The following is a 274,742-nucleotide window of genomic DNA, read 5'->3' as shown; positions in this document are numbered from 1 at the left end:
GTAGGTAAAATGAGGACCCAGATTGTTGGGGGCAATAAAAGTTGACTCTGTATATAATATACAAATGGATGAAGACTATTGCTTGACATAGTGTAAGCCGCCCTGAGTCTTCGGAGAAGGGCGGGATATAAATGCAAATAAATAAATAAATAAATAAATAAATAATAAATAATTCTAGTCCAACCCCCCTCCGCCCAAGCAGGAGACCCTACACCATTTCTGACAGATGGCAGTCCAGTCTCTTCTCGAAAGCTTCCAGTGATGAAGTTCCCACAACTTCCGAAGGCAACTTCTGTTCCATCAGTTGATTGTTCTCATTGTCAGAAAATTTTTCCTTATTTCTAGGTTGAATCTCTCCTTGGTCAGTTTCCATCCATTGTTCCTTGTCTGGCCTTCGTTGGAAAATAGCTTGACCCCCTTCCTCCTCTCTCTGGCAGCCCCTCAAATATTGGAAGATGCTCTCCTGTCTCCCCTGGTCCTTCTCTTCACTAGACTAGCCAGGCCCAGTTCCTGCAACCATCCTTCATATGTTTTATAGCCTCCAGTCCCCTCATCATCCTGGTTGCTCTTCTCTGCACTCTTTCTAGAATCTCAGCATCTTTTTTATAGTGTGGTGACCAAAATTGGATGCAGGACTTTAGGTGTGTCCTTACTAAGGCTTTACAGATCGGTATTAGTACCTCCCTTGATCTTGATTGTATCCCTCTATTAATGCAATTTAGGATTGCATTGGCTTTTTTGGCTGCCGCCGCACACGGCTGGCTCATAATTTATCCACTGTCAAAACAGATGCTGTCTTATTGGCTTTGTGCAGCTTTCTTGACCGATTCGGACTAATCAGGTTTCAAAACCAGTTAGTAAACCATGAACTGGTTTCCACGTTGGCACCAGGCCTAGGGCATCACCCCTGTGAAGAAATGTTGTGAAACAGTTGTGAAAATGGGTTTGGTAATGACTGGCTGACTAAAGCTGCTTTAATATCTTACTTGCCCTATATTTATTTATTTTATTTATTTATTTAATTTCTATACCGCCCTTCTCCCGAAGGACTCAGGGCAGTTTACAGCCAACATAAAACAGATTCATCAATAAATTAAAAAATAATTTTAAAAATCTAATTCAATTAGGCCGAATTCCATTAAAACTATTAATAAAACAATAATAAAACCCAAGTTAAAAAACTATATTACAATTAGGCCAGCCCTGCGCGGTGAAACAGAAAGGTCTTGAGCTCACGTCGAGAAGGTCCGGAGGTCGGGGAGCAAACGTAACCCCAGAGGCAGCTCATTCCAGAGGGTAGGTGCCCCCACAGAGAAGGCCCTCCCCCTGGGGGTCGCCAGTCGACATTGTTTGACTGACGGCACCCTGAGGAGACCCTCCCTATGGGAGCGCACAGGGCGATGGGAGGCTATTGGTGGCAGCAGGCGGTCCCGTAGATATCCCGGTCCTATAGGCTAACGATGGAGAAGTAACTCTCTTGGTCTCATTTTTGCGTCTGGCACAGACTGAAAAAGTTGGCAGGGGCTTTGTGCTGCCTTCTTTTCACAACTGTGGTCTTCTTAATGTGCAGAGATACCCTGACACGGAGGCATTCGGACGATGCGGGAGGCAAGACATGGGTTGAGTGACATGCACCTTTATATCCCTTCGACTTATATACCAGGGGCGGCCCCCAGGGGAAGGGCCTTCTCTGTGGGGGCTCCCACCCTCTGGAATGAACTTCCCCCAGGACTTCACCAACTTCCGGACCTTCGAACCTTTCGCCACGAGCTGAAGACATATTTATTCATCCGCGCAGGACTGGCATAGGATTTTAGATTTTTATCTGGTTTTAATTTTAGTGGGTTTTATTGTTTTAAAGGTATTTTAATCTGGTCCAAATTGAATAAGTATTTTAAATATTATTTTATTCTGTATTTATTTTGTTGTTCTGTTTTTATCTGGCTGTAAACCACCCTGAGTCCTTCAGGAGAAGGGCGGTATAAAAATTTGATTAAATAAATAAATAAATACCGCTTCACAGGGCTTTACAGCCCCCTCTAAGCGGTTTACAGAGTCAGCCTCTTGCCCCCCAACAATCCAGGTTGTCATTTAACCGACCCTGGAAGGCTGAGTCAACCTTGAGAGTCAGCCTGCACTACTGCATTCGAACCACTGCACCAACATTCCTTCCTTCCTTCCTTCCTTCCTTCCTTCCTTCCTTCCTTCCTTCCTTCCTTCCTTCCTTCCTTCCTTCCTTCCTCGTTCCCTTCCCAAGCAATAGCCCTTAGATTTTTATACCGCTTCACATTGTTTTTACAGCCCTCTCTAAGTAGTTTATAGAGTCAGCCTCTTGCCTCCAACAATCTGGGTCCTCATTTCAGCAACCTCTCAAGGATGGGAGGCTGAGTCAACTTTCAGCTGGTCAGGATCGAACTTGCTGCCTGTGAGCAGAGTCAGCTTGTAGTAGTGCCTTCTATGTGCTGCGCTACGATGGCTTCCTTCCTCCCTTCTCCTCCTCCTCTTCCTTCTTTCTCATCTTCCTTCCTTCCTTCCTTCCTTCCTTCCTTCCTTCCTTCCTTCCTTCCTTCCTTCCTTCCTTCCTTCCTTCCTTCCTTCCTTCGCAATAGCCCTTAGACTTTTATACCGCTTCACAATGCCTTTACAGCCCTCTCTAAGCCAGGGGTCCCCAACCTTTCGGACCTCAGGGACCACTAAATTCATAATTTTAAATCCCAAGGACCACTAATAGGATCTGCCTAATGACCGGCTGGGTGGGTGTGGCTAGGTAGTCATGTGACTGGGTGGGTGTGGCCAACTCCTCACTCCCCGGGCTCCTTAGGGCCCCAACAGGAAGCAGTTTATTTATTTATTTATTTTGTCACAACATCATACAAAAAGATTATATAGTATATAAACATATAAACGTATATAGGAAGAAGAAAAGAAAAACAATAGGGCAGGAACGGTAGGCACGTTTGTGCGCTTATGCACGCCCCTTATGGTCCCCTTAGGAATGGGGTGAGGTCAATAGTAGAAAGTTTTTGGTTTATTTATTTATTTATTTATTTATCAAATTTATATACCGCCCTATCTCCCGAAGGACTCAGGGCGGTGTACAGGCATTTAAAACACATAAATACAATGTAAGAAATATAAAAACAGTTAAAAAACTTATTCTAAACGCCTATTAATTTAAAATTAACAATATAAAATAAAAGCCAATTTAAAAACCAGTAATTTAAAATTTAAAATTTAGCTCAGCCCTGCACAATTAAATAAATGTGTTTTAAGCCCGCGGCGGAAGGTCCGGAGGTCCGAAAGCTGACGAAGACCGGGGGGTAGTTCATTCCAGAGGGTGGGGGGCCGCAGAGAAGGCCCTTCCTGGGCGCCGCCAGACGACATTGCCGCTGACGGCACCCTGAGGAGACCCTCTGTGAGAGCGCACGGGTCGGTGAGAGATATTCGGTAGCAGTAGGCGGTCCCGTAAGTAACCCGGCCCAATGCCATGGAGCGCTTTAAAGGTGGTCACCAACACCTTGAAGCGCACCCGGAAAGCCACAGGTAGCCAGTGCAGCCTGCGCAGGATGGGTGTTATACGGGAGCCACGGGGGGCTCCATCTATCACCCGCGCAGCCGCATTCTGGACTAACTGCAGCCTCCGGATGCCCTTCAAGGGGAGCCCCATGTAGAGAGCATTGCAGTAATCCAGGCGCGACGTCACGAGTGCGTGAGTGACCGTGCATAGGGCATCCCGGTCCAGAAAGGGGCGCAACTGGCGTACCAGGCGAACCTGGTAGAACGCTCCCCTGGAGACGGCCGTCAAATGATCTTCTAGAGACAGCCGTTCATCCAGGAGGACGCCTAAGTTGCGGACCCTTCCCATCGGGGCCAATGACTCGCCACCGATGGTCAGCCGCGGATTTAGCTGACTGTACCGGGATGCCGGCATCCACAGCCACTCTGTCTTGGAGGGATTGAGCTTGAGCCTATTTCTCCCCATCCAGACCCGTACGGCCTCCAGGCACCGGGACAGCACTTCGAAAGCTTCGTTGGGGTGGTCCGGTGTAGAAAAGTACAGCTGGGTGTCATCCGCATACAGCTGGTACTTCACACCGAAACCACTGATGATCTCACCCAGCGGCTTCATGTAGATGTTGAACAGGAGGGGCGAGAGGATCGACCCCTGCGGCACCCCACAAGTGAGGCGCCCCGGGGCCGACCTCTGCCCCCCCGTCAACACCGACTGCGACCGGTCGGAGAGATAGGAGGAGAACCACCGATAAACGGTGCCTCCCACTCCCAATCCCTCCAACCGGCGCAGCAGGATACCATGGTCGATGGTATCGAAAGCCGCTGAGAGGTCTAATAGGACCAGGGCAGAGGAGCACCCCCTATCCCTGGCCCTCCAGAGATCACCCACCAACGCGACCAAAGCCGCCTCCGTGCTGTAGCCGGGCCGAAAACCGGACTGGAACGGGTCTAGATAGACAGTTTCATCCAGGTGCAAGGGAAATTGATATGCCACCATACTCTCTACAACCTTCGCCGCGAAGCGAAGGTTGGAGACCGGACGATAATTACCTAAAACAGCCGGGTCCAGGGACGGCCTCTAAGGAGGGCCTCACCACCGCCTCTTTCAAGGCAGGCGGAAGACACCTCCACCAAAGAAGCGGTCGAATCGCCTGAGCCAGCCTCGTGTCACCTCTCGAGTGGCCAGCACCAGCCAAGAGGGGCACGGGTCCAGTAAACACGTGGTGGCATTCAACCTACCCAACAACCTGTCCATGTCCTCGGGAGCCACAGGGTCAAACTCATCCCAAACAATGTCACCAAGACCGCCCTCGAGCATCTCACCCGCATCACCGCAATCTTGGTCCAGACCATCCCGAAGCTGAACGATTTTATCGTATAGATAACCGTTAAACTCCTCAGCACGTCCCTGCAACGGGTCGTCCCGCTCCCCCTGGTGTAGGAGGGAGCGAGTCACCCGAAACAGGGCGGCTGGGCGGTTATCTGCCGATGCAATGAGGGAGGAGGCGTAGCTACGCCTCGCTTCCCTCAATGCCACTAGGTAAGTCCTAGTATAGGACTTCACTAGTGTCCGATCAGCTTCCGAACGGCTAGACCTCCAGGAACTCTCTAGGCGTCTTCTCCGGCGTTTCATCCCTCTCAGCTCCTCGGAGAACCAAGGAGCCGGTTGGGACCTGCGCCGGGTCAGAGGCCGCAAAGGCACGACACGGTCTAAGGCCCCCGCCGCGGCCCGTTCCCAGGCCGCAACAAGTTCCTCAGCCGAGCCGTGAGCCAGACCCTCAGGAAATGGCCCAAGCTCCGTCCGGAACCCATCCGGGTCCATCAGGCGCCTGGGGCGGAACCAACGTATCGGCTCCGCCTCCCTGCGGTGGTGAATGGCGGTCAGAAAGTCCAGGCGAAGAAGAGAGTGATCTGACCATGACAAAGGTTCAATGACTATTTCCTTTAAGTCCAGATCTCTCAACCACTGACTAGAGAGAAAAATCAAATCCAGAGTGCCACCCCCAATGTGAGTAGGGCCATCAACTACTTGAGTCAGGTCCAAGGCCGTCATGGAAGCCATGAACTCCCGAGCTGCCGTCGATGACGAGCCGGAAGATGGCAAGTTAAAGTCCCCCATGACTAAAAGTCTGGGGGTCTCAACTGCCACCCCAGCCAGCATTAGGGGTGGCAGTTGATCCTAATCTAAGCTATTAGGATTATGGGAAGAGACCACAGAGTCAGGTAAAGTATTCCAAGCACTGATGATTCTGTTACAGAAGTCATATTTTCTGCAATCTAGATTAGTTGTTGGAGCTAAGCAGCCACCATGAGAAAGAGTTCAAATTGGATCTGACCGAGAAGGAGGCTCAGCAGAAGCACCTCACTGAGGACTAGGAGCATAGGCTTTCCAAGCAGAGGGAAGACCTGCGGGAGTGCAAGGCCAGGTACCAGCACCTGGAGGCTCAGCGGGCTGAGATGATCAGCCAGTTCCAGGCCATGAGGCAGTCCCACTGGAACGAGGTCCTCCGGCTCTTCGCCACCAGTGGCTCTTCCCTCCAGCCTTCGTCCAGAGCCCCACACCAGGAGGCTGAAGCAGACCCCAAGTCGGAATTTCTCCCCCCCCCCGACCCTCACAAAAAGATCCCGAAGGGGGAAACTCTCTGCAGCCACACAAGCATTCATTGCACGTATCTAGCCCAGGGGTTGTAGTTTGAGGACCCCTGATTTAGTGCAATATCAAAAACGCAAATAATTTTTCTGCGGACCACCACAATTTTCTCACGGACCACCAGTTGGTGACCACAACTCTAAGCACTTTACAGAGCCAGCCTCTTGCCCCCAACAATCTGGGTCCTCATTTTACCAACACCTTAAGGGTGGGAGGCTGAGTCAACCTTCAGCTGGTCAGGATCGAACTCGCTGGCTGTGGGCAGAGTCAGCCTGCAATACTGCCATCTAACCACTGCACCACCACAGCTTCCTTCCTCCCTTCTTTCTTCCTTCCTCTCATTACCATCTCCTCCCCGACCAACTTCCTAATCCATCCCTTCCTTCCTTTCTTCCTTCCTTCCTTCCACAGAATAATAGAATAACAGAGTTGTAACGGACCTTAGAGGTCTTCTGGTCCACCCCTCTACACAAATAGGACACCTTATATCATTCCAGACAAATGTCCAATCTCTTCTTAAAAACCTCTAGTGATGGGAGCACCCACAACTTCTGGTGGCCAGCTGTTCCACTGGTTAATTGTTCTCACTGTTAGGAAGTTTCTCCTCAATTCCAGGTTGCTTCTCTCCTTGGATCAGTTTCCATCCGTTGCTTCTCGTCCTGTCTTCTGGTGCTTTGGAGAATAGCTTGAAGCCCCCCCACCTTCTTTGGGGCAGCCCCCCCCCCCAAATACTGGAAGATGCTATCATGTCACCTCTGGTCCTTCTTATCATTAACGTAGCCATGCCCAATTCCAGCAACTGTTTGTCGTATGCTTTATAGCTTCCAGACCCCTAATCATCTTTGTTGCTCTTCTCTGCACCCTTTCCAAAGTCTCCACCTCTTCTTTACATGGGATCAATTTCCTTGTCTCCTTGTCCCACCATGTCCTGATCGTATTCATCTATTTATTTATTTATTTATTTATTTATTTATTGTCACACATTATATATAGGCATAAGCATGAAATAGCTATACAATATATAAGCATAAGTATGTAATAACTATATTAATTGGATATAACGAAAGGAAACAATAGGACAGGAACGGTAGGCACGTTTGTGCTCTTATGCATGCCCCTTAATGACCTCTAAGGAATGGGGTGAGGTCAATAATAGACAGTTTTTGGTTGAAGCTTTGGAGATTTTGGGAAGAGACCACAGAGTCAGGTAGTGTATTCCAAGCATTAACAACTCTTGTTACTGAAGTCATATTTTCTGCAATCAAGATTGGAGCAACATTAAGCTTAAATCTATTGTGTGCTCGTGTATTTTTTTTTTATTTGCATTTATATCCCGCCCTTCTCTGAAGACTCAGGGCGGCTTACACTGTGTCAAGCAATAGTCTTCATCCATTTGTATATTATATACAAAGTCAACTTTATTGCCCCCAACAATCTGGCTCCTCGTTTTACCTACCTTATAAAGGATGGAAGGCTGAGTCAACCTTGGGCCTGGTGGGACTTGAACCTGCAGTAATTGCAGGCAGCTGCTGTTAATAACAGACTGTCTTACCAGTCTGAGCCACAGAGGTCCTGATCGTATTCATCTATTTATTTATTTATTTATTGTCACACATTATATATAAGCATAAGCATGAAATAACTATACAATATATAAGCATATATATAAGCATACGCATGCAATAACTATATTAATTGGATATAACGAAAGGAAACAATAGGACAGGAACGGTAGGCACGTTTGTGCTCTTATGCATGCCCTTAATGACCTCTAAGGAATGGGGTGAGGTCAATAATAGACAGTTTTTGGTTGAAGCTTTGGAGATTTTGGGAAGAGACCACAGAGTCAGGTAGTGTATTCCAAGCATTAACAACTCTTGTTACTGAAGTCATATTTTCTGCAATCAAGATTGGAGCAACATTAAGCTTAAATCTATTGTGTGCTCGTGTATTTTTTTTTTATTTGCATTTATATCCCGCCCTTCTCTGAAGACTCAGGGCGGCTTACACTGTGTCAAGCAATAGTCTTCATCCATTTGTATATTATATACAAAGTCAACTTTATTGCCCCCAACAATCTGGCTCCTCGTTTTACCTACCTTATAAAGGATGGAAGGCTGAGTCAACCTTGGGCCTGGTGGGACTTGAACCTGCAGTAATTGCAGGCAGCTGCTGTTAATAACAGACTGTCTTACCAGTCTGAGCCACAGAGGTCCTGATCGTATTCATCTATTTATTTATTTATTTATTGTCACACATTATATATAAGCATAAGCATGAAATAACTATACAATATATAAGCATATATATAAGCATACGCATGCAATAACTATATTAATTGGATATAACGAAAGGAAACCATAGGACAGGAACGGTAGGCACATTTGTGCTCTTATGAACGCCCTCTTAGGAATGGGGTGAGGTCAATAGTAGACAGTTTTTGGTTGAAGCTTTGGGGATTTTGGGAAGAGACCACAGAGTCAGGTAGTGTATTCCAAGCATTAACAACTCTGTTACTGAAGTCATATTTTCTGCAATCAAGATTGGAGCGGTTCACATTAAGCTTAAATCTATTGTGTGCTCGTGTATTGTTGCAATTGAAGCTGAAGTAGTCTTCGACAGGAAGGACATTGCAATAGATGATTCTATGAGTTAAACTCGGGTCATGTCGAAGGCGGCGGAGTTCTAAATTTTCTAAACCCAAGATTTCTCTGTTGATCTACATGGGAACAATTTGTTCTCCTGGCGACAAATAACAATGCAAGTTAAAGTAGCTTAGTTGGCTGGCGTGGTGCTTTAATTTAGTTTTTCCTCTGCCGATGATCAAAAGCCAGGAACACAAAAAGGTGGATCCTGGAAGATGATTATCACCAAGAAAGACTCGTACACCAAGATTGGGCCTTACGTCACCGGAATGTTACCCAAGTTGTGTCAAAAGATGGACGTAAAACTAGAAAAACGAGTCGTCCCAACAAGAAATATTTATTAAATGATTAATAAAGTTTGATTAATAAGAAGAAAAGATAACTTGGATGATGGTGGGAACGACGGTAGAATTCTGGGAGTTGGAAGTCCACCCGTCTTAAACCTGCCAAGGTTGAGAGACGATACTAAAAAGGGTTTTTTTTTTAATTAAATAACTAAATCTTAAAAAATAAGTACAATGGTTTAGTAGTCCAGGGTGAAAGCGAGACTGGGCGAAAAGATGGGATGGGGATCCCTGCATCCTGGTTAACAGCCTTGAATATTTAGCCAGAAGCTCAAAGATTCTAACCTGGGAATCGCTTATCCCTGAGCGAATCAAAATAACCCTCAATTAAATCTGAAGGAGGTAATAATTAGGTTTTGGGTTTTTTCTCCCCTAGAAGCCTAGGAGGATGAGCCCAGCCAAGGAAACGCGTAGGAGCAGGAACAAAAAAACAACAACCCTGTACTATCGTCTCATCTATCCCTTTCCTGCTCCATCCACAGCGTTGATGGGAGTTGGGATCCAAGACTGGCTTATAGAGTTCATAGAATCCTAAGGCTGGATGGGGCCTTCAAGAGGTCTTCTAGTCCAACCCACTGCCCAAGGCGGGAGTCCTTAGCTTAGTCCAACCCAGACAAATGGTTTTCTTGGAGACCTCCAGTGAGACAAGCAGACAAGCCGTTCCTTTGATTAATTGTTCTGTCAGGAAATTTCTCTCTCTGACCAGATTCCACTAATTGACCTACCTTCCTTCCTTCCTTCCTTCCTTCCTTCCTTCCTTCCTTCCTTCTTCCTTCCTTCTTTCCTTCCTTCCTTCCTTCCTTTTCTTATTTATTTATTTATTTGTTTGTTTGTTTATTATATTTGTATATCGCCCTTCTCCCAAAGGACTCAGGGCGGTTCACAGCCAGTAAAAAACACAGTACATACAATACAAATTTAAAAAACTATATAAAAAATTGATTCAATAACGGCCTAAAAATTTAAATACAATTTAAAACCCCGTTTAAAACCCTGATTAAAACCCTGAAATTAAAACTATTCTTCTTTCTTTCTTTTTCTTTCACTCTCTCCCTTTCCTTCCTTTCATTCCACCATCCCTTCCTCTTTCCTTCCCTCTTTCCTCCCTTCCATCCCTCCTTCCCTCTTTCCTTCCTTCCCTCCTTCCTTCCTTCTTTTCCCTTTCCTTCCCTCCCTCCTTCCTATTATTTCCCTCCTTCCTTCCTTGTTTTCCCTTTCCTTCCTTCCTTCCCTCCTTTTCCCTTTCCCTCCCTCCCTCCTTCCTATTATTTCTCTTTTCCTCCCTTCCATCCTTCCTTGGTTTTCCTTTCCTTCCTTCCTTTCTTCTTTCGTTCCTTCCTTCTTTTCCCTTTCCCTCCCTCCCTCCCTCCTTCCTGTTATTTCTCTTTCCTCCTCCTCCTTCCATTCTTCCTTGGTTTTCCTTTCCTCCTCCTTCCTTCCTTCCTTTCTTCTTTCTTTTCTTTTCTTTCACTCTCTCCCTTTCCTTCCTTTCATCCCACCATCCCTTCCTCTTTCCTTCCCTCCTTCCTCCCTTCCCTCCTTCTTTCCTTGTTTTCCTTTTCCCTTCCTTCCTTCCCTCTCTCCTTCCTATTGTTTTCCTTTCCCTCCCTCCTTCCTTGTTTTCCTTTCCTTCCTTCCTCCTTCCTTCTTTCCTTTCCTCCCTCCTCCTCCTTCCTATTATTTCTCTTTCCTCCTTCCTCCTTCCATCCTTCCTTGCTTTCCCTTTCCCTCCCTCCCTTCCTTCCTTCCTTCTTCCTTCCTTCCTTCCTTCCTTCTTTCTTTTCCCTTTCCTTCCCTCCCTCCCTCCTCCTTATTATTTCTCTTTCCCTCCCTCCTATCCTTCCTTGGTTTCCCTTTCCCTCCTTCCTTCCTTCCCTCCTATTATTTCCCTCCCTCTCTCCTTCCTTCTTTCCTTCCTGAATCATACAAGCCTAGGGCTAGAAGGGACCTTGGAGGTCTTCTAGTCCACCCCCCCTGCTCAAGCAGGTGAAACCCTACGCCATTTCTGACAAACGGTTGCCCAGTCTCTTCTTGAAAACCTCCAGTGAGGGAGCACCGACAAATTCTGGTGGCAAACACTGGTTCATTGTCCTCACTTCCAGGCAATTCCTCCTTAATTCCAGGTTGCTTCTCTCCTTGATTGTAATCCACCTGTTCCTTCCTGTCCTGCCTTCAGGGGCTTTCAAGAACAGGTAGACGCCCCCCACACACCCCTCTTTCAGCCCCTGAAGTGCAGGAAGAAAACTTTCTCGCCCTCGTTCAGGATACAGATGTGCAGTTTGCTGCAGCAGCACCCACGCAGAGGCACATTTGCAAAGGGAGAGGCCGCGGGATGAAAGGTTGCCCTGTTCCCAGAATTGCACTTCATGCTGGGTGGAGAAGAACAATAATGCACAGCCATAAAGGGCGTAATGATGTTGCTTCACATTCCCAAGGCGCAGCGCAGGCAACGGGCGGAAAAAAACGACCGGTTTGCAAGGGGCATTGTGGCAGTTCCAGCTTGCCTGGGGATTTATCCTAAGGGGGGGAGGAACCTCGAGGTCATTTAGGCCGACCCGCTGCTCAGGGCGAGGTTTGTTTCACAAAATGCCACCATGTTATTCTACAGATTTGACAAGCAACCACCGAATCTTAGGGTGGCTTTTATGCCTTTATTCCAAATCCTTCAGATCTTTGGGAATTAAACACGGGGTGAAACCCAGCAGGTTCTGACAGGTTCTGGAGAACCGGTAGCAGAAATTTTGAGCAGTTCGGAGAACCGGCAAATACCACCTCTGGCTGGCCCCCGAGTGGGGTGGGAATGGGGATTTTGCAATATCCTTCCCCCAGGAGTAGGGAGGGAATGGGGATTTTGCAGTATCCTTCCCCTGCCACGCCCACCAAGCCACGCCCACAGAACCAGTAGTAAAAAAATTTGGAATTCACCACTGAATTAAACCACTTTGAGAAAATGGTTCTGAAAAGTGGCCTGGGAAGCCACTTAAGTAAATGATTTAAATCAGGGGTCTCCAACCTTGGCAACTTTAAGCCAAGTCAACTCTGGGAGTTGAAGTCCTCCTGGCTTAAAGTTGCCAAGGTTGGAGGCCCCCTAATTTAAACTCCCAAAACTAAACACACCGAATGAATAAATGGCTTCCGAGCAGTGTTTTCAAAGCCTCCTTTCTTGTACACTTGCATTTTTAATTTAATTTAATGTTATATTGATAGATTGATAGCTAGATAGAGATAGGTAGACAAGATAGATTGATAGATTGATAGCTAGATAGAGATAGGTAGACATGATAGATAGATAGATAGATAGATAGATAGATAGATAGATAGGTAGATAGATAGATAGAGATAGATAGATAGATAGATAGATAGATAGATAGATAGATAGATAGGTAGATAGATAGATAGAGATAGATAGATAGATAGATAGATAGATAGATAGATAGATAGATAGATAGATAATGGATAGATGACACATAGACAATGACTATTGATAGATTAGAAATAGAATAACAGAATTGAAAGGGACCTTGGAGGTCTTTTAGTCCAACCCCCTACACCACTGGTTATCCAAGAAATGGTTATCCAACATCTTCTTAAAAACTTGTTGGAGCATTCACAACTTCTGGAAGCAGAGTTGTTCCACTGATGAATTGTTCTAACTGTGAGGAAATTCCTTCTTGGTTCTAAGTTGCTTCTCTCCTTGATTAGTTTCTACCCATTGCTTCTTGTCCTGCCCTCAGGTGCTTTGGAGAACAGCCCGACTCCCTCTTCTTTGTGGCAACCCCTGAGATATTGGAACACAGCTATCATGTCTCCCCTAGTCCTTCTTTTTATTAAACTAGACATACTGAGTTCCTGCAACCATTCTTCATATGTTTTAGCCTCCAGTCCCCTAATCATCTTTGTTGCTCTTCTCTGCACTCTTTCTAGAGTCTCAGCATCTTGGCGACATCATGGCGACCAAAACTGAATGCAATATTCCAAGTGTGGCCTTACCAAGGCATTATAAAGTGGTGCTAACACTTCACGTGATCTTGAGTCTATCCCTCTGTTTATGCAGCCCAGAATTGGGTTGGCTTTTTTAACAGCTGCTGCACACTGCTGGCTCGTATCTAAATGGTTGTCCACTAGGCTCCAAGATCCCTCTCACAGGTACTACTATTGAGCAAGGTACCAATAACACGGTACCTGTGCATTTGGGGTTTTTTGCCTAAATGTAGACCCTTACTTTTTTCACTGTTGAATTTCATTTTGTTAGATAGCACCCAATGTTCTAGTCTGTCAAGATCCTTCTGTATCTTGAGCTTCTCTTCTGGAGTGTTGGCTATTCCTGCCAGCTTGGTGTCATCTGCAAATTTGACGAGTTCCCCATCTATCCCCTCGTCCAAGTCATTGATGAAGATGTTGAAGAGTCCTGGGCCTAAAACAGAGCCTTGGGGTACTCCACTGCATACTTCCCTCCATGTGGATGCAGTTTCCTTGAGGACTACACCTTGAGTCGATTGATTGATAGCTAGAGATAGCTAGATAGATAGGTAGACAGATATTTTTATTTATTTATTTATTATTTATTTATTTTTGTCAAGCGTGTATTTTATGACAGATACAAGTATAAACATAATTATAAACACATGTAAAGGGTATGAACAAAAGAAAACATTAGGACAGGGAAGGTAGGCATGCTGTCGAAGATCTTGGAGTTCTCATATCAAATGACCTTAATGCCAAAGCCCACTGCAACTACATAGCGAAAAAGGCCCTAAGAGTTGTAAACCTAATTTTACGCAGCTTCTTTTCCAAAAACTCTACACTACTAACTAGAGCATACAAAACATTTGCCAGACCTATTCTTGAATACAACTCATCCGTCTGGAACCCATACCACATCTCTGATATAAATACAATAGAAAGAGTCCAGAAATATTTTACTAGAAGTGTTCTTCACTCCTCCGAAAACAACAAAATACCCTATTCCAATAGACTTGAAATCCTGGGATTAGAAAATTTACAACTCCGTCGACTCCGACATGACCTGTGTTTAACACACAAAATCATCTATTGCAATATCCTTCCTGTAAAAGACTACTTCAGCTTCAATCGCAATATTACAAGTGCAAAAAATAGATTCAAGCTAAATGTCAACCGCTTCAAACTTGATTGCAGAAAATATGACTTCTGTAACAGAGTTGTTAACGCTTGGAACTCATTACCTGACTCCATAGTCTCTACTCAAAATCCCAAAATCTTCAACCAAAAACTGTCTACTATTGACCTCCCCCCATTCCTAAGAGGACTATAAGGGGCGTACATAAGAGCACAAAAGTGCCTACCGTTCCTGTCCTATTGTTCCCTTCATCCTATCAAATTGATATAGTTGATGCATATTTTTTTTACATAGATGTATATATTTTCTTCAAAATATGTTTTATTTATTTATTTTATTTATTTTATTTTATTTATTTATTTTGTCACAACAATATATGTAACTATCATACAGAAAGGTTATATAGTATATAAAGGTATAGAAGAAAAGAAAAACAATAGGACAGGAACGGTAGGCACGTTTGTGCGCTTATGCACGCCCCTTATGGTCCTTTTATCCATGACAATTGTTTGTGTATACTGTTGTGACAAAAAGAAATTAAAAAAAAAAAAGATATGAAAGACTTTATCCTTAGGAACCCCTTTCAGATCTGCTCACAACCACCCTGCGAGGTAGGCTGCCCTGAGAAGGCCTGGCCCAGATTCACCAAGCAGGTTCCCCCTGGGCCGAGCCCTTTCCCCACCATCCCTTCCCTCCCTATTGTTTTTGGTAGCAGCACCCCAACTCTTCCCCCACCACCACCCCAACCACGCCCCTGAAGAAAAGCGCACGCGGGCCCTTTAAGAGCAGCCCCGCCCTTTCCTCTCCCTCCCTCCCTCCCTCCCGCGCGAAGCCGGAGCGCGCCGCGCGGCCAGGATTGACCACCGCCGCCCCCCGTCGCGGGGCAACTTCCTGCTTCCGAGGCTATATAAGCGCCGCTTCCGGCGCCCGGCTGGTTGGTGGCGAGGCGGCGGCGGCGGCGGCTTTGCCCGGAGGGCTCGCGATGTGCGTCCCAGGTGCGTTGCCATGGGGACGGCGGAGGGAGGGGGGCGAGGCCGGGGTTGCTATGGGGACGGCGGTTGGCCCGGGAGCCGGGCGGGCGAGGGCTCATCCCTGGGGTGGGGGTGGGGGGGGAGAATGACGAGCGTGCCTCTGAGCATGTTCAGAGTGCTTTCTGCCTCTAGCCCGCTTGCGGGTGAGGCGCGCAGGGGGCTTAAGAAGCCTAAAATAGACTCCCCAAAAAAGCAGAGCCGAAATCTTCCATCTGCTCCAAATTTGACTTTTCATCCCAATTTAAATCTTGTTTTTCCCCCCCATCATCCCAAAAAAGCGGGGGGGGGGCCTTCAACTCCCAGAACTCCCCAGCCAGCAAAGAATTCTGGGAGTTGAAGTCCCCCCCCATCCCTTTTAAAAAAAATTTAAAAGATTTTTTAAAAACAAACAAACAATAATTTAAAGCAAACGAACCCTCTAAATTTGGGGTGTGTTTTTTTGGCAGGCACAGTTTTGGGGGTGCAGCAAAATGGACCTAGTTTGAGGAGGTGTGGGGGGGTCCCAATGGAACGATCGGATGCCGTCCCAAAATTGGGGTTTGTATTGATGCCGATTGCAGGAAAAAAAAAAACCCACGTAAAATTTACAATACTGGCAGCCCTTGACTTACAACCGTTCGTTTAGTGACCAAAGTTGCAACAGCGCTGGAAAAAAAAAGGGACAATTTCCCCCGTTTTTGACCGTTGCAGCTTCCCCGTGGTCGCGGGATCAAAATTCAGACACTTGGCCACTGAGTCATATTTACGACGGTCGCAGCATCTCCGGGGGCGGGGGCGGGGTTTTTCACGTGATCTCCTTTTGCTACCTTTTGACAAGCAAAAATCAATGAGATTCATTTAACAACCGGGTTACTAAGGTAACTGCAGTCATTCACTTAACAACGGTGGCAAGAAAAGTCATAAAAATGGAGCAAAACTCACTTAACCAATATCTCACTCTTCATGATCCTCCTTCAATTTCTGGGGCTGTGAAATTGTTCCCCCCAAAAGAATTGTAGTAAAGAATTAATGTATTCTATAAAAACTTTCTTTTATTACCCTCTTTGGAGCCATCGCTCTCCTCCCAGAAATCCAGGGAGAAAATTAAGAATATACCAGCTACGACTCTTGATTTTGGCAATTCATTTTCAGATTATTCAGTCTGATGGGTGGCTTTTAACACAATATACCCCATGCTTTTTCCATGTATATTTTATGGTTTGTGGTGTGTTTTTCCCAATATTCCAATAAAAGAGAATATTCGTTGCTCAGGGTTGAACTGCGAGGTCCTCTGAGCTTGGTGGTTTTCACAACCCAGACTAGGTAACGTCATCAGGGCTACTTTTGGGGTGGTTTCGTTTTTACTGTTCAGATCGGTCACGTTGGTAAGAGGGGTAAGAGCTCTGCCAATCGGAGAGGTGGATAAGTATTTGGGATTGCTCTTTGTCCTGGTTGTTTTCCTGCTTTTTAAAGAGCTGCACAAAAGGGAGTGTGACACGTAAGGAGATCCACCGAGCAGCGGAAGCAAACCCTGATAGCAGAGTTAAACGTGGGCAGCTGGAAGGTGGGGCCACATAAAACCACACTTTAGCCCCACGGCTGTACGTTAAACCCTCGCCCGCCACAGAATTAAAATTTCTCAACCGGCTTGCAAAAAGCCTTTGTTATGATACCTCTGAGAATTCACCTCTCTAAGCAGCGACCAGCCAGCAATCTCAAAAACAGGAATATTTATTTCCAAAGCCTGGCTTATCTTTATCTATTATCTGCATTAATAGAGGGATTGCAATCAAGATAGCAAGAAGTTAGTAACAAAGTAACAACAACAGAGTTGGAAGGGACCTTGGAGGCCTTCTAGTCCAACCCCCTGCCCAGGCAGGAAACCCTACATCATCTCAGACAGATGGTTATCCAACATTTTCTTAAAAATTTCCAGTGTTGGAGCATTCACAACTTCTGCAGGCAAGTTGTTCCACTTATTGATTGTTCTAACTGTCAGGAAATTTCTCCTTAGTTCTTAAGTTGCTTCTTTCCTTGATCAGTTTCCACCCATTGCTTCTTGTTCTACTCTCAGGTGCTTTGGAGAACAGCCCGACTCCTCTGTGACAGCCCCTGAGATATTGGAACACTGCTGTCATGTCTCCCCTAGTCCTTCTTTTCATTAAACTAGACATACCCAGTTCCTGCAATCGTTCTTCATATGTTTTAGCCTCCAGTCCCCTAATCCTCTTTGTTGCTCTTCTCTGCACTCTTTCTAGAGTCTCAGCATCTTTTTTACATCGTGGCGACCAAAACTGAATGCAATATTTCAAGTGTGGCCTTACCAAGGCATTATAAAATGGCACTAACACTTCACGTGATCTTGATTCTATCCCTCTGTTTATGCAACCCAGAACTGTGTTGGCTTTTCTAGCAGCAGCTGCACACGGCTGGCTCGTATCTAAATGGTTGTCCACTAGGACTCCAAGATCCCTCTCACAGGTACTACTATTGAGCAAGGTACCACATATATGGTACCTGTGCATTTTGTTTTTTTCCCCTAAATGTAGAACCTTACTTTTTTCGCTGTTGAATTTCATTTTGTTAGATAGCGCCCAATGTTCAAGTCTGTCAAGATCTTTCTGTAATTTGAGCCTATTTTCTGGAGTGTTGGCTATTCCTGCCAGCTTGGTACAGCTTTCCAAAGCTTTAGTAAGGCTGCACTATAGTTTCAGAAAATCCAGGAAAATGCGCTGTTGGGACACACTTGGAATACTGCATCCAGTTTTGATCACCACGATATAAAAAAGATGTTGAAACTCTGGAAAGAGAGCAGAGAAGAGCAACCAGGATGATGAGGGGACTGGAGGGTAAAGCCTACAAAGAAGGATTGCAGGAATTGGGTTTATCCAGAGAAAAGAATAATTAGGGGTGACATAGCAGTATGAGGGGTTTGCCTCAAAGAAGAGAGGGCCAAATTATTCTACAAAGCACCAGAGGCCAGGGCAAGAAACAATGGATGGAAACTTATCCAGGAGAGAAGCAACCTGGAATTGAGGAGAAATTTCCTGACATTGAGGATAATTAACCAGTGGAACAGCTTGCCACCAGAAGTTGTGGGTTCTTCATCACGGGAGGTTTTTTAAAGAAGAAACTGGACGGTCAGTTGTCTGAAATGGTACAGGATCGCTTGAGCAGGGGGCTGGACTAGAAGGCCTCCAAGGTCCCTTCCAGCTCATTCTATTCTGATTATTATTATATTAAGGAGAAACTTCCCAGCAGCGAAGCACAATTAACCAGTGGAACAGAAGTTGCCGCCAGAAGTCGTGGGCGCTCCATCGCTGGAGGGTTTTTTTTATTTTATTTTTATAAAAAGTTTTATTTTAACATTCATATCCAATAACATATTTAATGTACCATCATATACAATTAATCGGACTGCCCGGTCACCACCCCCTTCCTACTCTCTTCCCTTCTCTACCTTCTTCTACTTTCCACAACCATCCTCCCCTTCTCTTATCTACCTCCTCTATCTCCTTCCTCCCTACTCCTTTCTTCTCCCTCTTCTATCCCTCTTCCTTCCTTTCCTCTTCCTCCTCTTCTCTTTCCTACCTCCTTCTCTCTTCTACTTCCTTCCTTCCCATCATTCTGAAATGATAGCCAGGCAGCTCCGATCTTACATTGATTATACATCTTCAATCATCTCTGTACATTAACCATCAATCCATTTTCTACCTCATCCCCCTCCCTTCCCCTCCCCCCCCCACCCCCCAGGGCTTCCCAGAACCGAATACAGGGTATAAAACTAACAATCAAAAATTAAAATATAACACAAATCATAATCCATAGTCACTCCTTAAAACCTGGACTCCCCGATCTCAGAAATTTCCAAATGGGTTCGTATTTGTTCTTCATTAAAGTACCATCGCTGGAGGTTTTTAAGAAGAGACTAGACAGCTACTTATCTGAAATTGTATAGGTTGTCCTGCTTGAGCAGGGGGCTGGACTAGAAGACCTTCAAGGTCCCTTCCAGCTCTGTTTCTATTCTAGTGTACAGAAAAGGAGGACTGGGAGGGGGTGGGACATGATACAGTATTCCAGTACCAGAGGGCAGGACAAGAAACAATGGATGGAAACTGATCAGGTTGCCTCCAGAAGACTGTGGGCGCTCCATCGCTGGAGGTTTTTAAGAAGAGACTGGACATCCATTTGTCTGGAACGATATAGGGTCTCCTGCTTGAACAGGGGGCTGGGCTAGAAGACCTCTGAGGTCCCTTCAAAACTCCATTATTATGCTATTTTCTTTTTTCCTTTTTCTTTTTAATTATGCAGGCTTAAGCTTGAAGAAATCCGGCGCGTTCCTCAAAGCCTTGAAAGGGGAACCTCGCTACCTCTTGGCCCAGAATGTGGCCACATCAACGGACCTGCTGGATGGAAGCCTTGACCGGGACGTTGTCCAAAACACCCTGCAGGTCTTCCAGCACGCGGTACCGGCCGAAGGGAAGCCGGTCTCCAACCAGAAGAATTCAGGTAAGCTGCTTCCCACTGCTACAGCCTAGTCCTCGATTTGCGACCGCAATCGAGCCACAGGAAGGAGTGGTGCAGAGGTGGAGCTCTGGCCTCACCGCCCAGGAGGCCATGAGTTCGATCCTAGGTAGAGACAGATATTTTTCTCTCTGGGCACAATGAGAATATATCTGCCGAACAAAACTCCGCATTGGCAACAGGGAAGGGCATCCGGCCAGTAAAACCCTCTGCTAGCTCCATTCAGTTGCCCAGACTCCACCCCGCAAGGGATTATGGGGGTTGTTCAAAGATGATGAATTCAGCCACAGAAAGGTTCAGTTGCTAAGCGGGACGGTCATTAAAGCGAGTTCTGCCCCGTTTTTTTCCATCTTCCTTTGACCCAGTTGTTAAACTGAATCACTGCAGCGGTTAAGTTAGTCACACAAGTTAGTTAAGTGAATCTGGCCTTTCCCATTGACTTGGGGAAGTTCGCATGACCCTGGGACACTGTGACCGTCATAAATACGAAGCAGCTGCCAAGCATCCTGAATTTTGATCAGGTGATCTGAGAGAGTCGTTAAGTGTGGAAAAACTGGTCACAAGTCATTTTTTTCAGGGCCATTGTAGCTTTGAAGGGTCACTAAACAAAACGTTGTAAGTCGAGGACTAGCTATAATTTTTTAAAAATTATAATATTTTTGTAAACTTGCTTAGACCTGGCTCCGCCTGAAAGAGGAGGGGGCTACACCCACCTGCTGAGTCTTTTTCTCCCCCTGAATTGTAACCATCAGGCTACCATTCCTGGGCTGTGGTAGCTCAGGCTGTAAGAAGCCTGTTATTAAAACACAGCAGCCTGCAATTACTGCAGGTTCAAGCCCGGCCCAAGGTTGACTCAGCCTTCCATCCTTTATAAGGTAGGTAAAATGAGGACCCAGATTGTTGGGGGGGCAATAAGTTGACTTTGTAAAAAAAAATATACAAATAGAATGAGACTATTGCTTTATACACTGTAAGCCGCCCTGAGTCTTCGGAGAAGGGCGGGATATAAATGTAAAAAAAAAAATAGATGATAGATAGATAGATAGATAGACAGACAGACAGATTGATAGACAGACAGACAGACAGACAGGGCCTCTGGTGGCTCAGACTGCTAAGACAGTCTGTTATTAACAGCAGCTGCCTGCAATTACTGCAGGTTCAAGCCCCACCAGGCCCAAGGTTGACTCAGCCTTCCATCCTTTATAAGGTAGGTAAAATGAGGACCCAGATTGTTGGGGGGGCAATAAAAGTTGACTTTGTAAATATACAAATAGAATGAGACTATTGCCTTACACACTGTAAGCCGCCCTGAGTCTTCGGAGAAGGGCGGGATATAAATGTAAATAAAAACCAAAAAAACCATTCCGACCGAAAAAAGCATTTATTTTTGTTTATTTATTCAGTTTTTATAGCCACCCATCTTAATCTAGCGACTCTGGCCAGCCGACAAGTTCTAAGCATATTAAAACAATTAAATACATTTAAACAAATTAAAAACATCCAAGGTGAATATATGCAGCAGCCGAGATAATTAGCCAATTAACAGTTATTAAGAAAGAGGGCCGTCAACGCATTCAGCGCTCCAGGCTCAGGAACTCAGCCAAGTTTTGAAAGTTTTTTAAAAAAACCCTTATGGAAGGTCCTTGACTTATGACCGTGAACTGAGCCCAAAATTTCCCGTTGCTAAGCAAGGCAAGTGAGTTTTGCCTACTTCTGTGACCTTTCTTGCCACAGTTGTTCAGTGAGTCGCTGCCGTCGTTATGTTAGTAAACCGGTTGTAAAGTGAATCTGGCTTCCCCCCTTTGCTTGTCAGAAGGTCACCAAAGAGGATCACATGGCCCCCGGGACACCGCGACCGTCATAAATATGAATCGGTCATCAAGCTAGCAGCTTTGATCACGTGGCCGTGTGAAAGTTTCCACAATTGTTAAGTGTGAAAAAATGTCTTTTTTCTTCCAGTGTCATTTTGAACCGTCACTAAACGAACTCCTGTAAATTGTGGACTAAGTTGTGGTAGTCCTTGTGTTATGACCACCGTTGAGCCCCAAATTTACGTGGCTGAGTGTTTTCCATACTCCAGGTAGTAGTCCTTGTTGTACGACCATAACTTAAGCCCAAGTTTCTAGCCCAGGGGTCTGCAAACTTGGCTCTTTTAAGACTGGTGGACTTCAACTCCCAGAGTTCCTCAGCCAGCTATGAGGAGTTAAGGCAGGGGTCTGCAAACTTGGCTCTTTTAAGACTGGTGGACTTCAACTCCCAGAGTTCCTCAGCCAGCTATGAGGAGTTAAGGCAGGGGTCTGCAAACTTGGCTCTTTTAAGACTGGTGGACTTCAACTCCCAGAGTTCCTCAGCCAGCTATGAGGAGTTAAGGAAAGGGTCTGCAAACTTGGCTCATTTAAGACTTCTGGACTTCAACTCCCAGAGTTCCTCAGCCAGCTGTGAGGAGTTAAGGCAGGGGTCTGCAAACTTGGCTCTTTTAAGACTGGTGGACTTCAACTCCCAGAGTTCCTCAGCCAGCTGTGAGGAGTTAAGGCAGGGGTCTGCAAACTTGGCTCTTTTAAGACTTGTGGACTTCAACTCCCAGAGTTCCTCAGCCAGCTATGAGGAGTTAAGGCAGGGGTCTGCAAACTTGGCTCTTTTAAGACTGGTGGACTTCAACTCCCAGAATTCCTCAGCCAGCTGTGAGGAGTTAAGGCAGGGGTCTGCAAACTTGGCTCTTTTAAGACTTGTGGACTTCAACTCCCAGAGTTCCTCAGCCAGCTATGAGGAGTTAAGGCAGGGGTCTGCAAACTTGGCTCTTTTAAGACTTGTGGACTTCAACTCCCAGAGTTCCTCAGCCAGCTATGAGGAGTTAAGGCAGGGGTCTGCAAACTTGGCTCTTTTAAGACTTGTGGACTTCAACTCCCAGAGTTCCTCAGCCAGCTATGAGGAGTTAAGGCAGGGGTCTGCAAACTTGGCTCTTTTAAGACTGGTGGACTTCAACTCCCAGAGTTCCTCAGCCAGCTGTGAGGAGTTAAGGCAGGGGTCTGCAAACTTGGCTCTTTTAAGACTTGTGGACTTCAACTCCCAGAGTTCCTCAGCCAGCTGTGAGGAGTTAAGGCAGGGGTCTGCAAACTTGGCTCTTTTAAGACTTGTGGACTTCAACTCCCAGAGTTCCTCAGCCAGCTATGAGGAGTTAAGGCAGGGGTCTGCAAACTTGGCTCTTTTAAGACTGGTGGACTTCAACTCCCAGAGTTCCTCAGCCAGCTATGAGGAGTTAAGGCAGGGGTCTGCAAACTTGGCTCTTTTAAGACTGGTGGACTTCAACTCCCAGAATTCCTCAGCCAGCTGTGAGGAGTTAAGGCAGGGGTCTGCAAACTTGGCTCTTTTAAGACTTCTGGACTTCAACTCCCAGAATTCCTCAGCCAGCTGTGAGGAGTTAAGGCAGGGGTCTGCAAACTTGGCTCTTTTAAGACTGGTGGACTTCAACTCCCAGAGTTCCTCAGCCAGCTATGACGAGTTAAGGCAGGGGTCTGCAAACTTGGCTCTTTTAAGACTGGTGGACTTCAACTCCCAGAATTCCTCAGCCAGCTGTGAGGAGTTAAGGCAGGGGTCTGCAAACTTGGCTCTTTTAAGACTTCTGGACTTCAACTCCCAGAATTCCTCAGCCAGCTGTGAGGAGTTAAGGCAGGGGTCTGCAAACTTGGCTCTTTTAAGACTGGTGGACTTCAACTCCCAGAGTTCCTCAGCCAGCTGTGAGGAGTTAAGGCAGGGGTCTGCAAACTTGGCTCTTTTAAGACTGGTGGACTTCAACTCCCAGAGTTCCTCAGCCAGCTATGAGGAGTTAAGGCAGGGGTCTGCAAACTTGGCTCTTTTAAGACTGGTGGACTTCAACTCCCAGAGTTCCTCAGCCAGCTGTGAGGAGTTAAGGCAGGGGTCTGCAAACTTGGCTCTTTTAAGACTGGTGGACTTCAACTCCCAGAATTCCTCAGCCAGCTGTGAGGAGTTAAGGCAGGGGTCTGCAAACTTGGCTCTTTTAAGACTGGTGGACTTCAACTCCCAGAGTTCCTCAGCCAGCTGTGAGGAGTTAAGGCAGGGGTCTGCAAACTTGGCTCTTTTAAGACTGGTGGACTTCAACTCCCAGAGTTCCTCAGCCAGCTATGAGGAGTTAAGGCAGGGGTCTGCAAACTTGGCTCTTTTAAGACTGGTGGACTTCAACTCCCAGAGTTCCTCAGCCAGCTGTGAGGAGTTAAGGCAGGGGTCTGCAAACTTGGCTCTTTTAAGACTGGTGGACTTCAACTCCCAGAGTTCCTCAGCCAGCTGTGAGGAGTTAAGGCAGGGGTCTGCAAACTTGGCTCTTTTAAGACTTGTGGACTTCAACTCCCAGAGTTCCTCAGCCAGCTATGAGGAGTTAAGGCAGGGGTCTGCAAACTTGGCTCTTTTAAGACTGGTGGACTTCAACTCCCAGAGTTCCTCAGCCAGCTGTGAGGAGTTAAGGCAGGGGTCTGCAAACTTGGCTCATTTAAGACTGGTGGACTTCAACTCCCAGAATTCCTCAGCCAGCTCTGAGGAGTTAAGGCAGGGGTCTGCAAACTTGGCTCTTTTAAGACTGGTGGACTTCAACTCCCAGAGTTCCTCAGCCAGCTGTGAGGAGTTAAGGCAGGGGTCTGCAAACTTGGCTCTTTTAAGACTGGTGGACTTCAACTCCCAGAGTTCCTCAGCCAGCTTTGAAGTCCACAAGTCTTAAAGGGACCAAGGTTGGAGACCCCTGTTCTGGCCCAAGTTTCTGCTGCTAAACGAGACGGTTGTTCAGTGGGTTTTTGCCCTATTGTCAGCATTCCAGAAAAAACCCCAACTCCAAGTAAAAACTCTTGACGTAAACATCTTTCAAAGTTCTATTTACTAGGATAGGTGAACGATCCGGGTTTTCCCTCAGTAAATCAAAACCCCCAAAACCACCATCCCCTCACTCCTCCGTCGACCACATGCTCCGATCGCCAACCATCCTATCTTGAGACGGCGCTGGACCCCAGACCTTGACCGACGGGAAGAAGGCTATTATGTCTAATGGGCCCCTCTACTAACTCCCCCTCCCCGCTCCTACTTTCTCAGACATGAGAAAGTGGCAGCAGGGAAGCTTCCGGCCTAGGATGCCTTCCAAAGCTGACACCTATTTTACCACCTTGTTGCCGCAGTTGTTAAGTGAGTCACTGCGGTTGTTAAATCGGTAACACGGCGGTGGTTAAGACTCTCTCTGAGGGTTCCCACTCGGCTACTTAAGATGGGGTGTTTGTCAGTTGGAAAGGTTTTGTTCTGTCCCTCCTCGCCTCTGTCCGAGCGATGGCTTAATTAGCCGTCAGTATCAGCTCTGGCAGCAAAAGAGCCAGCGTCTGCCAAGAGCCCTCATTGGCTGCCAAGACGCTGGTGAGTCACAACCTTCAGCTCTAGTCAATCTGTGGATTTGCCTGATACAAAGAGACACACCAGCTCTTGCTGCCTTTATATCCTATGAGGTGTGGCTCCATAACTCAGCACTTCCTAGGCCTGCCCCACCCCTGCTTCTGTTGTTCCCGCCTCTCCTGCCTACGAAACCTAGGGTCCAGCCAGGCCTGATTGCCATCAGCTGGGTCTGGAGGCGTGGCCGTGTGGGGGAAAGAGTCAGGGGATGGAGGCCTCGTTATCTCCTCCACCTTTCCTGCCTCTGGCTCCTGGAGCTGAGCCAGGGAAGCCGGTGCTCCCGAGGTAAGTCCTGACGGCCCTTCCCCCTCACTTTCCAAGTCACCTTCTGGCAGGGGGCCCAGTTCGGGGGGGCGCAGACACAACAAGTTGGGAGGAGATGCTTAAAGTTTCAATTTGGGCAACGGGGCCTGGGGAGAAGCGAGGAGACCCTGGATCAGGGGTGAAATGTTACTGGTTCATCCCGGTTCGGCAGAACCGGTAGCAATGGCAGCGGGTGGTTTGGAGAACCGGTAGCGATGTCAGTGCGAGGCTTCACTCACCCGCCCAATCATCGTTACTTCCTGGTTTTAACCTGGGTTTATTTTTTACCCTCTGTGCATGCGCAGAAGGGTTTGCGCATGCGCAGAGGGTCTATGTGGTGCGTGGGGGGCGTGTGCTCTTCCAAACCGGTAGGGAAGGTAAGTAAATTTCACCCCTGCCCTGGATGGTTGGGGCAGGCAATGCGAGCTGCAGGGTGGTGTTTTTTCCTCTCTCTTTTGTCTCCGTCCTCCAGGTTCTCTGAAAGGGGCTTTTTCCAAAAGACACCTTGGACTATTTTTACCTCTGAAAACGTTTCGCTTCTCATTTAAGAAGCTTCATTTCTTCAGAGTTCTTGCCATCCATTCATCCCGTCATTTTCTTTCTTTCTTTCTTTCTTTCTTTCTTTCTTTCTTTCTTTCTTTCTTTCTTTCTTTCTTTCTTTTTCTTTCTCTCTCTTTCTTTCTTTCTCTCTTTCTTTTCCTCCTTTTCTCACTTTCTCTGTCTCTCTTTCTGACTTTCTTTTCTTTCTCATTCTTTCTCTTTCTTTCCTTCTTTCTTTCTTCTTCTTTTCCTCTTTCTCTTCATTTCTTTCTCTCTCTTTTCTTTCTTTCTCTCTTTCTCTTTGTCTTTTCTTTTCTTTCTTTCTCTTTATATCTTTCTTTTCTTCCTTCCTCTTTCTCTTCATTTCTTTCTCTTTTCTTTCTTTCTCTCTCTCTCTCTCTCTCTCTCTTTCTTTCTTTCTTTCTTTTCTTTCTTATTCTCTCTCTTTCTCTTCATTTCTTTCTCTCTTTCTTTCTTTCTTTTCTTTCTCTCATTCTTTCTCTTTCCTTCTTTCTTTCTTCTTTTTTCCTCTTTCTCTTCATTTCTTTCTCTCTTTTTCTTTCTTATTCTCTCTCTTTGTTTCTTTCTTTTCTTTCTTTCTCTTTCTATCATTCGTTTTCTTCTTTCTTTTTCTTCCTTTTTCTTTCTCTCTCTCTCTTTCTTTTCTTGCTCTCTTTTTCTATCATTCTTTTTCTTTTCTTTTTCTTCCTTTCTGTTCCTTTCTTTCTCTCTCTTTCTCTTTCTGTTTGTCTATTTCTTTTTCTTTCTTTCTCTCATTATTTTCCTTCCTTCCTTCCTTCCCCCATCTCTCTCTGAAGAACTGAAGAAGCCTCTTGAATGAGAAGCGAAATGTTTTCAAAGAAAGCCAAAAAAGCCAAGAAAGAGTGAGAGCAACAAAGATGATTAGGGGACTGGAGGCTAAAACATATGAAGAACGGTTGCAGGAACTGGGTATGTCTAGTTTAATGGAAAGAAGGACCAGGGGAGACATGATAGCAGTGTTCCAATCTCTCAGGGGTTGCCCCAAAGAAGAGGGAGTCAAGCTATTCTCCAAAGCACCTGAGGGTAGAACAAGAAGCAATGGGTGGAAACTGATCAAGGAGAGAAGCAACTTAGAACTAAGGAGAAATTTCCTGACAGTTAGAATAATTAATCAGTGGAACGACTTGCCTGCAGAAGTTGTGAATCCTCCAACACTGGAAGTTTTTAAGAAAATGTTGGATAACCATCTGACTGAGATGGTGTAGGGTTTCCTGCCTGGGCAGGAGTTAAGGCAGGGGTCTGCAAACTTGGCTCTTTTAAGACTGGTGGACTTCAACTCCCAGAGTTCCTCAGCCAGCTGTGAGGAGTTAAGGCAGGGTCTGCAAACTTGGCTCTTTTAAGACTGGTGGACTTCAACTCCCAGAGTTCCTCAGCCAGCTGTGAGGAGTTAAGGCAGGGGTCTGCAAACTTGGCTCTTTTAAGACTTGTGGACTTCAACTCCCAGAATTCCTCAGCCAGCTCTGAGGAGTTAAGGCAGGGTCTGCAAACTTGGCTCATTTAAGACTGGTGGACTTCAACTCCCAGAGTTCCTCAGCCAGCTCTGAGGAGTTAAGGCAGGGTCTGCAAACTTGGCTCATTTAAGACTGGTGGACTTCAACTCCCAGAATTCCTCAGCCAGCTCTGAGGAGTTAAGGCAGGGTCTGCAAACTTGGCTCATTTAAGACTGGTGGACTTCAACTCCCAGAGTTCCTCAGCCTGTGAGGAGTTAAGGCAGGGTCTGCAAACTTGGCTCTTTTAAGACTTGTGGACTTCAACTCCCAGAGTTCCTCAGCCAGCTATGAGGAGTTAAGGCAGGGTCTGCAAACTTGGCTTTTTAAGACTGGTGGACTTCAACTCCCAGAATTCCTCAGCCAGCTGTGAGGAGTTAAGGCAGGGTCTGCAAACTTGGCTCTTTTAAGACTTGTGGACTTCAACTCCCAGAGTTCCTCAGCCAGCTCTGAGGAGTTAAGGCAGGGTCTGCAAACTTGGCTTTTTAAGACTGGTGGACTTCAACTCCCAGAGTTCCTCAGCCAGCTCTGAGGAGTTAAGGCAGGGGTCTGCAAACTTGGCTCATTTAAGACTGGTGGACTTCAACTCCCAGAATTCCTCAGCCAGCTCTGAGGAGTTAAGGCAGGGTCTGCAAACTTGGCTCATTTAAGACTGGTGGACTTCAACTCCCAGAATTCCTCAGCCAGCTCTGAGGAGTTAAGGCAGGGTCTGCAAACTTGGCTCATTTAAGACTGGTGGACTTCAACTCCCAGAATTCCTCAGCCAGCTCTGAGGAGTTAAGGCAGGGTCTGCAAACTTGGCTCATTTAAGACTGGTGGACTTCAACTCCCAGAGTTCCTCAGCCAGCTCTGAGGAGTTAAGGCAGGGTCTGCAAACTTGGCTCTTTTAAGACTTGTGGACTTCAACTCCCAGAATTCCTCAGCCAGCTCTGAGGAGTTAAGGCAGGGTCTGCAAACTTGGCTCTTTTAAGACTGGTGGACTTCAACTCCCAGAGTTCCTCAGCCTGTGAGGAGTTAAGGCAGGGTCTGCAAACTTGGCTCTTTTAAGACTTGTGGACTTCAACTCCCAGAATTCCTCAGCCAGCTCTGAGGAGTTAAGGCAGGGTCTGCAAACTTGGCTCTTTTAAGACTGGTGGACTTCAACTCCCAGAATTCCTCAGCCAGCTCTGAGGAGTTAAGGCAGGGTCTGCAAACTTGGCTCATTTAAGACTGGTGGACTTCAACTCCCAGAGTTCCTCAGCCAGCTCTGAGGAGTTAAGGCAGGGGTCTGCAAACTTGGCTCTTTTAAGACTGGTGGACTTCAACTCCCAGAGTTCCTCAGCCTGTGAGGAGTTAAGGCAGGGTCTGCAAACTTGGCTCTTTTAAGACTGGTGGACTTCAACTCCCAGAGTTCCTCAGCCTGTGAGGAGTTAAGGCTGGGTCTGGAGGCGTGGCCGTGTGGGGGAAAGAGTCAGGGGATGGAGGCCTCGTTATCTCCTCCACCTTTCCTGCCTCTGGCTCCTGGAGCTGAGCCAGGGAAGCCGGTGCTCCCGAGGTAAGTCCTGACGGCCCTTCCCCCTCACTTTCCAAGTCACCTTCTGGCAGGGGGCCCAGTTCGGGGGGGCGCAGACACAACAAGTTGGGAGGAGATGCTTAAAGTTTCAATTTGGGCAACGGGGCCTGGGGAGAAGCGAGGAGACCCTGGATCAGGGGTGAAATGTTACTGGTTCATCCCGGTTCGGCAGAACCGGTAGCAATGGCAGCGGGTGGTTTGGAGAACCGGTAGCGATGTCAGTGCGAGGCTTCACTCACCCGCCCAATCATCGTTACTTCCTGGTTTTAACCTGGGTTTATTTTTTACCCTCTGTGCATGCGCAGAAGGGTTTGCGCATGCGCAGAGGGTCTATGTGGTGCGTGGGGGGCGTGTGCTCTTCCAAACCGGTAGGGAAGGTAAGTAAATTTCACCCCTGCCCTGGATGGTTGGGGCAGGCAATGCGAGCTGCAGGGTGGTGTTTTTTCCTCTCTCTTTTGTCTCCGTCCTCCAGGTTCTCTGAAAGGGGCTTTTTCCAAAAGACACCTTGGACTATTTTTACCTCTGAAAACGTTTCGCTTCTCATTTAAGAAGCTTCATTTCTTCAGAGTTCTTGCCATCCATTCATCCCGTCATTTTCTTTCTTTCTTTCTTTCTTTCTTTCTTTCTTTCTCTTTTTCTTTCTTTCTTTCTTTCTTTTTCTTTCTCTCTCTTTCTTTCTTTCTCTCTTTCTTTTTCCTCCTTTTTCTCTCTTTCTCTGTCTCTCTTTCTGACTTTCTTTTTCTTTCTCATTCTTTCTCTTTCTTTCCTTCTTTCTTTCTTCTTCTTTTTGCTCTTTCTCTTCATTTCTTTCTCTCTTTCTTTCTTACTCTCTCTTTCTCTTTGTCTTTTCTTTTCTTTCTTTCTCTTTATATCTTTCTTTTCTTCCTTCCTCTTTCTCTTCATTTCTTTCTTTCTTTCTCTCTCTCTCTCTCTCTCTCTTTCTCTTTCTTTCTTTCTTTCTTTCTTTTCCTCCTTTTCTCACTTTCTCTGTCTCCCTTTCTGTCTTTCTTTTCTTTCTCTCATTCTTTCTCTTTCCTTCTTTTCTTTCTTCTTCTTTTTCCTCTTTCTCTTCATTTCTTTCTCTTTCTTTCTTTCTCTCTCTTTCTTTCTTTCTTTTCTTTCTTTCTCTTTCTATCATTCGTTTTCTTCTTTTCTTTTCTTCCTTTTCTTTCTCTCTCTCTTTCTTTTCTTGCTCTCTTTTCTATCATTCTTTTCTTTTCTTTTTCTTCCTTTCTGTTCCTTTCTTTCTCTCTCTTTCTCTTTCTGTTTGTCTATTTCTTTTTCTTTCTTTCTCTCATTATTTTCCTTCCTTCCTTCCTTCCCCCATCTCTCTCTGAAGAACTGAAGAAGCCTCTTGAATGAGAAGCGAAATGTTTTCAAAGAAAGCCAAAAAAGCCAAGAAAGAGTGAGAGCAACAAAGATGATTAGGGGACTGGAGGCTAAAACATATGAAGAACGGTTGCAGGAACTGGGTATGTCTAGTTTAATGGAAAGAAGGACCAGGGGAGACATGATAGCAGTGTTCCAATCTCTCAGGGGTTGCCCCAAAGAAGAGGGAGTCAAGCTATTCTCCAAAGCACCTGAGGGTAGAACAAGAAGCAATGGGTGGAAACTGATCAAGGAGAGAAGCAACTTAGAACTAAGGAGAAATTTCCTGACAGTTAGAATAATTAATCAGTGGAACGACTTGCCTGCAGAAGTTGTGAATCCTCCAACACTGGAAGTTTTTAAGAAAATGTTGGATAACCATCTGACTGAGATGGTGTAGGGTTTCCTGCCTGGGCAGGGGGTTGGACTAGAAGGCCTCCAAGGTCCCTTCCAACTCTGTTGTTATATTATATTATTTTACATTAAAGTCGAATTGCTTTTTGGAAAAAAACAAAACACCACCTTTTAAGACTTTTTCCTGTTTTTCTTGGGACTTGAAACCTCCTGCCTTGTCCATCTCTCTCTTTCTTTTCTTCCTTTTCTTTCTCATTTAAGACTGGTGGACTTCAACTCCCAGAATTCCTCAGCCAGCTATGAGGAGTTAAGGCAGGGTCTGCAAACTTGGCTCTTTAAGACTGGTGGACTTCAACTCCCAGAGTTCCTCAGCCAGCTGTGAGGAGTTAAGGCAGGGTCTGCAAACTTGGCTCTTTTAAGACTTTCCTGTTTTTCTTGGGACTTGAAACCTCCTGCCTTGTCCATCTCTCTCTGAAGAACTGAAGAAGCCTCTTGAATGAGAAGCGAAATGTTTTCAAAGAAAGCCAAAAGCCAAGAAAGAGTGAGAGCAACAAAGATGATTAGGGGACTGGAGGCTAAAACATATGAAGAACGGTTGCAGGAACTGGGTATGTCTAGTTTAATGGAAAGAAGGACCAGGGGAGACATGATAGCAGTGTTCCAATCTCTCAGGGGTTGCCCCAAAGAAGAGGGAGTCAAGCTATTCTCCAAAGCACCTGAGGGTAGAACAAGAAGCAATGGGTGGAAACTGATCAAGGAGAGAAGCAACTTAGAACTAAGGAGAAATTTCCTGACAGTTAGAATAATTAATCAGTGGAACGACTTGCCTGCAGAAGTTGTGAATCCTCCAACACTGGAAGTTTTTAAGAAAATGTTGGATAACCATCTGACTGAGATGGTGTAGGGTTTCCTGCCTGGGCAGGGGGTTGGACTAGAAGGCCTCCAAGGTCCCTTCCAACTCTGTTGTTATATTATATTATTTTACATTAAAGTCGAATTGCTTTTTGGAAAAAAACAAAACACCACCTTTTAAGACTGGTGGACTTCAACTCCCAGAATTCCTCAGCCAGCTATGAGGAGTTAAGGCAGGGTCTGCAAACTTGGCTCTTTAAGACTGGTGGACTTCAACTCCCAGAATTCCTCAGCCAGCTGTGAGGAGTTAAGGCAGGGTCTGCAAACTTGGCTCTTTAAGACTTGTGGACTTCAACTCCCAGAGTTCCTCAGCCAGCTATGAGGAGTTAAGGCAGGGTCTGCAAACTTGGCTCATTTAAGACTGGTGGACTTCAACTCCCAGAGTTCCTCAGCCAGCTATGAGGAGTTAAGGCAGGGTCTGCAAACTTGGCTCTTTTAAGACTGGTGGACTTCAACTCCCAGAATTCCTCAGCCAGCTATGAGGAGTTAAGGCAGGGTCTGCAAACTTGGCTCTTTAAGACTGGTGGACTTCAACTCCCAGAGTTCCTCAGCCAGCTATGAGGAGTTAAGGCAGGGTCTGCAAACTTGGCTCATTTAAGACTGGTGGACTTCAACTCCCAGAGTTCCTCAGCCAGCTGTGAGGAGTTAAGGCAGGGGTCTGCAAACTTGGCTCTTTAAGACTTTCCTGTTTTTCTTGGGACTTGAAACCTCCTGCCTTGTCCATCTCTCTCTTTCTTTCCTTCTAGCATGATGATGTTCCCTAGTTGGATCATGAAACGTCTCTAAGAAAACCACTAAGCTCAGAGAGCACCAAGAACTCATTGGTCCTTTCCTTCCTTCTTTTCTTTCTTTCTCTTTATATCTTTCTTTTCCTCCTCCTCTCCTTAAACCCCGAGTCCCTTCCAACTCTGTTGTTATATTATATTATTTTACATTAAAGTCGAATTGCTTTTGGAAAAAACAAAACACCACCTTTTAAGACTGGTGGACTTCAACTCCCAGAATTCCTCAGCCAGCTATGAGGAGTTAAGGCAGGGTCTGCAAACTTGGCTCTTTAAGACTGGTGGACTTCAACTCCCAGAATTCCTCAGCCAGCTGTGAGGAGTTAAGGCAGGGTCTGCAAACTTGGCTCTTTAAGACTGGTGGACTTCAACTCCCAGAGTTCCTCAGCCAGCTATGAGGAGTTAAGGCAGGGTCTGCAAACTAGGCTCATTTAAGACTGGTGCACTTCAACTCCCAGAATTCCTCAGCCAGCTATGAGGAGTTAAGGCAGGGGTCTGCAAACTTGGCTCATTTAAGACTGGTGGACTTCAACTCCCAGAGTTCCTCAGCCAGCTATGAGGAGTTAAGGCAGGGGTCTGCAAACTTGGCTCATTTAAGACTGGTGGACTTCAACTCCCAGAGTTCCTCAGCCAGCTATGAGGAGTTAAGGCAGGGGTCTGCAAACTTGGCTCTTTTAAGACTTCTGGACTTCAACTCCCAGAATTCCTCAGCCAGCTATGAGGAGTTAAGGCAGGGGTCTGCAAACTTGGCTCATTTAAGACTGGTGGACTTCAACTCCCAGAGTTCCTCAGCCAGCTATGAGGAGTTAAGGCAGGGGTCTGCAAACTTGGCTCTTTTAAGACTGGTGGACTTCAACTCCCAGAGTTCCTCAGCCAGCTATGAGGAGTTAAGGCAGGGGTCTGCAAACTTGGCTCATTTAAGACTGGTGGACTTCAACTCCCAGAGTTCCTCAGCCAGCTATGAGGAGTTAAGGCAGGGTCTGCAAACTTGGCTCTTTAAGACTGGTGGACTTCAACTCCCAGAATTCCTCAGCCAGCTGTGAGGAGTTAAGGCAGGGTCTGCAAACTTGGCTCATTTAAGACTGGTGGACTTCAACTCCCAGAGTTCCTCAGCCAGCTATGAGGAGTTAAGGCAGGGGTCTGCAAACTTGGCTCTTTAAGACTGGTGGACTTCAACTCCCAGAATTCCTCAGCCAGCTGTGAGGAGTTAAGGCAGGGTCTGCAAACTTGGCTCATTTAAGACTGGTGGACTTCAACTCCCAGAGTTCCTCAGCCAGCTATGAGGAGTTAAGGCAGGGTCTGCAAACTTGGCTCTTTAAGACTGGTGGACTTCAACTCCCAGAGTTCCTCAGCCAGCTGTGAGGAGTTAAGGCAGGGGTCTGCAAACTTGGCTCATTTAAGACTGGTGGACTTCAACTCCCAGAGTTCCCCAGCCAGCTATGAGGAGTTAAGGCAGGGTCTGCAAACTTGGCTCTTTTAAGACTTTCCTGTTTTTCTTGGGACTTGAAACCTCCTGCCTTGTCCATCTCTCTCTGAAGAACTGAAGAAGCCTCTTGAATGAGAAGCGAAATGTTTTCAAAGAAAGCCAAAAGCCAAGAAAGAGTGAGAGCAACAAAGATGATTAGGGGACTGGAGGCTAAAACATATGAAGAACGGTTGCAGGAATTGGGTATGTCTAGTTTAAGGAAAAGAAGGACTAGGGGAGACATGATAGCAGTGTTCCAATCTCTCAGGGGTTGCCCCAAAGAAGAGGGAGTCAAGCTATTCTCCAAAGCACCTGAGGATAGAACAAGAAGCAATGGGTGGAAACTGATCAAGGAAAGAAGCAACTTAGAACTAAGGAGGAATTTCCTGACAGTTAGAACAATTAATCAGTGGAAGGACTTGCCTCCAGAAGTTGTTAATGCTCCAACACTGGAAGCTTTTAAGAAGATGTTGGATAACCATCTGACTGAGATGGTGTAGGGTTTCCAGCCTGAGCCCGGGGTTGGACTAGAAGACCTCCGAGGTCCCTTCCAACTCTTGTTATTCCGAAAGCTGGGGATTGTGGTCCCAGCCGAGTATTTGGTGCAGGTAGGACGTTTTAGCTCTTGGAACGATGTTTAGCAACTTTGAGACGGGTGGACTTCAACTCCCAGAATTCCCCAACCAGCCACTCTTCTTAAAAGTTGCCAGACTGAGAGACAACGTGGCTGCTAGTATTATGCTTGCAGCTGTTGTGTTTGCCTCTCGGCCGTTATTGTGAAACCGGGAATGAAAAGGTAAAAAAGGTGATAATTCAAAAGAGTCTTGTTTATTTTTTTCCTGCGTAACGTAAGAAGCAACCTTGGCTCATGACGGTTTGAAAGGAGCTGCGCTCGGGCGGATCCCCGATTGATTTACGTACTTGCTTGGTTCTTTCCTGGAGCTCCCAGCGTACCTGGCAGGAAGAAAGGGTGGAAATACGAAGACAGGATAGCGTACTCAAGAGGGAAAACAAAACAAAACAACCCACACCCTGCAATTAGAAATTACAATAGAAGATTGCTAAGAGGGAAAGTGAGGTCAGCAAAAAAAAAAAACCCAAAATGTTGAAATACGATGTTAGCTGGTGGTTCTGACTTTCTTGTGCTCCCCCACCATCGCTGATGGGCCGTGGTGGCTCAGGCTGTAAGGAGCCTGTTATTAAAACACAGCAGCTGCTTGCAATTACTGCAGGTTCTAGTCCCACCAGGCCCAAGGTTGACTCAGCCTTCCATCCTTTATAAGGTAGGTAAAATGAGGACCCAGATTGTTGGGGGGGGCAATAAGTTGACTTTGTAAATATACAAATAGGATGAGACTATTGCCTTACACACTGTAAGCCGCCCTGAGTCTTCGGAGAAGGGCGGGATATAAATGTAAAAAAATAAAAAAAAAATACGTAGGTGGGTCATGAAATGTCTGCGAGAATACCCCGTTCCCTCCTAGCACTGTTGGCGTTACCTAGTTGGGTGATGAAACGTCTTCATGGAAAATGTCCCAGCTCACAGAGCACCAAGAACTCATTGGTCCTTTTCCTTCTCCTCCTCCTCCTCCCTTCTAGCACTGATGACATTACATAGTTGGGTCATAAAACGGCTGCAAGAAAACCACCAAGCTCAGAGAGCACCAGGGACCCCCACAGCCCTTCTCCTCTTCCTCCTCCTCCTCGTAAACCCCACTCCCTTCTAGCACTGATGATGTTTCCTAGTTGGGTCACGAAACGTCTGCAAGAAAACCACCAAGCTCAAAGAGGACCAAGGACCCCAAAGTCACCCTCCTCCTCCCTCTCCTCCTCCTCCTCTCCTTAAACCCCGAGTCCCTTCCAAGCACTGATGATGTTCCCTAGCTGGGTGATGAAATGTCTGCAAGAAAACCACCAAGCTCAGGGAGCAGCACCAAAGGACTCTACAGAGGATGATGACAATTGTGGGGTCCCTGGGTGCTCTCTGAGCTTGGTGGTTTTCTTGTGGACGTTTCGTCACCCAGCTAGGTAGCATCATCAGTGCTAGAAGGAAGGAAGGAAGGGGAGGAGGAGGAGGACTGTGAGGTCCTTGGTCCTCTCTGAGCTTGGTAGTTTTCTTGCAGACGTTTCATGACCCAACTAGGGAACATCATCAGTGCTAGAAGGGGAAGGGGGTTTGGTGGGAGGAGGAGGAAGACGATGACTGCAGGGTGCTTGGAGCTCTCTGAGCTTGGTTGCTTCCTTGCAGACCTTTCATGACCCACCTAGGTAACCTCATCACTGCTAGAAGGGAAGGGGGTTTGCTCTCAGGTTGTATTCTACCGGCTTCCCCTCGGGAGAGTAAGATAAAAACGCCAGATATAGTCTAAACCAGAGGTCACCAACTGGTGGTCCGTGGACCACCGGTGGTCCGTGAGAAAATTGTGGTGGTCCGCAGAAAAATTACCTGCATTTTTTTATATTGCACTAAATCAGGGGTCCTCAAACTACGGCCCCTGGATCAGATATGTGCAATGAAGGTTGGTGTTGCTGCAGAGATTCTCCCCCTTCGGGGTCTTCTTGTGTGGGTCGGAGGGGGGGTAAAAATTCTGACTTGGGGTCTGCTTCAGCCCTCCTGGTGAGGGGCTCTGGACGAAGGCTGGAGGGAAATGCTGCTGGTGGCGAAGAGCTGGAGGGCCTCGTTCCAGTGGGACTGCATCATGGCCTGGAACTGGCTGACCACCTCAGCCGGCTGAGCCTCCAGGCACCGGTACCTGGCCTTGCACTCCCGCAGGTCTTCCCTCTGCTTGGAAAGCCTATGCTCCTAGTCCTCAGTGAGGTGCTTCTGCTGAGCCTCCTCCTTGGCCAGATCCAGTTTGAACTCTTTCTCATGGTGGCTGCTTAGCTCCAACAACTGATTCCTGTTGGGGCCCTAAGGAGCCCGGGTGTGGAGGCGATGAGTGGCTGGCAGGGGAGGGGCAAGTAGAAGCTGGCGAGGTGTCCCTCAATGTGAGTGACATCGAGTTGGCCCTGCCTACCCAGTCACATGACCACCTAGCCACACCTACCCAGCCGGTCATTAGGTAGATCATATTAGTGGTCCGTGGGATTTAAAATTATAAATTTGGTGGTCCCTGAGGGCCAAAAGGTTGGGGACCCCTGGTCTAAGCATCCCCTCATAAGAACAACAAGGGAAGGGCACGGTGATGGTTGGGCAGGTGCCGACAGGAGGATTGGGGGGGGGGGAAACGAGCCAGGCACCCAGACTTGTTGGGCGAAGCAGCAGCCGAGCAGGGCCGGGGTTCTGACGCCCTTCTCTTCTGCCTGAACCCCCCCAGATCGAACGCTGCTACTACTTCCTCCACGCCTTCATCGAAACCGCGCAGGAGCCCGTCGATGGGCGGCTGGTGCAATTCCTGCTCGCCAACCCTTGCAACGATGGCGGCCAGTGGGACATGCTGGTGAACATCATTGGTAAGACAGAGCCAGGCCCTTCAGGTCTGTCCTCGACTTAACGACCACAATGGAGCCCTTCTCCCTTCTAGCACTGATGATGTTCCCTAGTTGGGTCATGAAACGTCTCTAAGAAAACCACTAAGCTCAGAGAGCACTAAGGACCCCACAGTCCTCCTCCTCCTCCTCCTCCCCCCCTTCTAGCACTGATAATGTTCCCTAGTTGGGTCATGAAAGGTCTGCAAGAAAACCACTCCAAGCTCAGAGAGCCACAGTCGTCATCCTCCTCCTCCTCCTTCTCTTCTTTCCTTCTAGCACTGATGATGTTCCCTAGTTGGATCATGAAACGTCTCTAAGAAAACCACTAAGCTCAGAGAGCACTAAGGACCCCACAGTCCTCCTCCTTTTCCTCCTCCTCCTCCTCTTCCTCCTCCAGTCTTACATCTTTCTATCTCTGATAATGTTACTTAGTTGGGTCATGAGACGTCTGTAGTAGGCTCAGAGAGCACCAAGCCATGTTATTATAGACTAGAATAGATTTTTTATTGGCCAAGTGTGAATGGACACACAAGGAATTTGTCTTTGGTGCATCTGCTCTCGGTGTACATAAAAGAAAAGATACCTTCATCAAGAATTGTAAGATACAACACTTAATGTTGGTCATAGGCTACAATTAAGCAATCAGGAAACAATATCAGAGGAGGAGGAATTACTCCTCCTTCCTCCCTCCCTCCCCCCTCCCCCTCCAATCTTACTTCTTTCCATCTCTGATAATGTTACTTAGTTGGGTCATGAGACGTCTGTAAGAAAACCACCAAGCTCAGAGAGCACCAAGAACCCCACAGTCGCCCTCTCCACAAACTCCACTCCTTTCTAGAACTGATGATGCTACCTAGTTGGGTCCTGAAACGTCTGCAAGAAAGCAACCAAGCCCAGAGATCAATAAAGACCCCTCGATTCTCCTCCTCCCTCCTCTTCGTTTTCCGTCCCTTCATTCTTTCCTCTTCCCCTTCTAGTCCTCTTCCTCCTCTCTGTATACCCCACTCCCTTCTAGCACTGATGATGTTGCTCAGTTGGGTCATGAAACGTCTGCAAGAAAACCACTCAACTCAGCGAGCACCAGGGACTCCTCTCCTCTCTGCAAACCCTTCCTCGTAGCACTGATGATGTTCCCTAGTTGGGTCACGAAACGTCTGAAACCCACCAAGCTCAGAGAGCACCCAGGACTCCTCAATTCAATCCTGAGCTACAAATATTCTCCTTTATTAAGACTTTATTTGATGCGACAGGTGGCTGGTGTGATAACTTGCCTTGAATTGTGGTGGGGTTTTTTTGTCTTAAAAATAGAAAAGTATGGCGTCGTTCCCAAGAAGGTTTTTCCTGAATCCACTACATCGGAAACCTCCAGGCGGATGAATGACATTCTGAACAATAAGGTAAATGGGACTTGGACGTAGGAATAGAATAGAATAGAACAGAACAGAACAGAACAGAACAGAACAGAACAGAATAGAATAGAATAGAATAGAATAGAATAGAATAGAATAGAATAGAATAGAATAGAATAGAATAGAATAGAATAGAATTTTTTATTGGCCAAGTGTGATTGGACACACAAGGAATTTGTCTTGGTGCATCTGCTCTCAGTGTACATAAAAGAAAAGATACATTCAGAATAGCATAAAATAGAATAGAAATAGAAATAGAAATAGAATAGAATAGAATAGAATAGAATAGAATAGAATAGAATAGAATAGAATAGAATAGAATAGAATTTTTATTGGCCAAGTGTGATTGGACACACAAGGAATTTGTCTTGGTGCATCTGCTCTCAGTGTACATAAAAGAAAAGATACATTCAGAATAGCATAAAATAGAATAGAAATAGAAATAGAAATAGAAATAGAAATAGAAATAGAATAGAATAGAATAGAATAGAATAGAATAGAATAGAATAGAATAGAATAGAATAGAATAGAATAGAATTTTTATTGGCCAAGTGTGATTGGACACACAAGGAATTTGTCTTGGTGCATCTGCTCTCAGTGTACATAAAAGAAAAGATACATTCAGAATAGCATAAAATAGAATAGAAATAGAATAGAATAGAATAGAATAGAATAGAATAGAATAGAATAGAATAGAATAGAATAGAATAGAATTTTTATTGGCCAAGTGTGATTGGACACACAAGGAATTTGTCTTGGTGCAGATGCTCTCAGTGTACATAAAAGAAAAGATACCTTCATCAAGGTACAACATTTACAACACAATTGATGGTCAATATATCAGTATAAATCATAAGGATTGCCAGCAACAAATATACAGTCATGCAGTCATAAGTGGAAAGAGATTGGTGATGGGAACTATGAGAAGATTAATAGTAGTGCAGATTCAGTAAATAGTCTGACAGTGTTGAGGGAATTATTTGTTTAGCAGAGTGATGGCCTTCGGGAAAAAACTGTTCTTGTGTCTAGTTGTTCCGGTGTGCAGGAGGAAGGATTGGGAAATCACTGGCTCAGAAGCTTCCTGGACAGACCAGCTGAGTTTGATCTGCTCGGCAGCTGACTCACATTTACGACGGCTGCAGTGTCCCGAGGTCACATGATCCCCTTTTGCGACCTTCTGACCAGCAAACTCAACGGAGAAGCCAGGTTCCCTTAACAACCCCATGTTACTGATTTAACAACCGCAGGGTAGTCACTTAACAACCGTGGCAAGCAAGGTCTTAAAACAGGGCAAAACCCCCTGAACAACTTGTCTCATTTAACAACGGAAACTTGGGTCAGAAACGTGGGCTGAAGTTTCTGGTCGTAAGACAAGGACTACCTGGAGCATAGAAAAAAAGCACTCAGCCACATAAATTTTGGCCTCCATGGTGGTCGTAACTCGAAGACTACCTCTAGTCTACAACTTACAAGAGTTCATTTAGTGACGGTTCAAAGTTACAACAGCACTAGAAAAAGGGACTTATGACCGTTTTCCACTTAACAACCATTGCAGCATTCCCCGTGATCAAAATCCAGACTGACTCGCCTTTATGACGTTCCTGGGCTCACGTGATCCCCTTTTGTGACCTTCCAACAAACAAAGTCAATGGGGGGAGGGAAGCCAGATTCTTTTAACGACCATGTTAGCAGAACTTAACAACTGCAGTGATTCACTTAGCAACGGTGGCAAGAAAAGTCGCAAAACTCACTTAACAAACCTCTTTAGCAACATAGCATTATTAGCAGCATAAATTTTGGGCTCTATTGTGCTGGTAATCGAGGATGGCCTAGAATAGATTTATGTATGCCTTAATGATTTATTGATGTTGTTTTAACTGCTGGTTGAGAGCACTCGGGGTTTAATATACGATGGGTGGCTGAATAAATGCTTTAAATAAACAGCCACGTAAATTGTTTTGGGGAGAAACCGCCTCATGCAAAAGTCAGGCAAGGAGGAAGAGGGAACGAACCCCAGAAATTAAAAGCCGGAGATCAAAGGCAAGGAAATCTAATTAAAACTCGTTTGCATATAAAGTAAAGCTGACGAATCCTTCCACCAAATTCTTGGTAAGTCATCCTGGCTCCCACCACGTCCTCTGGGTCTTCACATGGGGCCTCATCACTCCGTCCGGATTCATTTAACAACCATATTGAGAATGGCTGCAGTGATTCACTTAGCAACCGTGGCAAGAAAGGTCGTAACACGGGGCCAAACTCACTGAACAGTTATCTCACAGCAACAAAAAAAAATTGGGCCTCGATTTCTTTGTAAGTCGAGGACTACCTGCAATGAAGCTTAGCAGCCAAAATTACAACGGAACAAAAAAAATAAAAAGTTATGGCCCTCCTACTTACGGCCATCACTGCTTTAGAGGGGTGTTTGCGATGGTTGTAAGTACGAGGACCAGAAGTATCTGTTTTTTTTAATTCCGTTGTAACTTTACTTAGTGGCCAAAGTTACAGCAAAATTAACGACACTTATAGTCCTCATATTTACAACCATCGCAAACCCGCTAAAACAGTGTTTCCCAGCCTCCGGCAACTCTTAAGATGCGCGGATTTCAACTCCTAGAATTCTCACAACTTTCTTGGCTTCCCCTTGGCTTGTAGTCCTCGACTTACAACGGGGACCGTAAGTGTCTCTGTTTTTTTAGTTCCGTTGTCACTTTGCTTAGGAGCCAAAGCAAAAGACAGGCACTTCTGGTCCTCGTACTTAACGCCCATCGCACCATCTCCATAATCGCCTGAACAGCAAAATTCAGGCGCCTGGCAAGTTTTTGTAAAGGTTGCAGCATCCCAAAGTCACATGACTCCCGTTGGTGTCCTTTCCCAGCGAAGTCCATGGGGGGGAAGCAAGATTCGCTTAACGACAACATGATTTGCTTAACAACCGGCTGGGGGAGAATTCTAGGAGTTGAAATCCGTGTATCTTAAGAGTTGCCGGAGGTTGGGAAACACTGCATTAGAGAGTTTGCGAGGGTTGTAAGTACGAGGGCCGTAAGTGTTGTTGATTCTGTTGTAACTTTGGCCGCTAACCAAAGTTACAATGGGACTAAAAAAACCAGACACTTCTGGTCCTCGTACTTAACAACCGTCACAAACACCCCTCTAAAGCAGTGATGGCCGTAAGTAGGAGGACCATAAATTTTTATTTTTTCAGTTCCGTTGTAACTTTGGCCGCTAAGCTTCATTGCAGGTAGTCCTCGACTTACAACAGGACCGAGGCCCAATTTTTTTTTGTTGCTGTGAGATAGCTGTTCAGTGAGTTTGGCCCCTTGTTACGACCTTTTTTTGCCACGGCTGCTAAGTGAATCAGTGCAGCCGTTCTCAATATGGTTGTTAAATGAATCCGGACGGAGTGATGAGGCCCCATGTGAAGACCCAGAGGACGTGGTAGGAGCCAGGATGACTTACCAAGAATTTGGTGGAAGGATTCGTCAGCTTTACTTTATATGCAAACGAGTTTTAATTAGATTTCCTTGCCTTTGATCTCTGGCTTTTAATTTCTGGGGCTCTGTTCCCTCTTCCTCCTTGCCTGACCTTTGCATGAGGCGGTTTCTCCCCAAAACAATTTACGTGGCTGTTTATTTAAAGCATTTATTCAGCCACCCATCGTATCGTATATTAAACCCCGAGTGCTCTCAACCAGCAGTTAAAACAACATCAATAAATCATTTAAGGCATACATAAATCTATTCTAGGCCATCCTCGATTACCAGCACAACAGAGCCCAAAATTTATGCTGCTAATAATGCTATGTTGCTAAAGAGGTTTGTTAAGTGAGATTTGCCCCATCTTACGACTTTTTTTGCCACGGTTGCTAAGTGAATCACTGCAGTTGTTAAGTTCTGCTAACATGGTCGTTAAATGAATCTGGCTCCCCCCCCATTGACTTTGTTTGTTGGAAGGTCGCAAAAAGGGATCAAGTGACCACAGGGACACTGAAGCCATCATAACTATGAGTCAGTTGCCAAGTGTCTGTATTTTGATCACGTGATGCAATGGTCGTTAAGTGGGAAACGGTCATAAGTCCCTTTTTCTACTGCTTTGTAACTTTGAACGGTCATTAAATCAACTCTTGCATGTTGTGGACTAGAGGTAGTCCTCGGGTTACGACCACAATGGAGCCCAAAATTTATGTTGCTAATAATGCTATGTTGCTAAAGACATTTGTTAAGTGAGATTTGTCCGGCTTTACGACTTTTCTTGCCACTTTTTGTTAACTGAATCCCTGCGGCGGCTGAGTTAGTCACACGGCTGTTAAGTGAGCCTGGCCCCATTTTACGACCGACCATCTCACTGTTGATAAGCGAAATGCTGCAGGTCTCAAGTTCGGGACACGGTTCTTAAGCGCCCCGTTGATTTGGCTCGTCAGAAGGGTCGCAAAAGGGGATCGCGTGACCCCGGGACACTGCGACCGTCATAAATGTGAGTTGCTTGCCAGGCATCCGAATTTTGATCATGTGACCACAGGGTTGTTGCATCGGTCGTAAGTGAAAAACGGTCATAAGTCTCTCTTTTTTTCCAGTGCTGTTGTAACTTTGAATGGTCACTAAATTTATTTATTTATTTATTATTTATTTATTTATCGTATTTGTATACTGCCCTATCTCCCAAGGGACTCAGGGCGGATCACAGGCAAATAAAAAAGTACATATAAATACAGAATAAAATATCAATTAAAAAACTTATTCTACACAGCCAAATAATTAAAAAGAACAATATAAATAATAAAACCCATTAAAACCAATATAAATTTAAAATCTAGTCCAGTCCTGCGCAGATGAATAAATATGTTTTAAGCTCGCGGCGGAAGGTTCGGAGATCCGGAAGTTGACGAAGTCCTGGGGGGAGTTCGTTCCAGAGGGTGGGAGCCCCCACAGAGAAGGCCCTTCCCCTGGGCGTCGCCAGACGACACTGCCTCGCTGACGGCACCCTGAGGAGTCCCTCTCTGTGAGACCTCTTGTAATCAAGGACTACCTGTCCTTAAAACAGGGGTTTTCAACCTTGGCAACTTTAAGCCTGGTGGACTTCAACTCCCAGAATTCCCCCAGCCAGCTTTGCTGGCTGGGGAATTCTGGGAGTTGAAGTCCACCAGGCTTAAAGTTGCCAAGGTTGAAGACTCCTGCCTTAAAACATTTATTTATATTATATAGCCACCCGTCTGATATCAAACTCTGGATGTTCCCAACCAGCAGCTAAAACAACAATCAATATATCACAAAGGCGCACATAAATCTATTAAAAGCACAAACATGAAAACCGGGCTCCAAGGTTAAACTTTTGCACTGCAGCCCGTTGTTAAACAAGCCGATTTCCCAAAGCCCCTGAAGGCCGGACAAGAAGCAACGGATGGAAACTAGTCAAGGGGAGACAAGTAACCTGGAATTAAGGAGAAAACTTCCTAACAAGAGAGAACAATTCACCAGTGGAACAGCTGGCCACCAGAAGTTGTGGGTGCTCCATCCCTGCAGGTTTTCAAGAAGAGACTGGACAGCCACTTGTCTGAAATTGTATAGGTTCGCCTACTTGAGCAGGGGGCTGGACTAGAAGACCTCAAAGATCCCTTCCAAGTCTGTTATTCTATGGATGGATGGATGGATGGATGGAGGAAGGAAGGGAGGGAGGGAGGGAAGGAAGGAAGGAAGGAAGGGAGAAAGGAAGGAAGGAAAGAAGGAAGACAGAATGGAAGGGAGGGAGGAAGGAAGGGCAACTGATGGAAACTAACCAAGGAGAGAAGCAACCTGGAATTAAGGAGAACTTAACAGTGAGGACAATTAAGCAGTGGAACAGCTGGCCACTAGAAGCTGTGGGTGGTTTTCAAGAAGAGACTGGACAGCCACTTGTCTGAAATTGTATAGGTTCGCCTGCTTGAGCATGGGGCTGGACTAGAAGACCTCAAAGATCCCTTCCAAGTCTCTTATTCTATGGATGGATGGATGCATGGGGGGGAGGGAGGAAAGAAAGGAAGGAAGGGCGGAAGGAAGGGCAACTGATGGAAACTGATCAAGGAGAGAAGCAACCTGGAATTAAGCAGAAACTTCCTAACTGTGAGGACAATTCGCCAGTGGAACAGCTTGCCACCAGAAGTTGTGGCTGCTCCATCCCTGGAAGCTTTTAAGAAGAGATTGGACAGCCCTTTTGTCTGGAACGGTCTAGGACTTGGAAGATATCCTAACATGTATTTCTTCTTTCCGACAGATGCGGGAATATTGCCTCCGACTACGAAACATGGTCGAGACCGGATGCAGCAAAGAGGAGCTTTCAACAGCAGTCGACACCATGATCGAGGAGGTAGGTGGTGTTTGGGGAAGGGACCCCCATCCTGGTATTTGGGGGGTTGCTTCCAAAGAAGCAATATATTCCAGATTTGCAGCCATGCCTCCAAAGCATCTGATTTTATGTCGAAACTCCTGGTGTTCTGACCCGGCTCCCCAAATACGACCAACCCTCTGTATTTAAATCAATTATTCCTTTATTAGGAGCGCCGGGAGCCCCGGCAAAAACTTTCTCTCTCACCATAAACTAACAAGCCTGCCCAGCCAGGAGGTGAATAGTTGTCTGCCACACCTATTCATCTCCGCCCCCTGCCCCTTATCCCCAGAGCTGGGGTTTTGCTAGCAGCGGTGGCTTTTCCATCCAGAGGACTGGCCCATAGATTTCCATTGCTCTCCTCTCCTCTGCCTTCTGTGCACCCGCAATTCTAGCACTGGACCCAGCTGTTCCTCCTCTTCCTTTGTTGTGGTCCACCAGCAGCCTGCGGAGCTGACAATGGAGACAGAAAGCGATGAGGCTGAGGTGGGGCCAGGGCCATCGGGGAGTGAGGTGCGGACTCCAGAGCCTCCAGAGTGACAAGGTTCCAGAAAAACCTCCTCTGCATAAAAAAACCTCAGAAGCCATTGTCTTTCAGAGTTCTTTACTAGCATAAGGAAACTGGCACACGATGAGTGAAATTCCAAAACTGAACTTCCGGATTCTTTTCCCAGTTATACAAACCCCAAGAGTCCCACCCCCTAACCCCTTTGCTGGTCACATGGTCCCACGTTCTCCCAGTTCATTCGAAACCTCTTCTTGCCACTCCTTCTGCAGATGTGAACACAATCCGACCTTGACCGCCTGAAGAATGTTACCATACCCCTCAACCTCCCCTTCTTCCCCTCTGGGGAGAAATGTGGCAGCGTCTGGAAGCCTAAGGCCTAGTATGGTTTCCAGGCCTGACACAGAGGCTGATAGTAGTGAGGCAGAGGAACAGGAGGAGCCCGTTCCTAATGCACGCATGAGAAGAGCTGCCAGAAGGCAAGAGCAGCTCAAGCAAAGAGGACGACTCGGGAGTAAGGCCAGGAGATGATTGGCCCCTCCCATAAGGCTTAAAACAGACCAGCAACGGCGTTTGGGCTTTGCCGGAAAACAACGTTGGTAGCTTCATTATCTTCTTCGTCTATTTATTTTTTGTATCAGTGACTTCTGAATTTTTGCCAAGAAAGGCCTTTGGACCAAGGTTGGTGATAGGACTGAGGAATTTGTGTTGGGAGGAATTTGCTTTAATTTAGTTGAACGACGCTGGGAATGAAGTAATTCTCAGCTGTTCGAACAAAGTTTGTTTGTTTTTTCACGGACTGAGTTTCCTACTACCTCCTGGGCCCTGGGTCACAACATCCTCATCAGTCACCTCCAGACCTGGGGGCTGTTGACTCTCCATCTGAGGGCTAACAGACTGCCCAAGCTGCACCTCTGGTTCTCTCTCTCTGTCCATTCCCTCTCTCCCCCCTCCCCAGCTCTCAGGTTGCCTTGATGCTCGCCGCCTCCTCCTTTGATTCAGCGGCCAAAAGGCCACAACATCTGGCTGGTGCAGAAATCCAGAATGAGTGTTAAAAAAAAACGGTTTTTGGACACCTATTCCGTAACGGGTAGTCCTCAACTTGCGACCACAACATTTATGTTGCGAAGTGAGAAATTGGTGAAGTGAACTTGGCCCCCTTTTACGACTCTTCTTGTTAAGCGAATCACTGCCGTTGTTAAATTAGTAAGGCGGTTGTTAAGTGAATCTGGCTTTCCCCCCGGCTGACTTTGCCTGTGAGAAGGTCGCAAAAAGGAATCACGTGACACACACACCCCCAGACACCGCAACCGTCATGAATGTCAGTCAATTGCCAGGCGTCTGAATTTTGATCGGGGATGCTAGGATTTTAATTAGCTTTAACGTTTTAATATTTTATAAATTGGGGTTTTAGTTTTAATTGTTTTAATTCGGCCATTTATTTTATTTATTTATTTATTTATTCGATTTTTATACCGCCCTTCTCCCGAAGGACTCAGGGCGGTGTACAGGCAAGATAAAACAATACAATATACAGATTAAAATACCATTTAAAAAACTTATTTAAATTAGCCTAAAATTAAAAATTTCCATACTAAAAACCCTGTTTAAAAATTGATAAAAGATAAAATTCAATTTAAGCCAGCCCCGCGCAAATAAAAAGATGCGTCTTCAGTTCACGACGGAATGTCCGAAGGTCAGGTATTTGGCGTAAACCCGGGGGAAGTTCGTTCCAGAGTGTGGGAGCCCCCACAGAGAAGGACCTTCCCCTGGGGGCCGTCAGCCGACATTGCTTGGCGGACGGCACCCTGAGAAGACCCTCTCTGTGAGAGCGTACGGGTCGGTGGGAGGCATGCGGTAACAGCAGGCGGTCCCGTAAGTACCCAGGTCCTAAGCCATGGAGCGCTTTAAAGGTCGTAACCAGCACCTTAAAGTGCACCCGGAAGGCCACGGGTAGCCAGTGCAGTCTGCGCAGGAGCGGTGTTATATGGGAGCTATGCGGAGCTCCCTCTATCACCCGCGCAGCTGCATTCTGGACTAACTGGAGCCTCCGAGTGCACTTCAAGGGGAGCCCCATGTAGAGAGCATTACAATAATCCAGGCAAGAGGTAACGAGTGCATGAGTGACCGTGCACAAGGCATCCCGATCAAGGAAGGGGCGCAACTGCCGAACTAGGCGAACCTGGTGGAAGGCGCCCCTGGAGACGGCCGTCAAATGATCTTCAAACGACAGCCGTTCATCCAGGAGGACACCTAAGTTGCGCACCCCTTCCGTTGGGGCCAGTGACTCGCCCCCAACAGACAGCCGCGGCTGCAGCTGACTGTATCGGGGTGCCGGCATCCACAGCCACTCCGTCTTGGAGGGATTGAGCTTGAGCCTGTTTCTCCCCATCCAGACCCGTACGGCTTCCAAACACCGGGACAGCACTTCAACAGCTTCATTGGGGTGGCCTGGGGTGGAGAAGTACAGCTGGGTGTCATCAGCGTACAGCTGATGTATATTTGTTGTTGTTGATGATTATTTGTATAATAAGTTTTTTAATCATGTTTTTATGTGTATTTTGCTGTTGTTTTTTATTATGGCTGTAAACCGCCCTGAGTCCTTCGGGAGAAGGGCGGTATAAAAATTTAATAAATAAATAAATAAATAAATAAAATGCTGCAACAGCTGTAAAGGGCCGTGGTGGTTCAGGCTGTAAGATAGCCTGTTATTAAAACACAGCAGCCTGCAATTACTGCAGGCTCGAATCCCACCAGGCCCAAGGTCGACTCAGCCTTCCATCCTTTATAAGGTAGGTAAAATGAGGACCCAGATTGTTGGGGGGGGCAATAAGTTGACTTTGTATACAATATACAAATGGATGAAGACTATTGCTTGACATAGTGTAAGCCGCCCTGAGTCTTCGGAGAAGGGCGGGGTATAAATGCAAATAAATTTTTTTAAAAAGTGTGAAAAAATGCTCACCAGTCACTTTTTTTCGGTGCCGTCATAACTTTGAACCGTCACTAAGTGGACTGTTGTAACTCGAGCGCGACCTGTGGTCCTCCGCTTAACAATCGTTTGTTTACTGACCGTTTGGAGTTCCAACGGTTCTGAAAATGTGGACACTAGAGGGCAGTAGCGGACAATGTATAAGCCATCCTCTCTGCCGCTGAGCAGGCAGCATACTGCTAGTCCTCAACCTACGACCAGAACTTAGAATTTCCATTGCTAAGCAAGGCGGTTGTTAAGGCCGTTGTGTTCCCACTTTACGACCTTTTTCACCAGGATAGTTCAGTAAGTCGCCGCAGCTGAACCATGCAGTCGTTAAGCGAGTACAGCTTTCCCCCATTGACTCTGCTTTTTTAGGGAAGGCCACAGATGCAATGACCTGACCCCAAGACAGTGCAGCCGTCAAAAGTGGCTTCGGTGTGAGGTACCAGCTGTACGCGGATGACACCCAGCTGTACTTTTCCACACCGGGCCACCCCAACGAAGCTATCGAAGTGCTGTCCCGGTGTTTGGAAGCCGTACGGGTCTGGATGGGGAGAAACAGGCTCAAGCTCAATCCCTCCAAGACGGAGTGGCTGTGGATGCCGGCATCCCGGTACAGTCAGCTGAGTCCTCGGCTGACTGTTGGGGGCGAGTCACTGGCCCCGATGGAGAGGGTGCGCAACTTGGGCGTCCTCCTGGATGAACGGCTGTCTTTTGAAGACCATTTGATGGCCGTCTCCAGGAGAGCTTTCTACCAGGTTCGCCTGGTCCGCCAGTTGCGCCCCTTTCTAGACCGGGATGCCCTATGCACGGTCACTCACGCCCTTGTGACGTCTCGTCTGGATTATTGCAATGCTCTCTACATGGGGCTTCCCTTGAAGGGCATCCGGAGGCTCCAGTTAGTCCAGAATGCGGCTGCGCGGGTGATAGAGGGAGCCCCTCGTGGCTCCCGTATGACACCAATCCTGCGCAGACTGCACTGGCTACCTGTGGCTTTCCGGGTGCGCTTCAAGGTGTTGGTAACCATCTTTAAAGCGCTCCATGGCATAGGGCCGGGTTACTTACGGGACCGCCTGCTGCTACCGAATACCTCCCTCCGACCCATGCGCTCTCACAGAGAGGAACTCCTCAGGGTGCCATCGGCTAGACAGTGTCGTCTGGCGACACCCAGGGGAAGAGCCTTCTCTGTGGGGGCTCCCACCCTCTGGAACGAACTCCCCCCAGGACTTCGTCAGCTCCCGGACCTACGAACCTTCCGCCGCGAGCTCAAAACTTATTTATTCGTCTGCACAGGGCTGGGCTAGGTTTTTAAAGGTTAATTTTAATTTTAAATGGGTTTTATATATTGTTTTTAATTGGCTGGGCTGTATTTAATATGTTTTTTAATGACTATTTTACTTTTTGTATTGATATGTTTTTTATTGGCCTGTTAACCGCCCTGAGTCCCTAGGGAGATAGGGCGGTATATAAATTTGAACAAATAAATAAATAAATAAAACTACAAGTAGTCCTCAACTTACGACAGTTTGTTTAGTGGCCGTTTAAATCAAGAAAACAACCAAGCTCAGAGAGCGGTAAAGAGATTGGAGAGCCACCCTGTCTGAAATAGTACAGGGTCTCTCCTGCTTGGGCAGGGGGTTGGACTAGAGGACCTCTAAGGTCCCTTCCAACTCTATTCCGATTGATATTTATCTATAAATTAGCACCAAGGACCCCACAGTCATTCCTCCTCCTCCTCCTTAACAATCTGGTTTGTTAAGTGAACCAGATTCACTTAACAACCATGTTTGCAACGGCAGTGATTCCCTTAACAGCGGTGACAAGGAAGGTCGTAAAAGGGGGGAAAACTCACTTAATGACTTCCCGCTTAGCAACAGAAATTTTGGGCTCGATTGTGATCGCAACTAGAGAACTTAAACCTGTAGTTTCTGCTAGCTTTTTAGCTCTTTTTGTTTAAATATTGAATAAAGCTCATATATATTCCTTGTGTGTCCAATCACACTTGGCCAATAAAAAATTCTATTCTATTCTATTCTGTTTGTTTATTTATTTATTTATTTATTTATTTATTTACTTATTTATTTATTTTATTCGATTTTTATACTGCCCTTCTCCCAAAGGACTCAGGGCGGTGTACAGCCAAATAAAAATCCACAATATACACTTTAAAACAAGACTAAAACAAAACATATTACAAGATGGCCAAAATTTAAAACAGTTTAAAACCCTAAAATATAAATAGCCCCAGTTAAAATTTAATAAAACTATTAAGCCAGTCCCGCTTGAATAAATAAGTATGTTTTTAGCTCACGGCGAAAGGTCCGAAGATCAGGCACTTGGCGTAGGCCAGGGGGAAGTTCGTTCCATAGGGTAGGAGCCCCCACAGAGAAGCCCCTGCCCCTGGGGGCCGCCAGCCGACATTGTTTGGCGGACGGCATCCTGAGAAGTCCCTCTCTGTGTGAGCGTACGGGTCGGTGGGAGGCATAGGGTAACAGCAGGCGGTCCCGTAAGTACCCGGGCCCTAAGCCATGGAGCGCTTTAAAGGTGGTAACCAAAATCTTAAAGCGCACCCGAAAGACCACAGGAAGCCAGTGCAAACTGCGCAGGAGTGGTGTTACATGGGAGCAACGAGTGGCTCCCGTTACTACTCGCGCAGCTGCATTCTGGACTAACTGCAGCCTCCGGGTGCACTTCAAGGGCAGCCCCATGTAGAGAGCATTGCAATACAAACGGGAAGTGACAAGAGCATGAGTGACCGTGCATAAGGCATCCCGGTCAAGGAAGGGGCGCAACTGGCGAACCAGGCGTACTTGGTAAAAGGCTCTCCTGGAGACGGCCGCCAGATGATCTTCAAACGACAGCCGTCCATCCAGGAGAACGCCCAAGTTGCGTACCCTCTCTGTTGGGGCCAGTGACTCGCCCCCCACAGCCAGCTGCGGCTGCAGCTGACTGTACCGGGATGCCGGCATCCACAGCCACTCCGTCTTGGAGGGATTGAGCTCGAGTCTGTTTCTCCCCATCCAGACCCGTACGGCTTCCAGGCACCGGGACAGCACTTCAACAGCTTCGTTGGGGTGGCCCGGGGTGGAGAAGTACAGCTGCGTATCATCAGCATACAGATGGTAACTCACCCCAAACCACAGTTCTGTTCTGTTCTGTTCTGTTCTGTTCTGTTCTATTCTATTTATAAATTCCAGCATCTGAAATGGTTAAAAAGTGTTAAGTTACCTACTATTAAGTAGCCCTTGACTTGCAGCCATTTGTTTAGTGACGGTTTGAAGTTACAACGGCAGTGAAAAAAGTGACTTAGGACCGTTTTTCACACTTAGTGACGGTTTCAGCATCCCCCCCCAGGGTCACATGATCAAAATTCAGACCCTTGGCAACTGACTCGTATTTATGACAGTCTCAGTGTTCTGGGTTCAAGTGATTCCCTTCTGCGACCTCCTGACAAGCAAACTCAATGGGAAAACCAGATTCGCTTAGCAACCGGATTACTAACTTTATCAACCGTAGCGATTCACTTAGCAACCATGGCAAGAGTGGTCGTAAAATGGGGTGAAATTCACTTAACAAAACGTTTTCCTTAGCAACAGAAATGTTGGTCTCCGTTGTGCTTGTTAGTCGAGGACTACCTGTAATAGGGTTGGGACCTTGGAGGTCTTCTAGTCCAGCCCCCTGCTCAAGCAAAGAGGCTGACTACAGTGGTTCAGTTGGGGACCAAGTAGTTGGTTTTCTTGTGCCCAGAAGAGCGATTTCCATCCAGGGCTTGGAAACGTCAAGATTGCAGGTGTGACCTAAGCCCCATCTCTCTCTTTACCATAAAATAACAGAACAACAGAGTTGGAAGGGACCTTGGAGGTCTTCTAGTCCAACCTCTTATTTAAACAGGAACCCCTACACCATCTCAGACAGATATTTGTCTAAAACCTCCAATAATAGAGCACCCACAACTTCTGGAGGCAAGTAGTTCCACTGGTTAATTGTTCTAACTGTCAGGAAATTTCTCCTTAGTTCTAAGTTGCTTCTCTCCTTGATCAGTTTCCACCCATTGCTTCTTCTCCTGCCCTCAGGTACTTTGGAGAATAGCTTGACCCCTTCATCTTTGGGGCAGCCCCAGAGATATTGGAACACTGCTATCCTGTCTCCCCTAGTCCTTCTTTTCATTAAACTAGACATACCCAGTTCCTGCAACTGTTCTTCATATGTTTTATCCTCCAGTCCCCTCATCATCTTTGTTGCTCTTCTCTGCACTCTTTCTAGAGTCTCCACATCTTTGTTAACATTGTGCCGACCAAAACTGGATGCAATATTCCAAGCATGGCCTTACCCAGGCATTAAAAATGAGGAGGGGCTTTCTTTCCATCATTGTGGCCCCCTTTAGATAACCTCTGGCAGATCTTCCAGCTTGAGGTTCCTTCCTTGGTGACTGGGGGAGCTAATCCCATTGTGGCACTGCCATGCTTTCCTTTGCCCTCTGCTTACAACCCATCGCTTACAACCTCTGTTTACAACACACCACTTACAACCTCTGCTTACAACTCACCACTTACAACCTCCGCTTACAACCCACCACTTGCAACCTCTGCTTACCACCTCCGCTTACAACCCACTGTTTACAACCTCCACTTACAACCCACCGCTTACAACCTCCGCTTACAACCCACTGCTACAACCTCCGCTTACAACCCACTGCTTACAACCTCCTATTACAATCTCTGCTTACAACCCACCGCTTGCAACCTCCTCTTACAATCTCCGCTTACAACCCACTGCTTGCAACCTCCTATTACAATCTCTGCTTACAACCCTCCGCTTGCAACCTCCTCTTACAACCTCCGCTTACAACCCACTGCTTCAAACTCGCGCAGCTATCCATGCATCCGTTCAGGGGGTGGCTGGGTTTCCACAACCACGTTCTCCCGTCCTCTTCCAGGTGTTCCGGGTCGTCAGCATCTGCCTGGGGAACCCACCCACCACCTTCTGCTGGGAATATTACGACAAGGAGAAGAACTATCACAAGATCGGGCCCATCAGCCCCGCGAAGTTCTACCAAGACCACGTCAAGCCGCTGTTTGATATGGAGAGCAAGGTAGGGAGATCTCGCGATGCAAACCAGCCTGAAGCAATTGTTTCTCTGATCCTGGAATCTCTCTCTTTTTTTTTTTTGAGATCTGGGCACATTCCTCACCTAAAATCTCTTTGCTCAAATCCAGTCCAGCCCAGCTGTGTCTCCCAGTGTGGCATCCCTCCCCAATATATTCGGCATTCCTTCCTTGCTGAAACTAGAATTCCCTTTTGGGATTCAAACAGGAAGGGCGATTTGATTGAAATTCTCCTTTCTCTTGGAATACATGAATCTCACGAGAAATTTAACCCCATGGTCTGTTCACTTATTTCATGGTTTCTGAAAACCGCACCCTACAGTACTGGGTTAGAAACCAGCAGGTGGGGAGTTCTAGTCCCGCTTTCATCATGAAAGCTGTCTGGGGGCCTTTGATCCAATCACTAGGAGCTTGTGAGTTCTAGTCCCACCTTAGACATAAGAGCCAGCTAGGTGATTTTGGCCCAATCACCAGAAGACAGTGAATTCTAGTTTGTGCCTTAGGCAGGAAAGGCAGCTGGCTGACTTTGGATCAATCGCCAGGAAACAGTGAATTCTAGTTTCTGCTTTAGGCATGAAAGGCAGCTGGGTGGTTTTGGCTCAGTCACCAGGAGACAGTGAGTTCTAGTCCCTCCTTAGATATGAAAGCCGAGTGGGCACCTTTGACCCAATCCCTAGGGCAGGGGTCTGCAAACTTGGCTCTTTTAAGACTTGTGGACTTCAATTCCCAGAGTTCCTCAGCCAGCTGGCTGAGGAACTCTGGGAATTGAAGTCCACAAGTCTTAAAAGAGCCAAGTTTGCAGACCCCTGCCCTAGGAGCTTGTGAGTTCTAGTCCCGCCTTAAACATGAAAGACAGCTCGGTGACTTTGAAACCATCACCAGAAGGCAGGAAGTTGCTGACTGGGGGAATTCTGGGAATTGAAGTCCCCCAGTCTTTAAAGTGGCCAAATCAAAATTTGAAAAAAAACCCCGTCCCGTCTGGCTGGTAGGGAATCCCAGCCGAGTTAGAAGGGTCACCCTTTCCTGCACCTGGCTGCCCCTAACATTCCCCCCCTCCCCATCTCCTCTCCATCTCACAGGTGTGTCTGGTGAACGATCCTCGGCCCCGGAACAAATACAACCAGCTCTACACCGTGGATTATCTGGGCAACATGGTGGGAGGCAGGAAGACCCTTTACAACAACCAGCCGGTGGAGTTCTTGAAAAAGATGGTGGCCGCGTCCATTCAGGATGGAGAGGTCAGCCTCCCTCCAACCCCCCAAACACCCCCCCCCCGTGGTTGACCCCCAACTCTCTTCTGCCTTTTCTTCCTCATCCTGACCGTTGGCTCTTCTCTCTCTCTTCTCCGGCAGGCCGTGTGGTTTGGCTGCGACGTTGGGAAATGTTTTAATAGCAAGCTGGGCATCAACGATTTGAAGATGTAAGGTTTGGCGCAAGAGGGGCCCCATTTGGAGGGGTGGGGTGGGGGCTGACCACGGGGAACGCTTCCAAGCAGGAGCCCCCAGTTTCTCTCAATTGGGGGGGGCTCTTGTCTGCACACGGAGGCCATGATTTATTTTCTTACGTGCGTATTGTTTTATTCATCAAATTTATTGGTAAAGACTATTTATTTACTTACTTGTGTCCCTGTTTCTATGAACAACTCAGGGCAGCGAACGTGCCTAATACATCTTCCTCCTCCTATTTTCCCACCAACAACCCTGTGAGGTGGGCTGGGCTGAGAGAAAGGGACTGGCCCAAAGTCACCTAGCCAGCTTTCATGGGTAAGGCAGGACTAGAACTCACCATCTCCTGGTGATTGGACCAAAGTCACCCAGCTGGCTCTCATGGCTAAGGCGGGACTAGAATTCACTGTCTCCTGGTGATTGGACCAAAGTCACCCAGCCGGCTCTCATGCCTAAGGCAGGACTATAATTCCCAGTCTCCTGGTGATTGGACCAAAGTCACGCAGCCGGCTTTCATGCCTAAGGCAGGACTATAATTCCCAGTTTCCTGCTGATTGGCCCAAAGTCACTCAGACAACTTTTATGCCTAAAACGGCACTAGAACTCACTGTCTCCTAGTCATTGGCCCAAAGTCACCCAGCTGGCTTTCATGCCTAGGACGGAACTAGAACTCCCTGTCTCCTAGTTTCTAGCCAGACCAAATTGTCTCAATCATATCCTGAGCTTATCAGGAGATCAGCATTTTTTATAAAGAGAGGGGACAAAGCAGGCCAAGTTCTTGGGGTGACTTCTCCCTTCAGTCCCAATCAGCAAGGTATTGTGGGAGTTGAAGTCCACGCGGTTGGTCCCAGCCCCAGTCCGCCTCCCACCCTCTCATTCATAAACCTTTTCGGCTGTTTTGCAGATACAATCATGAGCTGATGTTCGGGGTGTCAGTCAAGAATATGAAGAAAGATGAGCGGCTGATTTTCGGGGACTCCATGATGACGCACGCCATGGTCATTACAGCCTTCACGAAGAAAGTAAGTTCTCCCTGCCTTAAATTTTCATTGGTCCTAGAGATTGACAAGATGTTCTGTCCTCCCTCACCTCCGTTGAGCGATGGCTTAATTAGCCGGCACTATCAGCTCTGGCAGCAAACTAGCGAGCATCTGCCAAGTGTCTCTGTTATCTCTCTTGATGAGTCAACCAAGAACAAACAGTACTTCACCTCTAATTCTCCCTCTAAGCAGTTGATTTGCTTGCCACGAAGTGATATAGCAGCCCTTGCTGCTTTTATATCCTGTGGGGTGTGGCTCCATGACTCAGCACTTCCTAGGCCTGCCCCACCCCTGCTTCCGTTGTTCCTGCCTACGAAATCTAGGGTCCAGCCAGGCCTGATTGCCATCAACCGGGTCTGGAGGCGTGGCCTGGGGGGGAAAGAGTCAGGGGACAGAGGCCTCGTTATCTCCTCCACCTGGCCTGCCTCTGGCTCCTGGAGCTGAGCCAGGGAAGCCGGTGCTCCCAAGGTAAGTCCTGATGGCCCTTCCCCCTCACTTTCCAAGTCACTTTCTGGCAGGGGGCCTGGCTCGGGGGGCGCAGACACAACACAAGGTTTGATTGACTGATTATGGGTCATCAAATGGATGTCAACTCAACGATGACATATAGGGCCTTCTCCATTACGTGTCATCCAGTTGTTGGTCAACTCTTAGCGACCAGCTAGCTCAGGGGTCTCCAACCTTGGCAACTTTAAGCCTGGTGGACTTCTGGCTGGGGGGTTCTGGGAGTTGAAGTCCACCAGGCTTAAAGTTGCCAAGGTTGGAGACCCCTGAGCTAGATGTTGGCTGGCTCAGGAATTCTTGGGAGTTGAAGTCCACAAGTCATAAAAGGGCCATCGTTCTCCACTCCTGACCTAGATAGACCTTCTCCGTGATCTGTCCCAAACCTGGTCCTTCAAGACTTCCAGTTATTGACCCATCGTCACTGTAGTTGAGTCCATTCCCCTTGCTCCTGGTTGTCTTCTTGCCTTCCCTTCCACTGTTCCCACCATGGTGGACTTCTCAAAGGAGCTGCTCTTTGCGTTGATTGTTCTATTAAGTCAGTTTGGCGACCACAAAGGTAGACCTTCTCCAGGTTGAGATGGGTCCCACCTAGTTTTCCAATGGTGTCCCCATCACCACTAGAACTAAGTTCATCCGTTAAAGTGGTGATGAGTTCACCATAGGAAGTCTTGAAGAACCAGGTATGGGACAAATCATCATGCAGAAGGTCTATCCAGGTGGTCCCTGAGAGTCAAAACTTGATACAACATAATGAGTTGATCAGTCGATCAAAGACCTAAATCCTTTGAGAAGTCCATTATGGTGGAAAAGAAGGAAGAAAAGACCAGGGGTCTCCAAACTTGATGACTTTGTGGACTTCCAACAGCCAGAATTCCTTAGTCAAGAAATCAAAATTGGAGACTCCTGGAGAAGAGGACATTCTGGCTGAGGAATTCTGGGAGTTGAAGTCCACAAGTCATCAAGATATCAAGGTTGGAGACCCCTGGAGTAGAAGACAAGCTAGCTGAGGAATTCTGGGAGTTGAAGTCCAGAAGTCATCAAGATATCAAGGTTGGAGACCCTTGGAGTAGAAGACAAGCTAGCTGAGGAATTCTGGGAGTTGAAGTCCACAAGCCATCAAGATATGAAGGTTGGAGACCCCTGGAGAAGAAGACAAGCTAGCTGAGGAATTCTGGGAGTTGAAGTCCACAAGTCATCAAGATATCACGGTTGGAGACCCCTAGAGTAGAAGACAAGCTAGCTGAGGAATTCTGGGAGTTGAAGTCCACAAGTCATCAAGGTTGGGCCTCCCCGTCCTGGCAGCATCAAAACTGTCCCCCAAGCCTAAAAAAATGATGTTGGGAATTATTTAACGGGCGTGGTCTCATCCCCCTCACCCCTGGGAACACTGCCTAGTGGCTAGTCCCCTTACCAAGCACAGCAGTTCTCTTCCCTTCGAGCATTTCCAAATTCCCCTTTGTGCACCATTGCTTCATCCTGACCAACAATCCTGTTGCGGTTGTTTAAATAAGTTTTGAAACAATGCGGCTCATATATAAATATTCCCCCCCAGCGTTTTGCAGTTGCAAAAAAAGGATGGCATGAAGAGAGATTGGAAGAGAAGCAATCGTTGACAGCCAAATTAAAACCAGGAATGCTGGGCTGGCGGGGAGCTTGTTTGTCGTAGCAGCCGGTTGTCCAAATTTCTGAAGCGTTCTTGACTTCGGGACGCCAAGTAACAAAACAGGAAATTTTGCTAAAACTGCCGTTTTGGGGATATTTCCGTCAAAACCGCTAGTCCTTAACTTACAATAGTTTGTTTAGTGACCGTTCAAAGTTACAGCGGCGTTTTCAAAAAGCGACTTATGACCATTTTTTCCACACTTAACAACGGTTGCAGCCTCTCCATGGGGACCAAAGTTTGGGTGCTTGGCAAATGACTCATATTTATGACGGTCGCAGTATCCCAGGGGGTCACGTGATTCCACTTTTGCAACCTACTGACAAGCAAACCCTTTTCTAACTTATTTTATTTATTTATTTATTTATTATTTAGATTTTTATACCGCCCTTCTCCTTATCAACTGCAGCTATTCACTTAACAACTGTGAGAAGAAAGGTCATAAAAACGGGGCAAAATTCACCCAAAAAAAATCGTCTCACTTAACAACAGAAATTTCGAGCTCCATTGTGGCCGTAAATCGAGGAATACCTGTCCCCTTTCGGTCATTTTCAATCCCAAGGAAGAGCGGTGTTGCAGTCGCGGTTCCCGCTGGGTTTTTCTCACCGCTTGCGATTTTTCTTTTCTAGGAAGAACCGGACGAGGGCTACGAGAAGTGGCGCGTGGAGAATTCGTGGGGTGAAGACCGTGGGAATAAAGGTAAGGCGTCCCTGGTGAAGGGGAGGTGAAGAGGGAGGGGGGGCTTTCCAGCCAAGGGGAGGGTAACACATCCCCATGCAAGAAATCTGCTTTCAGTGCTAACCCACTCCCCAAATTAACTGCAAGGAGTGTCTATCTGTCTGTCTCTCTCTCTCTCTCTCTCTTTCATTTAATAATAATAACAACAGAGTTGGAAGGGACCTTGGAGGCCTTCTAGTCCAACCCCCTGCCCAGGCAGGAAACCCTACACCATTTCAGACAGATGGTTATCCAACATTTTCTTAAAAATTTCCAGTGTTGGAGCATTCACAACTTCTGCAGGCAAGTCGTTCCACTTATTAATTGTTCTAACTGTCAGGAAATTTCTCCTTAGTTCTAAGTTGCTTCTTTCCTTGATCAGTTTCCACCCATTGCTTCTTGTTCTACCCTCAGGTGCTTTGGAGAATAGCCCAACTCTTGCCTATCTTCTATCTTCTATCTGCCTGTCTGTCTATCTAGCCTTAGTAAGGACACACCTAGAGTCCTGCATCCAGTTTTGGTCCCCGCACTATAAAAAAAGATGCTGAGACTCTGGAAAGAGTGCAGAGAAGAGCAACCAAGATGATGAGGGGACTGGAGGCTAAAAGATACGATGAATGGTTGCAGGAACTGGGCCTGGCTAGTTTAGTGAAGAGAAAGACCAGGGGAGACAGGAGAGGATCTTCCAATATTTGAGGGGCTCCCCCAGAGAGGAGGAAGGGGGGCAAGCTATTCTCCAAAGTCCCTGAAGGCCAGACAAGGAATCATGGATGGAAATTGACCAGGGAGAGATTCAATCTGGAAAAAAGGAGGAATTTTCTGCCAGTGAGGACAATCAACCGATGGAACAGAAGTTGCCTTCAGAAGTTGTGGGAGCTTCATTACTGGAGGCTTTCAAGAAGAGACTGGACTGCCATTGGTCAGAAATGGTGTTGGGTCTCCTGCTTGGGCGGGGGGGGTGGACTAGATGACCTACAAGGTCCCTTCCAACTCTGTTATCCTATCCCATCCTATTTGGAATTCTATTCTATTCTATTCTATTCTATTCTATTCTATTCTATTCTATTCTATTCTATTCTATTCTATTCTATTCCTTTCTTTCATAGGCGGCCCTTTCAAGCTTTCAGGATTTAAACACAGCAAAGCCCCTCCGATTATAGAAAGTTCTCAATTTACAACAATTTGTTTAATGACCATTCAAAGGTACAATGGCACTGAAAAAAAGTGACTTACGACCATTTTCACACTTACGACCGTTGCAGCGTCCCCATGGGGGATCAAAATCCAGACGTTTGGCAACTGATTCATATTCATGACGGCCGCACCATCCCGGGGTCTCGTGATCCCCTTTTGCGACCTTCTGACCAGCAAAGTCTATGGGGAAAGCCAGATTCACTTAACAACCGCGTGACTGAGTTCACAGCTGCAGTGACTCACTTAACAACTGGGGCAAGAAAGGCCATAAAATGGGGCAATACTCCCTTAACAAATGTCTTGCTTAACAATAAGACATTTGGGGGTTCAATTGTGGTCGTAAGTCGAGGACTACCCTTGTAGACGTTCCTCTGGGTTTGCCTTCTCCAGAGGCTTGGAGCTTAGAGTGACCTACTTTGGAAAAATCCCTCTGCTCCTGCAGAAGAAATTTGCAAGCCCCTTTGGCAAAAGGCACAGTTTTTAAACAACGACCTACTTTTTATGAAAAGGCGCCAGCTGCCGGGACCTGCAGCTCCATCGGATGAAGGGAGCTGTGGAAGACGAAAGCTGACGCTGTTTAATTGAACTGTTTGGCTGGGAAATAGGCTCTCTTTACAGTCGTGGCCAAAATCGTGGAAACCTTTTGGGGAAAGTGTATTTTTTGAGGTTTGATGGCTAATAACCCCACTTTTTTGGGGGAGTTTCAAGATAATTATATTCCACTGCTGGAATGGCCTGGAAATAGCCCAGACTTTCACCCAATTGAAAATCTAGGGAGCTGACTCAAGAAACTGGTTAGTCAGAAGCGACCCAGCAATAAAACCCAGTTAATAGAAGCCATCATTCCATCTTGGTTTCACATGAGAACAGCTGCAGAACTCAAAGACTTGGTTCACTCCATGGGAAGACGTTGTAAGGCTATTCATGCTAAAGGTTACCCAAAGAAGGATTAACTGACATGGGGATCATTTTTGTATATCTCATTTTTTTCTACGTGTTTCACTTTTCTTCTTTATAATGCAACTGCTATTCTAATAGCAAATCCTTCCTAAAAGTTATTGCATTACATTCTTGATTAAATTATCTTTCCATTGATACATAATGTTATGGTACTATTCCCCACAAAAAAGTCGTGTTCTTAGCTAGTTTTAGAAAATACAATTTTCCCAAAAGGTTTCCACAATTTTGGCCACTACTATAGCTTGCAAAATCCTCAGGAACCCAAAAGCACAATAAGGCTTATAGAATAGAATAGAATAGAATTTTTTATTGGCCAAGTGTGATTGGACACACAAGGAATTTGTCTTGGTGCATATGCTCTCAGTGTACATAAAAGAAAAGATACGTTCATCAAGGTACAACATTTACAACACAATTGATGGTCCATATATCAATATAAATCATAAGGATTGCCAGCAACAAGTTACAGTCATACAGTCATAAGTGGAAAGAGATTGGTGATGGGAACTATGAGAGGATTAATAGTAGTGCAGATTCAGTAAATAGTCTGACAGTGTAGATGGAATTATTTGTTTAGCAGAGTGATGGCCTTCGGGGAAAAACTGTTCTTGTGTCTAGTTGTTCTGGTGTGCAGTGCTCTATAGCGTTGTTTTGAGGGTAGGAATTGAAACAGTTTATGTCCAGGATGCGAGGGGTCTGCAAATATTTTCACGGCCCTCTTCTTGATTCGTGCAGTATACAGGTCCTCAATGGAAGGCAGGTTGGTAGCAATTATTTTTTCTACAGTTCTAATTATCCTCTGAAGTCTGTGTCTTTCTTGTTGGGTTGCAGAACCGAACCAGACCGTTATAGAGGTGCAAATGACAGACTCAATAATTCCTCTGTAGAACTGGATCAGCAGCTCCTTGGGCAGTTTGAGCTTTCTGAGTTGGCGCAGAAAGAACATTCTTTGTTGTCCTTTTTTAATGATGTTTTTGTTGTTAGCTGTCCATTTGAGATCTTGCGATATGATAGAACCCTATAAGAATAAGAATAGAATAAAATAGAATAGAATAGAATAAGACAATATAGTCCCCAAATAATAACAGAAGAAATTAAATCGTATACAGGTTGTCAGTCCTCGATTTACAACAGTTTGTTCAAACTGTTCAAAGTTGCCAGGTCACTGAAAAAAGCAACTTAACGACCGTTTTTCACCCCTATGACCGCTGCAGCATCCCCCCCCCCGGTCACGTGATTTACATTCGGAATGCTTCACAAATGACTCACATTTAGGATGGTTTCAGGGGTCTCGCAGGGTCACATGATCCCCTTTTGTGACCTGACAAGCAAAGTCAGTGCGGGAGCCAGATTCATTTTAACCGCTGTGCTAGTAACTTAACATCTGCAGTCACTCACTTAACAAACGGGGCAAGAAAGGCCATAAAATGGGGCAATACTCACTTAACAAATGTCTTAGAATAGAATAGAATAGAATATGACTATCATCAAGTGTTGTAGGTGTTGCACTTTGATGAAGGTATCTTTTATGTACACTGACAGCGTATGCACCAAAGACAAATTCCTTGTGTGTCCAATCACACTTGGCCAATAAATTCTATTCTATTCTATTCCTTATTCTATACTATACTATACTATTCCTTATTCTATTCTATTCTATTCTATTCTATACTATTTCTTATTCTATTCTATTCTATACTATTCCTTGTTCTATTCTATTCTATTCTATTCTATTCTATTCTATTCTATACTATACTATTCCTTATTCTATTCTATTCTATTCTATTCTATTCTATTCTATTCTATACTATACTATTCCTTATTCTATTCTATTCTCTACTCTACTCTACTCTTCTATTCCTTGTTCTATTCTATTCTATTCTATTCTATTCTATACTATACTATTCCTTATTCTATTCTATTCTCTACTCTACTCTACTCTACTCTACTCTTCTATTCCTTGTTCTATTCTATTCTATTCTATTCTATTCTATTCTATACTATACTATACTATACTATACTATACTATACTATACTATACTATACTATACTATACTATACTATACTATTCCTTGTTCTATACTCTACTCTACTATTCTATTCTATTCTATTCCTTATTCTATTCTATACTATACTATACCATTCTATTCCTTGTTCTATTCTATTCTATTCTATTCTCTACTCTACTCTACTATTCTATTCTATTCTATTCCTTATTCTATTGTATTCTATTCTATTCTAATTATTCTCTTCTCTTCTATTCCTTATTCTATTCTATTAACAAATGTCTCGCTTAGCAATAGACATTTGGTGTTCAATGGTGGTCGTAAATCAAGGACTTACCTGTATTATGCTCAATTACAGTCATAAGTTGAGGACTCACCTGTATTGGGCTCAGTTGCGGTCGTAAGTCAAGAACTACCTGCATTGGACTGACTTACAGTCGTAAGTTGAGGATTTACCTGTGTTGGACTTGCTTACGGTACTACGCCAAGGACTTACCTGTACTGGTTTCACGTATGGTCGTAAGTTGAGGACATACCTATATTGGGCTCAATTGTGATCGTAAGTCGAGGACTACATTTAGGGAGAGTTCAGTTTGGAAGTGGAGTCTGGCTGGGATTCAGAAACCGACGTCAAACCTCGGTCTAAGGCTGGCCTAAAATAACAGACAGGGTGAGAGGTGGAGAGTGAGAAGTTAGGGAGGAAATCAGACCCCTTTCTTGGGGTCTCCCCCCACATTTCCTGCCAAGCCTCCCCCCACCTTTCCCAAGCGGAGAGTGGGGAGGGGCTCTCTCTGGCCTCCCTGACCTCTTCCCCCCCACCCACCCAAGGGCATTGTTCCCACCGCAAAGGGACTTCCTCCGATATGCAGGAATTTCCTCCGGGCCCCGAGGTTATCAAATCTGCTTTTCCTTGGGTTTTGTTTCCAAAAACCACTCGGCCTGTTCCCTGTACATTTTGTCCTGGGTTTTTTTTTCTTTTCTTCCCCAAGCGAGAGAAAGTGCAAAGGCCGGATTTTGCATCGTGGGGCTGAATCCTCAGTTTCCCCTTTTCCGTGGCCCTCAGCACACCTTGAAATCGCACTCACACAATCAGCTGGCCTGGCCTTAAGAGGGTTAGTCCACTCCCAGAATCCCCCAGCCAGCAATGCTTTAAGAGGGGAGGGCTTCCACTCCCAGAATCCCCCAGCCAGCCTGCTTTAAGAGGGGAGGACTTCCACTCCCAGAATCCCCCAGCCAGCCTGCTTTAAGAGGGGAGGACTTCCGCTCCCAGAATGCCCCAGCCAGCATGCTTTAAGAGGGGAGGACTTCCACTCCCAGAATCCCCCAGCCAGCCTGCTTTAAGAGGTGAGGACTTCCACTCCAAGAATTCCCCAGCCAGCCTGCTTTAAGAGGGGAGGACTTCCACTCCCAGACTCCCCCGGCCAGCCTGCTTTAAGAGGGGAGGACTTCCACTCCCAGAATCTTATCCACCAGGAAGGGAGCTGGGGAGGCCAAGCGAAGCACAATTCATAGACTAAAATGAAATAGGAATAGAATAATAGAGTTGGAAGGGACCTTGGAGGTCTTCTAGTCCAACCCCCTGCTTAGGCCGGAAACCCTACACCCCGTCAGACAAAAGGTTATCCAACCTCTTCTTAAAAATTTCCAGTGTTGGGGCATTCACAACTTCTGCAGGCAAGTTGTTCCACTGATTAATTGTTCTAACTGTCAGGAAATTTCTCCTTAGTTCCAGGTTGCTTCTCTCCTTGATGAGTTTCCACCCGTTGCTTCTTCTCCTGCCCTCAGGTGCTTTGGATTTTTATGTTTTTTTAAGATAAGAGAATTCGGGAAAGAAAACAGAATAATGAAAGGGACCTCAGAGGTCCTCTAGTCCAACCCACCGCTCAGGCAGGAAACCCTATGCCATTTCAGACAAAGGGTTGTACTATCTCTTCTTGAAATCCTCCAGTGAGGGAGCACCTACAACTTCTGGAGAAAAGCCATTCCATTATTTAATTTAATTTAATTGGTTAATTGAAGTAATCCATCCCGTAGCTCTTTTCTCAGTCTTTGCACTGTGTTGCTCTTTGGCAGCTTCCTGCTGTGTGTGTGTTTTATCAAGTTACTGTAAGTGGTTAAAAGTTCAGTTGGCCTTTGAAAGGTGGTAGCTTAGACGAAGCTCCAACAGCTCCATTTTAGCTCCAACCAGTTTCAGGATCTGTTTTAGATTCATTTAAATCCGTGTTTTTTCAGTGCCGTCGTAACTTCAAACGATCACTAAACGGACAATTGTAAGTTGAGGACTACCTGTAATTAAAATACCGTAAAATATGAAAACCACGCAGATTAAAAAATTTAAAAAGCAGAATGGAATAGAATGGAATAGGAAGAGAATCGAATTTGAAAGAATAGAATGGAATGGAATAGAATAATAACTTTATTGTCACTTTGAATGTACGCTAATCGGCATCCATTAAAAATGAAATTTCGTTGCCTACAGCTCTCAAAGGGTCACCAACCTCTAATATACACTACATCAGGGGTCTCCAACCTGGTGTTGTGACTCGTCCTCCCTCCTCTCCTCAGCCGGGCCCCTCCATCAGACTCCGAGTCTGATAATGAAGATGAACAGCCTGTCATGACTCCAGCCCCCGGCCCTGGCCCCATGCCCAGAGAGGATTCCAGGAGTGAAAGGACAAGCCCAATAAACCTCACTCATACAGCGTGTGTTCCTTTGGCTCAGCCTTCATAGCAGGAAGCCAGCCAGGTGGTGGAATTACCCAGGCCTACTCCCTCTGACCCCTCCCTTTCCCAGACGCTGACAGCAGATCCAGCTGAAGATAATTCAGCGTGGGAGGACCCTCGCTTCCGGAGATCTGAGAGGCGATGCCAGCAGAAGGAAGGGTGGGGCAGGCCTGGATAAATGCTGAGTCACGGAGCCACACCCCACAGCCTATATAAAGGACCTGCTTTGGGCATTCCAACCTTGAGTCAAGCAAAGTCTTATCTAGTTTGCTGATATCGGACCCTATCGCTGAAGTCACAACTTGGACTCCTGCCTGCCCTGATAAACCTCGAAGGGACTTGGCAAGCTGCAGAGGCTTCGTTGCCAAGTTTGTTACGGACTTCCTTGACTCGTTCGTTGGAGTGGGAGTGGGAGACGACATCTGGTCAACTTTTAAGACTTGTGGACTTCTACTCCCAGGATTCTGGGAGTTGAAGTCTACAAATCTTAAAAGTTGACAAAGTTGGAGACCCCTTCACAACACCGTCTAGTTCGGAGGTACGCACGCCCACGGCGAGAATCTCGCGACTTTCCCCAAATTTAAGAGACGGGACATCCTGGGCACCAGTTCTTTTTCTTACCACCCCCTGGTTCTTGGGCCGCAGCCTTAGCCCAGCCTCGCCATGAACGTCTTACGTCGCAGCCTAGTGGTTAGAGCTAGCTGACCCTCTCTCTCTCTCTCTCTCTCTCTCTCTCTCTCTTTTCCAGGTTACCTGCTAATGACAGACGACTGGTTCTCGGAGTTTGTGTACGAAGTGGTCATCGACCGCAAACACGTCCCAGAGGAGGTCCTGGAGGTCTTGCAGCAGGAGCCCTTTTGCCTGCCCGCCTGGGATCCCATGGGGGCTCTGGCCCACTGAGCAGTTTTGACAAGGAGGGGACACCCCCCCCCATTTTCTCCTTCTGGGTCAACTCCAAGCCGGTGGGAGCCCCGGGGGAGGGGGGGAGGTCTGCAGCCCGGGGTGGGGGGGGACCGAGTTCCCAGCTAGAGGTGCTAACATTCACACATAACCCCCACCCCACCCTTCGGAAGGCGCCGTCCGGCCAGGGTGGGTGGGTGGGTGGTCCTTGCATCGGGGGTCTCTGTTTTTCATTGTAACACAGTGTCACCTTCCTTTCTTTTTTTCTTTTCTTTTTTTTAAAAAATGGCTTTCTAAACTCATCCTAATGCACTCAATTTGAAGCGGGGAAAGGGGTTCTTTTGAACGAGCTGTATACACACAAAAAAAACCCACAAAAATACGGAGATTTTACTAGGACTCTTTCTAAACCAGGAAATGGAGGGTTAGCACCATTGAATCGAGATGCGCCGTTTGGGGGAGGAGGAGGGATGGGTCTCCCTCGGGGGGGGGGGGTCCTTGCCCTGCTGCCTTGTCGGAGGATAAGATCTGGGGCAATGTGTGGGCCTTTAATCCTGTAATTTCTCCCTATCCCATCTTTTCCAGGCTGGGTTTTCTACAACCTGGCTGGCCGATTTCCTTTACTGCAGGGGTCTCCAACCTTGGCCCCTTTAAGACTTGTGGACTTCAACTCCCAGAGTCCCTCAGCCAGCAAAGCTGGCTGAGGGACTCTGGGAGTTGAAGTCCACAAGTCTTAAAGGGGCCAAGGTTGAGACCCCTGCTTTACTGAATTCTATTCAAAGCAAAAGAATAACATAAGGAAAATATATCTAGCGTTGATAATGACCTACCGGACCAATAACTGGACAGTCCCTGATGCGTCTTACCCGAAAACTCCAAGTTGGAGAAGAAGGTGGTTTTTTTCTTCTTCTTTTGCTCAACGGGATTCCCGTTGGTGGGATCTCCTTTTGGTGGGATCTCCCACTCCCCCACGGCGGGGAAAGCAGAGCGAACAATGGTTATAAACAGGCCGGCGAAGGACACCTCCCCACCCTCCAGCGAAAAGGGAAGCATTGAAAAAAATAATAATAAATAAATAAACCGCATTTCGTATGCCCTCGACAACTCTTATGGTGCTATGAAGTATTTTAATTAAAACACTTGCCTGAAATGACGTGTTTGGTCTCCTGGCTTGATCTTAGGGACTAGCGCCTTGCAAATGGAAGATGGAAACGGCCGTGAGCGGGATTGGGTTGGATTAATTAGAAGGAATAAAAAACAGTTGTTGTTGGGTTTTTTTTTGCTGGTCTCAATAGCCATAAAAAGGTTGCGCAGCAATTTAGGACACATCACAGGTAGTCCTTGACTTACAAGCACTCGTTTAGTGACCAAAGTTATAGGCACTGAAAAAAAGTGACTTGTGTCTATTTTTCACACTTATGATCATAGTCATGTGATCAAAGTTCGGCCGCTTGGCAACTGATTCGTATTTATGACGGTCACAGTGTGCTGGGGTCACGTGATCTCCTTTTGCGACCTTCTGACCAACAAAAGGGGTGAAGAGGGATTCACTTAACAACAATCGCAGTCTCATGATTGGACCAAAGTCCCCCCTCCCAGTTGGTTTTCATGGTTAAGGCAGGACTAGAACTCACAATCTCCTGGTAATTGGTTGAAATTCACCCAACCAGCTTCTATGCCTAAGGTAGGACTAGAACTCAGGGTCTCCTGGCGATTGGCCCAGAATGGCCCAGCTGGCTTTCATGGCTAAGGCGGGGCTAGAACCAATCGTCTCCTGGTGATTGGCTACAAGTCACCCAACCGGCTTCTATGCCTAAGGTGGGACTAGAAAATTCTGAATCGGGGAGACCCAAGTTCCAATTTACCCTCCAGGCTCCACCAGGAGATTTGAGCTGAGCGCTGTTTCTCTCTCTCTCTCAGCCCCACCTATCTTGCAGGGTTCAGGAGAGGGCCGGGGGCCTTCACGAGAGGCAGAATATGATAAATAAAATAGTTTTGCAGCCTCGGCATTTTTTTAATTCCTTCCCTGATGGTTTTGCAGGCGGCGGCGGCGGCTTTGATCTTCAAGCCTCACAGGCGTTTTTCTTTTTCTTTGCCCCAGAATCAAAAGCAGGAGTCTAACCATCCCCAAATAGAAAAAGTGTGCATATTACAGAATAATTGGAAGTTGGAAGGGACCATCGAGGCCTTCTAGTCCAACCCCCTGCTCAAGAAGGAGATCCTACATCATTTCAAACAAATGGCTGTCCAGTCTCTTCTTAAAAACTTCCAGTGTTGTAACATTCACAACTTCTGTAGGCAAGTTGTTCCACTGGTTAATTGTTCTCAGTTAGGAAATTCCTCCTTAGTTCTAAATTGCTTCTCTCCTTGATTAGTTTCCAGCCGTTGCCCTTCCTTCCTTCCTTCCTTCCTTCCTTCCTTCCTTCCTTCCTTCCTTCCTTCTTTGTTTGTTTCCTTCCTTCCTTGTTTCCTTCCTTCCTTTTCCTCCCCTCCCACCCATCCATCCGTTGATCAAATAATAGAATAACAGAGTTGGAAGGGACCTTGGAGGTCTTCTAGTCCAACCCCCTACTCAAGCAGGAGATCTTATACCATTTCAGACAAGTCCAGTCTCTTAAAAAACCTCCAGTGATGGAGCACCCACAACTTCTGGTGGCAAGTTGTTCCGCTGGTTAATCGTTCTCACTGTTAGGAAATTCCTCCTTAGTTCCATGTTGTTTCTCTCCCTAATGAGTTTCCATCCGTTGCTTCTTGTCCTGCCTTCTGGGGCTTTGGAGAATAAGTTGACCCTTCCTCCTTTTTGTGGCAGCCCCTTAAATAATGGAAGATGCTATCATGTGTCCCCCCATCTCCCAGTCCTTTGCTCTTGTCTAGTCAAACCCAAATCCTGCAACCGTTCTTCACGTTTTAGTTTTTCACACTTACGACCGTTCCAGCATCCCCGATGGGTCACGTGATCAAAATTCAGAGGCTCAAGCCGACTCGCATTTACAACGGTCGCCTTGTCCCCGGGGTTCCTTTCTGACCAGCCAAGTCCAGGAGGAAGCTGGATTCGCTCAACAACCGTGGGACTCACTCAATGACTGCAGGGATTCGCTTAACAGCCGCAGCCAGAAAGGTCGTAAAAACGGAGCAAAGGTCACTTAGCCAACGGGAAGCATTGGGTTCAATTGTCTTAAGTGGAAGATTACTTGTACACAGTACTAACAGTGGCCTACAGAGGGCAGCAGTGGCTCCTTTAGGGGGGGCTGTGAAAGTGTCAGAGATGGAACTGGGGGGGGGGGCTTGGAGATAATTCCCCCCTCCTCACCATTAATATTATTTCCATTATTATTTTTTTTTACTTTTTTGGACTTTTTAAAACAGGGGTCCCCAACCTTGGCCACTTTAAGCCTGGAGGACTTCAACTCCAGGCTTTGCTGGCTGGGGGATTCTGGGAGTTGAAGTCCTCCAGGCTTAAAGTGGCCAAGGTTGGAGACCCCTGTTTAAAAATATTATTTTGCAGTGTATCTATCCACTGCACCTTTCCCCCTCTTACAAGTAGTCCTCGACTTACAACCGTTCATTTAGCGACCGTGAAAAAAAAAAGCGACTTGGGACCGTTTTTTCACACTTAACGACCGTTGCAGCATCCTCATCATCCCGTGATCGGAATTCAGAGCCTTGACAGCTGACTCGTATTTGTGACGGTTGCGGTGTCCCGGAGTGACGTGATCCCCTTTGAAAGACCTTCCGACAAGAGTCCCTGGGGAAGCCGGATTCACTTAATGACCGGGTGACTTAACAGCTGCAGTGATTCACTTAACGACAGTGGCAGGGAAAGTCGTAAAAGGGGGCAAAACTCACTGAGGCACTGTCTCGCTTCGCAAGGGAACGTTTGGGCTCAGTTCTGGTCCTGAGGACTAGCTGCATTGTTATAAATAAGCCAAGGTGGTGAATGCACACAATACTCCTTCTTCCTCTTCCTTTCCTCTTCACAACAACCCTGTGAGGTGGGCTGGGCTGAGAGAGAGAGGGGGGATTGGCTTGGCCCTTCCCTTTCTTTCCAACAGCTCCCTCTCCTTGCCGGCCCTGTGCAGGAACAGCCCAGGCTGATGGGGGAGGGGGGGCAAATGAAAGCAGCCCACTCCCACAAGAGGACCCCCTGCATCCTCTAGCCTTTTCGGGGGGGCCCAGTTGGTGAGTGGCCCCCCAAGATGGCTCTGGCCTTCTAGCAGAAGGTGGAAAACTGCCTCCAGCACAGGCGACTATCCTTCAATTCCCGCGATTAAGGGCAGGGGGTTTCTGGGCCAGAAGCTCGTCCTCCATGAGTGTGCAAAAGGGGAGGGGTCTTGTGTGCCCCAAGACCCTCATGAGTGTGCAAAAGAGGAGGGGTCTTGTATGTCCCAATCCCATCCCCCATGAGTGTGTAAAAGGGGAGGTTTGTGTGCCCCAAGCCAATCCCCCCCTGAATGTGCAAGGGGGTCCTTCTGTGCCCCAAGACCCTACCCTAAGTACGCAAAAGGGGAAGGGTCTTCTGGGCTCCAAGCCCCTCATGAGTGTGCAAAAGGGGAGGAGTCTTGTACGTCCCAATCCCATCCCCCCCGTGTGTGCAAAAGGGGAGGGGTCGTCTGTGCCCCAAAGACCCTCCTCCATGAGTGTGTAAAAGGGGAGGGGTCTTGTGTGCCCCAAGCCAATCCCCCCTGAGTGCGCAAAAAGGGAAGGGTCTTGTGGGCCCCGAGCCCCTCATGAGTGTGCAAAAGGGGAGGGGTCTTGTGTGCCCCAAGCCCCTCCTCCATGAGTGCGCAAAAGGGGAGGAGTCTTGTACGTCCCAATCCCATCCCCCCCGTGTGTGCAAAAGGGGAGGGGTCGTCTGTGCCCCAAAGACCCTCCTCCACGAGTGTGCAAAGGGAGGGTCTTGTGCCCCAAGCCAATCCCCCCTGAGTGCGCAAAAGGGGAAGGGTCTTGTGGGCCCCGAGCCCCTCATGAGTGTGCAAAAGGGGAGGGGTCTTGTGTGCCCCAAGCCCCTCCTCCATGAGTGCGCAAAAGGGGAGGAGTCTTGTACGTCCCAATCCCATCCCCGCATGAGTGTGCAAAATGGGAAGGGGTCGTCTGTGCCCCAAAGAATCTGCCCCAAGTGTGCAAAAGGGGAGGAGTCTTGTACATCCCAATCCCATCCCCCCATGAGTGTGCAAAATGGGAGGGGTCGTCTGTGCCCCAAAGACCCTGCCCCAAGTGTGCAAAAGGTCTTGTGGGCCCCAAGCCCCTGATGAGTGTGCAAAAGGGGAGCGGTCTTGTACGTGCCAATCCTATCCCCCCCATGAGTGTGTCTTTGTGCCCAAGCCCCTCCTCCACAGGGCTGCAACTCAGCCGTCTCCTTTCTGCCTCCTTGCAGGGAAGGGAGGGAATGTTGGGGGGTCACCATCACCTGGGGGCAGTTTCTGCTCAGCCCCCCCCCCATATCCCAGAAGAGGGTCTGAGGTTGCCACAAACCTGGACTCTGGTTCCTTCCCCCCTCCCTCCTTCAGATCACCACTTATTCCAATAATTCGTTGCAGCTCACGAAATCCGGTGCCTTATACTTTATTTATATATTTTATTTATTTTTCATTAAAAAAAAAAAAACATTGGGACGTATAAAGGGGTCTCCAGAGGCTTTCAGATTTCTGCAAACGGCCCGGAAGCCCCTAAAAGGGTCTCCAATCAGGGAACAAAACTGAATTGCAATATATTCATGTTATTGGGAATTATTACATCGATTCGAGCTTCATAGAAGCAGAGGGTTGGAAGGGACCTTGGAGGTCTTCTAGTCCAACCCCCTGCCCAAGGCAGGCGTAATAGGTGCAACTACGGCAACTGCACCCCAAAATATAATTTAAATATCCCTCCATCCTCTTTAAGGGGGTCTCCCTTGAGGGGCTGATATACCCTCCCTCCTGAAATCTCTCCTTTTGAATCAAATATATTGGCCACAAAGGCCCCTCCTCATTTTTTGCAAAACCATGAGGACAACCAGGTGAGCAACTACCGGTAGTCCTTGACTTATGACCCTTCATTTAATGGCCGTTCAAAGTTACGGCACCCTTGAAAAAAAGTGACTTTACACTTAAGTTTTTCACACTTAAGACTGTTGCTGCATCCCTATGATCACGCGATTAAAATTCAGACGTTTGGCAACTGACTCATACTTACGACGGTTGAGTGTCCCGGGGTCATGTGATCCCCTTCATACGACCTGACAAACAAAGTCCATGAGGAAACGGGATTCACTTAACAACCGTGTGATTAACTTAACGACTGCGGTGCTCCACTTAACAACTGTGGCAAGAAAGGTCGTAAGATGGGGCAAAACTCACTTAAAGACTGTCTCACTTAGCAACAGAAATTTGGGGCTCAGTTATATTCTTATACAGGACTACCTGTATAATACAATCTGGTATAATAAAAAACATATATAGGTAGTCCTCGACTTACAACAGTTCATTTAGTGACCGTTCAACGTCACGAGAACACTGAAAAAAGTGACTTATGCCCATTTTTCACACGTACGGCCGTCCCCACGGTCATGAGATCAAAATTCAGCCGTTTGGCAACTGACTCATATTTATGACGGTCGCAAGATCCCCTTTTGCGACCTTCAGACAAGCAACGTCAACGGGGAAGCCAGATTCACTTAACAACCATGTGACTAACTTAACGACTGTGGTGATTCACTTAACAACGGTGGCAAGAAAACTCATCAAAGGTGGGGGAAACTCACCTAACCTAACTTCAGAAGTTTTGGGAGCTTCATCCCTGGAGGCTTTCAAGAAGAGACTGGACTGCCATTGGTCAGAAATGGGGTAGGGTCTCCTGCTTGGGCAGGGGGTTGGACTAGATGACCTTCAAGGTCCCTTCCAGCTCTGTGAATCTGTATCTCTAGCCACTGTCTCATTTAGCAGTGTTGGGCTCCATTGTGCTCTTAAGTCCAGAGCTACCAGTATAAAACCCATTTTGTATAATATGAATTATACAAATAATATACAAAATAATATTAAGGAGCGTATGCTGTAAATCCATCCTCAGTTTGTCCACTCGACATGTAACGAAACTTGCTTTAGTTTCTGACTTGGGACAAATTTTATGAGTTGGGGGGGGAGAAAGTAACAGTAACAGAGTTGGAAGGGACCTTCGAGGTCATCTAGTTCAACCCCCCTGCTCAGGCAAGAGACCTATATACTTGGGATTCGAACCGCCGAACTGTCGACCTTTCTGATCTTAGCCACTGAGCCACCTTAGCCAGGTATGTATTTATATGCTCTCGGGTATTTTTTTTTAAAAAAACTCGTGTTTCCCCCTTCCCACGTTCATCTGCCTTAAAGCAAGTGGGGAGGGGGGAGAAGGGGGGCTGCCTATACATGTCGTGGGAAAGGGGCTGGGACCCAGAAGAGACCAACTTCGCAGCTTCTCCCCAGCCCCCCCCACCAAAAAAAGAGGGTTTCCCTCTTCTCCATGAGGACTAGAATCTCCGCCAGAAGCTCCCCCCCACCTCTCGATCTCCTCCTTGCCTCCCGACCGCCCCCTCCCCATCAAGCCCAGCCCCAGCCCAACCCACCCTCGGCAGCTGATCCCTCCCGGGCGCTTTGGAGATCTGGTGTCTCCTTCAATGGGATTCATCACCTCCAGGCGGAGAGCCGCAGCTGCGATCCCCGCGGGAAGCCGAAACTTTCTCGGAAAGACGGGAGGCGAAGGCAAGAAAGAAAGAAAGAAAGAAAGAAGGCCAGAAAGGAAGAGTTAGGTGCCCAAAGTCTTGGAGAGCTTTTGAACGCCGGGCCATGTGAGAACCGGTGGCAGAATCGTTTCTGCCTTCTGCTTGTGGGCAAAATGTCCAGATTGAGGTGAACCCGACTCAGCAAGACTTTGCAAAGAAGCTCTTGCTAAAACAGGTAATTTTTAATTTTATGCAATTAGCTTCTCTTTCTCTCTCTCTTTCTCTCTCTCTCTCTCTCTCTCTTTTAAAAAATCCATTTTATTATCCTGGATGCACAACTAGAGATCGGGCAAAGATTTTTTTTCTCCCCTCCATGCCATGCTGAGGTTTTGCTTTCTATCCCGTTGCTAACTTAGGCACGGATGGGTGTGTGTAAGTCAAGTGTGTTACACCACACACAGGCTTGCTTTAATTCGGCCGGAGGGTGTCTCCTAGTTGTGCAACGGGGAGACAGATCCTCTCCCAGCACCGCACCCCCCCCAGTCCCCAAAATAAAAATTAAAATCAAAGATCCCTTGTAGAGAGTTGGGGCTTTGAGCTACTTTCTTTCAAAGCTTTTTCTCCTTCCTTCCTTCCTTTTCTCGGTCCGTCCACGCTTCCCGCTTCTCCGTTCTGGAGAGTGAAGAATTGGAACCGTGAGTGTGTTTGCACAACGTTTGGCAAAGAGGGTGTAACAATTTATTTAGCGCTCTCTGCGATCAAAATTTGGGTTTTAAGGGAGCGAGGGAAGAGGCTTTGAGTGGGAACTAAAATCTGGCTGAATTGTAGGATGAAGGGTTTGAGGGAGCCAGGTGTATTTAACCTGCTAAAGAGAAGGCTTTGGGGGCCCATGATAGCATCTTCCAATATTTGAGGGGCTGCCCCAAAGAAGAGGGGGGGACCACTTATTTTCCAAAGCACCCGAAGGCAGGACAAGAAGCAACGAATGGAAAACTAATCAAGGAGACATCCAAACGAGAATTAAGGAGGAATTTCTTATCAGTGTTAGTCTGTATTCTGTTGCATCTGGACTGCAAATACTGCCGCTAAATTGTAATTTGTCTTAAAACAGCGCCAGTGAAAAATGTATGAAAATACGAGGATAGCGTGAACCCAAAAGAAGAGAATATTTGTCGTTCAGGGTTGAACCGTGGGGGTCCTTTGATATTTGATATTTGATATTTGATATTGATATTGATTGATATTGTTTCCTGATCGCTTATTTGTACCCTATGACTATCATTAAGTGTTGTACCTTAGAATTTTTGATGAACGTATCTTTTCTTTTATGTACACTGAGAGCGTATGCACCAAGACAAATTCCTTGTGTGTCCAATCACACTTGGCCAATTAAAAAATCCTATTCTATTCTAATTCTTGGCGCTCACTGAGCTGGATGGTTTTCTTGAGGACGTTTCATGACCCAGCTAGGGAACATCATCAGTGCTAGAAGGGGGTGAGGTTTGCAAAGAGGAACAGGATAAAATGAAAAAGAAAATGGAAACTCATCAAGGAGAGAATTCCAACCTAGAATTAAGGAGAGAAATTCCTGACGGTAAGAACAATTAACCAGTGGAACAGCTGGCTACCAGACGTTACGGGCGCTGCTCCATCGCTGGAGGTTTTTAAGAAAAGACTGGACAGCCACTTGTCTGAAATGATATAGGCTCTCCTGCTTGAACAGGGGGGCTGGACTAGAAGACCTCCAAGGTCCCTGCCAGCCCTAGGAGTCTGTATTTTGTGTGTGGGTTGTAACACAACCACCCTTTGATCAGGGCTACATAAAAAGAACATCAATTTTCGGACTGAGAATTTCTCTTCCACAGTATTTTGGCCTTTTTCCCTTCAAGAGACGAGGGTGAATTTCCTACCCAGTTGATGCAAGATGCCCTCCTCACTCATGTTTTCCTCTTTAGTAGATGAGTGATGCTTAGTGAGCAGACGCCAAGAAAAGGAAGTTCATATTTTTCAAAACAGAAGTAGAGTTTGGCGATGCTAAAGGGAGCTTTATTTTTATTTATTTATTTTATTTTGTCACAATAATATATGTAGGTATCATACAAAAAGATTACATAGTATATAAACACATATATGAGTAAATATAAGGAGGTATAAGCATATATATAGGAAGAAGAAAAGAAAAACAATAGGACAGGAACGGTAGGCACGTTTGTGCGCTTATGTACACCCCTTATAGTCCTGTTTCAACTCCTACCCTCAAAACGACGCTATAGAGCACTGCACACCAGAACAACTAGACACAAGAACAGTTTTTTCCCGAAGGCCATCACTCTGCTAAACAAATAATTCCCTCAACACTGTCAGACTATTTACTGAATCTGCACTACTATTAATCGTTTCATAGTTCCCATCACCAATCTCTTTCCACTTATGACTGTATGACTATAACTTGTTGCTGGCAATCCTTATGATTTATATTGATATATTGATCATCAATTGTGTTGTAAATGTTGTACCTTGATGAACGTATCTTTTCTTTTATGTACACTGAGAGCAGATGCACCAAGACAAATTCCTTGTGTGTCCAATCACACTTGGCCAATAAAATTCTATTCTATTCTATTCTATTCTTAGGAATGGGGTGAGGTCAATAGTAGAAAGTTTTTGGTTAAAGCTTTTAGGATTATGGGAAGAGACCACAGAGTCAGGTAAAGTATTCCAAGCACTGATGATTCTGTTACAGAAGTCATATTTTCTGCAATCTAGATTAAAGCGGTTGACATTAAGTTTAAATCTATTAGTTGTTCTAGTATTGTTGCAATTAAAGCTGAAGTAGTCTTTAACAGGAAGGACATTACAATAGATGATTCTGTGAGTTAAATTTAGGTCTTGTCGAAGGCGACGGAGTTCCAAGTTTTCTAAGCCCAGGATTTCAAGTCTGGTGGGATAGGATATTTTGTTGTTTACAGAGGAATGGAGAACTCTTCTTGTAAAATATTTCTGGACGCGTTCAATTGTATTGATGTCAGAGATGTGGTGAGGGTTCCAAACAGGCGAGCTGTATTCTAGAATTGGTCTAGCAAATGTTTTATATGCTCTGGTTAGTAGTGTGGTGTTTTTGGAAAAGAAGCTACGCAAGATTAGGTTTACAACTCTTAGAGCTTTTTTTGCTATGTATTTGCAGTGGGCTTTGGCACTTAGATCATTTGACATGAAAATTCCAAGGTCTTTAACGGGATGGGGGTCATCTGTAAGGTAATGTCCATCTAGTATGTACTTAGTTTTAGGGTTCTTTTTTCCTATATGTAAGACTGAGCATTTGCTGGTTGAAATTTGGAGCTGCCAATTTTTAGACCAAGCGGATAGATGATCAAGGTCATTTTGAATGATAGATGTATTGCCTGTGGTGTTAAATAGTTTGACATCATCAGCAAAGAGAACACAATTACTTGAGATGGGTGTGTAAAGATAGATTGGTTTTTTTTCCCCACTTTGCCAACCCTCACTTGAATTTTTTTGAATGGCGTGACTTGAGAGCTGATGAATAAAACTTGAATTTAAGAAGGGAAATGGTGTAGATTTGGGGACGGGGGAATCCACAAAGAAAGAAGGACCGGGGAGAGACATGATAGTGTCTTCCAATATTTGAGGGGCTGCCACAAAGAAGAGTAGGGGAGGGTGTCGATTTATTTTCCAAAGCCCCTGAAGGCAGGACAAGAAGCAACGGATGGAAACTCATCAAGGAGAGAAGCAACCTAGAACTAAGGAGGAATTTCCTGACAGTGAGGACAATTAACCAGTGGAACAGCTTGCCACCAGAAGTTGGGGGTGCTCCATCACTGAAGGTCTTTAAGAAGAGGCTGGATAGCCGTTTCTCTGAAATGGTATAGGGTCCCCTATTTGAGCTGGGGGTTGGCTAGAAGACCTCAAAGGTCCCTTCCAACTCTGTCATTGTGTAATTCTCTTTAAAAAATCCAGTGTTTCTGCTGGTTTATTTTGCACTGGAGGAAAAGTTCCTCCTGACCCCAGAAAAATGACATAGGTGAGTTGTTTCTTTCTTTCCCCCCCCCCAAATTTTATTGATAATATAAAATACAAATAGAAACAAGGATAATCCGGGAATAAGGGAAGGAAAAGAAGGAAAAGGGGGGAAAATAGCAATGACTTCCAACTTTTCCCAGTGCTGCAGGGTACACAATACACTAGCCCTGATGATGTTACCTAGTTTGGTAATGAAAAGTCTGCAAGAAAACCCCCAAGCTGAGAGAGCACAAAGGACAACCCCATAGTTCAACCCTGAGCTACAAATATTCTCCTTTTATTCATACAAAATACAATTACAATCTCAGCTTTTTTGCTTTACGTATTTTGTAAACATGAGCCATTTATATAACAAATTATTAGAATCATCAAAAATCGAAGTTTCTTTCCAAGCACTTCTGGTTTCCAAGTAGAAAAAAACCAGGATAAGTTCTTTTTTTTTTTCAATTAAAGCAGTTAGAACATAGAATAATAACAGGGTTAGAAGGGACCTTGGAGGTCTTCTAGTCCAACCCCCTGCCCAGGCAGGAGACCCTACCATTCCAGATAAATGCTTGTCCATTCTCTTCTTGAAAATCTCCACGACTATTAATGGCAAGCAGTTCCACTGGTTAATTGTCCTCACTGTTAGGAACTTTCTCCTTATTTCTAAGTTGCAACTCTCCTTGAGTAGTTTTCATCCGTTGCTTCTTGGCGCACCCAAAAATTAATTTATCTCTTCAAGGTCCTATCTGTAGAAGGTATTTCTCTTGCAGTTGGCTTGATGTTTGGAATAAGCTATCATGGTTTGAGAGGACAGGAGGCAACCTGGCTTAAAACACAGTGAGGGCAGATAAGAACCTTCCGCTGTTTCGGTTTTTCAGATAACTCCTAAAAAGGGAATTTTACGAGACAAGCAAAGGTAGACACTACTGTATCTCTTTAGAAATAGATGTTGTGAAATGGATCTTAAATCACAGCGTCTCATTCAAGAAATGGCTTGTTTGACCGGCCAGTTTCCTCCTGCGCAGAACGGAGGGGTGGAATTCCTAACATAGAATAGAATAGAATAGAATAGAATAGAATAGAATAGAATAGAATAGAATAGAATAGAATAGAATAGAATAGAGATGGATCCGTAACTGGCTGACCAACCGCACTCAACGTGTAGTCCTCAACGGAACTACATCCACACGGAGGGAAGTATGCAGTGGAGTACCCCAAGGCTCTGTTTTAGGCCCAGTACTCTTCAACATCTTCATCAATGACTTGGACAAGGGGATAGATGGGGAACTCATCAAATTTGCAGATGACACCAAGCTGGCAGGAATAGCCAACACTCCAGAAGATAGGCTCAAGTTACAGAAAGATCTTGACGGACTTGAACATTGGGCGCTATCTAACAAAATGAAATTCAACGGTGAAAAAAGTAAGGTTCTACATTTAGGCCAAAAAAAAATGCACAGGTACCGTATATGTGGTACCTTGCTCAATAGTAGTAACTGTGAGAGGGATCTTGGAGTCCTAGTGGATAACCATTTAGATATGAGCCAGCCGTGTGCAGCAGCTGTTAAAAAAGCCAACACAGTTCTGGGCTGCATCAACAGAGGGATAGAATCAAGATCACGTGACGTGTTAATACAACTTTATAAGGCCTTGGTAAGGCCACACTTGGAATATTGCATTCAGTTTTGGTCACCACCATGCAAAAAAAGGATGTTGAGACTCTAAAAAGAGTGCAGAGAAGAGCGACAAAGATGATTAGGGGACTGGAGGCTAAAACATATGAAGAACGGTTGCAGGAACTCGGTATGTCTAGTTTAATAAAAAGAAGGACTAGGGGAGACATGATAACAGTGTTCCAATATATTATCTCAGGGGTTGCCACAAAGAAGAGGGAGTCAAACTATTCTCCAAAGCACCTGAGGGTAGAACAAGAAGCAACGGATGGAAACTGATCAAGGAAAGAAGCAACTTAGAACTAAGGAGAAATTTACTGACGGTTAGAACAATTCATCAGTGGAACAACTTGCCTGCAGAAGCTGTGAATGCTCCAATACTGGAAATTTTTAAGAAAATGTTGGATAGCCATTTGTCTGAAATAGTGTAGGGTTTCTTGCCTGGGCAGGGGGTTAGACTAGAAGGCCTCCAAGGTCCCTTCCAACTCTGTTGTTGTTGTTGTTGTTGTTATAGAATAGAATAGAATAGAATAGAATAGAATAGAATAGAACAGAAAAGAAAAGAAAAGAACAGAATAGAATAGAATAGAATAGAACAGAACAGAACAGAATAGAATGCAATGCAATGCAACGCAACGCAACGCAACACAACACAACACAACACAACACAATACAATACAATACAATACAGGAATGGAATAGAATAGAACTGAACGGAGTGGAACGGAACGGAACGGAACGGAACGGAACAGTACAGAACAGAACAGAACAGAACAGAAAATATGGAATGGATGGAAGCGAAGCAAAGCAAAGACAATACAAAACAGTACAGTAAAGTACAGTACAGGAATAGAATAGAATAGAATAGAATAGAATAGAATAGAATAGAATAGAATAGAATATATGGAATAGGAGTAGGAATAGAACACAGCACAGCACAGAACAGAATAAAATAACAGAATTGGAAGGGACCTTGGAGGATTGGATCAATTGGATCCCACCATTAAAGGTAAAGGTAAAGGTTCCCCTCGCACATACGTGCTAGTCGTTCCTGACTCTAGGGGGCGGTGCTCATCTCCGTTTCAAAGCCGAAGAGCCAGTGCTATCCGGAGACGTCTCCGTGGTCATGTGGCCGGCATGACTCAATGCCAAAGGTGCACGGAAGGCTGTTCCCTTCCCACCAAAGGTGGTCCCTATTTTTCTACTTGCATTTTTACGTGCTTTCGAAACTGCTAGGTTGGCAGAAGCTGGGACAAGTCACGGGAGCTCACCCCCGTTACACGGCAGCACTAGGGATTCAAACCGCCGAGCTGCCAACCTTTCTATCAACAAGCTCAACGTCTGAGCCCCTGAGCCACCGCGTCCCACCATTAGATCCAGCCAATTCTGTAACAAGTGCTTTTTTTTTGGTTTTTTGTTTTTGCATTTCTGAAAGAGATTGTGGAGGCCTGATATCTCTCTCGCGCTGAGCCCAGTTGGAGCCTCAGGAAAGAGTTTTGTCCAGACAGGGCTGGAATTTCCACCCATCTCAGAAGAATGCAATCCACGATAAATAGAAAAAAAACAAGAATTATCATAAGTAGTGCCAACTCATGGAAAAGCTCATGGGGGGCGGGGGGGGGGGGAAAGAATGAAGGTTTGTGTGTTTGTGTGTTTTGGGACAAGCAACTTCACCGCATGTTTTCGAAGCTGAGAAATTGCAAGTCCCTGCCTTTTTTTGTTTTTTTGGAAAAAAAAAAGAATAATTGGTGGCGAAGGCATAAAGTGAGCCAAGTTTACAAAGAAAAAAAAAATCGTTAAAGACACTTTAACGCCAGTGTATTGCTGGTGTTCAGCAAAAAATTGCTCCCCGGTTGCTATGCGTTTGCAGTGAGTGTGCTTGTATGTGTGTGTGTGTGTGTTTGTGTTGGGGCAGGAAAGAGACAAGAGGCATTAGCAAATGTTTATAAGGCATATTCGGATGATTTCATCTTGAACACAACGCGGAAAGTCGCAAACTTAGCTCACCGCAACTGAGCCTCGGTTATTGTGAGAACTGAAGGTCGTGCTTGAACAAACCTTGGCTAAGAGGTGTGAGGGAGTTGTGGGAACATACAGCCTCTTAGACCAGGGGTCTCCAACCTTGGCCACTTTAAGACTTCTGGACTTCAGTCCACAAGTCTTAAAGTGGCCAAGGTTGGAGACCCCTGTCTAAGACACTAGCTTGAGGATGTAGGAGCAGCCTTTCTCAACCTTGGCGGCTTGAAGAAGTCAAACTCCCAGAATTCCCCAGCCAGCCTAGCTTAGGATCATTTTTCACTCAGTCAGCTAGCCAGATGTTGAGACTGAATTTGGCACCTTTTGTTCACCTATCAGGTCTTTCCCTAGGACCCAGCATAAGCAGATGTGATTGGCAGATGGTTTTTGCTGGGGTTAAAAGATTTTGTCGCAGGAGGGAGGCTTCTGCGGGTGTTTTGAGACAAAAGCAATGGGCCTCTTTTTCAATAAATTAATCCCTAAAAATATCAGCCTTTGTCAGTCTGGCAATTGAAGATGGCTGGACTTCCACTCCCAGAATTCCCCAGCCAGTCTGCTTTACGATGGGTGGACTTCTAGTATTCCCCAGCTAGCCTGCTTTAAGAGGGGTGGACTTCCACTCCCAGAATTCCCCAGCTAGCCTTCTTTAAGATGGGTGGACTTCCACTCCCAGAATCCCCCAGCCAGCCTGCTTTAAGAGGGGAGGACTTCCGCTCCCAGAATTCCCCAGCCAGCATGCTTTAAGAGGGGAGGACTTCCACTCCAAGAATCCCCCAGCTAGCCTTCTTTAAGATGGGTGGACTTCCGCTCCCAGAATTCCTCAGCCAGTATCTTTAAGAGGGGTGGACTTCCACTCCCAGAATCCCCCAGCCAGCTTGCTTTAAGTGGGGAGGACTTCCACTCCCAGAATCCCCCAGGTAGCCTGCTTTAAGAGGGGTGGACTTCCACTCCCAGAATTCCCCAGCCAGCTTGTTTTAAGAGGGGTGAATTTCCACTCCCAGAATTCCCCAGCTAGCCTGCTTTAAGATGGGTGGACTTCCACTCCCAGAATTCCCCAGCCAGTATCTTTAAGAGGGGAGGACTTCCACTCCCAGAATCCCCCAGCCAGCTTGCTTTAAGTGGGGAGGACTTCCACTCCTAGAATCCCCTAGCTAGCCTGCTTTAAGAGGGGTGGACTTCCACTCCCAGAATTCCCCAGCCAGCTTGTTTTAAGAGGGGTGGACTTCCACTCCCAGAATTCCCCAGCCAGCTTGTTTTAAGAGGGGTGGACTTCCACTCCCAGAATTCCCCAGCCAGTATCTTTAAGAGGGGAGGACTTCCACTCCCAGAATTCCTCAGCCAGTATCTTTAAGAGGGGAGGACTTCCACTCCCAGAATTCCTCAGCCAGTATCTTTAAGAGGGGTGGACTTCCACTCCCAGAATTCCCCAGCCAGCCTGCTTTAAGAGGGGTGGACTTCCACTCCCAGAATTCCCCAGCCAGTATCTTTAAGAGGGGAGGACTTCCACTCCCAGAATTCCTCAGCCAGTATCTTTAAGAGGGGAGGACTTCCACTCCCAGAATTCCTCAGCCAGTATCTTTAAGAGGGGTGGACTTCCACTCCCAGAATTCCCCAGCCAGCCTGCTTTAAGAGGGGTGGACTTCCACTCCCAGAATTCCCCAGCCAGCCTGCTTTAAGAGGGGTGGACTTCCACTCCCAGAATTCCCCAGCCAGCCTGCTTTAAGAGGGGAGGACTTCCACTCCCAGAATCCCCCAGCCAGCTTGCTTTAAGTGGGGAGGACTTCCACTCCCAGAATTCCCCAGCCAGCCTGCTTTAAGAGGGGTGGACTTCCACTCCCAGAATCCCCCAGCCAGCCTGCTTTAAGAGGGGTGGACTTCCTCTCCCAGAATCCCCCAGCCAGCCTGCTTTAAGAGGGGAGGACTTCCACTCCCAGAATCCCCCAGTCAGCAATGCTTTAAGAGGGGAGGACTTCCACTCCCAGAATCCCCCAGCCAGCCTGCTTTAAGAGGGGAGGACTTCCACTCCCAGAATTCCCCAGCCAGTATCTTTAAGAGGGGTGGACATCCACCCCCAGAATTTCCCAGCCAGCATGCTTTAGGATGGGTGGACTTTCACTCCCAGAGTTCCCCAGCCAGCCTACTTTAAGAGGGGTGGACTTCCATCCCCAGAATTCCCCAGCCAGCATACTTTAAGAGGGGTGGACTTCCATCCCCAGAATTCCCCAGCCAGCATGCTTTAAGAGGGGAGGACTTCCAGAATTCCCCAGCTAGTCTTCTTTAAGATGGGTGGACTCCCACTCACAGAACTCCCCAGCCAGGGGTACTTTAAGAGGGGTTTACTCCCACTCCAAGAATTCCCCACCCAGTCTACTTTAAGAGGAATGGACTTCAACTCCCAGAATCCCCCAGCCAGCATGCATTAAGAGGGCTGGACTTCCACTCAGAGAATTCCCCAGCTAGCAATTCCAGAATGCTGACTGGGGAATTCTGGGAGTGGAAGTCCACCTTGTTTAAAATTGCCAAAATTGAGAAAATTGGCTGTAATTGGCTGTAACGGTAAGATTTGGAAACGACAGCCACACAGTTGGGAAGGGATTTCTTTTTTCTTTTTTTTTTACTTTAAATACACCTCTAGGAATTCCGAGTGGTCTCCCATCCCAACCAGGCCCGATCCTGCTTAGCTTTGGCGCATTCAGCCAAACCTATCCAGGTCCAGGAGGCTGACCCCAAATTCTCCACCCAATGCGAACGATCCAAGTTTTTCCTTGGAAGCTACGAAAGCCCCAACTCTCTCTGGCTTGACCCCTGAGATTTCCATTTGCTCCTCTGCCCGAGCAGAGAAGAGCACTACAGGTAGACCATAACAGCCCAAGGAGGATCTTTTTTCACCAGGGCGTCTAGTATCCATGGAAGACACCCCCCCCCAAAACGAAGGCTCGAAGGAAGAGGAAACACGGTGCGAAAGAGGCCCGCCAGGCGGGTCTGAGCAGCGGAGAGGAACGCTTGGCGGGCGATGTGCGCAAGTCGAGGGCTCGTCTTGGCACAACCCGTGGGTCAATTTTTACACCACTTTCTCCTACCTGCTCGGAGGTGTAAAGTCCGCCACGCTGCATAAAAATCAGGGCCGGCTGAAGATCTGGCACGAATCGGTTTCTGATTTGTGCCTAAGAGGTCTATGTTGTAAAAAGTGCCCTTCTTGGGCAGATGTTGGTTGATGATTAGCCAATTCCATTGAGACAGGTTTAGCAAGCCAGCTTCGGCCTTGGCTCTTCCTGGGAGCTCCGGATTTAAGACAGGATCCAACTTCCCATCTCTTTACACCTGGCGGGCAGGGGGAATTGGGGATCTAGCCATTGAACCGAGGAATTGTTTTGTCCCGGTTTGTTGTCTTCACGACAGCCTCGTTGGGTAGGCAGGGCTGGGTTCAGAAGGCGTGGCGAGACAAGCAGAGGCCAGGCAAGTTGTGGCGTATTTATTATTTTGTTTGTTTAGCTTTTTATTGATCTGTATCTACTCATTTGTGCTCTTTCTTTATGAATAATTCAAGGCAGCGGACGTATCCAACGTACCTTCGTCTTGTTTTCCCCATAACAACAACCCTGTGAGGTGGCCTGGATTGAGAGAGAGGGACTGACACAAAGACACCTGGTCTGCTTTTATGCCTAAATTGGGACTAGAACCCACCGTCTCCTGGTGATTGGCCCAAAGTCACCAGACTGGCTTTCTTGGCTAAGGTGGGACTAGAACTCACCATTGCCTGGTGATTGGCTCAAAGTCAGCCAATAAGCTTTCAGGCCGTTAAGGCAGGACTAGAACTCACCATCTCCTGGTGATTGGCCCAAAGTCACATAGCCAGCTTTCATGCATAAGGTGGGACTAGAACTCCCTGTCTCCTAGCGATTGGCCCAAAGTCACCAGACTGGCTTTCTTGGCTAAGGTGGGATTAGAACTCACCATTGCCTGGTGATTGGCCCAAAGTCAGCCAATTGGCTTTCAGGCCTTAAGGCAGGACTAGAACTCACCGTCTCCTGGTGATTGGCCCAAAGTCACATAGCCAGCTTTCATGCATAAGATGGGACTAGAACTCCCTGTCTCCTAGCGATTGGCCCAAAGTCACCAGACTGGCTTTCTTGGCTAAGGTGGGATTAGAACTCACCATTGCCTGGTGATTGGCCCAAAGTCAGCCAATTGGCTTTCAGGCCTTAAGGCAGGACTAGAACTCACCGTCTCCTGGTGATGTCGTGTCCCACTCCTCCGCTGACGGCCGGGTCAGGGAAATCCGAATCAGGCTTGCCTCCGCAGCTGTGCCAAACTCCTAGCAAAGTCCTCAGGGCAGGCAGGAGACCAGAAAGTGACTTCAGCAAGATATGTTTAGACTTTGCCTGACTCAGAGAATGCCAGAAAGCAGGTCCTTTATATAGGCCATGGGGTGTGGCTCCATGACTCAGCACTTATCCAGGCCTGCCCCTCCCTTCCTTCTGTTGCCTCGTCCATCAAGTCTTCTGACGCGAGGGTCACTCCAGTCGGCAGCTGTTGGCAACTGACCTCCCTCAGGCTCACCTGCTGTGGAGGAGGGGGAGGGGTCTAGTTGCTCCCTTTGCCTGGGCATGGAGCCAGAGCTGGGGGCTGGAGGTATTTCTTCCTCTTCAGCCTGTCTGGGCATGGAGCCAGGGCTGGGGCCGGGAGGCATACTAGGACATTCCTCCGTGTTCGGAAGCAGATAAGAAGGCCCCGGCTGTGGTGAGATCGGACGAGACACAACAGGTGATTGGCCCAAAGTCACATACCAGCTTTCATGCATAAGGTGGGACTAGAACTCCCTGTCTCCTAGCGATTGGCCCAAAGTCACCAGACTGGCTTTCTTGGCTAAGGTGGGATTAGAACTCACCATTGCCTGGTGATTGGCCCAAAGTCAGCCAATTGGCTTTCAGGCCTTAAAGCAGGACTAGAACTCACCGTCTCCTGGTGATTGGCCCAAAGTCACATACCAGCTTTCATGCATAAGGTGGGACTAGAACTCCCTGTCTCCTAGCAATTGGCCCAAAGTCACCAGACTGGCTTTCTTGGCTAAGGTGGGATTAGAACTCACCATTGCCTGGTGATTGGCCCAAAGTCAGCCAATTGGCTTTCAGGCCTTAAAGCAGGACTAGAACTCACCGTCTCCTGGTGATTGGCCCAAAGACATCCATTTATCTTTCATGCCTAAGGTGGTACTAGAACTCACCGTTGCCCAAAGACACCCAGCTGGGTTTCATGCCTAAGGTGGGATTAGAAGTCACAAAAACCAAACTGTCTCTCTCAGTATCAGCATTATCCATGGGAGGGAGGTCAAAAAAGTCAAACTATTTTGTTTTATAGAGGTTGTGATTTGGTTACATCGGGCTCTTTGCACACAGATAGACCTCAACTTAAAACCGTTCATTTAGTGACCATTTGAAGTTACACCACCACTGAAAAAGCGACTTATGACTGTTTTTCAGACTTACGACCGTTGCGTCATCTTCAGGGTCACATGATCAAAATCCACACGATTGGCAATGACTCATATTTATGACGGTTGCAGGCTCACGTCGTCCCCTTGTGCAACCTTTTGACCAGCAATGTCAATTGTGGGATCCAGATTCACTTAACAACTGGGTGGCTAACTTAACAACGGCAGGGATTCACTTAACAACGGTGGGCAAAAAGATTGTAAAATGAGTCAAAACTCACTTAATGACTGCCTTGCTTAACAACGGAAAGTTTGGACTCAATTTTGGATGTACGTTGAGGACTAGGTCGAATGCAACTATTCCAGTCTGACCTCTTTGTCATGGTTTTTTTTTTCTTTTCGTGCCACTGATCCAGCTATCATGTGGCAGGCAGTTCCACAGCTCGTGTGTGCATTGAGTGCAGTTGTTTATTCAACCCTCTTGGGTAACAGAGTTTTGAGGCCGTTTCCTTCTGGAGACGAGAAGCATCCAACCCAAATAAAATGCAATCAGAATAATCAAATGCACGCAGAAAACAATGGGCCGCTGAAAGATTAAATCCAGCTGACATTTGACGGTCTGGCCAGAAAAAGGGGAAAAAATAACATTTAAGGAAAAGAAGTTGGCGCCAAAAGATTTCAGTCTCAGCCGCTGACCGAACGGGTGGAATTTTTCCCTGCTAGAGATAACCAGCTTTGAGCTTTGCAAACCGCCAACCTGTCCCCAGCCGTCTTTTGCCAACTTGGTGCCTTGGAGGTGGCTGGATTTAAATTTAAGGAGCTAGATCTCAAGATTGTGCGGAGGGCGCCCGTTGGAGCAGGGGAAACAGGGCGTCCCAGTCCTGCTTGACTCCAAAATATTGGTTTGATAAGACGCAAGAAACAACTTTCGGCATCAGGGAACTCCTTGGGGTGGGATGCAATACAGGTAGTCCTCGATTTACGACCAAAACTGAGTCCAAAATTTATGTTGCTCAGTGAGACGTTTTGTTCAGTGAGTTTTGCTCCATTTTACAACCTTTGTTAAGTGAATCACGGCGGTTGTTAAGTTATCTACGCTTGAATCTGGCTTCCTTCACTGAAGGTCGCAAAAGGGGATCAGGTGACCCCTTGACACTGCGACCGTCATAAATGTGAATCAACTGCCAAGCGTCTGAATGTAAATCACATGATCGTGGGGATGTCGTAAGTGTGAACAGTGGTGGTAAGTCACTTTTTTCAGTACAGCTAGTCCTCAAAATACGACCAGAATTGAGCCCCCCCAAATTTACGTTGCTAAGTGAGAAATTTGTTAAGTGAGTTTTATCCTATTTTACGACTTTTCTTGCCCGGGGAAATTGCAGCCGTCATAAATGTGAGTTAATTGTCAAGCATCCGAATGCAACAGTCGTTAAGTGTGAAAAACGGTCCTAAGTCACTTTTTTTCAATGCCATCGTAACTTCAAATGGTCACTAAGCGAACAGTCGTAAGTGGAGGACTGACAACCCGTACCGCTGTTGTTTCTGAATGGTCACTAAATGGACTGTTGTAAGTCGAGGACTCCCTGTATAGATAGTCCTCGACTTATGGACACCATGGGGAACGAAATTTTCATTGCTGAGCAAGAATAACAGAATAACAGAATTGGGACCTTTGAGATCATCTAGTCCAACCCCCTGCTCAGGCTGGAAACCTTCCCGGCTGGTTTCCAACAAGCAAAGTCAATGGGGGAAGCCGGATTTGCTTAGTGACTTGCAGCGGGAATGGTGATTCAAAATCGGGTATGAGTCGCTTAACGGGCGCCTGGCTTAGAAACGGAAGCTCCAGGTTCCAAAAGGGGTCGTAAGTCGAGGACTACCTGTATATATTTGGGTTCCTGGCTGCCAGGCCTGTTAGCAGAGCCTGTTAACGTTGGGTAGCCTCTCAAACAGGTTCTCCTGCTTGAGGAGGGGGCTGGACTAGAGGACCTCCAAGGTCCCTTCCAGCTCATTCCATCCCATCCCATCCTTTCCTTTCGCCGCGAACTTAAAACTTATTTATTTCGTATGGCTGGACTAGCCTGATTTTTATTTTTATTGGATGGGTTTTTAAAATTTTGTGATTTTACGGGGGAGTACGTTTTTTAACATTTTGGGCATTTAAATTAGTTTTTTAAGGGATGTTTTTAATTATTGTGTGTATTTATATTTTATCTGCCTGTTCACCGCCCTGAGTCCTTCGGGAGAAGGGCGGTATACAAATTAAAATATTATTATTATTATTATTATTATTATCCTATCCTAACCATTTTTTATTCCATATTGTATTCTATTCTTCTATTCTATTTTTCCTATTCTATTTCCACATTGTCCTCTGTTCTGCTCTGTTTTGTTCCTGTTCCAAAATAAAGAGAAAGGAAAGATGAAACGAATAAAGTCATCGAAGGGGAAGTCCCCACGGCTGAGTCTTCCTCTATTTGTGGAGAGAGAATAAATTGCTGACTTAATTGCAATTTTTAAAAAAAATAAACAAAGCCGCAGTTAAGCCTTCCCATGTTTTGGGAGCTGGCAGAAGACTTGAGATACCCCAGGAACTGCTGCAGTGGAGGGTAAAATGAAAACCCAATGATGACCACAGCAGTCCAGCTGAAGCAGCCATCTTGACTTCTTTGACCTCTGCTGTATCACACCGCAGGCTAGCTCCCTTAAAATTAAAAATGTCTCACTTAAGAACACACGTTTCAGGTTCAATTGTAGTCATAAGTGGAGGATTACCTAGATGCGAAACTACACACAACACCCATTTCCTCCAACAACAGATGACTTAAACCAGGGGTCTCCAACCTTGGTCCCTTTAAGACTTGTGGACTTCAGCTTTGCTGGCTGAGGGACTCTGGGAGTTGAAGTCCACAAGTCTTAAAGGGACCAAGGTTGGAGACCCCTGACTTAAACAACAAGAAATGCAAATTTAAAATGGACTGTAAGAAGAACGGACATTAAATGTTATGGCAATTGAAGAAATATATAAGTGATGAAAATTTGAGTTCGAGAAGATGGACTGTAATTTGAGAAATGGACATGAAATGTGAAGGAATATACAAGTGGGAAAAAAAATTGAATTTGAGAAGATGGATTAATTTTAAAAATGGACTGTAAGAAGAAGTAATATGTGAAGTTGGTATTGCTTCTTTTCTTTTTTTCTTTTTATTATTCTTTCCTATCTCTTTATTTTTATTGTGAGGGGATCTAAAGTTTTAAATTTTTAAAGGTGGGAGGTTATGTATATTTTGTATACTTTAGTTTGTGATTGTTGGTCATAATACCCGGTATTTGCTCTGGGAAGTCTGGGGGGAAGGGGAGGAGGGGGGGAGAAAATGATACATGGATTGATTATTAATGTACAGTAATTTTTGAAGATATGAAATTAAAATTTAAAATGATATTGGGGATGCTTGACTGCCATTTCAGAAAGAAAAGGAGAGAGGAGTAGAAGGTGGGAAGAAAGTAGGTAGGAAAGAGTAGAGAAGGAGGAGGGGAATAAGAAGGTTAGATAGGGTGGAAGAAGGGAGGAGTGGAGAAGGAGGAGAGGAAGTAGTAAAATGAAGGAGATGAAGGATGGGAAAGTAGTAGAGGGTAGAGGGAGGTTGTGAAGAAAGGAAGTGGCAGTCGGGCAGGCCTGAATCAGTAATAAATAAAAATTAATGATTAATGATGGGGAAAAAAAAAAAAGAAATGCAAATTCACTTAACAACCTCAACTTACAAACGCTTCATTTCTGGACTGTTCAATGCTACAACGGCACTCCAAAAAGGGACGTAACGACCGTTTTTCACACTTACGACCGTTGCAGCATCCACCACCCCCCCTGAGATTCAGAACGCTGGGCCACTGACTCGTAGTTATGACGGTTGCTGTATCCTGGGGGAATAGGGGAGTCACATGATTGCAACCTCCTGATGAGCAAACTCCATCTGGGAAGCCAGATTCAGAATCATCAGAATAGAGCTGGAAAAGGGACCTCGGAGGTCTTCTAGTCCAGCCCCTTGCTCAAGCAGGAGTCCCTATAGGGTTTGAGAAAAGTGGCTGTCCAGTTTCTTCTGAAGAAAAGCCATTCCACTGATTGTAATAGAATCACAGGGCTGAAAGGGGCCTTGAAGGTCTTCTAGTCCAGCCCCCTGCTCAAGCAGGAGATCCTATATCATTTCAGACAAATGGCTGTCCAGTCTCTTCTTGAAAACCTCCGGCGATTAATAATTGTTTCTTATAAATTTCCTCTTCTAGATTCCTCTTCTTTGTTGCTTATTTCTTTGTCTATTATTAATATATATTAATGCACCTCTCATAAAAGCTTTACTGGCGTCCCAAACCATTTCTATCGATGTTTCCTTATTCAAATTATAATCAAAAAATTCTTTCATCTGCTTTTTACATTGATTTACATTATCCTGATATCTAAACAAATTTTCATTTAATCTCCATGTTCTTCTACCTTCTTTTCCATATTGCAATTCCATCCAAACAGGACTATGATCAGACAAACATCTTGGCAATATCTTAAGTTTTCTTCACCCTAGAAAGCAAATCGTTAGAAATTAAAATAAAATCAATACGTGAGAAGGATTGATGCCTATCAGAGAAAAAAGTATAGTCTCTTTCCTCCAAATTCCGCAGTCTCCATACATCTCTCAACTCAAAATCTTCTATCATGTCAAAAAAGGATTTAGGCAGCTTTGCATGTGCAGGTATCTTCTTAGAAAAAATTCTCTTGTCCTTTTGTGTATCTATTACTCCATTCCAATCTCCCAATATAATACACGATTTATAATCCCATAGAATCAACTTATCATACAACATTCTATAAACTTTTTCTTCACTTCACTTAACAGGCGGGTGACTAGCTTAAAAAACTGCAACGGTTCACTTAACGTTCCATGGCTTAGCCATGGAAATTTGGGGTTCGGCTGTGGTTGCAAGTTGAGAACTGCTGTAGTAACCTCTCTCTCTCTCTCTGTGTGTTTTGTCTCCACAACGGCAACAGGCGGTGTGTGTTTACCAGCCTCTCCTAGTGTGAAGTTGTGGTCACCCGGAAGATCTCCCAAGCATCTGCAGCCAGAAGGTCACGTGGCCCATGGACAAGTGGACAGGGGTCTTCTAACCAGTGGGATGGAGGACACAGTCTCCAAGGAAGAGACCCAGCCTCTCCCCTCCCCGAAGGGGCCTTCGGACTGCAAAGATGGAAACGATTGTACGGAGAACCGACACCTCCTGGACAAAGCCACCAAGCCAACCTTGGAACTGACCGATGGGGTCCAGAAACCCAACCCAGCCAGCCATGGGGAAAATCGGGCCACCAATCCGGTGTCCAATGGCTTCTCTGGAGCCCAGAGTCCACTCGGTCCGGGCAAGGTGGCAGGAGACACCCTGGGCCTCCCCTCCGGACCCTCCCCTGGCCTGCCAACCACCGCCATCTTCGGGGTGGTAGGATCTCAACCGCCCTTGACGGAACAGCGGGAGAGAGAGACCTGGAGTAAAAAAATGGACTTTCTACTCTCGGTTATCGGTTACGCGGTAGACCTGGGCAACGTTTGGCGCTTTCCATACATATGTTACCAAAATGGTGGAGGTGAGTTCCAATGCTTCAAAGAACATTGAACGTAGAATAATAGAGTTGGAAGGGACCTCGGAAGTTTTCTAGTCTAACCCTCTGTTCAGGCATGCGGAGCCATATCTGTGGGCACGCAAGTGTTGCCGTAGCTCTCCAGTGCGCCAGCCAGCTGATTTTTGGGCCTTCCGGGCCCACTGGAAGTTGAGAAACGAGCTGTTTCCAGCCTCCGGAGGGTCTTCAGGGGGAGGAGGGCCGTTTTTGCCCTCCCCAGGCTCCAAGGAAGGCTCTGGAGCTTGAAGAGGGCGAAAAATGGGCCATCGGGGCCCACCGGGCCATCGTGTGCCAAAAGCGGGGGGAGCGCAGGGTCGTGTGGGGGTAGGGCTCATTGAATTATGGGAGTGGGCACGCGCAACCCCCCCCCCCTGTGCTCACCCTGCTTTTGACACCGAGGGCCATCACTGCCCTATACCATGACGGACAAAGGTTTGTCCAGTCTCTTCTTAAAACCCTCCAGTGAGGCAGCACCCACAACTTCTGGTGGCAAGCAGTTCCACTGGTTAATTGTCCTCACTGTGAGGCAGTTTCTCTTTAAATTCCAGGTTGCTTCTCTCCTTGATTAGTTTCCACCTGTTGCTTCTTGTCCTACCCTTCAGGGGCTTAGGAGAATAGCTTGACCCCCCAACTCTTCTTTGGGGCAGCCCTTGAGATTCTGTAGAAATTCTCCATCCTCCAGGTCCTGGTTGTCCCAAAGGTGCCTTTTTTTCAAGAGGCAACTGGACTTTCGGGTTTTTCTTTGAAGACGTTTCGCTTCTCATCCAAGAAACTTCCTCAGTTCTCCCAGGAGGTGTCCATGTGGCCCGATTTTGGCTGGCAGAGCGCTGCCGGAGGAGTGGAGTGGACTGGATTACAATTACAGTAGTGGCCAAAATTGTGGAAACCTTTTGGGAGAAGTGTATTTTCTAAAACTAGCTAATAACACCACTTTTTTTTTGTTAGTAAAGGGCCTCTGTGGCTCAGACTGCTAAGACAGTCTGTTACTAACACAGCTGCCTGCAATTACTGCAGGTTCTAGTCCAGGGGTGTCCAAACTTGGTCCCTTTAAGACTTGTGGACTTCAACTCCCAGAGTCCCTCAGCCAGCAAAGCTGGCTGAGGAACTCTGGGAATTGAAGTCCACAAGTCTTAAAGGGACCAAGTTTGGACACCCCTGTTCTAGTCCCACCAGGCCCAAGGTTGACTCAGCCTTCCATCCTTTATAAGGTAGGTAAAATGAGGACCCAGATTGTTGGGGGCAATAAAAGTTGACTTTGTATATAATATACAAATGGATGAAGACTATTGCTTGACATAGTGTAAGCCGCCCTGAGTGTTCGGAGAAGGGCGGGATATAAATGCAAAAAAAAAAAAGTAGTATTATAAAATTATATTATCAATGGAAAGATAATTTAATCAAGAATGTAATGCACTAACTTTTAGGAAGGATTTGCTATGAGAATAGCAGTTACAAGATAAAGAAGAAAAATGAAACACGTAGAAAAAAACGAGATATACAAAAATGATCCCCATGTCAGTTAATCCTTCGTTGGGCAACCTTTAGCATGAATGACGGCCTTACAACGTCTCCCCATGGAGTGAACCAAGTCTTTGAGTTCTGCAGCTGTTCTAATGTGAAACCAAGATGGAATGATGGCTTCTATTAACTGGGTTTTATTGCTGGGTCGCTTCTGACTAACCAGTTGCTTGAGTCAGCTCCCTAGATTTTCAATTGGGTGAAGGTTTGGGCTATTCCCAGGCCATTCCAGCAGTGGAATAGGATTATCTTGAAAGTCCAAAAAAAAAAAGTGGTGTTATTAGCCATCAAACCTCAAAAGTTAACATTACAGTTTAATGCCAGATTTTACATACTGCAGGTCCACTTAATCTACAATCAACAATCTGTAATTGACAGCAATTTCTATTCACTACCTGGGAAATTGACCTCCGCTGCTAGATCTTGTATTGTCATGTTATTTATGCGATTGCATTTTTATTATTAGTTGAATAATAAACATACAGTAGTATTATATATATATATGTTGTGTCCAATCACACTTGGCCAATAAAATTCTATTCTATTCTATTCTATTCTAAATAGCTTTTCTGCCTGGAAAAGCAATTTACTATTTTTTTTTAAAATTTGAATTTATATCCCGCCCTTCTCCGAAGACTCAGGGCGGCTTACATTGTGTAAGGCAATAGTCTTCATCCATTTGTATATTGTCAACTTTTATTGCCCCCCCAACAATCTGGGCCCTCATTTTACCTACCTTATAAATGATGGAAGGCTGAGTCAACCTTGGGCCTGGTGGGACTCGAGCCTGCAGTAATTGCAGGCAGCTGTGTGTTAATAACAGGCTGCATTAGCCTGGTGAGCCACTTCCCAGCCCTATTAAACAATGGGGAATAAATTTAGAAATAAAAAAGCATCAAACGCCCAACACGACCACACCCACCTCCAGCCACCCTGGGGGCCCCTCTGAGATCAAACACAACCCCGATGGGGCCCTCAATGAAACAGAGTTTGACCACCCTGCTACGAAGGTCGTAAGTGTGGAAAACGGTCCTAAGTCGCTTTTTTCAGTGCCGTTGCAACGTTGTATGTGAACGGTTGTAAGTTGGGGGACTACCTGGGTTTGCAATACAGAATAACAGAGTTGGAAGGGGACCCTGGAGGTCTTCTAGTCCAACCCCCTTCTAATCCTATCCTTTCGCCTAGGGGCCTTCCTCATACCGTACGCAATCATGGCCATCTTTGGAGGAATCCCCCTCTTCTACATGGAGCTGGCGCTGGGGCAGTATCACCGCCATGGCTGCATCTCCATCTGGAGGAAGATCTGCCCCATCTTCAAAGGTAATTCAAGACAGCCGGGCTGTTAGTATTTGTTGTGACCCAGGCCCAAGTAGTTATTACCAGACACAATCACAATTACCAGACACAATATTTGCAGATCCCTCGCATCCTGGACATAAACTGTTTCAACTCCTACCCTCAAAACGACGCTATAGAGCACTGCACACCAGAACAACTAGACACAAGAACAGTTTTTCCCCGAAGGCCATCACTCTGCTAAACAAATAATTCCCTCAACACTGTCAGACTATTTACTGAATCTGCACTACTATTAATCTTCTCATCGTTCCCATCACCAATCTCTTTCCACTTATGACTGTATGACTATAACTTGTTGCTGGCAATTCTTATGATTTATATTGATATATTGATCATCAATTGTGTTGTAAATGTTGTACCTTGATGAACGTATCTTTTTCTTTTATGTACATTGAGAGCATATGCACCAAGACAAATTCCTTGTGTGTCCAATCACACTTGGCCAATAAAATTCTATTCTATTCTATTCTATCAGTCCTAAACAAACATATTTTATTTTTAGAACAGCTGAGAATCACTTCATTCTCAGCTTTGTCCAAATTAATTCCAAAACAAAGTCCTTCAGAAAAAGTCCTTCGGCCTTATCGCAAACCTTTGTCTTCTTTGGCACCCTGCCAAAGGCTTTTCTTGGCAAAGCCCCACGAAGTTCAGAAACAAGAGACGCCGACTAGAAACCAATGTAGCAACGTTGCTTTCCTACAAAGAGCCCAAGAGTCGTTGCTGCTCTTTTAAGCCTTATGGGAGGGGCCAATCATCTCCTGGCCTTACTCCGGAGTCGTCCTTTTTGCTTTAGCTGCTCCTGCCTTCTGGCAGCTCTTCGCATGCGTGCATTAGGAAGGGGCTCCTCCTGTTCCTCTGCCTCTCTGCTGTCCGCCTCTGGAGGCTCCGGAGTCCGCGCATCACTCCCAGATGGCCCTGGCCCATCTCTGCCTCCGACGCAGAGCCCTCGTCTGGGCCCTCCCCTGACTCCAGGACTGGCCCATTGTCCTCCCCAGCTGCTGGTGGACCACAGTGTTATGGGATGTGGGGCAGGGCAGGGGTGAATGTAAAGTGGAAAGACCAAGAGGAGAGAACATCTGTATCTCAAGGTTGAACGGCAGGGTCCCTCTCTGAGCTTCTGGGTTTTCTTGTAGACATTTCATGACCCAGCTAGGTAGCATCATCAGTGCTAGAAGGAAGGGGGGTTTGTGAAGAAGGGGGGGGGAAAAGGAGGAGGAGGAGGAGGAGGACAACAACAACTATGGTCTCCTTGGTCCTCTCTGAGCCCCCTCTGTGGGGGCTCCCACCCTCTGGAACGAACTTCCCCCGGGTTTACGCCAAATACCTGACCTTCGGACCTTCCGCCGCGAATTGAAAACACATCTATTTATTCGCGCGGGGCTGGCCTAAATTTTATTTTTATTGGTTTTAAATTTATTATTAATTTTAATGGGTTTTTTAGTTTTATATGGCCATTTTTATAATAAGTTTTTTAATTAGTATTTTAAATTGTATATTTTGTACTGTTTGTTTTTTATCTTGGCTGTACACCGCCCTGAGTCCTTCGGGAGAAGGGCGGTATAAAAATTGAATAAATAATAATAATAATAATAATAATAATGGTGGTTTTCCTACAAACATTTCATGACCCAACTAGGTAACCTCATCAGTGCTAGAAAGGAGTGAGGCTTGCTCTCTCTTTATATACTAGTGACTTGCCCTGGTCAGTGTGGTTGCAGTGTGGTTTTCTCCTCCTTTGTAATTCCTAATTCTGCTTGATTGTTTGTCTGGATTGTTTGACCCAGATTTGGGTCAAAAAAATAATAATAATTCAAAATGGCATCCCAACCTGGCCGTCAAAGCTTCTGAATGGGCCTCACCCGGTCCTTCCTTCTTTTCCGTCCCTTTTCCAGGAATCGGCTACGCCATCTGCATCATTGCCTTCTACGTGGCCTCCTACTACAACACCATCATGGCATGGGCTTTGTATTACCTCGTCTCCTCCTTCCGCAGCGACCTGCCCTGGGTCAGCTGCGACAACGCCTGGAACACCCCGAACTGCATGAGTTACTTCTCCAACCAGAGCATCGCTTGGACGGCCAACTCCTCGTCCCCGGCCGAAGAATTCTATACGTAAGTGCATGTAAGTCGAAAGAGGGATGGTCGGGAAGACGGGAAGGAGGCGTGGACGATGGGCAGAGGAGTGGGGAAGCCCTTGGCTTTCTTGGAAGGTTTTTCTGGACACCCCCCAAAGCGCAGGTTCCCTGGCTAGATACCCCCAGTTGGGGGACGAAAGAAAGCCAGACTCCTGCTGCCAGTTTGAACACACACACCCCCGACCCATGGTATATAGGGTCTCTCCTGCTTGAGTAAGGGGTTGGACTAGAAGACCTCCGAGGTCCCTTCCAACTCTGATAGTCTATGAATCTACAAGGAAGGAAAGAAGGAGAAAGAGGAAGGAAGGAGGGAGGGAGGGAGGGAGGAAAATAAAAATAAAAAAGAAAGAAAGGAGAGAGGGAAGGAGGGAGGGAAGAAACTAGAGGAAAAGAGATAGAAAAAGAAAGAAAAGGAAGAACAGAAAAAGGAAGGAAGGAAAGAGAGAGAAAGAGGAAGGGAGGGAGGGAAGGAAAATGGGGAAGGAGATGGGAATGAGAGGGAGGGAGGGAGGGAGGGATGGCAATGAATGGGAAGGGGGTCAAAGGGATGATTCAACGTGGAAGTAAGGAGACATTTCCTGTCCATGAGAGCAATTAACCAGGGGAACAGTTTTGCCTTCCGAAGTTGTGGCTGCTCCAACACTGGAGGTTTTTAAGTAGAGATTAAACCACCCTGCCTGAGTAAGGGGTTGGACTAGATGACCTCTGAGGTCTCTTCCAACTCTGTTATTCTGATCGTGACTTGCACTCCTAGGGATCAGCGTTAGCTCCCATCAAACCCCAGCCAATGATTATGGCCAATGAACATCATGGGAGCGATCCTTTCACCCTGCCAGAGAGCTGCAGGGAGCCCTGCACAAGGGCCCCCTCCCTCCCTCCCTCCTCCCTTCCTTTCCTCCTTCCTTCCTTCCTTCCTTCCCTCCCTCCTTCTTTCCTTCCCTCCTTCCTTTCCTCCTTCCTTCCCTCCTTCCTTCCCTCCCTCCCTCCTTCCTTCCTTTCTTCCTTCCTTCCTTCCCTCCCTCCTTTCTTCCTTTCTTCCTTCCTTTCCTCCTTCCTTTCTTCCTTCCCTCCCTCCCTTCTTCCTTCCTTTCCTCCTTCCTTCCTTCCCTCCCTCCTTCCTTCCTTCCTTCCTTCCTTCGTTCCTTTCCTCCTTCCTCCTCCCTCCTTCCTTCCTCCTCCCTCCTTCTTCCCTCCTTCCTTCCCTCCTTCCTTCCTCCTTCTTCCTTCCTCCCTCCTTCCTTCCTTCCTCCTCCTTCCTTCCTTTCTTCCTTCCTTCCTTCCTTCGTTCCTTTCCTCCTTCCCTCCTCCTCCTTCCTTCCTTCCCTCCTCCTCCTTCCTTCCCTCCTCCTCCTTCTTCCCTCCTTCCTTCCCTCCTTCCTTCCCTCCCTCCCTCCTTCCTTCCTTCCCTCCTTCCTTTCCTCCTTCCTTCTCTCCCTCCCTCCTTCCTTCCTTTCTTTCTTCCTTCCTTCCCTCCCTCCTTTCTTCCTTTCTTCCTTCCTTTCCTCCTTCCTTCCTTCCTCCTCCTTCTTCCTTCCTCCCTCCTCCTTCCTTCCTTCCTCCTCCCTCCTTCCTTCCTCCCTCCTCCTTCTTCCTTCCTCCTTCCTTCCCTCCTCCGTACTTCTTCCCTCCTTCCTTCCTCCTTCCCTCCTCCTTCTTCCTTCCTTCCTTCCTCCCTCCCCTCTTTCTGTTTCTTTCCTCCCTCCCTCACCTTGCTCTCCTTCCTTCCTTCCTTCCTCCTTCCTCCCTCCTTCCTTCCTTCCTCCCTCCTTCCTTCCCTCCCTCCTCTTCTTTCCTTCCTCCTTCCTTCCTCCTTCCTTCCTTCCTTCCCTCCCTCCCTCCCTCCTGTTTCTCTCCTCCCTCCCTCACCTTGCTCTCCTTCCTTCCTTCCCTCCCTCCCTCCCTCCTTCCTTCCTTCCATTTCTCTCCTCCCTCCCTCGCTTTACTCTCCCTCCTTCCTTCCTTCCTTCCCTCCCTCCCTCCCTCCTTGCCCCCTTTGAATAGTGGGGGTGCTGACGCGGCCCCCCGTCTCTGCTGTCCCTTTCAGCCGCCACGTTCTGCAGCTCCACCGAGCGAAGGGCCTGGAGGACCTGGGCGGCATCAGCTGGCAGCTGACCCTCTGCCTGCTCTTCATCTTCACCATCGTCTACTTCAGCATCTGGAAAGGGGTCAAAACATCTGGAAAGGTGAAGAGGAAGAAGGAGAAAGAGAGGAGGAGGAGGAGGAGATGGATGGAGGCAGAGGACGGGACCTTGGGGTCCCAAAAAACAGAGATTCTCCCTCTGCCCTTTCTTCTTCTGGGTCATGTGACAAAGACCCCCCCCCCCGTCCCTCCCCAAAAGAAAGATTAGGAGATGGTTTTTGGAGTCCTTTTGGGTGGCAGGGATTGGCTGACCCAGGGGGACAGGGATGAGGCCCATGGGAGGTGGGCAGGTCTCAGTTATGGTATGATATGATATCTATCCACAAATGGAAGAATCCCATTTCCTTCCTTCCTTCCTTCTCCTCTTTTTCTCTTTCCCGTTTCCCTTTCCCTTCCTTTCCTCCTTCCCTTTTTCCTCTCTCATTTTTTCCTTCCTTCCTTCCTTCTCTTATTTTCCCTTTCCCATTTTCTTTCTTTCTTTACCTTCCTTCCTTTCAATTATTCTTTCCTTCCCTTCTTCCCTCCTTTGCCCTTTCCTCCCCCTCTTTGTCTCTTTCTCATCTTCCTTTCTTCTACTCTTCCTTCCTGCTACTCTTCCTCCCTCCATTTCTTTTTCTCTTTCTTTCTTTCTTTCTTTCTTTCTTTCTTTCTTTCTTTCTTTCCTTCCTTCCTTCCTTTCCTTCTTTCCTTCCCTTCTTCCCTCTTTTGCCCTTTCCTCCCCCTTTGTCTCTTTCTCATCTTCCTTTCTTCTACTCTTCCTTCCTTCTAATCTTTCTCCCTCCATTTCTTTTTCCCTTTCTTTCTTTCCTTCTTTCCTTCCCTTCTTCCCTCTTTTGCCCTTTCTTCCCTCCCTCCTTCCCTTCCTTCTCCTCTTTGTCCCTTTCTCCTCTTCCTTCCTTCTCCTCTTTCTTCCTTCTAATCTTCCTCCCTCTGTCTCTCTTTACCCCTTCCCTTCCCTTCCCTTCCCCTCCCTCCCTCCTGGCCTTGAAGACTCAAAGGTTCTCCAATTTAAATTGGATGATGACTCTTTGAAGGCCAAATCATCCATGGACAACATCCACCCCTTATACTTCAGCCTAAGGGCCATGATGAGGGGGTGGGAGATGTGTCCCCATGAAAACCAAACTGACCCCTCAAGACGTGAGTCATTGGATTCCACTTGCCCCCCCAACCCAAATTACTTCAAAGTCTCTGCATCTCAGGACAAGCATCTTAAGTGTGGAAGGGACCGGAAGCAGGTCTTCTCCTACCAGCCTCAGCCTCTTGAAGACCTGTGGACTTCAACTCCTAGAATTCCCCAGCCAGCACAGCTGGGAGTTGAAGTCCACAGGTCTTCAAGTGGCCAAGTTTGAACACCTCCTATCCTACAGGTAGTAAAGAATGAGGAACTTCCTTCAAGAGCAGAGAGGTTTCTCCACCAGACAGATGGACCTTGAGTTTCCATTCTTGGTGGAGAGCCTTGATTCTCAACCTTCTTCACCTTCAGCCTTCTCAACCTTCTTCCGTCTTCTCCACTGCTTCTCCTCGCAGGTGGTCTGGGTGACGGCCACCTTCCCTTACGCCATTCTCCTCATCCTCTTGATCCGTGGAGCCACCTTACCTGGAGCCTGGAAGGGGGTCCTCTACTACCTGCAGCCCGATTGGAAGAAACTTCTCACGACTCACGTAAGTCCATTGGTCAACAGCTTAACTGTGATCGTAAATCAATCGTTCCATTAATCCCAGCCTTATTTTTTTAATACAGATAGTCCCCTACTTACAAAAATTCATTTACTGACTGCGTGAAGTTACCACGGCACTGAAAAAGGTTACTTACAACCTGTTTTTCATACTTACAACCGTTGTGGCACCCCCACGGTGATCAAAATTCAGACGCTTGGCAACTGAGTCCTTAGGGAGATAGGGCGGTATAAAAATACGAATAAATAAATAAATAAATAAAATAAACTGACTCATATTTATGACGGTTGCAGTGTTCCCGGGCTCACGCGACCCCCTTTTGTGACCTTCTGACGAGCAAAGTCAGTGGGGGAGGCTGGATTCACGTAACAACCGGGCGACTAACTAAACAATGGCAGTGATTCACTTAACAACTGTGGCAAGAAAGGTCGTAAAATTTGGCAAAAGCTCACTTAACAACTGTTTTGCTTCGCGACAGAAATTTTGGGCTCCACTGCGGTCCAAGCATCGTCGGTTCCCGTGAGACATTGCTCCCCCCACTCAAGGACACCCAGCGTAGATTCCACAGCGCGGCCGGCTGGTTCCCCAAAATGAACAGAAGTGATTGGTGGATGTAACGTGTGGCCAGTAGGGAAAGGGAGCATTAACTACGCTTGCTTTTCCGCGAGAAGCTCAGAGCTGGCTTTGCTTTTTCTGTGGCAACGTGGATTTATTCAGTAAAGCTATCAGAAATGGTACAGAGTCAGAGATAGGTCTCAGCAGATTCTGACCAGTTCTGGAGAACCGGTAGCAGAAATTTTGAGTAGTTCGAGAGAACCGGTAGTAAAAATTCTGACTGGCCTCACCCCCGAGCCTTGAGTTTGACACACAACCCTGACCTATAAGGTCCCTTCCAATTCTATTATTCTGTAAAAAATAATGTCCCAGGAATTTTCTTTTTCTGGATTCGTCGACAGTTGACCTTCTCATCAGCCCAAGATGCTTCCAGTGAGATGCTGAAGAAGAAGTGACTAAGGATGATTGTACAAGTTCCCTTTCGGTTGCTCTTTCGTGGCCTTTCAACCCCAATTTCCCAGGGTTTTCTCCTCCTCCAGATTAGGAAGTGTTTAGAGAAGGTTGTGTGTGATGGAAAGACACGTCACGTATGAGCAACTCATCAGCTGCTACCCTCTCAAACTTTGCCACATTCACTAAGGAAGTTCAGCTTCAAAACTTCCCTAAAAGGACAAATGGTTATCTAACATCTTCTTAAAAACTTGCAGTGTTGGAGCATTTACAACTTCTGGAGGTTGTTCCACTGGTTAATTGTTCTCACTGTCAGGAAATTTCTCCTTAGTTCTAGGTTGCTTCTCTCCTTGATCAGTTTCCACCCATTGCTTCTTGTTCTACCCTCAGGTGCTTTGGAGAATAGCTTGATTCCCTCTTCTTTGTGGCAACCCCTGAGTTATTGGAACTCTGCTTTTCATTAAACTAGACATGCCCAAGTCCAGGAACCATTCTTTATATGTTTCATCCTCCAATCCAGGGGTCACCAACCTTTCGGACCTCAGGGACCCCTAAATTCATAATTTTAAACCCCGTGGACCACTAATATGATTTTTTTAAAAAGATAAATAGTATTTAGTGCAACATAAAAAATGCAAATAATTTTTCTGCGGACCACCAAATTTTTCTCGCGGACCACCAGTTGGTAACCACTGCTCCAGTCCCCTAATCATCTTTGTTGCTCTTCTCTGCACTCTTTCTAGAGTCTCCACATCTTTTTTACATCGTGGCGACCAAAACTGGATGCAATATTCCAAGTGTGGCCTTCCCAAGGCCTTATAAAGTGGTATTAACACTTCACGTGATCCTGATTCTATCCCTCTGTTTATGCAGCCTAGGATTGCATTGGCTTTATTGGCAGCTGCTGCACACGGCTGGCTCATATCTAAATAGTTATCCACTAGGACTCCAAGATCCCTCTCACAGTTACTACTATTGAGCAAGGTACCATCTATACTGTCCCTGTGCATTTTGGTTTTTCTGCCTTAATGTAAAAAAAACCTTCCTTTTTTTCACCGATGAATTTCGTTTTGTTAGATGGCACCCAGGGTTCCAGTCTGTCAGGAATTGCAATGGGAATTCTCAACCATTCTGAAATCAGCCAATCAGAAGCCCCCTTTTCAAGTAAAGAAAACTTATAGGTAGTTCTGGACTTATGACCACAATCGAGCCCAAAATTTCTAAGCGTTGCTTAGAGAAACAGTTGTATGGTTTTGGCCCCGTTTTACGACCTTTCTTGCCACAGTTGTTAAGTGAATCACTGCCGTCGTTAAATGAGAAACAAGAAAAAGGGGGATTGTGTGACCCCATCCCCAGCCCACGGGATGCTACAACGGTCCTCGATCACTTTTTTCACTTTGAAAAGTCATTAAATGAATCTTTGTATGGAAGACCACCTGTATAATATTCACTCCTTTATTAGTATGTCAATGCAGTTCTTACTTGGGGCGATCAGTCTATAGTAGTGGCCAAAATTGTGGAAACCTTTTGGGAAATGTGTATTTTCTAAAACTAGCTAATAACACCACTTTTTGTTTTTTGGAGCAGTGCCACAAAATTATATATTAATGGAAAGATAATTTAATCAAGAATGTAATGCAATAACTTTTAGGAAGGATTTGCTGTTAGAATAGCAGTTACGGTATGAAGAAGAAAAGTGAAACACGTAGAAAAAACAAGAGATACAAAAATTATCACATCTGTTAATCCTTCGTTGGGTAACCTTTAGCGTGAATGACGGTCTTACGTCTTCCCATGAAGTGAGCCAAGTTTTTGAGTTCTGCAGCTGTTCTCATGTGAAACCAAGATTGAATGATGGCTTCTATTAACTGGGTTTTATTGCTGGGTCGCTTCTGACTAACCAGTTTCTTTATTCGGCTCCATAAAATAAAAATAAAAATCCCGTACAATTTATCGGTTAAGAAACCACTGTTCCTTTGGTAAAATCAGTCGGCACATGAGTTGCGGCAAAATCCGAATTATCGGTGCCTCTACCTGCCCAATAAATAAATAAAACCACAAAAATCTCTGAGGTTTAATGTGCCCTTCCCTACGCCGAGTTATAAAAATGTCGCACGGAGGGAAGATCCAGGCACTCACTTTAAGTAATAAATTCAGGCACTAGCAAGATTAGATATTCTAATATTCGCCAGCCGGATGGCTTGATAGGGGGAGTTCAAGAGGAAATGAAAACAGGCTGTTATTTGATCAAAAGCGCGGCTGCAAATAAGGCCCAAGTGACACCCTAAAAGTAATAAAAAAAAAAATCTTGGTTATTGTGCTGGCTATCTCTGAAGTGAGGAAGGAGCAGATCGTAATCGGTCGATCGCAGTCTGGCCGCGAAGTCCCCGTGTGCTCCTGGATCAGCCGAGGTACAGAATAGCAGGATAACAGAATTGGAAGGGACCTTGGAGGTCTTCTAGTCCAACCCCCCCTGCTTGACCTTACACTAGGGGTATCTAATTTTAGGAACTTTTAAGACTTGTGGACTTCAACTCCCAGAATTCCCCAGCTGGCCATTCTGGGAGTTGAAGTCCACAAGTCTTAACGTTCCCAAAGTTGATCGCTGTTACCATTCTGGCTGTCTAGTCTCTTCTTGAAAGCCTCCAGGGATCGAGCACCCACGACTTCTGGTGGCAAGCTGTTCCACTGGTGAATTGTTCTCACGGTCAGGAAATTCCTCCTATTTGCACCCGGGCAGCCTCTGGCTCTCTCCAGGGAAGAGGGAAAAGGAAAGAGGCAGGCTGGGTCTGGAAAAGCAAAATTTGAGGAGTTCCTTCAAGAATGTCCATGGAGACTATTGGAGTATTCAGCCTTCAGCGATATTGGGAATTTGGAGTTTTTTTTTGATGTTCTAGAGTTGCTTTAATAACTTCACCAGTGCTAGAAGGGAGGGGGAGGAGGAAAGAGGAGGAGGAAGAAGAAAAGTATTGTGGGGTCTTTGATGTTCTCTGTGCTTGCCGGTTTCCTTGTAGACGTTTCATGACCCTTCTAGGTAGCATCATCAGTTCTAGGAGGATTAGGTTCCACGATTCCAGCTCTTTTCACAGCCTGTTGGTGTGGCTCAGCTTTGTCGGTTTGTGTCTTTAGGTGTGGGTGGACGCAGCGGCCCAGATCTTCTTCTCCCTCGGGCCCGGATTCGGGGTCCTCCTGGCTTTTGCGAGCTACAACAAGTTCCACAACAACTGCTATCAGTAAGTCCTGGGCGGGAGAAGGAAATAAAGGCCTTCGGGGGAGAAGATGGGATGGAGAGACCAGAAAAACTTCTTCAGAAGGGCCAGAGGTTTCTTTGTCTGTCTGTCTTTCTTTTTCTTTCTTTCTTTCTTTCTTTCTTTCTTTCTTTCTTTCTCTCCTGTTTGTTTTCATTCTTTTACTCTCTTTCACTCTCCTTCTTTACTTCTTCCTTCCTTTCCCTCTTCCCTCCTTTTCTTTCTTTTTCTCCCTCTCTCTTTCTCTCTCTTTACTTCTTTCCTCCTTTCTTCTTTTCTCTTTTCTTTCCTTTCTTTCTTTCGCTTTCCTTTTCTCTCTTTCATTCTTTTACCCTCTTTCACTCTCCTTCTTTACTTCTTCTTTCCTTTCCCTCTTCCCTCCTTTCCTTCCTTCCTTCCTTCCTTCCTTCCTTCCTTCCTTTCCTTCCTTCCTTCCCTCCTTTCCTTCCTTCCTTCCTTCCTTCCTTCCTTCCTTTCCTTTTCTCTCTTTCTTTTACCCTCTTTCACTCTCCCTCTTTACTTCTTCCTTCCTTTCCCTCTTCCCTTTCTTTCTTTCTTTCTTTCTTTTTCTTTCTTTCTCTCTCTCTCTCTCTCTTCCTTCCTTCCCTCCCTCCCTCCATTATTTTTATAAACAAGTCAAGGTGGTGAACATATGCAATCCATCTTTCTCGTCCTTTCCCCCTTCATAACAACAACCCTGTGAGGTGGGCTGGGCTGAGAGAGAGAGTGGGTGGCTCAAAGTCACCTATCTTTCACGTCTAAGACGGGACTAGAACTCCCAGGCACCTGGTGATTGGCCCAAAGTCACTCAGCCTCATATGCAAGGTGGCACTAAAACTCAATTTCTCCTGGTGACTCGCCCTAAAAAACCACCCACCCAGGCGTCTTGTCTAAGCAGGGACTAGAACTCACGTCCCCCAGTTTCTAGCCTGGCGCCTTAACTGCTAGGCCAGACTTGTTCTTTTAGGACATTGAATGTACTACTTTACACTTCCCTGGAGGAGAAATATAGGAATAATCTTATTTTCCTCCCAGAATTGAGTGGGGGTGGGGAGAACGTTATAGTCTTCATGTACAGTAGTGGCCCAAATTGTGGAAACCTTTTGGGAAAAGTGTATTTTCTAAAACTAGCTAATAACACCACTTTTTTTGTTAGTAGTACCATAAAATTATATATCAATGGAAAGATAATTGAATCAAGAATGTAATGCAATAACTTTTAGGAAGGATTTGCTGTGAGAATAGCAGTTGCAGTAGAAAGAAGAAAAGTAAAACGTGAGATATACAAAAATTATCACCATGGAAAAAACGAGAGATACAAAAATTATCACATCTGTTAATCCTTAGTTGGGTCACCTTTCGCACGAATGACGGCCTAACAACATCCTCCCATGGAGTGAACCAAATCTTTGAGTTCTGCAGCTGTTCTCATGTGAAACCAAGATGGAATGATGGCTTCTATTAACTGGGTTTTTCACAAGTTCTGACTAACAAGTTTCTTTAGTTGGCTCCCTAGATTTTCAATGGGTGAAGGTCTGGGCTATTCCCAGGCCATTCCAGCAGTGGAATAGGATTCTCTTGAAACTCCCTCCCAAAAAAGGGGTGTTATTAGCCATCAAACCTCAAAAAGACACTTTCCCCAAAAGGTTTCCACAATTTTGGCCACTATTGTAATCATCCTCTGACTGCTGAACAAGCAAGTACTAAAGTTAACTCAGAGACAGGTAACTTACTTCCACCTTCGACCCCGTGTTCAGCTAGTCCTTGACTTATAACCACCATTGGAACCAGAATTGGAACCACGGCTAAGCAACATGCTGGCTAAATGCATGACGGCCAATTTCTACGACCTGTTTCACCACCGCTGTTAAATGAATCATGCGGTCATTAAGTGAACCCGGCTTCCCCCATTCACTCCGCTTGTCGGAGGCTGGCTGGGAAGGTCACAAACGGCCATCACGTGACACGTCTCCCCCCTCCGGATCGTCATAAAGAGACGCCTGTCGCCAAGCGTCCAAATTTTGATCACGGTGACGGTGGGGGAATGCTGCAACGGTCGTAAATGCGAGGACCGATCCCAAGTCATTTTTTTCAGCGCCGTTGTCGCTTCAAAGGGTCTCTAAATGAACGCTTGTACGTCGAGGGCGATTTTACTAAAGGTCCTTCTCTTCATCTGTCAGAAATGGTGTAGGGCGGGAGGAGGGGGTTGGACTAGATGACCTACAAGGTCCCTTCCAACTCTGTTATTCTGTCCTTCATTCATCCCCAGCGTGATAGCCTCAATTTCACAACCCCGGCTAGTCTGGCCCCCTCCGATGTCCCTTCTGCTGCTCCTGGGGTTGGAGGAGGCCGTGGGGCAGAAGCCACCGGTTCTCCCGCCCCCCCGATGCTGAGCGGGTTTTGGGTTTCTCGTTGCAGAGATGCCCTCGTCACCAGCGCCATCAACTGCCTCACGAGTTTCCTCGCAGGATTCGTCATCTTCACGGTCCTGGGCTACATGGCGGAGATGAGGAAGCTGCCGGTCTCCGAAGTCGCGAAAGATACAGGTAAGGTCCAGGTTCCGTATACCTCAGGAGTCTCCAACTTTGGCCAACTGGAAGACTTGTGGACTTCAACTCCCAGAATTCCCTCCCTCCCTCCTTCCTTCCTTCCCTCTCTCCCTCCCTTCTTCCTTCCCTTCCCTCCCTCCGTCCTTCCCTCCCTCCCTTCCTCCATCCTTCCCTTCCTTCCCTCCCTCCCTCCTTCTGTCCTTCCTTCCCTCCCTTCCTTCCTTCCTTCCCTTCCCTCCCTCCCTCCCTCCCTCCGTCCTTCCCTCTCTCCTTCCTTCCCTCCCTCCTTCTTCCGTCCTTCCTTCCCTTCCCTCCCTCCCTCCTTCCTTCCCTCCCTTCCTCCTTCCTTCCTTCCTCCTCCTTCTTCCGTCCTTCCTTCCTTCCCTCCCTCCTCCTCCCTCCGTCCTTCCTCCTTCCTTCCTCCTCCTCCTTCTTCCTCCTCCTCCTTCCTTCCTTCCTCCTCCTCCTCCTCCCTCCCTCCTTCCTTCCTTCCTTCCTCCCCCCTCCTCCTTCCTTCCTTCCCTCCCTCCCTCCTTTCTTCCTTCCTTCCTTCCCTCCCTCCCTCTCTCCCTCCCTCCTTCCTTCCTTCCCTCCCTCCTTTCTTCCTTCCTTCCATCCTTTTTTCCTTCCCTCCTTCCTTCCCTCCCTCTCTCCTTCTTTCCTTCCTTCCGTCCTTCCCTCCGTCTCTCCCTCCCCCCCTCCCTCCTTCCTTCCTTCCTTCCTTCCCAGAGCTGGCTGGGAGTTGAAGTCCACAGGTCTTTGAGTGGCCAAGATTGGACAGTCCTGGTTTATATCCTTGCTGAGTTTTCCAGGATAGAATAAAATAGAATGAACTGGAAGGGACTTTGGAGGTCTTCTAGTCCAGCCCCCTGCTCAAGCAGGAGAACCTATACCATTTCAGATAAGTGATTGTGTCTAGACTCTTCTTCAAAACCTCCAGTGATGAAGCACCCACAAGTTCTGGTGGCCAGCTGTTCCACTGGTTAATTGTCCTCACTGTTAGAAAGTTTATCCTTAATTCCAGACTGCTTCACTCCTTAATTCGCCTAAATCCATTGTTTCTTGTGTCCTGCCCTCCGGTGCTTTGGAAAATCAATTGACTCCCTCCCTCCTCTTTGGGGCAGCCCCTCAAATACTGGAATCCGATCATATCGCCCCTAATTCTTTTTTTCTCTAGACTGGTCAATCCCAAATCCTGCAACCCTCCTTCATATGTTTTGTTTCCAGGCCTTTAATCATCCTACTTGCTCTTCTCTGAACTTTTTCCAAAGTCTCAACATCTTTTTTGTAGTGTGGTGACCAAAATTGGTTGCGGTTTTGTGACAGGATGGTCTGTTGAGTTTGGGGGGGAAAAGGTGCAGAGAAGAGCAACTCAGATGATTAAATGCCTGGAGACTAAAACATAGGAAGACCAGTTGGAGGATTTGGGTTTGGCCAGTCTAGAGAAGAGAAGGACTAGGGGGGGACATGATAGCAGCATTCCAGTATTTGAGGGGCTGCCCCAAAGAGGAGGGGGGTCAATTTATTCTCCAAAGCATCAGAAGGCAGGACAAGAAACAATGGATGGAGACTAATCAAGGAGAGAAGCAACCTGGAATTAAGGAGACATTTCCTAACAGCGAGGACAATTAACCAGTGGAACAGCTGGCCACCAGAAGTCAACATTGAAGGCTTTTAAAGAAGAGACTGGACAACCACTTGTTTAAAATGGTAGCATCTCCTGCTTGAAGCAGAGGGCTGGACTAGAAGACCTCCAAGGTCCCTTCCAGCTCTATTCTGATCCGTTGATTGAAGCCAGCCTTCACCGAGGTTCACAAGAGCCAAGGTTGGCTGCGGTCACTACCTCCTTGAAGGCGCCCGCATGGGCTCCCCCCCACCCACCAGACGTCTTGGCTAGCAGCATGTATGAATTGGCAACTGTGCAACCCCTGAGCACACTGGCCACCATCACTGGTCATAACTGCTGGACCAGACCGACGTGTTCTCGAAACGGGGTTGGCATCGCAAAACGCTTGGAAACTTCAGCTGGTTCCGAAATGCGTCAGTTGGGCTTTCAAGCCCAGCCAATTTTTTGATTTTTATTGTCTTTTATTGTTGATTGTAGCTGGATGACGTCACCCATCCTGGGAATTGGGTCGAGGGTGGGGCCCCTCTGCTTAAAATAAACTAAAAATAATACTAATAAAAATGGAGGAATAGGCATTGCGGTGGCTGCTGGGCTAGAGCCTGATTAGCCCCGAGAACAATGAAAAATGCCGCTTTTTATTTGTAAAGGAGGAAAGAAATTGAAGTCAGGTTATTTGCACAAGAGTTTCTTATGGCAAAACTTTTCCTGGCCAGGATGAAGGTTACCAGTTGTAAAATGGATCACCATTTCGTTCATTTGTTCCTCCCTCCCTCCCTCCCTCCCTCCCTCTTTCCATTCTGTATTATTTGTTCTTCTTTTTCTTCCTTCTTCTTTTGTTGTCCTCTCCTTCCTTCCTTCCTTCCTTCCTTCCTTCCTTCCTTCCTTCCTTCCTTCCTTCCTTCCTTCCCATCTTTTCTCCTTTCCCTTCTTTCCTTCCTTCCCATATTTTTCCTTTTCCCTTCTTTTCTTCTTCCTTCCTTTCTTCTACCCTTTCCCTCCCTCCCTCCCTCCTTTCCTTCCTTCCTTTTTCCATCTTGTATTATTTGTTCTTCTCTTTTCCTTTGTTTTCCATGTTTTTCCTTCTTCTTCTTCTTCCTGCTGTCCTCTCCTCCCACCCTCCCTCCCTCCCTCCCTCCTTCTTTCCTCATTATCTTATATATACTGCGTGACAAAATAAAATAAAATAAAAATCTTGAACATCTGGTTCTTCGTTGGAAGAACAAGACAGAAACAAGACAGGAGGAAGAAGAAGAGGAGGGGGGGAAGATGGAGGAGGGGGAGGAGGAAAAGGGGAGAGGAGGGGGCTTACTCAAAGACCAGAGAAACCTCGGCCTGACTCCTTTCTCTCTTTGCTTATCAAACAGGACCCAGCCTCCTCTTCATCACCTACGCCGAGGCCATCGCCAACATGCCTGCGTCCACTTTCTTCGCCATCATTTTCTTCCTGATGTTGATCACCCTCGGACTGGACAGCACGGTGAGCAGAGGAGGGTCCCGTTTCCAGAGTGGCCGGCCTTGGCAGGACAGAGAGAGTCCGAGAGGGACACTCTCCGGGGGGGGGGAAAACATGTCACAAGAATCTAGATCACGTGAAGTGTTAGCTCCACTTTATAATGCCTTGGTAAGGCCACACTTGGAATATTGCATCCAGTTTTGGTCGCCACGATGTAAAAAAGATGTTGAGACTCCAGAAAGAGTGCAGAGAAGAGCAACAAAGATGATTAGGGGACTGGAGGATAAAACATATGAAGAACGGTTGCAGGAACTGGGTATGTCTAGTTTAATGAAAAGAAGGACTGGGGGAGACATGATAGCAGGGTTGCAATATCTCAGGGGCTGCCCCAAAGAAGAGGGAGTCAAGCTATTCTCCAAAGCACCCGAGGGCAGGACAAGAAGCAATGGGTGGAAAACTAATCAAGGAGAGAAGCAACTTAGAACTAAGGAGAAATTTCCTGACAGTGAGAACAATTAATAAGTGAAACGACTTGCCTGCAGAAGTTGGGAAAGCTCAAACACTGGAAATTTTTAAGAAAATGTTAGATAACCATTTGTCTGAGATGGTGTAGGGTTTCCTGCCTGGGCAGGGGGTTGGACTAGAAGACCTCCAAGGTCCCTTCCAACTCTGTTGTTATATTATATTATATTATTATAAGTCCAAATCAGGCAGAAAGTTCAGACAGACACCTTCCTAATTCACCTGAGCATAAGTGGGGGGGCGGCACAGTGAACCTTGCAAGATTCTGTGACTCCCCTATTGCAGCCAATATTAATGAAAGCAGTTCCAGTCTTCTCGTGCAGTTGGTTGCTTTGATCCAGAGGCTGCCGATCAGGGTAAACGTGAGTCAAAGGGACAGATTGCAAGGTCTAGATTCCTTGTGGCCCTGTGGAAATGATCTCCCCCTCTCTCTTTTTTTGCAAAAGCTATTCACAGGGGCCTCTGTGGCTCAGGCTGCTAATGCAGTCTGTTATTAACAGCAGCTGCCTGCAATTACTGCAGGTTCTAGTCCCACCAGGCCCAAGGTTGACTCAGCCTTCCATCCTTTATAAGGTAGGTAAAATGAGGACCCAGATTGTTGGGGGGGCAATAAGTTGACTTTGTATATAAATATACAAATAGAATGAAGACTATTGCTAACATAGTGTAAGCTGCCCTGAGTCTTCGGAGAAGGGCGGGATATAAATGCAAATTAAAAAAAAAATCGAGAGGTTGCATCGGTCTGCAAACTCTGGTGGCCACTTGGAAGGATTAGATGGGGTTTCTGAAGGGTGATAACAGAAGGGGGGTGGGATATCCAAGTTTGGGGGGGTGTTAATGGTTCCACTCAAGTGGGTTGGGGGGATCCATGGGGGGGGATTGGTCTTTATCTAGTGGATGACACTAATTTTTAAGAAGGATTCTGGGAAACTCTCAAGACACGGGTTAACCCAATATTTCTCAACGTTGGCAACGTTAAGGTGTGTGGACTTCAATTCCCAGAATTCCCTAGCCGGCTGAGGAATTCTGGGAATTGTAGTCCACATAGCTTAAAATGGCCAACGTTGAGGAACGTTCGAATAAATGGATTTAGGCAGTGACAGGGGAGCGAAGGTAAGAGACCAAGAATGAGAACTGGAAAAATTCTCCTTCCCGGATGGGTTCGTGCAGACGATCTCGGCAACGTTGACATTTCGACTTCTCCACTGAGCAGGAGGTGGGACTAGATGACCTCCAAGGGATCCCCCCCTCCCTATCCTAGGGATTCGAATTCCAGGAACGGCACAACTAACAGTTTGCAGGCCTTCTGAAGATAGAATAATAGAATTGGAAGGGACCTCAGAGGTCATCTAGTCCAACCCACTGCTCAAGCAGGAGATCTCATAACGTTTCAGACAAACGGCTGCCCAGTCTCTTCTTGAAAACCTCCATTGATGGAGCAACCACAACTTCTGGAGGCAAGTAATTCCACTGGTTAATTGTTCTCACTGTCAAGAAATTCCTCCTTAGTTCAAGGTTGCTTCTCTCCTTGATGAGTTTCCATCCGTTGCCCTTCCTTCCTTCCTTCCTTCCTTCCTTCCTTCCTTCCTTCCTTCCTTCCTTCCTTCCTTCCTTCCTTCCTTCCTTCCTTCCTTCCTTCCTTCCTTCCTTCCTTCCTTCCTTCCCAAAGAATAACAGAATAACTTTGGAAGGGACCTCGGAGGTCTCCTAGTCCAACCCCTTACTCAAGCAGGAGACCTTAGACCATTTCAGACAAGTGGCTATCTAGTCTCTTCTTGAAAACCTCCAGTGATGGAGCGCCCACAACTTCCAGTGGCCAGCCGTTCCATGGGTTAATTGTCCCCACTGCCAGGAAATTCCTCCCGAGTCCTAGGTTGCTTCTCTCCTTGATTCGTTGCCCCATAAAAGGGATCAACGTTAACCTTGGGGATGGCGATTGAATTCTGAGATCAATCGAGAATCATATAATCTTAGACTCGAAGGGCTGGAAGGGACCCTGAAGGTCATCTAGTCCAACCACCACCACCACCACCATCAGGCTCAAACGGGAGACCTCACACCGTTCTGGATGAATGGTTGTCCAGTCTCTTTTTGAAAACCTCCTGTGATGGAGTGCCCACAAGTTCTGGAGGTAATCTTGCCATGTGGTCCTTCTTCATTCATTCATTCATTCATTCATTCATTCATTCATTCATTCATTCATTCATTCATTTATTTATTTATTTATTTATTTATTTATTTTATTTTATTTTATTTTATTTTGTCACAACAATATATGTAGGTATCATACAAAAAGATTATATAGTAAATAAACACATATATGAGTAAATATAAGGAGGTATAAGCATATATATAGGAAGAAGAAAAGAAAAACAATAGGACAGGAACGGTAGGCACGTTTGTGCGCTTATGCACGCCCCTTATGGTCCTCTTAGGAATGGGGTGAGGTCAATAGTAGAAAGTTTTTGGTTAAAGCTTTTGGGATTATGGGAAGAGACCACAGAGTCAGGTAAAGTATTCCAAGCACTGATGATTCTGTTACAGAAGTCATATTTTCTGCAATCTAGATTAAAGCGGTTGACATTAAGTTTAAATCTATTAGTTGCTCTAGTATTATTGCAATTAAAGCTGAAGTAGTCTTTAACAGGAAGGACATTACAATAGATGATTCTATGAGTTAAACTTAGGTCTTGTCGAAGGCGACGGAGTTCCAAGTTTTCTAAGCCTAGGATTTCAAGTCTGGTGGGATAGGGTATTTTGTTGTTTTCAGAGGAGCGGAGAACTCTTCTTGTAAAATATTCCTTGACTTTCCTTGACTTTCTCCCGGTGTTTCCCCCCACCCCCCCAGTTTGCAGGCCTGGAAGGGGTCATTACCGGCGTGCTGGATGAATTCCCCCACATCTGGGGCAAACAACGGGAATGGTTTGTGCTCATCTTGATCGTGACCTGCTTCATGGGCTCTTTGTCCACGCTGACTTTTGTAAGTAGCTCCTCTGGGCCCTGGGGGGGGGGGAGGGGACCGGGGAGGAGGGGGAGGGGAGCCGATCTGCAGCCCCTCGTGAATGGTGGGTGGGGGGAATAGATCTATCCCGAAGCAGAATTGCGGGGGCTGGTGGGTGGGGTGTCCTCATATCGCTCTGAGCTACGAATTGAGATTGACAAGGATGGGATTCAGGAAGGAGCTTGGGAGATGGCCGGAATTGGTTGGAAGATGGGTAGCGGAGGTGGTGAGACGTAAACCATGCGCTAAATAAATAAGGTTTACTATTTATTGTTGTATGCTGAGACACTGATGATGTTACCTAGTTGGGTAATAAATGTCTGTAAGGAAAAAAACACAAGCTCAGGCAGCTCCAAGGAGCCCACAGTCCCCCCCCTCCTCCTCTTCTTCCTCATCCCCTCCTTTTTTCCTTGTCCATTTTTCTTCCTTCTCTTCTTCTCCTCCCTTCTTTCCTTTCCTCCCTTCTCCCACCTCATTTTCTTTCTTCCTTCTCTTCCTCTTTATCTCAATCTTTTCCTCCCTTCCTTTCCTCCTCTCTTCTTCTTCTTCTTCTTCTTCTTCTCCTCCTTCTCCTCCCCTCTTTTTTTCTTGTCCATTTTTCTTCCTTCTCTTCTTCTCCTCCCTTCTTTCCTTTCCTCCCTTCTTCCACCTCATTTTCTTTCTTCCTTCTCTTCCTCTTTATCTCAATCTTTTCCTCCCTTCCTTTCCTCCTCTCTTCTTCTTTTCTTCTTCTTCTTCTTCTTCTTCTTCTTCTTCTTCTTCTTCTTCTTCTTCTTCTTCTTCTTCTTCTTCTTCTTCTTCTTCTTCTTCTTCTTCTTCTTCTTCTTCTTCTTCTTCTTCTTCTCCTCCTCCTCCCCCTTCTCCTCCCTCCTTTTTCTTGTCCATTTTTCTTCCTTCTCTTCTTCTCCTCCCTTCTTTCCTTTCCTCCCTTCTTCCACCTCATTTTCTTTCTTCCTTCTCTTCCTCTTTATCTCAATCTTTTCCTCCCTTCCTTCTCTCTTCCTCCTCTCTTCCTCCTCTCTTCCTCCTCTCTTCCTCCTCCTCCTCCTCCTCCTCCTCCTCCTCCTCCTCCTCCTCCTCCTCCTCCTCCTCCTCCTCCTCCTCCTCCTTTCCACCCAGCTCAGAGAGCCCCAAGGACTGCCACCCAATAAATAATAATAAATATTATTATATCAGGGTAGCCTCAACTGCCGGATGGGCGGCAAATAAATTTGACAGATTAATAGATAAATACAGAAGGTGCTAATTTTCCGATCTAATTTTGTCTTCACGCATGTGGGGCATTTCTTTCTTTTGGAGCTTGAATGAGCTGCACCCCCCACCCAGGAGGGCTTCTGAGACCCCTTCCCTTCTCCCAATGCGCTTCTTCCTTCCTTCCTTCCTTCCTTCCTCCCAGGGTGGGGCCTACGTGGTGAAGCTCTTCGAAGAATACGCCACGGGGCCGGCTGTGATAGCTGTGGTGTTTCTGGAATCCATCGCCGTGGCTTGGTTCTATGGTGAGCTCCCATCTGCGCGTCGTGGTGGGGGACGATGGGTTGGGAAGGATGGCTTCTTCCTTGGGGAGCAACCAATGGGTGGCAGGGCCCTGGCGCGCCCCCCCCCCCACCACACCTCTCACCACCCAGAAGGTGAAGGACCCGATGAAGGTCTAGATGTGGTGGGCTTCCATAAGGACAAGGAACTCAGGAGATCCCTGCAATTTGCCACCAGACTCCACATTTTGGGCTTAGACAATTTAGAAGTACACCGACTTCAATCTGACCTAAGCATAGCCCATAAAATTATCTACCTGTCAATGACTACTTCAGCTTCAACCACAACAATACACGAGCACACAATAGATACAAACTCAAGGTCAACCGCTCCAAACTCGATTGCAGAAACTACGACTTCAGCAACAGAGGGGTCAATGCCTGGAATGCTCTACTTGACTCTGTGGTTACTTCCCCAAACCCCCAAAAATTTGAGCTTAAACTGTCCACGGCTGACCTCACCTCATTCCTAAGAGGTCTGTAAGGGGCGTGCATAAGTACACCTGCGTGCCTACCGTCCCTGTCCTAATATTCCTTTTTTACTTACTCTTTTCATGTATCCAAATTACGTTTATACTTTTACCTGTTATCTTATATATGACTGACAAAAATAAAATAAAATAAATAAATTTGGAAGCCGGCTTCTTCTCACTGCTCATGCAGGCCTTAGGGTTGAGTTTTCTCTCTCTCTCTCTCTCTCACACACACACACACACAAACACACACACCCGACTTCATTGCAATTCCTCCCTCCCCCTCCCCACCCCCCGGAGTTTCAGGTTGCAAATACCTTGGGAGGCCCAAGGAGAAGGAAGGACACGGGAGCTGCGATGTTCCTTGGCTCCTCGGGGGGTTGAACTGGCCTGACCCAAAAGCTGTCCTTTGCATGCGCTTCGGCCGGGTGGCGTCGGCCGTCATTCCTTCCCTTGTGTCCCTCTGCAGGAGTCACCCAGTTTTGCAGCGAAGTGAAGGAGATGCTGGGCTTCGCCCCTGGCTGGTTCTGGAGGATCTGTTGGGTGGTCATCAGCCCTGCTTTCATCCTGGTGAGTAGGATCCAGAAAGTCACCTGGCTCAGAGAGCATCAAGGACCCACAGTCCTCTCCCTCCTCCTCCTCCTCCTCCTCCTCCTCTTGCTCCTTTTCCTCCTCCTCTCCACAACTCCCCTTCTAGCACTGATGATGTTTCCTAGTTGGGTCATGAAATGTCTGTAAGAAAACCACAAAGCTCAGAGAGCACCCAGGACCTCACAGTCAGCCCCCCTTCTCCTCCTCCTCCCCTTCCTTCCTTCCTTCCTTCCTTCCTTCCTTCCTTCCTTCCTTCCTTCCTTCCTTCCTTCCTTCCTTCCTTCCTTCTAGCACTGATGATGCTACCTAGCTGGGTCATGAAACGTCTGTAAGAAAACCACAAAGCTCAGAGAGCACCCAGGACCTCACAGTCAGCCCCCCTTCTCCTCCTCCTCCCCTTCCTTCCTTCCTTCCTTCCTTCCTTCCTTCCTTCCTTCCTTCCTTCCTTCTTTCCTTCCTTCCTTCCTTCCTTCCTTCCTTCTAGCACTGATGATGCTACCTAGCTGGGTCATGAAACATCTGCAAGAAAACCACCAACCTCAGAGAGCACCCAGGACCTCACAGTCAGCCCCCCTTCTCCTCCTCCTCCCCTTCCTTCCTTCCTTCCTTCCTTCCTTCTTTCCTTCCTTCCTTCCTTCCTTCCTTCTAGCACTGATGATGCTACCTAGCTGGGTCATGAAACATCTGCAAGAAAACCACCAACCTCAGAGAGCACCCAGGACCTCACAGTCAGCCCCCCTTCTCCTCCTCCTCCACTTCCTTCCCTCCTTCCTTCCTTCCTTCCTTCCTTCCTTCCTTCCTTCCTTCCTTCCTTCCTTCTTTCCTTCCTTCCTTCCTTCCTTCCAGCACTGATGATGCTACCTAGCTGGGTCATGAAACATCTGCAAGAAAACCACCAACCTCAGAGAGCACCCAGGACCTCACAGTCAGCCCCCCTTCTCCTCCTCCTCCCCTTCCTTCCTTCCTTCCTTCCTTCCTTTCTTCCTTCCTTCCTTCCTTCTTTCCTTCCTTCCTTCCTTCCTTCCTTCTAGCACTGATGATGCTACCTAGCTGGGTCATGAAACATCTGCAGAAAACCACCAACCTCAGAGAGCACCCAGGACCTCACAGTCAGCCCCCTTCTCCTCCTCCTCCCTTCCTTCCTTCCTTCCTTCCTTCCTTCCTCCTCCTTCCTTCCTTCCTTCCTTCCAGCACTGATGATGCTACCTAGCTGGGTCATGAAACATCTACAAGAAAACCACCAACCTCAGAGAGCACCCAGGACCTCACAGTCAGCCCCCCTTCTCCTCCTCCTCCTCCTCCCCTTCCTTCCTTCCTTCCTTCCTTCCTTCCTTCCTTCCTTCCTTCCTTCCTTCCTTCCTTCCTTCCTTCCTTCCTTCCTTCCTTCTAGCACTGATGATGCTACCTAGCTGGGTCATGAAACATCTGCAAGAAAACCACCAACCTCAGAGAGCACCCAGGACCTCACAGTCAGCCCCCCTTCTCCTCCTCCTCCTCCCCTTCCTTCCTTCCTTCCTTCCTTCCTTCCTTCCTTCCTTCCTTCCTTCCTTCCTTCCTTCTAGCACTGATGATGCTACCTAGCTGGATCACGAAACGTCTGCAAGAAAACCACCAAGCTCAGAGAGTATCAAGGACCTCACAGTCAGCCCCCCTTCTCCTCCTCCTCCCCTTCCTTCCTTCCTTCCTTCCTTCCTTCCTTCCTTCCTTCCTTCCTTCCTTCCTTCCTTCCTTCCTTCCTTCCTTCCTTCTTTCCTTCCTTCCTTCTAGCACTGATGATGCTACCTAGCTGGATCACGAAACGTCTGCAAGAAAACCACCAAGCTCAGAGAGTATCAAGGACCTCACAGTCAGCCTCCCTTCTCCTCCTCCTCCCCTTCCTTCCTTCCTTCCTTCCAGCACTGATGATGCTACCTAGCTGGATCACGAAACGTCTGCAAGAAAACCACCAAGCTCAGAGAGTATCAAGGACCACAAGGTTCAACCCTGAGCTACAAATATTCTCTTTTATTGGAATAGGAAAAACACACTGCAAACCATAAAGTATAGATGGGGAAAAACCTCCTCTTCCATGTAAATCAAGGTGGTCTCCACAAAGGTGTTGATGGGAGCTCCCTCTGTTTTTATCTGAAATGCCCCCAACCGGTTGGAGCCCCCATCCCACTGCTAGGATCACCCTCCTGTTCTGAGCCCATCCTGCAGACATCCACAGGCATATTTTTCTTCTCTCCCTCCCTCCCTCCCTCTCTCGCTCTCTCTTTCCAGCCGTACATTATTCTTCTATTTCACATCCTTTGGGTTGCTTTGACAGAGCCGTTTCCATCCTCGCTAAACAAAGGCTTAACTCCCTGTTCCAAAATTAGCTTTTTTTTTTTAAAGTGCCGTCAACATTAGGCACGGGACACCAGAAAGTTGTAAGGGTTATGGACGGCCAACATTTCCTAGGTCTGCCCAGGAGAAAACAACCTTTGCTGGCATGATGGATTGTCTGTTTAGCAAAGCTAAAAACTTTATGGCTAAGAATAAAAGGGCTACACGATCAGGTGGGATCACGTCAGGCCCTCCAGCTAGTAACACACACACACACACACACACACAAACACACACACACACTTGCTCACCCTCCCCGGCGAGCTTTTTATGAGCCTGGGGGGGGGGAAATGAAATAAAAAGCAATAATCTGGCAAACTGCGATTGCTTGGTTGTTGAGGACAGTGCAAATAGGAACACAAGAGGGGCTTTTGTGTGTATGTGTGTGTGTGTGTTGCCATGGAGGTCACAAACTAATTTTTAATTTCTGGGCAGTTGAGTCAGGAGTGAGACAGTCTCGCCTGCCGTTTCAGCTGTTTGTTTTTCCTTTTACTGACGAAGATAGCGAAGGGAAGGTGGGAGGTTATTTACTCCTCCAATTTACGAGGATACTTTCGGTCTTGTAAATACCGAATACTTTTGAGTGCTGGCTTTTTTTTTTTTTTTTTAGTTTTAAGAGGCAAACAACCACAAGGGCTAAAAATCCACAGCCTTGCCGGCAAAGAGAATGTTTTTTTAAAAAAAATAGGAAAGGAAGGTGCTTTTTCAAAGCGAATGGGGTTTGCAAGGAGCGGGAAGGGGATTCCATAGGGGCCAGGTTTTTTTTTTTATTATTATTTGCATTTATATCCCGCCCTTCTCCGAAGACTCAGGGCGGCTTACATTATGTTAAGCAATAGTCTTCATCCATTTGTATATTATATACAAAGTCAACTTTTATTGCCCCCAACAATCTGGGTCCTCATTTTACCTACCTGATAAAGGATGGAAGGCTGAGTCGACCTTGGGCCTGGTGGGGCTTGAACCTGCAGTAATTGCAAGCAGCTGTGTTAATAACAGACTGTCTTAGTCTGTTGAGCCACCAGTTTGCAGGATCTCTGTAGTGTTCCGCCGCTGGATGGAGTCTGGAGTTGAGGATGGGTTTGGTGAAGATCAGACAGCCGTAGGAAGCCAACCGTGAGAATAAAAGTTGGGATGGAGCTACAGGAAGGGGCTTCCTGAAGATGGCATCACTCAAGCCTATCTAAACACGCCGAGAGGTTGGCGGAAAAAAAGTCCCATTTGTGGTCTTCTTCTTCTGGACCTGCGGCCCTGATGCCCCCTGGCTGAGATCCCACCATCCAACTGGAGGGCTGGGCTGGTGCTCCTCAGTCTCTTCTTGTGGGCCCTGAGGTCTCTACCCCACTGACCAGGTCTGAGAGGTCCAGACTGACCACTGGTGGTGAGTCTGGACCTTCGGTCTTTGGGTTCTGCTCCACTGACCAGGTCTGAGAGGTCTAGACTGACCACTGGTGGTGAGTCTGGACCTTCGGTCTTTGGGTTCTGCTCCACTGACCAGGTCTGGGAGGTCCAGACTGACCAGTGGTGGTGAGTCTGGACCTTCAGCCTTCGGGTCCTGCCCCACCAGCTAAGAAATTGGGGTCTTTTCCAGTTCATCCTCTGCAGCTTCGTAGCCAGCCCTCCGGAGATCCGCCTCTTTGACTACAGTTACCCCTACTGGACCATGGTGCTGGGCTATTGCATTGGGACTTCCTCCTTCATCTGCATCCCTGCCTACATGATTTATCGGTTGGCAAGGACTCCCGGGACGTTGAAAGAGGTAGGCTGGGCCTGTGGGGGAGGGGGCAGGTGAAGGAATTGCAGGAGGAAGACAAAGGCTGAGCTTGTCCATCAACAGAGGAAGCTACCTGAGATGGAATACTCCATTCTGGTACTTCTCCATCTGGGCAAATTGAAGAGGGGTGGACTTCCTCTCCCAGAATCCCCCAGCCACCATGCTTTAAGAGGGGAGGACTTCCACTCCCAGAATCCCCCAGCCAGTCTGCTTTAAGAGGGGTGGGCTTCCACTCCCAGAATCCCCCAGCCAGCCTGCTTTAAGAGGGGTGGGCTTCCACTCCCAGAATCCCCCAGTCTGCTTTAAGAGGGGTGGGCTTCCACTCCCAGAATCCCCCAGCCAGTCTGCTTTAAGAGGGGTGGGCTTCCACTCCCAGAATCCCCCAGCCAGCCTGCTTTAAGAGGGGTGGACTTCCACTCCCAGAATCCCCCAGCCAGCAATGCTTTAAGAGGGGAGGACTTCCACTCCCAGAATCCCCCAGCCAGCCTGCTTTAAGAGGAGTGGACTTCCACTCCCAGAATCCCCCAGCCATCCATGCTTTAAGAGGGGTGGGCTTCCACTCCCAGAATCCCCCAACCAGCCTGCTTTAAGGGGGAAGGACTTCCACTCCCAGAATCCCCCAACCAGCCTGCTTTAAGAGGGATGGACTTCCACTCCCAGAATCCCCCAGCCAGCCTGCTTTAAGAGGGGAGGACTTCCACTCCCAGAATCCCCCAGTGTCTGAAGCCCCCTCCCATGCCTCCATGGGGAGGAACTTGGGGGGGGCTCCTGTCCACCTCTGGGGTCCCTTTGAGGCCAGTGATGGTCACTTTCTCTCTCTCTCTGTCTCTCTCACTGCCGTTGTGTTTGTCTCCTCCGCAGCGTCTCCTGAAGAGCATCACCCCCGAAACGTCCACGGAGGTTCCCTTCGACGGGATCCACATGAATGCGGCTTAGGCTGCTCCCCCCCCCCCGCCCACATTTTGGATGGAGGGGGAGAAAAGGAGAGGCGAGGTAAAGGGGCCGAATCCTGCCTCCCGTTTGCTTTCCAAAGCTCTATTCCAAAGACGGGAATGTCCAGGAGGACCAAGGAAGAGCTACGAGCGATTCCAGAGAAAACACACACACACGGGCAGGCAGGGGGGAGCCCGCGTTTGGTCCCCGGGCTCTTCCGAATGGCCGTGACTTTCTTTTTTGAACACTTGAGTGCAAGTGAAAATACGCGTCCCCTGGACTCGGAGTTGTCTGAATGCATGTGTGGTTTTTCCCTCCGGCCTTCGTCGGGCCTCTGTGCAAGTTAAGAGTGTCTACTTTAAGAGCCATCTCTGTGCAAACCTCGTCCGTTGTGTGAGTCCCCTTTTGTGATAAACCCTCTGTTGTGTGGTTGCAAAGAAATCTCAGGGTTTTTTCCCCCCCACCACCTAGGTGGGGGGGAAAAACCGACCCCCAAAAACAAAACAGAAAGCAGGAAACGGTCCATCCAGGTTTGTTCATCGTGATCTTAGCTTAATCCTAGCCAAAGGCCAGCTCGAACCCTACACGAGAGAGCTTAGGGCAGGCTGAGTTTAAAAAGGCCACCTGGCCAAAACTTCTGGAAAATGAAGGTGTGGGGGGGGGATTAAAATCCCCGCAGCTGGAAAACTAGCATTGCATGGAGCTCCAAAGAGACAAGCCCTCCTTGAGAAAACCATGTGTGTGTGTGTGTGTATATGTGTGTGTTTGTATGTATGCGTGGCTTGGTGTGGTTTTCCTGAACCGAAGGGGTGTGTGGATCCCACATCTGAAAGCGGTCCAGTCTAAGCTAGGCTGGCTCAGGAGAGCCTAAGTAGGGGGTTGGACTAGAAGACCTCCAAGGTCCCTTCCAACTCTTGTTAATTCTATTCTTATTATGGAATCCTCCTTATTCTAGACTTTTTATGTTGAAGAGTTGGTTGTAATTGAATTGCAGGCTCACATCTCCCACTCCGTGTGTGTCCCCCCCCACATCTGAAGAAGGTGAGGAGGTAGGAAGTGCTCAATGAACAGTAGCCAGATGTTCTCTCCCCAGCTGGATCTAGTTCCCTCTGCCCACAAAACGCAGGCTCCAGTAGACCCCTGAAATTATATATGTACTTCGGGGTCCTTGGTGTGCTCTGAGGTCAGCGGTTTTCTTGCAGGCGTTTCATCACCATACTGGGAAAGATCATCAGTGCTTAGAAGAGAGTGGGGCATTGCTCACTCTAAGCCTTGCAAAGAGCACACTGATGATGTTACCTAGTTCGGTAATGAGATGTCTGCAAGGAAACAAGCTCAGGGAACACAAAGGACCCCACAGGCCTCCTCCTCCTCCTCCTGTCCACAAACCCCACACCCTTCTAGCACTGATGATGTTCCCTGGTTGGGTCATGAAACGTCTGCCAGAAAACCACCAAGCTCCGAGAGCACCAAGGACCCCACAGTCATTCTCTTCCTCTTCCTTCTTCTCCTCTCCACAAACCCCTTGTTGTGACTCCAGCCCCCGAACCTGGCCCCATGCCGGAAAGTGACTCCGAGAGTGAGGGGGAAGGGCCAATAAGGCTTACCTCGGGAGCACCGATTCCTTTGGCTCGGCTCCAGGAGCCAGAACCAGACCAGTCGGAGGACGTAATGAGGCCGTCATCCCCTGATTCCTCCCTTCCCTAGGCTACGCCTTCAGACCCAGCTGATAATAATAATAATCAAGCTTGGCTTGACCCGCGCTTCAGAAGATTAGAGAGGCTGCGTCATCAAAAGGAAGGGTGGGGCAGGAGCCGCACCCCACAGGATATATAAGGAGCTTTGGGACTGCTCTCACTCCACGGGAAGCAAAAGTTTAGCTGAACCATTTCAAAAAGAGCTGAAAGTCTTGCTACGTGAGTCATTTGTTTGAACTTCGGCAGGCAGCTGCGATTTCTCTGCCAGGACTGATGAGAGCCGTGAATCCACTGGCTGAAAGCCAGTTCGTGGGTCTGAAGTGGGGAAGGAGACAGAACACCCCTCTTTTTAGCATTGATGATGATACCTAGTAGGGTCATGAAACATCTGCAAGAAAACCACCCAAGGACCCCACAGTTCGTCCCTGAGCTACTAACGGTCTCTACTATCGGTATACTACATGGATGATCCAGGCCCCGAGCCAGCCTCTTCTTGCTAGAGGCCTCTTTCCCTGCAGGGAAGCCGTACCAGAGGAAAGGACAAGTGTGCCCTTCTTTCCCCATGTGCAAAGTGGGTGTGGGTTTCTACTAGGAGCTTTCACGATCCATCCAACTCTCGTTGTGCCTGCTGTGAAATATCCCCTTTGCAGGCTGGCGCGAAAAGTCTCCTCTTGATCAAATGAGGTGCCTTTTTTAAAAAAAAAAAAAATGAGGGTTAAACTATAAACTGATGGAACCACGTGTAAGGTGTGTGTGTGTGTATAAAATAATTCTGCAAAACAAAGTGGGGGAACCGCTCCGTCACCTGGACTAGACGAAAACCACCGGACAAGCGTGATTTATGATGTTTTTGAACATGCTCACCTGTGGGATCCTTCAACGTCTCCAAGAAAATAGCCTGCAAATCGATCTGTTGATCCGGAAGGAGAATTTGCTGCTTCTGGGTCAGTGGATCACTGCAGAAAAAGTTTAGGTTAGGTTTGTCCAATCTTGGCGCTTTTAAGACCTGTGGACTTTAACTCCACAGTTAAAGTCCACAGGTCTTAAAAGCGGCCAAGATTGGACAAACCTGGTTTACGCCCTTCTCAAAGCCAAAGCTCCCCATTCCGTACAAACCTGGAACTTGTGCGTTGTCGTTTTTTTTTTTTTTTTGTATAGAGAAATTTTAAAAAAACTGGAGTTTTCTTTTACAGAATAGACCAGGAGTCTCCAACCTTGGCAACTTTTAAGCTTGGAGGACTTCAACTTCCTTTGCTGGCTGGGGCATTCTGGGAGTTGAAGTCCACCAAGCTTAAAAGTTGCCAAGGTTGGAGACCCCTGGAATAGACCACCTTATCTTGTGATCTTTAGGTTGCTGCTTTTCTGGACTGTGCCACGTGGAGTGTGTTGTTTTGTTTTGTGTTTCGCAAAGTCAAGTGTTGTAATAAAAGTTAAGTGTGTGACAATAAAATGGAAGTTGTACCCCTTCTGCCTTTCTGGTGACAAATGATTGATTAAAATTCATTTTAGAATTTAGGAGAACAAGCTGGTTGCTTAACGCGTTTTAATCGTTTTAAATATTGGAAACACTTTTTTAAAAAATGTATAATCGCTTTATCCAATGTTTAAACAAAAACGATAAAGAGCGAAGAGAGACTACAGGTAGTCCTCGACTTACGACCAAAGTTGAGCCCAAAATTTTGGTCGCTCAGTGAGACGGTTGAGTTTTGCCTCATCTTACGTTTCTTGCCACAGTTCTTACGCGAGTCACTGCAGTCGTTAAAAATTAGTAACATGGTTCTTAAATGAATCTGTCTTCCCCACTGAAGTTGCTTGTCAGGCAGCAAAGGATAATCACGTGACCCAGGAGCATTGCAACCGTCGTAGGTACATGCCAGTTTCTAAGCAATTTCGATCATGTGACCGGAGAGATGCCGGTAAAGATGAAAAACGGTCGTAAGTCACCTTTGCCCAGCGCCATTGTAACTTCAAATGGTCATTAAATGAATGTATATAAGTCAAGGACTGCCTGTACGCTGCGGAAACCACATTTTCAGAGCTACCGTAGCAACATTCGGGCGAGGCACACAATTCGAAAAGCAGCCAATCGGATTCTCCCCGGATCGCTCCACTGCACGATGTCGCTGGAGAAAGACGGATTGTGCACGCAATGGGTTCCTCCGAACCCCCAGGGTTAAGTGGGTGCCTTAACAGTTGTGGAAGATCCATTCAAGCTCAGAAGGGACCCTCCCTAGTTTCATGGGCTGCATAGGTGGGGGTGGGAGAGAAGGTTTCTACCTGGCACTTGCTAATCGGTAGAAGAGAATATTCGTAGTGCAGGATTCAGCTGGTCACTTCTAACACTGATGAGGTTCCCTAGTTGGGTCATGAAACTTCTGCCAGAAAACCACCAAGCTCAGAGAGCATCAAGGGCCCCACAGTCCTCCTCCTCCTCCTCCTCTTTCTCCTCCATAAAACCTGCTCCCTTCTGTGGCTGATGACGTTCCCTAGTTGGGTCACGAAATGTCTGCAAGAAAACCACCAAGTTCAGCGAACACCAAGGAACCCCACAGTCGTTCTCCTCCTCCTCCTCTCCATAAACCCCACTCCTTTCTAGCACTGATAGTACTCGCTTAACCAGACGTTTTATTGCGGCCGTAAGACAAGGACTGTGTTTCCCCGAAAATAAGACCCTGTCTTATATTTTTTTGAACCCCGAAATAAGCGCTTGGCCTTATTTTTGGGGAGGTCTTATTATTTTGGGGCGTGTGGGGCAAGATGGGGCTCCACAGATTTCCAGCTCTGTGTTTAAATATTTTCAGGGAGAGGCTTATTTTAGCGCATGCACTCAGAAGCCCGACTGGGCTTATTATCAGGGAATGTCTTATTTTTCGGGAAACTGGGTACCTACAATTTCTGCTCGCTTTTATGTTTTTGTTTAAACACCAAATGAAGCTTTAGTAGAAGATTCAGGAAAACCCTCATGGGGTTTAAGACTTTAGAAATCTGGCGAGGGGAATTTCCACCAATTGCAAGGGAGAGAAATCCCCTAAAAATTCTCTTTTAATAAGTTCGCCCACACCATGTGCAAAGTGACAGGAAAGCATCTATTTTGGGAGTTTGCAATATATATATATATAAAAATGGTCCCCGCTGTCTCCATAGCGACCAGAAAATACAACGGCCCCCTCTGAATGGCTTTCCAGGACACAGGATGTAAACACGAGAGACGTTTCACACCAACAAAAAGATCTCTTAAGAAATTTCAACTTCATTCAGGAAGATAAATGCAATATCCTACGTCGAGGGTATTTTCCAACGTCAGACGGCGAGTCAAAAGCGAACTCGCTGCGGATTGAGGACAGGAGGGGTTTAATGCAGTGTTTTCCAACCGTGGCCCCTTTAAGATGCATGGACTTCAGCTCCCAGAATCCCCCAGCTATGCTGGCTGCAGAATTCTGGGAGTTGAAGTCCGTGCATCTTAAAGAATAGAATAGAATAGAGTTTTTATTGGCCAAGTGTGATTGGACACACAAGGAATTTGTCTTTGGTGCATATGCTCTCAGTGTACATAAAAGAAAAGATACGTTCATCAAGGTACAACATTTACAACACAATTGATGATCAATATATCAATGTAAATCATAAGGGGCCACGGTTGTGGATTCTTGGTTTAATGAAACAGAGTGTTCCAAAAAAGAGTTTTTAACAAACTACAACTTGGCATTTTCTTTGGGAAACGTGTGGTGTTTTTTTTCAAAAGTAGCAGTGTTCATGCAAGCCTTTCAGAAAAGGTTGTGAGAAAGTGAGCCGGGAAAGGAATGGAGTTTGGCTGGAAGTGCGTTATAAAAACATGGACACTGCCAAGTTTCTCTTGATAAGACGGAGATAGCAGGATCCTCTTATGGCAGGTTTATAAACTCTTGGCACCAGATCTGGTCCAGAGAAGCTGATACGCAGCAGGAAATTCCCTATTTTATGGCCCGCATTTTTGATTTGGCTCGAAAATGTATTTGCTGACTGTTCACACTTGGCCAACAGAAGGGAGTATTCGGAGTTCAAGGTTGAACTTGGTTCTTGAGCATAGTGGTTTTCTTGCAGACGTTTCATGACCCAACTAGGTAACATCATCAGGGCTAGAAGGGAGGAGTGTTTGCAAAGAGAAAGAGGAGGGGGAGGAGGAGGAGGAGGGGGAGACTTCCTTGGTGTTCTCTGAGCTTGGTTGTTTTCTTGCACACATTTCATTACCAAACTAGGGAGTGGTGCGGTGGCCTAGAGGTGGAGCTCTCGCCTCACAATTGGGAAGTTGTGAGTTCGATCCTAGATAGGGGCAGATATTTCTCTCTTGGGCCACAATGAGGATATATCTGCTGAACAAAACTCCGCATTGGCGACAGGAAGGGCATCCGGCCATTAAAGCACTCTGCTACCTCCATTTAGTTGCCCAGACTCCACCTCGCAAGGGATTATGGGGTCATTAAATGAAGATGGTGAAGATTTCATTACCAAACCAGTGCTGAAAGGGATGGGGGATTTCCTCAAATTCACACTTTAGGATCAGAAATGACAAAGTTGAATTAAGATTTAGCACGGATAAAAAAACAAAACAAAACAAAACTGGAGCCTAAAATAATTATTTTCTTTTGTTTTTCACTTTATTTTGCTGGCTCTAGAAGTCAGAAAACGCTGGACGGAAACGCCTAATCTTTACAACTGCATTTAAAACAAAAACAAAAAACAAAAACAAAAACAAGATTATCCCTGATCTTGTAACATCTGCATGCTTTCCTTCCTCAAATTAGTGGATCTTGAGGAAATGTCTCGGAAGGACTTTCGGCCCAGGCCGAGCCTCAAAAGGCTCTCCAGCCCAGCAGAGTCCCGGTTAAAACGAGACTCTGCTCCCTCCGAGATCCGTTCTGTTGCTTCTCGCATCCAGAACCTTTTGAAATAAATAGCCCGTTCCTTCCCTCCGCTCGAAAGGCGGCCCTGAGATTCCCAACCAAAGTCCCTCCTGCGATCCCACTGGTGTAGCCCCACCTAATCTTCCTCTTTTTCCACATAGGGTTTGGGGCCCACACGAGCCATTTGCCGGGAGAGGTAACGGTCCCGGGCGGACAAAACGGTCTCCTGGTTGCTGCGTTTCGCAAATTTGTTGAGTTTCTCGGCCGGCTTCTCCAGGGTCTCTTTGCTGTCTTCAGAAGCCTTGTGGGTCAATTCGGGGGATTTCTCTGGGCTCCCCCCTTGAGTTTGGGGGTCTTCTTGGGCCATGGACCCCGAGCTGCGTTTCCTCGCGTGTTTCGTTTTCTCGTCTCGGTCTGCATCCCTTCCCCGTCCTTTTTCCCTGTCTCCATCTCGGTCTTTCTCTCTGGCCCGATGTTCCTTCTTGTCTCTTCCTCTCCTCTGGTCTCGCTTCTCTTCCTCCTCCTCTTCCTCCTCCCAGTCCTTCCTCCTGTGCCGGTCCTCTCGGTCTTCTCGCCTCCTATGATGGCCCTCGGTCCGGCTTCGCTCGTCCTTTCCATGTCTTCTCTGGCTATTCCTTTCATCGCGCTGGTGAGCTTCGTCCCTTCGGCGGTCTCGCTTCTCCGCCGGAGGGGAGCGCGGAGGTCTTTCCTCACTGGGAGATCTGGAGTCCCTCGGGTTTTGCTTCGATTGGCGACCACGAAGGTCCCCATCACTTGCCCCGGAAGCCTTCCGCTCACCGTGTCTCTCTGGGACTCCCTCGGCTACCACCTCTTCGCCGTCGCTGGTATCGGATCGCGAGTCACTGTCTGAATCCAGGTTCTCTTCTCCCTTCCCGGGAACATGAGTTCCCGTTTTGTTTTCCAGACTTTGATGGGAGCCTGTTGGCTTCTCGGAGGGGTCTTCTCCTTTGAACCTAAATGTCGTTTTGGAGACAAAATCAACTGCACACATTAATTCTCTATAAATACAAGTAGTCCTCAGTTTACAACAGTTTGCTTAGTGACCAGAGGTACAACCTTTTTTCCCCACTTACCTCCTTTGCTGTATATCTATGGTCACGTGATCAAAATTTGGCAGCTGACTCACATTTATGACGCTTGCCGTGTCGGGTCACGTGAAGGTCCCCTTTTGCGACCTTCTGACCGATGCAGTCCATGGGCAAGCCAGATTCACTTATTTATTTATTATTTATTGATTTGATTTGATTTTTATACCGCCCTTCTCCCAAAGGACTCAGGGCGGTTTACAGCCAACATAAAACCATTTTATAAATAGAATTAAAAAATCTTAAAAATCTTACTTCAATTTGGCCAACCCCATTTAAAACTATAATAAGAAATGATCAAAACCCAATTAAAAATCGTAGTGTATTAGGCCAACAACAGTTAGGATTCACTTAACGAGAGTGGCAAGAAAGTTCGCAAAAGGGGGCCAAAACCCACTTCATGAATGTCACACTTAGCAACAGAAACGTTGGGCTCAACTGGGGTCATAAGTCGAGAATACCCATGAAAGTACATGTATCCTGTTGCAGGCATCACGTTTTAAACAATAGCTGGGATACAGGTAATCCTCTGGGTCAATTTGCAAAGCTTTCACACGCTCTACGCGTACAACCATAACTGAGCCCAAAATTCCTGCTGCTAAGCGAGACAGTTGTTAAATGAGGTTCACCCTATATCATGACCTTTCTTGCAAGATCTGTTAGACCCAACTAGGTAACATCATCAGTGCTAGAAGGGAGTGTGGGGTTTGCTTTCTCTTTTTATACAAGTGGCTTGTCGTTTCCTCCTTGGTGGTTGCTTGTTTGCTGTAGCTCCTGTATGTAAGCAGAGAGCAAACTCCATTCCCTTCCTGCATTGATGAAGTTATTTATCTCTCCTTGGTTAGTTTCTGGTCCTGCCTTCAGTTGATCTGGAAAATAGCTTGACTCCCCCCGCCCATCTTCTTTGGGGCAGTCCCTCAAATATTAGAACACTGCTATCGTGTCACCCTTCGTCCCTCTACATAGCAAAAAAAGCTCTAAGAGTTGTAAACCTAATTTTGCGTAGCTTCTTTTCCAAAAACACTACACTACTAACCAGAGCATATAAAACATTTGCTAGACCAATTCTAGAATACAGCTCACCTGTTTGGAACCCTCACCACATCTCTGACATCAATACAATTGAACGTGTCCAGAAATATTTTACAAGAAGAGTTCTCCATTCCTCTGAAAACAACAAAATACCTTATCCTACCAGACTTGAAATCCTAGGCTTGGAAAACTTGGAACTCCGTCGCCTACGACAAGACCTAAGTTTAACTCACAGAATCATCTATTGCAATGTCCTTCCTGTCAAAGACTACTTCAGCTTTAATTGCAATAATACTAGAGCAACTAATAGATTTAAACTTAATGTCAACCGCTTTAATCTAGATTGCAGAAAATATGACTTCTGTAACAGAATCATCAGTGCTTGGAATACTTTACCTGACTCTGTGGTCTCTTCCCATAATCCTAAAAGTTTTATCCAAAAACTTTCTACTATTGACCTCACCCCATTCCTAAGAGGACCATAAGGGGCGTGCATAAGCGCACAAACGTGCCTACCGTTCCTGTCCTATTGTTTTTTTTCTTTTCTTCTTCCTATATATATGCTTATACCTCCTTATATTTACTCATATATGTGTTTATATACTATATAATCTTTTTGTATGATACCTACATATATTGTTGTGACAAAATAAATAAATAAATAAATAAATAAATAAATAAATAAATAAATTAATTAATTAAACTAGACCGGGGGTTGGCAACCGGTGGCTCCAGAGCTGCATATGGCTCTTTGACCCCTCTCCTACAGCTCCCTGCCGACCCAGTCGCGCGAACTGCTCTCTGCCCCAAGACAGTGGCCCAACCCGGCCGTGGCCGACACCAACCCCGCTAAGACGAGGGATGGCGGGGTGGGAACGGGATCCAGGAGGACGGTATGATGGACAGGCCCGTAGCTGAGAAGCGAACGTGATCCACTGTGGCAGCTTCCCCGAAGATGACCCTCCTCCTCATGCGACCCCCTGGCTGGCTGTTGCGGGGCCGGGAGGGCGCGCACAAGCGAGGATATCCTCCTCAAGCGAGCGGCCGGGCTTGGCTAAAGTGCAGGGAAGGCGCGCAGAGCGGGTGGGTTGACTGGCTGATGGGTGAGCGTCTTTGGCGAGAGTGTTCTGGCTTTCTCTGAGCCTGATCTTTGGGATGGGCGTGCGAGGTTCGGGGGGGCCCAGCCCCCTTTACTCCTCCAGCTAAGAGGTGCCGCTGGTGGCTTTCATTGAAAAGTGGCAAAAGTCCTGTGTGAGATTTAAAGCCGCCTGGGGATGCTTTTCAATAAACGTCACTGGCAGCACCGCTCTGCTCGCTTGAGGAGGGTATTCCTGCTTCTGTGTGTGTGTGTGTGAGAGAGAGAGAGAGAGAAAGAGAGAGAGAGAGAGAAAGAAAAGGGGAGAAAGAGAGAAATGAGAAAATGATGGAGGGAGAGAATGAGAGAGATTGAAAAGAGAGGGAAACAAATGAGAGGGAGAAGGGGGAGAGAGAGAGAGAGAGAGAGAGAAAGGAAGGAAGGAAGGAAGGAAGGAATGAAAGAAAGAAAGAAAGAAAGAAAGAAAGAAAGAAAGAAAGAAAGAAAGAAAGAGGGAGAGGAAAAAGAGAAAAATAGAAATGGGTCAGAAGGAGAGGGAGAGGAGGAGGGAGGGAGGGGGGAAGAGAGAGGGAGAGAGAGAGATTCATTGCCCACAGAAAACGTAACAACCCATAAAACCTGGGTAGGCATGACTGGGGAGGGGCTTTTATGTGACTGGGTGGGAGTAACCTTGAGTTGGCCAGGTTTTGTGGCTCCCGGTGTTTTCTTTTCTGTAGGAAACGGATCCAAATGGCTCTTTTGAGTGTTTAAGGTTGCAGACTCCTAAACTAGACATACCCAATTTCAGCAACCGTTCTTCGTTTTTAGCCTTTAGTCCCCTAATCATCTTCGTTGCTCTTCTCTCTACTCTTTCTAGAGTCTCCACATCTTCTTTATATCGTGGCACCCACTGTCAGGAAATGTCTCCTTAATTCCTGGTTGCTTCTCTCCTTGATTAGTTTCCATCCGTTGCTTCTTCTCCTGCCTTCAGGGGCTTTGGAGGATAGATTGACTCCCTCTTCTTTGGGGCAGCCCCTCAAAATATTGGATCATGTCTCCCCTAGTCCTTCTTTTCATTAAACTAGACATCTACTTTAAAGTAGAGTCTTAGTGGACAACCAGCTAAATAGGAGCCAGCAGTGTGCGGCAGCAGCCAGAAAAGCCAATGCAATCCTAAACTGCATTAACAGAGGGATACAATCAAGATCAAGGGAGGTACTAATACCACTCTGTAAAGCCTTAGTAAGGACACACCTAGAGTACTGCATCCAGTTTTGGTCGCCAGAGTGTAAAAAAGATGTTGAGATCCTAGAAAGAGCGCAGAGAAGAGCAACCAAGATGATGAGGGGACTGGAGGCTAAAACATATGAAGAACGGTTGCAGGAACTGGGCATGGCTAGTCTAGGGAAGAGAAGGACCAGGGGAGACAGGAGAGCATCTTCCAATATTTGAGGGGCTGCCACAGAGAGGAGGAAGAGGGTCAAGCTATTTTCCAAAGCTCCGGAATTCTTCATCATTGGAAGTTTTCAAGAAGAGACTGGACTGCCATTTGTCAAAAACGGGGCCTCTGTGGCTCAACAGACTAATGCAGTCTGTTATTAACAGCAGCTGCTTGCAATTACTGCAGGCTCAAGTCCCACCAGGCCCAAGGTTGACTCAGCCTTCCATCCTTTGTAAGGTAGGTAAAACGAGGACCCAGATTGTTGGGGGCAATAAAAGTTGACTTTGTATATAAATATACAAATAGGATGAAGATTTCAAATTTTAATTTTTTGTAATTTTATATGGGGTATTTTAGGTTGGGTCAATTGACGGTTTTAATTTGGCCATTATTGAATATGTATTTTAATAGATATTTTAATTTTGTATATTTAATTGTTTTAACTTTGGCTGTACACCGCCCTGAGTCCTTTGGGAGAAGGGCGGTATAAAAATTTAAATAAATAAATAAATAAATAAATAATAAAGACTATTGCTAACACAGTGTAAGCCGCCCTGAGTCTTCGGAGAAGGGTGAGATATAAATGCAAATTTAAAAAAAAAGGATCTGTTTGGGCGGGGGGGGGGGGTTGGACTAGATGACCTACAAGGTCCCTTCCGACTCCGTTAATCTGTATTATCTCCAATTCCTGCAACCGTTCTTGGTATGTTTTAGCCTCCATTCCCCTAACCGTCTGGGTCGCTCTTCTCTGCATGACATCGAATCCCACGGCAAGCACCACGTCTTGGGTCACGCGTCAGCGGAGTGAGTGGCGCCTGCCACGGGGAAGCAGAGCCAACTTCCATCAGCCGGGGGGGGAAGGGGGGGCGTTTTGTTCTTCCTTTCTCCTGAAGGCTCGATCAAAAGCAACATCCAGCAGCCAGCCGGAGAGCAAGAAAAAAAAAAAGGACTGCAGAGGGGAACCAACAAGGCTGACAAGCTGTGATTTGAAATACGGAACAAAGTCGTGGATGGACAGGTTCTTTTATGGCTGTAATTTGACAAGTACTGATGTAATTGTAATTGATAATGATAATGTTATGGATACAGGACCAGTTTCTCCAAAGCTAAACCTGGGAGGTTCCTTGGTAACGCTCCAAAATTCGACGCCACTGCAGAGAAACGGAAATTACTGAACCCGAATTCTTGGCTGAGATGCTTACGCCATTCAGTTCCCCCAAAATATACCTGGCAACCAAGACATCCTTCCGTGGAAGAAAGAACTCTTTCTTGTTTCAGGCAGAGGAAAAAAAAAGTGAGCAAACCCCATCGCCTTTTAGCACTGATGCGGTTACCTAGTTGGGTCATGAAATGTCTACAAGAAACGAACCGAGCTCAGAGAACTCAAAGGACCCCCCCAGTCTTCCTTCTGCTCCCTACTTCTAGCACTGATAATGTTATCTAGTTGGGTGATAAAATGTTTGGAAGAAAAACAAACAAACTCAGAAAACACCAAGGCCCCTCACAGTCCTCCTCCTAGCATTGATGACGTTACCAAGTTGGGTCATGAAACGTCTGCAAGAAAACCACCCAGCTCAGAAAGCACCAAGGACCCCTTCACTACTTCCTTCCTTCTCCTCTTCCTCTTCCTTCCTTCTCCTCCTCATGCCCCTCCTCCAACGGTGAAATCCAAATTTTTTTTACTACTGTCAGGAAAATTGTTATTTGCCTAACTAGTTGGCCAGGCAATATATAAACTAACTATGTATGTTTGTAGAAAGGCATGATATTGGTTTAAGGCTGTGCTGCATCATTGCAAGCATCCTGATTGGTTGAGCTCTGTAGCCAATGTATAAAAAGGACTCCTAAATTATGGCTTGTGGGGAATCTACAGGGACGCTACAGCATTGTAGTGAAGACATGCTGCAACTGTGTATTTGAGTTTTATGATCGTTGCTTGATCATGGCTAGTTACTGATTCCTCAAGATACTAAATCTTGTGAATAGAACTGTGTTTTGTTGAACTGAAAGAAGACCTTGTTTGTTGTGCAAGTCTACGTTGGTAAGAAGACTGACTGACTGAATTTATACGTGTATGACCTGGAATTGTTTTTGGACTGCGACTTTGCCTTTTCCCTAAAAGTAAAGGAATATCAAACCCCAGTTTGTCTGCAAGTGACTATTATTGTATACAACCAGTCTCAGTCGTTTTCCTGTGTAGGGTGCTCTGCTCAACAGGCCACAACCTTGGTTGTGAACCCAGATTACCCTTAACAAGTACCAGTTCTGTGAGTGTGGCTTGGTGGGCGTGGCAGGTAAAACCTCCATTCCCACTCCACTCCAGGGGAAGGATACTGCAAAATCTCCATTCCCTCCCGATCACCTGGGAATCGGGAGGCAGAGGACAGATGGGGGTAAGGCCAGTCAAAGGAGGCATTTGCCGGTTCTCCGAACTACTCAAAATTTCCGCTCCCGGTTCTCCAGAACCTGTCAGAACTTACTGGATTTCACCCCTGCCCTCCTCCTCTTCATCTGCTCACTTCTAGCACTGATGATGTTACCTAGTTGGGTCATGAAACGTCTGCGAGAAAACCACTCAACCAGCTCAGAGGGCGCAAAGGACCCCACCCCAAAAATGCTGCCATAACTTAGTTGTCCGTCTTGCCCAAAGTTCATTTTGATTGCATTTCCAATGGAGACACCCTTCTGGATCCCTAATTGCCCCTCTTGGCTGAGGGGATGCTAGAATTCCCAACATCACCCAGCCCAAGCTTACCCGGCTCCCCGAAGGCTGCAGTGTGGCATCTTCTCCTCCCCCACAGTTTGGTTCAGCAGATGCCGGTAGAAACCACTCAGGTCCTTCTGTTTGGTGACATCCAGGGAGGCTGAGTGAAAGAGGTGCATTTTTATGTTAGGTTTACTCGGGCGCCTTAACGAAGGAAAACCACAAGGGCGGAGGCTAAAATCTACGATGGGCGATTGCAGGAACTGGGCCTGGCTAGTCTAGGGAAGAGAAGGACCAGGGGAGACAGGAGAGCATCTTCCCAATATTTGAGAGGCTGCCCCATAGAGGAGGAAGGGGGTCAAACTATTTGCCAAGGCACCTGAAGGCCAGACAAGGAACAATGGATGGAAACTGACCAAGGAGAGATTCAACCTGGAAATAAGGAGGAATTTTCTGACAGGGAGAACAATTAACCAGCGGGACAGCTTGCCACCAGAAATCATGGGTGCTCCATCACTGCAGGCTTTCAAGAAGAGACTGGACTACCCTCTGTCAGAAATGGTGTCGGGTCTCCTGCTTGGGCAGGAGGTTGGACTAGATGACCTTCAAGGTCCCTTCCAACTCTGTCAATCTGTTGGACCCATTAACTAATGCTACCTAATGGTGAATTAAAGCAAGATGGACGGCAAATAAATTTAACAAATTAAATAATGATAAAATGTAAAGTAAAACCTCGGGATAGAAATGGGACTGGATTCGTGATCATTATTATTCCTCGGGTGAATGGAAGACCAGCTGAGCCGTTTGATGTATTACGAAGTCTTGATCGTCTCTACTTGGTTGTATAATTGAATTAAAAAAATATATTAAAAGCTGTATAAAAATACAGCTAGTTCTCGACTTACAACCATCCCTTCAGCGGCCATTCGAAGTTACAATGGCACTGAAAAAGAGTGACTTACGACCGTTTTTCACACTTAATGACAGTTGCAGCATCCCTAGGATCAAAATTCAAATGCTTATTTATTTATTTATTTTATTTTTTATTTTTCGCATTTTTATACTGCCCTATCTCCCTAGGGACTCAGGGCGGTTCACAGCCAGATAAAATATACATATAAATACAAAATAAAACATCAATTAAAAAACTTATTATATAAGGCCGAATAATTAAAAATAGCAATACAAATAATAAAAAACCCCATTAAAACCAAATTCAAAATTTAAAATTGCTTGGCAACTGACTCCTATTTATGACGGTTGCAGTGTCCCAGGATCCCTTCCGACAAGCCCAGTCAATGGGGGAAGCCGGATTCACTTAACAGCCGTGTGTCTAACTGAACTGTAGTGATTCACTTAACAACGGCGGCGGCAAGAAAGGTCGTAAAACACGGCAAAACTCTCTTAGCTGTCTTACGGTGCAAAATCCCACCAAGTTGGGACTCTGCATTATGGTCATAAGTCGAGGACTACCAGTAATTGCCAGGCTCGATTATGGTCATAAGTCGAGGACTTCTAGTAACTGCAGTGTTGATTATGGTCGTATGTCAAGGACTACCGGTAATTGACAGGCTTGATTACAGTCGTAACTCGAGGCCTTCCAGTGATTAGTCTATTATGGTCGTAACTCGACGGTGGTTGTAAGTTGAGGACTAACTGCCAGGCTTGATCATGGTCGTAACTCGAGGACTGCCGGTAAACCAGGCATTTGAACAGCTGCCATGTCCTGCAAGATGATTCTTGCTTTGGCCCGCCCACCTGGAGGGTCTGCAGCTGGACACCCCACCCCGATGGGAGAGCCCCCCCCTTCCCCTCCCCGCTCACCTTCAATGGCGGCCTCCTTCCTCTCCCTCTCCTCCTCTTCGGCTCTCTCCTGCAGCTTCTTCTTGTAGGCCGAGGTCACGAAGGCCTCTTTGTCCTGGAAGGCCTCTCCTTCCGCCTCGCGCTCCTTCTGGATCTTCTTCTCCGTCCGACGCTCCTGCTCCTTCTTGCGCAGCTCAGCCGCCTGCAGGATGTTCTGGATGTACTTGGGCTGCCGGGAGGAAGAGGCAGGGGGCCAAAGGGGGGTTCACTGTTTAGGGTGGGTTATTCGGACGAGGAACCGAAGGAGGTGAACATATCCGACACACCTTCCTCTTTTCCCCCACAACAACAACCACAACCCTGTGAGGTGGGTTAGGATGGGAAAGAGGGACTGGCTCAAATCACCCAGCTGCTATTCACGGCTAAGGCGGGACTAGAACTCACTCTCTCCTGGTGATTGGCCCAGAGTCATCCAGCCGCTTTTCACAGCTAAGGCGGGACTAGAACTCACCCTCTCCTGGTGATTGGCCCAGAGCCACCCAGCCAGTTTTCACGGCTAAGGTGGGACTAGAACTCACCCTCTCCTGGTGATTGGCCCAGAGTCACCCAGCCGCTTTTCACGGCTAAGGCGGGATTAGAACTCACCCTCTCCTGGTGATTGGCCCAGAGCCACCCAGCCGCTTTTCATGGCTAAGGCAGGACTAGAACTCACCCTCTCCTTGTGATTGGCCCAGAGCCACCCAGCTGCTCTTCATGGCTAAAGCGGGACTAGAAACTCATGTGAAAAAAATTTGGGTGCTTGGTAACTGACTCACATTTATGACGGTTGCAGTGATTCGCTTAACAAATACGGCAAGGAATATCGTAAAATGGGGCACAGTTCACTTAACAAAAATTAGCAGCAGAAATTTTGAGCTCAATTATGGTCATAAGTCGCGGACCGCCCGTACCCCCTTTTCTGCCCCCCCTCTGCTTTCTCCCCAGATGTGGCTCTCCGCTCCCCAACCACTGCTGGCCCAGAGGGACCAAGACCGGGCAGGGGTCCCGTCCCCCTGGCCAATTACGGACCTTTTTCTCGGCTTTCCCCGCAAGGGAGCTGGCCTGGCTCTCCGCCTTCTTCTGCTGGATGTCCTCGTAAATGGTGTCGTATTCGTAGACGGAGGAGTCTTCGGCCAGGGCCCTCTGGATCTCCAGCTTGGTCTTTGGAGCAAAGCAGGGGAGGAGAAGAGGGGGGTGAGGGTGGGGGTGGGGGGGTCGTTAGCGTCTTTTAGCAGGCAAGTCTAAAATACAGCCGGCCGGGGTCGCTTGATAGGGAGGTGGCGGGTGGGGGGAGCATGTCAGTTTAATAAATTTAATGGAGAAGAAAATAAATAAATATGAGCTCAAGACATTGAAAAAGCAGCAATTTATAAGGGGAGATGAATGACATAGATAGATAGATAGATGACAGATAGATAGATAGATAGATAGATAGATAGGGAGAGAGAGAGAGAGAGATACGGTAGATAGATAGATAGATAGATAGATAGATAGATAGATAGATAGATAGATAGGTAGGTAGGTAGGTAGGGAGAGAGAGAGAGAGAGAAAGATACAGTAGATAGATAGATAGATAGATAGATAGATAGATAGGGAGAGAGAGAGAGAGAGATACGGTAGATAGATAGATAGATAGATAGATAGATAGATAGATAGATAGATAGGGAGGGAGAGAGAGAGATAGATACGGTAGATAGATAGATAGGGAGGGAGGGAGAGAGAGAGATAGGTAGGTAGGTAGGTAGGTAGGTAGGTAGGTAGGTAGAGAGAGAGAGAGAGAGATATGGTAGATAGATAGATAGATAGATAGATAGATAGATAGATAGATAGATAGATAGATAGATAGATAGATAGATAGATAGATAGATAGATAGGGAGGGAGAGAGAGAGAGAGAGAGAGAGAGAGATACGGTAGATAGATAGATAGATAGATATATATATAGAGAGAGAGAGATAGGTAGGTAGATAGGTAGGTAGGTAGAGAGAGAGAGAGAGAGAGAGAGATACGGTAGATAGATAGATAGAGAGAGAGAGAGATACGGTAGATAGAATAGAATAGAATTTTATTGGCCAAGTGTGATTGGACACACAAGGAATTTGTTTTGGTGCCTAAGCTCTCAGTGTACATAAAAGAAAAAGAGAAAAAAAAAGAAAAAAGAAAAAAGAAAAAAATACATCAAAGTACAACATTTACAACACAAATGATGGTCACAGGTTGCAATTTAACCCTTAATGATAGCAACAAAAAGTTACAGTCATAAGTGGAAAGAGATGGGTGATGGAAACGATGAGAAGATTAATAGTAGTGTAGATTTAGTAAATAGTCTGACAGTGTTGAGGGAATTATTTGTTTAGCAGAGTGATGGCGTTCGGGAAAAAACTGTTCTTGTGTCTAGTTGTTCTGGTGTGCAGTGCTCTATAGCGTCGTTTTGAGGGTAGGAGTTGAAACAGTTTATGTCCAGGATGCGAAGGATCTCCAAATATTTTCACGGCCCTCTTCTTGATTCGTGCAGTATACAGGTCCTCAATGGAAGGCAGGTTGGTAGCAATTATTTTTAGAGAGAGAGAGAGAGAGAGAAAGAGAGATACGGTAGATAGATAGATAGATAGATAGATAGATAGAGATAGATGATAGATAGATACAGAGACAGATATATAGAGAGACAGTACAGTACAGTCCTCGCTTTACAACCAGAATCGGGACCGGAAGTTCCAGTTGTTAAGTGAGTCATGTCCGATGTTACGATCAAATATAATCTCAGACATTAAAAACATTTAATCACCCAGCATTTTATAAGGTGAGATATGTGGCATATAATGTAATCAATTAAACAAGTAAATAAATATAATCTCAGATACTGAAAACAGCATTTTTAAGGTGAGATGGGTGGCGTATAAATTTAACGAAATAAATTAAAAAAAATACAAGTATGATCTCAGGCAGTGAAAATGCAGCGTTTTATAAGGTGAGATGGGTGGCATATAATGTAATCAACTGAATAAGTAAATAAATATGATCTCAGACATTGAAGCCGCAGCCTTTTATAAGACCCGGAGCAATCTTGCAAAGCATTATGGGTTGGGGAGCCCACCCTCTGCTCCTCAAATTGCAAACAGACTCCTGCCTGAATTGAGCCTCTGTGGCTCAGGCTGCTAATGCAGTCTGTTATTAACAGCAGCTGCTTGCAATTACTGCAGGTTCAAGCCCCACCAGGCCCAAGGTTGACTCAGCCTTCCATCCTTTATAAGGTAGGTAAAATGAGGACCCAGATTGTTGGGGGGGGCAATAAAAGTTGACTTTGTATATAATATACAAATGGATGAAGACTATTGCTTGACACAGTGTAAGCTGCCCTGAGTCTTCGGAGAAGGGCGGGATATTGCTGGCAATCCTTATGATTTATATTGATATATTGACCATCAATTGTGTTGTAAGTGTTGTACCCTGATGAACGTATCTTTTCTTTTATGTACACTGAGAGCATATGCACCAAGACAAATTCCTTGTGTGTCCAATCACACTTGGCCAATAAAGAATTCTATTCTATTCTATTCTATATAAATGCAAATAAAAAAAAAATTAGTTGCTTATTCTCCCCATGTTTTCCCTGGGGGAAAAAATGGAATTGCCACATATGGCACAATATAGCCGGATTCACTTAAGGACTGTATGCTTCACTTAATAAGTGCAATGATTTGCTTAACAACCATGGGAAAAAGATCGTAACATCGGACATGACTCACTTAACAACTGGAACTTCTGGTCCCGATTCCGGTTGTAAGGCGAGGACTGTACTGTACTGAGTAATTTAGCTGCAAGTGAACGCCATTTTTTAAAGCGTTTTCCTATATTTTCAGCATTCCAATACAGGTAGTCCTCGACTTACAACAGTCCATTTAGTGACCATTGAAAGTTAGCATGGCACTGAAAAAAAGAGACTTACGACTGGTTTTCACACTTAACGACCGTTGCAGCAACCCCATGCCGATCAAAAGTTCGATTTATGAGGGTCGCAGTGTAAGGGGTGTGTGTGTGTGTCACGTGATCCCGTTTTGCGACCTTCTGACACGCCAAGTCCATGCGGGAAGCTGGAGTCACTTAACAACCGTGTGACTGACTTAACAGCTGCAGTGATTCACTTAACAACCGGGGCAAGAAAGATTCTAAAACGGGGCAAAACTCACTTAATACGTGTCTCACTTAGCGATGGAAATTTTGGGTCGTAAGCCGAGGACTTCCAGCATTTTTAGCATCCCTGTCTTTTTTCCATATTGGATTTTGCACCAGGAAATTCAGGCAGGGAAAGAGACTGGCTATCCTAGAAAGTATTTTTCCTCTCTTGAGCCGGCTGCTAAATTAAGTCTCTGCCTTTTGCAATGTGGTGTAAACTACGAGGAGGATCCATGGCAATCCGCAACTTGCCAAAGCTTATTTCTCCCGTAACAACTTGGGCGCTGCCAAAAGAAACCAAGGGGAAAAACAGACTTGTATAAAAGTAGAACCATCCGTCAAACAAATAAAGTCATGGAAACTAAAAATGTATTCTTATTTTTTTTTTTTTAACGGAGTTAAAGACAGCCAGTTCCAGATCGGATGCCAAGAAGAACAATTGTGTAAAACCTTGGACATAAATCATGTGGAATAGTCCGATAATGAATTCACATCTAAGCCTGTCTATTTACACATTTGGCTGACTGATAAGTTGTTAAGTCATAAAAGGAGCTCTGATGAAAGGGGAAATAGGAGTAAACGCACTCTCGCATTAATCTTTAAACATTAGTTTACTTTAAACTAATGGGGTCCAACCTTGGTGACCTCAAGACCTGTGGACTTCAACTCCCAGAATTCCCCGAGGGATCTTGACAGACCTGAACCCTGGGCCCTAGCTACAGTAGTGGCCAAAATTCTGGAAACCTTTTGGGGAAAGTGTATTTTCTAAAACTAGCTAAGAAAACCACTTTTTTTTTTTTTTTTGGAGTAACACCATAAAATTATATATCAGTGGAAAGATCACTTAATCATGAATGTAGTGCAATAATTTTTATGAAGGATTTGCTATGAGACTAGCAGTTGCGGTAGGAAGAAGAAAAGTGAAACGTGAGATATACAAAAAATTATCACCATGGAAAAAACGAGAGATACAAAAATTATCACATCTGTTAATCCTTAGTTGGGTAACCTTTCGCACGAATGACAGCCTTACAACGTCTTCCCATGGAGTGAACCAAGTTTTTTTTAGTTTTGCAGCTGTTCTCATGTGAAATCAAGATTGAAAGATCGCTTCTATTAACTGGGTTTTATTGCTGGGTTGCTTCTGACTAATAAGTTTCTTTAGTTTCTTAAGGGTCCAGAGTGGCGCAGGCTGCTAAACAGCCTGTTATTAACAACAGCTGCTTGCAATTATTGCAGGTTCAAGTCCCACCAGGCCCAAGGTTGACTCAGCCTTCCATCCTTTATAAGGTAGGTAAAATGAGGACCTAGATTGTTGGGGGCAATAAGTTGACTTTGTATATAATATACAAATAGGATGAAGACTTGCTTAACATAGTGTAAGCCGCCCTGAGTCTTCGGAGAAGGGCAGGGTATAAATGTAAATAAATAAATAAATAAATAAATAAATAAATAAATAAATAAATAAATAAATAGTCGGAAAGTCCATAGATTTTCAATTGGGTGACAATCTGAGTTATAACTATAACTTGTTGCTGGCAATCCTTATGATTTATATTGATATATTGACCATCAATTGTGTTGTAAATGTTGTACCTTGATGAACGTATCTTTTCTTTTATGTACACTGAGAGCATATGCACCAAGACAAATTCCTTGTGTGTCCAATCACACTTGGCCAATAAAAATTCTATTCTATTCTATTCTATTCCCAGGCTATTCCAGCAGTGGAATAGGATTCTCTTGAAACTCCAAAAAAAAAAGTGGTGTTATTAACCATCAAACCTCAAAAATACACTTTCCCCAAAAGGTTTTCACAATTTTGGTCACTTTTGTAACAAAATGAAATTCAACGTAGAGGAAAGAAAAATCTTGCACTTAAGCAAGAGAAACCAAAAACACACATATAGATTGGGAGAAACCAGGCTTAATAGCAGTCACTGTGAGAGGGATCCTGGAGTCTTAGTGGACAACCAGCTAAATACGAGCCAGCTGTGTGCAGCGGCAGCCAAAAAAGCCAACGCAATCCTAAATTGCATGAACAGAGGGATACAGTCAAGATCAAGGGAGGTACTAATACCACTCTATAAAGCCTTAGTAAGGACACATCTAGAGTACTGCATTCAGTTTTGCTCACCACACTATAAGAAAGATGTTGAGACTCTAGAACAGCAGTCACCAACCGGTAGTCCATGGACCACTGGTGGTCTGCGAGAAAATTGTGGTGGTCCGCAGAAAAATTAACTGCATTTTTTTTATATTGCACTAAATCAGGGGTTCTCAAACTACGGCCCCTGGGCCGGATACGTGCAATGAAGGTTTGTGTTGCTGCAGAGAGTCTCCCCCTTCGGGGTCTTCTTGTGTGGGTCGGGGGGGGGCCAAAAATTCCGACTTGGGGTCTGCTTCAGCCTCCTGATGGCGGGCTCTGGACGAAGGCTGGAGGGAAATGCTGCTGGTGGCGAAGAGCCGGAGGGCCTCGTTCCAGTGGGACTGCATCATGGCCTGGAACTGGCTGACCATCTCAGCCGGCTGAGCCTCCAGGCGCTGGTACCTGGCCTTGCATTCCTGCAGGTCTTCCTTCTGCTTGGAAAGCCTATGCTCCTAGTCCTCAGTGAGGTGCTTCTGCTGAGCCTCCTTCTCGGTCAGATCCAATCTGAACTCTTTCTCGTGGTGGCTGCTTAGCTCCAACAACTGCTTCCTGTTGGGGCCCTAAGGAGCCCGGGAAGGCAGGGGAGGAGTGGGTAGGAGGGGAGGGGCGAGTAGAGGCCGGCGAAGCACCACTCAATGTGAGTGACATCAAGTTGGTCATGCTCCAGTCACATGGCCACCTAGCCACACCCACCCAGCTGGTCATTAAGCAGATCGTATTAATGGTCCAAGGGATTTAAAATTATGAATTTAGTGGTCCCTGAGGTCCGAAAGGTTGCGGACCCCTGATCTAGAAAAAGTGCAGAGAAGAGCAACCAAGAGGATTTGGGGACTGGAGGATAAAATATAAATTCCCCAGCCAGCCGTGCATGAAACAATGTTGAAACCAGGCTTTCAAAAATTAAAATTCAAAAATTAAATTATTTCAAAAGTTGAAATAATTTGGTTGATCGCTCTGTCAGAAAATCATCTGCTCTTGCAGTCCAGCTATATGAAAATCAGAGCACAGGGGGTCCTCGACTTACAACCGTAAGTCTCGTTTAGCGACCATTTGAACTTACAGCGGCACTGGGGAAAAAAAGTGACTGGACCCTTTTTCACACTTACGACCGCTGCAGCATCCCCGCGGGTCACGTGACCAAAATTCAGTGTCTTCTTGGCAACGGACTCGTATTTATGACGGTCGCAGTGAGAGTCCTGGGGTCAGGAGGTCCCCTCCGGGAACCTTCTGACAAGGAAAGTCGATGCGGAGGCTAGATTCACTTTAACGACCGGGTTACTAACTTAACGACATCAAGCGATTCACTTAACAGCAGTGGCAAGATTGGTTGTAACACCCCCCCCAAAAAAAAATCACTTCACAACGGTCTCCGTTAGTGACAGAAATTTTGGGCCTCGAATTATGGCCGTGAGTTGAGGACTACCTTCGGAAGGGTTACTAGTCCTCATGAGGGACAGGATTCAAGGCAGATGTCTCCTGCTGGAAAGAGAACCAGCTCAGGAGTATCCACAAAGGAAGGAAAATCCCCAAAAGTCGAAGGCGGCCATCTTGACTTTTTTGACCCTGCCCTGCGAGAAGGAAATGCTGAACCAAGCCGGCTTTGGGTCTCACCCCGACTGTACAGTAAAACAGAAGGGATATGCCTAGTCCTCGACTTATAACCGTCCATTTAGTGACTGCTTGAAGACCGTGCTGAACGAAGTGCGAATAAAATTAAACTGCTTGGCAGCCGGCATGTATTTATACATGCGACCTTCCCACAGGCAGATTCAAGTTGCATTCACTTAACGACCGCGTGATTCATTTAACGACCATGGCGATTCGCCCAACAATCTCCGCAACAACAAAAAAGTCATCTTAGCAATTGGGCACGACTCCCTTAAACATCCTTCTTTCGCTTAGCAACGGACGATCCAGTCCCGACTGCGGTCGTAAAGCCGAGGACCGTCGTTATACAGGCACGGGGGGCACCGGAAGCACAAATACCGCGTCAACTTACTTGTTTCATGGCTTGTTTTTTCACCGCTTCCTTCTGGAGGCTCTCGCTGATCGACGACTGTCGGGAAAGAAAATTAAGGTGAGTTAATAACTCATTATAAGGCGCCAAAGGGGCTTTTTTTCAGGAGGCAACTGGACTTTCTGTTTTTTTTTCTTTTGAAGACGTTTCGCTTCTCATCCAAGGAGCTTCTTCGGCTCTGACTGGATGGTGGGGAAGGGAAGGATTGATATTCCTTGCAGACAGCTGGTCAGTTGCATCCTTTTTGAGCAGGGGTCTCCAACCTTGGTCCCTTTAAGACTTGTGGACTTCAACTCCCAGAGTCCCTCAGCCAGCAAAGCTGGCTGAGGGTCTCTGGGAGTTGAAGTCCACAAGTCTTAAAGGGACCAAGGTTGGAGACCCCTGTATTAGAGGGTCCTTGAGGCCACTTGGAGGTTTATCTTTGTCTTCAGGGTCACCTGAGTGGTGCAAATGTTTTTTTTATTTTTTTTATTTTATTTTATTTGCATTTATATCCCGCCCTTCTCCGAAGACTCAGGGCGGCTTACACTATGTTAAGCAATAGTCTTCATCCTATTTGTATATCTATATACAAAGTCAACTTATTGCACCCCCAACAACCTGGGTCCTCATTTTACCTACCTTATAAAGGATGGAAGGCTGAGTCGACCTTGGGCCTGGTGGGATTTGAACCTGCAGTAATTGCAGGCAGCTGCTGTTAATAAATGGTTCCTGTAGCCTGCAATTTTTTTGTCTGGGAATCCATTCCTGCTCCCACTCCTGAATCCTCTGGAAATTTAATCCATAGGAATGGATTTTCAGAGGAAAAATTACAGACTACAGGAACCATTAGCACCACTCAGGGGACCCTGAGGACACAGATAAACCTCCAAGTTGCCTCAAGGACCCTCTAAAAGGATGCAAATGACCAGCTAGTCTGCAAGGAGCATAAATCCTTCCCTTCCCCACCATCCAGTCGGAGCTGAAGAAGCTCCTTAGATGAGAAGCAAAACATCTTCAAAAGAAAAAACAAGGAAGTCCAGTTGGAAAAAGCATCTTTTGGGACAACTCATTAAGTGTTATGGCTGCACAAGCAGCGGGAATCTTATAATATTCAAAACAGGGCATTCCAATACTCGGAAACCTGCTGCAGGTAGTCCTCAACTTACAACCATTTGCTGAATGAAGTCACAATGGCACTGAAAATGGCACCGGTCCCAGCTGCGGTCTTAAGTCGAGGACTTACAATAGTCCTCGACTTAACAATAGCTCATTTTTGACGATTTGAAATTGCGACAGCGCTGAAAAAAGGCAAGACTTAGGACCGTTCTTCGCACTTACGACCACTGCAGCCTCCCAATGGTCGCGTGATCAAAATTCAGACGCTTGGCAACTGACTCATACTTATGACGCTTGCAACGTCCCGGGATCAAATGATCCCTTTTTGCGACGAGCAAAGTCCATGGGAAAGCCAGATTCCCTTAACAACCATCTTAATAACTTAACAACTGCAGCGATTCACTTAACAACAGTGGCAAGAAAGGTCGTAAAATGGGGCGAAACTGATTTAACAAATGCCTCACTTAGCAACAGGAGTTTGGGGCACAATTGCGGTCCTTGACTGCCTGTAACGGTGAGCGCATGGCATGAAGGACTGTGATTTGGTGTGAAAAAAAATACCACTTTAGGACACAAACAACAGAAAAACAGAATTGGAAGGGACCTTGGAGGTCTTCTAGTCCAACCCCCTGCTCAAGCAAGTGACCTTTCACCAGTGGTGGCGAACCTTTTATTTACCGAGTGCCAAACAGGAACGCGCTTCATGTGCTGCGGGGCCCTCGTGTGCCATCCTTGCTAACGGGCGGCTCCTCCCCATGCGCTGAGCGCACAACCGCACCATCATCGCACGCGCACAGCTTTTGCACGCACCGCCACCATGCGCTGCGCACGCAACCACGCCATCTGCGCATTTGCACAGCTTTCATGCATGCGTCCCTGCGCGTGCAATCTCAAGATCTGCACACAGGCGCATGGTTTTCACGCATGCAATGCGCGCCCACGAAGGCTGCCTGTGCAGGCACGCCCTGCATACCAGTCATCTCATGCACATGCGCAAACATGCATGCTGTTCTGTCCCCCTTCGCCTCCGTCTGAGCGATGGCTTAATTAGCCGGTACTATCAGCTCTGGCAGCAAACTAGCGAGCGCCTGCCAAGTGTCTCTGTTATCTCTCTTGATGAGTCAACCAGGAACAGTACTTCAGCTCTAGTTAAACAGTTGATTTGCTTGCCACGAAGTGGAATAGCAGCCCTTGCTGCTTTTATATCCTGTGGGGTGTGGCTCCATGACTCAGCACTTCCTAGGCCTGCCCCACCCCTGCTTCTGTTGTTCCCGCCTCTCCTGCCTACGAAACCTAGGGTCCAGCCAGGCCTGATTGCCATCAGCCGGGTCTGAAGGTGTGGCCTGGGGGGGGAAAGAGACAGGGGATGGAGGCCTTGTTATCTCTTCCACCTGGCCTGCCTCTGGCTCCTGGAGCTGAGCCAGGGAAGCCGGTGCTCCCAAGGTAAGTCCTGATGGCCCTTCCCCCTCACTTTCCAAGTCACTTTCTGGCAGGGGGACCAGCTGGGGGGGGGGGCGCAGACACAACACATGCGCAGGAGAGCTCCGAAGACCAGCTGGGTCCCCTGAATTGCACGCTTGCACACCAGACGCTGGGGCGCATGTGCAGCTCTGAGTGCCACTTCCAGCCCCTGTACCATAGGTTCGCCATCATGGCCTCATACCAGGGGTCTCCAACCTTGGTCCCTTTAAGGCTTGTGGACTTCAACTCCCAGAGTCCCTCAGCCAGCAAAGCTGGCTGAGGAACTCTGGGAGCTGAAGTCCACAAGCCTTAAAGGGACCAAGGTTGGAGACTCCTGCCTTATAACATTTCAGACAAACAGTTCTCCAGCCTCTTCTTAAAAACCTCCCGTGATGGAGAACCCACAACTTCTGGTGGCAAGTCGTTCCACGGATTGTTTTTAAGGCCGAACAATGGCAACTGCCTTCTGAAGAGCATCGATTCCCACCCGCCCCCACACACAACATCGGATCTTTTCGGCATGTTCCACCTGCATGTAGATGAACCTATAAAGGTCCTGGCGGGTTGAGCAAACGCAGCTGCAAAGCCCATCATCGCTCAACGTGTCCCCGAGTGAGCAAAATCCTCTTTTTCAACACCTCTTGCCATGTGAAAAATGGATTTAAAAAAAAAAAAAACCAACCCTCATTTTGGCAGCCAGAGGAGTTTTCCAGTCCTCCTCTGACTCATGCCGAAGGCCAGGACTTCATAGGAGCCCCAAGGAGGATGGGGTCACCACCGCTTCCTAACCTTAGCAGCTGCTCGGGGGTGGGTGGGAGGGGGGTGTTTGGCCTCAGGTGTCCAATTTAAGCACGGTGACTCACCATCATCGCAACTCTAACCGAAGGGCCGGGAACGACTTATCCACACCCCACACCGTGCCTCACGGCCACGCTGACCTTCAGCGAAAGGGACACGGAGATCTGGAAGGTGTTCCCTGACCCGTTCCACGCGGGCGTCTTGGTGTCCTTCCAGCCTCAAGTCAACACTTTTGAGAAGAAAGGGCTGGGATGCTGGAGCCAGGCAGGACGTGGTGTTTGCAACTTGGGTGACTTGAGATGTTGGGGGTCAAGAAGGGAGAACTTGGTGAGGCCACCTTTGGAGTATGGGGTCCAGGGACCACTGTGGCTCAGGCTGCTATGCAGTCTGTTATTAACAGCAGCTGCTTGCAATTACTGCAGGTTCAAGTCCCACCAGGCCCAAGGTCGACTCAGCCTTCCATCCTTTGTAAGGTAGGGAAAATGAGGACCCAGATTGTTGCGGGCAATAAAAGTTGACTTTGTATATACTATACAAATGGATGAAGACTATTGCTTGACATAGTGTAAGCCGCCCTGAGTCTTCGGAGGAGGGCGGGATATAAATGCAAATAAAAAAATAAAGTTTTGGTCGCCACGATATAAAAATGTTGAGACTGTGGAAAAAGTGCAGAGAAGAGCAACCAGGATGATGAGGGGATGATTGGAGGCTAAAACATACGATGGACGGTTGCAGGAACTGGGCATCATGGCTAGTCTAGGGAAGAGAAGGACCAGGGGAGACAGGAGAGCATCTTCCAATATTTGAGGGGCTGCCACAGAGAGAAGGAAGGGGGTCCAGCTATTCTCCAAAGCACCTGAAGGCCAGAGAAGGAATAATGGATGGGAACTGACCAAGGAGAGATTTTTCTGACAGTGAGAACAATCAACCAATGGCCATTTGTTAGAAATGATGTAGGTGTAGGGTTTCCTGCTTGGGTGGATGGGTGGGTGGGTGAGGGGTTGGACTAGATGACCTACAAGGTCCCTTCCAATTCTGTTAATCTGTAGTTTAATAAAGAGAAGGACCAGAGGAGGCATGATAGCATCTTCCAATATTTGAGGGGTTGCCACAGAGAGGAGAGGGGGTCAAGCTGTTTTCCAAAGCACCTGAAGGCCAGACGAAGAATAATGGATGGAAACTGACCAAGGAGAGATAAGGAGGAATTTTCTGGCAGTCAGAACCCATGGAAGAGAAGTTGCCTTCGGAAGTTGTGGGAGTTTCATCACTGGAGGCTTTCAAGGAGAGACTGGACTGCCATCTGCCAGAAATGGAGTAGGGTCTCCTGCTTGGGCGGGGGGTTGGACTAGATCAGGGGTCTCCAACCTTGGCAACTTTAAGACTCGTGGACTTCAACTCCCAGAATTTGTCAGCCAGCTTTGCTGGCTGAGAAATTCTGGAAGTTGAAGTCCACGAGTCTTAAAGTGGCCAAGGCTGGAGACCCCTGGTCTAGATGACCTCCAAGGTCCCGTCCACCTCTGTTATCTGTAATCTATCCTCCAAAGCCCCAGAAGGCAAGACAAGAAACAATGGATGGAAACAACTGAAGGAGAGGAGCAACCTGGAATTAAGGAGAACCTTCCTAACAGTGAAGACAATTAACTTGTGGAACAGCTGGCCACCAGAAGTTGTGGGTGCTGCAACACCGGAGGCTTTTATAGAAGAATCAGAATTGGAACAGAGCTGGAAGGGACCTTGGAGGTCTTCTAGTCCAGCCTCCTGCTCAAGGAGAGACTGGACAGCCATTTGTCTGAAATGATATAGGGTCTCCTGCTTGGTGAGGGGGTTGGACTAGAAGACCTCCAAGGTTCCTCCTGTTATTCTGACCCTTCTGGTTCTTCCTAGTGAGTTGAAAAGAGCTTCCTCAGCAGGAATCCCAGAGCCGTGGGGTTGGGTAGGGGGTGGGGGGCGATCTGTGTACCGCATACAAAAAAAAGCCAATTCAACCCTCCCCAAGAGGTAAGGATGGCTCTCCAGCCGGCTTTGAAAAAATTTCAGAGGTGGAGAAACCACCAACTCTTCGGGGACAGGTTCCCCCACCCCACACACACCCCACCTCCTGAAACTTGGTTAATCCTTCTACCCAGGTTTTTTTCCCAATCTTGTCCATGTGAAGATAGGTGGACTTCAACTCCCAGAATACCCAGATTGGCTCTGGAATTCTGGGAGTTCAAGTCTACCCATCTTAAAGCAGGCTGGCTGGGGAATTCTGGGAGTGGAAGTCCACCCCTCTTAAAGCATGGCTGGCTGGGGAATTCTGGGAGTGGAAGTCCACCCCTCTTAAAGCAGGCTGGCTGGGGAATTCTGGGAGTGGAAGTCCTCCCATCTTAAAGCAGGCTGGCTGGGGGATTCTGGGAGTGGAAGTCCACCCATCTTAAAGCATGCTGGCTGGGGGATTCTGGGAGCGGAAGTCCACCCCTCTTAAAGCAGGCTGGCTGGGGAATTCTGGGAGTGGAAGTCCACCCCTCTTAAAGCAGGCTGGCTGGGGGATTCTGGGAGTGGAAGTTCTCCCCTCTTAAAGCAGGCTGGCTGGGGAATTCTGGGAGTGGAAATCCACCCCTCTTAAAATAAGCTGGCTGGGGGATTCTGGGAGTGGAAATCCACCCCTCTTAAAATAAGCTGGCTGGGGAATTCTGGGAGTGGAAATCCACCCCTCTTAAAATAAGCTGGCTGGGGAATTCTGGGAGTGGAAGTCCTCCCCTCTTAAAATAAGCTGGCTGGGGAATTCTGGGAGTGGAAATCCACCCCTCTTAAAATAAGCTGGCTGGGGAATTCTGGGAGTGGAAGTCCTCCCCTCTTAAAGCAGGCTGGCTGGGGAATTCTGGGAGTGGAAGTCCTCCCCTCTTAAAGTACACTGGCTAGGGAATTCTGGGAGTTGAAGTCCTTCCCTCTTAAAGCAGGCTGGCTGGGTAATTCTGGGAGTTGAAGTCCTTCCCTCTTAAAGCAGGCTGGCTGGGTAATTCTGGGAGTGGAAGTCCTCCCCTCTTAAAGCATTGCTGGCTGGGGAATTCTGGGAGTGGAAGTCCTCCCCTCTTAAAGCAGGCTGGCTGGGGCATTCTGGGAGTGGAAGTCCTCCCCTCTTGAAGCCTGCTGGCTGGGTAATTCTGGGAGTGGAAGTCCTCCCCTCTTAAAGTACACTGGCTAGGGAATTCTGGGAGTTGAAGTCCTTCCCTCTTAAAGCATGCAGGCTGGGGGATTCTGGGAATGGAAGTCCTCCCCTCTTAAAGCATTGCTGGCTGGGGAATTCTGGGAGTGGAAGTCCTTCCCTCTTAAAGCATGCTGGCTGGGGAATTCTGGGAGTGGAAGTCCTTCCCTCTTAAAGCAGGCTGTGTGGGGAATTCTGGGGGATTGAAGTCCATTCGTCTTAAAGCAGGCTTGCTGGGGAATTCTGGGAGTTAGTAACATAACAATGGCAGTGATTCACTTAACAACCACGTTAGGAAAGGTTGGAAACTCACTTAAAAACTGTCTCGGTTAGCAACAGAAACATGGGACTCAATTGTGGTCCTAAGTCGAGGACTACCTGCACTTGAAAAACAGAAAGGGAAACAGCTGCCTCTTCACACAACTAAGCTGTTAGGAACACCTTAATGAAATACGCAGAGTGATATTTTTTAAAAGGGAAGGGAAGTTTTCTATCTGATATACCATCAGCTCGACCGAGGCAGGTGTGCCGGACTTTAATATTAGAGTTCAGTTATAAATACCCCAACTTCAGACACGCCAGGCGTAACTTTTCTCTGATAAGAGAACAGCCAGGAAATGAAACTCTCCCCGAAGCACCTCCTTATCTAGAAAAGGACTAAAATTATTACTGAACTAATAAAGTAATTTTGCTTTTTTAAAAGAAATGATCTCTCTTTCTTTCTTTAATGATAAAGGCAGGCGCTCAATTTATTACGACTCGGTGAGCTGTGAAATAATGGAGGGTTTTTAAAAACTTTTACAATCTCCCCCGGGGCAGCACAGTCTCGCAACCACAACTGAAGACCCCAGACCCATTAATCTTGCCCCACCACGGTGGTATTTTTTTGAACTCTCCGGCACTGCACGGTCATTAGCCAATAAGTAGCCCATCAAGCCCTGTTGAAAACAGCCTTGGTAGATTTCAAATTTGAGTTCGAAAAAAATGTTCTCGGGGCCGAGATGGAGCCCTTACAGGCTTACACAATATTACTGGACTGCAACGCCCGCCATCCAGGTGAGCTCACCTGCAACAGGAGGCCTTGGCTCTTGATCACTCACACGGCCTCGTCCTCACCTGCTTTGCCTGGGGCTATCCTTATTCTGACCCACTGAGACCACATCCTTTGGGGCTCCAGATGTTAGATCGCAAAGCACCCGTTTTTCAAACCTGACACTGGTTGCCAAACTGGCTTTTAAGATGCAGTTTAAGAGATGGTCATATGGGGAAACTCTCATCCAGATCATGGTTGCAAAGGACCTCGGAGGTCTTCTAGTCCAGCCCCCTGCCCAGGCAGGTGAAAAACCCTACACCATTTCAGACAAATGGTTGTCCAATCTCGTCTTAAAAACTTCCAGTGTTGGAGCAGCCACAGGTTCTAGAGGGCAGCCTTCCACTGATTAATTGTTCTCACTGTTAGAAAATAGTTCTAAGTTGCTTCTCTCCTTGATTAGTTTCCACCCATTGCTTCTTGTTCTACCCTCAGGTGCTTTGGAGAATAGCTTGACTCCCTCTTCTTTGTGGCAGCCCCTGAGATATTGGAAGACAGCTATCATGTCTCCCCTAGTCCTTCTTTTTGTTAAACTAGGCATACCCAGTTCCTGCAACCGTTCTTCATATGTTTTAGCCTCCAGTCCCCTAATTATCTTGGTTGGTCTTCTCTGCACTCTTTAGAGTCTCAACATCTTTTTTACATCGTGGCGACCAAAACTGGATGCAATATTCCAAATGTGGCCTTACCGAGGCCTTATAAAGTGGCACTAACACTTCACGTGATCTTGATTCTCTCCCTCTGTTTATGCAGCCCAGAACTGTGTTGGTTTTTTGGCAGCTGCTGCACACGGCTGGCTCCTATCTAAATGGTTATCCACTAGGACTCCAAGATCCCTCTCACAGGTACTACTATTGAGCCAGGTACCACATATACTGTACCTGGGCATTTTGTTTTTCTTGCCTAAATGTATATGTCTATGGAGATTCTCCGTCATCCAGGTGATGGTTGTTCTAAAGGTGCTTTTTCAAAAGGCAACTAGACTTTCTGGATTTTCTTTGAAGATATTTCGCTTCTTATCCGAGAAGCTTCTTCAGCTCTGACTGGATGGTGGGGAATGGAAGGATTTATGTTCCTTGCAGACAGCTGGTCATTTGCATCCCTTTGGGGAGTTGTTAAAGTCACCTGAGGTTTATCTGTGTCCTCAGGGTCAGCGGTCACCAACTGGTGGTCCATGAGAAAATTTTGGTGGTCCGCAGAAAAATTATTTGCATTTTTTATATTGCACTAAATCAGGGGTCCTCAAACTACGGCCCCTGGGCTGGATATGTGCAATGAAGGTTTGTGTTGCTGCAGAGAGTCTCCCCCTTCGGGGTCTTCTTGTGTGGGTCGGGGGGGGGGCAAAAATTCCGACTTGGGGTCTGCTTCCGCCTCCTGGTGTGGGGCTTTGGACAAAGGCTGGAGGGAAATGCTGCTGGTGGCAAAGAGCTGGAGGGCCTCGTTCCAGTGGGACTGCATCATGGCCTGGAACTGGCTGACCACCTCAGCCCGCTGAGCCCCCAGGCGCCGGTACCTGGCCTTGCATTCCCGCAGGTCTTCCCTCTGCTTGGAAAGCCTATGCTCCTAGTCCTCAGTGAGGTGCTTCTGCTGAGCCTCCTTCTCGGTCAGATCCAATTTGAACTCTTTCTCATGGTGGCTGCTTAGCTCCAACAACTGCTTCCTGTTGGGGCCCTAAGGAGCCTGGGTGGGCAGGCGAGGAGTGGCTGGCAGGGGAGGGGTGAATAGGGGCCGCAAGGCACCCCTTGACGTGAGTGACATTGAGTTAACATAACATAACATAACATAACATAACATAACATAACATAACATAACATAACATAACATAACATAACATAACATAACATAACATAACATAACATAACATAACATCAGAGTTGGAAGGGACCTTGGAGGCCTTCTAGTCCAACCCCCTGCCCAGGCAGGAAACCCTACACCATCTCAGACAAATGGTTATCCAACATTTTCTTAAAAATTTCCAGTGTTGGAGCGTTTACAACTTCTGCAGGCAAGTTGTTCCACTTATTGATTGTTCTCACTGTCAGGAAATTCCTCCTTAATTCTAAGTTGCTTCTTTCCTTGATTAGTTTCCACCCGTTGCTTCCTGGCCACGCCCACCCAGTTGGCCACACCCCACCCAGTCACATGCCCACCTAGCCACGCCCACAAAGCTGGTCATTAGGCAGATCATATTAGTTGTCTATGGGATTTAAAATTATGAATTTAGTGGTCCCTGCTTAGGGTGTGGAGCCTTCCTGGAACTGCTGTTGTAGACTGGAGATGGATGAGGTCATATCCCTTTCCCTCCGTTGAGAAAACAGTCACTTCACAAGCTGTTGTAAGTCGAGGACTACCTGTAAAATCAGGTGCAAAATCGCTTTAATGGAATTTCTGGTGGCATTTGTGGTCGTTATGTTGAGGACTACCTGATGGCCAATGTTTACACTGAGTCTTTGCTTGGGACAAGCAAGTAGAGCCAGTCCTCGACTTACAACGGTTCGTTTACTGACCAAAGTTACAACGACACGGGAAGAAGTGACTTACGACCGTTTTTCACAGTTGCGACCTTCCCAGCATCCCCACGGTCACGTGATCGGAGTTCAGACGCTTGGGATGTGTCTCATATTTATGACGGTCCCCAGGCTCACGCGATCCCCTTTTGCGACCTTTTGCAAAGTCGATGGGGAAGCCGGATTCGCTTAACGACCCGTCTGGCTAACTTATCAACTGCCGCGATTCGCTTAACGACTGAGGCAAGGAAGGTCATAAAAGGGAGGGGGCAAAAACTCACTTAACCGCTGTCTCACTTAACAACAGAAATTGTTGGGCTCAACTGTGGTCGTACGTCGAGGACCGCCTGTATTTCGGCAGCCCTTCCGCGGAGCTTAAAGCTGCTTTCTGGGCTCACAAAAAAAGCGACAAAAAATGTGTGTGTCCTGGTGTGTAGCGCCCTCTGCTGGAAAAAAACGCCTTTTGCCTTAATCACCGATTTTGAGAACCACCAAATAGGAGGCTGTATAATTGAATTAGTGTGATAAATAAATGCATATACTTTTTTTTTTTACAAAATTGCAAACATGGCTAAGCCCATGTCATCCAGCAGCAATACATAACATAACATAACATCAGAGTTGGAAGGGACCTTGGAGGCCTTCTAGTCCAACCCCCTGCCCAGGCAGGAAGCCCTACAGCATCTCAGTCAGATGGTTATCCAACATTTTCTTAAAAATTTCCAGTGTTGGAGCGTTTACAACTTCTGCAGGCAAGTCGTTCCACTGATTAATTGTTCTCACGGTCAGGAAATTCCTCCTTAGTTCTAAGTTGCTTCTCTCCTTGATTAGTTTCCACCCATTGCTTCTTGTTCTACCCTCAGGTGCTTTGGAGAATAGCTTGACTCCCTCTTCTTTGTGGCAACCCCTGAGATATTGGAACACAGCTATCATGTCTCCCCTAGTCCTTCTTTTTATTAAATGAGATATACACAATTCCAGAAACCGTTCTTTATATGTTTTAGCCTCCAGTCCCCTAATCATCTTTGTTGCTCTTCTCTGCACTCTTTCTAGAGTCTCAACATCTTTTTTACATCGTGGCGACCAAAACTGGATGCAATATTCCAAGTGTGGCCTTACCAAGGCATTATAAAGTGGTATTAACACTTCACGTGATCTTGATTCTATCCCTCTGTTGATGCAGCCCAGAACTGTGTTGGCTTTTTTGGCAGCTGCTGCACACGGCTGGCTCATATCTAAATGGTTATCCACTAGGACTCCAAGATCCCTCTCACAGGTACTACTATTGAGCAAGGTACCACATATACGGTACCGGTGCATTTTGGGTTTTTTTGCCTAAATGTAGAACCTTACTTTTTTCGCTGTTGAATTTCATGTTCTCCTCGATTTACAACAGTTCGTTTAGTTTTTTTTTTTTTTTTTTTATTTGATTTTTATACCGCCCTTCTCCCGAAGGACTCAGGGCGGTGTACCGGCAGAATAAAACCAACAAAGAACAATATACAATATACAAAATTAAAATCAGTTAAAAACTTATTAAATGAGCCTGAAAAATTTAAGAAATTTACCATAAAACCAATAACCCCATTAAAATTGCTAAAAATTTAAGTTTAAAATTTCATTCAAGCCAGCCCCGCGCGAATAAAAAGATATGTTTTCAGTTCGCGACGGAATGTCCGAAGGTCAGATATCTGGCGAAGCCCGGGGAGTTCGTTCCAGAGTGGGGGCCCCCACAGAGAAGGCCCGTCCTGGGGCCACCAGCCGACATTGTTTGGCGGATGGCACCCTGAGGAGTCCCTCTGTGAGAGCGCACGGGTCGGTGGGAGGCATGTGGTAGCAGTAGACGGTCCCCAGGCTCACGCGCGATCCTTTTGCGACCTTTTGCAAAGTCGATGGGAAGCCGGATTCACTTAACAACCGTGTTCCTAACTTAAAACTGCAATGATTCACTTAACAACCGTGTTCCTAACTTAAAACTGCAATGATTCACTTAACAACTGTCTCACATGGCAAGAGAAATTTGGGCCTCAATTTTGATCGCCTGTATTTCGGCAGCCCTTCCGCGGAGCTTAAAGCTGCTTTCTGGGCTCACAAAAAAAGCGACAAAAAATGTGTGTGTCCTGGTGTGTAGCGCCCTCTGCTGGAAAAAAACGCCTTTTGCCTTAATCACCGATTTTGAGAACCACCAAATAGGAGGCTGTATAATTGAATTAGTGTGATAAATAAATGCATATACTTTTTTTTTTTACAAAATTGCAAACATGGCTAAGCCCATGTCATCCAGCAACAATACATAACATAACATAACATCAGAGTTGGAAGGGACCTTGGAGGCCTTCTAGTCCAACCCCCAGGCAGGAAACCCTACACCATCTCAGTCAGATGGTTATCCAACATTTTCTTAAAAATTTCCAGTGTTGGAGCATTCACAACTTCTGCAGGCAAGTCGTTCCACTTATTAATTGTTCTAACTGTCAGGAAATTTCTCCTTAGTTCTAAGTTGCGTCTTTCTTTGATCAGTTTCCACCCATTGCTTCCTGTTCTACCCTTAGGTGCTTTGGAGAACAGCCTTGACTCCCTCTTCTTTGTGGCAACCCCTGAGATATTGGAACACAGCTATCATGTCTCCCTAGTCCTTCTTTTTATTAAACTAGACATACCCAGTTCCTGCAACCGTTCTTCATATGTTTTAGCCTCCAGTCCCTAATCATCTTTGTTGCTCTTCTCTGCACTCTTTCTAGAGTCTCAACATCTTTTTACATCGTGGCGACCAAAACTGGATGCAATATTCCAAGTGTGGCCTTACCAAGGCATTATAAAGTGGTAACACTTGTGATCTTGATTCTATCCCTCTGTTTATGCAGCCCAGAACTGTGTTGGCTTTTTGGCAGCTGCTGCTGGCTGGCTCATATCTAAATGGTTATCCACTAGGACTCCAAGATCCCTCTCACAGGTACTACTATTGAGCAGGTACCACATATATACGGTGCATTTTGTTTGCCTAAATGTAGAACCTTACTTTTTATGTTGAATTTCATGTTCTCCTCGATTTACAACAGTTACAAAGAACAATATACAATATACAAAATTAAAATCAGTTAAAACTTATTAAATGAGCCTGAAAAATTTAAGAAATTTACCATAAAACCAATAACCCCATTAAAATTGCTAAAATTTAAGTTTAAAATTTCATTCAAGCCAGCCCCGCGAATAAAAGATATGTTTTCAGTTCGCGACGGAATGTCCGAAGGTCAGATATCTGGCGTAAGCCGGGGAGTTCGCTCCAGAGTGTGGGGCCCCCACAGAGAAGGCCCGTCCTGGGGCCACCAGCCGACATTGTTTGGCGGATGGCACCCTGAGGAGTCCCTCTCTGTGAGAGCGTCGGGTCGGTGGGAGGCATGTGGTAGCAGTAGGCGGTCCCGTAAGTACCCAGGTCCTAAGCCATGGGCGCCTTAAAGGTCGTGACTAACACCTTAAAGTGCACCGAGAGGCCACAGGTAGCCAGTGCAGCCTGCGCAGGAGAGGTGTTACATGGGAGCTGCGTGCAGCTCCTCTATCACCAGCGGCGCGTTCTGGACTAACTGAAGCCTCCGGACGCACTTCAAGGGAGCCCATGTAGAGAGCATTACAATAATCCAAGCGAGAGGTACGAGCGCATGAGTGACCGTGCATAAGGCATCCCGATCAAGGAAGGCGCAACTGCCGAACCAGGCGAACCTGGTGGAAGGCCCTCCTGGAGACGGCCGTCAAATGATCTTCAACGACAGCCGGTCATCCAGGAGGACACCCAAGTTGCGCACCCTATCCTTTGGGGCCAATAACTGCTTCAACAGCCAGCTGCGGTTGCAGCTGGCTGAATCGGGATGCCGGCATCCACAGCCACTCCGTCTTGGAGGATTAAGCTTGAGCCTGTTTCTCCCCATCCAGACCCGTACGGCCTCCAAACACCGGGACAGCACTTCAACAGCTTCATTGGGGTGGCCGGGGTGAAAAAAACAGCTGGGTGTCGTCAGCGTACTGCTGGTATCTCACCCCAAAGCCACTGATGATCTCACCCAGCGGCTTCATATAGATGTTGAACAGCAGGGGCGAGAGGATCGATCCCTGCGGGACCCCACAAGTGAGGCCCCTCGCGGTCGACCTCTGCCCCCCCGTCAACACCGTCTGCGACCGGTCGGAAAGATAGGAGGAGAACCACCGATATACGGTGCCTCCCACTCCCAATCCCTCCATGGTCGATGGTATACCATGGTCGATGGTATCAAAAGCCGCTGAGAGGTCTAACAGGACCAGAGCAGAGGAATAACCCCTGTCCCTGGCCCTCCAGAGATCATCCACCAATGCGACCAAAGCCGTCTCTGTGCTGTATCCGGGTCGGAAACCGGACTGGAACGGGTCCAGATAGACATCTTCATCCAGGTACTGGGGTAGCTGTCGAGCCACAGCACTCTCTACAACCTTCGCAACAAAGCGAAGATTGGAGATCGGACGATAATTACTTAAAATAGCTGGGTCCAGAGAAGGCTTCTTGAGGGGTCTCACCACCGCCTCTTTCAAGGCGGCGGGGAAAACTCCCTCCAACAAAGAAGCATTGATAATCCTCTGGAGCCAGCCTCGTGTCACTTCCTGAGTAGCCAGTACCAGCCAGGAAGGGCACGGGTCCAGTAAACATGTCGTGGCATGGAGCCTCCCCAATAACCTGTCCACGTCCTCGGGAGCCACAGGATCAAACTGATCCCAAACAGACTCAACAAGACGTGCCTCCTCTCCCGCTTGGATCATCCCAAATTCGTCCAGATCGTCCCGAGCTGAGCGATTTTATCGTATAGATAACCACTAAACTCCTCGGCACGTCCCTGCAAGGGTCATCCGCACCTCCTGATGAAGGAGGAGCGGGTCACCAGGGCGGCCGGGCGGTTATCTGCCGGCGCAATGAGGGTGGAGGCGTGATACGCCTCGCCTCCCCATTGCCACTAGGTAGGTCCTAGTATGGGACCTAACTAGTGTCCGATCAACCGGGCGACTGGACCTCCAGGTGCTCTCTAGGCGTCTTCGCCGGCGTTTCATCTCCTCAGCCTCGGAGAACCAAGGGGCCAGACACGAGACTCGCCGGGTCAGAGGCGCAAAGGCACGGTCCAGGCCCCGCGCGGCCTGTTCCCAGGCCGGCAGTTCCTCAGTCGTGCCGTGGGCCAGATCCTCAGGGAAAGGCCCAAGCTCCGTCAGGAACCTCTCAGGGTCCATCAGGCGCCTGGGACGGAACCAACGTATAGGTTCCGTCTCCCTGCGATGGTGAATGGCGGTTCGGAAGTCTAGGCGAAGGAGAAAATGATCGGACCATGACATTGGTTCTGTTACTAAATCATCTAGTACCAGATCATTTAACCACTGACCAGAGATATAAATCAAGTCCAGCGTGCCTCCCCCCATGTGCGTAGGGCCATCATTTACTCGAGTCAGGTCTAAGGCCGTCATGGAAGCCTCAAACTCCCGAGCTGCCGTTGATGACAAGCCAACTGACGGCAGGTTGAAATCCCCCATAACTATAAGTCTGGGGGTCTCCACCGCCACAGCGGCAAGCACCTCCAACAGCTCTGGCAGGGCTGCGGTCACGCAGCAAGGAGCCAGGGACGTGACCAACAAGCCCAACTGGCTCCTATGGCCCCACCGCACATAGAGGATTCACAGCCGGCAATCTGAGGAACAGTGGCCTCCCTCGGCTCTAGATCTTCCTTAATGACAACCGCCACCCCCCCACCCCCACCTTGGGCCCTCGGCTGATGAAAAGCTCGGGAACCTGGGGGACACATCTCAACGAGGGAACCCCCTCTGGGCCCAACCAGGTCTCCGTAATGCCCATAAGGTCCGGACCCCGCCTGAATAAGATCGCAGATCAGGGGCCTTGTTAACCACGGACCGGGCATTACACAACATCAGCCGAAGGTCCAAGCTCTGAGGATCATGGCCACCTGAGGAACGGGTGGGGGGTGGGGGGCCGGAGCACGCGATCGCATTTAGACATCGAACACGTGCTCCCAACTCTCGATACGGCCCCCCCCCGCCATATCTGCCCCTCCCACTTACCGTACAGATCGAAAAGCCCTCTGAACCTGGAACATCGCCCTCCCCCGCCGCCTTCGGACAAGATAGCAAAGTGCCGCGAACTAGCACAGGGGCTGGATCCCTCCCCGACGGGTCTTCACCCCCACCCGTCAGATCCCTCCTCCCTTAAAACCCCTTATTAAAAATCTATTTAAAAACCCCATAAGTTCTTCTTGCTCGCGTGCCACCTCTCTGGGTCCCAAGACCCTTCGTTGAGGTAGGCCCTCGATAACTTGGAGGGCCATTCTTGCGAGGCGGGGGAACCTCGCAATCGTAGTAGTTCGGCGGGTGTATATCTCATGGAGCGATAGTCCAGATAGTCGCGGTAAAAGTGTCCATCCTAGGCCGTTCAGAGATGTATCCGTCGTAAACAAAGATCACCAGGGGCCCATAAAAGATGGCCAACCATATGGGTCCAAGTCCGTAGGAGTCCGTGGGACCACAAGAATGAAAAGGTCTCCCACATTCTCCCGGCTGCGCACCGTTACGGGACAAAGCCCCGTGCAGTACGCAAATTGAGATAACGACGTCCATGCCTCATGCCAATCCATGTCTCCTCCTTAAGGCCAGCCGATTATGGTCTTAGTCCTGGGCCCATTTATGATCTTAGTCCTGGGCCCACTTAGTCCTGGGCCCATTTATGGCCCTAACAAGCCACAAAGCCAATGATGAAGCTATGGAAGCCATCTCTCAGTTCCAGATGGAGAAGCGACTGAGGAAAAAAGAAATCGACCGCAGATGGCAATTGCGGTGATTATGGCAGGCTGTGGCAAGAAACCAGCAATGGGGAGCAAACGATGTTCCGGTCCCCAAGGAGGGAAAAAGGAGGGGGAAAAAAGGGAGGGGGGGGGGATGTCCAAGCCGTACAAGTCCCATCCCGGCAGTCGTGACTAGCGACGCCCCAAACCCGGCAGTCGTGGCTAACAACGCCCCAAACAATGTTCGGGACGCTGCTCAGCCTCGTTGGTGTCCTTCCCCGGCCAGAACGGCTGGAGAACAGCTGAGTCACGCCGGGCGTCTTCTCGTGCCCCCCCTAACATGGCGGGACGCTGCTCAGCCTCGTTGGTGTCCTTCCCCAGCCAGAACGGCTGGAGAACAGCTGAGTCACGTCGGGCGTCTTCTCGCGCCCCCCCCTACATGGTGGGACGCTGCTCAGCCTCGTTGGTGTCCTTCCCCAGCCAGAACGGCTGGAGAACAGCTGAGTTGCGCCGGGCGTCTTCTCGCGCCCCCCCCAACATGGCGGCCGCCATTCGCTGCCGTTCGCTGCATATTTGCATACTCCGGCCCCGTACTCGGCAACCGAGAGTCCAATGAGGCCCAAAGACCTCGTTCGGCTGCCGAGAAGATGACAAAGCGGGCGGTGCCAGCAGCTAGGCAGGCGATGGGAAGGCATCCGCGGCCCAAGACTACCTGATGGCCAATTTTTACACTGAGTCTTTGCTTGGGACAAGCAAGTAGAGCTAGTCCTCGACTTACAACGGTTCGTTTTCTGACCAAAGTTACGACGACACGGGAAGAAGTGACTTACGACCGTTTTTCACAGTTACGACCTTCCCAGCATCCCCACGGTCACGTGATCGGAGTTCAGACGCTTGGGATGTGTCTCATATTTATGACGGTCCCCAGGCTCACGCGATCCCCTTTTGCGACCTTTTGCAAAGTCGACGGGGAAGCCGGATTCGCTTAACGACCCGTCTGGCTAACTTATCAACTGCCGCGATTCGCTTAACGACTGAGGCAAGGAAGGTCGTAAAAGGGAGGGGGGCAAAAACTCACTTAACCGCTGTCTCACTTAACAACAGAAATTGTTGGGCTCAACTGTGGTCGTACGTCGAGGACCGCCTGTATTTCGGCAGCCCTTCCACGGAGCTTAAAGCTGCTTTCTGGGCTCACAAAAAAAGCAACAAAAAATGTGTGTGTCCTGGTGTGTAGCGCCCTCTGCTGGAAAAAAACGCCTTTTGCCTTAATCACCGATTTTGAGAACCACCAAATAGGAGGCTGTATAATTGAATTAGTGTGATAAATAAATGCATACACTTTTTTTTTTTTACAAAATTGCAAACATGGCTAAGCCCAGGTCATCCAGCAGCAATACATAACATAACATAACATCAGAGTTGGAAGGGACCTTGGAGGCCTTCTAGTCCAACCCCCTGCCCAGGCAGGAAACCCTAGACCATCTCAGTCAGATGGTTATCCAACCTCTTCTTAAAAATTTCCAGTGTTGGAGCATTTACAACTTCTGCAGGCAAGTCGTTCCACTGATTAATTGTTCTAACTGTCAGGAAATTTCTCCTTAGTTCTAAGTTGCTTCTTTCCTTGATCAGTTTCCACCCATTGCTTCTTGTTCTACCTTCAGGTGCTTTGGAGAACAGCCCGACTCCCTCTTCTTTGTGGCAACCCCTGAGATATTGGAACACTGCTATCATGTCTCTCCTAGTCCTTCTTTCCATTAAACTAGACATACCCAATTCCTGCAACCGTTCTTCATATGTTTTATCCTCCAGTCCCCTAATCATCTTTGTTGCTCTTCTCTGCACTCTTTCTAGAGTCTCAACATCTTTTTTACATCGTGGAGACCAAAACTGGATGCAATATTCCAAATGTGGCCTTACCATGGCATTATAAAGTGATATTAACACTTCACGTGATCTTGATTCTATCCCTCTGTTTATGCAACCCAGAACTGTGTTGGCTTTTTTAGCAGCAGCTGCACACGGCTGGCTCATATCTAAATGGTTGTCCACTGGGACTCCAAGATCCCTCTCACAGGTACTACTATTGAGCAAGGTACCACATATACGGTACTGGTGCATTTTGTTTTTTTGGCCTAAATGTAGAACCTTACTTTTTTCACTGTTGAATTTCATGTTCTCCTCGATTTACAAAAGTTCGTTTAGTGACCGTTCGAAGTTACCATAGCCACAGAAACAAGTGACTTATGACCGTTTTTCGTACATATGACCCTGGGCACATCTCCACTGGTCACATGATCCGTATTTGGGCGCTTTGCAATTGATTCGTATTTATGACGGTTACAGTACTCCGGGATCACACGATCCCCTTTTGCAACCTTCCGACAAGCGAAGTCCATGGGGAAGCCGGATTCACTTAACAACCGTGTTCCTAACTTAAAAACTGCAATGATTCACTTAACGACGCCGGCAAGAAAGGGCGTACAATGGGGCAGAAAGTCACTTAACAACTGTCTCACATGGCAAGAGAAATTTGGGCCTCAATTTTGATCGCCTGTATTTTGTTTGGCAAAGAGAGGCTGAACTGTTGCATCTCCACAAAGACCCAGGCAGTCACAAATCGTAATTTGAAATCGCTTTGTGGTGCTTTTTTCCCCAAGAGGCAACAGGACTTCCTAGTTTTTCTTTGAAGAGGTTTCGCTTCTCATCTAAGAAGCTTCTTCAGCTCTGACTGGATGGTGGGGAAGGGAAGGATTGATATTCCTTACAGACAGCTGGTCATTTGCATCCTTTTTGAGTAGGGGTCTCCAACCTTGGTCCCTTTAAGACTTGTGGACTTCAGCTTTGCTGGCTGAGGGACTCTGGGAGTTGAAGTCCACAAGTCTTAAAGAAACCAAGATTGGAGACTGTTTTAGAGGGTCGTTGAGGCCACTTGGAGGTTTATCTATGTCCTCAGGGTCACCCGAGTGGTGCAAATGGGTGTGTGTGTTTGTGTGTGAAAAAATTATAGACTACAGGAACCATGGGCACTTCAGTTTGAAATGCAGACCACACAGACTAATCCCCCAACAGCCTTGCGCCTGTCTTCAACAGTGAAGAAACACAGGGCGGAAAACACCTTGCAGCCAAGAAAGCTCCACGCACTCATTTGCACCACGCAGGTGACCCTGAGGACACAGGTAAACCTCCAAGTGGTCTCAACGACTCTCAGAAAGGATGCAAATGACCAGCTGTCTGCAAGGGGTATAAATCCTTCCCTTCCCCACCATCCAGTCAGAGCTGAAGAAGCTCCTTGGATGAGAAGGGAAACGTCTCCAAAGAAAAACCAGAAAGTTCAGTTCCCTCCTGAAAAAGCTCCTTTGGGACCTCATAACTGGATGGTATTATAGCAGTATTTCTCAGCCTTCGCAATTTTTAAGATGGGTGGACTTCCAATACCAGGGCCTCTGGTGGCTCAACAGGCTAATGCAGCCTGTTATTAACAGCACCTGCTTGCAATTACTGCAGGTTCAAATCCCAGCAGGCCCAAGGTTGACTCAGCCTTCCATCCTTTATAAGGTAGGTAAAATGAGGACCCAGATTGTTGGGGGCAATAAAAGTTGACTTTGTATATAATATACAAATGGATGAAGACTATTGCTTAACACAGTGTAAGCTGCCCTGAGTCTTCGGAAAAGGGCGGGATATAAATGCAAATTAAAAAAAAATACCCAGAATTCATTCTGAGACCTCACAATAGTTTGAATTCAACGCAGGTAGGGTTCGCTCTTTTGAGTTTTGTCACAGATATTGACTTGACGAGTAACAGCTTAGGGGAAAAAAAACCAAATTCAAGACGAAGGACTGAAAACACAACCACCACTTGATTTGTTCGCCTCCTGAATCGTAGGCCCAGCTCTGGGTACCAAATTTTGTCTAACACAGGTGGACAAAATGTAAAAGTAGACAACCCAAATTACAGTGAGGCTCAAACCTATACCTGACAAGGAAATCCTACAATAGGGATGGAGAACCATGGCCCTTGTGGATTTCAACTCCCAGAATTCCTGAGCCAGCCTGAGCCTACAAGCTTTGGGAATGAGATGTGAGACATAAAACACAGGATGGGCCTCGTAGTAACTTCAGCAGGGTTGTTGCTACGTTCTGATGAAAGGCACACTTTGCAGGCAACACACAAGCCAACTCAGTAAGCTCAAACTGCCCAAGGAGCTGCTGATTCAGTTCTACAGAGGAAATATTGAGTCTGTCATTTTCACCTCTATAACTGTCTGGTTCGGTTCTGCAACCCAACAAGAAAGACACAGACTTCAGAGGATAATTAGAACTGCAGAAAAAATAATTGCTACCAACTTGCCTTCCATTGAGGACCTATATACTGCACGAATCAAGAAGAGGGCCGTGAAAATATTTAGACCCCTCGCATCCTGGACATAAACTGTTTCAACTCCTACCCTCAAAACGACGCTATAGAGCACTGCACACCAGAACAACTAGACACAAGGACAGTTTTTCCCTGAAGGCCATCACTCTGCTAAACAAATAATTCCCTCAACACTGTCAAACTATTCACTAAGTCTGCACTACTATTAATCGTCTCATAGTTCCCATCACCAATCTCTTTCCACTTATGACTGTATGACTATAATTTGTTGCTGGCAATCCTTATGATTTATATTGATATATTGACCATCAATTGTGTTGTAAATGTTGTACCTTGATGAAGGTATCTTTTCTTTTATGTACACTGAGAGCTTATGCACCAAGACAAATTCCTTGTGTGTCGAATCACACTTGGCCAATAAAGAATTCTATTCTATTCTACTCTACTCTATTCTATTCTAATTGCTATTCTATTCTATTCTATTCTATTCTATTCTATTCTATTCTATTCTATTCTTCTCTTCTCTTTTGTAGCCTATGACTTAATGATATTAAGTATTGAATTTGTACCCTATGACCATCATTAAGTGTTGTAAGTGTTGTACCTTGATGAAAGTATCTTTTATGTACACTGAGAGCATATGCACCAAGACAAATTCTTTGTGTTTCCAATCACACTTGGCTAATAAAAAATTCTATTCTATTCTATTCTATTCTATTCTATTCTATTCTATTCTATTCTATTCTATTCTATTCTATTCTATTCTATTCTATTCTACAAGACCGCACTCACACCGACCAATCAAAGCCGCTTCAGATACTGACCTCTTCGTCGGAGTCGTCCATAAATGCAGCATGCTTGACCAGTCCTTTCTGCTGGACCTTCTTAGGAAAGATAAGTCCGTACCTGTCCAGAGAAAATCAAAGTTTTATGTCAATGGGATTCACCATGGTTTAATTAATTTGAGACTTACATCCTGTCTATCGTCTAGGAGCAAAACAAGGTACAGGTAGCCCTTGACTTATGACCACAACCGAGCCCGTTTCCGTTGCCAAGCGAGATGGTTGTTAAGTGAATTTTGCCCCATTTTACGACCTTTCTTGCCACAGTTGTTAAGTGATTCACTGCAGTTGTTAAGTTAGTGACACGGTTGTTAAGTGAACCTGGCTCCCCCATGGACTTTGCTTGTCGCAAGGTTGCAAAAGGGGATCGCGTGACCCTGGGACACTGCGACCGTCATAAATATGAGTCAGTTGCCAAGTTTCTGGATTTTGATCATGCGACCAGGAGGATGCTTCGGTGCTGTTGTAACTTTGAATGGTCACTAAACAAATCTGTTGTAAGTCAAGGACTACCTGTACGGTATATGCAGAGTTCTTCTTCACCCATTTTTCTCCTTACATCTAAGAAGTTTTACTTTATCTGATCAATTGCATGTTTTGTTCGATTTTAAAACACTGAGTATCTTGCGATGGGTGTACAAATACACGTGATGAAATACGTACATATAACCTTACTACAATTAGTTAATTCACAATGAAGAAGCACCTTTGTTGGCTGAATATTATGGGAGTGTTTGCCAAAGCTGGCAAGATCAGGAAGTGTGGATTTCAACTCCCAGAATTCCCCAGCCTGCCATTATCCCAGGTGCTTATTAGATAGTTCACAACTTACAACCATTCGCTTAATAATATATAATAATTACAGAGTTGAAAGGGACCTTGGAGATCTTCTAGTCCAACCCCCTGCCCAGGCAGGAAACCCTACACCACTTCAGACAAATGGTTGTCCAATCTCTTCTTAAAAATTTCCAGTGTTGGAGCATTCACAACTTCTGGAGGCAAGTTGTTCCACTGATTAACTGTTCTCACTGTCAGGAAATTCCTCCCTACTTCTAAGTTGCTTCTTTCCTTGATTAGTTTCCACCCATTGCTTCTTGTCCTGCCCTCAGGTGCTTTGGATCAGGGGTCTCCAATCTTGGTCCCTTTAAGAATGTGGACTTCAACTCCCAGAGTTTCTCAGCCAACAAAGCTGAAGTCCACAAGTCTTAAAGGGACCAAGGTTGGAGACCCCTGCTTTGGAGAATAGTTTGACTCCCTCTTCTTTGGGGCAGCCCCCGAGATATTGGAACCGTTCAAATGACCGTTCAAAGTTACAACGGCACTCAAAAAAAGGTGATTTATGTCCATTTTTCACACTTAGCAGCATCCCCACGGCCACGTGATCGAGATTCAGATGCCTAGCTACTGGTTCATATCTACGACGGTTGCAGCTCAACTGTGGTCGTAAATCGAGGACTACCTGTATTACAGGTGAGCCTCGATTTACCACCATACTTGAGCCCACAATTTATGTCATTAAATGAAACATTTCTTGTGTGAATTTTGCCCTATTTTAGGACCTTTCTTGCCATGGTTGTTAAATGAACCACTGTTGTTGTTAAGTTAGTAACACGGTTGTTAAGTAAATCTGGTTTCTCTGTTGACTTGGCTTGTCAGAAGGTCGCAAAACAGGATCACGTGACCCCGGGACTCTGCAACCGTCATAAATGTGGGTCAGTTTTCTGAATTTTGATCACATGAGATGTGGCAGTGGTTGTGTCAAAAATTGCCATAAGTCACTTTTTTTCAGTGACGTTCTAAGTTTGGTCACTAAATGAACTGTTGTAAGTTGAGGACTACTTGTATTAATGCTTTAAGCAGAAAACGGCAGTCAGGATGTCAGTAGTATTATGTTGCAGGATCCAACCTGGGTCGGTCACCGAGACCAGAGGTTCTGTCTTGCGAGCTTTCGAACTCGTGTGGGAGCCCAGCAGAGAATTATTATGGCTGTTTGCATAGCCAGCCAGGTGTTCAGACGGGATTTGGCGTTTTCATCCACCTATCAGGTGCTTATTCCGGGGTGAAAGGTCAAATTTGTTATTACCGGTTCTGTGGGCGTGGCTTGGTGGTGGGGGTAATGTGACTGGGTGGGCGTGGCTAACTTTTTTTTTTTTTACTTTTAAAAGCATTTTTTCTACAAGCTCTTCAACCGAAATGCTTTTAAAAGCCTGTGATGATCAGGCAACTCAGCTGGGATCGCCGGAGGAGCCTTTTAAAATATAAAAAAAATTTTATATAGAGAATATAAAAAAATCCCAGCTGAGCCGCGTGATCATCAGAGGTTTTTTTTTTTTTTACTTTTAAAAGCATTTTTTTGGTTGAAGAAAAAAGAAAGAAAGAAAAAAGAAAGAAAAAAAACCCTCTGATGATCCCGCGGCTCAGCTGGGGCGGGGGAGTGGCAGGGATTTTTGCTACCGGTTCTCAGAACCACTTGCCGCCATCGCTACCGGATCGGGTGATCCAGTCCGAACCGGGAGCATTTCACCCCTGGCTTATTCTTATTATTAGTGAACATGGAAGTTGGGGAGCACCAAACCCAGACAACTATTTCTTTTCAAGAAAACAACCTGGGAAGTGTCTTAACCCAGGTGAATATTATTGATTTTATTAATGGCGATTATTATTTTTTTAAAGAGAAAAAAAAGCAGTGGGGGGGATCCATCAGGTGTCAATCCCAGCAATTATGTTTATATTATAATTGTTGATATTATTATTGAGCAAAACAGTTGCTGAAGTTTCAATCCAGGCAAATCTGTGTGTGTATGCGTATATATATGCGCACACATATAAAAAATACATATATAGAGAATATAAAAAAATCATTGTGAACTTCTTCCAATCCTCAACCCAGCCAAATCTTACTTTCTTTTTTTTTAAATAGGAAAAAAGCGGCAAAAAGCAGCATTAGCGGAAACGATTGCTGTGACCGAATATTCATTACGAAGGAAGGCAAACATACGTCTCCCAGGATAATGAATACAGTTAATCCTCGACGTACGACCACAATGGAGTCCAAAACTTCCTGTTGTTAAGTGAGATATTTGTTCAGTGAGTTTTGCCCCATTTTACGACCTTTCTTGCCACAGTTGTTAAGTGAATCACTGCAGTCAAGTTAGTCACATGGTTGTTAAGTGAATCTCTCTTCCCCCATTGATTCTGCTTCTTGGAAGGTCACAAAAGGGGATCGTGTGATGCTGGGAACACTGCGACCGTCATCCATGTGAGTTCAATTGCCAAGCGTCCTGAGTTTTGATCAGATGACCACGGGTGGATGCTGCAATAGTCGTTAAGTGTGAAAAACGGTCCTTAGTCCCTTTTTTCAGTGCTGTTAACTTCGGTCGTTAAGTGAACTGCTGTAAGTCGAGGACTACCTATATTGATTGATTGATTGATTGATATATATACAAAACCATGGCTAGCAACCTGCCTTCCATTGAGGACCTGTATACTGCACGAATCAAGAAGAGGGCCGTGAAAATATTTGCAGATCCCTCGCATCCTGGACATAAACTGTTTCAACTCCTCCCCTCAAAACGACGCTATAGAGCACTGCACACCAGAACAACTAGACACAAGAACAGTTTTTTCCCGAAGGCCATCACTCTGCTAAACAAATAATTCCATCAACACTGTCAAACTATTTACTGAATCTGCACTACTATTAAACTTCTCATCGTTCCCATCACCAATCTCTTTCCACTTATGACTGTATGACTGTAACTTTGTTGCTGGTTTCCTTATAATTGATATTGATATTGTTGTACCTTGATGAAGGTATCTTTTCTTTTATGTACACTGAGAGCGTATGCACCAAGACAAATTCCTTGTGTGTCCAATCACACTTGGCCAATAAAATTCTATTCTATTCTATTCTATTCTATTCTATTCTATTCTATTCTATTCTATTCTATTCTATTCTATTGTATTGTTTCCTGATTGCTTATTTGTAGCCTATGACTATCATTAAGTGTTGTAAGTGTTGTACCTTGATGAAGGTATCTTTTTTTTTATGTACACTGAGAGCATATGCACCAAAGATAAATTCCTTGTATGTCCAATCACACTCGGCCAATAAAAAAATCTATTCTATTCTATTCTATTCTATTTATTCTATTTTCTATTCTATTCTATTCTATTATTATAGCCTATGACTATCATTAAGTGCTGTACCTTATGATTCTTGACCAATGTATCTTTTCTTTTATGTACACTGAGAGCCTATGCACCAAGATAAATTCCATGTGTGTCCAATCACAATATATATATATATGCAAGTTTTGGTATGTCCGGGTTTTTTCCCGTGTAAGGTTGAAAGTATTTAGGCAATGTTTCGATGAGGTCTCACTCATCATCTTCAGGCTGGAGTTTTTGGCTTTGTTTTTATGTGAGCAAAGCAAAAAAATTTAGTTTATTTTTTAAAACTGTCCTGCCAAGATGCGGATGACAGGCAAGCCCAGCTCAGAAACCGGTGTCTCGGACTTAATAAAACCTATTTATTTCGTATGGCTGGACTGGCCTGATTTTAAATTCTAAATTTTAAATTTTAATTGAATTTGATGGGTTTTAAATTTCTGTAATTTTATGGGGTGTAATGTTATTTTAAATTTTCTGGCAAATTTGAATCAGTTTTTTAAGGGTTGTTTTAATTATGGTGTATGTTTCTGTTCGTATTTTATTTGCCTGTTCACCGCCCTGAGTCCTTCGGGAGAAGGGCGGTATACAAATTAAAACATTATTATAATAATAATAATATATTATTATTATTATAATATAATATAATAATATTATATTATATAATATTATATAATATAATAATAATATAATAATATAATAATAATAATAACAACAACAACAACAACAGAGTTGGAAGGGACCTTGGAGGTCTTCTAGTCCAACCCCCTGCCCGGGCAGGAAACCCTACACCATTTCAGACAGATGGTTATCCAACATATTGAATTAGTTTTTTATACTGTTTTTTTTAATCTGTATTATATGTATTTCGGTTTTTATTGGCTGTGAACCGCCCTGAGTCCTTCGGGAGAAGGGCGGTATACAAATGTAATAAATAAATGTAATAAATATTCAATATTATATTGAATAGGTTGTTGGAAAATGGAAATAAAACTTTTTTACTAAAAAAATAAATAAATAAAAAATAAATGTAATAAATAAATAAACATTTTCTTAAAAATTTCCAGTGTTGGAGCATCCACAACTTCTTCTCCTTGTGTAGGATAACAACAACAACACCACAACAACAACAATATAATTTCATATCCACAGAGAAACAAACCGCCCAAAGCGGGGAAGGGGGGGGGGAGAGGAATCCCCATTATGGAAACCGACCCCCTCCCCAATTAAAAGGCCTTGAGGGGGAGGTCAAGCTGGCCCCCTCCCTCCAGCGCCCCCCCCGGAATGACGTCATTCTAGGGGGCTTTAGCACCTCCCCCGGGCCTCGCGCTGGAGTAGGCCGCGGACCCCCACACACACACACACCTCAGCAGCCCCCTCCCTCTGCCCCCCTCCCACCGCGGGCGCCGTCTGCCCATGCTCAGATTTCTTTTTATAGTACATCACTGTTTGCCATCTTGTCCTGGACTTCAGTGTTATAGAGAGTTCCTTCTTGCTCTGCACGCGTCATAGCTCTCTCTCTCTCCCTTCTCGGGGTGGAGGGAGAAAGGGAGGCGTTCTGCGCATGCCCAGGAAGCGCATCCTTCTTGTCCAGGGGTCTCCAACCTTGGTCCCTTTAAGACTTGTGGACTTCAACTCCCAGAGTCCCTCAAGGGACCAAGGTTGGAGACCCCTGAAATAGACAAAGGAAGGGAATAAAAAACGCCTCCCCAAAAAATGGGTCCAATATTCTGAGGTTTGGGTTTTAATCTGATGAGTTAAATTAATTTTCATTTTTTTAAAAATTTTTAACGAATTAAATTGTCATTTTTGAAATTTTAGTGTGTATATTGAGGGTTTTTATTATCTGGCTGTACACCGCCCTGAGTCCTTCAGGAGAAGGGCAGTATAAAAATCTAATAAAATAAATAAGAAATTTTAGTGAATTAGTTTCCTTTTTTTAAAAAAAAATTAATGAATTAATTTTCATTTTTAAATTTTTTTTAATTAATTTAAAATGAATTTTCATTTTTGGAGAGCAACAGTCTGCCAAACGGGGAAACTTTTATTAAATTTCAAAATGTCCCTTTGAAAAGGTTCAATTTGAGGCAAGGAAATGGCATTTTATCTATCTATCTAATCATTGCTTATTTGTACCCAATGACTATCATTTAAGTGTTGTGCCAGTGGTGGGTTTCAATTTTTTTACATGTTGTCCTTAAGTGGTATGGCTTCCAGGAAGGATACTGTAAAATCTCCATTCCCTCCCCATCAGCTGGGACCTGGGAGGCAGAGAATTGATGGGGGCGGAGCCAGTGGGAATTTTTACTGGCAGTTCTCCGAACTACTCAAAATTTCTGCTACCGATTCTCCAGAACTGGTCAGAACCTGCTGAAACCCACCTCTGTGTTGTACCTTATGATTCTTGATGAAAGTATCTTTTCTTTTATGTACACTGAGAGCAAATGCACCAAAATACATTCCTTGTGTGTCCAATCACACTTGGTCAATAAAGTGTTCTGTTCTGTTCTGTTCTATTCGATTCTATTTATCTATATATCTACCTACCTCTCTCTGTCTACCAAAAGAAATTGTCCCTTTCCAAACACCTATTTTAAAAAAGAATTTTTTTAGTTCTAAAATGGAAATTTCCCTTTCAACACATTTATTTATTAGTTCTTTTTAACCTGACTTTATTTCTTTCTGAGTAATGTCAAGGCAGCAACCATATCAAATCCTTCCTGTTATGTATTCATGTTTGTACCTTTAAATATTTGAGCGGGAAATCAGCACGTTGCTGATTGGACGAAGCCTCCAGTAGAACTGTATAAAAGGAGAGGTTTTTCCCCCAGCCTGTTGCTGGGTTCACCCTATATTAAAGAGCTGTTGTCACTACCCTGGCCTCCAGCCTCTACTTTAACTTAACATTGGCGAGGGTGGGATCTCGAGGCTAAGGAGAACCAGAACCGAGCTGAAGCACGATAGACCCGAACCCAGCAAACTCAGGCAGAAAAGCGGAGATGGTTACACCGCCCGCACTGCTTGACCCGCTAAAGAGAAATGGGGAACGATATGACCCGCTTCAAAGCTTTCTAGAAGCCAACGAACTGCAAGGAGTTCCAGATAACCGAAAAGGGCTTATTTCTAAGCCACTGCGGTCCGGAGGTCATCGATATCGGAAGCCCTGGCAGAGCCAACGCCGATAGTCGTGTCGGGCCAACTCTACAGACTTTACTAAAACCATTTCGCACCAACGCCCAAATACGTGCGCGGTTTGAATTGGAGAGCGAAGGCAGATGGAGGGCGAATCCATCGGTGACTACATGGCCGCTAAGAAAAGCGCCCAAGGACTGGATACGGACCCAGACGAGGTGCTCCTCGAGCAACTCATCCGAGGGGTCAAAGACATCCGCTTGGCGACGGCTGCTAGCAAAGAGCAACCTCACAACGCCTGGACGAAGCCAGCACATGAAATGTCCACCCAAGCGGCGGAGACACTGCAAAGCCTCGTCCCACCAAAGGCGAGCGCAAGGCAACCCAGTGCACCAGGAGGAGGTTCAGACCGAATCCGACGGTGAAGATGAGGAAGGGTCTGCCGAACCGAGAAACGCGACAAAGACGCGCGGAAGCTGCGGTCAACACCAGCGCCAACGCTGCAAGTTTAAAGACGCGACATGTCGGCGGTGTGAAGAAAGGGCACCTAGTTTGTTTGTCGAGCGCCCAACCTTCCCGCCGAAAATTCAAATCGCCAATCAGAGCTGAATCGGCAAGGCGACCCGATTGGCTCAAACAAAAAGGCGCGATTCAACCAAACAACTCATTGGTCGGCCCAAAAGTGGAGAAGAAGATCTTCACCAAAGCCAAAAATAGAGGGAGTACGGTGCCGCTGAAGTAGACACGGGATCAGCGATCACCATCATGTCCTGGGACACTTTGGTCGCTGCCGTCCGTCGCAAGCGCCACCTGCAAGCACAACGTACGAGTCCACGACTACCAGGGAATCGCATCCCTGTTCGAGGGACCACCTCCGTCCGAGTCGAGTACGGTCCACAAGAAGACCCTGCCCATCACGATCGCCGAAGGAACTCTGCCCAGTCTGTTGGGACTAGACTGGTTTCGTGCCCTGGGCATGGGAGTGACTGGCATCTACAGAAGTGACTGTAACCTGAAAGACATTCTCTTTAACGAGTTCAAGATGTCTTCAAGGACTGCCTGGGCAAGTACAAGGGGACCCCTATTTCCTTCAACTTAGACCCCAGGTAGCCCCCATTAGGCTTAAGGCAGGAGAGTCCTTTGCCCTAAAACCAAAATTGATAAGGAGCTGGACAAGCTCATAAATCAGGGATTTTGGTGCCAGTCGATCACGCAAAGTGGAGACGCCAATCGTCACCCCAATAAAACCGGACGGGTCAATTAGAATTTGCGCTGACTACAAGGCGACGCTTAACAAAGCCTTACAGAAAAGCGCCCGTTCCCGTGGTGCAACACTTATTGCACTCTTTGGGGCAAGGGCAAGTCTTTGCAAAGTTAGACTTGGCCCAAGCCTACCAACAACTGCCAGACGCCCGCACAGTCAAGCCCAAACGATTGTAACGCACAGGGGGCTTCAAGTGCACCCGATTGCAATTTGGGGTTAGTGGCACCAGGGCTGTTCCAAAACCTAATGGAACGACTACTGCAAGGGCTCCCAGGGTAGTTCCTACGATGATGTCCTAATTTCAGGGAAAACATGGAGGAATTGGGGAGCGTTAAGAAAGGTTTTGAGCATTTTCCGGACAGCCGGATTAAAAGTCAAGACAAACAAATGCCAGATAGGGGTCGAATCCGATTTCTTGGGCTACCGGATAGACAAGAAAGGAATTCACCCTACTGAGAGCAAGGTTAAGGCAATTAGAAGGCTCCAGCGCCCAAAAACAAAGCAGAGCTGCAGGCATTCCTGGATTGGTGAATTTTACGGTCTTTTAAAGAACAAAGCAACTGCTATGGAACCGCTGCATAGGCTCTTAGGAAAAATACTGTTTGGTCTTGGGGAAAGTCAGAAAATAGGGCTTTTGAAGCAGTAAAGAACCTGCTCTCAAGTGATAGCCTGCTCATCCAATATCACAACTCATTACCCCTAGTGCTGGTTTATGCCTCCTTATGGGGTGGGGCTGTACTCAGCCATAGACTTCCAAACGGCACAGAAGCCCCTATAGCTCTACTCTAGAACGATGTCCTCCCAGAGAGGAACTACAGCCAATTAGATAAAGAAGCACTAGCCATTGTGTCAGGGGTCAAAAATTCCAAGTATGTCTTTGGGCGGAATTTTGAAATCGTGACTGACCACAGACCGCTACTAGGATACTGGCTGGCGATCACCAACGCCTGTGGCACTTTCGCCACGCTTGACCCGATGGACTATATTCAGCCGCTATTCGCAAGCTGCAGCATCGACCAGGAAAAGAAGTGGGGCATGCAGACGCTGCCGATGCCCACTACCAGGGGCAACCGAAGACCCCACCCGGGACGCCATCCTACTTATTGACTCTTGACTCTGGCCCAGTCACATCTAAGGAAGTGGCTCGGCATCATACCGACATTGTGTTAAGGACTGTACCGGTTGGGTACAGAGAGGGTGGCCGCTGCGCCGGGCTTAACGGTTCAAAGAATTTGTTAAAAACGAGATGAGCTCTCGGCTCAAGGGGTGTCTGTTATGGGGTGATCGTGTAATAATTCCTGATAAATTAAGGGAAAGGTATTGGACCTCCTCCACGAGGGTCACCCAGGGATCGTAAGGATGAAGGGTTAGCTAGAAGCTATGTGTGGTGGCCACTCATGGACGCAGAGATTGCTGAGAGGGTAGGGAAATGCCAGGCTTGCCAAGAGTCCAGACCTCTACCCCAACGGCCCCAGTCAGGAATGGGAAAACCCCAAGGGCCCTGGTCAAGAATCCACATTGATTTTGCTGGCCCTTCCACGCCAAACGCTTCCTAGTGGTTGTTGATGCATTCTCTAAATGGTTGGAGATCATACTCATGAAATCCACTACGGCCGAAGCAGTAATCGCAGCCCCGCGCCACCTATTTGCAACTCACGGGTTGCCGGACACTCTGGTGTCCGACAATGGGCCCCAATTCACGGCAGCCCAGTTTGAAGAATACCTGGCAGAGGAGGCATCCGACATGCCCTCTCTGCGCCTTTCCACCCCGCGCCGAATGGTTTTGCAGAGCGTTCCGTCCGGAGCGCTAAGGAGGCATTGTCCAGGCTCAAGCCAGGTGACTGGCAAACAAAGATAGACTTTTCCTAGCTGTCCAGCACAGAACCCCAAGCACGGCCACCGGAAAAGCCCAGCCGAATTACTAATGGGACGGAAACCCGTGCCCACTTGACTGCTTGAATCCCCATTACACACCAGAGGGTTACAAGGGGAACTAGAAAAGACAAGGAAATGAGCATAGGCGATCGGGTGTGGGCCCGAAACTATGGGGACGGCCCTAGTTGGTTCGAGGACAAATAATAAAGATAACCGCCCAAAATCATACGTGGTAGAGCTACCAGACAACCGAGTGTGGAGGCGCCACATAGATCAGATAAGGAAACGAATAACTGATCAAACCAACCAAATGAAACAGATCATGACCAATACCAATTTGAATCACAGCTGACAATGACCCGGGAGGCGCAAGACTTAGCTGAGGTCCCAGAGTTCCAGCGACGCCATCAGGTTCCCGAGGGAAACAGCAGGGAAATTCAAAGTAATCCAAGGCCGGATGGCCAAGAAAAGAGTCAATAATAATCCGGAGCCCGATGGCTCAGAGAAAGAGCTGGGAGGAGAAACAGCCCTCCGACCAGCTCAAAACACCACCCAGAACTGAACCGCGAGGTCAGAAAGGACTAGGAGACGCCCAGGTTATTTGCGTGACTACGTCGAAAAATAACATGTAAATAAGTATGTAAATAGAGGCAAAGTGTTTTCTGGGAGGGGAGGAGTGTTATGTATTCATGTTTGTACCTTTAAATATTTGAGCGGGAAATCAGCACGTTGCTGATTGGACGAAGCCTCCAGCAGAACTGTATAAAAGGAGAGGTTTTTCCCCCAGCCTGTTGCTGGGTTCACCCTATATTAAAGAGCTGTTGTCACTACCCTGGTCTCCAGCCTCGTTACTTCCCGAACTTAACACTTCCTGCTTCTATTTTCCCATTTTTATTAACATTTCCTATTAATATTCCCGTGGATATGGTAATGTGACCCACTATTTTATTTATTTATTTGTTTGTTTAAATCTATAATATTTCTAAAGGATTCAGGCAGTAGAAAGTCAATTAGTACATTAAAATTAGTTTGAAAATTTCATTGGTTGAAGACTTAAAACCAATAAATTATTAAAACCCCATTAGCCAGTCTGATAACATTATTCCTATTAATTAGTATATGTTTGTAAGGTCATTATGTGCCTCTTTACTTCCTGCTTGGCTTTAAATTTTGTCCACACAGACACAAACACAGATCATCTTGGTCCTGTCCTCAGATGCTCTTGTTTAACTCACCAGCTTCTCTTCTTAAGGCAGAAATTTTATCTGGCTGGTCCTTCTAATTCATCAGATCAACCTATTGTTAGAGTATTCAACTAGAATATTTAAATTTTGCTGGAATTCTCAAGACATTATAATTGAAAACTGTTTTATTCCAAAGTGTGCTTAGAATAGAATAGAATAGAATAGAATAGAATAGAATAGAATAGAATAGAATAGAATAGAATAGAATAGAATAGAATTTTTATTGGCCAAGTGTGATTGGACACACAAGGAATTTGTCTTGGTGCATATGCCTCAGTGTACATAAAGAAAAGATCGCTCATCAAGAATACATAATACAATATATCAATATAAATCATAGGGTACAAAAAGTCATAGTCATAAGTGGAAGAGATTGGTGATGGAACGATGAAGATTAATAGTAGCAGATTCAGTAAATAGTTTGACAGTGTTGAGGGAATTATTTGTTTAGCAGAGTGATGGCCTTTGGGAAAAACTGTTCTTGTGTCTAGTTGTTCTGGTGTGCAGTGCTCTATGCGTTTTGAGGGTAGGAGTTGAAACAGTTTATGTCCAGGATGAGGATCTGTAAATATTTTCACGGCCCTCTTGATTCGTGCAGTATACAGGTCCTCAATGGAAGGCAGGTTGGTAGCAATTATTTTTTCTGCAGTTCTAATTATCCTCTGAAGTCTGTGTCTTTGTTGGGTTGCAGAACCAAACCAGACAGTTATAGAGGTGCAAATGACAGACTCAATAATTCCTCTGTAGAACTGATCAGCAGCCCTTGGGCAGTTTGAGCTTGAGTTGAGAAAGAACATTCTTTGTTGTCCTTTTTAATGATGTTTTGATGTTAGCTGTCCATTTAGATCTTATATATGATAGAACCTAGAAATTTGAAGGTTTCTCCTAGAAATTTGAAGGTTTCACTGTTGATACTGTGTTGTCAAGTATTGTGAGAGGTGGAAGTATGGAAGGGTTTTTCCTAAAGTCTACCACCATTTCTACAGTTTTGTGTATGTTCAGTTCCAGATTGTTTTGGTTGCACCACAAGGCTAGTCTTTCGACCTCTCGCCTATATGGATTCGCCATTGTCTCGAATGAGACCAATCACTGTTGTGTCATCTGCGAACTTCAGTAGTTTAACAGATGGATGGGTGGAGATGCAGTCATTGGTATACAGAGAGAAGTGGGAGAGCACACAGCCTTCAGTGGTATTCAGCAGTTGCATATTAGAACTTGTTAACTTTCTACAGTTCAGAACCGGTTGTTGGAAGAAATCTTATTTTGTTTTTTCCCCACTTTACAGGGCTAATCCTGTAAGGAACTGAAACGTTCTGGTATTGTTTCTAGCCTAATTTTTATCGCCCTGCTTACAGAAACTGCCTCTCTGATTAACCCTTGTTACATTGTAACAGCTAAGGCAAAGTGCCCATCGACATGAGTGGCATTTTAGTCTGTTGGACATGACCCTAGCCAGTCACCCAGCTGGTCATTAGCAAAGAATTGTTAAATTATTTGAAACCACTGCTTCTGTGCTAATTGTACAGGTATCTGATGTGATCCTGCTTAGCTTCACCTGCTGCTTCCTGTTTGTTAGGAAGCTTGTGATCCACTTACAAGTCTGTTCAGGTACCTGTAGCTGGTTTAGCTTAGTTAGAAGAGTGTCTGGAATAATGGTATTGAATGTTGAGCTAAAGTCTACAAAGAGGACCCTTGTATAGGTCTTTGGAGACTCAAGATGTTGTAGGATGTAGTGCAGAGCCATATTAACAGCATCATCTGTTGATCTATTTGCTCGGTATGCAAATTGCAAGGGGTCTAACAGCGGATCCGTGATGCTTAGCCAGAAAACCTTTCCATGCTCACCCAAATAGTCCAGCTGCCCTCCGTAATTGCAGCAGATGAGCAGTGCAACCCCTCCTATCCATTCTATTTTTTTTAATATGCCTGTGAACCGCCCTGAGTCCTATGGGAGATGGTGCGGTATAAAAGTATAAAAATAAATAAATAAATAAATATTTGCCCTCTTCACCTGTCTGCTCACTTTGGTCCTGTGTTCCCATTTCTCAGAATTTAAAGAACATAGGCTGAAGGACCTTGAAGTCTTCTAGCCATTCCAATCATAACAAGACTTGTGGACTTCAACCCAAGCAATGGCTGAGAATTCTGGAATTGAAGTCCAAGTCTGGTTGCAAGGTTGAACTGTTTAGTAACTCTCTAAAGCAGGAGAATACTTACCATATAGTCTCTTCTTAAAACCTCCAGTGATGGAGCAGGAGCACCCACAACTTCTGGTGACAAGTTGTTCCACTGGTTAATCGTCCTCACTGTCAGGAACTTTCTCCTTAATTCTACATTGCTTCGCTCCTTGATGAGTTTCCATCCACCTTTCTTCCTTCCTTCCTTCCCTGCCTTTGTCTTCCTTCCTTTCCTTTCCTTCTTGTCTTCCTTCCTCTTCCTTTCCTTGTCTTCCTTCCTTTCCTTCCTTGTCTTCCTTCCTTCCTTCCTTCCTTCCTTCCTTCCTTCCTTCCTTCCTGTCTTCCTTCCTTTCCTTCCTTGTCTTCCTTCCTTCCTTCCTTCCTTCCTTGTCTTCCTTCCTTTCCTTCCTTGTCTTCCTTCCTTTCTTCCTTGTCTTCCTTCCTCCTTCCTTCCTTCCTTCCTTCCTTGTCTTCCTTCCTTCCTTCCTTGTCTTCCTTCCTTCTTTCCTTTCCATTCCTTCCTTCCTTGTCTTCCTTCCTTCCTTCCTTCCTTCCTGTCTTCCTTCCTTTCCTTTCCTTCCTTCCTTTCTTTGTCTCCTCCTTCCTTTTTTCCTTCCTTCCTTTTCCCTGTCTTCCTTTCCTTTCCTTTCCTTTCCTTTCCTTTCCTTTCCTTCCCTTCCCTTGTCTTCCTTTCCTTTCCTTTCCTTCCCTTGTCTTCCTTTCCTTTCCTTCCCTTCCCTTGTCTTCCTTTCCTTTCCTTTCCTTCCCTTGTCTTCCTTTCCTTTCCTTCCCTTCCCTTTTCTTTCCTTTCTTCTCCTTTCCCTCATCTTGACTTGTCTTGCCTTGTCTTCTTTCCTTTCCTTTCCTCCTCCCCTTCCCCCTTTCCCTCCCCTTCCCTCATCCCTCTTTACAATCATTGGCATGGAAGGGACCATGGAAGTTTTCTAGTCCAACCCCAGCTCAAGTAGGAGACCCTATACCTGTGATGCAAACCTATGGCACACGGAGCCGTATCTGTGGGCACGTGAGGATTGCCCTAGCTCAGCTCCAGTGTGCCAGTCAGCTGATTTTCAGGCCCTCCGGTTCTCAAATGCTGTTTACTGCCTAGGGACTGAAGGCCTGTTTTTGCTGTCCCAGGCTCCAGAGCCTTCTAGAGCCTGGGAGGCAGAAACAGCCTACCTTCACCGCCAGCGCGTCACAGGGGAGACATGCCATTGAATTATGGGTGGGCACAGACCCGCCTCCGCTTTTTAAAAGGCTTTATTGTTCACGCCATTGCTATCCTATCCTCTTCACGTGATCAACTTTCGCGACCTTCCTGACAAGCAGACTTTCTTAACAACCGTGTCGCTAACTTAATAATCGCAATGCTCCACTTAGCAACGGTGGCAAGAAAGCTCGTAAAACGGGAGTAAAGCTCACTTAACACCTTTTTTTCACTTAGCAACCTAAGTTTTGGGCTCAGCTGTGGTCGTACGTCGAGGACTTCGCTGTATATCAGCAGACTTATTCATTAAAAAGACATGTTTGTTTACAGCTGCCGGACAGCCACCGCCAACCTCCCCCCCCCAAGCCGAGAAAACTTCTCTGCATCAGAAAAAAGATTGCAAAACTTATTTCTAGGATCATCGTGTCTCTCTCTTTCTCTCTCTCTCCCTTCCGTCTTCCCAATATTAAACCTTCCCCGGCTCTCGACGGTGGCCGATTATCAAAAGGATTGCCGGTTGTAATAACACCGCGGCGTATTTATCGGCAGCCTTAAAATCAGCTTGTAATCTCCAGGTGCAAAACGCTTGCCAGATAAGACGTTGTGTTTTGTCAGGAGGAGGAGAAATAAAAATATTTTAATTTCCCCCAAATTTTATTAAAAACGATGATGCTTCCGAAGATAGCGGGAACGGCGTTGTCCTCTTCGGCAACCGGCCAATGGGAAAACTTGTTATTTCTTGGTGGGGGGGGGGACCGAATGAGTCGGGGAGTAAGGGGAAGGCGCCCCCTTTTTTTTTCCTCTTTATTCTATTGGAATAATTCCTCAAAAGATGCTACAGGGTGGAAATCTTTTGTGAAGCCCCCCCACCCTTGTAAATTCCGTGGGTTGCAGGAACCTGGTTGGTTTTGAACTTTCCTGCTTTGTACCCCAGTTTTCTCTCTCTGTCTCTCGCCACCTATTGAAAGGTTTTGGAATTACAGGCAAGAACTATAACTCCCGCCTGGGAAATAAGGCGCTTATTTGTCAATCTTTTGTGAAGTGCCCCTCCCCTTTTAACTCTGAACTTTGTGGGTTGCAAGAACCTGGCTGGTTTTGAACCTCCCTGCTTTGTACCCCAATTCTCTCTCTCTCCTCTATTGAACTTCAGAATTACAGGCGAACTATAACTCCCGCCTGGGAAATTATTGTCAATCTTTTGTGAAGCGCCCGCTTTTAATTCTGAACTTTGTATTGCAAGAACCTGGTTTTGAACCTCCTGCTTTGTAAATTTAATTTTCTCTTCATTGAAATGTTTCGGAATTACTCTCAAGAACTATAACTCCCATCTGGGAAATAAGGCACTTATTTGCCAATCTTTTGTGAGGCGCCCCCCCCTCTTTTAACTCTGTGGGTTGCAAGAACCCCGCTGGTTTTGAACCTCCCTGCTTTGTACCCCAATTCTCTCTCTCCCTCCCCCTATTGAAACGTTTCAGAATTACAGACGAGAACTATAACTCCCGCCTGGGAAATGAGGCGCTGCACGTTCAACGAATGCTACGAACTTGGGGCCCAGCTTGGATTGAGCGGGTAGGAAAAAGAGATGGACCGGAGAGTCGAAATCTGCGACGACCGGATGGACTGAGAAAGCGTGGGCGTTAAAAGGGCCGAAGCCGAGTTGGCCAGACTGTCGCGATGCTTTAGCTTCTTGGCCATTTCGATCAAGGACAGGCAGGCGCACGCCCAGTTGTAAAGGTACTCTAACGGAGCCGAGCCGAACCTCCAGACCGCTTTCCGACGTGCACCTAGTTGGAAACACACACAGACACATGGCAGATTAGCTTCGATAGGCAGTCCTCGACTTATGACCGTTTGCTTGGCGCCGGTCCTGCTGTTCCTAAGCAAACGGTCGTAAACGGTCCAAGGAACCGCATGCTTTTCTTTCTCCTCCTCCCCGTCTCCTCTGCTTTTATTTATTTATTTATTTATTTATTTAATCAAATTTATATACCGCCCTATCTCCCGAAGGACTCAGGCATTTAAAAACACATAAATACAATATAAAAAACAATTAAAAAACTTATTCTAAAAAGCCCGTTAATTTAGAATTAAAAATATAGAATAAAACCCAATTTAAAACCGATTCCTTTGCTTTCCTCCCATTATTTTTCTTTGTATAGGTAGTCCTCGATTTGCAACGATTCCTTTAGCGACCGTTCAGAGTTACGACGGCCCTGAAGAAAGAGGACCATTTTTTCACACTTAACGACCGTTGCAGCATCCTCATGTTCACGTGATTTATATTCGGATGTTTCATAACTGACTCACATTTATGACGGTCGCCGTGTCCTGGTTGTGTCATGTGATCCCCTTTTGCGACCTTGGCCAAGCTGAGCCAAAGGGAAACCAGGTTCGCTTAACGACCGTGTGACTCACTTAACAACAGCAGTGGTTCATGTAAACAACCTTGGCATGAAAGGTCGTAAAATGGGGCAAAACTCACTTAACAAATGTCTTGCTTAATGACAGAAATGTTGGGCTCCATGTCCGGTCGTAAGTCGAGGACCCCCCATATTTCTATATTTTGTAATTTTGTTAGAGTAATAAAATTCCGCAAGGAAAGTTACAAACAACTGTGGTGAAAAAAGTGACTTACGACTGACTGGTCCTCGCACTTGGGACCGTTGCGGCATTTCCCACGGTCATGTGATCAAAAGCTGGGCGCTTGGCAACCGGACTGTATTTACGATGGTTGCAGTCCAGAGATCATGTGACTGACATTTGCGACTTGGGGGGCTGTTGGACTAGAACAGGGGTCTCACTTGAAGTTTGATGAGACTGTCCCACAGCAAAGCTGGCTGGGGAATTCTGGGAGTCGAAGTCCGCCAGGCTTAAAGTTGCCAGGGTTGGAGACCCCTGGACTAGAAGGCCTTCAAGGCCCCTTCCAACTCTTTTTTTAAATTCTTCAAAAGGATGCCAAAATGGGGACCAATCAGTGGTGGAATTCAGCCGGTTCAGACCAGTTCGGGCGAACCGGTGGTGGCGCTATGCTGTCCTATTTAGCCACGTTTTCTAAGCCACGTGCATGTGTGAAAGCCGCGCGTGCTCACATTTTCATTGTGCGGCGAACCGGTGGTAAAATTATATGAAACCCACTTCTGGAACAGTGGTGAAATGCAACCGGTTCTATCCGGCTCGGGCAAACCGGTAGCACCAGCGGCAGAAGGCTCCATCCCCCTGTCCTGTTTTTGATGCTCTGCGCATGCGCAGAAGGTCCGGTGCAGGCACAGAGGTGTCACGAGCGAAGCAAGTGAGCGCACACGTTCCCATTTGTGGACCGGTAGCGAAGGTAAGTGGATTTCACCCCTGTTCTGGGACCAGTCTTCTTCCGCGCGGATGATGTTCCACAGGGACGGAGCCACCACGGAGAAGGCCCTTCTTCTCGGTCCCACCAGATGGACCTCCTTAACGGAAGGGACCCATAACCTCCCCTGCTTTCCACGTCCGATGGCTTACTCTCACCTTGGAGGCAGCTGTACAGAACCTCCGGACGGACCTCCACGTAAGAAGCCGTTGGGTCGAAGTAGCAAATGTTTTCAATAAGTTCTCCGTCGAGTTTCTGCGGAAGACAAGAAGCCAAGACAGGGTCGTCGGGATCGAAGCCGGAAGGCCGGCGAAACAGGAGAGTCGGCTGTGGCGGATTTAGCCTCTCCCACCCTTACGTGTAAAATTGCAACGAGGGAAACAGGTCATCCTCGACTTACAACACTTCATTTAGTGGCCATTCGAAGTTAGAACGGCACTGAAAAAAGTGAGTTAGGGCCATTTTTGCACACTTACGAACATTGCAGCATCTAAACGGGGTGGGTGGGTGTCAAACTCGATTTCATGAGGGCCACATCAGGGTTGTATTTGACCTCGGGGGGGGGAGTGGGCATGGTTAGGGGGCGTGGCCAGCTTGGCGTCACTCATGTTGGGAGCGCCTGTGGCGGCCTGAGCACTCTGCCAGAGAAAACGGGCTCCTGAGCTCTGTTTTTGGCTGCATGTGGCCCTCCCGAGCTCTGTTTTCGCTGGCAGAGGCACCATGGGCCAGTTCTTCGGACTTTCCAGGGTGGCCCCGCAGGCCAGATCTAAACACCCCGTGGGCCGGATCTGAGCCCCAGGCCTTCAGTTGGACACCCCTGATCTAAACTTGTGATCATGTGAATTATGTGATCATAATTTGGAGGCTTGGACCATATCAGGGGTGAAATCCAGCAGGTTCTGACAGGTTCTGGAGAACCGGTAGCGGAAATATTGAGTAGTTCGGAGAACCGATAGCGGAAATTTTGACTTTGGAGAACTGGCAAATGCTACCTCTGGCTGGACCCAGAGTGGGGTGGGAATGGGGATTTTGCAGTATCCTTCCCCAGGGGTGAAACGCTCCCAGTTTGGCTGAACCAGCAGCGATGGTGGCCGGTGGTTTGGAGAACCAGTAGCGATAGTGGCATGAGGCTCTGCCCACCCGCCCGGTCGTCGTTACTTCCTGGTTTTAACCAGGAAGAATTTGCACATGTTTAGAAAATTGGTACACACACGTAACACATGCGGGGGATGCGTGCACTTCTGAACCGGTTGGGAAGGTGAGTAGATTTCACCCCTGATCCTTCTCCTTCCATGCCAACCAAGCCACGCCCACCAAGACACGCCATGCTCACCAAGCCACGCCCACAGAACTGGTAGTAAAAAAAAATTGAATTTCACCACTGGACCATTTATCACCACTGGGTAAGGTTTCATGGATCTGGGAAAAGCTTACATCTTTTGCAGCTACGCAAAGATTCTAAGCTAAGCTCTCACTTGACTCCTCCTTCCAACCTGGCTGGCTGTTTCCCAATGTCAAACCTGTAGGGTTCCCCCAAACACCCCTTTTTGTTCCTCGTTCCCTGGCGGTGCAATTTCTCACCTGTATGCAGGTGCTCCAACGCTCCACCTCCTCTGTGCCGGCCCACTGCGGGTATAAAATAAGCACCACGCATTTCAAGATGATGTGGACGAGGGCCGGCGGTTTCTCCATGGATCGGATGTCGCCAAAGGAGGTCCAGGGGTCAAGGTTCCAGATGCAGTTTTGCAGGTCCTGCAGCAAGAAGCGGTAGAAGAGGACGCCTCCGCGCCGCCAATCCCCAACATATTCTGCCTCTGCAACCATAAACCGGGATTTTAAAGAAGGCTGTTCAGAGGCTTCAAATAAAGACATTTGAGATGGGTGGACTTCCACTCCTAGAATCCCCCAGCCAGCTTGCTTTAAGAGGGGTGGACTTCCACTCCCAGAATCCCCCAACCAGCCATGCTTTAAGAGGGGTGGACTTCCACTCCCAGAATTCCCCAACCAGCTTGCTTTAAGAGGGGAAGACTTCCACTCCCAGAATTCCCCAGCCAGCATGCTTGAAGAGGGGTAGGCTTCAACTCCCAGAATTCCCCAGCCAGCTATGCTTTAAGAGGGGTGGACTTCCACTCTCAGAATTCCCCAGCCAGCCTGCTTTAAGAGGCGAGGACTTCCACTCCCAGAATTCCCCAGCCAGCCTGCTTTAAAAGGAGTGGACTTCCACTCCCAGAATCCCCCAGCCAGCCTGCTTTAAGAGGGGTGGACTTCCACTCCCAGAATCCCCCAGCCAGCCTGCTTTAAGAGGGGAAGACTTCCACTCCCAGAATTCCCCAGCCAGCCTGCTTTAAGAGGGGAGGACTTCCACTCCCAGAATTCCCCAGCCAGCTATGCTTTAAGATGGGTGGACTTCCACTCGCAGAATTCCCCAGCCAGCAATGCTTTAAAAGGGGTGGACTTCCTCTCCCAGAATTCCCCAGCCAGACTCCTTTAAGAAGGGTTGGAAAAGAATTTGCCTTTTTAGTGGATGAGCTTAAGAAACATCAGATATATTTTAGATGGGAGGTTCCAGCTGGTTTAACAGTGAATTATAAAGGAAGAAAGTATTTTCTCAATACAGTTTGTAAAGCACGAGATTTCTACACTAATGTATTAAAGATTGGGAACTCTTTATTAATAGATGTTAAGTTGAATGGTGAATAGATGGTGGAAAATGTGTAAGACAGAAGGGGAAGGAGAATATTTAATTCTATTATATATGATTATGATTAATTTTTGTAAATGATTTATTCTGGATATAAAGGTGTAATTTTAGGGGTACTATTTGATATATTTCAGGGATATAAAGGAATAGGAAGATGGAATATTGTTTAACTTTGGAGGATAGATAGTAAAATTTAGGAATTTGGATTCAATATTATATTTAAGAGATGGATGTAATGTTGTTATATGGCTAATTAGAATTTAATTGTTATAATAGATATATTTTGGATGTTATAGGTGTAATTTTAATAATGTTATTTGATATAAGCAAGGTAAAGTGAAGATTTTAATTATTATAATTGATATATTGGATATTTGTAATATTATTTGATGTATATAAATGTCAAATGTGAAAAGATGGACTATTGTTTACCCTTGAAGGTTGGACAGAAAAATTTAAGAAATTAAGTTGGAAATATGAACTATTTTTGAGAGACTGCTTAAGGAAGAAAGACATTTTAGAAGAACCCTTGGTGAATATTGGAAGATGGAACGTTGTTTTGATATTGATTGATGAAGGTTGGATATTAAAAACTATGTACTTTATTCAAGAACAAACACTAACACAATCGGAAATTTCTGAGAACTCTAGGAGTGGAATGGTCTGATATATAATGGATTGGAAGAAATGTATTTTCTTTGTTTCTGGAAGGGGAGTTGAGGTTTTAAGGAGTGACTATGGATTATGATTTGTGTTATATTTTAATTTTTGTTGTTAGTTTTATACCCTGTATTCGGTTCTGGAAGTCCTGGGGTGGGGAGGAAGGAAGGGAGGGGAGGGGATGAGGGTAGAAAATGGATTGATGGTTAATGTACAAAGATGATTGAAGATGTATAATTAATGTAAGATCAGAGCTGCCTGGCTACCACTTCAGAATGATGGGAAAGAAGGAAGGAAGGAAAGGAGGAAGGAAGGAAGGAAGGAAGGAAGGAAGGAAGAGGGATAGAAGAGGGAGAAGAAAGGAGTAGGGAGGAAGGAGGAGATAAGAGAGGGGGAGGATGGTTGTGGAAAGTAGAAGAAGGTAGAGAAGGGAAGAGAGTTAAAGGAAGGGGGTGGTGACCGGGCAGGCCCGATTAATTGTATATGATGGTACATTAAATATGTTATTGGATATGAATGTTAAAATAAAACTTAAAAAAAAAAAGAAGGGTTGACTTCCACTCCCAGAATCCCCCAGCCAGCCTGCTTTAAGATGTTAGACCAATTAATCAGTGGAACAACTTGCCTCCAGAAGTTATGAATGCTCTAACGTGAGAAGTTTTTAGGAAGAGATTGAACAGCCATTTGCCTGAAATAGTCTAGAAGGCACCCTGGAGGTCTTCTAGTCCAATCCGCTGCTCAAGCAGGAGACCCAAGACCATTTTAGACAAATGTTTGTTGAATCTATTCTTAAAAATCTCCAGAGATGGAGAAGGAAGGAAGGAAAGGAAAGGAAAGGAAAGGAAAGGGAAGGGAAGGAAAGGAAAGGAAAGGAAAGAAAGAAGGAAGGAAGGAAGGAAGGAAGGAAGGAAGGAAGGAAGGAAGGAAGGAAGGAAGGAAGGAAGGAAGGAAGGAAGGAAGGAAAGAAGGAAGGAAGGAAGGAAGGAAGGAAGGAAGGAAGGAAGGAAAGGAAAAGAATGGAAAGGAAGGAAAGGAAAGGAAAGGAAAGGAAAGGAGGAAGGAAGGAAGGAAGGAAGGAAGGAAGGAAGGAAGGAAGGAAGGAAGGAAGGAAGGAAGGAAGGAAGGAAGGATGGATAACAGAATAACCAAGTTGGAAGTGACCTGGAAGGTCTTTTAGTGCAAGGGTCTCCAACCTTGGCAACTTTAAGCCTTGAGGACTTCAGCTCCCAGAATTCCACAGCCAGCAAAGCAAAGCAAAGCAAAGCAAAGGAATTCTGGGAGTTGAAGTCCTCCAGGCTTAAAGTTGCCAAGGTTGGAGACCCCTGTTCTAGTGTAACCTCCTGCTCAAGCAAAGCCTCACATCTCCAGGACGGCCGATACAGGTGAAGAGGTTATAGTTCACCCAACGTGCCACATACCCAAGACGTAATATGGTTCCAGATCTCCGGAATCCTCTTTCAGGATCTCGTGGGTGGCGGCTTGGGCCATCTTCAGCATCTTCTGCAGGTCCTTGTGCGCGCAAGGCGACAGCTGCTGCCTGGGTCCAAGGTTGAGATCCAGCACCATGATAGCTTCACCGGCTGTGTTCCTCAGTGGCACCGCAACGTGGTTTTCCCCGTAGAGGCGTTGAGTGACCACCAGAGCACAGTCCACGCTCTTGAACAGGTAATCTCTGAAGCGCAAGGCAACACAAGGTTGGGGTGTCGAATAACCCACAAGTAGTCCTCGATTTACGACCACAAAAAGTTTCCTTCGCCGCAGGTAGTCCTCGACTTATGAGCCAAATATGTCTGTTGCTACGCGAGGCAGTTTTGCCCTGTTTTACGGCCATTCTTGCCACAGTTGTTAAGCGAATCACTGCATTTGTTAAGTGAACCTGGCTGCCCCCACTGTCTTTGCTGGTCAGAAGGTCACAAAAGGGGTTCACATGGCCCCAGGACTCTGCAACCGTCGTAAAACGTGAGTTGGTTGCCAAGCGTCTGAATTTTGACCACAGGGTTGTAAGCGTGAAAAATAGTCACAGGTCACCTTTTTCAGTGCCGTTATAAATCCGAACGGTCACTAAATGAACTGTCGTAAGTCGAGGACTAGCTGTACAGTTGGGGAGGTTCGTACAAACTCCTAAAACTTGTAGGCACATAGAGAGGGTCTTCTCAGGGTGCCGTCCGCCAAACAATGCCGGCTGGCGGCCCCCAGGGGCAGGGGCTTCTCTGTGGGAGCTCCTACGCTCTGGAACGAACTTCCCCCTGGATTACGTCAAGTGCCTGATCTTCGGACCTTTCGCCGTGAGCTGAAAACATATTTATTTATTCAAGCGGGACTGGCCTAATATTTTTAAATTTTAATTGGGGTTTTATCATTTTAGGGTTTGAAATTTTTAATTTTTAATTTTTAATACTGGCCATTTTTTCTAATTTGCTCGGTTTTAAATTGTTGTTTTAATTGTATATTTTTATATTTCTTATCTTTTGGCTGTACACCGCCCTGAGTCCCTTGGGAGAAGGGCGGTATAAAAATTTAATAAAACTAAACTAAACTAAACTAGGCACAGAATGAACGGGTTGGAAGGGACCCTGGAGATCATCTAACCCAACCCTCTGCCCAGAGTAGGACCTTCAACTACATTGCCTGTAGAGCCAGCTATGACCTCTACATGGGCCAGCCAGAAGTGGGATTTGGGGGATTCGTCGAACTGCACGGAATCTTAGCTAGAGGTTCTCCCGAACCCCTGCGAAACCCCCAGCAGCTCTCCCCTGGCAACAGGCTGACTCTGTAAACCGCTTGGAGAGGGCTGTAAAGTGAAGCAGTATATAAGTCTAAGTCAGGGAGTGTCCAAAATTGGCAACTTTAAGACTTGTGGACTTCAACTCCCAGCTGGCTTGAAGTCCACGAGTCTTAAAGTTGCCAAGTTTGGACACACCTGGTCTAAGTGCTATTGCTATTACCTGTGTCCTGTGCTTCTCATTTAGCAGCTAGCTAGCCTATAGGTAAAGTTCAGCAACCCTGACCCCTACTGGCCAAAATAGGTGCAGCATGTTCCCTTCACTTAGCCAACACTCCACAACAGGGGTCTCCAACCTTGGCCTCTTTAAGCCTGGCGGACCTCAGCTCCCAGAATTCCACAGCCAGCAAAGCAAAGCAAAGCAAAGCAAAGCTGGCTGAGGAATTCTGGGAGTTGAAGTCCGCAAGTCTTAAAAGGGCCTCTGGTGGCTCAGACTGGTAAGACAGTCTGTTATTAACAACAGCTGCTTGCAATTACTGCAGGTTCAAGTCCCACCGGGCCCAAGGTTGACTCAGCCTTCCATCCCTTATAAGGTAGGTAAAATGAGGACCCAGATTGTTGGGGGCAATAAGTTGACTTTGTATATAATATACAAATGGATGAAGACTATTGCTTAACACAGTGTAAGCCACCCTGAGTCTTCGGAGAAGGGCGGGATATAAATGCAAATAATAATAATAAAAAAAAGAGCCAAGTTTGCAGACCCCTGGCCTATACCATTACAGACAGGTGACTGTCCAGTCTTTTCTTAAAAGCCTCCAGTGATGAGAGTGGACAGCCATTTGTGCTTCCTTCAAGCACTGATGATGTTACCAACTTGGGTCATGAAACATCTGCAAGAAAACATCCAAGCTCAGAGAGCACCAAGGGCCCCACAATTGTTCTACTCCTCCTCCTCTGCCTCCTCTCCTCCTCCTCTTCCTTCTCCTCCTCCTCCTCCCCTTCCTTCCTTCCTTCCTTCCTTCCTCCTTTCCTAGCTTCTTTCCTTCCTCCCTCCCTCCCTTCTAGCACTGATGATGTTACCAACTTGGGTCATGAAACATCTGCAAGAAAACATCCAAGCTCAGAGAGCACCAAGGGCCCCACAATTGTTCTACTCCTCCTCCTCTGCCTCCTCTCCTCCTCTTCCTTCCTTCCTTCCTTCCTTCCTTCCTTCCTTCCTTCCTTCCTTCCTTCCTTCCTTCCTTCCTCCCGCCCTTCTAGCACTGATGACGTTACCAACTTGGGTCATGAAACATCTGCAAGAAAACATCCAAGCTCAGAGAGCACCCAAGACCCCAACAGTTCAATCCTGAGCTACAAAATATCCTTGTCTATTAGCAGCCCAAGTGCCCCTTTCCTCCACCCAACCTTCACATGCGGACCCCCAAAGCCCCCCACCCCTCTGGCTTACTTGAAGGCTTCTTCTTTCCTGGTGACTGTTGGGGCTGGTGGGGCATGGACTTCCACCTCCCCTTTCAAATCTGAGTCCAGGGCTTTGCGCAACTTGTAGTCGTGCATCTGGGAGAAAGGAAAGCATTCCTCAGTAGACTGTCCGAGGAAGGTAGATCTTGAAGTTCAATTAATGTAGAAGACTAAAGAAGTTGTGATTAGCAGGGGAAATTAAGTGAATGGTGGCAAGACTAAGATTTTGCTCTTGGCAGAATGTTTATGAAAGACAAAATTTAGAGGAAGGAAAAGGAAGGAAAGGAGGGAGGGAGGAAGGATAGCAGGGTAACTGAGTTGGAAGAACCTTGGAGGTCTTCTAGTCCAGGGGTCTCCAACCTTGGCAACTTTAAGACTTGTGGACTTTAACTCCCAGAATTCCAGCAAAGCTGGCTGAGGAACTCTGGGAGTTGAAGTCCACAAGTCTTAAAAGAGCCAAATTTGCAGACCCCTGAACTAAGGCAAGGGTCTCCAACCTTGGCAACTTTAAGACTTATGGATTTCAACTCCCAGAATTCCAGCAAAGCTGAGGAACTCTGGGAATTGAAGTCCACAAATCTTAAAAGTTGCCAAGTTGAAGACCCCTGTTCTAGTCCAACCCCTACTCAAGCAGGAGACCCTATACCAGCAGTTCTCAACCTGTGGGTCGGGACCCCGTTGGAGGTCAAATGACGATTTGCCAGGGGTCGCCTAAGACCATCGGAAATATGGGAAGTATACTTGCGAGTCGAAGAATCGCGCTCCAATGGTTGACTCCACAAGCCAGCTGCAGGCTCTTCAAATCGCTAGCTGAATTCGGCTTCAGGCGCGATGAATTAAAAAAGAGAGAAATCTTTGCTCTGATGTCTCCCTCTCAAGCCAGCTGCAATCGCTCCCAATCGCTAGCCTAATCTGGCTTCAGGCGCCATAAACTTAATAGGGGAGGAGTCTCCGCTTTAATGCCTCCGTCCTCAAGGCAATCGCAAGCAGTTCAGATCGCTAGCCAATATCTTTTACAAAAAGACACTGAATCTAAAAAATATCCAAGTAGCACATAAACTCTCTCTTCCTGAAACTATAGTATGCGACCTATCCCTTGACACTACTCTTCGATTCTTACTATGCTACAGAGCCCCCGACTATGACATTACCCACGCAAACATGCTAACCTCAATGCTAACATGGGCTACCTCTTGCCCATACCCTCTCATCTTCCTGGGTGACTTAAATCTACCTCTCATTAACTGGACAACTAATGAATGTTCAACTGACCCAATCCATACTACACTATACAACGCTGTTACAAACCTAGGTCTTGAACAACTTGTAACTAACAATACAAGACTCAACAACTGCCTTGACCTCATCTTCTGCAACAATCCAAACTCAATTTACGGACTACAAATTAAAGAACCTTTTTCAAACAGTGACCACTGCATGATTGATTTTGCCCTCAATATACGTCCATACTTAAATCGCCATAACACCAGAACTCCCAACTACAACTTCAAGAAAGCCAATTACGACCTTATAAACAACGATCTTTCATTTCTGAACTGGCAAAATCTGTTTGCAACCTGCATAACCGCTGATGACCTCTATAGAGTCTTCCTACTTGAAATCAATAGAGTCATTAAATTATATGTACCACGAATGACTACCATGTCCAAGAAAACAAACTACCCATATCAATAAAAAGCTTCAATCAAAAAAATCCTCTGAAAAGAAACAAAAAGGCTATGTTACAAACTTCAGAAACCGCTACAGAAACATATGCAACCAAATTAAAACTGAATGCACAAATTACCACACCAAGCAAGAAGAGAACCTTCTACGCACAAATTCCAATCGTGCCTTTTATAATTTTGTCAACAGTAAACTTAAAGATTCAAGATCCATCCCACCACTAAAAGATTCTAACAACAAAGAATGCAATGACGAAACAGTCAAAGCAAACCTCTTCAACATTTTCTTTGGCTCAGTTTTTGTTAACTCCGATAACACATATCCAACATTCCACAAACGAACCAGCAATGACTATGATGATTTAACTCATATAGATTTCACAGAAGACAACGTTGGTAAAGCTCTTCACAACTTAAAACCATCGCTTTCTATTGGACCTGATGGTCTATGTGCATATTTCTTAAAAAAACTTTCCATTAATATAGCTGAACCCCTAAGTATTATCTTTGATAAAGCTTTCACTACCAGTTCTCTTCCCAAACTTTGGTCACTAGCCACAGTCATCCCCATCTTCAAAAAGGAGACCCCAGCTTAGTCGAAAACTACAGACCGATCTCCCTTTGCTGGCCACCTGCAAAGTCATGGAATCTATCATCAATCAATCCATTACCTCACACTTAGAAACTAACAACCTACTCTCCAACAAACAATTTGGTTTCAGGAAAAGTTATCATGTAACTTACAACTTCTCCACTGCAAAAACATATGGACTTCAAATCTAGATCAAGGCAAATCAATAGATGCAATCTACATAGACTTCTGCAAAGCTTTTGACTCAGTAGTACACGATAAACTTCTCCTTAAACTAACATCCTATGGCATCTCAGGACCCCTCCACAAATGGATATCTGCTTTTCTGTCTAACAGACAACAAGTGGTCAAAATTGGCAATGCTTTATCAAATCCTGTTCCTGTCAAGAGTGGCGTTCCTCAAGGCAGCGCCCTTGGACCAACACTCTTTATTCTATACATTAATGATCTTTGTGACCATATCTCAAGTAATTGTGTTCTCTTTGCTGACGATGTCAAACTATTTAACACCACAGACAACACTTCTATCATTCAAAACGACCTTGACCATCTAACCGCTTGGTCTAAAATTGGCAGCTCCAAATTTCAACCAGCAAATGCTCAGTCTTACATATAGGAAAAAGAACTCTAAAACTAAGTACATACTAGATGGACATTACCTTACAGACGACCCCATCCCGTTAAAGACCTTGGAGTTTTCATGTCAAATGATCTAAGTGCCAAAGCCCACTGCAACTACATAGCAAAAAGCTCTAAGAGTTGTAAACCTAATTTTATGTAGCTTCTTTTCCAAAACACCACACTACTAACCAGAGCATATAAAACATTTGCTAGACCAATTCTAGAATACAGCTCACCTGTTTGGAACCTCACCACATCTCTGACATCAATACAATTGAACGTGTCCAGAAATATTTTACAAGAAGAGTTCTCCATTCCTCTGAAAACAACAAAATACCTTATCCCACTAGACTTGAAATCCTAGGCTTAGAAAACTTGGAACTCCGCCTTCTCGACAAGACCTAAGTTTAACTCACAGAATCATCTATTGTAATGTCCTTCCTGTCAAAGACTACTTCAACTTTAATTGCAATAATACAAGGGCAACCAATAGATTTAAACTTAATGTAAACCGCTTTAATCTAGATTGCAGAAAATATGACTTCTGCAACAGAATCATCAGTGCTTGGAATACTTTACCTGACTCTGTGGTCTCTTCCCATAATCCTAAAAGCTTTAACCAAAAACTTTCTACTATTGACCTCACCCCATTCCTAAGAGGACCATAAGGGGCGTGCATAAGCGCACAAACGTGCCTACCGTTCCTGTCCTATTGTTTTTCTTTTCTTCTTCCTATATATGTTTATATGTGTATATACTATATAATCTTTTTGTATGATGTTGTGACAAAATAAATAAATAAATAAATATGGCTTCAGGCACGATAAATTCAAAACGAAAATAATTTTACGGTTGGGGTTGCCACATCGTGGGGAATTGTATTAAAGGGGTCGCAGCACTATAAAGGTTGAGAACCACTGCCCTAAACCATTTCAGAGAAATGGTTGTCCAGTCTCTTCTTTAAACCTCTAGTGATGGAGAAGGAAGGAAGGAAGGAAGGAAGGAAGGAAGGAAAAGTAGGAAGAAGGGAAGAAAGGAAGAAAGGAAGGAAGGAAGAAGGGGGAGCAGTAGAAAGGAGAAGGAAAAAGAAGGAAGGAAAGACAGGGAAAGGAAAGAAAGAAAAGACAGATAAATGCATTAAAAAGTTTAAGATGTTTGAACAGTTGTGCTAAGGTCGTAGGTAGAATGGTGTTTACACCAATATGATCTTTAAATATATGTATTGTTATTATGATGCATATTTCCTTTTTTTAAAAACCTCTTCCCTTTCCTGCCTTGGGCTTATTTCTCTTCTCCTCCCTTCCTTGTTCAGAGTAACAGCGTTGGAAAGGACCTTGGAGGTCATCTAGTCCAACCCCTGCTCAAGCACTCCAGACCAACGGCTGTCCAGTCTCTTCTTGGAAACCTTCAGTGTTGGAGAACCTGCAACCTCTGAAGGTCTTTTAGTCCAACCCTCTGCTCAAGCAGGAGACAGGATATCATTTCAGACAGGTGGCTGTCCGATCTCTTTTTTGAAACCCTCCACCTTTTATCAATTTGAATGGTCACTAAAGCAACTGTTTTAAATTGAGGGCTACCTGTAATAATAATGTGCCTTCGTTGGCTCTAACGACAGGGTTCGTTGTTCAAAAATTGCTCAAAAACTAACGTTGGGGTTTTATGAGGGCTCGTATTCCAAAATTACATGTATTTTTTTGGGTGGGCCATTCTTCTCCAACTGAACATTCAAACAAGGAAGAAATTTTGGATTTGTCTCCTGCCTGCAGTTCCAACAAACATAAAATTACTTAATAGCCGAAACTATTTTATTATTCATGCATTTATTTATTAAATGTATATGGTGTCCATTTCACTGCCAAGTAACTCTGGCCGGCTTACAAACATCCTAAAAACAAAACATTAAAACATTAATATCGTGAGGGCAGGGCAAGGAACAACGGATGGAAACCGATCAAGGAGAGAAGCAACTTGGAATTAAGGAGAAATTTCCTAACGGTGAGAACCATTAAGCAGTGGAACAGCTGCCCACCAGAAGTTGTGGGTGATCCATCACTGGAGGCTTTGAAGATGAGACTGGACAATCAATTTGTGTGACTTGGTATGAGATCTCCTGCTTGAGCAGGGGGCTGGACTAGAAGACCTCCAAGGTCCCTTCCAACTCTGTTATTCTGTATTCTATTAAGAGTTTCAATTTTCCTCTATTCAAAAGCCCCGAAGGAGTTCTCAATAATAGAGCATAAACTCCACCTGCTGGCAATTCTCAACAGCAGCAGAGAAATTAGCTCCATCCATCGGTCATTCTAAATACAGGTTGTCCTTGACTTACGACCACAATTGCACCCCAAAGGTCTGTTCGGTTTGTTTGTGGATTACTTGCTATATAAAGGAGAACAAACTTTAGGCCAGATTATAATAAAATTACCCGGGTCTCTCCAGGTTCCACGAAGTAGGCGGTGATGCTTTGAAGGCCCGGGGCACGGCCCGAGAGCCACTGCACCCCGGCCAGGAGAACCTGTAGCAGGCTTTGCTGGGTGCGGATGTGATGGTAGGCTTTGCTGAAGGAGTGTGCGAGCCCCTGAGGAAGAACAAAGTGATTGTTGTTTATTTATTTGTTGTTGAAGTTCACCCAGCTGAAAGCAGGCTGGCCTCAGATAGAAAGTCCCTACAGAGAGTGGTGAGGACAGTAGAGATTATAGGATGCTCGCTTCCCATCATTCAGGATGCTGCTTATAAGCGCTATGTGTTTAGAGCCCAAAGCATTGTTAGAGACCCCCCCCCACACACACACACACTTCACGGTCTGTTTCTGTTGCTTCCCTCTGGGAGGAGGTTTCGAAGTATTTCTAGCAGGATTTCCAGATTCTGTAATGGCTTTGTTCCCTAGGCCATCTGTCTACTAAACCTGCAAGATTTGTTTTTCTCGCCATGTACACATCTGAACTAGACTGTGTTGTTTCTCTGTGTCATATACGGTAATATATGTGGGCATATGCATAATTTCGTATTTATTTGTTTACTTATTTTGTCATGTTCATGTAGTGTCTATTGGAGGTGGTGACCTTTTGAGAGCTGTATGCAATGAAATTTCATTTTAATGTATGCCGATAGTGTACTTTCATTTTTTTTTTTCATAAAAAAGTTTTATTTTTACAATCATATCAAACAGCTCATCCAATGTACAGTTATATACAATTAGTCGGGCTTGCCCAGTCACCACCCCCTCCTTTTAACTCTCTTCCCTCTTCTACCTTCTTCTACTTTCCAGACCTTCCTCTCCTTTTCTTATCTACATCCTCTCCTCCCTCCACCCTCCACCTTCCTTCTCCCTCTTCTATCCCTCTTCCTTCCTCTTCTCTTCTTTCCTACCTCCTCTCTCTTTTCTCCCTCCCCACCGTTCTAAAATGGTAGCTGGGCAGACCCGACCCTAGATTAATTATATTTATACATCTTCAATAATCCCTGTACATTAACCATCACTCCATCCGATAGTGTACTTTCAAAGTAACAATAAAGTTATTCTATTCTATTCTACTCTAGTCTAGTCGAATCTATGGAATTCTATGGAATTCTGGGAATGGAAGTCCACTCCTCTTAAAGCAGGCTGCCTTGGGAATTTTGGAAGTCAGAGTCCACTCCTTTTAAAGCACGCCAGCTGAGGAATTCTGGGAGTGGAAGTCCACCCCTCTTATAGCAGGCTGGCTGGGGAATTCTGGGAGTGGAAGTCCTCCCCTCTTAAAGCAGGTTGGCTTGGGAATTCTGGGAGTGGAAGTCCTCCCCTCTTAAAGCAGGCTGGCTTGGGAATTCTGGGAGTGGAAGTCCTCCCCTCTTAAAGCAGGTTGGCTTGGGAATTCTGGGAGTGGAAGTCCTCCCCTCTTAAAGCAGGCTGGCTTGGGAATTCTGGGAGTGGAAGTCCTCCCCTCTTAAAGCAGGCTGGCTGGGGATTCTGGGAGTGAAGTCCTCCTCTTAAAGCATGCTGGCTGGGGATTCTGGGAGGAAGTCCTCCTCTAAAGCAGGCTGGCTGGGAATTCTGGGAGAAGTCCACCTCTTAAAGCATGCTGGCTGGGGATTCTGGGAGTGAAGTCCTCCTCTAAAGCATGCTGGCTGGGGATTCTGGGAGGAAGTCCTCCTCTTAAAGCAGGCTGGCTGGGAATTCTGGGAGTGGAAGTCCTCTTAAAGCAGGCTGGCTGGGGATTCTGGGAGTGGAAGTCCTCCTTAAAGCAGGCTGGCTGGGGATTCTGGGAGGAAGTCCTCTTAAAGCAGGCTGGCTGGGGATTCTGGGAGTGAAGTCCTCCTCTTAAAGCATGCTGGCTGGGGATTCTGGGACTGGAAGTTCTCCCCTCTTAAAGCAGGCTGGCTGGGGGATTCTGGGAGTGGAAGTCCTCCCCACTTAAAGCAGGCTGGCTGGGGAATTCTGGGTATGGAAGTCCATCCCACTTAAAGCAGGCTGGCTGGGGGATTCTGGGAGTGGAAGTCCTCCCCTCTTAAAGCATGGCTGGCTGGGGGATTCTGGGAGTCAGAGTCCATCCCTTTTAAAGACCATGAAGTTGAGAAACTTTACCTTCGACTCTTGTAAACTCCCTTAAAGGAGTAGCTCATGGGGTCTTTCTAACAAAATCAAGGCAAGCCACATTGCTGCCCCGCTTCTCCCCCATTCCTGGCTGCCGTGTTTAATTCCTACCTGGTAGTAACGGATCTCGTGGGGGACGAAGATGGTTTTTTCGTTCTTGTCCTGGAGGGTGTCCAGCCCGAGGATGCCAAAGACTCTTCTCCGGACATCTTCCAGCGGCAGCACCAGGAAGGAGCCCCTCTGCTCTTCTTTGGGGCGATCTGGGTTCCAGAAGTGGATATTCCCATGCAGCTGAACTCGGGGGACGTGGATGGGCTTGTCGTCCAAGGCGGCTGCAAAGCTGGAAGGGGGGGTGCAGGAGGGAAGAGAGGCTTTGGTGAGGCAACATCTGGGGATAGAAGCAGCTAAGAAGCAGCAGAAGAGGAGAGGGGCTGCCTCATAGTTTTTACCATGGGCAAAGGCAAAATAGCCTATGTCCCACCCATGGATGGATGGATGGATGGATGGAATGAACAAGGGTCCTTGAGTGGCTCAGACTGCTAATGCAGTCTGTTATTAACAGCAGCTGCCTGCAATTACTGCAGGTTCTAGTCCCACCAGGCCCAAGGTTGACTCAGCCTTCCATCCTTTATAAGGTAGGTAAAATGAGGACGCAGATTGTTGGGGGCAATAAGTTGACTTTGTATATAAATATACAAATAGAATGAAGACTATTGCTAACATAGTGTAAGCCACCCTGAGTCTTCGGAAAAGGGCAGGATATAAATGCAAATTAAAAAAAAAAGAACAGATGGATCAAAAAATTGATGTATCAATGATGAATGGATGGATGGATAGTTGGATGGATAGTTGAATGGATGGATTGATGAATGGATTGATGAGTGGATGGATGGATGGATGGATGGATTGATGAGTGAGTGGATGGATGGATGGATAGATGGATTGATGAGTGGATGGATGCATGGATAGATGGATGGATAGATGGATGGATTGATGAGTGGATGGATGAGTGGATGGATGGATGGATGGATGGATGGATGAGTGGATTGATGAGTGATGGATAGATGGATAGTTGGATGGATTGATGAATGGATGGATGAATGGATGGATAGATGGATAGTTGGATGGGTAGATGTATAGATTGATCAGTGGATTTATGAGTTGATGGATGAATGGATGGATGGATAGATGGATGGATAGATGGATGGATTGATGAATGGATTGATGAGTGGATGGATGGATGGATGGATTGATGAGTGAGTGGATGGATGGATGGATAGATGGATTGATGAGTGGATGGATGCATGGATAGATGGATGGATTGATGGATGGATTGATGAGTGGATTTATGAGTGGATGGATGGATGGATGGATGGATGGATGGATGAGTGGATTGATGAGTGATGGATAGATGGATAGTTGGATGGATTGATGAATGGATTGATGAATGGATGGATAGATGGATAGTTGGATGGGTAGATGTATAGATTGATCAGTGGATTTATGAGTAGATGGATGAATGGATGGATGGATAGTTGGATGGATAGATGGATGGATTGATGAAGGGATGGATGCATGGATAGGATGAACAGATGAATCGAAAAGTCTATGAATGGATGGATAGATGTGTCAAAGGATCAATGACTGGATGAAGGCATGGGATGGAGAGCTGGATTGAAAGATTGATGGATTGATGAGTGAATGGACAGATGGATGGATGGATAGAATGGAATAACAGAGTTGTGAGGGATCTTGGAGGTCTTCTAGTCCAACCCCCCGCCTTAGGCAGGAAGTCCTATACCATTTCAGACAAATGGTTATCCAATCTCTTCTTAAAAACGTCCAGTGTTGGAGCATTTACAACTTCTGGAGGCAAGTTGTTCCACTGGTTAATTGTTCTCACTGTCAGGAAATTCTCCTTAATTCTAGGTTGCTTCTCTCCTTGGTTAGTTTCCATCTGTTGCTTCTTCTCCTGCCTTCTAGGTCTTTGGAGAAGAGCTTGACCCCCTCTTCTTTGTGGCACCCCTTCAAATATTGCAACATGCTATCATGTCACCCCTAGTCCTTCTTTTCATGAAAAGAAAAGGATGGGTGAATTGATTAATGGATGGATGGATAGATAGTTGAGTAGATAGATGAATGGATGGATGGATGGATATATGAGTAGATGAATGAATGGATGGATGGATGGATGAGTAGATGGATATGATGTATGGATGGATGGATTAATGGATGGATGAGATGGATGGATGGATAGATGAGTAGATGATGAATGGGTGGATGGATAAGATGATGGATGGATGTGTTGATGAATGGATGAAATGGATGGATGGATGAGATGGATGGATGGGATGAATAGATGATTGAAAAATCAATGAATGGATGGAGAGATGGACCAAAGGATCAATGATTGGATGAATGGATGTATGGATGGATGCTCAGTGAGAGTCCCTTACCTGACTCCCGGCATATCCATGAAAAGGATCTGGTTGAGGAGATAAGGCTGCCTTCCGTGCAAGCCACATAGCGGAGGAGAATGTCTCCCCGCTCAGGGGCAATGACGTTGTATTCCAGAAGGGCGATGTAGGCGCTGACTTTCTTCTTGTCTCCATGGGCATCAGTGTCCTTGACAAGAGAGAGAGCAGGATGATCGCCCTAAATTATGGGGCCGTTTCACCCGAACCCCAACCCTAGAACCCTGGACTTGGAAAGGACCTTACAGTCCCTTGGACTTTAGACGTCCAGCACCATACTTGGAGAAGACTCATAGAACAGGGATCTCCAACCTTGGTCCCTTTAAGACTTGTGGACTTCAGCTTTGCTGGCTGAGGAACTCTGGGAGTTGAAGTCCACAAGTCTTAAAGGACCAAGGTTGAGACCCTGGACTAAAAGACCAATATTTCTCAACCTTGGCAACTGAAGATGGGTGAACTTCAACTCCCAAAATTCCCCAGAAAAAAACTTGGCCCATAATGCAGTTTTCTCTCAGCTTGCAGATAGATATGTGGATTTTAATTCCCAGAACTGCCCAGCTACAAGGCAAAAGGGACTTAATATAATATAATATAATATAATATAATATAATATAATATAATATAATATAATATAATATAATATAATATAATATAATATAATATAATATAATATAATATAATATAATATAATAAATATAATACAACTCAATAAGCTCAAACTGCCCAAGGAGCTGCTGATCCAGTTCCACAGAGGAATTATTGAGTCTGTCATTTGCACCTCTAGAACTGTCCGGTTCGGTTCTGCAACCCAACAAGAAAAACACAGACTTCAGAGGATAATTAGAACTGCAGAAAAAATAATTGCTACCAACTTGCCTTCCATTGAGGACCTGTATACTGCACGAATCAAGAAGAGGGCCGTGAAAATATTTGCAGACCCTCGCATCCTGGACATAAACTGTTTCAACTCCTACCCTCAAGACGACGCTATAGAGCACTGCACACCAGAACAACTAGACACAAGAACAGTTTTTCCCCGAAGGCCATCACTCTGCTAAACAAATAATTCCCTCAACACTGTCAGACTATTTACTGAATCTGCACTACTATTAATCGTTTCATAGTTCCCATCACCAATCTCTTTCCACTTATGACTGTATGACTATAACTTGTTGCTGGCAATCCTTATGATTTATATTGATATATTGACCATCAATTGTGTTGTAAATGTTGTACCTTGATGAAGGTATCTTTTCTTTTATGTACACTGAGAGCATATGCACCAAGACAAATTCCTTGTGTGTCCAATCACACTTGGCCAATAAAAAATTCTATTCTATTCTATTCTATTCTATTCTATTCTATTCTATTCTATTCTATTCTATTCTATTCTATTCTATTCTAGTCTAGTCTAGTCTAGTCTAGTCTATTAACAGATTTAACAAGAGTTGGAAGGGACCTTATAGGTCGTCTAGTCCAGCGGTGGTGGTCCATGGACCACTGGTGTTCTGCGAGAAAATTTTGATGGTCCCCAGAAAAATTATTTGATTTTTTTTATATTGCACTAAATCAGGGGTCCGAACCGGTAGCGTTTTACTCCTGCCGTGAGGTAAGTTGATTGAAAGAAAATAATCGGCTCAAGATTTTCTAGTAGCTTCCGTGATTGAATAAGAGACATAAACCTGTCATGGTTCCTAGTTCCAATCCAGCACCTTAGGGAATTCCATCTTCCTATCGATTCATGGTTGTTGTTTTTTCCAAGAGGCAACTGGACTTTCTGGTTTTTCTTTGAAGACGTTTCGCTTCTCATCCCAGAAGCTTCTTCAGCTCTGACCGGATGGTGGGGAATGGGAGGATTTACATTTCTTGTATACAGCTGGTGTTGTGTCTGCGCCCTCCGAGCCGGGCCCCCTGCCAGAAAGTGACTTGGAAAGTGAGGGGGAAGGGCCGTCAAGACTTACCTCAGGAGCACCGGCTTCCCTGGCTCAGCTCCAGGAGCCAGAGGCAGGCCAGGTGGAGGAGATAACGAGGCCTCCGTCCCCTGTCTCTTTCCCCCCCCCAGGCCACGCCTGCAGACCCAGCTGATGGCAATCAGGCCTGGCTGGACCCTAGGTTTCGTAGCCAGGAGAGGCAGGAACAACAGAAGCAGGGGTGGGGCAGGCCTAGGAAGTGCTGAGTCATGGAGCCACACCCCACAGGATATAAAGGCAGCCAGAGCTGCTGTGCCTCTTCGTAGCAGGCAAATTAACTGCTGAACTAAGAGCTGAAAGTACTGTTCGACTTATCGGCGTCGAGGGAGATAACAGAGCCACTTGGCAGACGCCCGCTCTTTTGCTGCCAGGGCTGATAGTGCCGGCTAATTAATCGCTCAGACGGAGGCGAGGGAGGACAGAACAGCTGGTCATTTGCGTCCTTTGAGAGTCTTTGAGGCTACTTGGAGGTTTGTGTTATCAAGGTCACCTGAGTGGCGCAAATCGGTATGGATCCTTCTTGGAACTGCTGAAAGGATTGTGTTGTAGAAGGCTCCACACCCATTTGCACCACTCAGGTGACCTTGAGGACACAGATAAACCTCTAAGTGGCCTCAACGACCCTCTAAAACAGGGGTCTCCAACCTTGGTCCCTTTAAGACTTGTGGACTTCAACTCTGGGAGTTGCAGTCCACAAGTCTTAAAGGGACCAGGGTTGGAGACCCCTGCTCTAAAAGAATGCAAATGACCAGCTGTCCGCAAGGAGTATCAATCCTTCCTTTCCCCACCATCCGGTCAGAGCTGAAGAAGCTTCTTGGATGAGAAGCAAAACATCTTCCAAGAAAAACCAAAGTCCAGTAGCCTCTTGGGGAAAAAAAAGCACCTTTGAAACAACCATGACCTGGATGATGGAGAACCTCCATTAGACATTCTTCCTCAGATGTTTCCTCTACAACAACTCATGATATCAAGAACAACTGGTCCAAAATTGTCCAGGAGCTTTCGGATGGTCTTGACCCTGGGCCTTTAAGCCCATGGACATCACGTCTCCCTGCTCAAGTCTTCCTCCCTTCTCCAGGCCTTGGTCCAGTTCAAAGTCTTAATCTACCTTGACATTCTTCTTAAGGACCTACCCCTGGCCCGCAAACCTGGTTTGTCTTCTTCTTCTCAGTGCCATTCTGGGTCTGATGCTCCGGGAAAAGTCTGGTTGACGGATCTGTTGCGACCCAGGGCCCAGGAGGTAGTAGGAAACTCAGTCAATGTAAAACAAACAAACTTTATTCGAACAGCTGAGAATTACTTCATTCTCAGCGCGGTTCAACTAAATTAAAGCAAATTCCTCCCAAGAAAAATTCCTCAGTCCTATCACCAACCTTGGTCCAATTAGGCAAACTGCCAGAGGCCTTTCTTGGCAAACGTTCAGAAGACACCGATACAAATAAATGCAACAAGACAAAGCTATCAACATTGTTTTCCGGCAAAGAGCCCAAACGCCGTTGCTGGTCTTTTAAGCCTTATGGGAGGGGCCAATCATCTCCTGGAATTACTCCTGAGTCGTCCTCTTTGCTTGAGCTGCTCTTCCCTTCTGGCAGCTCTTCTCAGGCATGCATTAGGAACAGGCTCCTCCTGTTCCTCTGCCTCACTACTATCAGCCTCTGAAGGCTCTGGAGTCCACACCTCACTCCCTGATGGGCCTGGCCCCACCTCTGCCTCCGATGCAGAGCCCTCATCCGGGCCTTCCTCAGCCTCCAGGACTGGCCCACGCTCTTCCTCAGCCTCATCGCTGTCTGACTCCGTTGCCAGCTCCGCAGGCTGCTGGCGGACCGCAACAGGATCTACTCACCTTGGAGAGAGCCTTGAAGACCTCCTGGTAGACGGGCTCCATGCACCCTCCGCCGGTCATGGCCGTGTGTTCGATCCGGAGAAGCCACTTGCGCCGCGCGTTCCCTCGCAACCGTTCCAGGTGGGTGCGCCCCACGGCCATCATCAGGAACTCCACAATGTTGTCCAGCACCTCGTCTTCAGTTCCGGTCAGCTCGGATACCACCAGCTCGATGTAGATTTGGAAGTCTTTCTGCGTTAACTTCACGATCCCGCTGGGGTGCCAGGTGGGGAAGGGAAGCTGCATCTTAGCTGGGGGGGGAGGGGGGAAGAGGCAAGAGGTCAGCCTGGGACGGTTGCTTTTGTGCTGAGGATCCAGGAAGGTAGATCTCCTTGTGGCCTCCACTCCTGATTCCTCCAGGTGATGTGGGATCAGCGATCGGAAGGTGCACCTGCCCCACGACGGATTCCCCAGCAGAAGCCTCAACAGAATAACAGAGTCGGAAGGGATCCTGGAGGTCCCTCCCTTCCTCCCTCCTTCCTTCCATCCTTCCTTGTTTTTCCTTTCCCTCCCTTCCTATTATTTCCTTCTCTCCTTCCTTCCTTCCTTCCCTCTTTCCTTCCTTGTTTTCCCTTTCCCTCCTTCCTTCCTTCCCTCCTTCCTTCTTTTCCCTTTCCCTCCCTCCCTCCTTCCTATTATTTCCTTCCTTCCTTCCTTCTTTCCTTCCTCCTCCTCCTTCCTCCTTCCTTCCTTCCTGGTTTCCTTCCTCCTTCCTTATTTCTCCTTTCCCTCCCTCCTTTCCCTCCTTCCTTCCTTCCTTGTTTTCCCTTTGTCTCCCTCCATCCTTTCTATTATTTCCTTCTCTCCTTCTTTCCTTCCCTCCTTCCTTCCCTGTTTTCCCTCCCTCCCTCCCTCCCTCCCTCCTTCCTTATTTCCCCTTTCCCTCCCTCCATCCTTTCTATTATTTCCGTTCCTTTCTTCCTTCCTTCCTTCCTTCCTTTCTCCCTCCCTCCCCACCTCAATTCTCCTCCCTCCCTCCCTCCCTCCCTCCCCTCCTCAATTCTCCTTCCTTCCTTCCTTCCTTCCTTCCTCCCTTCCTCCCTCCCTTGTTTTCCTTTTCCCTCCCTCCCTCCCTCCCTCCTTCCTTCCTATTATTTCCCTTTCCCTCCTTCTCTCCTTTCTTCCTTCCTTTCTGAATCATACAAGCATAGGATCAGAAGGGACCTTGGAGGTCTTCTAGCTCAACCCCCTGCTCAAGCCACCCTGAGTCTTCGGAGAAGGGCGGGATACAAATGCAAATTAAAAAAAAAAAAAGCAGGAGACCCTAGACCATTTTAGACAAATCGCTGTCCAATCTCTTCTTAAAAACCTCCAGTGTTGGGGTACAAGTAGTCCTCGACTTACAACAGTTCACTTTGTGACCATTTGAAGTTACAATGAAAAAAAAAAGTGACTTATAACTGTTTTTCACACTTAACGACCGTTGCAGCATCCCCAGGATCATGTGATCAAAATTCAGAGGCCTGGCAACTGGGTCATATTTATGTGATCAACTTTTGCGACTTTCTGACAAGCCTAGTCAATGGGGAAGCCGGATTCACTTAACAACCGTGTCACTAACGTAAGAACTGCTGTGATTCACTTAAACAACAGCGGCAGGAACGGCTGTAAAACGGGGCAAGGCTCACTTAACAAATGTCTCGCTTAGCAACAGAAATTTTGGCTTAAATTGTGGTTGTAAGTTGAGGACCTCTTGCATACGCAGCTCTGCCATCTATAGACACATAGAGATGAATCATGTTTACACACCATTCGAAAGAGACGATAAAAAAGCTAAGAAGGAAACAAAAAGAGCAGAAAAACATCGTCCCCAGCAGCCGACATGCAGATAAGCATGGATTGACACCAGACGAACAAACAGAAAACAATACCCCAAATCAAGGAGGAACCAAGGAGAAAACCAGACCCCCGCCAACACTGACAAGGCAAGTCACGGTATAGAAACAGGAAGCAAACCCCACACTCACCAGCACTGACGATGTTACCTAGTTGGGTCATGAAACGTCTGCAAGAAAGCAACCAAGCTCAGAGAGCACCAAGGAGCCCCCACAGTCATCGTTGTGTTCCTCCTCCTCCCCCTTCCCCTCCCTCCCAGGTAACGGATGACGTTACCTAGTTGGGTCTGCAAAAAAACAGCCAAGTTTAAGAGAGCACCTAGAACTGTATTGTCCTTCTCCTCCACTCAGCAAACCCTCCTACCACTGATGGTGTTACCTAGTTGGGTCATGAAACGTCTGCAAGAAAGCAACCAAGCTCAGAAACCACCAAGAACCGTGCTGTCTTTTTCCTCTTCCTCCTCTTCCTTCTCATCCTCCTCTTCCTCAAAACTCAGCACCCCCAGCACCTTCCTACCTCCTACCACTGATGATGTAACCTAGTTGGGTAATAACAAGTCTGCAAGGAAACAACCAGGTGCAGAAAGTCCCAAGGAGTGCACTGACCCCTCCCTCCTGCTGCCAGCTCTGTCCAGCTGCTCTTCCAGATGTTCTGGGCCTCCTGGGGTTACGTCAGACACCCTCTCCCCCCTCCAGCACCCAGAGGAAAAGAGACCAGGAATAATCTCTGGCACCAGGAGGGGAGTTTGGTCTCCCCATGAGAGTAAAGCAGATAATAGAATAGAATAGAATAGAATTTTTATTGGCCAAGTGTGATTGGACACACAAGGAATTTGTCTTGGCGCATATGCTCTCAGTGTACATAAAAGAAAAGATACGTTCATCAAGGTACAACACTTACAACACAATTGATGGTCAATATATCAATATAAATCATAAGGATTGCCAGCAACAAGTTATCGTCATACAGTCATAAGTGGAAAGAGATGGGTGATGGGAACAATGAGAAGATTAATAGTAGTGCAAATTCAGTAAATAGTCTGACAGTGTTGAGGGAATTATTTGTTTAGCAGAGTGATGGCCTTCGGGAAAAAATGTTCTTGTGTCTAGTTGTTCTGGTGTGCAGTGCTCTATAGCGTCGTTTTGAGGGTAGGAGTTGAAACAGTTTAGAATAGAATAGAATAGAATTTTATTGGCCAAGTGTGATTGGACACACAAGGAATTTGTCTTGGTGCATCTGCTCTCAGTGTACATAAAAGAAAAGATACCTTCATCAAGGTACAACATTTACAACACAATTGATGGTCAATATATCAATATAATTTATGTCCAGGATGCGAGGGGTCTGTAAATATTTTCAATATTTATTTATTTATTTATTTATTTATTTATTTATTTATTTATTTATTTATTTATTTATTTATTTATTTATTTATAATTTATAAATAAAAATAAACAATTTATAAATATTTATTTATAATCAAATAAGAGATTTGGGTTGATCCCATTCCTGGATGTGATCTCTCAACACGGAGAGAACGGTTTCAGCGCAACCCGACTTACGGCCACCACTGAGACCCAGCATTTCTGTTATTCAACGAGACATTTGTTAAAGGAGCTTGGCCCCATTTTATGACCTTTTTTTTTTGCCACTGTTGTTAAGTGAATCACTGCCGTTGTTAAATCAGTAACACGGTCGTTAAGCGAATCCGGTTACCCCCCCCCCCGTGACTTTGCTCACCAGAAGGTCGCCAAGGGACACTGCAGCGGTCATAAATATGAGTCGGTTGCCAAGGGTCTGAATTTTGATCACATGACCGTGTGGATGCTGCAGCGGCCGTAACTGGAAAACGGTCATAAATCTCTTTTTTTCAGAGCTGCTGTAACTTTGAATGGTCACTAAAGAAACGGTCGTAAGTCGAGGACTACCTGTAACGCTCATTTAAAGGTTAAAAAAAAAATACTAACATTTAAGGTGGTTTGGATATTTAAAACTTCTGGGATTAATTACAGGTTATCCTCAATTTACAACGGTTCCCTTAGTGACCGGAGGTACAACGGTGCTGAAAAAAAGTGACTTACGACCATTTTTCACACTTACAACCCTTGCAGCCTCCCCATCACCATGTGATTTGCATTTGGAGGCTCAGCGACCGACTCACGTTTATGACGGTCACAGCATTCCCGGGGTCAGACCGATCTACTTTGCGACCTTCTGACAAGCAAAGTCAATGGGGAAGCCAGATTTTCGCTTAACGACCGTGTTCCTAACTTCACAACGGCACTGGTTCGCTTAACAACCGTGGCAAGAAAGGTCGTAAACTAGGGGGTGGGGGAAATTCATTTAACAACCGTCTCGCTTCGCCATGGAGATTTTGCAAGCGATTGTGGTCGTATGTCGAGGACCCACCTGTATCCCAGCGATCGTCAGAAATGTGGTAATGCCTACAAAGGGGCGCTTGAACTTTTGGGCTCAATGGTACGTTGTCGTATGTTGGGGAATACCTGGACAGAATAAGAGCGGGAAGGGACCTCAGGGGCTACTTACGGGACCGTCTACTGCCGGCCTCTATCTCCCATCGTCCGGTGCGTTCCCACAGAGAGGGACTCCTCAGGGTGCCGTCAGCCAAACAGTGTCGACTGGCGGCCCCCAGGGGGAGGGCCTTCTCTGTGGGGGCTCCGACCCTGTGGAATGAACTTCCCCTCGGGCTTTGACAACTACCTGACCTCAGGACCTTTCGCCACGAGCTTAAAACCTATTTATTTCGTATGGCTGGACTAGCTTGATTTTTACCTTTAAATTTTAATTGAATTTGATGGGTTTTTAAATTTTTGTAATTTTATGGGGTGTAATGTTATTTTAAATTTTCTGGCAAATTTGAATCAGTTTTTTAAGGGTTGTTTTAATTATTGTATATGTTTCTGTTTGTATTTTATTTGCCTGTTCACCGCCCTGAGTCCTTCGGGAGAAGGGCGGTATACAAATTAAAACATTATTATTATTATTATTATTATTATTATTATTATTATTATTATTATTATTATTATTATTATTATTATTCTAGTCCAGCCCCCCTGCTCAAGGGGGAGATTCTAGAGCATTTCAATCAATCAATCAATCAATCAGAATAGAGCTAGAAGGGACCTTCGAGGTCTTCTAGTCCAGCCCCCCCTGCTCAAGCAGGAGACCCTACATCATTTCAATCGATCAATGAGAATAGAGCTGGAAGGGACCTAAGAGGACTTGTAGTCCAACCCCCTGCTCAAGCAGGAGACTCTATACTAGTGATGGCTAACCTTTTTGCCATCACGTGCTGAAAGCGGGGGTCGCACGTGTGTGCCGACGCCCATAATTCAATGCATCCCCCACACCACCGCGCATGGCCGCGTGACACCCACGCGCTCCCCCTGTTTTTGGCACGCAACGGCAAAAAGGTTACCGGTGGGCCCGGTAGGCTTGTTTTTCACCCTCCCCGGGCTCCAGAGACCTTCTTGGAGCCTGGGGAGGGCGAAAATGGCCTTCTCCACCCCCCTCCAGAGGCCCTGGCTTCCGGTGGGCCCCAAAAATCAGCTGGCCGGCGCACGCGTGTGCAGTGGAGCTGAGCTAGGGCAACGCTCACATGCCCACAGATATGGCTCCGCGTGTCAACCGTGGCATGCGTGCCGTAGGGTCGCCATGACGGTTCTATACCGTTCCCAGTCAGGCGGCTGTTTTTCTGGAAGAGTCTTAGCGTTCCTCTCACCTTTGGTCAAGGCCTCTTCCTCCATGCCTTCCTTAAAGGTGCTGAGGACGGCGTCTACCTCGTTCATCTCTATGAAGCCCGAAGATTCGTTGTCCCACTTCTCAAATAGGGCTGCGGTGAGAAGCTGCTTCCGGACCAACATGGATGACTGATGAACCTGGGGGAGGGGGGAGGGAGAAGTGGGGAGGGGACGGCAATATGAGAAACCCTCTGGTGTACGGGTAGTCCTCGACTTACGGCCACAACGGAGGCCCAAATTTCTGTTGCTAAGCGAGAAAGTTTTGCTCCATCTTACGAACTTTCTTGCCACGGTTGTTAAGGGACTCACTGCATTGTTATGTTAGTAGAAGTAGCCATAGCAGGTAGACTTATAGACTGCTTCATGGGGCTTTTACAGAGTCGGCCTCTGGCCCCCAACAATCTGGGTCCTCATTTGACCGGCCTCAGAAGGACAGAAGGCTGAGCCAACCTTGAGCCGGTCAGGTTCGAAATGCTGACGGTGGGCAAAGTTAGCCTGCAATACTGCCTTCTTACCACTTGTTCTGTTTCCCTTCCCCCAATACTCCCAGCAAAGAGTCCGTCAGAGGCCTTCCTTTTTTCCTTTTATTTACATAGATAAATGTCCTGGCCACGTCTACCCACGGGCCTGCCAAGTTTCTGGAGATAAGGAGGAAATTATAGATAAGGCCAGAATTACTCACGAATATATTCTTCCCTCCATTGAAACAGTTTGCCCGCGCAAATTCATTGCTTTGTCCAAGACAAAAAACCAGGAAGTCCCGCCTCCTATTTATAGTCTCTGCAGATGTCACTGCATGACAATCATTCCTTGGCTTTATCCCAACGCTGCTTCTGCTGCCCTCACGCCGCAGTCTTGCATCACCCAAAACTGTTCTTGACCCAAAATCAGAAGAAGGCTCCAGAGAATCAGGTCTTGCCGGCCCCTCCTCCTCCCTTTGAGTGGGTGCCAGGGAGGGAAAGGGCTCAAGAGAAGCAGGGCTGGCCAGGTCTTCTCCCTCACTTTCTGAATCATCCGAGTCCAGGAGTCCAGGTCCAGGAACCTGGGTCACAACACTACTGCACTACCACAGCTTCCTTCTGCTCAGGGGGTTGGACTAGAAGACCTCCAAGGTCCCTTCCAACTCTGTTGTTGTTGTTGTTATTATTATTTCACCTTCCTTCCTTCCCATATCTTTCCCTTTCCCTTCTTTCCTTCTCATCTTTTTTCCCTTCCCTTCCCTTCCTTCCTTCCTTCCTTCCTTCCTTCCTTCCTCCTACCTCTCCTTGCTCTCCTTCTTTCCCTCCCATCTTTTTCCCTTTCCCTTTCTTCCTTCCTTCCCATTTTTTCCCCTTTCCCTTCTTTCCTTTCTTCCTTCCTTCCTTCCTTCCTTCCTTCCTTCCTTCCTCCCATCTTTTCCTTCCTTCTACCTCCTTGCTCTCCTTCTTTCCTTCCTCCTCCTTCCTTCCTTCCTTCCTTCCTTCCTTCCTTCCTTCCTTCCTTCCTTCCTTCCTTCCTTCTTCTTCCTCCCATCTTTCCCTTCCTTCCTTCCTTCCTTCCTTCCCATTTTTCCCCTTTTCCTTCTTTCCTTCCTTCCTTCCTTTCTTCCTTCCTTCCTTCCTTCCTTCCTTCCTTCCTTCCTTCCTTCCTTCCTTCCTTCCTTCCCCAGGGTCCAAATTTTGATTACGTGACCCATTGGGGAAGTTGCAACGGTCACAGGTGTGGGGAAAAAGGTCCTAAGTGACTTCTTTCAGTGCCGTTGTAACTTTGAACGGTCACTAAACGAACGGTCGCAAGTCGAGGACCCCCTGTCTTGAGGAAAGGTTGTGGTGGGGAGGGGCTGTGGGGTGTTTACTTTCTCCAGCTGGCTGAACTTCTGAGCCTCGGTCAGCAGGTATCCCCTCTTCACGAACTCAGTGAGCTTCTTCAACCTCGGCAGAGACGCCCCGTCGCCCACAAAGGTCTCCATCAGCTGCACGAACTGGGGCAGGTTGAGGGAATGCTTCTCATAGGGGCTGAGGGAGGCCGGGGGGCCCCGCGCCTGGATTTCCAGCATGCCCAGGCGCAGGTCTGCAAAGAGAAGTGAGCTCCTCTGAACAGTAGGGGAGGCAAGAGAGAGAGCAAGAGGAATGGCTTTTGGACACACGGGGGACTGGGAGGTCTGGGGCTCCAGATTTCTAGACCCGGCCCAAGGCTGCAGGCAATAACCATCCTGAGGAAATGGTTGTCCAATTGTTTCTTGAAAACCCAACGGATGGAGGGATGATAGATAGATAGATAGATAGATAGATAGATGACGCACACACAGAGAGAGAAAGAGACTGATAGATAGATACCAATAGACAGACAGACAGACAGACAGACATAGCTAGATAATAGGTAGGTAGGTAGGTAGATAGAGACAGACAGACGGACAGACACAGATAGATGATAGATAGAAAATGTAGATAGATAGATAGATAGATAGATAGACAGACAGACAGACAGACAGACAGATTCAGAATGATAGATAGATATATAGAGATGGGTGGATTGATGATAGATAGATAGATAGATAGATAGATAGATAGATAGATAGATAGATAGACAGACAGACAGACAGACATAGATTCAGAATGATAGATAGATATATAGAGATGGGTGGATTGATGATAGATAGATAGATAGATAGATAGATAGATAGATAGATAGATAGATAGATAGATAGATAGATAGATAGATAGACAGACAGACAGACAGACAGACAGATTCAGAATGATAGATAGATATATAGAGATGGGTGGATTGATGATAGATAGATAGATAGATGATAGATAGATAGATAGATAGATAGATAGATAGATAGATAGATAGATAGATAGACAGACAGACAGACAGACAGACAGATTCAGAATGATAGATAGATATATAGAGATGGGTGGATTGATGATAGATAGATAGATAGATAGATAGATAGATAGATAGATAGATAGATAGATAGATAGATAGATGATAGATAGATAGATAGATAGATAGATAGACAGACAGACAGATTCAGAATGATAGATAGATATATAGAGATGGGTGGATTGATGATAGATAGATAGATAGAGATAGATAGATAGATAGATAGACAGACAGACAGACAGACAGACAGACAGATTCAGAATGATAGATAGATATATAGAGATGGGTGGATTGATGATAGACAGATTCAGAATGATAGATAGACAGATTCAGAATGATAGATAGATAGATAGATAGATAGATGATAGATAGATAGATAGATAGATAGATGACAGACAGACAGACAGACAGATAGATACAGTATAGATAGATATATAGAGATGGGTGGATTGATGATAGATAGATAGATAGATGATAGATAGATAGATAGATAGATAGATAGATAGATAGATAGATAGATAGATAGATAGATAGATAGATAGATAGATAGATGACAGAGAGAGAGAGAGACTGGTAAATAGATAGATACCGATAGACAGACAGACAGATAGGTAGATACAGATAGATGGTAGATAATGTAGATAATGTAGATAGATAGATAGACAGACAGACAGACAGACAGACACACACACACACACACACACACACACACACACACACTTGGAAGGGACCTTGGAGGTCTGTTAGTCCAACCCCCTGCTCAAGCAGGAGACGTTAACCCATTTCAGACAGAGGAGGTGATCCCAGACCATTTCAGTCAAGTGACTGTCCAGTCTCTTCTTGAAAGCCTCCAGTGATGCAGCAGCCACAACTTCTGGAGGCAAGTTTTTCACTGATTAATTATTGTCACTCTCGGGAAATTCAGAGACAGAAAGAAAAGGAAGGAAGGAAGGAAGGAAGGAGGGAGGGAGGGAGGGGGGAGGGAAGAAGAGAAAGAAAGAAAAAAGAGAAAGAAAGGAAAGAAAGAAAGAAAAAATAAGGGAGGGAGAGAAGAAGAGAAAGAAAGAAAAGAAAAGAAAGAAGAAAGAGAGAGAGAGAAAAAAAGAAAAAAATAAGGGAGGGAGCGAGGGAAGAAGAGAGAGAGAGAAAGAAAGAAAGAAAGAAAGAAAGAAAGAAAGGAAGGAAGAAAGAAAGAAGAAAGTGGGGAGGGGGGAGGAAGACGAAGAGGAAGGAAGGAAAGACAGAAAGAAGGAAAGAAGGGAATAGGAATAAGATGGGGAAGGAAGGAAAGAAGGGAATGGGAAAAATAAGGGAAGAAAGGAAAGAAAGAAGGGAGGGAGGGAGGGAGGGAGGGAGGAAGGACTACCTGCAATAAATGAAATAATCAGAAATAAAAGAAATAAAAATGAAAGTCTGCACCTGAAAACCTGGAGTCTTCTTTGTTCCAATCCTCCCGGATCTCCTTGCCGTAATCCGCGTATTTGAAGGTCAGGTCCGCCGCTTGGAAGCTCCCTGGGGGAAGAGCAAATCGTTCATCTACAGAAATACCCCAGAAAAAGGGTCTTCTCGGCGGTGGCTCCCTTTTGCATGGAACTTCCTTCCCCCTGAAGTACGGCTGCCCCCCACCCCACCCCTCAGGCATCCCGGGAACCCCCAAATGGAGTCGATCGAGTGGCTGATGTGATACGGTGGTTTGCTATGGGCGAGGTGGGGTTCATTTAGTGACCGTTCGAAACAGGAGTCTGCTACCGGTTTGCTTCGCGGGCGCATGCGCGCCGAACTCATGCTTTGCACGCAGGCGCCCAGAAGCCTTTTCTGAAATTGCAAAGGAAAGTAGAAGAGCGGGGCTGGAGCGGGAGTGGGGGGGGGGAAACAGCTGTACCGCTTATTTAGATCAGGGGTCTCCAACCTTGGTCCCTTTAAGACTTGTGGACTTCAACTCCCAGAGTTCCTCAGCCAGCTTTGCTGACTGAGGGACTCTGGGAGTTGAAGTCCACAAGTCTTAAAAGGACCAAGGTTGGAGATCCCTGATTTAGATACGCTAGAAAGCAGGATTTCCTGTTTTCTAGCGAATATAAATCTAGCGAATATAAACCGGCACGGCTGATTGTCGCACAGCTGATCTTCGGAATTTTTTTAAAACTTTTTTTTTTTACCACTTTTTTACTTTTACTACTGGAGAACCGATAGTAAAAAATGCTTAAAAAGTAAAAAAGGAGGGAGGAGAAAGAGGAGAGAGTAGGAGGTAGGACAGAGAGAGAGACTGGTAAATAGATAGATAGATAGACAGACAGACAGATAGATAGAGATAGATAGAGATAGATAGATAGATAGATGATAGATAGATAGATAGAGACAGACAGACAGACAGACAGACACACACACACACACACACACACACACACACACACACTTGGAAGGGACCTTGGAGGTCTGCTAGTCCAACCCCCTGCTCAAGCAGGAGACGTTAACCCATTTCAGACAAAGCAGGAGACCCTCGACCATTTCAGTCAAGTGACTGTCCAGTCTCTTCTTGAAAGCCTCCAGTGATGCAGCGGCCACAACTTCTGGAGGCAAGTTTTTCACTGATTAATTATTGTCACTCTCGGGAAATTCAGAGACAGAAAGAAAAGGAAGGAAGGAAGGAAGGAAGGAGGGAGGGAGGGGGGGAGGAAGAAGAGAAAGAAGAAAAAGAGAAAGAAGGAAAGAAGAAGAAGAAAGAAGGAAGGAAGGAAAGAAGAAAGAAGAAAGAAAAGAAAGAAGAAAGAAGAAGAAGAAAGAAGAAAGAAGGAAGGAAGGAAGGAAGGAAAGACAGAAAGAAGGAAGGAAGGAAGGAAAGAAGAAAGAAGAAGGAAGGAAGAAAGAAGGAAGGAAGAGGGGTAGAAGAGGAAGGAAGAAAGAAGGAAGGAAGGAAAGACAGAAAGAAGGAAAGAAGGGAATAGGAATAAGATGGGGAAGGAAGGAAAGAAGGGAATGGGAAAAATAAGGGAAGAAAGGAAAGAAAGAAGGAAGGGAGGGAGGGAGGAAGGACTACCTGCAATAAATGAAATAATCATAAATAAAAGAAATAAAAATGAAAGTCTGCACCTGAAAACCTGGAGTCTTCTTTGTTCCAATCCTCCCGGATCTCCTTGCCGTAATCCGCGTATTTGAAGGTCAGGTCCGCCGCTTGGAAGCTCCCTGGGGGAAGAGCAAATCGTTCATCTACAGAAATACCCCAGAAAAAGGGTCTTCTCGGCGGTGGCTCCCTTTTGCATGGAACTTCCTTCCCCCTGAAGTACGGCTGCCCCCCCCCCACCCCGGCTGCTTTCTCTGAAAGTCCCTAAAAACGGGGTTCCCTCAGCCATCCGGGGAACCCCCAAATGGAGTCGATCGAGTGGCTGATGTGATACGGTTGTTTGCTATGGGCGAGGTGGGGTTCATTTAGTGACCGTTCGAAACAGGAGTCTGCTACCGGTTTCATGATGGCCGCCGAACTCACGCTTTGCACGAGGCGCCCAGAAGCCTTTTCTGAAATTGCAAAGGAAAGTAGAAGAGCGGGCTGAGCAGTGAAACAGCTTATTTAGATCAGGGTTCAATTGTCTTTATTAGGATGTCAACTCAGAGTTCCTCAGCCAGCTTTGCTGACTGAGGACTCTGGGAGTTGACGTCCACAAGTCTTAAAAGGACCAAGGTTGAGATCCTGATTTAGATACGCTAGAAAGCAGGATTTCCTGTTTTCTAGCGAATATAAATCTAGCGAATATAAACCGGCACGGCTGATTGTCGCACAGCTGATCTTCGGAATTTTTTTAAAACTTTTTTTTTTAACCACTTTTTTACTTTTACTACTGGAGAACCGATAGTAAAAAAAATGCTTAAAAAGTAAAAAAAAAGGAGGGAGGGAGAAAAGAGGAGAGAGTAGGAGGTAGGAAAGAGCGAGAAGAGGAAGGAAGAGGGGTAGAAGAGGGAGAAGGAAGGTGTAGGGTGGAGGGAGGAGAGGATGTAGATAAGAGAAGGGGAGGAAGGTCTGGAAAGTAGAAGAAGGTAGAAGAGGGAAGAGTGTTAAAAAGGGGGGGGGTGACTGGGCAAGCCCGACTAATTGTATATGACTGTACATTGTTGTTTGATATGATTGTAAAAATAAAACTTTTTTATGAGGAAAAAAAAAAGTAAAAAAAAGAAAAGTCCCAAAGATCAGCTGTGTGATGTGCAATCGTCGGAATTTTTTTTTTTTTTTACTTTTTAAAGCATTTTTTTTTTTTTTACTACCGGTTCGAGTGAACCGGCCCGGCCCGGTAACATTTCACCACTCGTTCGAAGTCACAACGGCATTGGTCTTAGGACAATCTTTTCCTAAGGTCACCTATGACCTTCACAGCACGTGGTCGAAATTCGGATGCTTGGCAACTGACTCACATTTCTAACGGTCGCAGTGTCCCGGGGTCACGTGATCCCCTTTTGCAACCTCCTGACAATCCAAGTCAAGGGGGAAGCTGGATTCATTGAACGACCGTGATAGTCACTTAACAACTGCAAGTGATTCACTTAACAACCGTGGCAAGAAAGGTCGTAAAATGGACCAAAGCACACTTAACAATCTCGCCAAGCATCAGGAATTTGTGGCTTTATTGCAGTCGTAAGTTGAGGGCTACCTGTATACTGGATTTTATCCATTTTGTAAGTTACCTGCGTAAATTGGGCGGCTCAACGAATTTGTTTAATAAACAAGCCAATAAATAAACGAAACAGGCTACCCAAATTTATCTGTTCGGACAGCCACTTAAACAAAACTGCAGAAATTGGGTGGGAGGGAGATTGAGCGGGGCCGGAAGTACCTGACCAGACCTCCCCGTAGACGCGCTGAGGTCCTTGGGTCCTCTCCAAGCTGGCTTGGCCAGGGGGCCAGTGAAGGCCGGCTTGGCCGGGGGCCACCGAGGGCACTTCTGAAAGAGAAAAATTCCGAGAATTTCAGGTTAGGGTTGAGGCTGGAGACTCATCTCCTTTGATAAGAATTCCCTGCGGTTTCAGGTCGGTTTGTACTCCTCCTTCCACTCCCAGAATTCCCCAGCCAGCCTGCTTTAAGAGGGATGGATTCCACTCCCAGAATCCCCCAGCCAGCATGCTTTAAGAGGGGTGGACTTCCAATCCCAGAATTCCCCAGCCAGCATGCTTTAAGAGGGATGGACTTCCACTCCCAGAATTCCCCAGCCAGCCTGCTTTAAGAGGGGTGGACTTCCACTCCCAGAATCCCCCAGCCAGCCTGCTTTAAGAGGGGAGGACTTCCACTCCCAGAATCCCCCAGCCAGCCTGCTTTAAGAGGGGTGGACTTCCACTCCCAGAATTCCCCAGCCAGCCTGCTTTAAGAGGGGAGGACTTCCACTCCCAGAATCCCTCAGCCAGCCTGCTTTAAGAGGGGAGGACTTCCACTCCCAGAATTCCCCAGCCAGCCTGCTTTAAGAGGGGAGGACTTCCACTCCCAGAATTCCCCAGCCAGCCTGCTTTAAGAGGGGTGGACTTCCACTCCCAGAATCCCCCAGCCACTTTGCTTTAAGAGGAGAGGACTTCCACTCCCAGAATCCCCCAGCCAGCCATGCTTTAAGAGGAGGACTTCCTCCCAGAATCCCCAGCCAGCCTGCTTTAAGAGGGAGGACTTCACCCCAGAATCCCCAGCCAGCCTGCTTTAAGAGGACTTCCACTCCCAGAATCCCCAGCCAGCATGCTTTAAGAGGAGGACTTCACTCCCAGAATTCCCCAGCCAGCCTGCTTTAAGAGGAGGACTTCCACTCCCAGAATCCCCAGCCAGCCTGCTTTAAGAGGGTGGACTTCCACTCCCAGAATCCCCAGCCAGCCTGCTTTAAGAGGAGGACTTCACTCCCAGAATCCCCAGCCAGCATGCTTTAAGAGGAGGACTTCCACCCCAGAATCCCCAGCCAGCCTGCTTTAAGAGGACTTCACTCCCAGAATCCCCAGCCAGCATGCTTTAAGAGGAGGACTTCCTCCCAGAATCCCCAGCCAGCCTGCTTTAAGAGGAGGACTTCCTCCCAGAATCCCCAGCCAGCCTGCTTTAAGAGGAGGACTTCCTCCCAGAATCCCCAGCCAGCCTGCTTTAAGAGGAGGACTTCCTCCCAGAATCCCCAGCCAGCCTGCTTTAAGAGGAGGACTTCCACTCCCAGAATCCCAGCCAGCCTGCTTTAAGAGGAGGACTTCCACTCCCAGAATCCCCAGCCTGCTTTAAGAGGTGGACTTCACTCCCAGAATCCCCAGCCAGCCTGCTTTAAGAGGAGGACTTCCACTCCCAGAATCCCCAGCCAGCCTGCTTTAAGAGGGTGGACTTCCACTCCCAGAATCCCAGCCAGCCTGCTTTAAGAGGAGGACTTCACTCCCAGAATCCCCAGCCAGCCTGCTTTAAGAGGGGACTTCCACTCCCAGAATCCCCAGCATGCTTTAAGAGGGGGACTTCCAATCCCAGAATTCCCCAGCCAGCATGCTTTAAGAACGGAGGACTTCCACTCCCAGAATTCCCTAGCCAGCATGCTTTAAGATGGGTGGACTTTCACTCCCAGAATCCCTCAGCCAGCTTGCTTTAAGAGGGGAGGAATTCCACTCCCAGAATCCCCCAGCCAGCTTGCTTTAAGAGGGGAGGACTCCCACTCCCAGAATGCCCCAGCCAGCCTGCTTTAAGAGGGGAGGACTTCCACTCCCAGAATCCCCCAGCCAGCCTGCTTTAAGAGGGGAGGACTTCAACTCCCAGAATCCCTTAGCCAGGATGGTTTAAGAGGGATGGACTTCCACTCCCAGAATCCCCCAGCCAGCCTGCTTTAAGAGGGGAGGACTTCCACTCCCAGAATCCCCCAGCCAGCCTGCTTTAAGAGGGGAGGACTTCCACTCCCAGAATCCTCCAGCCAGCCTGCTTTAAGAGGGGGGGACTTCCACCCCCAGAATTCCCCAGCCAAGATTCTTTAAGAGGGAATGGAATTCCAGCAGTGGAAGTCCAGACTCCTGTAAATTCCCAAGGTTGGAAAATATTGTTTCACTGGCCAAAATCCAAGTTTTTATAGCTTTGAACACTAACTCTATTAATCTTAGAAAGTTGCAGTTATGGATGACCACTAGAGGGAGCCTCAGAACGCATTTGAGCATAACTCTGGAAGGATGTTTATATATTCAATAACCTGCATCAAAGATTTTTCCTTGACAAAACAGGGGCTATATAAGGGCTCCAGTATTAAAACTGTTTTTTGTCTCCTGTCTGGTCCAGCTCAAAGTTCTACCTCGTAGGTGACCCTCACTCTGTCAAGGACCTTGGAGTGCTCATCTCAAATGATCTAAGTGCCAGAGCTCACTGTAAGAGCATTGCCAAAAAGGCATTAAGAGTTTATTTTAAAATTTAAAATGATATTGGGGCTGCTTGACTGCTATTTCAGAAAGAAAGGAAGGAAGGAAGGAAGGAAGGAAGGAAGGAAGGAAGGAAGGAAGGAAGGAAGGAAGGAAGGAAGGAAGGAAGGAAGGAAGGAAGGAAGGAAGGAAGGAAGGAAGGAAGGGAGGAAGGAAGGAAGGAAGGAAGGAAGGAAGGAAGGAAGGAAGGAAGGAAGGAAGGAAGGAAGGAAGGAAGGAAGGAAGGAAGGAAGGAAGGAAGGAAGGAAGGAAGGAAGGAAGGAAGGAAGGAAGGAAGGAAGGAAAGAAAGGAAGTGGCAGTCGGGCAGGCCTGAATCAGTAATAAATAAAAATTAATGATTAATGATGGATAATAGTTTGTACATAAATATGATGTTGGAAAATGGAAATAATTTTTTTTTAAAGAGTTTATTTTATTTTATTTTATTTTATTTATTTGTTTGTCAAGTACGTATTAGATCAGAATCTTGGCAACTTTAAGCCTGGTGGAGTTGAAGTCCCCCAGGCTTAAAGTTGCCAAGGTTGGAGACCCCTGTATTAGATAATAGGTATAAGTATAAGCAAGAATTGAATACATAAAACGAATACAGTTAAAGGGAAAATTAGGACAGGAACGGTAGGAAAGCTGGTGCTCTTATGCAGGGCCCTTACAGACCTCTTAGGAATGGGGTGAGGTCGACAGTAGACAGTCTAAGGTTAAAGTTTTGGGGCTTTGGGGATGAGACCACAGAGTCAGGTAGAACATTCCAGGCGTTGACCCCTCTGTTGCTGAAGTCATATTTTCTGCAATCGAGTTTAGTGCGGTTTACCTTGAGTTTGTATCTATTGTGTGGTTGTATATTGTTGTGATTGAAGCTGAAGTAGTCATTGACAGGTAGGACATTGTAGCAGATGATTTTACAAGCTATGCTTAAAAAATAATTGCTACCAACCTGCCTTCCATTGAGGACCTGTATACTGCACGAATCAAGAAGAGGGCCGTGAAAATATTTGCAGACCCCTCGCATCTGGGACATAAACTGTTTCAACTCCTACCCTCAAAACGACGCTATAGAGCCCTGCACACCAGAACAACTAGACACAAGAACAGTTTTTTCCCGAAGGCCATCACTCTGCTAAACAAATAATTCCCTCAACACTGTCAAACTATTTACTGAATCTGCACTACTATTAATCGTTTCATAGTTCCTATCACCAATCTCTTTCCATTTATGACTGTATGACTATAACTTGTTGCTGGCAATCCTTATGATTTATATTGATATATTGACCATCATTTGTGTTGTAAATGTTTATTTATTTATTTATTTATTTATTATTCGAATTTATATACCGCCCTATCTCCCAAAGGACTCAGGGCGGTTTACAGGCATATAAAACATCAATATCAATATACAAATTAAAATTAAAATTAAAATGTTGTACCTTGATGAACGTATCTTTTCTTTTATGTACACTGAGAGCATCTGCACCAAGACAAATTCCTTGTGTGTCCAATCACACTTGGCCAATGAAAAATTCTATTCTATTCTATTCTATTCTATTCTATTCTATTCTATTCTATTCTATTCTATTCTATTCTATTCTATTCTATTCTATTCTATTCTATTCTAGTCTATTCTATTCTATTCTATTCTATTCTATTCTATTCTATTCTAGTCTATTCTATTCTATTCTATTCTAGTCTATTCTATTCTATTCTATTCTATTCTATTCTATTCTATTCTATTCTATTCTATTCTATTCTATTCTATTCTATTCTATTCTATTCTATTCTATTCTATTCTATTCTATTCTATTCTATTCTATTCTTAGGTCAGACCGAAGGCGGCATAGTTCTAAATTTTCTAAGCCCAAAATCTGAAGTCTGGTGGCATAAGGTATTTTGTTGTGAGCAGAGGAGTGGAGGACTCTTCTCATAAAATATTTCTGGACACGTTCAATTGTATTTATTTATTTATTTATTTATTTATTTATTCAAATTTATATACCGCCCTATCTCCCGAAGGACTCAGGGCGGTTCACAGGCAAATAATATAGATATTAAAACCAATTAAAACCCCATAAAATTTAAAAATTTAAAATTAGAAAATTTAAAAAACTAGTCCAGTCCCGCGCAGATAAATAGGTGTGTTTTAAGCTCGCGACGGAAGGTTCGGAGGTCTGGAAGCTGGCGGAGTCCTGGGGGGAGTTCGTTCCAGAGGGTGGGAGCCCCCACAGAGAAGGCCCCTTCCTGGCGCCGCCAGACGGCACTGTCTAGCTGACGGCACCCTGAGAGTCCCTCTCTGTGAGCGCACGGGCCGGTGAGAGGTATCCGTCGCAGTAGACGGTCCCGTAAGTAGCCCGGCCCTATGCCATGGAGCGCTTTAAAGGTGGTTACCAGAACCTTGAAGCGCACCCGGAAGGATACTGCAAAATCTCCTTCCTCCCACTCCAGGAAGGATACTGCAAAATCTCCTTCCTCCTCCTTCCTTCCTTCCTTCCTTCCTTCCTTCCTTCCTTCCTTCCTTCCTTCCTTCCTTCCTTCCTTCCTTCCTTCCTTCCTTCCTTCCTTCCTTCCTTCCTCCCACTCCAGGGAAGGATATTGCAAAATCTCCATTCCCACCCCACTCCAGGGAAGGATATTGCAAAATCTCCTTCCTCCCACTCCAGGAAGGATACTGCAAAATCTCCATTCCACCCACTGCAGGAACGGATACTGCAAAATCTCCTTCCTCCCACTCCAGGAAGGATACTGCAAAATCTCCATTCCTCCCACTCCAGGGAAGGATATTGCAAAATCTCCATTCCGCCCCACTCAGGGAAGGATATTGCAAAATCTCCTTCCTCCCACTCCAGGAAGGATACTGCAAAATCTCCATTCCGCCCCACTCAGGGAAGGATATTGCAAAATCTCCATTCCGCCCCACTCAGGGAAGGATACATAAAATCTCCATTCCTCCCACTCCAGGGAAGGATATTGCAAAATCTCCATTCCTCCCACTCCAGGGAAGGATATTGCAAAATCTCCATTCCTCCCACTCCAGGGAAGGATATTGCAAAATCTCCATTCCGCCCCACTCCAGGAAGGATACATAAAATCTCCATTCCGCCCCACTCAGGGAAGGATACTGCAAAATCTCCATTCCGCCCCACTCAGGGAAGGATATTGCAAAATCTCCATTCCCACCCCACTCCAGGGAAGGATATTGCAAAATCTCCATTCCTCCCACTCCAGGAAGGATACATAAAATCTCCATTCCTCCCACTCCAGGAAGGATACATAAAATCTCCATTCCGCCCCACTCAGGGAAGGATATTGCAAAATCTCCATTCCGCCCCACTCAGGAAGGATACTGCAAAATCCCATTCCTCCCACTCCAGGGAAGGATACTGCAAAATCTCCATTCCGCCCCACTCAGGGAAGGATATTGCAAAATCTCCTTCCTCCCACTCCAGGAAGGATACTGCAAAATCTCCATTCCACCCACTGCAGGAACGGATACTGCAAAATCCCATTCCTCCCACTCCAGGAAAGGTTACTGCAAGATCCCAATTCCCACCCCACTCCAGGAAAGGTTACTGCAAGATCCCAATTCCCACCCCACTCCAGGAAGGATACATAAAATCTCCATTCCGCCCCACTCCAGGAAGGATACATAAAATCTCCATTCCTCCCACTCCAGGAAGGATACTGCAAAATCTCCATTCCACCCACTGCAGGAACGGATACTGCAAAATCTCCATTCCGCCCCACTCCAGGGAAGGATATTGCAAAATCTCCATTCCGCCCCACTCAGGGAAGGATATTGCAAAATCTCCATTCCGCCCCACTCAGGGAAGGATATTGCAAAATCTCCTTCCTCCCACTCCAGGGAAGGATATTGCAAAATCTCCATTCCCACCCCACTCCAGGAAGGATACTGCAAAATCTCCTTCCTCCCACTCCAGGGAAGGATATTGCAAAATCTCCTTCCTCCCAGAATCCCCAGCCAGCATGCTTTAAGAGGTGGACTTCCACTCCCAGAATTCCCCAGCCAGCATGCTTTAAGAGGTGGACTTCCTCCCAGAATTCCCCAGCCAGCATGCTTTAAGAGGAGGACTTCACTCCCAGAATTCCCCAGCCAGCATGCTTTAAGAGGAGGACTTCACTCCCAGAATTCCCCAGCCAGCATGCTTTAAGAGGAGGACTTCACTCCCAGAATCCCCAGCCAGCCTGCTTTAAGAGGACTTCCTCCCAGAATCCCCAGCCAGCCTGCTTTAAGAGGTGGACTTCCTCCCAGAATTCCCCAGCCAGCATGCTTTAAGAGGTGGACTTCCTCCCAGAATTCCCCAGCCAGCATGCTTTAAGAGGAGGACTTCACTCCCAGAATTCCCCAGCCAGCATGCTTTAAGAAATGGACTTCCACTCCCAGAATTCCCCAGCCAGTATGCTTTAAGAAATGGACTTCCACTCCCAGAATTCCCCAGCCAGTGTGCTTTAAGAGATGGGACTTCGACTCCCAGAATTCCCCAGCCAGCATGCTTTAAGAAATGGACTACAACTCCCAGAATTCCCCAGCCAGCATGCTTTAAGAGATGGGACTTCGACTCCCAGAATTCCCCAGCCAGCATGCTTTAAGAAATGGACTTCCACTCCCAGAATTCCCCAGCCAGCATGCTTTAAGAGGAGGACTTCCTCCCAGAATTCCCCAGCCAGCATGCTTTAAGAGGTGGACTTCCTCCCAGAATCCCCAGCCAGCATGCTTTAAGAGATGGACTTCAACTCCCAGAATCCCCCAGCCAGCATGCTTTAAGAGATGGACTTCGACTCCCAGAATTCCCCAGCCAGCATGCTTTAAGAAATGGACTTCCACTCCCAGAATTCCCCAGCCAGTATGCTTTAAGAGATGGACTTCAACTCCCAGAATTCCCCAGCCAGTATGCTTTAAGAAATGGACTTCAACTCCCAGAATTCCCTAGCCATGCTTTAAGAGATGGACTTCGACACCCAGAATTCCCCAGCCAGCCTGCTTTAAGAGGAGGACTTCCTCCCAGAATTCCCCAGCCAGCATGCTTTAAGAGGTGGACTTCCTCCCAGAATTCCCCAGCCAGCATGCTTTAAGAGGAGGACTTCCTCCCAGAATTCCCCAGCCAGCATGCTTTAAGAGGATGGACTTCCTCCCAGAATCCCCAGCCAGCATGCTTTAAGAGGACTTCCTCCCAGAATTCCCCAGCCAGCATGCTTTAAGAGGATGGACTTCACTCCCAGAATCCCCCAGCCAGCCTGCTTTAAGAGGATGGACTTCACTCCCAGAATTCCCCAGCCAGCATGCTTTAAGAGGTGGACTTCCTCCCAGAATTCCCCAGCCAGCATGCTTTAAGAGGTGGACTTCCACTCCCAGAATTCCCCAGCCAGCATGCTTTAAGAGGACTTCCTCCCAGAATTCCCCAGCCAGCCTGCTTTAAGAGGACTTCCTCCCAGAATTCCCCAGCCAGCATGCTTTAAGAGGACTTCCTCCCAGAATCCCCAGCCAGCATGCTTTAAGAGGATGGACTTCCTCCCAGAATCCCCAGCCAGCCTGCTTTAAGAGGTGGACTTCCTCCCAGAATCCCCAGCCAGCATGCTTTAAGAGGAGGACTTCACTCCCAGAATTCCCCAGCCAGCATGCTTTAAGAGGACTTCCTCCCAGAATTCCCCAGCCAGCATGCTTTAAGAGGATGGACTTCCTCCCAGAATTCCCCAGCCAGCATGCTTTAAGAGGTGGACTTCCTCCCAGAATTCCCCAGCCAGCATGCTTTAAGAGGATGGACTTCCTCCCAGAATCCCCAGCCAGCCTGCTTTAAGAGGATGGACTTCACTCCCAGAATTCCCCAGCCAGCATGCTTTAAGAGGATGGACTTCCTCCCAGAATTCCCCAGCCAGCATGCTTTAAGAGGACTTCCTCCCAGAATTCCCCAGCCAGCATGCTTTAAGAGGATGGACTTCACTCCCAGAATCCCCAGCCAGCCTGCTTTAAGAGGATGGACTTCACTCCCAGAATTCCCCAGCCAGCCTGCTTTAAGAGGATGGACTTCACTCCCAGAATCCCCCAGCCAGCCTGCTTTAAGAGGACTTCCTCCCAGAATTCCCCAGCCAGCCTGCTTTAAGAGGACTTCCTCCCAGAATCCCCCAACCAGCAAGTTTTAAAAGGGGCAATCTTTAATTTAGTGGTGAAATCCAATTTTTTTTACTACCAGTTCTATGGGCGTGGCTTGGTGGGCGTGGCAGGGGAAGGATACTGCAAAATCCCCATTCTCACACCACTCCTGGGGGATGGAAACTGCAAAATCTCTGTTCCCACCCTACTCTGGGGCCAGCCAGAGTGGGGTGGGAACAGAGGTTTGGAGAGGGGAAAAAAACAACATGCCATACTTGTAACCAAGGTTTCCGGTGGTTTCTCTCTTCCTGTAGCCGCCTGGTCCTTGGGGCCGGGTGGTCTTTGGAGATCTGGCTCTGCTTTCTCTTCTGCCTTTTCCTGTCCACCTGTCTCCTCTGCCTCCGTTCCAGGTTCTCCTTTCTCTTCCGGCTTTTCCTGCCCTCCTGCCTCCGTTCCAGGTTCTGTTGTTTCTTCCGGCTCTTCCTGCACACCTGCCTCTTCTGCCTCCGTTCCCTTGGCAGCAAGGTCCTTCTCCACCAAGGGAGATCTTGGGGTTGACCCTTCCTTGTCGTCCAAGATCTCCTGCACCCGGATTGCAACCTGGGAGGGCGAAGCCAGGAGGTCCTCTTCTGGTCTGATTTCCTCAGCTGCTTCTTCTCCTTCCAAAATGGCCTGAAGTGGTGTGGCGGGATGGTCTTCTGGAGCAGCTTCTTCCCCAGTAGGTCTCTCCACTTCTTCAGAGGTGGGTTCTGTGGTAGCTTCTGGAAGGTCCTCCTCTGGAGTCTCTGCTCCTTGGGGTTCCAGCTCAGCAACTGGCGTTCCCGCTTGAGGTTTTTCCGCTTGACTTTCTTGGTCTTGGGCGGTCATTGTAAGAGCGTCTTCGGCCCTTGCTTCTGGCGGGCTGACCTGCTGCTCCAACCCAGCTTCTTCTAGCTCATTGATTGCTGGTTCTTCGTCGGTGCCGAGAGCTATTTTCTCATCGGAAAGTATGTCTTTGAGGACCGTGTTGAGGAAGGTGGCTTCCTCAGATAAGGTACGCTCAGGGGAGGATAGGTCCTCTGGAGGCTCCTCTTCATCGTCAGGTTCCAGGTCACCCCAAAACTCCGTGAGGTCTATGTCATCCAGTTCAACTATTGGCCCTAAAAAAGAGGAAGCACAGGTGACGTTGACTTCAAATCAGTCTTCAGAGAGAGAAGTTACATGTAGACTAGGGGAAACCAGGCTTAGTAGCAGGAACTGGGAGGGGGATCCTGGAGTCTTAGTGGACAACCAGCTAACTATGAGCCAGCTGTGTGCAGCGGCAGCCAAAAAAACCGATGCAATCCTAAATTGCATTAACAGAGGGATACAATCAAGATCAAGGGAGGTGCTAATACCACTCTACAAAGCCTTAGTAAAGACACACCTAGGGTCCTGCATCCAGTTTTGGTCACCAGACAATAAAAAAGATGCTGAGACTCTAGAAAGAGTGCAGAGAGGAGCAACCGGGATGATGAGGGGACTGGAGGCTAAAACATAGAATGAATGGTTGCAGGAACTGGGCATGGCTGGTCTGGTGAAGAGAAGGATCAGGGGAGACAGGATCTCCCAATATTTGAGGGGCTGCCCCAGAGAGGAGGAAGGGGGTCAAGCTATTTTCCAAAGCACCTGAAGGCCAGAGAAGGAATAATGGATGGAAACTGAACAAGGAAAGATTCAACCTGGAAATAAAGAGAATTTTTCTGACAGTGAGAACAATCAACCGATGGAACAGAAGTTGCCTTCAGAAGTTGTGGGAGCTCTTTCCGTGGAGGCTTTCAAGGAGAGACTGGACTGCCATCGGTCAAAAATGGCGTAGGGTCTCCTGCTTGCGTGGGGGGTTGGACTAGATGACCTCCAAGGCCCCTTCCGACTCTGTGAATCTGTTAATGGTATGCCACCTTGGCTTGGCCAACCCCCGTCCTGCTTACATTTCCTTGGGTTGCAATAAATCTCCTTGGCGAGGTCCGAACTGCCTTGGTAGAACTTCTCCAGGAGCGACAAGACCTTCAGCCTGTCCAGGAGTCCTATCTAGAAGAAGAAGGAGAAGAAGGAAAGAAGAGCCATCGTCAAGAGCAAGTCACCTTTTCATGACTTTGTTGCAACTCCGGTACATCAAACCATGAAGGGGGATGGATCCTAGGAAACCCAGGGCCCTCCTTGACCAGTTCGCCGTCTGACACCAGCCGTAAGCCGGGAGTACGGGGGGGGGGGGCTGTGCTCTGGCCCTGCTTATCCTGGAGGGCAGGAACAAGCTGGGGGATCCTGTGGGTGACGTCCCTCCACCATGGCCTCTACCGCATCCAGGCCACCTTGGACCCCCAAGCCCTTCTCGTCTTCCGACACGTTTGCTATGGTAAAACCGCCCGTACTGGCACTCAAACACAACAGCGCTACGCCAAAGCCCTCCCCTCCACACTGGCCTTTGCCCAGACCTTTGAAGACGCTGCCAAGGGGTCACCTAGACACACCCCATTGCTGCTGGATTAAAAACCGACAGAGAGCCAAAGCCCCATGGAGCCAGTTGCCCTCCTGCCCTTCTATCTCGGGGCAACACCGTCATCCTCTTTGGAAGCAGAAGGCCTGCGAAGGGGAGGGCCGGAGAGGGAGGGTCTAAGGGGCAGCTGCTACGTTCCCAGTCGGAGAAGTGGCCCCCAAGGCAGTCCCTCCACGCTCTCCACGGACCCCAGGCCGGTCTCCTGGGACCCTCACTAGAAGGAGGCCTTTGTGTGTGTGGGGGCAAGCAGGGGTGAAATGCTCCCAGTTCGGACTGGGTCGCCTGATCCGATAGCGATGGTGGCAGCCGGTTCGGAGGACCGGTAGCAAAAATCCCTGCCCAGCTGAGCTGCGCGATCATCAGAGGGTTGTTGTTTTTTTTTAACTTTTAAAAGCATTTTTTCTTTGGGTGGAAAAAAATGCTTTTAAAAGGCTCTGACGATCCCAGCTGAGTCGCCTGATCGTCAGAGGCTTTTTTTTGTCTTTTAAAGACAAAAAAAAAAGAATGCTTTTAAAAGAAAAGAAAAGCCTCTGACGATCAGGCAACTCAGCTGGGATCGTCAGAGCCTTTTAAAAGCATTTTTTCTATAACCTCTTCGAAGAGGTTGTAGCAAAAATGCTTTTAAAAGTAAAAAAAAAAAGTTGACCGTACCTACCCAGTCACATTACCCCCCCACAAAGCCACACCCAGAGAACCGGTAGTAACAAATTTTACAATTCACCCCTGTGCCCAAGGGTTCGGCTAGTAGCGTTGAGACACAGCAGAGTCCGACTCCGGCCACTGAGACCCCTCCCAGGAGGGAGGGAGACCCGCAGCCTCGGTTGGCTTTTGGGAAACCTGGCAGGGCCCCCCCAAAAACCAAGGTGGCTCCCCAAGGATCTCCCAAGCAGATTTGAAACTCTGGAGCCCTCCTGGCAGAATTAGCCTTGTCTGGCTGAGAGCAGAGGGAAGAGCTTCCTTGCAGCTGGCCATGGCGCCCTGGAGGCCACAAGAGCGAGGAGCGCAGCAGCCGGCTTAAGTGGGGCTGCCCCATCTGGGCCCAGAGCGAAAAGTGCCAGCCAGTTGGCTGAGTCCCCCACAAAGCTGTTTGCCATCAGGCCAGTGGTGGGTTTCAATTTTTTTTACTACAGGTTCTATGGGTGTGGCTTGGTGGGCGTGGTAGGAGAAGGATACTGCAAAATCCCAATTCCCACCCCACTCCAGGGGAAGGATATTGCAAAATCTCCATTCCCGCCCCACTCCAGGGGAAGGATACTGCAAAATCTCCATTCCCGCCCCACTCCAGGGGAAAGGATACTGCAAAATCCCAATTCCCACCCCACTCCAGGGGAAGGATATTGCAAAATCTCCATTCCCGCCCCACTCCAGGGGAAAGGATACTACAAAATCCCCATTCCCTCCCCACTCCAGGGGAAGGATACTGCAAAATCTCCATTCCCTCCCCACTCCAGGGAAAGGTTACTGCAAGATCCCAATTCCCACCCCACTTCAGGGGAAGGATATTGCAAAATCTCCATTCTTGCCCCACTCCAGGGGAAGGATACTGCAAAATCTCCATTCCCACCCCACTCCGGGGGAAGGATACTGCAAAATCTCCATTCCCACCCCACTCCAGGGGAAGGATACTGCAAAATCTCCTTCCTCCCACTCCAGGGGAAGGATACCGCAAAATCTCCATTCCCACCCCACTGCAGGGAACGGATACTGCAAAATCTCCATTCCCACCCAACTCCAGGAGAAGGATACTGCAAAATTCCCATTCCCGCCCCACTGCAGGGAACGGATACTGCAAAATCTCCATTCCCACCCCACTCCAGGGGAAGGATACCGCAAAATCTCCATTCCCACCCCACTGCAGGGAACGGATACTGCAAAATCTCCATTCCCACCCAACTCCAGGGGAAGGATACCGCAAAATCTCCATTCCCACCCCACTGCAGGGAACGGATACTGCAAAATCTCCATTCCCACCCCACTCCAGGGGAAGGATATTGCAAAATCTCCATTCCCGCCCCACTCCAGGGGAAGGATACTGCAAAATCTCCATTCCCGCCCCACTCCAGGGGAAAGGATACTGCAAAATCCCAATTCCCACCCCACTCCAGGGGAAGGATATTGCAAAATCTCCATTCCCGCCCCACTCCAGGGGAAAGGATACTACAAAATCCCCATTCCCTCCCCACTCCAGGGGAAGGATACTGCAAAATCTCCATTCCCTCCCCACTCCAGGGAAAGGTTACTGCAAGATCCCAATTCCCACCCCACTTCAGGGGAAGGATATTGCAAAATCTCCATTCTTGCCCCACTCCAGGGGAAGGATACTGCAAAATCTCCATTCCCACCCCACTCCGGGGGAAGGATACTGCAAAATCTCCATTCCCACCCCACTCCAGGGGAAGGATACTGCAAAATCTCCCTTCCCTCCCCACTCCAGGGGAAGGATACCGCAAAATCTCCATTCCCACCCCACTGCAGGGAACGGATACTGCAAAATCTCCATTCCCACCCAACTCCAGGAGAAGGATACTGCAAAATTCCCATTCCCACCCCACTGCAGGAGAAGGATACTGCAAAATCTCCCTTCCCTCCCCACTCTAGGGGAAGGATACTGCAAAATCCCCATTCCCACCCCACTGCAGGGGAAGGATACTGCAAAATCTCCATTCCCTCCCCACTCCAGGGGAAGGATACTGCAAAATCTCCATTCCCTCCCCACTCCAGGGGAAGGTTACTGCAAAATCCCCATTTCCTCCCAATCAGCTGGAACTTGGGAGGCAGAGAATAGATGGGGGCAGGGCCAAGTAGAATTTTTTATTACCAGTTCTCCAAACTACTCAAAACTTCCACTACCGGTTCTCCAGAACTGGTCAGAACCTGCTGAAACCCACTTCTGCCGATGAAGAATTGTGGTAGCGCAGTGGTTAGGGGCGCCAAATGGCAGGATAAAACTGCCTGCAATATCTGGGGCAGTTTTTGGTTTGCAACACCTGGCAAGGGTCCACTTGGGGAATATTGACTTAGCAGAATCAGAACAGAGCTGGAAGGGACCTCGGAGGTCTTCTAGTCCAGCCCCCTGCTCAAGCGGGAGATGGGGGCGAAATCCTTGCTTGTGCCAAAGGAGAAGAAAGACTCGTCGGCCGTACCTGCCCGTATTCACAATCGAAGAACAGCTGGACAAACATCTGCCTCCAGATGTCATGTCGGATGGTGTTGCGGGCATCGTGAGAACATTGGAGCAAATGCTTCAGCAGTTCCTGGAACAAGTCGCTGGAGAAATTTCTGATGTAAGAAAGGAGATACTGGGGAAAGAGGAAAAAACGGGGGAAAATATGTATTAACATTTTGTTCCTCTGTTAATTCACTTTTTTCCTGGCTTTCCGTTTCTACTGCTAGATTCATATTCTCCCCAGGGATTCAGGACGCCACGTGCAGGGAATCCTCGAGTTACGACTGCAACGGGGAACCGAATTTCTGCCGCTATATGTGGCAGATATTCAGTGAGTCACACATACACACCCCCTACCGTACAACCTTTTTTGCCACGATTTGCCAGGAGAGGAGAGGAGAAGAGAAAGGAGGAACAGAGGAGAAAGAAAGGAAGGAAGGAGGGAGGGAAGGAGGGAGGAAGTCTGAAGAACGGAAGAAGCTTCTTGGATGAGAAGCGAAACGGTTTCAAACACAAAACCAAGAAAGTCCAGATGCCTTCTGCAAGAAATACTTATCTCATTGCTATCCTGACATCGCTTCCATGGCAGGAAAGGAATCAGAAGTGGCCATGACAGTTGTGTGTGTGTGTGGTGTGTCAAAAAAGTCCCAGATGGTGGCCGGAAATCAAAAACACGAGGGTGAGTGGTGGGGGGGCAGGACTTTGAGGGTGCAATTGTGACTGATATCTTGACTTTAAAATCACCCCATAGATCAGGGATGTCAAACTGAAAGCCCGGGGGCTCAGATATGGCCCGCCCGGACATCCGTGCATGTGCTTTGCTCACGCTTGTGTGCCTTCCAGGCATGCAGCCGGCCTCAAAAACGTGGGTAAATAGAACGGCATAATGCTGGGGCCGGGGGGGGCGGGCATCTGCAGTCGCTGCTACCGGTTCGCCTGAACCGGTCGGAACTGGCTGAGTAATACCACTGATCTGGCCCGTTGTTGTGGCTCCAGCCCCCGAACCTGGCCCCATGCCCGAAAGTGACTCAGAAAGTGAGGGGGAAGGGCCGGTAAGGCTTACCTAAGAAGCACCGATTCCTTTGGCCCGGCTCCAGGAGCCAGAACCAGGACAGTCATAGGACGTAATGAGGCCGTCATCCCCTGATTCCTCCCTTCCTCAGGCTACGCCTTCAGACGCAGCTGATAATCATACTAATCAAGCCTGGACCGACCCACGCTTCAGAAGATTAGAGAGGCTGCGTCATCAAAAGGAAGGGTGGGGCAGGAGCCCCACCCCACAGGCTATATAAGGAGCTTTGGGACTGCTCTCAGTTCCACGGGAAGCAAATTAGCTGAACCGTGTCGAAGTGAGCTGAAGTCTTAATCTGTTTGAACTTGTTGGCAGGCACCTGCGTTTTCTCGGCCAGGACTGATAGGAGCCGTGAACCCACTGGCTGTAGGCCAGCTCGTTACTCCAGAGTGAGGACGGAGACATAACACCCGTGGGGCTGCCCACGATGCCTCTGCTAGCAAAAACGGAGCTCGCGAAGGCGGCCCGCAGCCCTCCCGAGCTCCGTTTTCTCTAGCAGAGGGTTGTAGGAGGCCACCCCAGCCGAAAACGGAGCTCAGGAGCCCTTCTTCAGCGGCAGAGTGCTTGGGCCACCACAGAGCTGGTATTTAGCAGGTTCTGACCAGGGAGGAAATGGAGATTTTGCAGCAACCTTCCACTGGTGTGGGGTGGGAATGGAGGTTTTACAGCATCCTTCCCCTGCCACGCCCACCAAGCCACGCCCACAGACCCGGTAGTTAAAAAATTTGAAACCCACCACTGCGTGACATCATGCTGCTCCCCCCACTCCCTCCCCCAGGTCAAACACAACCCCGATGCGGCCCACAATAAAATCAAGTTTTAACATCCCTGCCATAGATGATCCTGCAAGGAATGCTATAAAAGAGATTTTTCGGCATTTCCCACTTCTGCATTATACTGATTTCTTTGCAGAGGGGGAGGGTCCCAAGCCCACCATCCCTCCGGGTCATGGGTGGGATGCAAAAGTTACTCCTCTTCCTCCTCCTCCTCACCTCTGTGAATTCCTCTTGGTTCACCTTCAAGTCCGGGGTTGCCGTGGCTTCCAGTGGCCTGGCGTAGATGTCTGCATGGAGGGAAAAAAAAGTTGGTGTCTAGGAAGTGCAGTGAAGGCCTTGGCAGGGAAGGGGTTCTGAGGACCCTAATGGGGGGGAGAGGGGGGAGGGGAGACCCCATAGGGCACGCTTAAGGCAAAAGGAACCCTGAGGGCTATTTTGATTTTGTCTGAGTTAGGGGTTCCTTGACTGGGGCGTTGTTTGCTGCTTGGCATTCATGTATTCATAATTACGTTTATACTTATATCTGACGAAACAAATAAATAAAATAAAAAATAAAATAAATTGGTAAACAATATTGGTGCATTGTTTGCTGCTTGCTGCTCTAGTGTTTAGACCAGGGGTCTCCAACTTTGGTCCCTTTAAGACTTGTGGACTTCAACTCCCAAAGTTCCTCAGCCAGCCGCAAGTCTTAAAGTTGCCAAGTTTGGAGACCCCTGGCGTATTGTTCGATGGTTAGTCTAGTTTTAACCTTGGTGCTTATCTAGGGGTTGGCTCCTGGCCAAGGAAGACTAGCTGATGACCCATTGGAACCAGAATAGGAGAGTCCAAAGCCTGGGATACAACATAGAATAGAATAGAATAGAATAGAATAGAATAGAATAGAATAGAATAGAATAGAATAGAATTTTTTATTGGCCAAGTGTGATTGGACACACAAGGAATTTGTCTTGGTACATAGGCTCTCAGTGTACACAAAAGAAAAGATACCTTCATCAAGGTACAGTAATAGAATAGAATAGAATAGAATAGAATAGAATAGAATAGAATAGAATAGAATAGAATTTTTTATTGGCCAAGTGTGATTGGACACACAAGGAATTTGTCTTGGTGCCTATGCTCTCAGTGTACATAAAAGAAAAGATACGTTCATCAAGGTACAACATTTACAACACAATTGATGGTCAATATATCAATATAAATCATAAGGATTGCCAGCAACAAGTTATAGTCATACAGTCATAAGTGGAAAGAGATTGGTGATGGGAACTATGAGAAGATTAATAGTAGTGCAGATTCAGTAAATAGTTTGACAGTGTTGATGGAATTATTTGTTTAGCAGAGTGATGGCCTTCGGGAAAAAACTGTTCTTGTGTCTAGTTGTTCTGGTGTGCAGTGCTCTATAGCGTCGTTTTGAGGGTAGGAGTTGAAACAGTTTATGTCCAGGATGCGAGGGGTCTGTAAATATTTTCACGGCCCTCTTCTTGATTCGTGCAGTATACAGGTCCTCAATGGAAGGCAGGTTGGTAGCAATTATTTTTTCTGCAGTTCTAATTATCCTCTGAAGTCTGTGTTTTTCTTGTTGGGTTGCAGAACTGAACCAGACAGTTATAAAGGTGCAAATGACAGACTCAATAATTCCTCTGTAGAACTGAATCAGCAGCTCCTTGGGCAGTTTGAGCTTACTGAGTTGGCGCAGAAAGAACATGGAGTAAGAGCTCCATTGTGCCCAGTGTTCTCCAGATGGGCAGATTCCCAACACGGTAAGACAAAGCAGGAAGGATGGTGACTTCGTTTATCTCCTGTGATCTTTTCAAGACGGGCAGAGGCGTGAGGGAGCGAGAACGGATTATGTCTTTGGCATTTAGGTCAATGCGGCTTCCTAATCCTAGCCCAGGGTGGGTGGGAGCTGATCCCAACACAGCTGGAAGCCCCCAGAGGGAAGACGATTTAGGGGAAGGAGGGAGGTGGGGACACGGTAGGGGAGACTAAGGGCACAGGAATTGGGAGCAGAGAAGATAAGATTCCTAGGGCTGGAAGGGACCTCAGAGGTCTTCTAGTCCACCCCCCTGATTCAGCAGGAGGCCTTATACCATCCCAGTCCTCTTTTTGAAAACCTTCAGAGATGGAGCATCCAAGATGTTGAGACTCTGGAAAGAGTGCAGAGAAGAGCAACCAGGATGATTAGGGGATGATTGGAGGCTAAAACATACGATATATAGTTGCAGGAACTGGGCCTGGCTAGTCTAGTGAAGAGAAGGACCAGGGGAGACGGGACAGCATCTTCAAATATTTAAGGGGCTGCCACAGAGAGGAGTTGGGGGTCAAGCTATTCTCCAAAGCACCCGAAGGCCAGACAAGGAATAATGGATGGGAACTGAACAAGGAGAGATTCAACCTGGAAATAAGGATGAATTTCCTGACAGTGAGAGCAATCAACCCATGGAACAGAAGTTGCCTTCAGAAGTTGTCGGAGCTTCATCACTGGAGGCTTTCAAGAAGAGACTGGACTGCCATTGGTCAGAAATGGTGTAGGTGTAGGGTCTCCTTCTTGGGTGGGGTGGGGGGGTTCGACTAAATGACCTACAAGGTCCCTTCCAATTCTGTAATCTATAATATTTGAGGGGCTGCCACAGAGAGGAGGGGGTCAATCTATTCTCTAAAGCACCAGACGGCAGGACAGGAACAGATGGATGTAAACTATTCAAGGAGAGAAGCAATCTGGAACTAAGGAGGAATTTCTTAACAATTAATCAGCGGAACGACTTGCCTCCAGAAGTTGTGACTGTTCCATCACTGAAGGATTTTCAGGAGAGACTAGACAGCCTTTTGCCTGAAACTGTATAGCAGAGGTTCCCAATCTTTTTCGCCCGCGGCTCCCCCGGAAATCCGACCTGCAACTGCGCATGCGCACCAGACGCGCCCGCGGCTCCCCGGGAATCCGACCTGCAACTGCGCATGCGCTCCTCCAGAAATGGCGCATCAGCGCCCGGACACAGAATTCATGGCGCCCCCATGACGATAAGCTGCTCCTGAGAGCCGCGCTCACATTGGAATCACTGCTGTATAGGGTTTCTTGCTTGAGCAGGGGGTTGGACTAGAAGACCTCTAAGGTCCCTTCTGTCGTCATTCTGTGTTTGAGGAGCCCTCTGGAGCAGCGGATGGTTTCATTTTTTTTTTACTACCGGTTCTGTAGGTGTGGCTTGATGGGTGTGGCAGGTAAAATCTCCATTCCCTCCCCACTCCAGGGGAAGGATACTGCAAAATTCCCATTCCCTCCCCACTCCAGGGGGAAGGATCCTGCAAAATCTCCATTCCCTCCCCACTCCAGGGGGAAGGATCCTGCAAAATCCCCATTCCCTCCCCACTCCAGGGGAAAGGATACTGCAAAATCCCCATTCCCTCCCCACTCCAGGGGAAAGGATACTGCAAAATCCCCATTCCCTCCCCACTCCAGGGGAAAGGATACTGCAAAATCCCCATTCCTCCCCACTCCTGGGGGAAAGGATACTGCAAAATCCCCATTCCCTCCCCACTCCAGGGGAAAGGATACTGCAAAATCCCCATTCCCTCCCCACTCCAGGGGAAGGATACTGCAAAATCCCCATTCCCTCCCCACTCCTGGTGGAAGGATACTGCAAAATCCCCATTCCCTCCCCACTCCAGGGGAAGGATACTGCAAAATCCCCATTCCCTCCCGATCAGCTGGGACTCGGGAGGCAGAGAATAGATGGAGGCGGGGCCAATTAGAGGTGGTATTTACCGGTTCTCTGAACTACTCAAAATTTCCGCGACGGGTTCCCAGAACTGGGGTACCTATTCTTCGGCTGAATTGGTTGTAAAAAAAAATGCTTTTAAAAGTTAAAAAAAAAAAAAAGATTGTGCGCCACAGCTGATCACACACACACACTCACACCTGCGCTGTTCTACTTACCCCATGCCTCCTTTTGGCGTGCAATGCGGGCACACACACACCTTGCATTTGGTGTGTGGTGTGCATTGCGCAGCCAGCGAACCGGTAGTAAACCGGTTCAGATTTCACCCCTGTTTTTGGAACCCTGACACTGGGAGAGGTAGGTGCGTTTTTTACCTGCGTCCTTGAACTGAGGCATTTTGCTGACGACCTCCAGGAAGGACTTCAAGGCACTTTGGATCTGCAGACGGAAACACAATTTCTTAAGGGTGGACCCGCAAACTCTAGGCATCTGTTCTAAGGTTGCAGGTTGTTGACACAGAATTGTTCTAAGCCAGAACATCCAGAGGTCCGCCCATGCTCAGGGACTAGCAGTTACTCAATATGGTCTAGTGCAGGGGTCTCCAACCTTGGTCCCTTTAAGACTTGTGGACTTCAACTCCCAGAGTCCCTCAGCCAGGAAAGCGAAATTTTAACGGGTGAATTTTGATCACGTGACCACGGGAGCCGCTGCAACGGTTGTAAGTGTGAAAAACGGTCCTAAGTCCCTTTTTCTCAGTGCCGTTATAACTGAATGGTCACTAAATTAAGCGTTGTAAGTCGAGGACTACCTGTACTGGCCCGGGGGGGGTCAGGGACCCCTGTTATCACAAGAAGGAAGGAAGGAAGTAGGGGTCTCCAACCTTGATTCCTTTAAGACTTATTTATTTCTTTTATTTTTATTTATAATTACATTTCTATACCGCACCATCTCCCGAAGGACTTCAGGGCGGTTTACAGCCATATTAAAATACACACACCAATACAAATATAAATATAATAAATAACAATATTTAAAAACAATTAAAAGCAAATATTTAATGGCCGAATCCCTAAAACGGTCAAAGACTGATTAAAACCCGTTAAAATTTCGCTTTGCTGGCTGAGGGACTCTGGGAGTCGAAGTCCACAAGTCTTAAAGGGACCAAGGTTGGAGACCCTTGATCTAGTGTAATCACATAAATGATTACCACAATTGATCCCAGAATTTATGTTGCTAAAGGAAAAAACAAACAAACGGCTAAGTAAGTTGTAATGCCCTGTTTTACCACCTTTCTTGCCACCGTTGTTAAATGAATCGGCGCAGTTGTTAAATAAGTCGCATGGTTGCTAAGTGAATCTGGCTTCCCCCCCCCCGTTGACTTGGCTCATCCGACGGTCGCAAAAGGGGATCACGGGACCCCTGGACGCTGTGACCGTCATAACTATGAGTCCGTTGCCAAGCATCCGAGTTTTGATCCTGCTGCAACGGTAGGTAAGTGTGAAAAACAGTCTTTTTTTTTTTGTTTTCAGTGCTGTTGTAACTTCTAACGGTCGCTAAATGAACGGTGGTAAGTCAAGGACTATCTGTACTTATTCATATACCGGCCCAACCGGCCCACAACTCAGAGTAGCAGACACCATCAGTACAGGTAGTCCTTGAGTTACGACCGTAAGGGAGTCTGCCCATCACGGTCGTAACCCCGTGACGGTTATAATTCTGTTGTCAAGCCAAAGTGGCCGGGCCGATTTTACAGGCCCTTTTGCAGATGGTCGTAAAGCGAACATCACGGTTATTAAATGAACCAACGGTTTGCTATGGAGGCGAGGTGACCTCACGAGGGCTAGAAAGGTATTATCCTCTGTTTAAATGCATAGTTTGCCCTGTCAGTCTTACTGGGGGTATGGTTTCCCCTTCCTTCTTCCTTGATGATGGAACTACGTAATTAGGGACCTAGTTAACGAGGGAGCTTTAGCCGTGGAGTCCCTGGTGCTCTTTGAGCTGGGTGGTTTTCTGGCAGAAGTTTCATTACCCGACTAGATAACGTCATCAGTGCTAGAAGGCAGAGGTGTTTTGTTTTTAAATTTGCATTTATATCCCGCCCTTCTCCAAAGACTCAGGGCGGCTTACACTGTGTCAAGCAATAGTCTTCATCCATTTGTATATTATATACAAAGTCAACTTTATTGCCCCCAACAATCTGGGTCCTCATTTTACCTACCTTATAAAGGATGGAAGGCTGAGTCAACCTTGGGCCTGGTGGGACTTGAACCTGCAGTAATTGCAGGCAGCTGCTGTTAATAACAGACAGACTTAGTCTGCTGAGCCACCAGAGGCCCTTCTTTCCTCCCTCCTTTCTTCTTCCTTCGTTCCCTCCTTCGTTCCTCCCCTCCCTCCCTCCTTCTTTCCTCCCTCCTCTTTCTTCTTCCTTCCTTCCTCCCTCCTCTCTGTCCCCTTCCTTCCTTTCCTCCTTCCTTGCATCCCTCCCTCCTCTTTCTTCTTCCTTCCTTCTTTCCCTCCTTCCTTCCTTCCCTCCCCCCCTCCTTCTTCTTTTTTATTTATTTGAATTTATATCCCACCCTTCTCCGAAAACTCAGGGCGGCTTACAGTGTGTCAAGCAATAGTCTTCATCCATTTGTACATTATATACAAAGTCAACTTATTGCCCCCAACAATCTGGGTCCTCATTTTACCTACCTTATAAAGGATGGAAGGCTGAGTCCACCTTGGGCCTGGTGGGACTCGAACCTGCAGTAATTGCAGGCAGCTGCTGTTAATAACAGACTGCTTAGTCTGTTGAGCCACCAGAGGCCCAGAGGGGGTTTGTGGGGAGGAGGAGGACTGTGGAGTCCTTGGTGCTTTCTGAGTTTGGTCGGGTGGTTTTCTTGCAGACATTTCATGACTGTTAAGTTCGGGTATTGACGAGGCAGGAGACCAGGTTAGTGACAACAGCTCTTTAATATAGTGTGACCCAGCAAAACTCTGGAGAAAAACCTCTCCTTATATACACTTCAGCCTGAGGCTGCAACCAATCAGGAACGAGATATTTCCCGCCTAAAACTCCCGCCAAAACTTACAGTAATACATTACACTCCTTCCCTCCCAGAAGGCACTTTGCCAATATTTGCATATTACTTCTCTACGTAGTCCTGCAGGTACGTGGGGCGTCTCCTGACTCTCCCGGACCTGCGCAGTTCACTTTCTGGAGTTGAGTCGAGCTTGCCGGAGGGACTTTTCGTTCCTCTGAGCTCCTCCTCCCGCCATCCGCCCTGGATTATTCGCCGGCTCGGACCTGCTGTCCTCTCGAGGGGCCTGAGGGTGTCGCTGGACCTCGCCTGACTCAGATAAGTCTCTGTTTGGTTCTATGCTTTCTGTTTGTTCTCGGCTCCAGTCAGCTGTGGGGTTAATTAAATCATAGTCAGGGCTGTCTCGCCTAATTCTGCCTTATCGCTCAATCTGTTTCTTAATTGATCTATGTGGCGCCTCCAAACTCTGCCATCGTCTATTTCCACTAGGTAAGATTTGGGGCCCGTTTTGTCTATGACTATCCCCCTCTTCCAGTTTGGGCCGTCGCTGTAATTATGTGCCCACACTGAGTCTCCTATGTTTAATTCCCGGATTCTATCTGGTTTTGTTTTGAACCCGTCCTGCACGTAGTTCGGGTGTAGCCGGTCTAGCGGGCACCGTAGCTTCCGCCCCATTAATAGCTCGGCTGGGCTGCGGCCGGTGGCCACACAGGGGGTCCTGTGTTGGACGGTTAGGAATCGTCGATTTGTGCCTGCCAATCTCGGGGCTGCCGTGATAGCGCTTCTTTGCACTCCGAACAAAGCGTTCAGCAAGGCCGTTCGGCGCGGGTGGAGCAGGCGCTGAGAGGGCATGTCGGATGCCCTCTTCAGCCAGGTACCCTTCAAATAATGCTGCGGTGAACTGTGGGCGTTATCGGACACGAGGGTGTCCAGTAGCCGTGCGTGGCGAAAAGGTGTTTTAGTGCTGAAATGACAGCTCCATGGTTGTGGATTTCATTAGGATGATCTCCAGCCATTTGGAGAATGCATCCACCACAATTAGAAATGTTTGGCCGTGGAAGGGCGGCAAAATCAATGTGTATGCGGGACCAAGGGCCTTGGGGTTTCTCCCACTCCAACACTGGGGCCGTGGGTGGTAGTGGTCTGATTCCTGACATACCTGGCATCGGCCAACCCTGTCACTGATTTCCTGTCCATTAGGGGCCACCAGACATAGCTCCTGGCTAGCCCCTTCATCCTTACAATTCCTGGGTGACCCTCATGCAGTAGTTCCAGGACTTTTTTCCTCAGCTTCTCTGGAACTACCACCCTATCCCCCCAGAGCAGGCACCCCCCTTGCACAGACAATTCCCCTCTTTTCTTTACAAATTCTCTAAAGCGGTCGCCCGGTATGGCCATCCCCTTGAACCCAACTGATTACAGTTCTTAAACAAGCGTCCGGTAGGAGGCCCGAGCCACTTCCTGCGATGTGACTGGCCCAGAGTCCCAAGAGTCAATTAGTAGAACGGGGTGCCGGAGTAGGGTCCTCGATTTCCCTGGCAATGGGCATCTGCTCAATGCGTCCGCATGCCCCAGCTCTTTTCAGGTCGATGCTGTAGTTTGTAGAGTAGGCGGCCAAAAAATAGTCCATCTGGTCAGTCTGGGTGATAGTGCCACTGGCGTTGGTGTCGCCAGCCAGTAATCCCAATAGCGGTCTGTGGTCAGTGATAATTTCAAAGTCTCTCAAAAGCGTATTCGTGAAATTTTTTCACCCCTGACACTATTGCGAGCCTCCTATCTAGCTGGCTGTAATTCCTCTCAGCCGGGACATCGTTCGTGAATAGAAGCTATAGGGGTTCAGTGCGTTTGGGAGTCTGTGGCTAAGTACAGCTCCTACTCCATAGGGGACGCATCACAAACCAATACTAACGGCAGTCTGTTGTTGTATTGTATTAACAGGCTATCGCTTGATAGCAAACTTTTACTGCCTCAAATGCCCTATTCTCTGACTTCCCCACGACCAAACAGTGTTTTTCCAAGCAATTTATGCAACGGTTCAGCAACGGTTGCCTTGTCTTTTAAAAACACGGCGTAAAGTTTACCAGACCCAGGAAAGCCTGGAGTTCTGTCTTGTTTTTGGGTGCTGGGGCTCTCTTTATCGCTTGACTTTGCTCTCAGTGGGTGAATCCCTTTTTGTCTATTCTATAGCCCAAAATTCAACAGATTCGACCCCTATCTGACACTTGCTTGCTTTGACTTTTAATCCTGCCGACCTAAAATGGCCAAAACTTTCCTTAATCGCTTCCCCAGTTCTCTTAAATCTTCCCTGATACCAACACATCATCGAAATAGGGCACGACTCCGGTAACCCTTGTAGGAGTCGCCCATCAAATTTTGGAATAGCCCGGGCCACACTCACCCCAAACTGTAACGGGTGCACTTAAAGGCACCCGGTGCGTTACAATGGTCTGGGCTTCAGCTGTGCTAGCATCTACGGGTAGCTGTTGATGCGCTTGTGCCAAGTCTAATTTGGCGAAAACTTGTCCGTGCCCTAGTGAGTGCAATAAGTGTTGCACTACTGGAACTGGGTAGGCGCTCTTTTGCAATGCTTTGTTCAAGGTAGCCTTGTAATCAGCGCAAATTCTTATGGACCCGTCTGGTTTTATAGGGGTGACGATTGGCGCCTCCCATTTGGCATGGTCAACTGGCACTAGTATCCCCTGGCTGACTAATTTATCTAACTCTTTGTCGATCTTAGGTTTGAGTGCAAAAGGAACCCTCCTTGCCTTTAACCTAATGGGAGCTATTTGGGGGTCTAAATTGAAGGAGATAGGGGTCCCCTTGTACTTGCCTAAACGGTCCTCGAATACGTCTGCGAATTCCTCCATTAGGGCGTTTTGCAGGTTGCATCCGGTCCGGTGATCGCCAGTCACCCCCATTCCCAACGCCCGGAACCAGTCTAGCCCCAGCAAGCTTGGCAAGGTTTCCACGACTAAGGTGATGGGCAGGGTCTTTTCCTATGTCCCGTGCTTGACCTCGACGGTCGTTGTCCTCGAACAGGGATGCGGTTGCCCTGGTAATCCTGCACCCGGAGCCGTTGTTTCTGTAGCTTGCGCTTTGCGATGTCGGCAAGGCTTTCACAAAAGTGTCCCAGGACATGATTGTGATAGCTGATCCTGTGTCTACTTCCAGTCGGCACGGTACGCCTTCAATTGTCGGGTTTGTGAAGATCTTTTCTTCGATGCGGGTAGCTGCGTGGTCTATGGTAACAGTCATTCGGTTTGACTTCGCTCTTTCTTTCCTGTGTCGCGGGTCGCCTTGCCGATCTCGCGCTCTGATTGGCTGGTTTGAAATTCGGCGGGAATGTGGGGTTTGCATCTCTGACTCAGAGCCGCTCTGATTGGCCGATTTGAATTTTCGGTAGGAAGGTTGGGGTGCTCGGCAGACTTGAGCCAGGTGCCCTTCCTTTCACACCGCCGCAAATGGCGTCCCTGAACTTACATCTTTGGCGCTGATGTCGCCCCAACTTCCGCATTCCTCCGGTCTTCCTTGTCGATTTTCCGGTGTAGTGGACTTCTTCCTCCTTCGCTGGTTGACTCACGATAGGTTTCTTCGTGGTGGACTGTGCTCGCTTTGCGCCCGCCATCGGCGTGAGTCGCTTTGTAAGGTGTCTGCTGCATGGTTGGACATCTCATGGGCTCTGGCTTCGTCCAGAGCGTTTGCCAATGTCAGGTTGCTCTTGGCTAGCAACCGCCTCCTCAAACGGATGTCTCTGACCCCGTATAAGTTGTTCCAGCAGCTCTTCGTCCAGATCGCGGTACTGCAATGCTTGGAGGCTTGTCTCAGGGCTGCCATGTAGTCGCTGATAGACTCGCCTTCTTGTTGCCTCGCTCCCCAAACTCGTGCCGTCGAGCGTATTTGGGCGGGGCTGGTGCGTAGTGATTCTTCAGGAGGGTCTGAAGGGTCTGCCACGACACGGAGTGTAGCGGTGTTGGCTCCGCTAGGGCTTCTGCGGCGATGACTGCGGACCCACAGTGGCTTATGAAGTAAGCCCGTTTGCGGTTGTCGGAGACTCCTGTAGCTCGTTTGCCTCCAGGAAACTTTCAAACGGGTCATATATTCCCCATGTCTCCTGGGCAGGGTCAAACGGAGTGGGTGGCGTGTAGCCGGTCATCGCTGCATTCGCTATCACCTTGCTGGGTTTGATTCTCGTAGTGAGTTCAGCTCTGTTCTGGTGCTCTGCCTCAAGATCCCATCCTCGTCGCCAATGTTAAGTTCGGGTATTGACGAGGCAGGAGACCAGGTTAGTGACAACAGCTCTTTAATATAGTGTGACCCAGCAAAACTCTGGAGAAAAACCTCTCCTTATATACACTTCAGCCTGAGGCTGCAACCAATCAGGAACGAGATATTTCCCGCCTAAAACTCCCGCCAAAACTTACAGTAATACATTACAATGACCCAGCTAGGTATCATCATTACTAGAAGGAAGGAGGGGGTTGCAGGGAGGAGGAGGTGACATCATCATTACTAGAAGGAAGGAGGGGTTTGCAGGGAGGAGGAGGTGACATCATCAGAAGGAAGGAGGGGGTTCAGGGAGGAGGAGGTGACATCATCAGTGTTAGAAGGAAGGAGGGGTTTGCAGGGAGGAGGAGGTGACATCATCAGAAGGAAGGAGGGGTTTGCAGGGAGGAGGAGGTGACATCATCAGAAGGAAGGAGGGGTTTGCAGGGAGGAGGAGGTGACATCATCAGTGCTAGAAGAAATGGGGGGCGTTGCTCCCTGTTTACACACAGTGGCTCTCGGTGAGAGTCCTCTTGCTTGTTCCGTCGTTTATTGTTAGCTTGTTTGTCTGAGTTGATAGTTCCTCGATTGGAGTGTTCTATGCTTCTTCAACCAGGCTGAGGAACTTCAACTCTCAGAATTCTTCAGCCAGGCTGGCTCAGCCAAGCTGGCTGAGGAATTCTAGGAGATGAAGTCCACAAATCATAACGTCACCCAAGTTGAAGACCCCTGCATCTAGTAATTGGATCTAGAGAAGCTTCCAATGTGGAATGAGCTGATGGGTCTTTCCTGGACCTCAGCCCATCCCCAGAAGAAACCAGGGCAGACCAGCTGCTTTCCTTCTCCTCTTGCTTGGCTCCCTATCCTACTTGCTGACCCAAAAGCTCCCGAGATGCCTTCAGATCAGATCTGGCTAGCGAAGGGAGGAGAAAGGGGAGAGCCAGCCTTCTGTTACTTCTCAGGAGAAGATGTCTGGGGAAGGTCTTTGCCAGCCAGCTGTGGTGGCCCCGGTTCGTTCGCCCCAGTTACCAGCGCCAGCGGTAGCTGTCCGGTGCCATCCAGGGTCCATTCGTGGAACTGCACGGCTAAGGCCTGCTCGCGCAGTTGGTTGACTTGAGCTTTGATGTTCTCCACATCTTCCCTATGATGGCGTTTTTCTTCCACCAAGTCCTTCATCTGAGCAAGTCTGGAGGACACACAAAGGTAACGTGGTTAGAGCAGGTTTATTAAAAGTCAGGAGAACTCAAATCACAGCAAATATAAATCACACAGCACAGCTGATTATTGGAAATACCAGTTTGGACGAAGTGGTAGCTTTTTTTTACTACCGGTTCGCCTGAACTAGTGCAAACCGGTAGCTTTTCACTCCTGCTTCAGGTGCTTTGGAGAATAGCTTGACTCTCTCTTCTTTGTGACAGCCCCTCAAATATTGGAAGACTGCTATCATATCTCCCCTGGTCCTTCTTTTTATTAAACTAGACATACTGAGTTCCTGCAAGCATTCTTCATATGTTCTAGCCTCCAAAGTCCCCTAATCATCTTTGTTGCTCTTCTCTGCACTCTTTCTAGAGTCTCAACATGGTTTTTTAAATATCGTGATGGCAAGCAGGTGGTCAAGACCGTGAATGATACATCCTGTGGCCTGGGTGGATCTTCTGACGCAGTAGAGCTTGTCTTAGGACTCCTTGAAGTATCTCACTGGATGCTGCAATCGGGACTAGTGAGAAAAGCTAAGGAAGCTTCAGCTCTGAAGAGGACATAGAATAATTTATGGACGCTCAGCTCGTCCCAGGATTGTGAGGAACTCGGTGCTCTCTGAGCTTGGCTGTTTCCTTGCAGACGTTTCATGACCCAACTAGATAACCTCATCAGGGCAAGAGGGTGTGTGGGGTTTATATACCAGTGGCTTGCCCTGTCAGTGTTGGTGGGAATGTTTTCTTCTGTTGCTGGTTCCTCAGTTGTGCTGTTGTTTACTAATAACTTGTTTGTCTGAGTTGGTAGTTCCTTGAGTGGGGTATTGCTCACTGCTAACCATCCCACCGACATGCCAACCCACTGTATAGACACAGGGGGCAAACTCCAGAGGTGGCATTCAGCGGGTTTTGACCAGCTCTGGAGAACTGGTAGCGGAAATTTTGAGTAGTTCAAAGAACTGGCAAATACCACCTCTGGCGATCAGGAGGGAATGGAGATTTTGCAGTATCCTTCTCCTGGAGTGGGGTGGGAATGGAGATTTTACAGTATCCTTCCCCTGACATGCCCACCATGCCACACCCACCAAGCCACGCCACGCCCACAGAACTGGTAGTAAAAAAAATTTGGATCCCACCACTGGAAAACTCCATTCCCTTCCAGCACTGATGATGCTACGTAGTTGAATAATGAAACCTCTGCAAGGAAACTACCCGGCTCAGAGAGCAACAAGAACCCCACAGTCCCCCCACTCCTCCTCCTCGCTTCCAGAACTATGTTCCCTAGTTGGGTCATGAAATGTCTGCAAGGAATGAACCAAGCTCTCCTCCTCCTCTCTCTGCAAACCCCACACTCCCTTGTCCCTATACAAATACGATAAATAAATAAATAAATAAAATAAATAATTGGGTAATACCCTGTTTCCCCCAGAATAAGACCTCCCCTGGTGATAAGCCCAATCGGGCTTTTGAGCGCATGGCAATAAGGCCGAGCACTTATTTCAGGGTTCAAAAAAATATAAGAGAGGGTCTTGTTTTCAGGGAAACACGGTAGGTAGGTAGGTAGGTAGGTAGGTAGGTAGGTAGGTAGATAGATAGATAGATAGATAGATGGATATATAGATGGATGGATGGATGGATGGATAGATAGATAGATAGATAGATAGATAGATAGATAGATAGATAGATAGATAGATAGATATAGACAGATGAGAGAGAGATGATGGATAGATGGATGGACGGACAGACAGACAGAAAGACAGATAGATGACAGATGGATGGATTGATGGATAGGTAGATGATGGATAGATAGATAGATAGATAGATAGATAGATAGATAGATAGATAGATAGATGGATGGATAGATAGATAGATGACAGATGGTTGGATATATAGATAGATATAGACAGATGAGAGAGAGATGATGGATAGATGGATGGACGGACAGACAGAAAGACAGATAGATGACAGATGGAGGATTGATGGATAGATAGATAGATGATGGATAGATAGATAGATAGATAGATAGATAGATAGATGCCCTGTTTCCCCCAAAATAAGACATCCTCTGATAATAAGCCCAATTGGGCTTTGGAGCGCATGGCAATAAGGCCGAGCGCTTATTTCAGGGTTCAAAAAAATATAAGACAAGGTCTTATTTTCGGGGAAAGACGGTACAACATCTACAAGAAAAGCACCAAGCTCAGATAGCACCAAGGACTCCTCCCCCTCTTACTCTTCCTCCTCCCTCCTCCTGTTACTCCTCCTCTTCCTTCTCTTCTCCACAAACCCCGCTTCCTTCTAGCACTGATGATGTTCCCTAGTTGGGTCATGAAATGTCTGCAAGAAAACCACCAAGCCCAGAGAGCAACAACGAGTCTCCTCCTCCCTTCTAGCACTGACGATGTTACCTAGCTGGGTCACGAAACACCTGCAAGAAATCCACCAAGCTCAGAGAGTACCAAGTCCCCCACTGTTCAATCCTGAGTTACAAATATTCTCTCCTTATTAGCAGGCCTAACTTTCCGCTTGAAGCGGCTTCCCTCAGGTGGACCTACTCACTTGTGCAGGGTTGTGTCGGGGACGCGTGCCTTCAGCTGATCCCTGATGGCCTTCAACCCTCGCACGTACGGGTTGGGCTTGGCGGTCAGATCATAGGCAGGGTTATGTCTCATCAGGTATTCGCCCAGGAAGATCATGGGGTCAAACGGGCAGGGTTCGGATTCCTTCGGCTCCAGCGCCTGTTTCCGTTCTGCCACCTTTAACAGCTTCTCCACGGCGGGCACCAAAGTGGGCAGAAGCTTATCGAGAAGATATGCCCGGGTTTCCAGAGTCATGGACTCAGTGTTGAACCAATCCTGGGACAAGCTATCCGGCGGGTCTTCCTTTTCCATCTTCTTCTGCTGGAGGGTTTTCTTCTGCAGTCTCTTCATCTTGATGCCCTGCAGATCCAAAGCCCGTGGCTGGACACGCTCGTGGAAAACGGCCTTCCACTGAGCATCCTCCGCCGGAGTCAGGGAGTGAAGGGCGGTCCCCCAATTGGGCTTGCCTGCTCCCACGGGGAGGTCGTTGCCATGGTTGATTTCGGCACCGTTTTCCCCGTCTGGGTCCGTGGCCATGTTTGGGGGTCTCTGCAAGGGAAGAGGGAAAAAGGAAGGAGGATCTGATTCCGACAGATGTGAATGAACACAGCTGTCATAAAAAGCCAAGGCAATCCTAAAATCCTGCATTAACAGAGGGATTGTTGAAATTGTTGAAAAGTGAGATTATTAATAGATCTCAAAAGAAACCAGCATGGATGCATAAAGAACTATCTGACAAATTGAAAGACAAAAGGACACATATAAAAGTGGTGAAGTGAGGATACAATCTACTAAAACCACTCTATAAAGAGACCAGGGTAGTGACAACAGCTCTTTAATATATGGTGAACCCAGCAACCTGGCTGGGAAAAACAACCCTTTATATACTGTTTAACGTGACTTCAACCAATCAACAACGTGCTTGTTTCCGCCTAAATATTTAAAGATACATAACACTCCTCCCTCCCAGAAAACACTTTACCACTATTTACATATTATTTACATGTTATTTTTCGGCGTAGTCCATAAATAACCTGGGCGTCTCCTAATTCTTTCGGACCTGCGGTTCAGTCCTGGGTGGTGTTTGAGCTGGTCGGAGGGCTTTTTCTCCCAGCTCTTTCTCAGGCCATCGGGCCCTGGATTACTGGCAGACTCTTTTCTTGGCCATCCGGCCTTGGATTACACGTTTTCCTGCTGTTTCCCTCGGGAACCTGATGGCGTCGCTGGACCTCCGGGACCTCAGCTAAGTCTTGCGCCTCCCGGGTTATGGTCAGCTGTGGGTTCAAATAAGGAGTGGTCATTGATCTGTCTCAGCTAGCTCAGGTTGTTCAGCTATTCGTTTCCTTATCTGATCTATGTGGCGCCTCCATACTCGGTTGTCTTGTAATTCGACCAAGTATGACTTTGGACGGTTGCTTTTATGATTTGCCCTGCGAGCCAACTTGGGCCGTCCCCATAGTTGCGGGCCCACACTCGATCGCCTATGCCCATTTCTCTCGTTTTCTAGTTCCCCTTGTAACCCTCTGGTGTGTAATGGGGATTCAAGCAGTCAAGTGGGCACGGAGTTTCCGTCCATCAATAATTCGGCTGGGCTTCTGCCTGTAGCAGTGCTTGGGGTTCTGTGCTGAGCGGCCAGAAAGAAATCTATCTTTGTTTGCCAGTCACCTGGCTTGAGCCTGGACAATGCCTCCTTAGCGCTCGGACGGAGCGCTCTGCAACCATTCGGCGCAGGGGTGGAAAGGCGCAGAGAGGGCATGTCGGATGCCCTCCTCTGCCAAGTATTCCTCAAACTGGGCTGCCGTGGTGCGGGCGTTGTCGGACACCAGGTGTCAGGCAACCCGTGGGTTCGAATAGGTGGCGCAGGGCTGCGATTACTGCCTCGGCCGTGGTGGATTTCATGAGTATGATCTCCAACCATTTAGAGAATGCATCGACAACCACTAGGAAGGTTTGGCCGTGGAAAGGGCCAGCAAAATCAATGTGGATTCTTGACCAGGGCCCTTGGGGTTTTCCCATTCCTGACTGGGGCCGTTGGGGTAGAGGTCTGGACTCTTGGCAAGCCTGGCATTTCCTACCCTCTCAGCAATCTCTGAGTCCATGGTGGCCACCACACATAGCTTCTTGCTAGCCCCTTCATCCTTGATCCCTGGGTGACCCTCGTGGAGGAGGTCCAATACCTTTCCCCTTAATTATCCGGGATTACCACCACGATCACCCCATAACAGGCACCCCTTGAGCCGAGAGCTCATCACGTTTTTACAAATTCCTTAAACCGTTAAGCCCGGCGCGACACCCTCTGTACCCAACCGGTACAGTCCTTAACATAATGTCGGTATGATGCCGAGCCACTTCCTTAGATGTGACTGGGCCAGAGTCAAGAGTCAATAAGCAGGATGGGCGTCCCGGTGGGGTCTTGATCGCCCTGGTAGTGGGCATCTGCTTAGCGTCCGCATGCCCCACTTCTTTTCCTGGTCGATGCTGCAGCTTGTAGAATAGCGGCTAAGAAAATAGTCCATCGAGTCAATCGTGGCGAAAGTGCCACAGGCGTTGGGCGATCGCCAGCCAGTATTCTAACAGCGGTCTGTGGTCAGTCACAATTTCAAAGTCTGCCCAAAACATATTCGTGAATTTTTTACCCTGACACAATTGCTAGCGCTTCCTTATCTAACTGGCTATAGTTCCTCTCTGGGGAGGACATCGTTCTGGAGTAGAAGGCTATAGGGGCTTCTGTGCCGTTTGGCAGTCTGTGGCTGAGTACAGCCCCACCCGTAAGGAGGCATATAAACCAGCACTAGTGGTAATGAGCTATGATACTGGATGAGCAGGCTGTCGCCGAGAGCAGGTTTTTACTGCTTAAAGCCCTACTTTCCGACTTTCCCCAAGACCAAACAGTATTTTTCCTAGAAGCTTATGCAGCGGTTCAGCAGCAGTCGCTTTGTTTTTAAAAAACGCGTAAAATTCACTAGCCCAGGAATGCCTGTAGCTCTGTTTTGTTTTGGGCGCTGGAGCCTTTCTGATTGCCTTGACCTTGCTCTCAGTGGGGTGAATTCCTTTCTTGTCTATTCGGTGGCCCAAGAATTCGGATTCTACCCCTATCTGGCATTTGTTCACTTTAACCTTTAGTCCGGCTGACGGAAAATGCCCAGAACCTTTCTCAACGCTCCCCAATTCCTCTCGTTTCCCTGATATCAATACATCATCAGTAAGGAACTACCCTGGGAGCCCTTGCAGAAGTCGTTCCATTAAGTTTTGGAACAGCCCGGTGCCACTCACCCCAAATTGTAATCGGGTGCACTTGAAGGCCCCCTGTGAGTTACAATCGTTTGGGCTTGACTGTGTTGGCGTCTACTGGGCAGTTGTTGGTAGGCTTGGGCCAAGTCTAACTTTGCAAAGACTTGCCCTTGCCCCAAAGAGTGCAGCAAGTGTTGCACCACGGGAACTGGTGGCGCTTTTCTGTAAGGCTTTGTTTAAGTCGCCTTGTAGTCAGCGCAGATTCTAATTGACCCATCTGGTTTTACTGGGGTGACGATTGGCGTCTCCCACTTTGCGTGATCGACTGGCACCAAAATCCCTGATTTATGAGCTTATCTAGCTCCTTGTCAATTTTGGTTTAAGGGCAAAGGACTCTCCTTGCCTTTAACCTAATGGAGCTACCTGGGGTCTAAGTTGAAGGAAATAGGGGTCCCCTTGTACTTGCCCAGGCAGTCCTTGAAGACATCTTGAACTCGTTCATGAGTATGTCTTTCAGGTTACAGTCACTTCTGTAGATGCCAGTCACTCCCATGCCCAGTGCGAAACCAGTCTAGTCCCAACAAACTAGGCAGGGTCCCTTGACGATCGTGATGGGCAGGGTCTTCTTGTGTGGTCCGTGCTCGACTCGGACGGAGGTGGTCCCTCGAACAGGGATCGATTCCCTTGGTAGTCGTGGACTCGTAGCCGTTGTGTTTGCAGGTGGCGCTTGCGACTGATGGCAGTGACCGCCAAAGTGTCCCAGGACATGATGGTGATCGCTGACCCAGTGTCTACTTGAGTCGGCACCGTACTCCTTCTATTTTGGGTTTGGTGAAGATCTTCTTCTCCACCCGGGTTGGTGACCTATGACCACCGTCGTTTGGTTTGAATCGCGCCTTTTTTGTTTGAGCCAATCGCGGGTCGCCTTGCCGATCCCGCGCTCTGATTGGCCGATTTGAATTTTCGGCGGGAAGGTTGGGGAGCTCGACAGACTTGAGCTAGGTGCCCCTTCTTCTCGCACCGCCGACATGTTGCGTCCTTAAACTTGCAGCGTTGGCGCTGGTGTTGACCTCCGCAACTTCCGCATTCGTCCCGGTCCTCTTTGCCGCGTTTCTCGGTTCGGCAGACCCCTTCCTCATCCTCACCGTCGGATTCGGTCTGGATCTCTTCTTGGTGCACGGGGTTGACTTTGTGCTCGCCTTTGGTGTGAGAGGCTTTTGCAGTGTCTCCCGCTTGGGTGGACATTTCATGCGCTCGGGCCGTCCAGGCGTTTGCCAGCGTCAGATTGCTTTTCGATAGCAGTCGCCTCCAAGCATGTCTCGGACCCCCTGATGAGTTGCTCAGCAGCACCTCGTCAGGTCTCGGTACCCACAGTCTTTGGAGGCTTTCCGCAGGCGGCCATGTAGTCGCCGATGGATTCGCCCTCTAGCTGTGGCTCTCCAAATTCAAAACGCCGCGTATTTGGGCGGCGTTGGCGCGAAATGGTTTTAGCAGGGTTTGCAGAGTTTGCCACGATACCGATTGTAGCGTTGGCTCTGCCAGGGCTTCCGCGATGTCGATGACCTCGGGACCGCAGTGGCTCAAAAAGTATGCCCTTTTGCGGTTGTCTGGAACTCCTTGCAGTTCGTTGGCTTCTAGAAAGCTTTCGAAACGGGTCATATACGTTCCCCATTTCTCTTTAGCCGGGTCAAACGGTGCGGGCGGAGTGTAACTGGCCATCTCCGTTTTTCTGCCCTGTGTTTGCTGGGTTCGGTTCTTCCGTGCTTCAGCTCGGTTCTGGTGCTCCTTAGCCTCGAGATCCCACCTTCGTCGCCAGTGTTAAGTTCGGGAAGTAACGAGGCTGGAGACCAGGGTAGTGACAACAGCTCTTTAATATATGGTGAACCCAGCAACCTGGCTGGGGAAAAACAACCCTTTATATACTGTTTAACCGGCGGCTTCAACCAATCAGCAACGTGCTTGTTTCCCGCCTAAATATTTAAAGATACATAACAGAGACCCCTGCTATAAAGCCTTAGTAAGGCCATACCTAGAGTACTCCATCCAGTTCTGGTCACCAGATTATATAAAAGAGCTTGAGACTCTGGAAAGATTTCTGAACGTTTTGCTACCAGGCTAGGTAACATCTTCATCAAGGTTACAAGACACCGCCCCCCCCACTTGACACACCCACACCTGCAGCCAGTGGTGGGATTCAAATAATTTAACAACCGGTTCTCTGCCTTAACGACCAGCTGGGTAGGTGTGGCTTGATGTCATGTGACCGTGTGGGCGTGGTCAACTCAACGTCACTCACGTCGATGGGCGCTTCGCCTTAGCTGTTACAATGTAATAAGGGTTAAGCAGAGAGGCAGTTTCTATAAGCAGGGCAATAAAGATGAGGCTAGAAACACCACCAGAATGTTTCCTTCCTGCCTTCCTTACAGGATTAGCCCTGTAAAGTGGGGGAAAAAAACCAAAATAAGATTTCTTCCAACAGCCGGTTCTCCGAACTGCTTAGAAAGTTAACAACCGGTTCTCCCGAATGGGTGCGAACCAGCTGAATCCCACCACTGCCTGCAGCCCTTAGAAACAGAACACAGATGCTGACGTCCTCTGGCCAAAATCTGCTGAAGGTGTTACCTAGGCTGGTAATGAAACGTTCAGAAACCAACCCACCAGCTCGGAGAACGAAACTCCATCCGCGTTCTTCGTACGTTTGAGCCTCCAGTCTCCTAATCAGAGGTGGCATTCAGCCAGTTCCGACCGGTTCGCCCGAACCGGTAGTGGAAATAGCAGGTGGGCCTGCCCAACCGCCCCCAGTTCTATGCCATCTTATTTAGGCAGGTTTCTGAGGCCGGGCGCTTGTGCAGCAGGTGCATGCGCCAGCAAACTATATGTGTAGAAGGCTGGGCACATGTGTGGGAGAGGTGCGCGCGCACGAGGTAAGCGCATGCGCAAGTGTGCACTCACATCTGCAAACCAGTAGAGAAAGTAAGTGAATACCACCCTTGCCCCTAATCATTTTCATTGTTTTTCTCTGCACTGTTTCCAGAGTCTCAACATCTTTTTTTATATCGTGGCGACAGCTATTTGAAGTTACAACTGCTGAAACATCCCAGGGAGATATTTACGCGAGCGAGATTCGAACAGCTCGATGCAATGGTCAGATATGGGAGAATCCACTCTGTGCCCTACAGTGGACGTCTCCTATTTGATCGTTGCCTGTATAAGAGGGTGAGGAACAGGTACCTCAGTCTATACACCAAACGACGGACCCATTGGGATGCCCATATCAAAACGACTTACCTTACGTGCGGCCAGAATCTGAAAATAATATTTCACACAGCGCAATCCTTACGCAAAATGGTTCGGTTGAGATCTGCATACGCGGGACTGATTGGGGTAGATTGCAGGGGTGACACCAAAATATAACAACAACAACAGAGTTGGAAGGGACCTTAGAGGCCTTCTAGTCCAACCCCCTGCCCAGGCAGGAAACCCTACATCATCTCAGACAGATGGTTATCCAACATCTTCTTAAAAACTTCCAGTGTTGGAGCATTCACAACTTCTGCAGGCAAGTTGTTCCACTTATTAATTGTTCTAACTGTCAGGAAATTTCTCCTTAGTTCTAAGTTGCTTCTCTCCTTGATTAGTTTCCACCCATTGCTTCTTGTTCTACCCTCAGGTGCTTTGGAGAATAGCTTGACCCCCAAATCTTCTTTGTGGCAACCCCTGAGATATTGGAAGACTGCTATCATGTCTCCCCCAGTCCTTCTTTTCATTAAACTAGGCATACCGAGTTCCTGCAACCGTTCTTCATATGTTTTAGCCTCCAGTCCCCTAATATAATATAATTTTATCATGTTTTATCTATGTCTCAAATTATTGTATTTTATTCCATTTTCATTTTACATTACATCTTATTATCCAATTCCATTTTAAATTGCTTTTATCAAATTTCAGGAACGATTTGTTTCCGGATCTCTGCACTGTTTGGTATGGCCCAATCAATCCAGTCAATAAATAAATATCGTGGCGACCAAAAACCAGACGCGATATCCCACGGGTGCCCTTACCAAGGCCTTATAAAATGGGACTAACAGTTCACAGAGGCTGCCTGAGATTAAATGACCACCTTCGACATGTGAATCCTCACTCCGACGTCTCGCCTTTCGGCCAAATCTCGGCATCCTTCGGGTTGTCTTAGCAGGACACCGTGTTAAGAAATGCCATGGATTTATGGGGGCTTACCTGTTGGGGCAGATCTGATCTGAAAACGCGAGAGAATCTGTGACGGGGCTGTCTAATTTTAGCTGCCCGCAATCTTGCACGGACTTCCAGCGCACGCCCCTGCCTTGTGCAGAATCCGGCAGTGTAAATGTTTGAGGTTGCTAAGCGACAGTTGGTGGAGGGTGGGGGGTGCAATCCATCTTCTCAGGCAGCTGGAAAAGGTGAGCTCGCCGAGGGTTCTCATCATGGTTTCATCTCGGGGTTGTGAGAACCGAGAAAGGACGAGAGGGGTGGGTGGGTGGAAAGCCCAACCATTCATGGTCACGGGGTCTTGGACCTTCCCCAGGGAAGGTCCTCCAAGCTTGCTTCAGACTCACCAAAAGATGGTTGTGGCTGGAAACTCAGCCGGGGCGAACAGAGCTTGGAGGGCACAATCTATGGTTCTAAGTCAGTGATGGCTAATCTTTTTTGGATCGAGTGGCCAAAGCACACGCCTTATGCCCCATACATGCCCTGCGCGCCCCCCCTGCATGTGCCCCGCCCCTGCACATGCGTGGTAGAGACCCAGCTGGCCGGCGGGAGGCATGCAGACATGCGTGGCAGAGCTGAACTGTGGCAATGGTGCTGCGTGCCACCTCTGGCGCTCCTGCCATAGGTTAGCCCTCATGGATTGGATAGAAGCCATCATGATGACATGGTTTCTATCCAATCCTTGTAAACCGAGGCCAGTTGTGTAGTGTGGGCCAGCAACGGGCATCATTAGCGTACTTCACATCAATTGTGATCAGGGCCATATGAAGTGTTAATACCGCTTTATAATGCCTTGGTAAGGCCACACTTGGAATACGGCATTCAGTTTTGGTCGCCACGATGTAAAAAAGATGTGGAGACTCTAGAAAGAGTGCAGAGAAGAGCAACAAAGATGATGAGGGGACTGGAGGCTAAAACATATGAAGAACGGTTGCAGGAACTCGGTATGTCTAGTTTAATGAAAAGAAGGACTAGGGGAGACATGATAGCTGTGTTCCCATATCTCAGGGGTTGCCACAAAGAAGATTTGGGGGTCAAGCTATTCTCCAAAGCACCTGAGGGCAGGACAAGAAGCAACGGGTGGAAACTCATCAAGCAGAGAAGCAACCTGGAATTAAAGAGAAACTTCCTAACAGCGAGGACAATTAACCAGTGGAACTCTGTTAATCTGTTTAGTTGTGAGTGCTCCAGTATTGGAGGCTTTCCAAGATAGACCAGACAGCCATGTGACCAGAATTGTATAGGATCTCCTCCTTCGGCAGGAGGTTGGACTAGAAGTCCTCAAAGATCCCTTCCCAGTGGTTATTCTGTAATTGCATCCTGAGGTCACTTGTCCTCCACAGGCATCTGTAACTGGCAGTTTATTTATCAAGGGCAGGCTTTGAAATCAGGGCCACTTTTCAGGCATTCAGGTAGAATTAGAAACTGTAGGTTTTAGATTTAGGTTTAGGTTTATTTGATTTTTATACCGACCTTCTCCCGAAGGACTCAGCCAGGATAAAAACAATAAAATACAAAAATTAAGAACAGATCTAAAAACAAATATTCGAAATTGGCTAAAAACTTCTAAAATCCAATAAAAAACCCCGTTTAGAAACCATTAGGCCAGTCCTGCGCGATGGAATAAAAATGTTTTCAGCTCGCGTCGAAAGGTCCGGAGATCAGGGAGTTGGTGGATCCCTGGTGGTAGCTCGTTCCAGAGGGTTGGAGCCCCCACAGAGAAGGCCCTCCCCCTGGGGGCCACCAGCCGATATTGTTTAGCTGACGGCACCCCGAGGAGACCCTCCCTATGGGAGTGCATGGTTGATGGGAGGCTATCGGTGGCAGTAGGAGGTCCCGTAAATAACCCGGCCCTATGCCATGGAGCGCTTTAAAGGTGGTAACAACACCTTGAATTGCACCCGGAAGACCACCGGTAACCAGTGCAGCCTACGCAGGAGAGGTGTTATATGGGAGCCACGTGTCGCTCCCTCTATCACCCGCGCAACCGCATTCTGAACCAGTTGGAGCCTCCGGGTGCTCTTCAAGGGGAGCCCCATGTAGAGAGCGTTGCAGTAATCCAGGCGGGAAGTGACGAGGGCATGAGTGACTGTGCACAGGGAATCCCGGTCTAAGTAGGGACGCAACTGGCGCATCAGGCGAACCTAGCGACTGCCATCATATGCTCTTCAAGCGACAGCTGTACATTCAGAAGAACGGCCAGATTGCGGACCCTCTCTGTGGGGGCTAATGGCTCGTCCCTCACAGACAGCGATGGCCTCAGCTGATTATACCGGGACGCCGGCATCCACAGCCACTCGGTCTTGGAAGGGTTGAGTCGGAGCCTGTTTTTCCCCATCCAAACCCGCACGGCCTCCAGACACTGGGACATCACTTCAACGGCTTTGCTGGGGTGGTTAGGGGTGGAAATGTACAGCTGTGTATCATCAGCATACAAATGACACTGCACCCCAAAACCACGGATGATCTCACCCAGCGGCTTCATATAGATGTTGAACAGGAGGGGCGAGAGAACCGATCCCTGTGGCACCCCACACAAGAGGCGCCTCGCGGTCGATCTCTGCCCCCCCCGCCAACACCGTCTGCGACCGGTCAGAGAGGAAGGAGGAGAACCACTGAAAAACGGTGCCCCCCACTGTAACAAGTAAAGAAGCAAAATGGGAATAATTAATAATAATAATAATAATAATAATAATAATAATAATAATAATATTTTAATTTGTATAAATTAAAGAAGAAGTCATCATAGCTCAAATCAGAACAATCCAGAGCAATCCCTGAATTTGCCAGGGGAATCTAGCAAGACTATATACTGCAACCTTTTGCAATCCAGATAACAGAATATTTCTAGAGAGAGGCTAAATTTAAGGACTCCTCCAGCAGAAATTGAGGCAGGGGTAATGGGCGAGCTGTCAAAACCCCCACCTTTGAAATAATGGTTATAAATACTGCAGGCGCCCAGGCTGTTAAACCGCTAACCTTTCTGGCGCCAACAAATCAGGAACAAGATTGAATGATCTGGAAAAGATTTGGGTCCGTATCCATAGCAAAGAAAGGAGGCTCGAGAAAAAATGTGTGCAGATTAGTGCACCGGTGCGTGATTTCCGCGCATAAGGCAAGGGGTTTTTTAATCTTACAAAGGCAGAATAGAGATAGAGACACAAACACAGAGGGAGAAAGAAATGCCAAACGAACAAGGAAAGGTTAAGAAATATATATATATATTGCTCCATTGCATCTAGCAAGACTTTGGATTGCACGGGTTACACAGGGCCAACCAGAAAGCGGAATAGAGCAAAGGTGTGTGTGTGTGTGTGTGTGTGTGTGTATGTGTTTTTTCAGGGTGCCAAAATATTTGATTCTTCTTCGGAGGAACCTCGACAAAGACAAGGATTGAGGGAAAGATGTTTCGAAAAGCAGAGTAAACAAGAATGGGTATTATGCACCTGTATTGATTTAATTTATATTCAGGTAGTCCTCTACTTACAGCTGTTCCTTTAGAGACTGTTTGAAGACAACAGCGCTGGAAAAAGGGACTTAGGACCAGTGATGGGATTCAGCCGGTTCGGCCCGATTCGGGCGAACCGGTTGTTAAATTGCTGGCTGGCCCTGCTCCTTCCCGCCCTGCCCCTTCCAGGAGTTAAATTATTTGAATCCCACCACTAGGAGGGGGACCGTTTTTCACACTTATGACGGTTAGGGCATCCCCATGGTCATGTGATCGAAATTTAGATCCTTGGCAACCGATTCATATTTATGACGGTTGCAGTGTCCCGGGGTCACGTGATCCCCTTTTGCGACCTTGTGACAAGCAACGTCGTTGGGGAAACAGATTCATTTAACAACCGGGTTACTCCATTATTGGCTGCTGTGATTCACTTAACAACGGTGGCAAGAAAGGTTGTAAAATGTGGCAATATTCACCTAACAAATGTTTCACTTAGTAACGGACAGTTTGGGTTCAATTTTTGCAGCTTCCCAGCCAGCTTCCAACAAGGAAAGTCAATGGAAGTAGGTGGATTCGCTTAACAACCGTCTGGAATGGTGTAGAAAGGGTCTCCTGCCTGAGCAGGGGGTTGGACTAGAAGACCTCCAAAGTCCCTTCCAACTCTTGTGATTCTGACATTTGTAATCTGATTCCTGTAACAAGTGCAGCTGAACAGCCATGTCAAAAAGGGGTGTAAAACTGGGTGCGACTCACTTAAAAACCACCTTGCTTACTTAGCAACTGAAATTTTGCTCTCAACTGCAGTCATATGTGGAGGACTATCTGTATGCACAGGATCGCATATTATGAGCTGAGAATAAAGAGCAGGAAAATTTATCGTGAAAAGAGAATGTGAAAATTCGGATTAATATCGTACTTTAATAGAGGAAATGTCAACCTACTTACACACTCAACGTAGACGGAGAATGCAGATAGAAATAAAGACCTTTATGCAAGGAGAAAGCAAACAATAATGTTAGATAATGTCAGGAAGGGCATAAAGGAGACTATAATGATAGCAAAGATAAGAATAATAAAAATAATGATCTTTGTAATAATACGTGGGGATATCTGGAAAACGTAGAGAAAATGTTATGTAAATAAATGTCTATTTCTTTATTTGTTTCATTGATTTATATGACTGCCCAAGTCACAAATTCGATTCTGGACAGGTAATGTAAGATTATAAGGTATTATACAGATAGTCCTCAATTTAAAACGGTTCATTTAGTGACCATTCAAAGTTAAAACAGCAGAGAAAAAAATGACTTATGGTCGGTTTTTCACATTTACGACCTTTGCAGCTTCCCCAGGGTCACATAATCAAAATTCAGATGCTTGGCAGCTGACTCATATTTATGACGGTCGCAGTTTTCTGACGGTCACGTGATCCCCTTTTGCGACCTTCTGACAAGCAACGTCAACTGGGAAGCCAGATTCACTTAAAGACCGTCTTACTAACTTAACAACTGCAGTGATTCACTTAACAACGGTGGCAAGAAAGGTCGTGAAACGGAGCAAACCTCACTTTAAAAAATGTCTCGCTTAGCAACGGAGGTTTTGGGCTCAGTTGGAGTCATAAGTCAAGGACCACCTGTATTACGCTTATACAGATTTGGAAAAAATTGATGAGAATATCTTGAACAAGCCAAGAATGACCTAGAGGTTGTCCTCAAATTATGTCCATACTATGGACCAGAAGCAAGGCAACTGTTAAGTCATGCCCAAGTTTATGACTTTTTTTAATATGGTTGTTAAATGAATCACTGCAGTTGTTAAGTCAATCACACAGTCTTTAAGTGAGTCCAGCTTTCCCTATCAGTTTGCTTTTCTGGAAAGTGGCAAATGATTGAATAGAGTGGACGCCCATTCCTCTTAAAGCAGGCTGGCTGAGGAATTCTGGGAGTTGGAGTCCACCCCTCTCAACGCAGGCTGGCTGGGGGATTCTTGGAATGGAAGTCCTCCCCTCTTAAAGCATGGCTGGCTGGGGGATTCTGGGAGTTGGAGTCCTCCCCTCTTAAAGCATGGCTGGCTGGGGGATTCTGGGAGTTGGAGTCCTCCCCTCTTAAAGCATGGCTGGCTGGGGGATTCTGGGAGTGGAAGTCCTCCCCTCTTAACGCAGGCTGGCTGGGGGATTCTTGGAATGGAAGTCCTCCCCTCTTAAAGCATACTGGCTGGGGGATTTTGGGAGTTGGAGTCCTCCCCTCTTAAAGCATGGCTGGCTGGGGGATTCTGGGAGTTGGAGTCCTCCCCTCTTAAAGCATGGCTGGCTGGGGGATTTTGGGAGTTGGAGTCCTCCCCTCTTAAAGCATGGCTGGCTGGGGGATTCTGGGAGTGGAAGTCCACCCCTCTTAAAGCATACTGGCTGGGGGATTCTGGGAGTGGAAGTCCTCCTCTCTTAAAGCATGGCTGGCTGGGGGATTCTGGGAGTGGAAGTCCTCCCCTCTTAAAGCATACTGGCTGGGGGATTCTGGGAGTTGGAGTCCTCCCCTCTTAAAGCATGGCTGGCTGGGGGATTCTGGGAGTGGAAGTCCACCCCTCTTAAAGCATGGCTGGGGATTTTGGGAGTTGGAGTCCTCCCCTCTTAAAGCATGGCTGGCTGGGGGATTCTGGGAGTGGAAGTCCTCCCCTCTTAAAGCATACTGGCTGGGGGATTCTGGGAGTTGGAGTCCTCCCCTCTTAAAGCATGGCTGGCTGGGGGATTCTGGGAGTGGAAGTCCTCCCCTCTTAAAGCATGCTGGCTGGGGGATTCTGGGAGTGGAAGTCCTCCCCTCTTAAAGCATACAGGCTGGGGAATTCTGGAAGTCGGAGTCCTCCCCTCTTAAAGCATGGCTGGCTGGGGGATTCTGGAAGTCGGAGTCCTCCCCTCTTAAAGCAGGCTGGCTGGGGGATTCTGGGAGTGGAAGTCCTCCCCTCTTAAAGCATGGCTGGCTGGGGAATTCTGGGAGTGGAAGTCCTCCCCTCTTAAAGCATACTGGCTGGGGGATTCTGGGAGTGGAAGTCCTCCCCTCTTAACGCAGGCTGGCTGGGGGATTCTTGGAATGGAAGTCCTCCCCTCTTAAAGCATACTGGCTGGGGGATTTTGGGAGTTGGAGTCCTCCCCTCTTAAAGCATGGCTGGCTGGGGGATTCTGGGAGTTGGAGTCCTCCCCTCTTAAAGCATGGCTGGCTGGGGGATTCTGGGAGTGGAAGTCCTCCCCTCTTAAAGCATACTGGCTGGGGGATTCTGGGAGTGGAAGTCCTCCCCTCTTAAAGCATGCTGGCTGGGGGATTCTGGGAGTGGAAGTCCTCCCCTCTTAAAGCATACAGGCTGGGGAATTCTGGAAGTCGGAGTCCTCCCCTCTTAAAGCATGGCTGGCTGGAGGATTCTGGGACTGGAAGTCCTCCCCTCTTAAAGCATGCTGGCTGGGGAATTCTGGGAGTGGAAGTCCTCCTCTCTTAAAGCATGATGACTGGGGAATTCTGGGAGTGGAAGTCCACCCCTCTTAAAGCATGATGGCTGGGGGATTCTGGGAGTGGAAGTCCACCCCTCTTAAAGCATGATGGCTGGGGGATTCTGGGAGTTGGAGTCCTCCTCTCTTAAAGCATGCTGGCTGGGGAATTCTTGGAATGGAAGTCCTCCCCTCTTAAAGCATACTGGCTGGGGGATTCTGGGAGTGGAAGTCCACCCCTCTTAAAGCATCCAGGCTGGGGGATTCTGGGAGTGGAAGTCCTCCTCTTAAAGCAGGCTGGCTGGGGATTCTGGGGTGGAGTCCTCCTCTTAAAGCAGGCTGGCTGGGGATTCTGGGGTGGAAGTCCTCCTCTTAAAGCATGGCTGGCTGGGGATTCTGGGGTGGAAGTCCTCCTTAAAGCAGGCTGGCTGGGGATTCTGGGAGTGAAGTCCTCCTCTTAAAGCAGGCTGGCTGGGGATTCTGGGGTGGAGTCCTCCTCTTAAAGCAGGCTGGCTGGGGATTCTGGGGTGGAAGTCCTCCTCTTAAAGCAGGCTGGCTGGGGATTCTGGGGTGGAAGTCCTCCTCTTAAAGCAGGCTGGCTGGGGATTCTGGGGTGGAAGTCCTCCTCTTAAAGCAGGCTGGCTGGGGATTCTGGGGTGGAAGTCCTCCTCTTAAAGCAGGCTGGCTGGGGATTCTGGGAGTGGAAGTCCTCCTCTTAAAGCAGGCTGGCTGGGGATTCTGGGGTGGAAGTCCTCCCTCTTAAAGCAGGCTGGCTGGGGATTCTGGGAGTGGAAGTCCTCCTCTTAAAGCAGGCTGGCTGGGGATTCTGGGGTGGAAGTCCTCCTCTTAAAGCAGGCTGGCTGGGGATTCTGGGAGTGGAAGTCCTCCTCTTAAAGCATGGCTGGCTGGGGATTCTGGGGTGAGTCCTCCTCTTAAAGCAGGCTGGCTGGGGATTCTGGGGTGGAAGTCCTCCTCTTAAAGCAGGCTGGCTGGGGATTCTGGGAGTGGAAGTCCTCCTCTTAAAGCAGGCTGGCTGGGGATTCTGGGGTGGAAGTCCTCCTCTTAAAGCAGGCTGGCTGGGGATTCTGGGGTGGAAGTCCTCCTCTTAAAGCAGGCTGGCTGGGGATTCTGGGGTGGAAGTCCTCCTCTTAAAGCAGGCTGGCTGGGGAATTCTGGGGTGGAGTCCTCCCCTCTTAAAGCATGGCTGGCTGGGGGATTCTGGGACTGGAAGTCCTCCCCTCTTAAAGCATGCTGGCTGGGGAATTCTGGGAGTGGAAGTCCTCCTCTCTTAAAGCATGATGACTGGGGAATTCTGGGAGTGGAAGTCCACCCCTCTTAAAGCATGATGGCTGGGGGATTCTGGGAGTGGAAGTCCACCCCTCTTAAAGCATGATGGCTGGGGGATTCTGGGAGTGGAAGTCCACCCCTCTTAAAGCATCCAGGCTGGGGGATTCTGGGAGTCCTCCCCTTTTAAAGTATGGCTGGCTAGGGGATTCTGGGAGTGGAAGTCCTGCCCTCTTAAAGCATACTGGCTGGGGATTCTGGGAGTGGAAGTCCACCCCTTAAATCAGGCTGGCTGGGGAATTCTGGCAGTTGGAGTCCACCCCTAAAAGCAGGCTGGCTGGGGGATTCTGGGAGTTTGAGTCCACCCCTTAAAGCAGGCTGGGGGATTCTGGGAGTCAAGTCCACCCCTCCTAAAGCACTGTGGCTGGGGAACTGTGAAAATTGAAGTCCACCCATCTTAAAGTTGCTAAGGTTGAGAAACCCTGAATTACGCCATATTGGTGCCCCCTTGATAGCAACATGCCACTGTTCCTCTCTTTAGCAGACTTAAAGTTCCAAAGAGAAGTATGATTTTTCTGATGCCAACACTAGGAGGGATGGTGGGTGTTATTCCGTTCCTGCTGCCTTGTTTACTTTTCCCCTACGTGCGTTTTCAAACCCTCCAGCGTCTTTCTTGTGCTGTTTTTGGCTGTTCCTCGCGAGGCTCTCATGGCTATTCCGAGCGTTTTATACAGAACGTTCTCAAATATCCCTGGAATGCCGAAATATCAAGCCAAGACATTTACTGTAAATACTGTAACTGGCAAGGCTTTGCTTGGGGTCAAGGCCTCAGAAGAGGAGGGCTCTTGCAAAAAGAGAGAAAAATTGAGAAGCGACCACTGCCTTCATCGGAACTGGGATGTCAGCAGACTGCACGGAGTTTGGATGTAAGAATGCATTGCAAGTCCAGATTAGAGTAGAGTAGAGTAGAATAGAATAGAATAGATATTGGAATGCAGAATGGAATAGAATAGAATAGAATAGAAATACAGAAAGTAGAATAGAATAGAATAGAATAAATTAGATTAGATATTGGAATGCAGAATAGAATAGAATAGAATAGAATAGAATTTTTTATTGGCCAAGTATGATTGGACACACAAGGAATTTGTCTTGGTGCGTACGCTCTCAGTGTCCATAAAAGAAAAGATACATTCAGAATAGCATAAAATAGAATAGAAATAATAGAATAGAATAGAATAGAATAGAATAGAATAGAATAGAATAGAATAGAATAGAATAGAATAGAATAGAATAGAATAGAATAGAATTTTTTATTGGCCAAGTATGATTGGACACACAAGGAATTTGTCTTGGTGCGTATGTTTTCAGTGTACATAAAAGAAAAGATACATTCAGAATAGCATAAGAAATAATAGAATAGAATAGAAAGAATAGAATAGAATAGAATGAATAGCATAGCATAGAATAGAATAGAATAGAATAGAATAGAATAGAATTTTTTATTGGCCAAGTGTGATTGGACACACAAAGAATTTGTCTTGGTGCATCTGCTCTCAGTGTCCATAAAAGAAAAGATACATTCAGAATAGCATAAAATAGAATAGAAATAATAGAATAGAATAGAAAGAATAGAATAGAATAGAATAGAATAGAATAGCATAGCATAGCATAGCATAGCATAGCATAGAACAGAACAGAATAGAACAGAACAGAACAGAGCTGGAAGGGACTTTTTAGTTTTTCTAGTCCAGCCACCTGCTCAAGTAGGGCTTAGTAACAATGCTAGGGCTTAATACAGGTAGTCCTTGATTTACAACGGATCTACCTGGGGTGGTAGAGCCATGCTGGGGGTTGACGTTCACAACTCTGAAGTTCGCTGAGATTGGTGACCTCTTTGGCCAACAGGGGGCAGAATTGCATGGATTCCCCAGCTAAACTACAGTTATTCACATGTATTTAGCATCTGCAGAGGTCAGACAATCACTGACACACAAATTTAGTTTAAATATAGCCCCACCAAATGATAGATAGATAGATAGATAGATGATAGATAGATAGGTAGATAGACAGACAGATAGATAGATAGATAGATAGATAGATAGATAGATAGATAGATAGAAAGATAGATAGATAGATGATAGGTAGATAGATAATGTGGGCTCTGAAGTGTAAACTACTTTCAAGATGGTGTATCCCAGGCAACATTCTGTCTTAACAGTGCAGCTAAAAGGCTTATACACATGGGGACCAAACTGCGTATTGGATCATCCCTCATAATCAAAAACGACAGAGGCTGCGTTACTTAACCCACAGAAAAATAGTAGAAAAATAGAGAAAAGGAGGAGAGAAAAAAGAACGTTCTGCTTTTTATTTCGTCGGGAGGGGAGCGCAGCGAAAACGAAACCTGGCTTTTAGCTTCCTAGCAGCAAATGCCAAGTGATCCTGCCTACTTTGCAAGTCAAGACTTCTCTCTCCGTGCCCCCAGGGAGGGTATTTTTCCTGGGTTGAGAAAAGGAACGTCCGCCAGCCGATCCCTTTTAGATCCAGGGATCGTTTACAAGCCTCGGCAAGAAGGAGAAAGAGGGAGGTTTGGGGCTTTTGGCAGGGAAGGTGTGTTTTGAGGCCGGCCCTGCCTGGAGACCCGCTTGGCCTCACCTGAGTAGGGAGAGAAACCGTGGGAATCTCCCTGGAGATTTTCCCGCTGGAGAGAGCCAGCTACTCCAGAGGCTGGGAGCTAAGACCGTTTTAAGCTTCCCGGCACTGAATCGCTTTAGGGGTTTCATTCCCGTTGGCTACGGTGGCGTCACCGTCAACACTTTGGGAAAAGTTGGGAATTTACTGGTGATCCCGGACTTACAACAGTTTGTTTAGTGACCGTTCAAAACTTACAACGGCACTGGAAAAAAAATGACCGATGACCTTTTTTCACACTTACGACTCTGTTGCAGCATCTGCACGCTCACGTAATCAGAACTCGGCTGCTTGCCAACTGACTCATATTTATGACGGTCGCAGTGTCCCGGGGGTGGTGGTCACGTGATCCCCTTTGGCGACCTTCTGACAAGCCAAGTCAGCGGGGAAGCCGGATTCACTTAACGACCGGGTGACTAACTCAACAATTACAGGGATTCACTTAACAACGCGTGCCAAGAAAGGTTGTAAAACGGGACAAAACTCACTTAACGAATGTCTCACTTAGCAGCCGAAATTTTGGCCTCAGTTGCGGTCGTTACGTCACCCGGACAATGAATATATTGTAAGAATGGCAAGACTGAAAGAAATAATAGCGGGAATATAATATATGGGCCGGGTTATTTACGGGACCGCCTACTGCTACCGAATGCCTCTCACCGACCCGTGCGCTCTCACAGAGAGGGACTCCTCAGGGTGCCGTCAGCGAGGCAATGTCGCCTGCGGCGCCAGGAAGGGCCTTCTGTGGGGGCTCCACCCTCTGGAACGAACTACCCCGGACTTCGTCAGCTGGACTGACCTTCGACCCTGGCTCAAAACATACCTATTTAATTGTGCAGGACTGAGCTAGATTTTAAATTTATGGGTTTTAACTGGGTTTTATTTTTTATATTTTAAAATACAGGCTTATAGAATAAGTTTTTTTAATTGTTTTTATAGTGTATTTATGTATCTATGTGTTTTTTAAGTGCCTGTAAACCGCCCTGAGTCCTTCGGGAGATAGGGCGGTATATAAATATGATTAATAAATAAATAAATAAATAAATAAACTGGAGGTTTGAAAATAGAAATGGGAATACAGGTAGCCAGGGGTTGGATTCAGCCCCTTTGGGCGAAACAGTAGTTGTGATCTGCCCACCCACCCTGGCACTCTGAAGTTTTATTTAGCTGCATTTTTTAAGCCATGTACATGGGTGTAAGCGCACACACGAGCAAAGCACATAATGCATGCATTCTCACATTTTCAGTGCTGGGGCAAACCGGTTTTTAAATTATGCGAAGCCCACCTTTGCAGGTAGCGTTGTTGCTAACTTAACAGCTACAATCAGTCACTTAAGCAAGACGAGTCGTAAGATGCGGCTGGAGCCACAAATTTCTTGCTTGACGACCTTTTGTCCTCCATTGCGGTCGCAAGTTGAGGATACGGTTCGTAGCACAGTCGGCTAGATATTCAGGCTCGATTTGGTTATTTTTCCGTCTACCTATCGAGCCCTTCCCGAGGACTTAAGATAGGCAGATGTTGCTGTTCTAGGGCAGGGGTCTCCAACCTTGGTCCCTTTAAGACTTGTGGACTTCAACTCCGAGGGACTCTGGGAGTTGAAGTCCACAAGTCTTAAAGGGACCAAGGTTGGAGACCCCTGTTCTAGGGTCTTAGACGGAGGTATTGTTGTAGGATGGGAGCTGTTCCAAGCAAACCAACTGTTTTAAGTCGAGGACTGCCTGTGGCTCTGAGAAACCCATTACAACCACATAATTGCCAGTTGTTGGATTCCCCTGCCAGGAAACGTCGCACTCTCTTTCATCCTTGTTCACTCCTACGCCCTGAAGTCAGGGCTGCAGGTGGGGTGGGTGGATTGATGAAAGGGGCCGCCCTTTTCAGGGACTTGCAGAGGAATAGCTTTCCTTACCAAACTGCTTTCTCTCTCGGCCTGCAGGTGCAGGTGGTTCTCGACTTACAACGGTTCACTTAGCAACCGTTTGAGGTTACAACGGCGCTGAAGAAAGGGACCAGTGACCGTTTTTTCACACTTACGGCCATTGCAGCATCTGCATGGTCATGTAACATTGAAGCGCTTGGCCACTGACTCATGTATATGACCGTCGCCACGTCCCGGAGCCGGGTACTCTCCATTTGCCACCTTCTGACAAGCCAAGTCAATAGGGGAAGCCAGGTTCACTTAAGAACCGTGCGACCAAGTGAACAACTGCAGCAATTCACTTAACAACGGCGGCAAGAAAGGTGGCAAAACGGGGCAAAACTCACTTCAGAAATGTTTCACTCAGCAACATAAATTTGGGGCTCCGTTGTGGTCGTACGTCAAGGACTACCTCCTGTACATACACACACAGGTCTCACTCAGCAGTATAAATCTGGGGCTCCCTTGTGGTCGTAAGTCGAGGACTATCTGTACACACAAACACACGTCTCAATTAGCAATATAAATTTGGGGCTCTATAGCGGTTGTAAGTCGAGGACTATCTTGTACACACACGCATGTCTCTGTTAGCAACATAAATCGGGCTCCACAGTGGTTGTAAGTCGAGGACTATCTACCCACACATACACGCACACACACGCTTCACTCAGCAACATAAATCTGGGGCTCCATTGTGGTCGTAAGTTGAGGACTACACACACAAACACACACACATCAAATATATATTTGCTGATAAAGAAATAAAGAGAGACTAGTATAGATGTATTTGGAGCTTTTTAGCTTTCATCAGCTAGCCATACCCTTACTCAG

The 274,742-nt window shown here is 46.9% G+C and overlaps 4 protein-coding genes across 4 annotated transcripts; 2 read left to right on the top strand and 2 right to left on the bottom strand.

The window, feature by feature from the left end:
• Positions 1-37,322: 37,322 nt before the first annotated feature.
• Positions 37,323-68,146, top strand: BLMH (bleomycin hydrolase). The gene is made up of 9 exons (XM_058163977.1): positions 37,323-37,478; positions 38,805-38,893; positions 45,149-45,241; positions 53,675-53,830; positions 54,923-55,081; positions 55,196-55,263; positions 56,193-56,310; positions 59,122-59,191; positions 66,842-68,146. Exons 1-9 carry the CDS (start codon positions 37,460-37,462, stop codon positions 66,991-66,993), a joined length of 924 nt encoding a protein of 307 aa, XP_058019960.1. The 5' UTR covers positions 37,323-37,459; the 3' UTR covers positions 66,994-68,146.
• Positions 68,147-74,637: 6,491 nt separating this feature from the next.
• On the top strand, positions 74,638-126,078 carry SLC6A4 (solute carrier family 6 member 4). The gene is made up of 14 exons (XM_058163972.1): positions 74,638-74,897; positions 92,844-93,428; positions 96,165-96,299; positions 98,231-98,450; positions 100,518-100,656; positions 102,144-102,278; positions 106,428-106,531; positions 108,965-109,092; positions 112,087-112,199; positions 115,546-115,677; positions 117,095-117,194; positions 118,173-118,273; positions 122,253-122,420; positions 123,297-126,078. The coding sequence occupies exons 2-14, from the start codon at positions 92,969-92,971 to the stop codon at positions 123,369-123,371; spliced, it is 2,010 nt and encodes a 669-aa protein (XP_058019955.1). The 5' UTR covers positions 74,638-74,897; positions 92,844-92,968; the 3' UTR covers positions 123,372-126,078.
• Positions 126,079-130,831: 4,753 nt separating this feature from the next.
• On the bottom strand, positions 130,832-208,977 carry NSRP1 (nuclear speckle splicing regulatory protein 1). The gene is made up of 7 exons (XM_058163974.1): positions 208,974-208,977; positions 169,620-169,701; positions 147,465-147,521; positions 140,175-140,306; positions 139,128-139,335; positions 137,355-137,463; positions 130,832-130,947 (listed from the first exon to the last, which is right to left on the bottom strand). The coding sequence occupies exons 2-7, from the start codon at positions 169,638-169,640 to the stop codon at positions 130,944-130,946; spliced, it is 531 nt and encodes a 176-aa protein (XP_058019957.1). The 5' UTR covers positions 169,641-169,701; positions 208,974-208,977; the 3' UTR covers positions 130,832-130,943.
• Positions 185,362-273,572, bottom strand: EFCAB5 (EF-hand calcium binding domain 5). The gene is given in 23 exon segments (XM_058163975.1): positions 185,362-185,807; positions 186,127-186,490; positions 188,208-188,304; positions 189,631-189,863; positions 192,829-193,082; positions 195,586-195,692; positions 200,917-201,069; positions 203,173-203,401; positions 205,518-205,569; positions 205,572-205,686; positions 209,349-209,638; positions 214,966-215,122; positions 216,819-217,033; positions 220,937-221,029; positions 222,667-222,774; positions 231,600-232,463; positions 233,274-233,373; positions 236,983-237,138; positions 239,070-239,140; positions 242,941-243,004; positions 250,882-251,038; positions 253,605-254,173; positions 273,282-273,572. Coding segments are annotated over 21 exon segments (4,320 nt in total). The 5' UTR covers positions 254,162-254,173; positions 273,282-273,572; the 3' UTR covers positions 185,362-185,807; positions 186,127-186,242.
• Positions 273,573-274,742: the final 1,170 nt, after the last annotated feature.

The sequence above is a fragment of the Ahaetulla prasina genome, chromosome 1 (assembly GCF_028640845.1).
Source record: "Ahaetulla prasina isolate Xishuangbanna chromosome 1, ASM2864084v1, whole genome shotgun sequence".
NCBI lineage: Eukaryota > Metazoa > Chordata > Lepidosauria > Squamata > Colubridae > Ahaetulla > Ahaetulla prasina.
Note: the sequence above shows the minus strand (reverse complement) of the source record. Positions and strands in the feature narration are given on the sequence as shown.

Coding starts and splice junctions, on each gene's coding strand:
- BLMH (XM_058163977.1), top strand. Junction 38,894..45,148: donor ATGACATTCTGAACAATAAG/GTAAATGGGACT, acceptor TCTTTCCGACAG/ATGCGGGAATATTGCCTCCG. Junction 45,242..53,674: donor TCGACACCATGATCGAGGAG/GTAGGTGGTGTT, acceptor GTCCTCTTCCAG/GTGTTCCGGGTCGTCAGCAT.
- SLC6A4 (XM_058163972.1), top strand. CDS start 92,969: ATGGAGGACACAGTCTCCAAGGAAGAGACCCAGCCTCTCCCCTCCCCG. Junction 93,429..96,164: donor ATGTTACCAAAATGGTGGAG/GTGAGTTCCAAT, acceptor CCTTTCGCCTAG/GGGCCTTCCTCATACCGTAC. Junction 109,093..112,086: donor CGAAGTCGCGAAAGATACAG/GTAAGGTCCAGG, acceptor CTTATCAAACAG/GACCCAGCCTCCTCTTCATC.
- NSRP1 (XM_058163974.1), bottom strand. CDS start 169,640: ATGGACGACTCCGACGAAGAG. Junction 140,307..147,464: donor AAAAACAAGCCATGAAACAA/GTAAGTTGACGC, acceptor TTTGCTCCAAAG/ACCAAGCTGGAGATCCAGAG. Junction 139,336..140,174: donor CGGGGAAAGCCGAGAAAAAG/GTCCGTAATTGG, acceptor TCCTCCCGGCAG/CCCAAGTACATCCAGAACAT.